The sequence below is a fragment of the Rhinolophus hipposideros genome (genome assembly GCF_964194185.1).
Source record: "Rhinolophus hipposideros genome assembly, chromosome: 23".
In the NCBI taxonomy this organism is placed as follows: domain Eukaryota; kingdom Metazoa; phylum Chordata; class Mammalia; order Chiroptera; family Rhinolophidae; genus Rhinolophus; species Rhinolophus hipposideros.
In genome coordinates, this window is record NC_138069.1 from 16,519,597 (window position 1) to 16,805,396 (window position 285,800).

Here is a 285,800-nt window from a genome sequence, read left to right on the forward strand (position 1 = left end):
TGTAAAATATAGAACATGTTTTATCGAGTTCCAATGAGTTGTTTTGGTGGTGCAGCCATGTGAAATGTGCTGTGTTCTCATGGTGAGACAGTTTGAGAATGTTGGTTTTAAGAACAGAAGTTTCATGTACACAAGGTCTTAAAAACTTAATTCAACTAAAAATGATTTTGTCTGAACTGTGTGCATGTATGTCTTCTGTATTCCCTATTATAGCATTTTAATAAAGTGAACCCCAGATTTGTCATCAGATGACAGTAGAAAATACAATAAATCATGTGTTAGTAATGAAAAAGATATTTCCCAAGTATGGTGCAGTGTTCCCTCCTATTTTGCATATACAGTGGGTGGGAGTTAACTTCATATTTTCTACAGTGTTCGGGTGCACAGTCATTTAAGGGGACAACTATATTATTGACACTTCATAATTTTAAAAAGTATGTGGAAAGTTGCCCTAATAGAAAAGAAAATCTGTACTCTTGCTCAAAATATTCACTAATTGTCAAAAAATTTTTAGCAAATGGAGTAAAATAATTAGAACAACTATCACTATATTCAGTAAATTTATTAAAATAAACTTACCATGAGCTCAGTTCCTCTAATTCCAAAGTCATTGCTTCAGTATAAGTCCATAGATAAGGAAGTAATGCAGCCTACTGGAATATCCCTTTTTGACTTTATATTGAATAAACATTTCCCCCATAAATTTATGTACTATATTGGGTATGACATAAACTAAGAAATTTTGAGATATTAGAAAGAGGGTACAGTAACTCACATCTTCGCTACGTCATAGGGACAGTTTCTTTTGAATGAATACTTCTCAAGGTAGTCAGAAGAGTGAAAAGAAATTATTTTTCCATAGCAGTTGTACCAATTTACATTCCCAGCAACAGTGTATAAGGGTTCCTTTTTCTTCACAGCTTTGTCAACATTTGTTATTATTTATCTTATTGATAATAGCCATTCTAACAGGTGTAAGGTGATATCTCATTGTGGTTTTGATTTGCGTTTCCCTGATAGCTATAAATTTTAATGAAAAAAAGAAAAACCACCATGTTTGTTGAAGTTGGATGTGACTTTCATAATTAATAAATACTGCATGTACCACAAGAAAGAAATTATTTTTATAGAGTGTTGATATTATCAGGAGGAAGGATATGTTTGAGGATTGATACAAAATTGCACAATTTTACAAGATAATTTTCAACAGTATTGATGTTTTCTAACATATGTTATGTGAAACAGCATTAATTATGTAGAAGTGTTGGGGAAAACAGGGATTGACGAAAGGTCAGATTTTCACGTCATAACTAATAAAGAGAATGAATTTTTTTAATCTGTAAACTCTCTGAGGGCAATACCTGTGCCTTATTCATTATATCGCCACTGACAAGGGCAGTACAAGGCAAGAGTTCAACGTATGTTTGTAAAATGATGAATGTACCTATATGTCGGTTTGTATAAAAGCCCACCATGATATAGCTAATAATTTGGAAACAAGAGAAAAGATACCTTAAAGAAGGCCTTATAATTTAAGATATTAAGTATATTAACACAAACACCTGGATTGTTCAGTCAGGCAAACGATTGTAATTGTAGCTGATTAGACCCAAGCAGCACAGGCTGCAGTTTCCTAGTGCGGACTCTGGGCGCCGCTGTTGGCCAGAGTGGAGAGCTTGGCTCAGGCCAGCGCCTCGCGCAGCCGCAGTGCACTTTCCCTAGCTGACACCCGACAGAGCGAGCCTCTTTACACCGCTTCCTCCGCTGGAAAAGAACAAACCCAGACCCCCACGTAGGAACCAAAGCCTGTTCCCAGCTCCGGACATCTGCAACACAGAGATTGTCATCCGGCGCCTCCAGGCCGGTGAGCAAGCCCAGGGGAGCAAGGGGATGGCGAGCGGCGCTGGGGACAGGGGCTGGGCTGAGAGGCGGCCCCTGCTCTTTCCCTTCCTGCTGTCTTTGTTCTGCCCGGCGCTGGCTGAGCAGATCCGCTACAGAATTCCCGAGGAACTGCCTGCGGGCTCGGTGGTGGGGAACCTCGCCAAGGACCTGGGACTCGGTGTCGGGGAGTTACCGACTCGAAATCTGCGCGTCAGTTCGGAGAAGCCTTACTTCACTGTGAGCGCAGAGCGCGGGGAGTTACTTGTGGGCAGCAGGCTGGACCGGGAGCAGATTTGCGGGAGGAAGCCGGTCTGTGCTCTGGAATTTGAGGCCGTTGCCGAAAGGCCTTTGAACTTTTATCACGTGAATGTGGAGATCGAGGATATTAACGACCACACGCCAAAATTCATGCAAAGTTCCTTTGAGCTGCAAATAAGTGAGTCCACACTGCCAGGCATGCGATTTATATTAGAAGTAGCGGAAGATGCAGATATTGGCTTAAACTCTCTGCAGAATTATAAACTGTCTCTTAGCCCTAGTTTCTCATTGATAAACAAGGAGAAACAAGATGGTAGTAAATTCCCAGAACTGACATTGGAGAAGTCCTTAGACCGGGAACAACAGAGTTATCATCGGTTGGTCCTCACTGCCTTGGATGGCGGAGATCCACCCCTCAGCGGCACCACTGAGCTCCGGATCCAGGTCACTGATGCCAATGATAACCCCCCTGTATTCACCCAGGAAGTATACAGAGTCAGTCTTCCAGAAAACGTGCCCCCAGGCTCCACTGTGCTGCAGGTGTCCGCCACCGACCTGGACGAGGGCATCAACTCAGAAGTGACTTATTTTTTCAAGAGGACCGGGCAAGTGTTCCATCTGAATTCAAAGAGCGGGGAAATTACCACTTTAAGCACACTGGATTTCGAAGAAATCAAGGAATATTCTATCGTGGTGGAAGGGAGGGATGGTGGAGGACTGGTAGGGCAATGTACAGTTGAAGTTACCATTCAAGATGAAAATGACAACAGCCCAGAAGTTACATTCCATTCTGTAGTGGAAATGATTCTGGAAAACGCAGTGCCCGGAACGCTAATTGCTTTGATCAAAATACACGATCAAGATTCTGGGGAGAATGGGGAGGTGTATTGTCGATTAGAGGGTGAAGTCCCTTTTCAGATTATCTCTTCGTCCAAAAATTCATATAAGTTGGTAACAGATGGGACCCTGGACCGGGAGCAGACCCCTGAGTACAATGTCACCATCACAGCCACCGACAGGGGCAAGCCGCCCCTCTCCTCCAGCACCACCATCACCCTGCACATCGGCGACGTCAACGACAACGCCCCGGTTTTCCACCAGCCCTCCTACGTGGTCCACGTGCCTGAGAACAACCCGCCCGGCGCCTCCATAGCGCAGGTCAGCGCCTCCGACCCCGACCTGGGGCCCAACGGCCGCGTCTCCTACTCCCTCGTGGCCAGCGACCTGGAGCCGCGGGCGCTGGCGTCCTACGTGTCCGTGAGCGCCCAGAGCGGGGTGGTGTTCGCGCAGCGCGCCTTCGACCACGAGCAGCTGCGCGCCTTCGAGCTGACGCTGCAGGCCCGCGACCAGGGCTCGCCCGCGCGCGGCGCCAACGTGAGCCTGCGCGTGTTGGTGGGCGACCGCAACGACAACGCGCCACGGGTGCTGTACCCCGCGCTGGGGCCCGACGGCTCGGCGCTCTTCGACACGGTGCCGCGCGCCGCGCAGCCGGGCTACCTGGTCACCAAGGTGGTGGCGGTGGACGCGGACTCGGGACACAACGCCTGGCTGTCCTACCACGTGCTGCAGGCCAGCGAGCCCGGACTGTTCAGCCTGGGGCTGCGCACGGGCGAGGTGCGCACGGCGCGGGCTTTGGGCGACAGGGACGCGGCCCGCCAGCGCCTGCTGGTCGCTGTGCGCGACGGGGGACAGCCGCCCCTCTCGGCCACCGCCACGCTGCTGCTGGTCTTCGCTGACAGCCTGCAAGAGGTACTGCCAGACCTCAGTGACCGGCCCGCGCCCCCTGACCCCCAGGCGGAGCTGCAGTTTTACCTGGTTGTGGCCTTGGCCTTGATCTCGGTTCTTTTCCTGCTCGCGGTGATTCTGGCGGTCGCTCTACATCTGAGACGCTCCTCCAGACTCTCCACCGGGGGCTACTTTCAGCCTGGTCTTTGCGTCAAACCTGGACCCGCGGTTACCCCCAACTACAGTGAAGGGACTTTACCTTATTCCTACAATCTGTGCGTTGCCCATACTGGAAAGACAGAATTTAATTTTCTACAATGTAATGAGCAGTTGAGTTCAGGACAAGACATACTCTGTGGCGATTCGTCGGGGGCCTTATTTCCACTGTGTAATTCCAGTGAGTCGACTTCCCATCCTGAAACACTAACAGCGGTGAGTTCCATTTAAGTGCCTAGACCTTTTCATCATCTATCCAATTTTCCATATTTATATAAAAATATATTATATTTTCAAGTCTAGTGAGTTGTCTTAGGGATACTATAGCCTGTCAGAAAGCTGTACTTACATTCTTTAAGGGGAGTGGTGTGTAGTTATGTGCCATAAAATAGAGATTTCTTACAAATTTGGATTTACAAAGTAGTGGGAGTGTGCTCTTTGCTTCACAGCAAAAGTAGAGTACCAATTTCTTACCTCTTTTTCAAATCTCTTGAAATTTACCCATTTTCTCATTCTTTAACATATTAAAAATGTTATATGTATTATAAGTAAACATTAAATTTAAAGCAAATGATCATTTCATTGATCCTTTAAAGCAAAGAAACTACTATGGGGTATCGTCCTTCACTGATTTCACTGTTACAGTTTCCATCCCTTTCTTGTGTTTAGTCATCATGTCTATTCCTTATATCTACCTATTCATGATTCTTTGAATCCCTTTTAATTGTAAGAAAAATAATCTGTGTGTGTGTGTGTGTGGTGTTGTGTGTAGCTGAGAAAGTGAGAAAGATATTGACTGACTCATTGACCTCACCAGAAGGTCCAAATCATTATCTTTGTTCCTTCAAGTTTTCTTGAATGCAAAATCCTCCTCTTCACCTCTATAATCACCAGAAAGAGAGACTTGATAAAAGAGGAAATGCCACTGCCTCTATCATTTGCTCTTGTTCCTGATCTACATTTTTTTGAAGCTGGAAGGGGGAAAGTCACTAGATTTGTCTTATCATTTGGAGCACTAAACATTAGTGACTAGAGGTTTTCTTATCATCCTTATAACTGTAGGAGGGGAGGAGAATCCTAAATTTTCCATTCTAAGGTAAAAACGACTAATTTCATGCATATACTAAGATGCGATTACATAAGTACCAGTCTTTTGCTAGGTTTCCCTTAAGAACTGCTTCATTAAAGGGAAAGTAAAGAAATTGCTGAAAGAAATTTCCCATAATGGCACTTTTTACTTTCTAGTAGTAATAATTTGTTCCATATTTTGTGTTCTTTTCCCAAAATTATTACATAAACGTAAGTGATTCTTACGTTCAAGATTACCTTAAAATTGCATGATTCCTTGTTGAAAGGATTGAAATGAAAACACACTTATCAATGTATGTTCATTTGAATCTTTCAAATGCCATAGTCTGTGCAAGCATTATGTATTCACATAGAAAAGTAAAAAAAAACAATTCTGAAATAGCATAAAAATTTTACAATCACAAATATGTAACATTTAAAATCCAATCCTTTTAAAATTTAACAATATTAGTTGAGAAAAATCTATTGCTATTGCCTAATTAAAATTATTTTTGTAAACAAAATTTTAAGGAAATCTTACTCTACAAATTTTACTATCAAAATAATTAACCTCGTATAACTTCAAACTGAGTAATCTATATATATTCGTTCAGTATAAATTATGTAAGAGATATGTATAAAATTAAGAATAGAGAAAAAGCAAAATTCTACCAATAATTAGAGTAAGTTAATTTGATATTAAGGAAAAATGGTGACAGTAATGCAACTAATAGAAATTTCATTCCATTTCATCTTCAACTAAGATATCCACAAATGTTAATTGCTTTTGAAATATGAATGAAGCAATTAGAGAAATCTAAAATCATAATTAGCAGAGAGTAGTGTTTTCCTTTTCGGTCATCTGTGTTCAAGTACTGTATTGCATATCTCAGTAAGTATAGTTACAACTTAGGACTCTGAGCGCTGCTTTTCACCAACTCTAGGAAAAGCTCAATCAGCGCTCCATCCGTATGTTAGAATCTGCTGCTACGCAAAGCCCCGCAGACCATACAAACCGACTCCGAGACGGCAACAAAACAGCCTCTTAACTTGGGTTTCTCCTGAGGAAAAAAAGATCTCCATAATTTGCAAGAGGAAAAAGAACCTAAGAAGTCAGCGTGCACAGAAAGCATTCTGAAAAAAATCCGGAGTGAAGCAACAATTGCCCCCAAAGAATCGCCCGCACTTCAGAGGATTGGTCCTGCTGAGCCTTTTCCTGGGGAGGCTGTGGAAGACCGAGACCAGCCAGATCCTCTACTCAGTGCCTGAAGAGACAGAAAGAACCTATGTCTGGGAAATGTCTCAAAGGATCTGGGGCTGGAGGCCCGGGACCTGGCGCGGCGCGGAGTGCGCATGGTCTACAGAGGTAGGATGCAGCTTTTCGCTCTGAATTCGCTAAAGCGGAAGCTTGGTCACCGCGGAAGAATAGACAGAGAGGAGCTGTGCGCTCAGAGCGCGCGGTGTCTGGTTAACGTTAAAGTCCTGGTTGAAGACAGAGTGCAACTTTATGGAATATAAATAGAAGTCACTGATAGGAACGACAATGCCCCAAAATTCCAGGCTGAAAATTTGGAAGTAAAAATTAACAAAATCGCTGCGCCTGGCATGCGTTATCCACTCCCAGAGGAACAGTAATTGTTCTTTTCAATACTCATAACCGAGACTCTGGGAAGAATGGTCAAGTGGTCTTTCCATCTAGGAGATCCTACCTTTTCAATTAGAAAAGTGAGTAGAAGATTATAGATTGTTGGGCCGGCCCGGTGGCTCAGGCGGTTAGAGCTCCATGCTCCTAACTCCGAAGGCTGCCAGTTCGATTCCTGCATGGGCCAGTGGGCTCTCAACCACAAGGTCGCTGGTTCAACTCCTCGAGTCCCACAAGGGATGGTGGGCAGCGCCCCCTGCAACTAAAATTGAACACGGAACCTTGAGCTGAGCCGCTGCTGAGTTCCCAGATGACTCGGTTGGAGCGCGTCGTCTCAACCACAAGGTTGCCGGTTTGACTCCCACAAGGGATGGTGGGCTCCGCCCCCTGCACCTAGCAACGGCAATTGGAACTGGAGTTGAGATGCTCCCTCCACAACTAAGACTGAAAGGACAACAACTTGAAGCTGAATGGCACCCTCCACAACTAGGATTGAAAGGACAACAACTTGACTTGGGAAAAAGCCCTGGAAGTACACACTGTTCCCCAATAAAGTCCTGTTCCCCTTCTGTTCCCCTTCCCCAATAAAATCTTTGGAAAACAAAGATTGTTGACATCCCAAATTCTTGACTGAGAAAAAGACCTCTGAATATAACATCACAGTGACTGCAACAGACAGAGGAACACCACCCCTGTCCACAGAAATTCACATCACCCTGCATGTGGTCGACATCAATGACAATCCACCCTCCTCTCAAACGTCCTACTCAATCTGTCTCCCAGAGAGCAACCTTAGAGGAATCTCCATCCTCTCTGTGACAGCCCATGACCCTGACAATGAGAATGCCCGAGTTATTTACTCCTTACTTGAGGATACCATCCAAGGGGCGCCGCTCTCCTCCTGTGTCTCCATCAACTCTGACACTGGTGTGATTTACGCTCTTCGCTCCTTCGACTTCGAGCAGTTTCGAGATCTTCAAATGCAGGTGAAGGCAAGAGACAGTGGGGACCCACCATTCAGCAGCAACATGTCACTGAGTCTGTTTGTACTGAACCAGAATGACAATGTGCCAGAGATCCTGTACCCCTCGCTTCCCAACAATAGTTCCACTGGCGTGGAGCTGGCACCCCGCTCTGCAGAGCCCAGCTATCTGGTGACTAAGGTGGTGGCAGTGGACAGAGTCTCAGGCCAGAACGCCTGGCTGTCCTACCGCCTGCTCAAGACCAGTGAGCCAGGGCTCTTCTCCGTGGGGGTAGCTACACACAGGCGAGGTGCGCACTGCGCGGGCCCCGCTGGACAGAGACGCACTCAAGCAGAGCCTGGTGGTGGCGGTCCAGGACCACGGACAGCTCCCTCTCTCGGCCACCGTCAGGCTTACTGTTGCTGTGGCTGACAGCATCCCTGATGTGTTGGATGACTTGGGGCAGTCTTGAGATCCCTTCGAACCCATAGGCCTCAAACCTCACATTGTACCTGGTGGTGGCTGTTGCCTCGGTCTCCTGCCACTTCCTCGCTTTTGTCATTGTGCTGCTGGGGCTCAGGCTTAGGCGCTGGCACACATTCTGTCTGCTCCAGTCTTCCGGAGGCAGATTGGTTGGCATTCAGGCTTCTCACTTTGTGGGCATAGACAGGGTGCAGGCTTTCCTACAGATCTATTCCCATGAGGTCTCCCTCACCGCGGACTCGCAGAAGAGTCACCTGGACACGATTATCAGCCAGGAGAGCTGTGAGAAAAATGAACCTTTGTGCATTTCAGATGATTCTAGGTTTCCTATAGAAGACACCCCTTTGGTTCCAGTGAGTTCTTTTTTCTTTTTTACTTTCTATTACAATTGGTTTTGCCTCCAGGTGTTTGCACTTAAGGTAGGCTATGTTGATATTAACATATTTCTCACAATTTAAGTTTTTATTGGGCCTAATTTTTGCTCTGACATTTATAGAAGGCATTTACTGATTATATTGCAGATATAATTTTCACTTTCTCATAATAATTAACCTAGGGTCAAGGAAACCTTCCTCATGGGGCTGCTCTAATCATCTGGCATTAATATGGCCCTTTGGGTGGGCTTATTTGCTTACCCTGGTTCACTATGAATTTTAGGGCTGGTTTCCTATTCTCAGAATTTATTATTATTATTTGCAATGGCCATATTGTGGAATTCTTACTCTAAAAACATTACTACAGGCAATACTACTTTTTTTTTTAAAGATGGGGAAGGGGAACAGAACTTTATTGGGGAACAGTGTGTACTTCCAGGCCTTTTTTCCAAGTCAAGTTGTTGTCTCTTCATTCTTAGTTGTGGAGGGCGCAGCTCAGCTCCAGGTCTAGTTGCCATTGCTAGTTGCAGGGGGCGCAGCCCACCATCCCTTGCAGGAGTGTAATGGGCAACCTTGTGGTTGAGAGGACGCTCCAACCTACTGAGCCATCTGGGAGGCAGCTCAGCTCAAGGTGCCGTGTTCAATCTTAGTTGCAGGGGGCGCTGCCCACCATCCCTTGCGGGACTTGAGGAGTCAAACCGGCAACCTTGTGGTTGAGAGCCCACTGGCCCATGTGGGAATCGAACCGGCAGCCTTCGGAGTTAGGAGCATGGAGCTCCAACCGCCTGACCCACCAGGCAGGCCCCCTACTTTTGTAAGGGTAAATTAATGAGACAGTAAATACCTTCTTAGAGAAACAACTGAAAACCTAGACCTGCTGCTTCTGCTCTTTTGTTTCTATGACAAGACAACACCCCTTTGAAGTGATGTTTTCCAGATCTGACGTTTGTAGAGGTCGTTTGCGTTTAAAGATCATTTCTGAGGAAAATTCAAACTTCAGTTATCATCCATTTCCAAACCCTAGTAAGCATTTTTTATTCTTTTAATAGTGAAAAATTTTAACATCCTTGTTCTCAGATCCTCAAGGTTTTAATTTTCTAATGCTAGAAGGTCAAATTATTAATAGTTTGAAACTATACTTTGTGCTTATTCAAGAGGGGTTTCTGAGACTACACACTGTGAGAGGACAAAAAAATGGAAATAAAAATTATTCTTCAACTGTCTGTTTTAATGGCTCAATTCTCCAACCTTTGAGGCTAGAAATAAATCTAGATATGAGAGATGATTTAGGAAAATATTCTCAGGAACTGCTAGAGTGGTTCTGAGAATATTTTTTTGGCTTTTAGCTATCGGGGAAAGAATAATGTATTATTTAATTTAAATGATATTCCAGAAGACTTTGAAAATAAGCTTTGAAGTTGACTCAAAATTGTATTCTAAACATACTGAATATAAGGGTTAATATGTCTGGGAATCCATTACGACATACAGGCATTATAATTATTTCAAATATTCATTATTCTTAAGCTAATAGGAAGAAACTAAACCATCATTTGTGGTCATATTTTTAACCATGAAGTAGGAAACCTGTCATTTAAAGTTTCTGCTCTGGAGAGTAACCTTTAGTACTTAATATTCATAAATATTAAAATATGTGTTAATTTATAAAAAAGAATAATACACAAATATTGAAGGTTGCATGTCACTGTAGGCAACTACTACTCTGTAAGATAGAAATATCTCTTGCCTTACTGGATGGATGACTGGGTAGAGTGTGGAAATGCTAAATTCTAATTTTCTTAAACTAGGTAGAACTTTTGCATTGGTAGCAGATTATATAATATAATAGACTTAAAGGTAAAATTCTTGCTCATTTTATTGTCTCATCTTAAAAGAAGTTAATTAAATATCTTGGGTGTGCTTCAAAACAATGAGTGCAATATGTATTAAACAAAAATGATCTTGTGTTGATCATTGTTGCAGTTGTGTCATGCGTACGAAGATTCAATACTAATGCTCCCTATTTTGGTATAAGTTTGAAATTTTCCATAATAAATTTGATGAAAACATTAGGTATATAGGAATCGAACGTAACACTATGGTAACCTAACGTCTGGGGCTATTACACAACTCCATTTTTGAAAAGAGATAATATACACAGGAGAGAAATTGGATTCAAATCTGAAATGTCAGGCTGCAGTTCCACACGGGGCCTCTGGGCGCCGCTGTCGGCCAGTGCAGGGCAAGCGCTGACGCCCAGGATTCTTCAGCCTCTAGCCTGGGATTTCCAGCTCAGCCCCCAACGCAGGGACGGACACCCGCTTACACATTAGTGCTCCGGGCCGCGCAGACTCTCCCCAGCACACACGGATTCCCAGCTCCGCCTGTCCTGGGCCGAATACTCTTTCAGTGACGCTGAGGGTTGCAGTTTCTTCAGCTTTCCCAAAAGCCTGGGACTCAGCGAGAACTAGAGCGCGCAATGGGAGGGAGCTGCCCGCGGAGCCGCGGGGCCGGCCGGCCGCAGGTACTGTTTTCCTTCCTGCTGCCTTTGTTCTACCGCGCGCTCTGCGAGCCGATCCGCTACTCGATTCCGGAGGAGCTGGCCCAGGGCTCGGTGGTAGGGAACCTCGCCAAGGATCTAGGGCTCAGTGTGCTGGAGGTGTCGGCTCGGAAGCTGCGAGTGAGCGCGGAGAAGCTGCTTTTCCAAGTAGATGCGGAGAGCGGGGACTTACTCATGAAGGACCGAATAGACCGGGAGCAAATTTGCAAAGAGAGAAGACGATGTGAGTTGCCGTTGGAAGCTGTGGTGGAAAATCCTTTAAACGTTTTTCATGTCATTGTGGTTGTGGAGGATATTAATGACCATGCTCCCCAATTCGATAAAAAGGAAATACATTTAGAAATTGTTGAATCTGTATCCCCAGGTGCACGGATATCTCTTGACCCTGCCGCGGACCCGGATATAAACATGAATTCAATTAAAGATTATCAGATAAACCCTAACCCTTACTTCTCATTAATGGTTCGAGTTAATTCCGATGGTGGCAAATACCCAGAGTTGTCTTTGGAGAAACCCCTAGACCGGGAAGAGCAGCGGTCTCATCGCTTGATATTGACGGCCTTCGATGGAGGGGACCCGCCACGAAGTGCTACCGTTCAAATAGAAATCTTTGTTAGGGACACCAATGATAACCCCCCTGTGTTCAGCAAAGAGGAATACAGAGTCAGTGTAAGTGAAAACCTGCCCCCTGGGTCCTCCGTGCTGCATGTGACAGCCACTGATCAGGACGAGGGAGTCAATGCCGAAATAAGTTACTATTTCAGGAGCACTGCTCACAGCACAAGGCACATGTTCTCATTGGATGAGAAAACGGGCATGATTAAGAATACTCACCCATTGGATTTTGAGGATACGGAAAGATATGTTATGGAAGTCGAAGCAAAGGACGGCGGTGGTCTCTCCACCCAATGTAAAGTGATCATAGAAATCCTAGATGAAAACGACAACAGTCCAGAAATAATCCTCACGTCTCTCTCTGATGAGATTTTGGAGGACTCCCGTCCAGGAATGGTCGTTGCACTCTTCAAAACACGGGACCGGGATTTCGGAGGAAATGGAGAAGTCACGTGTAACATAGGAAGAGATATTCCTTTCAAGATTTACTCCTCTTCTAATAATTACTACAAGCTGGTGACAGATGGGGCCTTAGACAGAGAGGAGACTCCGGAATACAATGTCACCATCACAGCCACCGACAGGGGCAAGCCGCCCCTCTCCTCCAGCACCACCATCACCCTGCACATCGGCGACGTCAACGACAACGCCCCGGTTTTCCACCAGCCCTCCTACGTGGTCCACGTGCCTGAGAACAACCCGCCCGGCGCCTCCATAGCGCAGGTCAGCGCCTCCGACCCCGACCTGGGGCCCAACGGCCGCGTCTCCTACTCCCTCGTGGCCAGCGACCTGGAGCCGCGGGCGCTGGCGTCCTACGTGTCCGTGAGCGCCCAGAGCGGGGTGGTGTTCGCGCAGCGCGCCTTCGACCACGAGCAGCTGCGCGCCTTCGAGCTGACGCTGCAGGCCCGCGACCAGGGCTCGCCCGCGCGCGGCGCCAACGTGAGCCTGCGCGTGTTGGTGGGCGACCGCAACGACAACGCGCCACGGGTGCTGTACCCCGCGCTGGGGCCCGACGGCTCGGCGCTCTTCGACACGGTGCCGCGCGCCGCGCAGCCGGGCTACCTGGTCACCAAGGTGGTGGCGGTGGACGCGGACTCGGGGCACAACGCCTGGCTGTCCTACCACGTGCTGCAGGCCAGCGAGCCCGGACTGTTCAGCCTGGGGCTGCGCACGGGCGAGGTGCGCACGGCGCGGGCTTTGGGCGACAGGGACGCGGCCCGCCAGCGCCTGCTGGTCGCTGTGCGCGACGGGGGACAGCCGCCCCTCTCGGCCACCGCCACGCTGCTGCTGGTCTTCGCTGACAGCCTGCAAGAGGTACTGCCAGACCTCAGTGACCGGCCCGCGCCCCCTGACCCCCAGGCGGAGCTGCAGTTTTACCTGGTTGTGGCCTTGGCCGTGATCTCGGTTCTTTTCCTCCTCGCGGTGATTCTGGCGGTGGCCCTGCGCCTGCGACGCTCCTTCAGCCCTGCCGCAGGGGGCTGCTTTGGGTCTGTTCTCTGCTCCAAGTCTGGACCTGAGATTCCCCCCAACTACAGTGAGGGAACATTGCCCTATGCCTATAATTTGTGTGTGCCTGGGGCTCAAACTAACTCGGAATTTAATTTTCTCTCTTCTGTTGATCATTGTCCAACCACACAAGATACTCTCAACAAAGATAGCTCTTCAGTGCTATTGGCTAGCTCTCTAACTCCTAGTGTTGAAGCAGATAAGAAGACTTTTAAACAGGTAAGTAGTTAAAATAATGTTATTTATATTGCAATACTGTTATTTATATTCCAATATATGCCAATACGGCGCTGTGATTTCAAAATCCTAGGCTCAATCTTTCGATAAAGTTCCTAAAATAAATCTTGACCAGAGCTGTGGGTATCCAAATGCATTTTAGTTAAGGATCTGGAATACAGTTATATTTTTATATCATGGTATTTAAGTAACAACCCTAATGCCATCCAAATTTTCTCAAAGATTTCATCTTTATTTCTCTCAATAAAGAAACATTGGTAAGAATTATAGCCATGCATCCCATTGATGATTTTGTTGGGACCGTGCTAGTCCCACATCCACAAATGCTGATCCCTTCAGTTGGTAAAAATCAATAGGAACCAAATCTGACCTTCAAGTTTTCAGTTCCAGTAGAAGTTGAAAACTTCTCAAAAATTTAAGTAAACTCCTTTTAATAATTAATCTTTTAAAAAGTGCTCTTGGTAAACCTTTAACATCACATTATATGACTATTATCTGCAATTTTAAGTTTTCCATATACGTTACGCGTGATTCTCAAAGAGGTGAGAGTGTATTTATTAACTTCTGGAGCATGCACATTAGTTGGGTTTTCTTACTCGTTGCAATAATAAGATTGGACTCTAGGCGCCGCTGTTCACCAACTAGGGAATGGGAAGCTGCGCGCTACAGAGCCCCTCCTCCCCCACCCTTATAACACAAAGCAGAGTGAGATGGATACTCACAAATCTGATGCTGGAAACTTAAAGTCTGGACTTCCCTTCGCTCTCCAATCTATTTTGGATGCAGTCAGCCCGGGACTTCGTAGATACATAAGCTGAGTCAGAACAAACCCGGCTCCAGAAACCGCGGAATATCGGCTCAGCCACAGCCATGGCGAATCAGCTACTACGCCTGGACCGCAGCGGGCTGGTCCTACTGCACATCTTCCTGGGGACGCTGCGGGGGGCTGGGGCCGAGCAGATCCGATACTCGGTGCCCGAAGAGACAGACAAAGGCTTCTTCGTGGGTAATATTTCCCAGGACCTGGGGCTGGAGCCCTGGGAACTGGCGGAGCGCCGCGTCCGCATCGTCTCCAGAGGAAAGACGCAGCTTTTCGCTCTGAATCCGCGAAGTGGCAGCTTGGTCATGGCGGGCAGGATAGACCGGGAGGAGCTCTGTGAGACGCTGTCCTCCTGTTTTTTAAATATGGAGATACTTGTGGAAGATACCCTGAAGATTTACGGCGTGGAAGTGGAAATAATGGATATTAATGATAACTCCCCCAGCTTCCGGGAGGAGGAAGTAGAAATAAAAGTCAGTGAGCATGCAACTCCGGGATCACGATTCCCCCTTCCTAACGCTAGGGATCCAGATGTGGGGATGAACTCCCTTCAGCGCTACCAGCTCAATCCTAATAAGTACTTTTCCTTGCAAGTAGGAGGCAGAAGCAATGGAGCCAAGAATCCCGAGCTAGTGTTGGAGAGGAGCCTGGACCGGGAGAAAGAGGCTGCTCACCTCCTCCTCCTCACAGCCTTAGATGGAGGAGATCCTGTTCTCCAAGGCACTGTTCCCATTCGTGTGCTGGTCCTCGATGTAAATGACCATATCCCCAAATTTACACAGTCTGTATATCGAGTGAGTGTTCCCGAGAACCTCACCTCTGGGACTCGGGTGCTCAGGGTAAACGCAACTGATCCCGACGAGGGAGTCAATGGGGAAGTGGTGTATTCATTCCGGAATATGGAAAGCAAAGCTTCTGAAATATTTCAGTTGGATTCTCGAACTGGAGACGTCTTAATACAGGGGCCTCTGGATTTTGAGAAGTACAGATTCTATGAGATGGAAATACAAGGCCAAGATGGTGGAGGTCTCTCAACCACTGCTAAGGTGTTGATCACAGTTGTGGATGTGAATGATAATGCTCCGGAAATAACTATCACATCTTCTACTAACTCAGTGCTGGAAAATTCTCCTCCGGGTACAGTAATTGCTCTTCTAAATGTGCACGATCAAGACTCCGGAGAAAATGGTCAAGTCTCTTGTTTCATTCCTAACAATCTGCCTTTTAATTTAGAAAAGACTTATGGAAATTATTACAAGTTGATAACAAACAGAGCGCTGGACAGAGAGCAGGTCCAGAGCTACAATATCACGTTGACAGCCACAGATGAGGGACATCCGCCCTTGTCTACAGAAACTCACATTTCACTGAATGTAGCAGATGACAACGACAACCCACCCACTTTCGCGCACTCCTCTTACTCAGCCTACGTTCCTGAGAACAACCCCAAAGGAGCCTCCTTCTTCTCGGTGACTGCACTTGACTGGGACAGCAAAGAGAACGCCAGGGTTACTTACTCTCTGGTTGAGGACACTATCCAGGGAGCACCCTTGTCCTCCTACATCTCCATCAACACGGACACCGGGGTCCTGTATGCTCTGCGCTCCTTTGACTATGAGCAGTTCCGTGACCTGCGCCTACAAGTAATGGCACGTGACAGCGGGGATCCTCCGCTCAGCAGCAACGTGTCGCTGAGCGTATTCGTGCTGGACCAGAACGACAATGCTCCTGAAATCCTGTACCCCACCATCCCCAGCGATGGTTCCACCGGTGTGGAGCTGGCACCCCGCTCCGCAGAGCCCGGCTACCTGGTGACCAAGGTGGTGGCAGTGGACAGAGACTCGGGCCAGAACGCCTGGCTGTCCTACCGCCTGCTCAAGGCCAGCGAGCCAGGGCTCTTCTCCGTGGGGCTGCACACGGGCGAGGTGCGCACTGCGCGGGCCCTGCTGGACAGAGACGCGCTCAGGCAGAGCCTGGTGGTGGCGGTCCAGGACCACGGCCAGCCCCCTCTCTCGGCCACCGTCACGCTCACCGTGGCCGTGGCCGACAGCATCCCAGACGTCCTGGCTGACCTGGGCAGCCTGGAGTCTCCCACCAACCCCGATGACGCAGGCCTCACGTTGTACCTGGTGGTGGCAGTGGCTGCGGTCTCCTGCGTCTTCCTCGCCTTTGTCATTGTGCTGCTGGCGCTCAGACTGTGGCGCTGGCACACGTCACGTCTGCTCCAGGCTTCGGGAGGCAGATTGGCGGGCGTGCCCGCCTCACACTTTGTGGGCGTGGACGGGATGCAGGCTTTCCTACAGACCTATTCCCAGGAGGTCTCCCTCACCGCGGACTCTGGGAAGAGTCATCTGATTTTCCCACAGCCCAACTACGCGGATACACTCATCAGCCAGGAGAGCTGTGAGAAAAGCGAGCCTCTTTTGATAGTTGAAGATTCAGTTACCGGTTTATGCAAATGTGACCCTACGAGTAATCAGGTGAGATTTTTTTCCTGCTTCTCAATTACTAGTGTCTCTGCACAAGTCTATTAAGTGTCTTTTTTGGAGACCCTGTTAAAAAACTGTTGGGGTTGCATATGCAGTTCTTAGAGACAGAGCAATACATGTGAGTTTGTGTCCTTTACCTTTCATCATATTACCATTGTTTTTCAGAAAGGTTTTGTTAAAGTCTTTTTTTTTAAAAGTCCTGGTATATTTTCTTTTGATCCCAAAGGTCCAGTTTATCCATCATGGCTTGCTTTATAATAAGTTGAATTTTAGTAATATTTTTCTATCATCATTATCTGTGGCTATCAATGTAAACTGGCTATGATTCACAAACACTTTTTATTTCCTTATTTCAACTTTGCATTGCCTCCACTGGTTGTAATTATATTCTACCATTATTTGCTTTGCTCCTAATGCTCAAATTTGACCATGTAGATTCAATAGCACACTCTTTCTAGTTCTTTTTCCTGTTTATATACTCTCACACACATGTCCACATTTACACATGTAAGCTTTTCTCTGAGCACAAAACAATTCTATTTTGATTTTTAAGGCTGGTAATGTTTAGATCCTGTTGATTATTTCAACTTTGTATCATTTATTTATCCCATGAAAACAGACATGTTGACTGCCTTTTAATTACTAGACTCCCTTGGGAGAGGAAAGGTAGCACACGCCTTGTTTCTTAAGTTCTAAGCATCTTTTCTATTTCTATAGTGAAGTCATTAGATTGTTCTGAAGAAATAATTGAATTGTTGAACTGGTATTATTTTCTTTTATTCTTTCACTTGTACTTTAGTATCTATGTTGAAGGGGTTTTTTAAAATTTAGTAAAATCACAGAAATAACTTAATTTTATCCAATGCTTATCAAAAAGTTATTTTCAAAACTGTTAAACATGTTTACATTTTCAGATTTATTCATGTGGAATAGTTTGTGAATATAAGAGATGGAATGGGTATTTAGACTTTATAAAAGACTGCTTTAGCTGGTATTACTCTGGATAATTTTGTTTGTTTTCAATATGTCTACGAGTCATGGATACCTTCTTTATTTCCTTCGTAAATTTATTTTATATTATATCTAACTATACTCAATTCTTATATTCAGAACCAAATTGTTATTGAAGCCCTACGAGTTACCTAATAATGCAGGTGTTATCAGAAGTAAATGTCTAGGAAAGTCAAGTGAGGAAAGGAGACCTATCTAGGCTATTTGATCACAGGAACCATCTCCATAATCAATTCAGCTCAGCATTCTCACACCACTTCTAGATGTTTGCTTCAAATTACTTGCATATTCACGTTCTCTTTCAAGTTCTTCTTTCTCATTTAGGAATTGACCTTAATGTCATTAACTATAAACTGAATGCTGTCTGGGAGAAAATAATTTCAACTGTAGGAGAGGGAAGTCTTGCAATAGATGCATAAATGTGTCTTGAAGTCAAGAAAAAATGTTAGCATGTTTTGAACATCTAGGGATAAAACTGGAATGCTCATGGAATTACAAACAGAGAAAAAAGATTTAACTGAACTGAACTGAAATTAGATGAATTAAAAGAATATGAGGTATTTACTGAGAGAGGGAGGTTTTCCATACTTTTTTTAAAAATATATAGTTTGAACTCGTTAGGAGCTGGTAACTAAGACCATGGAAAATAAAAAGGAAAGGTTGGCTTTGAAACTTGAGATTAAGAAGGTTATTTTGACTCAGAGGTAGTGATAAAACTCTATAAGGTGCAATATATGGTCCAGTTAAATAAAGGGATAAAAACAAAACATCCTCACATTTCATGTCATTAAATTTCTATGGTAACTCACTAGGGTGAACTTTAATATTCTGCTCATGATGAACAGTGTAAAATACTTCATCCCTTTCATAAATCTCTTTTATAAATAACAAGGAAGACTTTATGGCATTCACCATCCTTAGCCTGAGTACAGCCTGTGTAGCTTTGTGCTCTCCTCCAGTTTCCTCTGATAAATGGAGGATCATTTCATGGCTGTCAAAATTTCTCCATACCACTTGGTGGGGCTACTTTCCCATATGGTTTTTGTTCTGGTGAGAAGACTTTGCTCTGTTCTTCCAATATCTGCTCTGCCTCTGCTTAGAAAAAGAAAAACTTTTCTCATTACTGGGTTAATGGCTCTACTATCGGACCCCATCTTTAAGGACCTTCTTTGGTAGTAAACACCGGAAAATAGACACGTCTAAAGCTCATAAACTGCCCCAGTCCCTACACATCCGCCCAACAAATCTGTCGGAAGGCCAACTCCCATTACTAATCGCAATGACTGCAGTTTTCCAAATAGACTCCGAGCGCCGCTGTTGGCCAATGTGCTGGAAGAGCCGGAGTCCAGGATCCACCCGGGTGATTTTCTGCGCAGTCACAAAAGCAAGTCCGAAAGGAGAGGGGCCCGGACTCCGGCTCCCTGCTCCGCAAATCTGATTCCGGAATGCCGACCGGGACGCCTTCAAACCGGGAGCCTTGAGTTTTCTACGCGGTGAAAGAAGATATTTTAAATGCAATTTGTAAGGAAAGAATCGTCTCTTAAGGTCAGAGGCTGCAGCAGCGCAGAGAAGGATGGGAAATAGAGCGAAGCAGAGGAGGAGCGGTACCCGGCGGCGGCGGCAAGTACTCTTTCTCTTCCTGCTGCCTTTGTTCTGCGGAGCGCTCTCGGAGCAGATCCGCTACGCTATTCCCGAAGAAATGGCCAAGGGCTCTGTGGTGGGGAACCTCGCTGAGGACCTGGGGCTGCGGGTACGAGATTTAATGAACCGCAACCTCAGAGTTAGTGCAGAGAAACAATACTTTACCATAAACACGGAGAACGGGAACTTACTTGTGAGTGACAGAATTGATCGGGAGTCACTCTGCCCCCAAAACCCTCTGTGTCTCGTGCCCTTAGAGATCGTAGCAGAAAACCCTCTAAATGTTTTTCACATAAACGTGATGATAGAAGATATAAATGACAATCCACCTAATTTTCCCCAAAATAGCATTGTTTTACAAATCAATGAATTGGCAATCCCAGGAACTCGCTTTGGCCTGGAATCCGCTCTGGACGCAGATGTAGGGTCTAACTCTCTCCAGAGTTACCAACTCAGCTCTAATGAGCACTTCTCTCTGATGATGAAGGATAAGACTGAAGGCAAGAATGGCCCAGCGTTGGTGTTGGAGAAGCCCCTGGATCGGGAACAACAGAGCTCCCATCTCCTGGTCCTGACAGCAGTGGATGGGGGTGACCCAGTTAGAACTGGCACCACTCAAATCAGTATCCAGGTGACTGATGCCAATGATAACGCCCCAGTGTTCAGTCAGGATGTGTACAAAGTTCGCCTGCGTGAGAACGTGCCCCCAGGCACCTCTGTGCTAAAGGTGACAGCCACCGACCAGGATGAGGGCATCAATGCAGAGATCACTTACTCTTTCAAAACACTACGAGATGTTGGAAATGTGTTTATGCTAGACCATCAAAGTGGGGAAATTAAATCCAAAGACCCTATAGACTTCGAAATCAGTAGCAGTTATACCATGAACATAGAAGCCAAGGACGGTGGAGGTATGGCCAGCGAATGTAAAATTATACTAGAAATTCTAGATGAGAATGACAATGCTCCAGAAGTGGTTTTCACTTCGGTGTCTAGTTCCATAACCGAGGACGCAGGGCCCGGAACAGCGATTGCTTTGTTCAAAACATATGATAAAGATTCGGGAGAAAACGGGGAGGTCACATGCCTCATAAAAGAGAAAGTTCCTTTTAGAATTCAATCTTCGGCCAATAATTACTACAAGCTTGTAACAGATGGGACCCTGGACCGGGAGCAGACCCCTGAGTACAATGTCACCATCACAGCCACCGACAGGGGCAAGCCGCCCCTCTCCACCAGTAGAAGCGTCACCCTGCACATCGGCGACGTCAACGACAACGCCCCGGTTTTCCACCAGCCCTCCTACGTGGTCCACGTGCCTGAGAACAACCCGCCCGGCGCCTCCATAGCGCAGGTCAGCGCCTCCGACCCCGACCTGGGGCCCAACGGCCGCGTCTCCTACTCCCTCGTGGCCAGCGACCTGGAGCCGCGGGCGCTGGCGTCCTACGTGTCCGTGAGCGCCCAGAGCGGGGTGGTGTTCGCGCAGCGCGCCTTCGACCACGAGCAGCTGCGCGCCTTCGAGCTGACGCTGCAGGCCCGCGACCAGGGCTCGCCCGCGCGCGGCGCCAACGTGAGCCTGCGCGTGTTGGTGGGCGACCGCAACGACAACGCGCCACGGGTGCTGTACCCCGCGCTGGGGCCCGACGGCTCGGCGCTCTTCGACACGGTGCCGCGCGCCGCGCAGCCGGGCTACCTGGTCACCAAGGTGGTGGCGGTGGACGCGGACTCGGGACACAACGCCTGGCTGTCCTACCACGTGCTGCAGGCCAGCGAGCCCGGACTGTTCAGCCTGGGGCTGCGCACGGGCGAGGTGCGCACGGCGCGGGCTTTGGGCGACAGGGACGCGGCCCGCCAGCGCCTGCTGGTCGCTGTGCGCGACGGGGGACAGCCGCCCCTCTCGGCCACCGCCACGCTGCTGCTGGTCTTCGCTGACAGCCTGCAAGAGGTACTGCCAGACCTCAGTGACCGGCCCGCGCCCCCTGACCCCCAGGCGGAGCTGCAGTTTTACCTGGTTGTGGCCTTGGCCTTGATCTCGGTTCTTTTCCTCCTCGCGGTGATTCTGGCGGTGGCCCTGCGCCTGCGACGCTCCTCCAGCCCCGCGGCCTGGGGCTGCTTTCAGCCTGGTCTCTGTTCTAAGACTGGCCCTGGGGTTTCTATCAGTTACGACGAGGGAACTTTGCCTTATTCCTACAATCTGTATGTTGCCTCGGATTCTCAGCAAACAAGGTTTAATTTGGTCTCCATGACGCCAGAAACGGTACCCCCACAAGATCTTTCTAATGAAGCATCTTTGGTAGTAAGTGTCACTGAGGAGAATAACAAGTTAAGCTGTATCTCTGTTGTTTCTACTCACGTGAGTTTCAGTGAATGCCTTTTATCTGCAATGATTTGCTTTAATTTTCTTTACCCTATTAACTACCAAGTGAGAGGGAAATACATTAGAAAAGGCTTTTTAAAAAAAGACATATATAGTGATGATTTTATAATAGTCAAGTACATTTGCTAGGGATTCTTTGAATCCCACTGAGTAGGTAATTTTTATGCCTGATCTTTACTCAGAGCCAACTATGGATTTCTTCCCAATTAAAAAAATATTATTTTCTGGTATGCCTGCCAAACATGCTTATCCTCAGAATATAAATATTTACATTCATGAAAGCACAACAATGAGAAAATTTACCTATATTTTGATGGGCTTCCAAATGTATTCCCAGTGATACGTAGTAATTGGAATTAGGTTTGTTACCCAGAAAAAGGTAAGTTTATGTTATTTGGATTACTACTTTTCCTACAAATTCTTTTGAAATATAATGTATTAGTGTAGAATACTACACTTATTTCCAGCAAATGCAAGTTGGAATGCTTCCTTTTGTCCTAAAAATGTTAATGTGTCTTCTTCTCTTAACTTCCTATGATTTGATAATGTGTACAATCACATTTCTTATTTTTATGTTTCCATATTATTGTGAAAACTTGATTTTTGAATGTTACGTGTCAACAACCTATTAAAGTAGTTCTTCCATTTAGGCAAATTTAAGAATCTATCACAAAATTTGCCCCAAATTATAATTGAGTAAGAAAATTTAAATTATATGATTTCTCAAAACAGGAAACTCCTAGGAAAATGTCCCATAATAGGTTTGTTGAGGGGGGGGCATCGTATCAAAGCAGGTGCATTAAAATTATAAGAATAAAAGTACTGTGCATAGAAACTTCAAACAAATTCATTTAAAAGCTCATTGGAAAGATAAAAATATGCCTACAGCTACAGAAAGTCTTAAGAAAGTCTAAAGAAATTTTAGGGAAATAAAAAGAAATTCGCTGGAGTTTTAATTAAAACAAATACTGTAGTTTCTTTTAGTGGGCTCCACTTCCATCCATATTTGAAGAACAGTAGGTGGAGCTATTTAAGATCCCAAATCCTTTAACGGAGTTCAAGATTGTGCAGTAATTGGTTAGGACTCTGAGCGCCGCTGTTCACCAATCAGGGAGAGAAAAGCGGAGAGATCCTGCTTGCGGTGCACGCGCCCCAAGCACAAAGCACAGACAGACAGAAACTGACCATCTCCTCCCGGACAGAGGAAACTGAGTGGAGGAGCTCAGGTCCTCCAGCTGAAGGATTTTAAGGACGGAAGAGCGGATCCTGACTTCGGTGGTCAAGCGGAGAATTGGAAATAATCCTCCAGGAAAGTGACAATGATTTCTGCGCGACTGCACCAGGACTGCAAAGGGCTGGTCCTCCTGGGAGTTCTCCTGGGGATTCTTTGGGAAATTGGATGCACCCAAATCCAGTATTCAGTTCCTGAGGAGCTGGAGAAAGGCTCTAGGGTGGGCAACATCGCCAAGGACCTGGGGCTGGAGCCCCGGGAACTGGAGGAGCGCGGAGTCCGCATCGTCTCCAGAGGTAGGACGCAGCTTTTCGCTCTGAGCCCGCGAAGCGGCAGTTTGGTCACTACAGGCAGGATAGACCGGGAAGAGCTCTGTACGGGGGCCATAAAGTGTCAACTAACCCTGGAGATTTTGATGGAGGATAAAGTGAAAATATACGGGGTGGTGATAGAAGTGAGGGACATTAATGATAATGCCCCCTCCTTCCCGGAAGCTGAATTAGAAATAAAAATGAGTGAAAACGCAGCCAGTGGGATGCGGTTCCCCCTTCCCCACGCTTGGGATCCAGATAGCGGGACGAATTCTCTCCAGAGCTACGAGCTCAGCAGTAACACTCACTTCTCCCTGGACGTGCAGAGCGGAGCGGATGGTAACAGGTACCCGGAGCTGGTGCTGCAGCGCGCCCTGGACCGCGAGGAAGAGGCGCTTCACCGCCTGGTTCTCACGGCCTCCGACGGGGGCGAGCCAGTGCGCACTGGCACCGCGCGCATCCGCGTGACAGTCGTTGATGTGAACGACAACGCACCGGCGTTTGCTCAGTCCGAGTACCGCGTGAGCGTCCCGGAGAACGTGGCCGTGGGCACCACGCTGCTTCTGGTCAACGCAACCGACCCTGACGAGGGAGCTAACGCGGAAGTGATGTATTCCTTCCGGTACGTGGACGACAAGGCGGCCCTACTTTTCAAGCTAGATGGTAATTTAGGGACAATTTCAACAATAGGGGAGCTGAACCACGAGGAGGCTGGATCTTACGAGATGGAAGTGCAAGCAATGGATCACGCGGGATATTCTGCGCGAGCCAGAGTCCTGATCACAGTTTTGGATGTGAATGACAATGCCCCCGAAGTAGTTGTCACCTCTCTCTCCAGCTCTATTCTGGAAAACTCTCCCAGAGGCACATTAATTGCCCTTTTAAATGTAAATGATCAAGACTCTGAAGAAAACGGACGAGTGATCTGTTTCATCCAGGGGAATCTGCCCTTTAAATTAGAAAAGTCTTACGGAAATTACTATAGTTTAGTGACTGACACACTCTTGGACCGAGAACTGGTTCCTACTTACAACATCACAGTGACCGCCACTGACCGGGGAAGTCCGCCCTTGTCCACAGAAGCTTACATCTCACTGAATGTGGCAGACACCAACGACAACCCGCCCGCCTTCTCCCATGCCTCCTACACCGCCTACATCCCGGAGAACAACCCCAGGGGAGCCTCTGTAGTCGCGGTGACCGCCTATGACCCCGATTATGGAGAGAACGCGCAGGTCACTTACTCCCTGGTCGAGGACACCCTCCAGGGAGTGTCCCTATCCTCTTACGTCTCCATCAACTCGGACACCGGGGTCCTGTATGCACTGTGCTCCTTCGACTATGAGCAGTTCCGTGACCTGCTCCTACAAGTGATGGCCCATGATAGTGGGGACCCTCCACTCAGCAGCAACGTGTCACTGAGGCTGTTTGTACTGGACCAGAACGACAACACGCCAGAGATCCTGTACCCTGCCCTCCCCACTGATGGCTCCACCGGTGTGGAACTGGCGCCCCGCTCCGCAGAGCCCGGCTACCTGGTGACCAAGGTGGTGGCAGTGGACAGAGACGCGGGCCAGAACGCCTGGCTGTCCTACCGTCTGCTCAAGGCCAGCGAGCCAGGGCTCTTCTCCGTGGGGCTGCACACGGGCGAGGTGCGCACTGCGCGGGCCCTGCTGGACAGAGACGCGCTCAGGCAGAGCCTGGTGGTGGCGGTCCAGGACCACGGCCAGCCCCCTCTCTCGGCCACCGTCACGCTCACCGTGGCCGTGGCCGACAGCATCCCAGACGTCCTGGCCGACTTGGGCAGTCTAGAGCCTAACGCCAACCCTGACAATTCAGGCCTAACACTCTACCTGGTAGTGGCGGTGGCCGCCATCTCTTGCGTCTTCCTCGCCTTTGTCATCGTGCTATTGGCGCTCAGACTGAGGCGCTGGCACATGTCACGTCTGCTCCAGTCTTCCGGAGGCGGATTGGCGGGCGTGCCCGCCTCGCACTTTGTGGGCGTGGACGGGGTGCAGGCTTTCCTACAGACCTATTCCCACGAGGTCTCCCTCACCGCGGACTCTGGGAAGAGTCACCTGATCTTCCCGCAGCCCAACTATGCGGACACGCTCCTCAGCCAGGAGAGCTGTGAGAAAAGCGAGCCTCTTTTGCCGTCAGGTGATTCGGTGTTTTCTAAAGATAATCACGCATTAATTCAGGTGAGTCTGTGTCAAATATTCTTCTCTGAGCTTGGAGCAAAATATCTCTTACTATAGGTAATTAGTATATATTTGGAATTTATAAAGCAGACGCCAACAAATGTATGTATACATGGCAAACACCAATGACAACCCATCTGCCTACCCTCATGCCTTATGTGTAACGATTTTATATATTTCTATATGTCATTTGTAAAAATTTATATCCATTTTTAATACTTATATAAACTTATTAACACTCTATATAAATTTTCTAATTTAATTTACCAACTATAAAATTCGTCCTGCTTTTAATTGGTCTTTTTACTTCTCATTGGCCGTGCAACAATTTTATATTGAACATCTGATGCCAATTTATCTGTTAAGAACACAAATTCTTTTAGAGAAGATAAATCCAATGCAATGAAAAGTACAAATATTTTTGATAAACTTTTATAAATAGAGCCTCTTCAAACAACACGTGAAATTGCTAACAAATTCATAAAGTGTGTTTAGTTTCTTTTAAAATGCAATAATTCCTTCTGGTCACTGGAATGCATACATTTATACTTTTTCATTGTCCTAAGTCATTTCATGGTTTCAAATCATTCATGAACTTCCAAATATGGTGAGTTTATTTATTACACACTTAAAGTTTTCTCACTGAAATATGCAGACAGTTTAAGTGTTGTCATGAAGAGATTGTTTATTTATTTTTCACCCCCATTATAGATTTTGTGAACACAATGTCTACATATGCTTCAAAGTTAGATATTTCTTTTGCTCATTTTACCCACACTGATGATCTTAATAATGGCTTTGTGGAACACCCAGAGTTAACAAATTGTGTTTTGAGCATATTTTTGGCACTGTGGTGAATTTGCAGTAATTCTATTTTCTTCTTATGTTAAATTTCCCACAATTTTCACACAGAAAATTTTCTGGAAAGTGCACAAATTGCTGAGAACCTTATGCTTATTGTAGAATGTTGAACAGAAACTGAATGCTAAAGTATATTAGTCTTGGGAAAGCATTGCTGGAACCTGTGAGAAGCCTGGTTTCTTTTGGTGAATTCTGTAACTTGGTAGGGAACCATAACATCCTGATAATTTTCTCTTTCTTTATTTGTTGCCTTTCTATTTTCAAAAATACAAGTTATTACAACTTAGACTTATAAAAGAGATTGAAAACAATTTGGAGAATGAAAGATAATCAAATGGCCCTAAAATGAGATAGTTACTGCTACTGAGGTTTACATGCCACTTTATGCTTCCTGACAACCAAGGTGAAAAAGGAAATATGGTGTGGTTCTATTTGTCTGATTTTTTGAAAACTAGTTTTGAGCTTATCTAACAATGCAAACTTTGTATTGACAGTAAGTTCCAAATGGATTTTAATAAGTAGAGATTTCTAAAAAATACTGAGGGGAATAGAAGGCAATTTAACTCCTGTCATTTTGTAAAAGCTAGCAAAATATTTATCATGAGGCCTGTTTTCATATGGTGGTTAATTCAAAATGAAAGACAGAACACACAACAAATAACAGAAATTATTTGGGAAGCTATCCTTGTATTGTCCAAAGATGACTCTTATTCATTTAACCCGATTTATGGATTAAATCATTAAGAGCTAGGGCAATGAATAATCATGACCCATAGGCTATATCTCAAATATCAGGAATCTCAACTGTGCTTCCAGTTTGAGCTAAATAGTCTTCATTAAATAGTTGCTAAGTGAATACATGAGCAAATGTATGTGCTCTGGGGATTATTTGATATCAGTATTCTAAGATGTAGTATGATGGGAAAATAGCAGCCTTGCAACAAGGTAACTCCTAACTGTGTGACCTATGACAAGTTATTTAATCTCTTTCAGCTTCAGCAAAATAGGGATAACAATACATAATTTGAAAGACTGTGGGGAGGACTAGTGATAACATATCACTGATAACATGCTTCATAATGTGTACTTAACAGTAGCCATTTTTGACTTTGTTGATAGAAAAGGAGTCATGCTTTCAATGTCAGCGCACTTGACATTCTGCTGGAAAAAGTAATAATGATTTGTGTGCTTCTCCAGGTGGTATAATGGGATGACCTGTGGGTGAAAGTAAAACTGTTCTAAAGTTTTTATGAAAGCTAATTTAAAAATCTTAAGTGCCCAGGCACATTCTTGATTGAGAAGCTCCTGTTTGGGGTCATAAAAGATGGAGGACCCATTGTTTCAAATGAGACAATTTGATGAGTGTTGATTTTTCTCTGTCTGAACCATAGTGTAACCTAAACAGGGGTGCTATGAGGTTTCTTATTCATAGGACCAGTTTACCCCAATAGGATTCCTAGGATGATTTAACTGGAAAATGGAACACCAAGACCTGAAATTTGGAGTCAATTTGATGTTGGCTGTGTGAGTTTAAGCTAATGGCTATACAAAATATCAATCTTAGCTTTAGGATATTTGTTGATAGCTTAGGATGGATGATTAGGATATTTGTTGATTGGTTTTTCAGAGTAACTTGGCAGTGGGTTTAGATGTTTATATTTCTTCTAGCTTTAGTAATGAAATTATGTCAAGGACTTTGTTTATCTTCCTTAATCTAATAAATTAATCAAAGTGTTCGGATACAACTTAGGGTTGTAGCTCCACTACAACCCTATAGCGTCTAAAATTGGAATGTAATCTATCAGCAGACATGCTTCCCACACTTCCATTCTAGAAGAATGTTATGCTCCTTAAGGCAGCAATATCCTAGGATCCTTGCTCAGACTGTACAACTTGTTGAGACGATGCCTCTCATAGATCATTTTGAACTGAACTAGAAGTTGGTTCTGATAAATCAGAAGGCTAATGAGTGGACTGTCTCACAGTTTTCTCAGTTATATGTAACAGAGTATTGCTGTGATCATGAATTGAATAGTTCTGGTAAAAAATATTTTCTTCCTGCAAGATATCAAGTTCAAAAAAGTAAACACCTCTACATTAAATATGTGCAGTTCTTTGTGTATCACTTATACCTCAATAAAGCCATTAAACATTTTTTAAAGCAAACACATAGTTGTGAAGGCAGGGCTGTTGATCAAACGAATGAGTGCATATATTAGGAAAGAGACAGATTTCTCTCTAATGTTACACCTAGAGTTCATTTTTAGGAAACCATACCTATTGAAAAGTTATCAATAACAGAATACACTGTTGAGGATACATTTTTAAAATACTGATAGGAAAAGTAGCTGATGGCTTAGATAATTGAAAAAAAAAATCTTTGATAGAGGATGAGTTTTCTGGATACCAAATGGGAAAAGCTCTGGTTCAGGAAAATGTGAAGCAACTGTCATCAGATGGACCACAGAATCAAATAAAACAATGTATCTACATGCAAAAGGAATCAATACCTCCACAATTTCTCTTAGAGAAGCCATTAGAAGATCTACTACGTATAATATCATTGAGGACAAGCATAACTTCTTAGTTCATCTTTAAGTCTCCGAAGAATTTCACACAGTTGTTTGCACACCTTCTAAATCCTCAATAAAAGTCTTGAATTCAATGATTAGAAAGTGGTCTCTTGGGAAAAATAATCATAGTGCAAAATCAATTATTTTACCTTTCCCTCTATATTGAATTCCTAATATGAGCCAGTTCTCTGACCTAACTATACAAAGCTAAGCAACTGGACATCTGTCAAACTTTAAAAATCCGTAAGATTTTCATGTTGTGAAACTTCTTAGAAGCTTTTTATATATTTGCAACTGAAATTCAGCCAATAGTTCATCCTGAGACTGTATTATATGAAAAAAAAAACAAAACAAAGCTTCCCCCGCTCCGTAAAAATAAATAAAAAGGGAAAGTCAGGCAAAAAAATACTGTTAAACATCAAGAAGAAATAAAAAGAAGTCATCACTTTTATTTAATATGCTGAAATCACTGAGGATATAAATTCCCAGGAATATTTAATTGCATAAATAAGACTGTACTACTGCCTTTCAACTTGCAAATTCCAGTAAGAAACATTTATCTTTCTCATTGCTCTCAACTCATCAGAACCTCAAGCTTTGGCTTCTACATGCTGCAGTTCTAGAGTAGGGACCTAGAGTACTGCTATTAGCCAATGTGGAAACAAATAAATGAGGGGTTTCCATAGGTTTCCACTGGATGACTTTCCTAATCGGACTGTGGGGTCAGAGCCCCAGAGAGCAGTTTCCAGGCTCTCAGCCTCACATAGAAGGGTGCTGGCTCAGCTAGTAAATGGCCACCAATGTGATTGGATGGCCATTAGCTGTGGCTAGTTGGCCATCAGCTGTAGCTGGTGAGCCATTGGACACGAATATAACTGCCATGGCTATGCTAGCAGAAAATGGGGCCTAGCAAGAAGATGGTGGCTGAGCTAGCAAGCGGCGGAGTGTGGATTGCTGATTGCAGAGAGGTGGATTGCAGCTAGCAAATGAGGAGTCGTCGGTCGGTTGGTAGAAAAGCGGACAACAGGTCGCATGTTGTGTGAATCCAGCCTCCAGTGAGACTGTGGTGGTTTGACTCCCCTATCCATGGCTCCATGGGTGTTCCTTTTTGGCCTAGGCATATCCTGCATTCTTATGTGGGGAACAGGACCAGAGGCCCCGCATGGCACCCTGCATGACACAGACTTTGCCACAGGTCTGGGGCTTGATGTCCAGGACTTACCTGCTTGGAAGCTGTGGGTTAACTAGGAAAGAGAGTACCGAAGAAAGTGGAGACTTACTTGTGATTAATAGGATGAACCCGGAGTAGATATACCCACATACTGTAGTTTGTATCATATGTTAAGAAAATGGAAGTTGAAAAATCCTTTAAATGGTTTTCACATTAATATAAATAGTCAAGATGCAAATGATAATACCCTCTGGTTCAGCAGGAGTGTTACTGAGTTAAATATCTGAGTTGACCCATCCTGGAGCAAGATTTGCAATAGAACCTACAGCAGATCCTGATGTTGGAAGCAATTCCTTTACAAAATGACCACCTTAGCAGCAACTCTCTATTTGTCTTTGAAGTAAAAGAGATCAACAGTAGAAACAAATACGATGAAATATGTGTTAGAGAAGCCACTAGACCTGGAAAAGCAAAGCTCGTGTCGCTTAGTCCTGACAGCCTTAGATGGTGAGGACCAGCTGGGAGCAATGCAATGACAACAATCCCCACACCCCGAATTTCAGCCAGAATGTATATGGGGTCAGCCTTTGAGAAGACATGTCCACTGTGAGGGTGAGGGCCACTGACCTCGACGAAGGCCTCAAAGTCGATCAAGTATGCTTTTGCAACTCAGAGTACCCATATCCAGTTTGGCCTTGATCACAATAGTGGAGAAATGGAAACTTTAAGTATTTTGGACTATGAAGAGATTAAAACATATTCCATGGTTTTGAAAGCAAGGAACAGGGGAACTAGTTGCTCGGTGTAGTTGAGATCAGAATTCTAGACGATAATGACAAAGTCCCAGAGGTGATTTTTACTTTTATTTCCACAATGATTACTGAGGATTCTTCATTTTGGACAGTAATTGCTCTGTTTAAAACACAGGATCCAGATTCAGGAGAAAACAGGGAGGTGACGTGTCTGGTACAAGACAATGCACCTTTCAGAATTTAATCTTCCTCCAATAATTACTACAAGCTTATAACAGATGGGGCCCTGGGCCCAGAGTAAACCCTGGAATACAATGTCACCATCATGAGCACTGACAGAAGCAAGCCACCCCTTTATTCCAGCAGAAGCGTCACCCTATACATTGGTGACATCAAAAACAATGTGCCAGTTTTCCACCAGGCCTCCTACGTGGTCTTGTGGCTCCAAGACCTCCCAGTACCTCCACTACCCAAGTCTGCACCTCAGATCCTGACAGCGGACTCACCAGCCGTATCTCCTACTCCACTGTGGCCAAATGCTGTAAGCGAATTTGAGTAGCACAGTATGCTAGATAGGGACTGCCCTTTGTGATCACATGATTGTACAAGTGGATCCAAATAATGTTAGCATAGCATTTTGCTGAACTTGCAGTTTAAAACCACTTAAAAAATTATAGAATAACATTTGCACATAAAATTCCCCATTATATATCACTGTCAGTGATTTGAAAGCTTGGAGTCTAAAATACAACAACAAAAAAAGGAAATAGTTACCTTTGGAAAGTGCAATTAGGTAAAGTGGATGATATGGAAACTATCAAAAGAGTGAAAGAATTACTGGTAATTCGAGAAAGAGAATACTAGCAGTAAGATACACAAAGGTGTATCTGATTGGTTAGTCACAGTAGGGTTCCTTATGGGTGCAGGTTCTGTTGTCCATCTATGCCATGTTAGTTTTATTGTAAATGCTAACTGGCTGTTGATCTCTAAAAGGAATTCAGAAAACCAGGTAATTTGGCACCTTCAACCTGGATTCTGTTGCTCACCTGAAGAGTTTGCTAAAGCTTAGAAAAGCAAAAAAAGGCAAGCATCTCCACAAATATGTGTCACTTACATATACCAGCCCTATCTTGTATAATACTTACTAGCAGTATACAAGGGGAAGCAGTGAATGAATGTTCCTGGTGAGCAAAGGGCATTTACTTGACACCTATCGACTCTTCTACTTGCCATGTTTAAAGTTGATATTTGCAAGTGGTATGGAGGTAGCAGTTGAATGAGGTAAGGGTCAAGGTTCATTTTTCCTATACAGATGCTCAGTTTTTGTGGCATCATTTGTCAAAAAGATTTTCCTTTTCCTATTGAATAGCTTTGGCACACTTGAGAATTGAGAATCAGTTAATTGATATACGTGGGTCTATTTCTAGACCCTGTATCATTGGCCACTGATCTCTTTGTCTATCCTTTTGTCAACACCACACTGTCCTGATAATTGTAGCTTTATAGTAAGTTTTGAAGTCAGGCAGGTAAGTCTTTCAACTTTTTTCTTCTTTTCAACACTGTTTTGACTATTCTTGGGTCTTTGTCTTTCCAAATAAATTAAAACCATCTTGTTGGCTGGATGGTTCAGTTGGTTAGAGTGCGAGCTCTGAACAACAGGGCTGCTGGTTCGATTCCCATATGGGCCAGAGAGGTGCACCCTCCACAACTAGATTGAAGGCAATGAGCTGCCACTGAGCTTCCAGAGGGGCAGTCAGATGGCTCAGTTGGTTAGAACACGAGCTCTCGACAACAAGATTGCTGGTTCAATTCCCACATGAGATGGTGGGCTGTGCCCCCTGCAACTAAAGATTGAAAACGGCAACTAGACTTGGAGCCGAGCTGCACCCTCCACAACTAGATTGAACGACAACAACTTGGAGCTGATGGGCCCTGGAAAAACACACTGTTCCCCAATATTCCTCATTAAAAAAAAAACACACCACCATCTTGTCACTTTCCAGAGGGGAAAAACCTGCAGTGGTTTTGAATGGGATTGAATAGAATCTATAAATCTATTGGGAAAGCAGTCATCTTAACAATAGTGAGACTTCCAATCCATGAAAATGGTATATATTTCCATTTACTTAGGTCTTCTTTAACTTCTCTCAGCAACGTTTTATAGTATAGAGGTCTTGTACATCTTTCATTAAATTATTCCTACATATTTGATGGTTTTGGATGTTATTGTAAATTGTATTTTTATTTCATTTTCTTGTTGTCCACTGGCAGTTTAAGAAAAGCTATTGATTTTTGTATACTCCATATGCTTTTGAAAAACAAGAGATGCAGGGTGCTCTATTCTCATATTGTGTAATAATATAATTTTAGAAGATATATTATAAGCTTAAACCCTCTGCATAAGTTCAGGCTTCCATTCTTAGCAGTGTATAGGTTGGAAGAGCCCATCCCAAAAGAGAGTAAGCACTAGTGTCTGCCCCAATTCTAGTAGTGGGTGGTTCATTCATGCATTTATATAACAAATGTTTGTTAACTGTGCACTATATGCAAGGCACTGTCCTAGAAGCAAAGGATACAGCAATGAACAAGGCAGATACGATTCCTGCATTAGTGGGTCCTCATTCTAAGATATGGTCCTTTACAAGTCTGATAAATGCCACCAAGAAGGAAATAAGGATGCTAAGAGAGTTTGTAATAGGGAGGCCTACCATAGTCCAAAGGGTCAGGGAAGGCTTCTTTCAGGAAGTGATATTTAGAGTGAGAGCTGAAGGATAAGTAGAAGTTAGCTAGGTAATAAAGAGAACAATGAAGAAATTGTTGGGCAGAGGGGATAGCATGTGTAAAGTTCCTGAAAAAAGAAAAGGTGAGCAATTGAAAAGTGTTAGGAAGGCTAGAAATGGAAAAATAAGTAGATGAGGTATATCTATTGCAAAGCAGAGCCTTGTAAACCATATTAAATATTTTGGATTTTATTCTAAGAACTCTTGTACTCAGGAGCAATTGAATGGTTTTCAACAAGGCAGTGACAAGATATGATTTGAATTTTTAAAAGAGTACTCTGCTTGCTGTGTAGTGACTCGATTTATGAGGCTTATAAATGGAAGTAGGGAGAACAGATGGGACACTATGGCAACATTCCCAGTAAGAACCAGAGCTGGGTTGGATTAAAAGGAAGGCAGAGGATATAGAAATAAATGGATGGATTGGAGATATATTTAATAAATAGATTCAACAAGACAATAATGGAATGGCTAGAATGTAAACTCCATGAGGGCAAGAACTATTTTGTTTATTATTATATTCTTCAGTGCCTGGCAAGTTGTAGATCCTCAATGAAATATTGTTGACTGAATAAATACAACAGATGAAAGAAAGGAGGGGCTGACTCATTTCCAGGTTTCTGAATTAAGGAACTAGATGGACACATGTACCATTTAGTGAGACTAGAGAAGGGTAGATTTCAGAGAAATCAAGAGTTGGATTGTAAACATGGTAAGTTTCAGATTCTGAGAACCATCCAAGTGCAGATATTAAGAGTGTGGTTGGTCACCATATTTTCCCTCTGATTTCTTCCATGGTGATAATCCATTTAGATGGGTAGATCCTTACCAGGATAAGCACCGTAAGCTTCTTGATAACTCTACACTGGTATGTTTCTGGGCTCATGGCAGAACTACCCCTGTGTTTTCTCTTTCTTACTGATCTTTCTTTTTTTACTATTAGAAACATTCAGTACCCCAAGAACCTCACTGTGTCTAATTCATACTCACCCCACACGTCAGACTAGCCCTGGTGCCCAGTTCTTTGCCACTGGAATTCTATTTGGATTAAAACTTATCAGGCTGTTTTAATCTGTTGTTATTTAATTTTTTTTACTTGATTTTATGTTTTCCATGGAAATTTTTAAACTCAGTTTTTCTTCACCAACTGTTTTTGGGTCACAAAACAGTAAAATTTCAGATAAGAAATATTTGGGATAAAAGATGCATAGCAACAATAAAATTGTTGGATTTTAATATTTTGAATACACTTGGAAGACTGTGTACCCACACATACCTTAAACATCCTACAGAGTCTTCAGTAACCATGTTAAAAAGATACTACTTTTTGTTCCATGACTTTCATCGGACATATACACATATTTGCTTCATCAACGTGTTAGCTCTGTCTCCCCAACAAGAATATAAGCTCCTTAAAGGCAAGGACTCATTTATTTTTTCCATTCTATATTCTTAAGGCCTGGAACAGTGCTTGACTTTGTCAACTCTAAGTAAATATTTCTGGAATGAATTAACAGTAATTAAACGTTTTAAGTTGAAACCAATAGTATGGTAGAACTTTTCTATTTTACTCTGTTAATATGGTAAATTACACAGATTGGTTTTTAAATGTTAAATGAACTTTGCATTTTTAGAACATACTCAACTTGGTCATCATATTCTAGCCTTTTCTATATTGTTGGATTCAATATGCTAATATTACGTAAAAGATTTTTGCATGTATGTTTATAAAGGATATTGGTCTGTAGTTTACTTTTCTTTCTATTTCTTTGTCTCATTTTGTTGTCAGGGTAACAGCTTTCTGGTTTCATTGGTTTTTCTCTATTATTTGTCTATTTCATTAATTTTCACTCTCATCTTTATTATTTCCATTCTTCTACCTATTTGGGGATTAATTTCCTCTTTCTAACTTCTTAAGGTTGTGGCTTAGATCATTGACTTTACACCTTTCTCCTTTTTCTAAGCTATAATAAAGTATTTAAAAAAATAAATTTGAGCTTTAGCTGCATCCAGCTAATTTTGGATGTTTCATTAAAGTTCAATTCAAAATGTTTTCTAATACACCCTGCAGTTTCTTCTTTGAGCAATGCATTATTTAAAAGCATATTGTTTACTTTCCAAATATTTGAGGATTACCCAAGTATTCTTTTGTCATCCATTTCTAATTTTATTTTGTTGTGACCCAAGAACATACTTTGTATTGTTTCTATACTTTAAAAATTGTTAAACTTTGTTTCATGACACAGGATATAGTCTATCTTGGTGAATGTTCTTTGCACACCTGAAAACAATGTGCATTCTGCTGTTAGTGATTGTTGTATCAACTGGGTACGATGGTTGGTAGTGGTGTTCATGCCTTCTCTACCTTACTCATTCTTTGTCTATTCGTTGTATCAATCACTGACAGAGGAGAGTTGAAATTTCTAACTAAAAACATGGATTTTTCTTTCTCCTTGTATCAGTTTTTGTATCATATATTTTTTTCACAGATTAAGCTGTATTACGAAGCATATGCACCTTTTTATTTTTTATTTTAAAATCATTATAGAGTCACAGGAAGTTGCAAAAACAATTAGAGAGGTCCCATCACCCAGCTTCCCCCAACAGTGACATCTTAATATTAGTGTAGTATGTAATATCGAAACCAGGAAACAAACATTGATACAATTTACAGACCTTATTCAAATTTCAAGTTTTACATGAACTCATTTTTGTGTGTGAATAGTTCTATGCAACTCTATCATCAGCATAGATCTGTGTACCCACCACCACAATCAAATACAGAACTGTTCCATCAGCACAAAGAACTACCTTATATTGCCCTAACTCCTGGTGACCGCTAATCTGTTCACCATTCTTATAATTTTGTCATTTTGAAAATGTTATATAAATGGTACCATTCAGTATGTGACATTTCAAGACTGACTTTTTTCACTCAGCAAAATGCCCTTGAGATCCATCAGAGTTGTTGCAGGTATCAAGAGTTTGTTTCCTTTTATTACTGAGTAGTATTCCATCATATAGATGTGCCACAGTTCAGTCATTCACCTCTTGGAAGACATTTGTGTTGTTTCCAGTTTGGGGCTATTACAAAGAAAGCTGCTGTGAACATTGTGTAGAGGTTTTTGTGACATAAGTATACATTTCTCTGGCAAATATGCCTATGAGTGCAATTGTTGGATCAGATGGTAAGTATATATTTAGTTGTATAAGAAACAAACAAACTGTTTTCCAGACGACTGTATCATTTTCCATTCCTAACGGAAATATATGACAGATTGAGTTTCTCCATATTGTCACCAGCATTTGCTATTGTCACTATTTTTTACTTGAGCTGTTCTAGTAGGTGGATGAAATTTCATTGAGGTTTTCATTTGCATTTCCACAATGGCTAATAACATTGAACATCTTTTCATGTGCTTATTTGCCTCTGTGAGATGTCTGTTTTTGTGTTTTGTCCATTTTCTAATTGGATTTTTAATTACTGTTGAATTTTGAGAGTTCTCTGTATATTCTAGATATGAATCCTTTGACAGATATGTGGTTTGGAAATATTGTCTTCCAGGCTGTAGCTTGTCTTTTCATCCTCTTAACAGAATCTTCCCTAAAGCAATAGTTTTTCATTTCAGTGACGTACAATTTATTGATTTCTTTTATGGATCATGCTTTTGGTATCATATCTAAGAACTGTTCACATTCTCTAAGGCCTGAAGACTTCTGTCATATGTTTTCTTCTAAAAGTTTTATAGTTTTATGTTGGCACTTATAATGCATTTTGAGTTAATTTTTGTATATGGTGTGAGGTTTAGGTCAATAGTCAATTTTTTATCTACAAATGACCAATGGCTTCAGTACCATTTGTTAAAAAGACTGTCTTTCCTCTATTGAATCTTTTTTGCACATTTGTCAAAAATCAGTTGGCCTTAAAAGGTTGAGAGAGGCGTGCACTAGGGATTTTAGGAAGATGCTTTTTTTATTCCTCAGGAAGTAGAAGCGTGCAGGAATTGGTGGCAGCCATATTAAGACCATAAAAGCAGGGGCAGCCTTAGCATGAAGCTATACCATGAAGAATACCATTGTATGTTAAATAGAGAGAAGGAAAGAAATCAGGTCAATGGTGATCTACTTATGTCCCTGAATCAAACTAATCATGACGCCTGCTTTCTTCTGGACTTCAGATATGTGAGCCAAAACATCTTCTTCAGGGCTTTTAAAAAAAACCCAGTTGGCCATACTTGTGTGGGTCCATTTCTGGGTTTCTATTCTGTTTCTCTTCCAATACCACAGTGTCTTGATTACTATAACTATATTGTACATCTTAAAATTGGTTAGAGTAATTCCTCCTGTTTTATTCTTTCTCAATATTGTTTTAGCTCTTCTTTGGCCTGTACCTTTACATATAACTTTTAGAATAAGCCTGTCTATATTACAAAAAACCCATCTTGCTCATATTTTGGTAGGAATCATGTTAAACCTGGAGAAGTAAATGGGGAGAATAGACATCTTTACTATGTTGAGTCTTCCAACCCATTAATATTATATGTCTCCCTCTCCATTTATTTATGATAGAGTTATTCCTAAAAATTTCATTTTTTGAGCAATATTAATGGTACTGGGTTTGTAATTTCAATTTCCACATATCCATTGATAGTATACAGAAATTCAACTGATTTTTATATGTTAATTTTGTACCCTGGGACGTTGCTGAAGTCATGTATTCATTCTAGTTTTCTTGTAGATTCATTGGAATTTTCTATGTAGACAGTCTTGTCATCTCCAAATAGGGACATCCTTTCAATGTGTATGTTTTTTCTTTTCTAGCCTTATTGCACTGTTAGAACTTCTAGAATTATGTTGAATAAGAATAGTAAAACTGGACATCTTTGCTTTGGTTTTAATCTTAGAGGGGAAATTTTAGTCTTTCATTATCCAGTATAATGTTTACTGTAGGTTAGTGTGGATGCTCTTTAGTAACTTGAGGAAGATATCGTCTATTCCCAGTTTTCTGAGAAACGGTTTTTTTTATCATGAATGGGTGCTGAATTTTGTCACATGCTTTTTCTGTATCAATGTATATGACCATGTGATTTTTCTTCTTTAGCCTGTCGACATGGTGATTTACACTGACTAATTTTCAAATACTAAGCGAGCCTTACATCCCTAGAATAAACTCTAATTGGTCATGGTGTATAATTCTTTTTACGTATTTCTGAATTCTAATTGCTAATATTTTGTTTAAAATTTTTGTATTTTTATTCATGAGGGACATTGGTTTGTAGCTTTCTTTTTTGTGCTGTCTTTGTCTGACTTTGATATCTGGGTAATGATGAATTGAAAAGTGTTTTCTCCTCTTCTATTTTTGGGAAGAGATTGTTTAGAATTGGTGCTACTTCTTTAAAAATTTGGCGCTGGCCGGGCTCAGGTGGTTGGAGTGCCGTGCTCCTAACGCTGAGGTGGCTGTTTCCATTCCCACATGGGCCAGTGAGCTGCACCCTCTACACCTAAGATTGTGAACAACAGCTCTACCTGGAGCTGGGCTGCCGTGAGCAGCTGGAGGTTGGCGTGAGCTGCCATGAGCTGCTGTGTGCAGACAGCCATGGGCTGCTGAGTGCTGCTGTGGCCAGTGGCCAGCATGAGTGGCTGGCAAGAGCTGCCGTGAGGTGCCGTGAGACGCTGACCAGTGACCGACTGCCTCAGCAAGGCTCATAATACCAACATGGGCCAGGGAGCTGTGTCTTACACAACTAGACTGAGAAACAATGACTTGACCTAGAGTGGGGGGGTAGGGTGGTAGAAGGAGGGGAAATTGGTAGAATTCTCCAATGCAACTATTTATCTGGGCCTAGAGGCTATGGGTGGGTGGGGGGAATTTTTTGAGCAATATTAATGGTACTCGATTTGTAATTTCAATTTCTTACATAAACGCAACAAACACTACATAATGATACAATATGTAGTTTTTTGTGTGTTGGCTTATTTCACTTGGCATAATATTTTTGAGGTTCATCCATGTTGTAGCATGTATCCACACTTTGTTTCTTTTGTTGTTGAATAATATTTCATTGTATAGATTACCACATTTTGTTTATCCATTCATCCATTGATGGATATATGGGTTGATTCCAGTTTTTGACTGTTATGAAAAATGTTGGTACGAACATTTGCATACAAGGCTTTGTATGAACATATGTTTTAATTTCTGTTGGGTACATACCTAGGATCTCAATTTCACTGCTTTCTGATCTTGTATTTATCATTTCTTTTCATCTGCTTGCTTTGGGTTTATTTTGCTTTTTGTCTAGTTTTTTGAGGTAGGATAATAGTTTATTGATTTGAAACCCTTTCTCTTATCTTTTTTAAAAAGATTTTATTGGGGAAGGGGAACAGAACTTTATTGGGGAACAGTGTGTACTTTCAGGACTTTTTTCAAAGTCAAGTTGTTGTCTTTTCAATCTTAGTTGTGGAGGACACAGCTCAGCTCCAAGTCCAGTTGCCATTGCTAGTTGCAGGGGGCACAGGCCACTATCCCTTGTGGGACTTGAGGAGTTGAACCAGCAACCTTGTGGTTGAGAGCCCACTGGCCCATGTGGGAATCGAACCGGCAGCCTTCGGAGTTAGGACCTCAGAGCTCCAATTGCCTGAGCGACCAGGCTGGCCCCATTTTCTCTTATCTTTAGTGCTATACATTTCCCTCTCAGGACTGCTTTAGTTGCTTCCCATAAATTTTGATATGTTGTATTTTTACTTTCATTCAGTTCAATGTATTTTTTAATTTCCTTTGAGACCTACCCTTTTACCCATGGATTATTTAGTTCTGTGTTGTTTTATTTCCAAATGTTTAGAGATTTTCCTGTTTTCTTTCTAATTTTTTGTTTAATTCCAGGATGGTCAAAGCATATATTCTGTGTGATTTCCATTCTTTTAAATTTATTGAGCTTTGTTTTCTGACCCTGGATGTGACCAAAATGTTCCATGGGTGCTTGAAAAGATATGTGTTCTGTAGTTGGGTGCAATGCTCTATAAGTATTAATTAGATCCTATTAATGGTGTTGTTCACTTCCTCTACAGCCTTGTTAGTAACTCTATCAATTATTGGAAAAGAGTTTTATGAATTATTGTTCATTTCTTCTATATCCTTGTTAGTAGTTTTCTCAACTGTTTGTCAAATTGTTGAAGTCCCCAACTATAATGGTGGAATTGTCTATATTACCTGTTAGTTATATCAATTTTTGCTTTGTGTTTTTTGAAGTTCTGTTGTTTGGTACATACAACATAAGATGTTGTTTGGTACATAGATATAAGATGTCTATGTCTTCCTAGTGGATTGACCCTTTTATCATTATATAATGTCTCTCTTTGTCCCTGGTAATTTTCTTTGTTGGGTAAATAGACATTTAAGATTGGTAAATCTTCTTGATACTTGATAAATTAATTTTTTTTGTCATTTTGAAATCTCTCTCTTTTTCTCTGCTAATATATCTTGCCTTAAAGTCTGTTTCTTCTGATACTGATATAGCCACTCCAGCTTCCTCGTACTTAGTGTTTGCATGATATACCTTTTTCCATTCTTTTTACATAAAGTTCATTTTCTATAAACAGCATGTAGTTGGGTGTTGGTTTTTTATTCATCTCTGTTCAGACCACTTACATGTATATAATATTGATATGATTATGTCTAACATCTTGCTCTTTATTTTCTCCTTATCCCATAAATTTTTTATTTCTTTCATCTTTTCCTACCTTCTTTTAGATTGAGTATTGTTTAGTATTCCATGTGTCTTTGGTATTAGTTTATTAGATATCCTCTTTAGTTTTTTAAGTGGTTGTTCTAGGGTTTACACTATGCACCTTTAACTTACCACGATAAATATAATTCAAATAAATTGTAGCACTTCACATTAATGGAAGTACCATTTAACAATACATTAGGTTGTGCAAAAGTAATTGCGGTTTTTGCAATTATTTTTAACCTTTTAAACCACAATTACTTTTGTACCAACCTAATACTTCTATTTTCCCCCTTTGTTTTTTTGTGCTATTGTCACACATTTTACTTCTGCAAATATTTTAAGCCCAAAAATATGTTATTACTTTTGCTTTAATCAATTATCTTTAAAGCAGTGAAAAAGTGAGAAGAAAAGTGTTTAATATGTAACCTACATTTTAATAATTTCTGTCACTAAGTTTTTACATAGATCCAAGTTTCCATCTATTGTCATTTTCCTTCAGACTAAAGAACTTTTTCTTTAATGTTTCTTGCAGTAAAGATCTGCTGGTTGCAAATTTCCTTAGTTTTGGTTTTAGAAAAATCTTCATTTCACCTTCCTTTTTAAAAATTCTTTTGCTGGATATAAATTCTAGGGTGACTTTTTTTCTTTCAGCACTTTAAAGATATTGTTCCTCTATCTTCTACCTTGCATTGTTTCTAGTGAGAAGTCTACAATCTTTCTTACCTTTGTTCCCTCATACTTAACTTTTTTTTTCTCCAACTGCTTCTAAATTTTTCTCTTTATCAATGGTTTTCAGAAATGTATTATCAATATTGGTGTGTTTCTCTTTATGTTTATCCTATGTGGGATTCACTGAGCTTCTTGTTTCTGTGGGCCAATAATTTTCTTTAAGCTTAAGAAGTTTGGGGCTTTGTTAAAGTACTACTTATGACACATATAATTATGGAACTCCAAATGCACTTATGTTAGACCACTTGATATTTTCCCACAGGTTGCTGATTCTCTGTTCTTTTTTTTTTCCTCCCAATCTTTTTTTCTCTGTGTATTTCAGTTTGGATAGTTTCTATTGCTATTATTTCAAGTTCAGTGATCTTTTCTTCCTCAGTGTCTAGTCTGCTGCTAATCCCATCTAGTGAAGTTTTCATTTCATATATTGTATTTTTCATCTCTAGAAGTTTCATTTCATTATTTCATTTCTCTCATTATTTTTATGTTTTCCTTTAAATCCTTGAGAACATTTACAATAGCTGTTTTAAAGTCCTTGTCTTCTAATTTCATCACTTCTATCATTTTTAGTGCTGATTTTCTTTCTGGGTTTAGGTCACAGTTTGCTGCTTATTTGCATGTCTAGCAATGTTTTATTGTAGACATTGTAAATGGTACATTGTTGAGTGTTTGAATTTTGTTGTCTTTCTTTAAGAAGTATTGAAAGCTTTGTTTTTGTTTTTATTTTTGGAAGATCAGGTTGATCTTTTCAAGGCTTGTTTTTAAGTTTTGTTAGGGCAGGTCTACAGAAGTCTTTTCCTTGGGCTAGTTTAGCCTTACTGATAAGTTGTGACTTTTTTACTTCTCTGAGTGTTCAGCAGGGTTCTGTGTTCTGGGTGAATGGAATTCAAATATTTTCCATCCCTGTGAACTCCAGGAATTCTTCAGCTGATAACTTGACAGCTGTTCTTTGCCCAGCTTCAAAAGAGTGTTAATCTATATATGCTCAGATTATCATTCAGGGAAAGACTCAAGAAGATCCTTATCCAGATTTCTGAACTTGTAGGTGTAGCTCCATTCTCTCTGGTATTCTGTCCCACAAATTCTAGCTGTCTTAGCCTCCCCAAATTCTAATTTCTACTCCTCCACTCAACAAGACCACTGTGTTATTCTTGGATTTTTCTTTTCCTGCCCTATGGTCTGAAAACTGCCTCCAGGCAAAACAAAACAACAACAAAACCAGAGATCCTAGGACTCACTGCATTTGCTTTCCTTCTCTGTCCTGCATTCCTTTTGAGCCAATGTCTGAAAGCATTTTCCACATATTTTCATCAGTCTTCTAGTTGTTTATACTGGTATGGCTAGTTCCACATGGTCAAAAGCAAAAGTTTTCACTTTGCTTTTTGCACTAACAATATATCCTGGAAATCTTCTACATAAATTTATGGAGATATTCATTGGTTTTTTTAATATGTAGCTTCATAAAATTCCACTGTATGTGTACATATCATGGTCTATTCAACCAATCCATAGTTTGTCATTTAGTTAGTTTTCGATCATTTTGCAATTACAAATAATGCTGTAATGAACAAACTACTATGTATTTTCATAATTTTATGGTGTATATTTAGGATAAATTCCTAAAAATGTGATTACAAGGTCATAGGGGAAATGAATATATAGTTTTGTCAAATATAATTATTTTCCTCTATTTATGTTGTACATGTGCTCACTTTGACAGCACATATACTATTTATGTTGTACTATTTTGCATTCCTACCAATAGATGAGAATACTTATTTTCCAAAAGCTGCATCTGCAGCGCATGTTGTCGAGTTTTAAAATGTTTGCCAATCTGGGAAGAATCAACATAGTTAAAATGGCCATATTACCCAGAGTAGTATGCAGATTTAATGCAATCCACATCAAAATCCCAATAGCATTTTTTCAAGAAATAGAACAAAAAAATTATCAGATTTGTATGGAATCAAAAAAGATCCTGAATAGCCAAAGCAATCCTACGGAAACAGAACAAGTCTGGAGGTATCACACTCCCTGACTTCAATTTGTACTACAAAGCAACAAAAATCAAAATAGCATGGTATTGGCAGAAAAACAGACACACGGACCAATGGAATAAAATTGAAAACCCAGAAATAAACCCAGATATATATGGGCAGATAATTTTCGACAAAGGAGCCAAAAACATACAATGGAGAAAAGACAGCCTCTTCAATAAATGGTGCTGGGAAAATTGGAAAGCCACGTGCAAGAATATGAAACTAGACTTCTATCTTTCATCATATACCAAAATTAACTCAGAATTAAAAACCTAAACATAAGACCTGAAACAATAAACTGCATAGAAGAAAACATAGGTGTAGACCTTGGGTTCAAAGAGGATTTTATGAATTTGACCTCAAAACCAAGGGAAGTGAAAGCAAAAATAAATGAATGGGACTATGTCAAAACAAAAAGTTGCTGCACAGCTGAAAAAATCATCAACAGAATAAAGAGGCAACCAACCAAATGGGAGAAGATATTTGCAAATGACGCCTCCAAAATATATACAGAACTTGGTCAGGGGTGGCTGGATGGCTCAGATGGTTAGGGCATGAGCTCTCAGCAACAAGATTGCTGGTTCAATTCCTGCATGGGATGGTGAGCTTCATTCCCTGCAACTAAAGATTGAAAACGGCAACTGGATTTGGAGCTGAGCTGCACCCTTCACAAACAGATTGAAGAACAGTGACTTGGAGCTGATGGGCCCTAGAGAAATATATTGTTCCCCACTATTCCCCAATAAAATAAATAAATAAATAATAAAAAAGAAAGCCTTAGTTAAAAAAAAGAACTTGTTTAACTGATGAAAAAAACAAAAAACAAATCCAACTAAAAAATGGACAGAGGACCTCCACAGACATTTCTCCCAAGAAGACATACAAATAGCCAACAGATATATGACAAAATGCTCAGCTTTTCTAGCTGTTACGGAAATGCAAATCAAAAAAATCACAATGAGATACTACCTTACACCTGTTAGAATGACTATCATCAACAGGACAAGTAAAAACAAGTGTTGGAGATGCTGTGGAGAAAAAGCAACCCTCAGACACCATTGGTGGGAATGTAAATTGGTACAGCCACTATGGAAAATAGTATGGAGGTTCCTCAAAAAATTAAGAATAGAATTATCATGTGACCCAGCAATCTCTCTCTCCTGAGTATCTACCCAAAAATATCTGAAAACGTTTATCCATAAATATATATGTACCCTGATGTTCGTTGCAGCATTTTTTGTGGTGGCCAGGATATGGAAACAACCAAAGTATCCTTGGATAGATGAATGGATAAAGAAGATGTGGTACATACACACAATGGAACATATACACACTACTCGGCCCTGAGAAAAGATGAAATAGTGCCATTTGTGACAACATAGATGGATCTTGGGATTATTATGCTAAGCAAAATAAGTCAGACAGAAAATGTCAAGAACTATATGACTTCATTCATACGTGAGATATAAAACTGAAAGCAACAAAAGAACAAGACAAACAAAGAAACAAAAACTCACAGACACAGACAACAGTTTAGTGGTTACTGTAGGGTAAGGGGAGAGAGGGAGTGGTAGAAGAAGGAAAAGGGAATCAATATATGGTGATGGAAGGAGAACTGACTCTAGTGGTGAATAAACAATGCAATATATAGATGTACACCTGAAACCTATATAATTTTACTAACCAATATCACCCCAGTAAATTTAATTTTTTAAAAAACAAACACTCTTCACTCTGTTCACCCAAGAGGATGACTCACTTCCAAGCTCTGAAGGCATTTTTTTTAAAGCTTTTTAATCTCAGCCATAATAAGAATGCTTTACCACAAGCTGTCTTAAGTACCTTATTGTTTTGCTGAAAATATCTAGGAGTCTTACAGCAATAAATAATCAACATAAAAAATAAAACATTGAATAAACAAAACTTAAAAATTGCCAATCTGGTCAGTAAAAAAAAAAAAATCTCAAAATAGATTTACTTAGAATTTCTCTCATTATGGTTGAAGAGAAATACCTTTTCATATGTATAAGAGCAAGTTTATCTCTTCTTTAAAATTGTTCAGGGTGGCCGGTTAGCTCAGTTGGTTAGAGTGTGGTGCTAATAACACCAAGGTTGCCGGCTCGATCCCCGCAAGGGCCACTGTGAGCTGTGCCCTCCTTAAAAAAAAAAAAAAAAAAAAAAAAAGTCTGTTCATGTCTTATGTTCATTTGTCTATTAAATTTTTTAAGTGTTTTGTCCTAAGATTTTAAAAAGTTATTTTCTAGTTAGAGATATTAGTTCTTTGTCCAAGGTACAAGTTGCAAATATATAGTTTTTTACATTTCATTTGACTTTCACTTTTGTTTATGGTATTTTTTGCAGTGAAACCTTTTTCCCCCTTTATTTTTATGTAGTCAAATGAATCAGTCTTTTCTTGTATTGAATTTAGGTTTGGTGTCATAATTAGAAAGCCTTGCCTCACACTTGTGTTATAGAAAAATTCATCAATTTTCTTCTAGTACTTGTTGGTTTTTGGTTTTTGCATTTAAATACCTGATCTATATAGACTTTATTCTTGTGTGTGCTGAGGTATGGGACTAATTTTATCCTTTTTTCCTAAGTGGCTATCCAGTTGTCCCAATACCATTTACTAAAAACTTCATCTTTGCCTCAGTGATTTGGAATAGCATCTTTATCATGTACGAAACTTCTATATTGCCAGAAGGTTTTACTGATCAGAAAGCCACACTTCTTTTTCACTCACAGTTATAATTATATGTTGTGGTGAGTTACTTCAGCTAAAAAAAATAAACAATTCAGTTATACAAGGCTACCCGTTTGGTGAGAAGTGATAACAATGTAGTAACAGCATGCTGGGGAATAAAATGAACAAATTCTATATTTCTAAGGAGAATTTAGGTCTCTTGCGAGATTTTCAGGTGGACAAATGTAATAATCTTTTGCAGGTAGTTTTCTGGTATATTTAACTTTGTGATAGAATAAGCAATAAGAGAGTATCAAGACTAGAAGAGAATAGCACTCAAATAGGAGAAGAGGTAAACATCTCTTTTTTTCTTAAACTTTTGACTTTTGAAATCACTGGTTGTAGTTCATATATATATATATATATATGAACTACATATATAATGTGTGTGTGTGTGTGTGTGTGTTTCGGGACTCATCAGCTCCAAGTCAAGTAGTTGTTTCAATCTAGTTTTGGAGGGCGCAGCTCACAGTGGCCCATGCGGGTATTGAACCATCAACCTTGTTGTTAAGAGCACTGCACTCTAACCAACTGAGCTAACCAGTAGCTCCCCAAAATATTTTGATAAGATAATTTCTCCTTGTTCTAGGGGTAGATAAAATGGAGTTTTTATAAAACTTAGTCTTAAGATTCGTAGATCACCTTTTCAAATCATAATATTCAAAACAGTTTTTTCACACAGGTAAACTTCAGATAAATATAAGTCTAAATCATTCATCTTCTTCACCAGATCCTTGAATCACTCACCTGTCTAAATGGGATACGTGTTTGATTGATCTATTGCTTATCTATTTTTATACCATTTCTCCTCAAATGGTCCCTTAATTTGACCTGAGGATGTTCCTCCAATAGGCAAATTAGATTGAATCGAAAGATTATTAGATGATATTTAAGATTTTAAGGAAATAATGCGTATATGTTTTTCTCTTCCCCTTCTTTGTTTTCTCTTGAATGCAATAATTTAAAAGTATTGTGAGTAGGCTTTTCTGATATTACTGACTGTCCCTCTAGGAATACATAATATTAGGTAATAACCTAATTTTAAAAATAATATTAGGTAATATTTATGGAGAGCTTTCTCTGTGCCAGGCAGGGCCAATGTCATGGGTATGTAACCTATGCAGTCACACTGGCCCCCATTCTTAGAAGGGCCCTTCATCTGGGTTAATGATCTGATGTCACCATCTTGAAATTCTTAATAATTTTTAAACAAGGAGCCCCCTATTTTCATTTTGCATTGGCCCCCAAAATTATATGGCCAGTCCCGGTAGCAAGCACTATGTTTTTCTAGGAGAGTATATAATGTAATTTATATTCTTTAAAGATCCCTCAGGTTTCTGTATGTGAAATAGAGTTTAGGGAAAGCAAATGAGGAAATAAGACCATAAAGGAAGGCATGACAGGATTTAAGGTGGTTTTGACTCAGATGGTGGCTGTAAAGAGGGAAAATAGTTGATAGATTCAAATATATTTTGGAGGTAGTAAGCATTGGCGTGAACTGGTAGTGAATGGAATGTGGGAATATAGAAAAAGATATTAAGAATGACTTGGGGCTTTTTGACTGGACTAGAAGTGCCTTTTATCAGAAGAAGGCTGGAGAAAGAACAGATTTGAGGGTGTAGTTAAGAGGTGAGTTGGGCATTATGCTAATGGAAGAAGCCAGATAACAAAAGGCTAAGTATTTTATCATTCCCTTTTAATGAAATTTTTAGAAAACTACGTAGAAGACAGATCAGTGGTTGTCTGAGGCTGAGGGTAGGAGCAAGGATTGACTGCAGACAAACATGAGGGAACTTTTTGGTTTCATAACTGTATAAATTTACTAAAAATCATTGATTGTCTAGCTGAAATCTATGCTAAGTATAAAGCTGTTAAAAGATTAAAATAAGATATTGAGATGCCTGTGGTTATGTCAAGGAGTACTATTATTATTTCCATTTTACAGATCAAGAAAATAAAAGGTAAGTTAAAAAAAAAAAAGCTTCCTGGTTACTGAACTACTAAGTGTAATACCCAGTATGGGAACTCGAGTCTTTTGGACAGTAAGGCCTCACTCTTCACCACTATGATATATTTACTTTCTATTTAAAAATTATATTATGTTTGCTGCATCACATTGATGAGAGGCTCTCTTAAAAATCATAAAACAGAGAAAAAAGAAGATAGACACTAGAAAATTGTTTTGATCCTATACACTGGTGCTTCCGTTTCCCCTGGATATACATGACACAGCAAGTTATGCCATCTACGTTTTTCTCCAATGTGAGTTGTATTACCACACCTTACTTGGTTCTTTGGCAACTATATTTTCTCTTTCAAATCTTTGGTTAAGAAATAGTTTCATTAGGCCCACTGGTAGCTTGAAAGAGTGACTGTATCTTCCCAAAATGCTTTCTCCTAGGGAACTGGATACACAGAAATGAATGTATACAATCCTTAGTGTGCTGTTAGCATGAAGATTGCTGTATTAACGAGCATTAAGTATAGGGAGATGTTGGTCAAAGGGTACACGTGTTCAATTATAAGATAAGTTCGTGGACTCTAATGTACAGCAGGTGACTATGGTTAACAGTACTGTCGTGTGTATTTGAAATTTGCGGAGAGAGTAGATTTTAAATGTTCTCCTCATACACACATGGCAACTAGGTGAGGTGGACGTGTTAACTATATTGTGGTGATTATTTCACAATATATACATGTAATAAATCATCACGTTGTACACCTTAAATGTATACAGTTTTGTCAATTGTACTTCAATAAAGTTGGGGGGGAAGCATTAAGTACCTGCTGTAGTAGACACCAGGGATGTCTACTACAGTAGGTCATCAAGTGGTCATCAAAATAGACATGGTCTCTGACTCCCTGCAGCTTTATTTAGTGGGAAAGACAGATATTATGCTTAAACAAAAAGTAATTATAAAATTTGAAATTGTGCTAGATTGAACAAAGGAAAATATAAGGTGCTCTGAGAGAGCATAACAAAGGCTTCTGGTTTTAACTGGGACCTCATGGAAGAAGTCTGTAGGAAATAACATTTAAACTGAGACCTGAAAGGTTTGTAGAAATTAACAAAGCAAAGGGAGGGAAGGGAAAGAAGCTCTCCAAGGGGAGGAAGAGCCTGTGTGAAGGCCCTGGGGCACATAAGAGATTGGCTGATAACCATACTGAAAGCAGCATTATGGAATATCAAGGGATGGAGAAGACACAAGAGCTAGGATACTACGCAAAGGATTTGGTATTTTATTTCAAGAGCAGTGAGATGCTACGGAGGAATTTTGGGCTGGAGAATGGTATGATCCAAGTAAAATGTTAAGATCATTCTGGCTACTGTGGAGAATGGATCCAAGAGGATTCTGCTGGCTTATGAAGAGATCTTAGGAAAACTATGGGCTTTATTATGACTGGGAAAACTACTTCAACTTTTAAAAGCTAGTTTTCAAAAGACATACTGTCAAATAAGTGATGGTGAGTGGAAAAAATGATTGATAAATCAGTGTATCTCTGAATAATTCACTAGATCAGTGCTTCGCAAACTTTAATGTGAATTGAAATTACCCAGGTATTTTGTTAATGAAAATGTTGGTTTGGTAGGCCTGGAGTGGGGACATTTCTGCATTTCTAACAGTTCCCAGGTGATGCCTATGCCACTGGTCCTTGGCTCATACTTTGAGTAGCAAGTGACTGGGCTATATTCTAAACTCTAAATATATTCTATCTTTTAATGCCTATCAGCCGTCTTGTGGTCTGGTCAATTGTTGAATTTGAGTGTTTAAAACTGGGGTTTTAAGAGATGAATTAAAGTATTGAGGAAGTGGAGAAACAGGTCAAATATGACTTTTCATCTCTCCAGTAAATAGCTTATACAGTCTTACTTCCTATCTACCTATGTAACCTATCTGCCTACCTCCCTGCCTCAAGAATCAGTTACATTTCAGAAAGGACTATAGGTAATCAAAGTAATGTTCAAGACGATTACACAGAAATAGTATGTGAGGCTCTAAAACTTTGCCTCTAATATCTAACTGGGTGATTTGCATCATTAATTGAGACTTACTCTGTGCCAGGCGTTTTACCTGCCTTATTCATTTAATAGATTGGAACCCAGGAAGAACCCTTAGAGGATGGTTTCTTGTCCAAGGATGTACAACTCAGCTCTGACTTATTTCATACCTGACTCTGTTATTCATTATCAGAGTCCTAATCATTGCTATTTTGTTTGTTTAGTGACCACAATCCTAAATACAGAAAACTTGAGGTTCTTTACTCTGGGGATCAATCAAGGCTTTGCATTTCTCTAATACTTTATGGAACTTTGCAGCTATATCGCAATCATTTTATAAAGGTCCCAGGTGGTAAATAGGTCTGGTCTCCCCCTTTTTGGGGAGAGGGGCTATCCCTTTTTTTAAACAATGCAACTTCTCATTGTGGCATATGAACCCAAGATCTTGGGGAATGCACTGATCAAGTAAAGGGAAACATTTGAGATTATGCTCTATGGTTAAGATTATGCTCATTGAGAAAGACAGGGCAGGAAATTTCACATTGTTTAAGAAATGAGAGCTAAATAACATCCAGTTTCAAAAGAAATCCGAATTGAATTTTTAAATTTCATAAAATAGTTAAACCAAACAGATAGTAGGTCTTGTTGATTTTCTTTACTGAGGAAGTGACAGGGAATTCTACCGTCTCATCTGGTAAGAGACAAAACGGAAATTATTAACGTTGCCACAGAGATGCTAAATGCCTCCTTGCAAGTAGAGTCCGGATAGATATAGGTTTTAACCCAGTCCTTCAGCAAACCAAATTTGTTGGTGTTTTTCCAGACAACGTTGTATCGTTTTCGGTTTGGTTTGATCCCCCCTTCTTGCGATTAAAGGCAGCCATTAAAAGGTTTAATAGGCCTTGGTTTGGCTAGAAGAGTTGTAGGCGGCGAGCTTCACCGCCCTGCAATTGGCTTTCCAGGCTCAGATGGGTTTCCGATGTACGGATACTGCCAAGGCGCTTTGGCCGCAAACTCTGGAAGGAAGCCAAAGGAAAGTGAAGTTCCTGGCGCTAAGCGCTCGTCCCGCGCAGAGAGCGCGGCGCTAGCGCATTCTTCGTGCAGTTATTGGCTGGGACTCTGCGTGCCGCTGTCGGCCAATGAAGAGGCCGGAGATCTGCCCCGGCCCGTCCCCTCTCGGCGCCCCGGGATGAGGCAGAGACTGAACAGTCGGCGAGCAAATCATCGGCGTCCAGAAAGCCATGTCCGACTCGGAGCCCAGCGCCCAAGCGCTAACCCGCTGAAAGTTTCTCAGCGAAAACGCCGGGACCGTCTGGACCCCGCGAAGAGGAACCGCCTTTGAGTGAGATGGTCCCAGAGGCCCGGAGGGACGGACTGGTCAGCACCCGCAGAGTGGTGGGAGTTTTGCTTCTGCTGGGCGCCTTGCACGAGGCTTCCGCCGTCATTCGCTATGAGATCCTGGAGGAAAGAGAGAAGGGTTTCGCGGTGGGCAACGTGGTCACGGACCTTGGCTTGGATCTCGGCAGCCTGTCAGCCCGCAGGCTCCGGGTGGTGTCCGCAGCGAGCCGAAAATTCTTTGAGGTGAACCGGGAGACCGGAGAGATGTTCGTGAACGACCGCCTGGATCGCGAGGAGCTTTGTGGGACACTGCCCTCCTGCACCATAACTCTGGAGTTGATCGTGGAGAGTCCGCTAGAGCTGTTCAGTGCGGAAGTGGTGATCCAGGATATCAACGACAACAATCCCGCTTTCCCGACCCGGGAAATGAAACTGGAGATTAGCGAGGCCGTGGCGCCGGGCACGCGCTTCCCGCTCGAGAGCGCGCACGATCCCGATGTGGGAAGCAACTCTTTACAAACCTACGAGCTGAGCCGCAATGAGTACTTTGCGCTTCGCTTGCAGACGCGGGAGGACAGTACCAAGTACGCGGAGCTGGTGCTGGAGCGCGCCCTGGACCGGGAGCGGGAGCCGAGTCTCCATTTGGTGCTGACGGCGTCAGACGGAGGAACCCCGGCTCTCTCCGCCAGCCTTTCTGTTCGCATCGCTGTGCTGGACGCGAACGACAATGCTCCCGCCTTCAACCAGTCCTTGTACCGGGCGCGCGTCCTGGAGGATGCTGCCCCCGGCACTCGCGTGGTGCAAGTCCGCGCAACCGACCTGGACGAAGGCCCCAACGGGGAAATCGTTTACTCCTTCGGCAGCCACAACCGCGCGGGCGTGCGGGAGCTCTTCTCCTTAGACCTTGTAACAGGAGTGCTGACAATCAAAGGTCGGCTGGACTTTGAAGACACGAAACTCCACGAGATTTACATCCAGGCCAAAGACAAGGGCGCCAATCCCGAAGGAGCGCATTGCAAAGTCTTGGTAGAGGTTGTAGACGTGAATGACAATGCCCCGGAGATCACGGTGACTTCGGTGTACAGTCCAGTCCCCGAGGATGCCCCTTTAGGGACTGTCATCGCTTTGCTCAGTGTGAACGATCTGGATACCGGGGAGAACGGGCTGGTGACTTGCGACATTCCTCCTAGCCTCCCCTTCAGTCTTACTTCTTCCCTCAAGAATTACTTTACTTTGAAAACCAGCGCAGCCCTGGATCGGGAGGCCGTGCCCGAATACAACCTCAGCATCACTGCTCGAGATGCGGGCGCCCCTTCCCTCTCAGCCCTCACGACAGTTCGGGTGCAAGTGTCCGACATCAACGACAATCCCCCACAGTCCTCGCAATCTTCCTACGACGTTTACGTGGAGGAAAATAACGTCCCCGGGGTTCCAATACTAAATCTAAGTGTCTGGGACCCCGACGCCCCGCAGAATGCTCGCCTTTCCTTCTTTCTCTTGGAGCAAGGAGCTGAAACTGGGTTAGTGGATCGCTATTTCACGATAAATCGTGATAGTGGCGTCGTGTCTTCCTTAGTGCCCCTGGACTATGAGGATCGGCGGGAGTTCCAATTAACAGCTCACATCAGCGACGGAGGCACTCCGGTCCTGACCACCAACATCAGCGTGAACATATTTGTCACCGATCACAACGACAACGCCCCCCAGATCATATACCCCCGGCCCGGCCGAAGCTCCGTGGAGATGCTGCCCCGAGGTACCCCTGCCGGCCACGTGGTTACGCGGGTGGTAGGCTGGGACCCAGATGGAGGGCACAACGCCTGGCTCTCCTACAGCCTCTTGGGAGCCTCCAACCAGAGCCTTTTCGCTGTGGGGCTCCACACGGGTCAGATCAGCACTGCCCGCCCCGTCCAGGACACAGATTCACCCAGGCAAACGCTCACGGTCTTGATCAAAGACAATGGGGAGCCATCGCTGTCCACCACCGCGACCCTGACTGTGTCAGTAACGGAGGAATCTCCAGCAGCCCGGGCCGAGTTCCCCTCCGGCTCCGCCCCTGGGGAGCAGAATAAAAATCTCACCTTTTATCTACTCCTCTCTCTAATCCTGGTCTCTGTGGGGTTCGCAGTCACCATATTGGGACTGATTATATTCAAAGTTTACAAGTGGAAACAGTCCAGGGACCTATACCGAGGCCCCGTGAGCTCCCTGTACCGAACACCAGGGCCCTCTCTGCACGCGGACGCCGTGCGGGGAGGCCTGTTGCCACCGCACCTGTACCATCAGGTGTACCTCACCACTGACTCGCGCCGCAGCGACCCGCTGCTGAAGAAACCTGGGGCCGTCAGCCCTCTGGCCAGCCGCCAGAACACGCTGCGGAGCTGCGACCCGGTGTTCTATAGGCAAGTGTTGGGTGCAGAGAGCTCCCCTCCCGGACAGGTAAGGGTTACCAGGTCATCCGCGATGATATTAATGCCTTTTGCAACTTGCTCCGTGTTCAGGAAGTCTGGAGTCGGTTTTAGGTTTTTTTTAGTGATGAAAATGTTTTCCTTCCAAATGGTGCATTCACATTTTCTCCTGGCTCTTCCTAGATCAAACTTCGTGCCTTTGCAAAGGGTATGGCCTGGCTAGAGTGTGGTTCTTGGTCCTCACACCATGTGGATTAATTGATTCATCTGTCGACCCAGGTCACACCCTCCACACTTGCTTGCTGCAACAAGTAACCAGTCTTGCTAAGGGGCCGTTCAACTGTAACCCAAGATCTCAGCACTCAGAGCTTAGCTTGGTGTTATTTGCATTGGGAACAAGCTGCTGGACACCTCTAACCAGTGGCAGCTGCTAGGAATATAAAAACTATTTCATTCATCCATCTTTGAAGTGATGGTCACATCTGCATTAAAACCAATGGTTTCCTAATCATTGTCCTTTGCTTATACAGATGCTGTACCTCATTCTTAGATGATTTTCTATGACAAATAAAATTCTAGGCATCCTTTACATTTTATTTCAAAAACATTACTTACTGGAAATGATGTACACATTACTTACAAAATATTTTTATGTTATAATAACGATGGATGTGCATATAGAAAATTTGGAAAATGGAGAAAAGTATAAAGAAAACAATTAAAATTATAATCCCCAAATCCAAAGATAACCACCATTAATTATAAAAGTAAAAGTAATCATTTATTTTGAGAATAAATCCAGATAATCCAAAAAAGCATAAAGTACAAAATGAAAGGTTTTTTGTACCCCCCACCCCCGTGTAACTCCCTATCCTTCCAGCATTATTTTTCTTAGCTATAACATAAAGCGCAAGGTAGGTAAATTCATATCCTGAGAAAGATAAAGTTTTCATTTATTCAGGATGGTGTGTAGGTGACTTCAAGGCTTTTCTCTTGGAGTGCAACTTACACATACTTCCGATGGTGGGAGAGCCACAGTTTTGTTACTAATAAGTGTATTATTGCTGTCAACCCTTGACTTTGGCAGTCACACACATGAGGCTCCACCGCTTCCCAGTTATGAGTTCTTCGCCAAGTTAATCTTTCTAAGCCTGTATCTCATATGGGAAAAGGGAGTGACAACAGTATTATACGATTAGTGCATGATATGTATGCTCAGTGCCTGGTGTATCATAAGAGTTAAAAAATTCTTAGCTATTACTTACTGTTATTATTTTTATTAGTTCTTTACCTACCCCAAATCTTAAACACATCTCAGAAATAAGCAAATCTGGAGATAGCCAAAGATGACAAAGTAGAGGCTTAGGAAGGATGAAAACCAGAGAAAACCAGGTGCTACTCTTCTGATCACACTGGAAAACAGCTGGTACTTCCCCTAGAACCATGTTATTAAACTTGATTGCACACTAGAATTACCTTTTAAAAATTCTGAAGCCCAGGCCACATCCCAGACCAATTAAAGCACAATCTCTGGGGATGGGACACAGGAATCAGAATTTTTTTGAAGTTCCTAAAGTAATTCCAATGTGCAGACAAGTTTAAAACCACTGCCCTAGAACCTGCCAGTCTATCAATTAACATTTTTATAATGCAAAGTGTTATTCTGGTGTTTATAGTTCCAGGAGCCAACCTTACTGGCCAGGACAAACTTTTAAAAAATTCTGTGGTGTTACGTCCCAACTTAAAACATTACATAGAATAGTTCTAGAAAAGCATTGTAGGGAAGACATAAGATGATAGCTTAGTCATCTAAAGAGAAAAAGCTTCCTAAACCACTAGCAATCGGGCAACTATTCTTTTAATGTCTAGAGCTGGGCAATGGGCGTGGGGTCTCTTTGGGGGTTGACAAAAATGTTCTGTAATTAGAATGTGGTGATGCTTGCATTGTTTTAGTATATGTGAATATCTTTCTAAAAAACCCCATTGAATTGTACACTTTAAATGGATGAATTGTATGGTATTTGAATTATATTTCAGTAAAGCTATTTTAAAACTCTAGAGATGGGAGAATCACATACTTGGCATACAAAGGTCAAGTCAAGGATATGTAGGATTAAGGTTTTATGATGCTCCGATTCTAATACAGACTGTATGCCTGTTTGTTTGGTGTGAACTTGCAAATATAAGGGATGGAGACTTATAAGAGGTCTAGTTCTTGGATATTAAAGACATCAGTAAAGGGCCAGTAATGGTTATAGAGATGGCAAACTGATAGAAAAATCAATTAAGATGTCATAGAAAGAGGCTTTATTTCTTTCCAGAAAGACCAGGGGTGGGAGTGGGGAAATCCTAGTACTACGCAAGCTACTAGTTATTTAGCTTTAGACAAGTCTCTTAACCTCTCTGAACTCCACTGTCCTCATTATAAAATAAAGGTAATACCTCCTTTCAAAATTGTTGTATGAGTGAAAAGTAATGCATATAAAGTATCTGTACTCAACATAAAGTACTTATATAAAATGCAAGTATTCAATATTTGTTGAACTAATACGTGATAATATCAGTAATTCACCATTTATGGAACGTCCCTATGTGCTTATCCCTATGAGCATCCCACTGCAAAAGGTGAAAAGATACAGTCAGACCATTACGGTCCACAGACTACCACCATAGGAGACAGACATGCTGGAAAAAAAAGATAATATAAGAAACAATGGGAGCAAAGGGAAAGAAACACCTAAGCGAGCCTGGGGAAATCAGGAAGACTTCATAGAGGTGGTGATGCTTGAGCTGAGAACTAAAGATTGAGTAATCGTTTGTTAAATAGTAAAGGGTGAAGGAGGGCATGGAGGGAACCTTGCAGGAAATCCCGTGCAGAGGGATAATGATATTACATTATTGCTGAACCTTAAAGTGTGTTTGTAAAACAGTGTTTGGAAGAAATAAAGTGAAACAAGTAGCTGGGAGTTAGATTTTGAATTACCTTTAGGTCAGGCCAAGGAGTTTTTATTTTATTTTGCATTGATAATAGTCATTGCAGAATTTTGAACTGACATGGGTATGATGTCATCAGCATTTTTTGTTTGATTGTTTTAGAGAGATTATTCTGGCGGCCGTATTCTGAGATAAAGTGGGGATATTGAGACCAGACACAAAGAGAACAGTTAGGAGGCTATTACAGTATTTGAGAAGATTGATAAATGCTTGAACCACCACACAGTGGCAGGATAGATGGAGGGAGATGACTGTAGTAAAATCATCAGGACTTGTTTACTGACATGATATAGGTAGCAGAGAGAGGAATGAGTCAAGGATGGCCCTCCCTTCCCCCATTCCAATGCAGCTGGGTGGATGATGGTGTCATTCACTGAAGTGAATCCTGGCGTAAACACCTAGTAGGTCAGACTGATTTACACCTCCATTATTCCTATGGGAGGAGGTGTAGGTGTTTTTGTTTTGTTTTGGGTTTTTTGTTTTTTGTAAAAGAACACAGAAAGCAGATCCCCGCCTTTGAGACCAGAATGTTGGTCAAAAGGATATTCCTGAGGATCAAGGGTTTGGAAAAAAAATCCAGGGACGATAAGAAACCTAGGTTTTTGAAGCTGAACAATAATGAATGCCAACTATAATTTTATGTATATAATGTGATGGCTCGGTGCGATGTCGGAGGGTTAGTGGAAGGGGGGATAGGGGAGGGGGTTCACAGTGTGAGGGATATAAATGATGAACGTCTAAGTATTACCTTATCTTGTACACCTGAAACTAATAATAATAAAAATAAATAAATAAATAAAACATTTATGTGATCCAAAAATAGGACAGAGCTATGCTTTAAATATTTGAAGGTAGCTTGTTTAGACTAGAAAACTGATATCAAACTGATCAGCCTAGGAGGAATTAGTATGTATGTGCATATACAATTTTCCTATACATTATACGTTGTTATATGATTAAAATCTATTTTTAAAATAAAATACTTCAGATGGAAAAAAAAAAAGAAACCCAGGTTTTGCTAGTGTTTTGGGCATTCAGTGGTAACCTAGGTGAGGATTTGGATAATAAGTTAAGAAATCTCATGTCCAGATCAGGCTGGATTTTTCTCTTTGTGCGCTGGTGCGTTTGCCACTTGGATTACAGTTTGCAGGTTTACTGTGTGAAATGAGTTGTGTTTCTGCTTTTGTGCAAGGTGGTAGCCAGGCTCCTGGGAAGGGTCCAGATCAGGGTGGGGGTGGAGTGAGATCAAGTCTCTAGTTCCAAGAGGCCCCCTGGGGATAAGTGAAAAGCTTGCTCTTTTGAAACAGTCTGTTGGTAATTAACAACATATCAAGCATACCATGGTGTCAAATAAAGGAGATTTGTAGGCAGTGCTGTTGGTAGCTGATCTCAATCATTCACGGGAGCTATTAAATCTGTGAACATTAGCATTCTGCTAGGTAATGAGATCTAGTCCTTAGCGCCTCCCAGACACAACTGATTTGGAACATCTCCCTCTCTTGGCTTCCTCCACTCTGCTTCATCTTCTCTACTGTCCTTGAAATCAATGAATGGTAATTTAGTATATCACTATCAAGCGTCTGAATAAAAGAAGTTTGGTTTCCTCTGTGCTTCCTGTTACAACAAAAACGTGTACTGCATAAATTTAACTGGCTACATTCATGTATAAGGCTTTTCTGCTAAGAGGTGGATATATTTCGAAATAATCTGCAGAGGAGCAGAGTTTTTGTGTATATGGCAGTGTTTTAAATAGCTGTTGCTCTAATACAATTAGACCGAGGCAGAAGCTACTCATTTAGAATATTGGTGGATAACAACACTGGCTTGAACAAAATGACCAGTCTCAAATGGCTACTCCTTTCTGGGCTGCAGGTTGCTAAGGCTCGGGCTGTCGCTGCCCGCCCCCCGCCCCGCCCCGCTGAAGAGGGGAGGGGAAGTTGGGGTGTTAGAAAAAAATACGTATATGTTGTCTGCCTCTCTACAGACGTAATAACCCGTGGAAAGAAATGCTGTTGAGCGGGAGGAAGGCGAACAGATAGGTGGGTTTTTGTGGTGTGTGTGTGTGTGTGTTTTTCCTCCAATGCTGCGACGCATTAACCCTGCTGCTGTGGGGATGTTCTCGGCTCAGCCTATTGGCTGAGCCCAGGAGCCGCTGTCTGCCAATCGGGTGGTGGAAGGCAGACAAATCTACCCCGCCACAAGCAAAAACGGCGCGTAACCCTTGCGGCGCCGGCCCAGCCGCGCCAGAGCTGGCGCGGGGAAAGGGAGATAGGTGTCTCCAGCTGCTGTGGCCGTTTGGGGCGGGTCGGCTTCTTCCGCTTCTCAGGACCAGGTTGACAACTAGCGGGTGGCAGCAATGCTCCGCAAGGTGAGAAGCTGGGGAGAAATCTGCCCGGGGGCTACCCTTTTGTTCCTCTTTTGCCACCTGGGTTACGTTTGTGGGCAGATCCGCTACCCGGTCCCAGAGGAGTCACAGGAGGGGACTTTTGTGGGGAATGTCGCCCAAGATTTCCTGCTGGATACAGAGAGTCTGTCAGCTCGCAGGCTGCAGGTCGCTGGAGAGGTGAACCAAAGACACTTCCGTGTGGATTTGGACAGCGGAGCCCTGCTCATCAAGAATCCAATCGATCGAGAGGCACTGTGTGGGCTCAGCGCCAGCTGCATCGTGCCCCTGGAGTTTGTCACCGAAGGGCCTTTGGAAATGTACAGAGCGGAGGTAGAAATCGTGGATGTGAATGATCACGCCCCCCGATTTCCTCGGCAGCAGCTGGACTTGGAGATTGGGGAGGCAGCTCCTCCAGGACAGCGTTTCCCCTTGGAAAAGGCTCAGGATGCAGACGTGGGGAGCAACTCCATCAGCAGCTATAGACTAAGCTCCAATGAACACTTTGCACTGGATGTCAAGAAGCGCAGCGACGGCAGCCTGGTCCCAGAGCTGCTCCTGGAGAAGCCTTTGGATCGGGAGAAGCAATCAGACTACCGCCTGGTTCTGACTGCTGTGGATGGAGGTAACCCCCCAAGGTCTGGCACTGCAGAGCTCCGGGTCTCAGTGCTGGACGTGAACGACAACGCCCCTGCCTTCCAGCAATCCAGCTATAGGATCAGCGTGTTGGAGAGCGCACCAGCCGGCATGCTGCTCATCCAGCTCAATGCCTCTGACCCGGACCTGGGTCCCAGTGGTAACGTCACCTTTTCTTTCAGTGGTCACACCCCTGATCGTGTGAGAAACCTCTTTAGCCTGCAACCCACTACTGGAAAGCTTACCCTTCAGGGACCCCTAGACTTTGAGAATGAGAATTACTATGAATTTGATGTTCGGGCTCGTGATGGGGGTTCTCCAGCCATGGAGCAACATTGCAGTCTTCGAGTGGATCTCCTGGATGTAAATGACAACGCTCCCCACATCACAGTGACCTCAGAGCTTGGGACTCTCCCGGAGAGCGCAGAACCTGGCACTGTGGTGGCGCTCATCAGTGTGCAGGACCCTGACTCAGGGTCAAATGGAGATGTGAGCCTCCGTATTCCTGACCACTTGCCGTTTGCCCTCAAGTCTGCCTTCAGGAACCAGTTCTCCCTGGTGACTGCTGGGCCCTTGGACAGAGAGGCCAAATCCAGCTATGACATCACGGTCACTGCTTCTGATGCTGGGAACCCACCTCTGAGTACCCAAAGGACTATTTTCCTCAATATTTCAGACGTAAACGATAACCCACCCTCTTTCTTCCAGAGATCTCATGAGGTGTTTGTTCCTGAGAACAACCGCCCAGGGGACCTGCTTTGCTCCCTTGCAGCCTCTGATCCAGACTCTGGCTTGAATGCACTTATCTCCTACTCTCTCTTAGAGCCCAGAAATCGAGATGTGTCAGCTTCATCTTTTATCTCTCTGAACCCCCAGACGGGAGCTGTTCATGCTACTCGATCCTTTGACTATGAGCAAACACAGACACTGCAGTTTGAGGTGCAGGCCCGAGATCGGGGCAACCCACCCCTCAGTAGCACTGTGACAGTTCGTCTATTCGTGCTGGACCTCAATGACAATGCTCCAGCTGTGCTCCGCCCTAGGGCCCGGCCTGGTTCCTTATGTCCGCAAGCACTGCCTCCATCTGTTGGTGCGGGTCACCTAGTCACAAAGGTGACCGCTGTAGACTTGGATTCAGGTTACAATGCTTGGGTTTCATATCAGCTCCTGGAGGCCCCGGATCCCAGCCTGTTTGCAGTCTCTCGCTATGCTGGGGAGGTGCGGACGGCAGTTCCCATCCCAGCTGATCTCCCACCACAAAAGCTGGTCATCGTGGTAAAGGATAGTGGTACCCCACCACTCTCTACTTCTGTTACTCTCCTAGTGTCCTTGGAGGAAGACGCTCATCCAGTGGTCCCTGATCTTCGAGAATCTTCAGCGCCAAGGGAAGGAGAATCCCGCCTGACCCTCTACTTGGCTGTATCACTAGTGGCAATTTGCTTTGTCTCCTTCGGCTCATTCGTGGCACTACTCTCTAAGTGTCTGCGTGGAGTGACCTGCTTTCCTGCCGGCACCTGTGCCTGTCTCAACCGATCTCGAAGGAGGGAGGGGCTTCCTCCTTCCAATGGGATCCTACGAATCCAGCTAGGGTCAGATGATCCTATCAAGTTTGTTGATGTGGGTGGCCACTCTCATGGCTGTACACCCTTGGCTTCTGCACCCACTCGGAGTGATAGCTTCATGATGGTGAAGTCGCCCAGTGCACCTATGGCAGGGGAGCCTGTTCGCCCAAGCTGCCCACCCTCTGATCTTCTCTATGGGCTAGAGGTGAGATCTTTGCAGGCTCAGCCAATGCTTGAGGGTTATTCCAATCCAGGCATATGGCTGGGCCATGTTCCAGAGAGTATTGGCCTCTCTGTAAGAGCCCGCAGTGATGTCACCATTTTTGTGAGTGGTAACTTTGCAGTAGATGCTGTGTTTTAGAAATGTTTTGTGACTTAACCAGGGAGTTGTCACAGATTAGTACTTGGATTTGGGTTATGCCCTTATCTGAGAGTAAGAAATGAAAGTAAGTGGTCAAGAGCCAGGGCATAGTGGAAGCATGCTGCCAGGATGTGGGATCACAGAGGCTATAGGGCACAAGGACAGCGAATTTACTCTACTCTTCATGAATGGAGGGGCCAGGTTCTGGACTAACTTAACACTAGGTTACCATTTCCCCATGGACTGAGGGAAACTAATACATTTGCCCCTAGTATCAACTACTCCCTGACCCACTGTGAAGGGAACTCTCTTCTTGAAACATAGAAGAGAGCACAAAGAGGAAAGAGCCAGGGGAGTAGAGTGGCATCAAGGTGGGAGCTGAGACCGGTTAGTCTGGGTCTTCAGGACTCCCAATCAAGTCCCCACTAGGATTTCAGCTAGAAGCAGTAGACTGGGCACAGGGGAGCATTACCTCTTCAGGGCGGGAAAAGCAGTAAGTGAAATCAATGTCAGAAAACTGGTTTGTAGATGAGGAATTCATAGAGATAACTACTCTGAGAATCTCTAGAGTTTTTCAGAAGTGGTGAAACCATAAAGCCCGGAGGTCACGCCTAGCTTTTAGTCACCCTCCTGGGTGACCTGGACCAGTCCCAGAAATGTTCCCCCTTCCACAAGCTCTGATGCTCATTCCACAGCTCAAGTCTGGAATCTCAAGAAAGCTGAGTTCTATACCATCAGCTGACATTGAGATTCTTCAAAGCATTGCTGGAAAGTCAGAGCGAGACTCTACAAGATCCTAACAAATCTCTTCTCTCGTCTTGGCAGCGTTTGGCAGGATGGGGGCGGGAGGGGGAACACGTGGGCTTTGCCTCCCCCAGAAGGACAAACTTTTGTTGGTCTAAGCAAAGTAGTGGAAGCTCATGAAGTCATGCAGGAAGTTGCTGGGAGAGAACACTGAGAAGTTTTGTACTACTTTGTCTTCCCTGTTGAGCACCATCTGAGCTGTCAAATTTTGCTGCCAAGGGGGCTGAATCAACCTGCAGCACGAAATGAGTGGGGAGGAAGGAGGCTTCTGTGACACAGATTTGCAGCACCCGTTCCTAAGGTTTCCAGGACTGAGGAGACTTCATAATTGGTTGAGAGCAGACAGACTTTTTGGCCAATCAGACTCAGAACTGAGGTGGGGGATCTGCTCTTCCTGCCCGCCTCTCCTCCCCCAGCTCCCCAGCTCCACTCAGATTCAATTCCCCTCCCCCCCCACCCACCCCCGCCATTCGGTGACTAAGAAGAACTGCTGCAGGCAGACAAACCCCGGAGCAGTTTTTAAGAGGCTGGAAGGAGACACAAGAGATTTCAGCTGCTACATTCCAAGCCCTGGGTCTACCTTGGAGACAGGACAGCAGAGTCAGTGTCCAGGAAGGGACTTCTGGGTCATGGGGCCCAAGATACCCCCACAGCTCGCTGGGAAATGGCAAGTGCTGTTCATGTTGTCCTTGTGCTGGGGCTGGGTGTCTGGGCAGCTTCGTTACTCAGTGGTGGAGGAGTCTGAGCCAGGGACGCTGGTGGGAAATGTTGCTCAGGATCTAGGCTTAAAGATGACAGATCTGTTGAGCCGCCGACTGCGGTTGGGCTCTGAGGAGAATGGGCACTATTTTTCCCTGAGCTTGATGAGTGGTACTCTGGCAGTAAATCAAAAGATTGACCGAGAGAGCCTGTGTGGAGCCAGCACCAGCTGCCTGCTGCCAGTGCAGGTGGTGACCGAACACCCACTGGAACTAACCCGTGTAGAGGTAGAGATCCTGGATCTCAATGACAACTCTCCTAGCTTTGCCACCCTTGAGCGAGAGATACGCATCTCAGAATCAGCTACATTTGGGGCCCGATTCCCACTGGATAGCGCCCAGGATCCAGATGTGGGCACCAATACTGTGAGTTTCTATACTTTGAGCCCCAACAACCACTTCTCTCTGAATGTGAAGACCCTAAAAGATGGGAAGCTGTTCCCAGAGCTGGTACTAGAGCAGCAGCTGGACCGTGAAGCCCAGGCAAGACATCAGTTGGTACTCACTGCTGTGGATGGGGGTATCCCGGCCCGCTCAGGGACCACCCTTATCTCTGTCATTGTGCTGGACATCAATGACAATGCTCCAACCTTCCAGTCCTCAGTTCTACGCGTGGGACTCCCAGAGAACGCACCCATGGGTACACTGCTGCTCCGTCTCAATGCCACTGATCTGGACGAGGGCACCAATGGCCAGGTAAACTATTCTTTTGGAGACCATACATCTGAGGCAGTGCGGAATCTCTTTGGCCTAGACCCTAGCAGTGGAGCAATTCGTGTTTTGGGTCCCATAGACTTTGAGGAGTCAAGTTTCTATGAAATTCATGCAAGAGCCCGTGACCAGGGACAGCCAGCCATGGAAGGCCACTGTGTGATTCAAGTGGACGTGGGGGATGCCAATGACAACGCCCCAGAGGTACTACTGGCCTCTTTGGTCAACCCTGTCCTGGAGAGCACACCAGTGGGCACAGTAGTGGGACTGTTTAATGTGCGGGACCGAGACTCAGGGAGAAATGGTGAGGTGAGCCTTGAAATGTCTCCGGACCTGCCATTTCAGATTAAGCCTTCTGAGAACCATTACTCACTGCTAACCAGCCAGCCCTTGGACCGTGAGGCCACATCCCACTACACCATGGAGCTGCTGGCCAGCGATGCAGGGTCACCTCCCCTGCATGCACACCTCACCATCAGGCTCAACATTTCAGATATTAACGACAATGCACCCTACTTCACCCAGCAGCTCTACACTGCTTACATCGCAGAGAATCGGCCTCCAGGTTCCCTTCTCTGCACTGTGGCTGCCTCCGATCCAGATGCTGGGGATAATGCCCGTCTCACCTACTCCATTGTGGGGAACCAGGTTCAGGGAGCTCCAGCCTCCTCCTTTGTGTATGTCAACCCTGAGGACGGGCGGGTCTTTGCCCAGCGCACCTTTGACTACGAATTGTTGCAGGTGCTGCAGATCACGGTGGGGGTTCGAGACTCTGGCTCTCCCCCACTGCATGCCAACGCATCTCTGCATGTGTTTGTCCTGGACCAGAATGATAATGCCCCAGCGGTGCTGCACCCAAGACCTGGCTGGGGACTCTCAGTCCCCCAACGCCTCCCTCGCTCTGCACCTCCTGGCTCCTTGGTCACCAAGGTGACAGCTGTGGATGCTGATGCAGGCCACAATGCATGGCTCTCCTATTCCCTGTTGCCACAGTCCACAGCCCCGGGACTGTTCCTGGTGTCTGCACACACTGGTGAGGTGCGGACAGCCCGGGCCTTACTGGACGATGACTCTGACACCCAACAAGTGGTGGTCCTAGTGAGGGACAATGGTGACCCTTCACTCTCCTCTACAGCCACAGTGCTGCTGCTTCTGGAGAATGAGGACCCAGAGGAAATGCCCCAATCCAGCGACTTCCTCACACACCCTCCGGAGCGATCAGACCTTACCCTTTACCTCATTGTGGCTCTTGCAGCCATCAGTCTCTTATCATTAGTCACCTTCACCTTTGTGTCAGCTAAGTGCCTTCGCGGACACGAAGATGGGGGTGGGGGTGGGGGCCAGTGCTGCAGGCGCCAGAACTCACCTTCCCGGGACTACTATAAGCAGTCCAGTCCTAACCTACAGCTTAGCTCAGATGGCACGCTCAAGTACATGGAGGTGACGCTGCGGCCCGCAGACTCGCAGAGCCATTGCTACAGGACGTGCTTTTCCCCAGCCTCGGATGGCAGCGACTTCACTTTTCTAAGGCCCCTCAGCGTTCAGCAGCCCTCAGCTCTGGCGCTGGAGCCTGACTCCTTCCGTTCCCGCTGTAACACGTTGCGGGAGCGGAGCCAGGTGAGGGGCTCGCCGCGACCCCTGTGGGCAGCAATGGAGAAGCCGCCCATACACATAAGGGACTTAGAACTTGTGTTCACTCCCCTCAGGCGGGCTCAGCCGCCGGCTCGCTCCACCCGATTGTCGGGACCGTTCGGACTGATTGCGCGGGACCAGAGGTGTGGCCAAAGCAGGGATGGGGCTCTGAGCCCCAGGAGGTGGTGGCGATTGTGGCCGAAGGAGGAGGGGATAACACTGACCCCGCCCCCACACTCAGAAAAGGCTGGGGCCCCGTGATCTTGTGGGCGATCCCGGGCGTCCCCGGGAGGCAGGCAGAGATCTACTCGCACAGCCAGCCTCCTAGGCCCGGCGCCCGCACGCTCCGCCGCTCTTTAGGTTTCCTCTTCCATTTCTCCCCACTCCCCGGGACTTCGCGGTTATTCTCCACCCTCCTTATTACCTCATCAAACAAACGCATCTGTAGACAGGACAGAGGTGCGTGCACAGGGCTCCTGCGTGTCCTCCCAGCAGAACGCACCCACGGGCCACGCAGCACACGCCCTCGCACTTGAGCTGGCACACACGCCACTTTTCCCTGCCGGCGCTCGCTGCCAGGTCACACGCACGAGCTGTCCCCGCCCCCCTCACAGCTTCCCGCCACCCCCCTGCGGGCCTCAGAGGTACTCCCCTCTGCGCGTCCTGTTGACAGTCCCAGGTCGTGGCCGCCCGGGGGCCCGCCCCCGTCTCGGGCCGGACTTGATCGCCTCCAGGGGGGCCTGAAGCGGGCTGCGGCCCCTGGAGCTGGGAGCTACTCTGGGCGCTCTAGCCGCCGGGCGGGCCGGACTCTGACCCGCAGGCGGCGGGTCCCGCTGGGCCGGGGGCTCCGAGCAGAGGGTGGCGGCGCCTCCAGCCCAGAAGCCTGGGCCGGGCAGGACGAGCTGCCCTGGGGCCCTGGAGGCAGCAGGGCCCGGCCTGGGGCGAGTGAGCAGGCCGCTATAGGACGTTCAGCCTGGGACCTCAGTGGCACCCACGGCTCCGTTCCTTCGCGGGAAGTGGAAGCCTGGGGCACCCGGGCTCGGGAAGCGCAGAGATAGGCTTTTGGCTCCGTCGTGACCACAATGTGCCAGGCGTTCTGGGATCAGGGCTTTGGGGATGACCAAAGTATCTGAGACTTTGGCAAGTCCTTCCTTCCCTGGCGGATGGAAAGCCACAGAGCTCGTGCCAGACGCCAGGGTCTCCTCATATCTGGGGAAACTATAATAGTGAAAAGCACAAGTTGCCACAATCCCAGGAGTTTTTATACAAAATATAGCTATGCCCCACCCTGCCCCTACTGAATCAGAACTGTATGTTGAAACAACACCCTCGTGTGATTCTGATAGCTGACTGAAAGTCTTACTACACACCTCCTCTGAGAACCACAACATCTCATTTGCTCTTCCCAACACTTTTGTTGGATAGGTACTAGCATCCCCACGTCGTAACTGAGTTCCACGACTGTCAGGTGACTTGCGCAAGATTACAGGGTAAGTGACAGAGAAAGACTTACCCAGGTCTGTCTAACCCCAGAGTTTGTACTTTCAATCACTTGACATTAAGAACTTGGAAAGCTGGAGGACAGCAGGGGCGGTTTGCATCTGCTGGGATGGGGCAGAGGTTCCGTTCTTTCCCTTGTAGGGTCTTAAAAGTGGAGGAAAGTCTTCTGCTGCTTCTTATCTGTGAGCATCCCTAAGTGAACAAACTCGGCCCCGCCGTCCTTATGTAGGTTGTGAATTTCGCCCAACTCCTTTCCTCCAATCTGTCAGGGCACCTGCCTCTTCATGTAGATTTGCTGTGGCTATGAATGCAGTGGCTGACTGAGAGCCGGACATCCCCGCGTCCTTCCCCGCAGCAGCCCGGGGTGGTGTTGGTGGCCCCTGTTGCACCTGGAATGCTAAGGTTCTGGGTTCTGCTCACCTCACTGCCACCTGTGGGCCTTAGAGTGAGTCACGGAGCAGCCGTGGGTCTTCCTTCTCCCCAGGGTAATCAGAATGCTCACATGTCCTTCTCTGCTTCTGGCAGTAAGTGTGTGAATTAGTTACGAGCATATCCCAGAACCAATGAGGGGATGGCTCTAGGAGTGCTCCAGGAGAGTGTCTGGTGGAATAACAAACCCTCAGAAAGGCTGGGAGGAAGTTGGGAGTGAAGTGGCTGGCCAGAGTCCTACACCTTCATCCAGGTGGGAGAGAGCTATAGATCAGCCCTTTGGGAACCCTGGAGACTTGTCGGCGCTGCTTGGAGGCTGTGGGAGCTTGCTCTCTGCTGGGTTCCATCCAGCAGTTTTCTCTGTCCCAGACAGTGGGGCCTTGTTCTCTCCTTAGTCACAGCCATTGTTTGGCACAGAGTTCTGGGGGTGAGAGGTATCCTGGGGCTTGGATGCCCTGCAAAGGCCCAGTCTGGCATGGCTCCTAAATTAATAATGTATTTAGCAGTGGGAAGGGATCCTTGATCGCCAAGGGCCTGGAAGAGGTATTCCTCTAAACATGTCATAGAACAACCTGGCACCAAAAGGGTTACCCGGAGCAGCAGCCATCTTGCTGCAGAGGATGCTTTGTTCCTATCTCAGGAGCTGAATAAATTCTTTCTAGGGCTGGTGGAATTTTCATCTAAAAGCCTCTTCTGCCAATTTTGGGGGCCTTCTCTTCACCCCTTCCCCAGGTTCCACAGAAGACCCTTTCACATCTTGAGTCTCACTTCAGAAGCTCTGAGTCTGTGGGCAGGGAGGAAGGGGCTGTTTTTTATAGCAAAGGAATCTAGGTTTGCTCACTGTGGTCAAATAAGTGTTATTTTATCTCTTTATCTCCTGTACCTCAAACCTCAGAGACCTGCTGTATATTTTGTCTTTGAAGCTGAGTCTACCCTTCCCCCATCTCCTCCCATTTTCTTCTCTGTGTCCACTCCCCTCCTTCCCTCTAGGCCCATCCCAGGGGTCGGGTGACATTCAGACTTCTTGACAGTACTCAGCCCCTTTCCCTCTGTTTTCTCCACAGCAAGCCCCGCCCAACACGGACTGGCGTTTCTCTCAGGCCCAGAGACCCGGCACCAGCGGGTAGGTGACTGCCTCTCCAGCCCACCCTCTTCTCTGCGGCATTTTCTCAGTGATGACGTGGGAGGAGATGGGGAGGGCTCAGCATTTGCTACAAATGGCTTCTTCCCTTAGTTCTAGATCTCAGGGAGGTTTTGGTGTATTGGGGGCTATACACAGACCCCGGAAGGAAGAAGCCATTTTGGAGGCTCAACCCATACACTCATCCCTTCCCTTCTCCTCACCATATGAACCTTTTCTTATCTCCTGGGGGCTCTGTGGGACCAAAAGATGGTTTTCAGGTGGTCTCTGGGTGGAGAGGAAGTTTTTTATACTCATCTATTGCCTACAACCCATGCTCCTGGTTGAGCTGGGCTCCATACTGACTTGGGGTTCCGGGGGAGAAACCTGGGGCAGGAGGGCAAGAGGAGGAGCTGTCAGCAGTCAGAGCCTCCTCCAGAGCCTGCAGGAAAGAGCAGAGGCAGATGAGGGGGGTCAGGCAGCTGTGGGGGAAGCAGAAACACACAGCTGGAGGTTGGGCTGAGGAGGGAGACAGCTGTAGGGCAGGTCTCCCAGGTCCTGCCCCTCCTCCAGACTGGCCCCCACTGGCCCCCAGTGGTCCTGCCCTGTAGGCCTGCAGGCCTTTTGCCTCTGCCACTCTTATCTCTGCGTCCTTTCCTCAGACTCTATGTCAGTTTGCCCTCTCTGCCTCTCCCTGTCTTTCTCTATCTCAGTTTCTGTCTTTATGGCTGACTCTCCGTCCCTATCGTTTGTGTCTACTTGTGTTGGTCTGTGCCTCACACTGCGCCTGTCATGACTAGGTGCTTAATAAATGTAGAATCAATGAATAAATGTGACTCTTCCTAGTCTCAGTCTGTTTCTCCTTTTCTTTCTGTCTCTGCCCTTGACCTCTATTCTGTCTCTCCTTCTTTTATCATTTGCTAGTGTCCTTGTGTTCTTCTGACTCCAGTCTTTTTTCTCAGTCTCTCACTATTTCTGCTTCCCTCTCTGTTCTCAGCCTCTCTGTGTCTCTATCTCTCTCTGTAAATCTCTCGAAGTCTGTTGTCTGTTTCTTTCTACCTCACTGAGTCTCTTTCTCTGTTTCTCTTTTTTTATCTTTCTCTCTCTCTGTCTCTCTTTTATCCTGTCTTATACTCTGTCTTTTATTTCTTTGTACTTGTGGGCAAGCCAGCACACAAATGCACCCTCACCTCTCTCCCTCCCCTGCCCCTCACACACAGAGCCTTTGATCAACACTTTCCAACACACTTTCCTATCCAGGCTGCCCCAGCTGCTCATTTCAATCTGGTATGAATTCCTGCTGAAACAGGAACTCCCTGTGGGTGGGGGAGGAGGGAAACTTCAGCGGAAAGACCTTCAGTTGGTTTGAGGGGAGTGGAGTGGGCTCTGGGCCAGGCCTCCCTTTTAGAAGTCAGAAGCCTGGAGGAGTTCAAGGAGCCCTGGAGAGAGAGGGGTACAGAGCTTGGGCCACCTTCTCTACCTCCTCGTTGGTCAGACACTTGCTGCCCACATTTCCCCAAATGCTACAGATGCTGAACCCTCACTGCCGCAAGAATCCAGGAGACCTTGGTGTATGGTGGAAACTCCAGCTCCTGGGCAGGTGCAGTTCTGTCACTGGTATCAGGATCTCAATGCACTTCCTAAAAGGCCCCTAGAAGGCAACAAACCAGATGGCTTGGACTGCCTTTGCCACTCCCCAAACCCCAGCTGTCTCCTTTCTCCTCACTGGCCTTGCCAGCCTTCCCATAAGTTATCCATTAGGTCATTCATGCATTCCTTTATGTATTCATTCATTCAACAAATATTTATTGAGGATCTACGATGAGCCCATACTAAACACTGGCCTATCAGAGTGAACAAACAGACATAATTCATAAACTCATAGGCTTTCATGCCAGCAGGGGAGACAGAAAACTGACAACAAATCACACATAAAATAATGTCTAATTTCAAATCATAGCAAGTTCTGAGAAGAAGAAGGTAATGTGAATGTAATAGGGAAGGGGATAGAGAAGGCCCCAAGAGGAAGTGACATTTGAGCTGAGGTGATAAGGAATACAGGGCAATTTGTGTCCCCTTTACTCACACCCACCCAGACCATATACTGGCCCTGAAGCAGAATTCTCTGCTAAACCTGGAAGCCACACCTGTTGCCTCTGCTATGTCCTCTGTGTTGACTACCTTACTCAGCCTCAAGTTCCTTTTCATCAAATGAGAGACTGAGTGGCCTGAAATACACGCAGGAGCTTTTAGGGAGATGGAGAAGTCTCAGGAGCTCTCACATCCTTAACATGAGGGGGGGGGGGGACAAACATTTCTGATTCAGCTCCAAAGTGGCTCAGATAAAATAAGCATTAAGGACCTGGTCCAGCAACTGAAACTTCCCTCCTCCATTCATTCAATAAATAGTAAGCACCTGTAGGCCAGGTAGTGTTCTAGGTGTAGGAGATTTAAAACAGACATAGTCCCTGCCCTCAGGAATTTACATTGTTGAGGGAGACAACTATTCAAATAACCACAGAAAACAAATGTAAGTTTGCAGCCATGATAAGTGCTAGGAAGAGTAGTACCTGGTGCTGAGAGCATAAAATAAGAATGTGACCTGGTCAGGGAGCAGGAGGACATCCAGAAGGAAATGAGGCTGTGCTGAAGGGTGAATACAAATTAACCAGCTAAAGGACAGAGTTAAGAGCATTCCAGATAGAAGGCAAAGCGTGTGCAAAGGCCCTGTGGTGAGGCCTCTGAGGAGCAACAGAACAACAGGGAGTTTTTTCTTTGCTGCCATTCTGATGAGTAAATTGGAGTGTGGGCATCAAGAGGGGATACAGTAGTACCTCGATTTTCGAATGTCTCTGTTGACGAACATTTCAGTTTACAAATGCCATAAACCTGGAAGTAAATGCTTCGGTTTTTGAACATGTCTCGAAGTCAAACATGTCACGCGGTTTCCACTGAATGCAAAATCTTGAGGCCTAGCTGTCAGCTGTTTTCGAACATTTCAGAACTCAAACGGTCCTCCGGAACGGATTACGTTCGAAAACCGAGGTACCACTGTATTTCTCTCAGTCTAACGCTGGTTCCAACCCTCCTCTGCTTTTCTGCCCTACTACCCTCCCCCCCATCACCGTGGCTACTGAAACACCAGGCTCAAAACAGGGCTAGTGAGGAGTTCTTCAGTAAGTCTGGTTCACATTCAAGCTAGCGCTGGGTCACGTTGCCTAGACAAATGGGAAAAAGACTCACGTTCTGAAGCCCCTGACTACCAGGTGCTCCTCCCCACCACTGTCCCTTCTCCGGTCATCCTTTTGGCTTCTGATCCCAACAGCTGTTGTCTTAAGCTCTGAAGCCAGCAAGTCAGTTCTCCCTTCTCAGGCTGTAACCCAGGCCCCACCCTGCAGCTGTTCCCAGCCTCAGCACAGAGGAGAGAGAGTCCATTGGGTTTCCCCTGGTCCCCACTCTGTTCTCTTTGATGGTACCTTTCCCCTCCCACCACCCTCCCCTCCTCTGAGAAACACTACCTTTTCTCTCCCTTAGTTTGGGCAGCCATTCAACAAACAAACAGATAGCGAGTTATTTTTTATGCTTATAAAATAATGCATGCTCATGAGAGAAACATGAGAAATAGAGAACAAAATTTAAAAGAAAAGGCACCCAGAATTTCACAAACCAAGGAAACCACCACTAACCTTTTTTTAATATGGAAAACTTCAAATCTATACAAAAATAGAGAGAGTGGTATAATGATCCCATCTGTGATCCCACTATTTGGCTTCAACTAACTCTCTACCTCGTTTTACTTCTATTTCCACCCCATACCCCCTTGAATTATTTTGAAGCCATCATATAATTTCATCTGAGTCTTCACTATCTTTAACAGACAATTATTTTTTTAAACACATAAGCGCTAAAAATATTAATAAACTAATAATACATTCATAATAAATATTAACAAACGAATATAATCAAATGTCCAGTCAGTATTCACATTTTCCCAATTATATATCTCGCTGTTAAATTATTTGCACATTTACCCAAATTAAGGCCCACATTTTATATTTGGCTGAGTGTCTCAACTCTCTTAATATTTTCATATGTATCTTTCTAAACCTTTTTCTTTATGGAGTCAAGCAATATGCATAGGCTTCTTTTAAAAAAAAATCTTATTCACGTAAATAAATTGCTTATGAATTTGTTCACAGACTATTGAGTACGTTCATTCCCAGTAAACTGTTATATTTCTCCCGTTTTTTTTCTCTTTGTAGTAATTGAGGTCATACTGTCCACTGGTATTGTAGCTTATTTTTTTATCTTTGCAATACATTACAGAAATTTTCCCATGTTAGTAAAAAATTCTTCAAAAATCATTTGAGTATTGCATACTAGCCCAACATATGGACACACATGTATATTTTTAAGTGCTGATAGGGTTTTACTACATTAAAGATATATATGTGCAGTGACATTTGTCACAATTAAATCCAGGCTGTTGTCAGGAGTGTCTTTCCCAGATTTCTCATTTTAAGCCTGATAACAGGAAGCATTTTACCAAAGCCCGACCCCCACCCTCCACCCACACCCCCAATACACCAGAATACAAATTCCTTAAGGCAAGGACTGTATCTGTCATCTCTTAAATCCTAGGGCCTGGCACAGGCACTGACACATAGTGGGTGTTTGGAAAATGGTCAATTAGATGAAGTCTCTCTCCTCCACATATATTTTTCATTGTTTCCCAAATCCTGGAAGAATCCCCTATACCTGCTACTGGCTCTCCAGGGCCTCTCTGTTGAAGCTCAGTACGTCGTTGTGTATAAGAACATAGGCTTTGGAGTCACATTAAATCTGTTTCTCGTTGCAGCTCTGCCAGTTATCAGCTGTGTGACTTTGGGGTAGTTTCTCAACCTCTCTGAGCCCTGATTTCATCTGCTGGAAAATAGGGATAATCATAACACCTGTAGGTGGTTCTGAGGCTAAAATAGAATATATATATATATTTCAGCAGTCAGCCCAGTGCCCAGAAATAGGAAGCTTTCTGGAAATGGTTCAAAAAGTCTCTCCCACTCCACTCATCTCCTGCCCAGCTTCACAGAGCTGACATCCTGTCCGTGTGCTTGGTCTCCAGCCTTCAACCATTTCCCTAGAATCCTCCTTACAGGCCTGCCCTTCTGCTCACCTTTACTCCCTTAACACCACTACCCACCTCCACAGGGTGTAGTCCTAACCTGGGGTATCTGATCCTGTTGTCTACCCCACAGCCCCAAAGCCCTTCTCCCAGCTGCCTCCCACCATCTGCTCTCCCCAGCCTATCCCCATTAGGCTCTTCACCTAGGACAGAGCCCTCCTGCCTCAGCCCTGCACCCTCAGACAGGCCCCAAGAGAGCTCAGTCAGGCTGCAGGTCAGGACTTCTGGATTTTCATGGCGACAGAGACGTCTGAGACCTCACCTCTGGGCTCTTGCTTATCCTCTCACAGGAGCAAGAGTGATATTTAAATACTTAAATCTGATCACAACGACCCCCTTTTAAACACCTCAGTGGCTTTCCAGAGCTCTTAGGATGAAACCCAAATCTTCAGTGTCTGCTCTGCAGCCCCAGCCCCTGACACCACCTCCCCTGTGTAGCAGCCACACTGGCTTTCCCTTAGTCCTTTGGACTCACCAAGCTTCTTTCAGCCTCAGGGCAGGTTTCTCCCCCGCCTGGAAAGCTCTCTTCCACACCACACCTTTTCCTAGATAACTTAATTTTGCCCCTCATTTTTAAATTTTGAAATGTGTCAATCCTCTTGAAAAGTTGAAAGAATAGTATGATGAACGTCTGAATACTCTTTTTACCTAGATTCATCAATTGTTAATATTTTGCACACTTGTTCTCTCTCTCTCTCTCTCTCTCTCTCTCTCTCTCTCTCTCTCTTTCTCTCTCTCTCCTTCACAGGCGTTTTCCATTCATTCAGGCAACAAATATCTATTGAGGAACTTCAGTGTGCCCAACGTGGCCCTTAAGAGTCACCTAATAGACTGTGTGTGTCAGGGTGCTTTTCCTTTCCCTCAAAAACGGAAACAATGTGATCCTTAAAAATTCCAAAAAAGCATGGAAATAGTCACTATGGGAAAAACCCAAGTTAGCTTGGAATCGCTTAGGGTTCTTTCACAGGTTAGCATTTTTCACAATTATGAATCACTTCATGTTTTTCTCACCGCTTAGAGCATCTAAAGATCTTAATTAGGTGCCGCAGAAGGAAGCAGACAGTCCTGCCGTGCGGAGCTCGGTCTGCTGGTGCAGCAGACAGTAGAACAGTAAAGTGGGACCACAGCTGCTGCAGGGAGGCACCTGACCCAGCCTGGGTGGGCTCCGGCTAGGGTACCCTCTGACAAATTATGTTCAGGTTACCAAGGCAGAGGTTGGCTGGGAACTGGCACTCTAGAGGACAGGCTGTGCTGTAAGAGAGAGCTTGAGGAATTAGGGAACTGTCTCAGAAAAGGTTTGATAGTAGAACGTTTGGGCGGAGGGGACGGGCTGGGGGTGTTCTTATAACACAGGAGGGACAGGTTCTTATGTGGATTTTATCCTGAGGGCTTAGCAAGCCTCCCTGCTCCAGGGTCTCCTGGGGCCTGCTGCCCCCACTTCTCTTAGTTCTCAACCCTTTCTCTGGTCTGACACATTCCCTCCCATTCCTCACCTTCACTGCCCTGGGGCGAGGCCCTGACCTCCCTCTCTGTGATGGTAAGTACTCTCTCTCTGGAGGGGATGTCACCGATTCTCCTGCTCTACCCTAAAGGCCATGGTGGCTGTGACAAGTGTCTGAGACCCTAGAGAGCTGGTTTGGGGGACTGACCAATGGGGGTCTGGCTTCGGAGATTGTATAAACTACCTCCCACATCACTGAAAGGGAGCAGGTCTTGGGCATGGGGTGGGGTTGGGGTACTGGATCTGGGAGCTCTGGGATAGGACCGGAGGGGCAGGAGTTGGGCTGGCCTGGGAGCCTGTGCTCACGTCCCACTCTCTCTCTAGCTCCCAAAATGGCGATGAAACCGGCACCTGGCCCAATAACCAGTTTGACACAGAGATGCTGCAAGCCATGATCTTGGCCTCCGCCAGCGGTAAGCTGCACCAGTGTGTGTGCTGGGATGGGAGACCGGAGGTTCTGGGGACATCCCATTGCCACCGTACCCTGAGGCTGGCTGTCAACCTGCATGATTTCTCCGGATCTTTCAGATGGACTCATAATTGTAGAACATAAAGCCAGGGATTCGGGGGCCTGGGACACCCACAGGGTCCTGAACAAGGAAAGCCCCATTGAGGAGATGTGGGAGTCATGGTTAAGTCTCGCTCTGGAGGGGACAACATCAGCCCAATCCCAGCTCTGCCACTTTAGATCATTTTGATAGATCAATTTGCTTAATCTCTCTAAACCTCAGTTTTCTCAGCCGAGAAAATGGGGGCAGCGACCTCATAGGGCTGTGGTGAGGATTAAATGAGATGATACCACAAAGCACGAAGTGCTGGGTCTGGCACATACAAGCCCTCACTCCATACTCCATGAACATGGGCAGGGACCCTTCCCTCAGAGAGAACACACTCTGGATAGATGAAATGCCTTCTCTTTTTTTGCTGCCCGCACCTTCAGAGCAGGATTGTTGTATCCCCACAGGTCTAACAAAGAACTTCACATGGGCTAGAGATTCAGTTGGTGGTTGTTATCCCTAAAGAGTCACAAGGGTCCTGAGCAGGGAAAGCAGAATAGTGTCATTACTACTTAGGAGTACAGGCTTTGGAGGCAGACCAACGTGGATTCAAATCCAGGCACCCCTGTTTGTGAGTCCGACAAGTTACTAGGCCCCTCTGGGCCTCAGTTTCATTGACTAGGGAATGGGTACAATAATAACAGCTCTCACTGTGTGTTGTGAGAGCCTAATATCACAGGAGAGGGCCACAATATGTAGCGGCTAAAATTGACTATTATCTTTCCTTTGTTTTAATTGGGGAATATTGGGGAACAGTGTGTTTTTCCAGGGCCCATCAGCTCCAAGTCGTTGTCCTTCAGTCTAGTTGTGGAGGACGCAGCTCAGCTCCAAGTCCAGTCGCCGTTTTCAATCTTTAGTTGCAGGGGGCACAGCCCACCATCCCATGTGGGAATTGAACCGGCAACCTTGTGGTTGAGAGCTCGTGCTCTAACCAACTGAGCCATCCAGCCACCCCTCTGGAAGCTCAGCTGCAGCTCATTGTCTTCAATCTAGTTGTGGAGGGCGCAGCTCACTGGCCCGTGTGGGAATCCAAGCGGCAACCCTGTTGTTCAGAGCTCGTGCTCTAACCAACTGAGCAACCTGGCCACCCACTGATTATTACCTTTATTGACCCATAGGGGTGAGCAGAAGGCACAATTAGAATAATGCCCATTAATAAGGACTGGCTTCTGGAGCAGCAAATCCTGGGCTTGTATGGAGGCTGATGGAGGATTAAGGCACCAGTCTTACATAGTGAACAGCGAGCCCTGCCCTCCAGCACGTCTGGGCTGGTGGGCTGGTGGGCAAAGAACTAGGTAAAACCAGAAGAATAATTACCATAACCATGCCCGTATATCACCCCGGGCACATGCTAGACAAACTTTATGGGCCTCATGTCAGTGAACCCTCTCAGCAGCTCTGCAAGGCAGGTCCGATTACTTACATTGACAGAGGAGAGAACTAAGAAGTCCCTTCTCCAAGGCTGCAGATCGGTAATCTACCCCGCCCGACTCACATGTTCATGCCCTTTCTGCTATAGTGACCATGTCTGCCTTGAGATCCAGCCTCAGTTTCCCTTTCAGCTGCATAGGTCTAGAGGCTGAGTTCTTATTGCCCTGCACCATTGTCCCAGATTAGGGATGCCAGATAAAATAAAAGGTGCTCAGTTAAATTTTAACTTCAGATAAATAGTAAATTATATTTTAGCATAAGTGGGTCCCAAATGTTAGTATTGGCACATACTACACTAAAAAATTGTTCATCGTTTACCTGAAATTCATATTTAACTGGGTGCCCTTGTATTTTTATCTGCTAAATTTGGCAGGCCTCCTCCAGACGTCTGTGAGGCTGAGTGGGGCCAGGCCTGTCTGTGGCTGGTGAAGGGGAAGAGAAAGGGGGAAGTGGCAGAGGCGGCTGGTCTTCGCGGACAGAGCCAGGCCCAGGTCTTGGGGGGCTGTAATTCCAGAGAGGCCAGATGCTGAGCCTGAAAGAAGGAAGGCAACTGGGTCTGGGGAGATGCCAAGTTGGGTTCTTGTGGGAAGTAAACAGACAGTCAGGTATATTTAGTGCTTGTGGCCTTGAGCCTCAAGGCCAGGAAGCAGGCTTTTTAGCCTAAATTCAGATTTTAAAAACAGAAATGGAATATTTATGGCCCAAAACCCTCTCAGAAGGTCTCCTGGGTCACTGCAGGCTGGCTCCCCTCTCAGGGCTCCCCGCCTCTGGCCCACACAGGACCTGACCTGAGTGTAAGCCTGGGCCTTGGGGAAGGGACCCTGAGGTTGGAGGTGGCAGGGGCAGGCCCTACTCTCACTTTCACACCCACTTCCCTGCCCTGGAGCCAGAGAGGTTCCTGGAGGCCAGCCAGCCAGGCCTGTAGGGCTGCTGAGGGGGGTTAAGTAGAAGAGAAAGTACACTTGGGAGGCTTTTTAAATAAACATTTCAGGGAGGAGGTGTGCTCTCAAGGAGCCTGCGGTTTGCAGTTCAGCTGGCTGAGATCTAGCTTGACCAGACGACCCTGGGCTACTGTAGAGTTGCTGCCCTCAACCCTGGGATAGGGAGGGCAGGCGGCGAGGGGAGACTGTGGTGCCTGGAATTGCTTTCCCTGAGGAGCGGCTGGCGTAGGAGAGGAGGCCGGCACCACTCCCGGGCCAGAGGATGCCTGGGTTTTCTTGCTGCCATTCAAAGTCTGTTTCTTGGACCAAGCAAAAACCCTGGTCCCTGCCCAATGTGGGTCTCGCGGGGGTAGAAGAAAGGGCCATTGGAGAATTGATTCTACAGAACGTCAGACCTCGCAACCCAACTTTTCCCCCTCAGATTTACAGATAGAGAAACTGAGGCCTGAACCATGCCTGGCTTCCTGTTACCCAGTCAAGTGCTTCCTGTCTTTCTGCCTCGTTTCTCCCCATTTCCTCTTCCTCCACTCTCTCCTCCCTCCCCCCAGCCTCTGATCTCTCCCCGCTAGCCCCTAAATCACTCTGGAGTCCTGACTCTTGAAACCGGATCTGGCCTCCCCCGCCCCCGGCCCCTCCATTCCTAGGCTGGAAGCGGGAACTGGGGGCGGGTAAGGGCCCCCCCCCCCCAGCAGTCCAGGACCCGGCTCCCTCCTGGAGTCAATTAGGGGAAACAGAAATGTCAGAGGAATGAAAGGGCTAGGGGAGGGGCCCAGCCTGGGGAAGGAGAGAAGGAACTGGGTAGCTGCTCCCTCCCACTCAACCCCTTTTCCCTAGGCCCTGAAGGCCCTCCAATCCAGGGGTTTGGGACTTGAAATGGAGGCTGCAGAAACTGGAGTGCTGGAGTGAGAAGGAGGGAAGACCCAGGCTTGTCTCTCCTTTCCTTCTCTTATGCCCCTCCTTTTCCCCTCCTGTGCTGTTCTTTGAAAATATTTCCTGTCTCTCTATTTCTTAATCCCTGGTTGGTTTCCCAGGATTACTCAGCCTCTCCGGCTTTAGTCACCCTCTCTACCCACTCCTAGGGTCTGGGGTGGGGGTGGGGAGTAGAGGGAGGCCGGGAGGAAAGCTCTTCTGCCAGCTAGGCTGGGGCTGGGCCGGGCATTCCTGGGGCTTTAACCTTCCCACCGCCAGATGAACTCAGGCCAAAACTCCTGGTTCCTCCCCCACTCCACTCCACCCCACCCCGTCCCCCAGTAATGACACACTGGATGATGATGATGATAATAGCAGCAGCTCATATTTAGTGAGCACTTACCAAGTACCTGGGCACTAGATGAAGCACTGTCTCATTTAAGCCTCACAAAAGCGCACTGAGTTAGGAGCTACTTCTGTACTTCTCTCCTTTTAATGTGCATACACATCACCTGGAGAGCTTGTGAAAATGCAGATTCGGAGGGTGTGTATTTCTAACAAGCTCCCGGGTAATGCTGAGCCAGGGCAAGAATTTGTAGCTCTTTGGACCCCAGTGGGAAGTTGGGCAGGACACTGTCTTAGCTGTCACCTGGCTGTCACTGCAAGCCCAATCTACACTGTACCTGTTGTGCAGGGTGTCATGCGGGGTCTCAGCTCCCGCTCCCCTCATAAGAACGCAGGACATGGCGAGGCCAAAAAGGAACACCCACGGAGCCATAGATAGGGGAGTCATACCACTATTTTCTCGCTGGCTGGCGGCTGGGTTGGAGACACAGGAAGCATGAGCCACACGATCCGCAACCTGCCGTCCACTTCTCTCTGCCAACCAACCTCACTTGCTAACTGCAATCCGCGCTTGCTAGCCCAGCCACCATCTTCTTGCTAGCCCCCATTTGCTGCTAGCGTAGCCATGGCAGTTATATGAGTGGCCAATGGCTCACTGGTTACAGCTGACGGGCCAACTAGCCACAGCTGATGGCCAGCCAATCACATTTGATGGCCATTTACTACCAGAGTGAGCACCTTTCCATGTGAGGCCGAGAGCCTGGAAACTGCACTCCTGGCTCTGTCCCCACAGTACCTAAGATATCTGGTCCTGGGACCATCACTTCTCAGCCTCTTAGAAGACAGCTCCCAGCTATGTTCTCTCCCCCTCCTTTCCCCTCCTCAGAGGGGTGCTGAGGGCCACACTGCTGCTGCTGCTGGTACTCCTAGCAGCACCAACCGGTGCTGGCTGGTATGGCCTGGGCTAGCCTTTTACTTCCTCTGAGCCTTGCTTCCCTCATCTGTAAAGTGCGGATAATACCACACTCCTCAGTGGGTTGTTGCGTTCAGGTTAGAAGCCATCATGCACTGCACCATCGAGTAAAGCGCTTGGCACGGTGTGGCTTCAATGGCTGTTCTAAAATAAAGGCCTGGAAGATCGCCCCCTCCTGACTAATAACAGAACTACTAAATACCTACTCTGTGCCAGGCACTGGTTGGAGAAGGAAAGGATGATGCACAAACCATGGTGGCAGGTCCCCAGGAGCCTACAGTCAAGTATGGAAAACAGAGAGGTTCCCAGGGCAAGGATTTGAGAGCAAGTGTCTCAACCCTGAAAGAAATAACAGCTAGCATGTTTTAAGCCCTTACTTTAAGAGAATAGGTAACAGAACTCTGAATCAAACTGAGGCTGTCATTCCAGAGCCCCTGACCTATCCATTGTATGTTCAGCATGGTCAGGACCAGGTGCTCTGCAGGCATTCATTAACCGCGTGTGCTGTAAGAATGACTGCTGCCGACCGAGTTTAGCCCCTGACCTCTCTGTGTCTCTGCAGAAGCCGCTGATGGGAGCTCCACCCTGGGAGGGGGTGCTGGCACCATGGGCTTGAGTGCCCGCTACGGGCCTCAGTTCACCCTGCAGCATGTGCCCGACTACCGCCAGAACGTCTACATCCCTGGCAGCAATGCTACACTGACCAACGCAGCGGGCAAGCGGGATGGCAAGGCCCCGGCAGGTGGCAACGGCAACAAGAAGAAGTCGGGCAAGAAGGAGAAGAAGTAATGTGGAGGCCGGGCATGGAGCCACAGGGCTGCTTCCCCCCAGCCAGCCCAGCCTCTCCCTATCTGGACCTGGACCTCAAATTTCCAGGGCTCACCCCCAGGATCCTGGTCAGGGCCCAGGCCATGCTCCCCTTGGGAAACAGAAACAAGTGCCCAGTCAACACCCCCCTCCCTGCCCCCAGGGGATTGAATATGCAAAGGGAGTTCTGCTGGGAACCCCCATCCAATCATTTGCTGTGCCCATGGGGGTAGTGGGGTTAGTGTAGACATCATTTATCACACCCCATTTAGTGATAGCTAAACTCCTCCATCATCCAAATTCGGTCAGATCCAACTGCCTCCCCCCTCCCCACCCCATCCCACTCTGCTCCTTCAATAGCTCCTCTTTCTTGTGTAAGGTAGTTGGGGTGTGAGGTACCTGGTGACCTAAAAAGGCTCATAGTTCTGGAGAGTTGGAAGGGTATCAGGACCTCTTGGTCTCTCCTTCAGTTCTCACACTTCCCCCAAAGCATGGTTTGGTGCCAGTCCCTTCACCTCCTTCCAGAGCCTGAGACCAAGCTCAAGTTTTGGGAGATATGGTCACCATTCCCGTGGTACTGATGCTTGCTGGATTTAGGGAGGGCATTTTGCTACCATGCCCCTTCCCAATGCCCTAGGGACCAGTTTTTTTGTTTTGTTTTTCATTGTTTGATGTTACCACTGCATGCTGTGACTTCCCCCTCCCCAAACAAGAGACTCCATTGCATGTTCCAAGACAGTATGGGGTAGTGAGATAAAGAAGGAAAGGGTGTGTATGTGGAGGGGGACGGACAAAGCTTGACCCATCAGTTAACAGGGTCTTACGGGAGGCTCTGTATGACTACAGGGTACTGACCAGATCCCCGAATTCCAGCCATAAACCAATCACCGGACTGGACCCTCCTTCACCACATATAGGGCTCCGCCCAGGCAGCCAGCTCTGGGCTGAGCTGCCAGCACCAATGGATTTAAACTGGCATTACAGTCCAAGGACGCTCTGAGTAGGCTTAGGTCCCCTGGAGAGGTCAGAGGGGCCTCTGTGGGTGCTGGGTACTCCAGAGGTGCCACTGGTGGAAGGATCAGTGTGCGCCCCCGCCCCCCAGCAGGAAGGGAGGGCCGACTAGGCCATTCTTAGCCCTGGGTTGGGGAAGCAAGGGGCTAGAGCAGGAACCAAGAGGACAGAAATTCTCAGCTCAAGATCAGGCTTCTCCAGAGAGCCCCCTACATTCCCCAAGCCTCTGTCCCTTACCTTTCCAGGTGCCATTTCTACTCTGTGGCCACTGCCCAGGCCCTCAGTCCGCCCCCTAGTGGCCAGAGCCTGGTTAACGTCCCCAGTGCCTCCTTGTGTATAAACCTCCCCTCTGCCCACCCGACTTCTACCCCCCGGAGTCCCGTTCCTTAAGCGGGGCTACGTGAGAACCCCACCCCCGTCCTTACAGTAGTGTAGAGCCCCCTCCCTTTTTCGGCTGGTGTAGAATAGCCAATAGTGTAGTGCGGTGTGCTTTTCCGTGATGGCGAGTGGGCAGCGGGCGGCGGGCTCCGCGCAGCCGTCTGTCTTTGAATCTGCCTGCGGCGGCCGGTGCTGTGTTTTGTGCTGTGTCCACGCGCTGCGGCGACCCCCTCCCCGGTACTGACTCCTATAAGCGCTTCTCTTTGCATAGTCACGTAGCTTCCCACCCCCTTCCTGTGTCTCACGCAAGTTTTATACTCTAATATTTATATGGCTTTTTTTCTTTGAAAAAATAATAAAAATGTTTCTTCTGAAAGATTGAACGTTTCTGTGTTAGAGATGGCGGCTCCTGGCAAGTGTGGGTGAAGTGATGAGCTGAGAGGTGCATGCTGGAAGAGCGGGATGGGGAGGCGAGTGTGGTGTGTCTTGGTTGGGGGTCATTGCTATGAGTCACCTGGGGCTGTGTATGCTTTCCACACCATGTGCATATGTAATAGTGTGCGACTGACTGTAAGTGTGCTGGTGGAACTGTATACGGTGTGTGTAATCGCCTTTCCAGTGCGTTGTGGGGGATGGGATTTCTGAGCGCGCGTGTCAGCGCACAATTGAGCGCTGGCGGCTGTCTCCGCTGCGGTTCTAAGCGCCAGTCTCCAGGCAGAAGAGGAGACCCCGGCGCGGGGGCGGACGCGGGTCGGCGCGGGCAAACAGCGCTGCAGAGGGGGCGGAGGATGTCTCCTGAATGCCCACCCCTCCCCGCTGAAATTACCACTCCCGAGCGCCCGTGCAGGCTTCGCGGGGCGAGGGGGCTCTCCTTTGCCCGCTCTTCTCTACCCCCGCTGCCTAGGGGTTCGGGGAACACGGCGGGAGTGGGGGGAAACGCCGAAGGCGATTCTCCGAACGCCGGGGCCGTAGCTTAGGACGCAATTTCCCCATGTGGAATTCACCTTCCCGCTTGCCTCTCCGCAGCAAAACCAAGGAAATTGGAGGGCTCATCGTTTTCTCGTCCAGGGGTGGATGAGGGTGGTAAAGCGGAATGAAAGGGCAAACAAATTAGATTGCCCGCAGACTCAGATCGCCCTCCCTCCTTTCTCTCCCTCTGCGTGCTTTTCCATTCACTCGTCGGCTCTCCCATCTCCCCGCCTCCTCTGCCTGCCTCTTCGAAGCACAGTGGGATTCCGAAGTTGCGGCAGCCAGAGAAGATGCAAGAAAGAGAGGGGGAGGGAAGACCCGGAGGGGCGGAAGGACAGAAAGGCAGACCCACTGGGGTTATCAGGGAGGGGTCAGCGAGGGTTTGCCCAACCACAGGGCTGGAGGAGGCTGTCTCTGGGCTTCCTCTGCGCCGGAGCCTGAAAGCCGGGTCACGCGTTCAGCTCGCTCCTTAAGTCTGTTGTTATGGAAACCAAGCCTTCCAACTAAGCATCTGGGGGCGACTTTCCTGCGTGGGAGGGAGGGTGGTCTGTGCGGTTTCTGAGATGGAAGCGGGGGGTTGTTTCTGAGAGCCAGGCTGCAGAGGGCGGGGAGCCCAGCACCCAGGTTCTATTCCAGGCACTGGCAGAGCCTGAGCAGCTGTGGTTGGGCCTCTAATTGGTATGTGTGCCTATAAAGCGCTGGGCCAGAAATGCGTGGCCTGAGGGGCGAGAGGAAGCAGGCAGCCCACTCCCACATCCCCAGCCATACTGGTGAGGCCGCTGCCCAGGCTCCAGGGCTATTTAAAAGGCTTTTATTTCCAGCTCCAGAGCCTGCCCAAATGGGTTTGTGGTCCTCTCCAGGCCTCTCCCTGCCTATTCTGGGCCTGCTCGTTGCTTATAGGTTTCTTTGTGGAGGTCGTAACATGCTCAAACAAGTCTGATTCTGAGCAGCAAGTCATCTGGAGCAGGACTTCTGGCTTCTGACCTCTGCCGGGCAGACCCAGGTTTCCACCTAAGTTTATGCCCCTCTAGTCTGGAACGTGGTCCGTGGCCACTAAAAGGGGTGAGAGTAGGGGAATGAGAGTCAGATGTTTTCCTCAGCGAGAGACACAGGTGTGGCGGGCGGGAGGTTCAGTTGATTAGAGCGCTGGCTCTGGGCAACTGGGGCTGCCGGTTCGATTCCCACATGCGCCAGCCAGCGGCACCCTCCACAACTAAAATGAAGTCACTGAGCTCCCAGGTGGCCAGGTGGCTCAATAGGTTGGAGTGCCTGCTCTCAACCACACGGTTGCCTGTTTGATTCCCGCAAGAGATGGTGGGCTGCGCCCTCTTGCCCCACCAAAAAAATAAAATAAAAAAGGTTAACAACAAAGAGGCATAGGTACTGCCAGGAAACTGTGCCATCTGGGAGTGTGGGGAGGTGGAGAGCTAGAACTGAGTTAGGAAAAGGGTTCCAAGCCAAGAGGCACATGGTGGGGCAGAAGCCACCCCGTGGTAATCATTTCTAGGTCTGTGCCCAGTGTCTGGCACATGATGGGCACCTTCCATTTTTTTGGACAGTGATTTGTCAGGTCAACCAGGGATTCTGCCGCAGGCAGGACATGACGGAGGGGCCCGGATGCGGAGAAAAGAAAATAGCTCAGAAATTCACACAGGAGGCTGTAAGGCACTGTTTCAATGCTTTATTAACAGTTGGAAACAAACCCAACAAACGGGAGGTGATGACATCCCAGAAGCCCAAGAGGCGAGAGAGAGGTTTGCATTCTGTCCCTTTTATTTATTTATTTTTTATTAAATGCATCTTAGCAAAAGTAGATTAAAAAAGAAAGGGTCAAAGCCCCAGATGTCAGCAGGGAGAGAGAGGGGACCGAGGGCATAGCAGGCCCTCACACCAGTCTTCCCAGGAATAGCTCAAAGGAACTGCTCTTGTCCCTTCACACACAGGCTCTAGTAACCAGAACCCTTCTTCCTGGCCTCCAGGCCGCCCTGCAGGTGCCCTTAGGTCGCCCCTAAGTTTCTCCTTGCTTTAACAACCACAGTTCTGGGCCATGCCCTAACAGTGCCATTCTCCCCCACTACCTGGGGGTGGGAAGATGAAAGGAGCACGAGGAGGGCAAAGGGTCACCTTGAGCCAGAGCCTGAGCTTCCTGTGGCGTGGGCCACGAACAGCTTGGCCTGCCCACTGTTCAGAAGAGAGCAGGGGTACAACATGTGGGGGCAATCCCTGTGCCCACTTCCCCAGTGTCCAGTTAGCATCTGTACATTTGGCTTGATAAATATATTAACTTTATAAAACACTCTGTGGTCTCAGAGCTCCCACTACTCTTAGGCCTGGTTCAGCTCAAGCAGAGAAGAGCTTCCTCCTGCCCCAGAACTGGACGCTGGAGAATCTGCATTGGCCTCAAGGGCCCAGAAGGCCGGAGGGCTGAGGTGGAGGTCCAGGATGGAGGCCTGTGGGGAGAAATCCCACGGACCCTGAACCTGCCATCAAAGACTCATATATATGGAAGGGAAAGGGGGAAGGAAGAGTTTTCTTTAAAAAAAAAAAAAAATCTCATACAAAAATAGATCCATTTGCAAAACAATTTCTCAGCCAGGAGGCTCCACCTCCCATTTCCTTGGAGACAGAGGGTGAGGTGTTGGGACGGTCACAGGACAGCCCATACTCCAGATGAGATGCACCAGAGCTCTGGGGAGGGCACGAGGAGGGGCCGTGGCTCCGGAGCCTGGGGCTGGTGCAGAGGACCAGAGAGGCAAGGGCATAAAGCATGGCAGCAGGCTGGGGCAGGGCCCGCAATGTCTCTGTGCCCTGCCTGCCCACAGGCTCTGGCCTAGGCCACAGTGGAACAGATAAAGGTGGTCCGGGTCCTTTTGGTTTTGGGAGGAGGCCTATCTTGGGAAGGGGGAGTAAGGGTGGGATTTACTCCCCACTTCCTTAGCAGCAGCTCCCAATGCCACACGGCTAGTAATAAATAACAACAGCCAGGAGAAGAAAGAGCAGAGCAGAGGTGACAGCAATGAAAGGAGTGATACAGCTCAAAGGTTCATAAGCCCCATGCTGTTCTCAGGGCCAGAGAAACCACAAAAGAAAAGCACAAACCCAGCAAGATTGACCTATGAGAAGCCCACTGGAAGTCAGGGGCTGAGAAAGCAGGCGGGGCCTTGTCCGAAACAGGCCTCAGGGTAACAGAGAGGAGACACTTGGGATTAAGGCAACAAACACAGGGCCTGCTTTGGTGATGCAACAGCCAGGGCTGGCTGGGCTGGGCTCAGGCCTCCCCACACTGCCCTTTCCTTCTGGCCTCCAGGCAGCTGAAGCTGTGAGTGATGGACAGAGAGCAGCAGGCCAGAGAGAAAGACGGGATGAGGGTGGTGGGAGTGGCTACCCCACAGGAACACCTCCACGACCGTTTAGGCACATGCTGCAGGGCAGGACAGTCTGGGGCCCCACTGAGGGGCCCAGCTTAGCTTGCGCGGCCAACCAACTCCTTGTTCTCCTCAAGGATTGTGGGGACTCCCTCACTGATCTTGGGCACCTTGGCAACAACAGCGGTCATGGCATCGTCCTTGGTCAGCTCCGAGGCCAGCAGAGACGTGACTGCACACCCGGCCTTCCTGTTGGCTGCAAGAGAAGACATAAGAGATCTCGTCTGTGGGAGGACGGGTGCTAATGCCTTTCAAACTCTAGGGCAGACATTCAGCCAGAAGCCACGCAAGTGTGGCTGCTCTGTCTGGTTCACAGAGGCCCTTATTTTGAAGGAGGGGCAGAGATCCGAGAAGATGTGGAAGACACCCTTGGGGGGTGCGGGGGTGCAGAGAGTATGGTGCAGGCAGGAGAGTGAGCTGTGCTCTTGCTTTCCTGTGTGAAAATCGTCCAAAGGTTTGACTACAGCTAGATAGAACAGGGTTCAAGTCTTCTAAGTTAGCTATGTAACAAGGAGAGATGAGGTACTCAAAGTCGGTTTTCTCATTCTAATGTTTTTGGAATTAAACAGTTCAATCTTGGTAAACAGTATTATTTTTGTTTTCTTGGTAGTTTCCAGAAAGCTCCTTGGCCAAAACCATTTTCCGTCAGGCCTGGGAGGTGGTCCCAAGCAGAGGAAGGCCTTCAACAGGCCACCTGCGGAGGAGCTGCAGCCACACGCTGAGATCACAGGCCTGTCACACTCTCACGTGTTCCACCAGCCCTCCCCCCTCTCCCCAGATGCCCACATGCCCAGCTCTCTCCCACCTCCTCAAGGGCAGCAGCGGTGATACAATGCCAAGGCCCTGTATGTGGCTGGGGGGAGGGGTAATGAAAGCAGGTGGGGGAAGGCGGAGCTGGGGTCAGGGGTGGCCAGGAGGGGCCCCTACGAGGAAACCTCAGCCCAATAGGCTAAGAGATTGTGAAACGCCAGCTGTCATCCTGAACAGGAAGAGAAGAGCCAATCAATCCATGAGTTTCTTTCTAACTGCTGGGAGCCACCCCTGAGACTCTCATATTCACTAATGGAATCCAGATTTACGGCCCCAGTACCCTCAACAAGAAGGCAGCTCCTTGGGACCGTGCCCATCTCATGCTGTCTGCTTCTTCCCATGCCCTGGAAGCAGCATGGAGAGACCACATGGACACAGATTTGGCTGCCTGGGGTGAAGGATGGCAGACACAAAAGGCCACATATGCTATAACTCCATTTCTATGAAATGTCTAAAATGGGCAAATCCATAGAAGCAGAAAGTAGATTAGCGGTTGCCAGGGGCTGGGGGCGGGGGCGTGGGGAGAGGCTGCTAATGGGTATGGGGTTTCCTTTGGGGATGATGAAAATGTTCTGGAATTAGACAGTGGTGATGGGCGCACAACCTTGTGAATATACTAAAAATCACTGAATGGTGTACTTTAAAAGGGTGAATTTTAGGCATGTGATTTATATCTTAATTTAAAAAAAACCCAGCTTGCTGGGTCATGGGAAAGCTGAGTGGAGAAAGCCGTGCCTAAGCCTTAAAGGAGTGGGGACCTAGCTCTTCTCCACAGGGACTGCACCGGCGCCGCCGTGGGCCGTGAGCAGGGAGGACGAGTGAACAGAGCCCCACAGCCCCTCTGCCTTCTCTAGACCCGCCAGAAGCTTTGGGGAGGGCAGAAGCCAAACAGGGTCAGAGGGCTGTTAGCTTCTCCGCAGAAACATGACCCAGGGCCACCGTGTTCACACAGCCAAGGCGACCTGTAGGTCAGCAGGGGCACACAGATGCTCACAGGTTACCAACTGACTCACAGGTCTCCTCCTCCTTCTCCACCCAGGGGCCCCAGGGATTGTTTCTTCTTCTAGACTCAGAAGATACCAGTTGTACCTAATCAAGCAGTGTTTCTAGATTACTCTAGATTCAGAAAGCTTCTGATGCATTACCGATTTCATACGAATCAGGAGTCTATGGTAGGTGGGGAGAAGACCAAACTTCCCATTTAAGCCAAGAGAGGAAGTATATGTACTAGGGCTGGGCACAGCGTGGCCAAAGGGCAGCATCAGAAACGAGAAACTTGTCAGGAGCTGGGAACAGAATCAAGGAACCGGTCTTCCACTCTGTCTTCATGGCCACAATGATGCTGAATAGCTGGAACAATCCAGAAAAACTGACCTCTCCCCCTCCTTTCTCTGGCTTCAGTACTTGTTAACACTGTTGCAAAGTGGCCATAAGAAGCAGATACATATTTTGACTATAGGGGATCACGGAGGATTATTAAGTCCTAAGGGAACAGTCCCACAAACTGTGGGGAAAAGGGAACAATTTTGAGACATTGGTCAAAGCTGTCTGAGGCCAGACTCCTAGAAGTCAGAGTTGGGCAAAATCAACCATATAACACCAGGATAGACGAATTAGCAAAGGTTAATGGTTTGGAAAAAGACGTTTATAAAACCCAGGCTAGGAACTACTACTACTAACGAGGAAGTGCTCTTGTTAATAAGCTTCCTTAGGGAAGAGGAAACTAGGACAGATGGGGCAATCATTACCATCCTAAAGAACTCATTATTGTCTAAAACTCTGCTAATTATAATTCCTGTCCTATTTTCACAGAAGTGGAGGGAGAATAACTGGTGGTATAGGAAATACTCTTAACCTTCTATAGACAGATGGTCATCAGAAAGCTCTCTGAAGCAATTTCTCCAAGTCCATAGCTCTCCTTGCTGGAAGGTCTGAAAGAATATTTCTGGCCTACACAGAAGAGTCACTGTCATTTCCTGTCCCATCAGGTACCCTTATTGGAAATATTAATAGCACTGGACTTGGCTTCACAAACGTGTGCTACAGTTCTGGCTCTACTATTAGCCAGCTCTGTGGACCTGGACAAGGCCTTACCTGGGTCTTATTACCTATGAGGTGGTTAGATGCTAATCAGTAGAAGGTTTTGGAGTGTTTCCTAACTCTAAGGTCCTATTAGCGTCGGTGGAGCCTTCAGGGAAGCTGGGAAGTGGCAGAGGAAAGGAGAGGGAGAGAGAGACATGAATTTCTTTCTTCTCTTGACTTTTATCCCAGTGAGCAGATGGCCTGTATATAAGAGGCCACAATTCAGACATGGAGATAAAGTTGAGTCATTAAAACCACAAGCAGACTCAATCATCAGCCTGAAATAGTAGCAGTAATACAATTACATGGATTCTTCCCCTTGACACTCAAACCATTATTCTCCCACACCCTGCAGATCACAGCAGTTTACATGTCACTTTTAATGAGCCAGCCCTGATAGTAACTTTCCTCTTCTAACTGCTCAATGGGTCTTTGTGTACTGGTCACTCCCTCAGGTCTCCAGAGACGGAGGATTTTTTTTAACGTTTTTTTAAATCCTAGGGAGAAGGCTAGTGTCTTTGAATAGGGACAGCTGCCTCTCTGGGACTGAGGAGGGCTGTGAGGCAGATCTGCCTGATAGGGCTTCAGCTTTCTGGCTCAAAGCAATGGGCCGGGAGGAGCAGTCAGAGACAGCCAAGCAACCAGCTACTCTAGTAGTCACTGAGGGAACCCATAGCCATCAGAGCCTTTACGGTTTGAAAATGGGGCCTTCTGGGTCCAGCCTGTTTTTCTTCTCCTCTTAATCCTACTGTCACTGTATTAAAAAATACTAAAGTTGGAAAGGACCCTAGAGGCCATTCTAGTCCGACTCTCATTTTATACATGAAGAAACTGAGTCCCAGAAACTTGTCTAAGGTAACCCAGACAGCATCAGAGTTGGACTTGACTTTGAGTCTTTTGATCGCTACTTAGTCCTATGTTCTTTGCACTCTTCTTCGATGCCTAACCTTCTATTTACATTTAATGTAAGGCCACATCACTTTATCTGATGTGAATGCACCCGTCTAAAGAGCTTACTAGAAATGTCTCCCCTCAGAGATTCTCCCAGATATGTTCAGGTGTGTTTAGTGAACCCAGAGCTCAAAAAGATGAAGTTAAAAGATGAGCCAATTTAAAAGGTATGTAGTTCTCATATTCATCTTATTTTTGCTTCAATATCTCCTAGAGATATTGAAGAGAACAGTACTTCGACTAATTCAGGTCCTCTGCTGAAAAGTTAGGTTCCGACAGAATCCCTACTTCCTCTGCCTAGCAGTCCTGGTTTCCCACTTGGGAAGACGTGGAGAATGGGCTTCCCCAGCACAGGGAAGCCACTGATGTCTGGCTGCCTGTGGACAGGAAGCATCTGGGCTTCCAGCATAGTTCCACAGGAAGAGGATAAAAAGGGAATTCCCCACCAAAAGTCTGGGAGCGTAGAGGAAAATAGTGACATGCAATGTGCTTTCGTTTGGCTAGAAATGCTTGCTGTAAGGCTACATCACCTTATACGGTGGGTGGGAAACAGTGTCGCAGAACCTCTAAACACTAAACACAAAAGAAGTACTACCAGCTGCATTCTCTACCCAAACACTGATCTATGAGACTAAACACTTGTCCCAGGAAGTTCTACACCCACCATCTCCACCTCTCCTCCCCCATAGAGAGCCTGTACTCGAGAGGATGTGAGAACGCGGCTAAGAATTGTAACGAGAGATTCTGTGTAGGGAAGGTTCTGAAGTCACACCCGGGGTATTGTGAGGATGGGTAGAAACAGGCAGCTGGCCATTACAGATGAAACTCGGTGAATGAAGTGGCCTCCAACATTTGGGCCCGGACACTGAGTTTATGTGAGCTAGCAGGCTCTACACCCTTAGTCCTCAGGTCCCCTTTCCAGGCTGCGGCAGGTGCTGGAAGCCCTACAGATACCACTGTGTTAATAGATAGTTAAGCTCTGGCCAGAGCAAACTGCACAACTGCTCCTCTCTACAATAACCTTAAAGTAGAGTTCATATCAAGCAGGCCTACAAAGGCACCACGCTCTAACTCCCTCAGAAGTGGGAACCCTTAGCGATGCCTTTTCTGTCCTTCCCATCCTTCAGCCTAGGAAAGAAGCCATCACTTCCAGCCCCAAAGGAACTTCACTGACACAATGGTGCAGGCCAACACCACGTGAGGTAACCTTGGCTGTACCTTCTTCTGGACTAATCTGTAGGTCACTGTCTACTTCCTTCAAAGGCAACTTCTCCGCTGATCCTTCCTCATATGAATACCTACATCACCTGTCCTCCTAGCCCCATAACTCTTTTTAGAGGCTCCAGCTCAATGTAACCCACTTCAATCCTCCGAAGGACGGGAGAGGAGGTTGCAGGGCAGGAAGCGGGGAAGGCAAGGGCAGTGGGGGCTAACTGCACCCAAGCAAGAGGGAGTTCTCAGACCAGCACAGTGCTGCCACTGAGACGCTCCTCGGTGTCTGGAGGAAATGATGCTTAACCTTCTCTCTGTAGGATTTTACACTTCCTATTATTTCTTTCTATCTCTTCAGCTTATGACGCTGACAGTAAGGACTTATTTTCTACTTCCTACACCTAAAGTAGTTTTATATTTTGATCAATTTTTGTTTACGCACTCAAATGCCCACCCAAATCTCTGTGTCCCACACCATGGTTTGCTTGATCCAGGATTCTACTTCAAGGATGGGGAGAAATGCAAGAATAATCAAATGTAACTGACTGCTGCCAATCCCCCAAGCCCGAGTTCTCCCCATCAGTACTTGCTCATATGGGAGGAAGAGGACGGGACAATCTACTCTGCATGCAGGGACTGTCGTGGGGAAGTTCCTAACCCTCAGAGCATCGCTACCAGCTCATTTACCCAAAAGAAGCGGGACCAGGAGCAGAGCGGCCTCAATCCCTTTAACATGGGGAAGGCTCCGTTTGCTTACTTACCCTGACGGGGTCCTCTCTTTCGTCGGAATGCTGCACCTGACTGCAGAGCTTCTAGAAGACTGTCCATCACACCTGTCTCATCACCTTCTGTCATGAACAAAGATGGAGATTGTAAGCTCTTTAGGCCAAGCAGCATGCATGTGCTGAGCCCCACACAGAACACATGGCTACTGTTTGGCTTCCCCTCCCCAAGGGTGGCCAGGGGCTCAGAGCAGAGGGCTCAACCTCAAGCCTCAGCCCATGTTTACTTGTTTGAAAATGGTGAAAACAAAAGCTTTCACTGCCTACTAACCACTGCACACCTCGGGATATTTTCCTGCTGTGCCCTCCGTCCCATCAAATAAAGACGAAGACAGAGAACTGCAGGATTGCCCAACTCCAAGACCCCAATAAATCGAGACTGGCATTATGACATTAATAAGGGACTATATCACCCTCTCTTTATCCTAAAGTGTTTCACTCCAATTTACATAAATCTTTCACGGAGAGCCTGGTTCTAGTTTTAGTGCTGGGCTGAGGAAAGATGACAGACCACTGATCAAGGGTACATATCGGGAAAGTACTGCCTGAAGCCAGCTCAGCATCTAAGAGGAGCATCCTGGCTGAATACAAAGAGTTAATGTAGAATTCTTGTTCCAGACTGGCTCCGTTTCCATGGCAACAGCGCAGGGAGGTGAAATCTGAAACTGTGAAATCCCGAGGAGTCCGCAGGCTGCCAGCTACAAGGCTGGGTTCACTGCTCCCAGCGCCACCTGCTGGCTGAACATCACCAGTGCAACTGACCTACATTCCAACCTCATTTGCTTGCTCTGGGGACCCAGGGCCAACCAAGGCAAGGTCTGCTGTGCCACCTGATGGGGTACAGCTCTCATCCCACATGTCAGCTGGACTCTACCTTTGTCTAGTGCATCCTGAACAGTACCTGGGGGCAAACCACAGAGGCCTGGGGAGAATGGGTGAAGGTGAAGGATACTTGATGTGGACTTTCATAGCATTATTACAACAAAATTTGTGGCTTATATACAACTGGGGTAAGAGCACGGAATTGCTTCCCAGAGAGTATAAAAGGAAGACAGAAATATAGGCTGTTCCTGCTGCTTCAGGCCTGATCTTACCACAACAGGAGCTGCCAAAGCAAAGTCCCTGGAAGTGAGAGGTGTTAGCGCAGCCCTCACCTCTTATGCTCAGCAAAGCACTGAATCTTGCCACACCCAGCAGCCCTGAGAACCCCTTCACTTAGAAGGCTCGTAGCTTCTCAGGTTCAAGAAGGGTGGCATGAACTCAGTGCCGTGCACACTGTATGCTCTATTTCCGCTGGAGCAGCCAAAGGGGGGCAGGGAATCGGCAGCAGGAAAGAAACAGAGACAGGAAACAGAGGGCTAGTAATTGAGGCCATATGTTTCAACAAAGACATGCTTCTGGTAGTAAAGCAGAGATTCTGCTGAAGAAAAAAGAGGGTGGCCAGCTCCTGAGCCCCTTTCCAGAAGTTCAATTCCTTTACAGTCCATAGGTGTGTACGACTGTGCTATGACTGCTGTGAGGTACTGGGGACAGAGTATCTAGTGAAATAAGCAGAAAGGGAGGGCAAGCCACCATTAAAAGACAGGAGAAGGACTAGGAAAACATTTGGGGGAAAAGAACCAAAGATTTAGTAGAGGGTATAAAAACAGGCCGGAGGCTCTTTGGACAGGCAGAAGAAGAGAGTACGTGTTGCAGCAATACACAAATCACCAGGGAGATGAGACATAATGCAGGAAGCAGCAGAGGAGAGAAGAGGACTTGTGCAGAACCCTGGCCTGTACAGTCACCGAGCTGGGGTGAAAGTCCAGCCTCAGGATTTGCAGGGAGAAGGCTGCCAACAATCCCTTGCCAGGAGTGGAGCTCAGACATGAGCTGTTCTCTCTGGCCTCTAGATTCCAGACAGAGGAGCCTTCCAAATGTTCTTGTGTCACCCCGTCAGCTCTTCCCCTCCACTTCTTACCTGCATTCATGTCTATGAGTTGTTCTCTCTTCTGTTGCTTCTCCAGCCGTTCTTTCTCTGCCTTCTCCTTGGCCAGCTTTGCTCGCCGCATCTTTTCCTCTGTCTCCCGCCGCTTCTGGTTTTCCTTGACTGCTTGCTGTGGAGGAAAGAAAAAACCCAACATGTGGGCAGGTACACACTCACACATATGCTCACCTACCACTAACCAACATGAAGCCAGTGGAAAGTGAAAAATGTCCACAAGAGAGTCAGTCAGCAGGTATCCCCTGCTCACCACAAACATAGTCTTAAAGTTGTGCAGATCCATGAAGAACTCTTCCACAGACACCTTCTTGGGGTCAAAGAGGAAGTACTCGCCCAGCTCCTTATAGAGGGTCTCCATGTTAGAGTGCATCATCCGCAGCTTGGTATACTGCTCCTGTGCGTCCTTCACAAAGCTGTGCAGCCAACAGTAAAGGACCAACAACAAGGAGCAGACCCACTTCTCCACCCACACGAGGACTCACAGGTACGTGCTGCCATGCACAGGATGTTCAATACAGCACTGTTTGTAAAAGCAAAAGCCAGAAGCAATCTAAACATCCAAACTAGGGGAACGGTAAACCATAAACTATGGTACACCTATAGGACGGAAGGGGGTAAGTAAAAAAGAGGCTGTCTGTCATACACTGCTGTAGAAACAGGGCTAGGACATTATGAGCAAAAAGTAACACGATGCTATGTTTGTTTAAAATAAACTCATTAGGTGCAAATCAGAAAGGTCCAGTGGCAGTGGGTACTTTTGGGAAGGGGGGTTGGGAATACACGTGTGAGTGTGTGAGTGTGTGTGTGTGTATTGGAGATGGGGCAGAGAGTAAGCGATCAGAGGGAATTGTAGTTGATCTGCATGGTTGGCTTCCTGTCCTAACAATGAAGATGCCTTTGAGAAGTAGGTATTTAATGGGGAAAAAATCTTTGTAAGAGGGAAAAATTGTCCGTTACCAGATCTAGGCTATTGCTCCCTCCCGCCCTCCACCGTGGGAAGTTCTTTCCCTTCCTAGGGGGCAACTCCCTCCTTTCAAGAAAGGATATAGTCATTTTTTCAACAAACTTGTCTTTCTCGTCCGTGGCAGCTGGGAAATTCTGAACATCACGTTCCACATCAGAAATTTGTTTCTTCATCTGATCTAGATTCTTTTGCAAGTTTTCAGCAGAAACTAAAGGAAACACAAAAACAGACAGCAAGCGCTTACTAAATCCAGTCTCAGGACCCTTAACTTCTGCCCTTCAGGGCACAGCTCCAGTCTGTAGGTACTGATGTACCTTAATTATTTTAGTTCTCTAAGTACTCTAGTTGTTTCACACATCTTTCCAGTGAAACTATAAATTACTTGATGACTGAGCCTCTAGTCTCCCTCTACAAGTTGTACAGTACTGAAAAGAGAAGAGAAGCTTCATTTAATTTAACAAGAATCTATGAACCCCCCTGGGATCTTAGTCTCATTTTACTTTAGAGAACGGGGTTTTGGGCAGGAAGGAAACAGACACAGAAACACAGAAGCAGGGCAGAAACCTACTCTCGTGTCTACTGAACGCTGGTTTTTCTTTGCCTCGTTCCAGGATGGTGAGGCCTGGTTTTTGTTAATCCAGTCTATGCTTTCTGAATGAGAATAACCATCGCCCTAGACTGAAAACTCCTGCCTTTCTTCCAGTTGTTTTGGTGGTTGGTGTTTCCCTAGGAAGGGAAAGAGCGCGTCCCACTTCTATACATGGAGACCTCTCTTCTGCCTGATACTGCTCCCTTGTGGCTGAGGCATCGCGCCTCTCCCCTCTCCCATTGCCACTCAAAACAGTCTAAACTGAAAATGACCTAAAATCTAGACCGTGCTTTATTTCTCTCCCCACGCAGAGATTTGGGAGGCTTGGAAACGCCTTCTAGCTACCCCCGAACCTGCCCCACCTCGGCTGGCTTTCTCCACATGGGCGAGCTCATCTGGAAACTTGAGGACATCAGGATAGTCATTCTCACACAATTCAGCCAAGAAGTGCAACAATGTCATCTTCTGATCTGTGGACTTGGTGTCTCGAAGCTTGGGGAGGAGGAGACATCGTTAGTCCCGACATGCCCCAGATCTCCTTGGGCCAACAGCAGGCTGTCACACTGGCTCACCGAGGCCAGCAGCCTTCCCCTCTGCCATCCTGCTCTAACCCTCCGGCCCACCTTACAGAGGAAGCTGATATTGAAGCCAAAAGCCCCCGCATTCCTGGAGCCAGCATTCATGTAGTTGCCAACAAGCAAGGTAATCTCCAGAAGGCTAGAGAAGTTCTGGCTCTTTCGCAGCTCTTCACATGCAGCTGTCACAGAAACGATCTCCGGCTTGATATTCTCCACTTGCTCACTGAACTGCAGCTTGAAGAGGATGGCATTGAGGCGAGGCCGCAGGCGGGGCACAGTGCCCATCTGGGGGGAAGAGAAGCCATGATAGCCAACACAGACTGAGAAGTCAGGCTTGAGACTCCTAGGGGAGGATCTGAGTTCCAGAGTAGGAAGGAGACAGAGAGAGAGAGATAGGTTCAAAACAGACAAGAGGCAAGGAGCAAGTGCACGGCTGTTCTCGGAGGAGAAAGCAAGGGGGTCGGAGAAGAGCCTTGTGCCACAGGCCTACTCACCACCACGCCAAACTGCTCGGACTCGGCCAGGTCATCGTATTCGTCCTTCAGTTCGGAAAGCATTTTTAACTGTTCTGGCTCTGGCATCTGCTTGATGAGGTTCTGAAAGACAGAAGGGACAGTCTCAGCTTGAGGGGGATGAGGTGACAGCCTGAGCCTCCTGTCAGTCCCTCACTCTGCCCAAAGACCACTAAGAAGGAAACATGGGCATGGGGGGTGAGAGTGGGGGGAGAGGCAGCTAGTGAGATGGCAGGGCTTCTGAAAACTATACCACACATCACCTGAGCACCAGAGAGATGGACGCTTACCCAAAGCTCGCATCCTTTAGGCCAACAATGCCACAGGAGGGTCCTCATCCCCTCAGCGGAGAGGACGAGAGGCTAGTGCACAGTGATGCAGAGCCAGTTCCCGCAGGATGACCCTGTCCCTTACCTGGATCATAGACTCAGTCAGAACAGCCTCATTCACCTCCAGGATGACATTCTTAATCTCTTGGTAGGGCATGCGGAAGGAACCCAAAAAGATTGCTGCCAGAAAATGAATAAAGACACATTCGTGTCAGTCTCTTCCTCCTTCCAGCCCATCCTACACACCTATGCTGCACAATTTTCCTACAAGTGCTCTTTCAAAGTCATTATCCACCAGCTCCTCACTGCTGATATAGTGACAATCCAAATTCCTGAGTCCAGGGTTTAAGGTTTCCACCTCCCAGCTTTCTTTCTCATTATCCCCACATTTATGTTGCACACCAGCCACACTGTTCAAAGCACCATGTTCTACAAACACTGTGGCTCCGCCTTTGCTCCCAGGAAGTCTTTGATCTCTCTCTCTCTCTCTCTCTCTCTTTCTCTCTCTTTATCTATCTATATACACATATACACACACACACATATATATATACATCAAAGATGTTCACCCTACTCTATTTTAGTTTCCCACTCCCATGACTCCATCCTCAAAGCTACCATTGCCTAGAAGTGCTCTAATCTTAAATGCCATATCCCATTTCCTAACAAACACTTCCTATCCTTCTAGCTCTCTCATGAATATCTAAATTGGCTCTTCAACCTCATCAGGGAGACCTCTCTCTCTTTCTGGCAAGAGTGCTGACCATTCCATTTTCTCTGAATGTATCCGCTCCACTTTGCCTTCTTTATTTAACCTAGACTCTACCGTCTATCACTTCACTCTTTCCTATTACTCTCATTTCTACTATTCCTATTCTTATTCTCTCATTTTCTTCTCCTCCAGTCCTCTCATTTCTCTCCTCTTACTAACTGCAGATTGGAATCTATGACTTTGTGGTGGCACCAATGATAGCTGGGGCCTCAGTGCTGCCTAGCAATCCTTCTAGTGTCTCTCATCCATGCTTTCCAGGCCGTCTTTGCAGCTCTACCAAAAGATCCCCATTCTCCCAACTGTTCCATCACTTCTGCATTTGTTTTAAGATCTTGCTGAAAAACAACTGAAGCCATTGGTTAAACGACTTGCTAAGCTTTGCCTTATGCCACTTATAAACTGAGCATTAGGGGCCCTCAGATGGAGCCAGACAAGAAAAGGCTTGGGTAAGGACTACTTTGGAATTATCTAGAAGAAAACTTGTGTCAACATGTCTGTAAGCTCATCAGCAACTATACCAATGTATTCATCTTTTCCTCATGTTTCAACAGATCTGGTGGCCCTAAGGACCTTTCCCTTCAGCATATACACATAAATCAAGTTTCTTCTATCTTAAAAAAAAAAACAAACAAAAAAAACCCTTGACCCAATATTCTTCTCTAATTACCAACTTCCTTCTTTTCTTCACTTTATTGAGTGTGTACTCCATGTGAGATATAATACCTTAAACACAGTCTGCATCCATAATCTCATTTAACCCTATTCATAATATCCTGTAAGTGTGTATTCTTAGCCCCATTTGACAGAAAAGGAAACTAATACTTCAGGAAGTTAAGCTACCCATCCAAGGTCATACTGCTAGTAAGGGTTGGGGCCAAGATTTAAATACAAATGGATTCCAGAGCCTCTATTCTTTTTTTTTCTTTTTTTTTTCCAAGTCAAGTTGTTGTCCTTTCAATCTTAGTTGTGGAGGGCGCCGTTCAGCTTCAAGTTGTTGTTGTCCTTTCAGTCTTAGTTGTGGAGGGCGCAGCTCAGCTCCAGGTCCAGTTGCCGTTGCTAGTTGCAGAGGGCGCAGCCCACCATCCCTTGCAGGAGTCGAACCGGCAACGTTGTGGTTGAGAGGACACGCTCCAACCACCTGAGCCATCTGGGAGCTCAGTGGCAGCTCAGCTCAAGGTGCCATGTTCAATCTTTAGTTGCAGGGGACACTGCCCACCATCTTTTGCGGGAGTAGAGGAATCGAACTGGCAACCTTGTGGTTGAGAGCCCACTGGCTCATGTGGGAATCGAACCGGTAGCCTTCGGAGTGAGGAGCACGGAGCTCTAACCGCCTGAGCCACAGGGCCGCCCCCAGAGCCTCTATTCTTAACACCTATGCTGCACAGAAATTATTCTTGCCTTGGCTACTGATTTTCTAATGCCAGATCCAAAAGATACTTTTCCTATCCTGATTTTACTTGGCTCTTGTCTTCATCCAATACTATGGACTACTCCCACTTAGGACTATTTCCTACTATTTTTATCGCTGCTCCTTTTCTTTGAGCTCTCCCTCCTTTTTGACTTCCCCATTAAATATTAGAGGCCTCCAAAGCAATCTCATGGCTTTAATTATGACTCATATGCTATCTGTGAAATTCGTATCTCCAACCAGACCTTCCTGTTGATTTCTATACCCAAATGCCTAATACACCCATCCTTTTGGAGGAGTCCCACAGGCATCTTAAATTCTATCCTAAAATTAAGTCACTCACTTCTACCCACCACCCTGCCACCTCTCACTCATGTCCACTACCTTCCACTTCTCCCACAAAAGACAGAATCTGCTCCTGCTGGGTTTTCCTAGTTCAGTAAACGGTACCAGTCTCTACCGAGTGATCTAAACCCAAAAAAGTCTCTTTTATCCCCTTAGTCAATCACTAAGTTCCATTAATTCCATCTTATTATCTCTTGTCTTCCTATTCATTCTTACTACTTTAATCTCAGGCCCTGAATACCTCTGACCATGACACAACGCATCTCTCTGCCTTCCCCTGCCCTAGCAATGCAGCCTCAAAAATCATTGCTGAAGTAGTCTCCCCAAAAATCACATAGGGTTGTATTATTCACTTTCCTGATTAGAATCCCTTCATTAACTCCCACAGCTTTCAGGATAACATATATACTTATTAGCCTAAGCCTACGAGAATTTGTTATGACCTAGCCTTTATCTATTCCTCGAAAGCTTCTCCCCTCCGCCACTTCCCCACACACGGCCTTTCCTCAGCTGTACTTAACAACTTGAAGTTCGAGAACTGTCCAATGTTATCCATGTCTCTGTGCCTTCTACGTGCTGATCCCTCTGCCTGAAACAAGCCAGCCTTCACCCTTCACTTAACTCACTATTAAGAGTTCTTTCAGCTCAGCTTAAGCAGTAGCTCCTTTAGAATGATCTCTAGGATGTGCGTCCTCCAATGAGCCCCCCATTAGATTAAATGCCCCCTTTCCTAGAGCTCTCCTGAGCATCCTGTGCTATTACCAGTATTTATTTTTCTGTCTCCAGTAGACGTGTGGTTCGTGAGCAGAGTTTTGTTACGCCTCACTCAGTTTTGTATCCCCAGCACAGAAAAGGCACTTAACGATCTTTGAATCACTAAATTGCATCTCAGACCATCCTACGCTAAACTAATCTCAGTTCTTCTCCTGGATTCTGTTGTCCACATCGGTATCACTCAACTGGAAATAACAATGCACTAACCCACCATCTTGTATCATTTTCCAAAATAACAATTACTCATGTTTTATGTTCCCAGAGATGAATTTTGAGAAGAGGAATTATCTCAGATTAGTCTCCATACAAGGACCTACCCACAGACACCATTTAGTAATCTTTGTTGTCATTGATCTAAGATTATATAGCCAAGAATAATGTAAAGGCTTCCTGTTCTCATTCTATCACTGGCTTTATTTATAGGGATGTGCATTCATTACTTGTGTGACCTTTTAAGTCATAACAACTGAATTTTAGTTTTCTCATTTGGAAAAACGGGAACAAGAGCCACACTGCAAGATTGTGAGTGGGTCTTATGGACTATATACCCTTTCATCTCTGGAACATGAGCCTAGTATGTGCCTACTAGAGCTTGCAACATGACAGATCCTCAAATATCTGTTGAGCAAATATTTAAACCTATTATATTAGGGAGAGCAACAGTTGAAATGAACAAAGAATGAACATACATCCTGATCATCAAGTAAGTACTACCTGTATTAGTTTTGCAGAGTAGTTTCTGATCTGAAATTCTGCCATCAATCAGAGTTATGAGTATAGGCAGCAAGTTCAGGATAGAACTCTGGAGTTACTGATCCTACTCTCAGAAGCCCAGGGTTTACATTATTTACTCTAAACCACAACGTTATTTAGATTTAATTGAAATCAAGCCAGTGCCTGCATTTAAAGGAAATACTTAAAAGACAGTGAGAAAGAAGGAAATGTACAATAGCTAGAACATTTGTGGCAGATTTTCTGGGGATGCCGTAGAAAATAAGGGCTTTGAAATAAGAACATCCAAGGTTCAAACCCTAGACCTGTCTCTTACTAGCTACATAACTAGGCAAATTCTTGAAAGTCTTAGCCTCTCTTTCCTTGCCATAAAACTATATAGTAACAATCTTGTCGTGCCATTGAAGGGATTAAATGAGATACTGGCAATTGGCTATGTAATGCCTGGCATAGAGCAGGACCTCAACAAATCAGTTTCTGGATCTACCAGAGTTAAGTTCTTAGAAGAACTCCTTCACATTTCAAGTACTTTGGATCACAGAGTTACTCACAGAGATTCTGGGCTGTCTTTGAATCCAACACCTTTAACTCTTTTACTTTTTTCTTTTGCACAGATTTCTTTTCTTCTCCACCTTCCTGATCCTTCTTGGCTAGAGAGAGAAAGATTAGAAAAACATGGTTAAGGACAAGCCACATCTGTGCCTCACTGAGCTACTGTCCCAGCTCCAAAGACACCTCGCTTCCTTTCTGTTAATAACAGTCTCCCTACTGTATTCCTGCAGGGTGCACCTCCTCTTTAACCACCCGCCTCCTATTGCTGACCGTCCCCTCCAACTATAATAAATATCTCATTTTATTTTCTTTAATAGTTATCAATAATGCTTTCCCACCTACATCCTATCTACTTGCAGGGAACAGTCAACTTTCTGTAAAGGACCAGACAGTAAATATTTTAGGCTTTGCAGACCCTATGGTCTGTCTCAACTCTGCCATATGAAGGCAATTGTAGACAAAACATATATGACGTGGCTATGTTCCTATAAAACTTTATCCACAAAAGCAGGTGGTCAGTCTCGGGGCTATAGTTTGGCTGCATTAGAGTCTTCCACAGTGTTATCCTTTTGTGCCTATTAAAAATCCTATTTATCTTTCAAGCTCATCTTGAACATGACATGAGTTCCTATAAAATTTTTGATTTTATATTTGATTTTCCAAAATGCCTGTGATCTCTCTCTCTGAATCCCTATTGATTCTTATACTTCTTTATGGTGAGTCCTCTCCCTGACTTTGTCATAAGTATATATGGTCTCTCCTTCACAAGATGAGGACTTTGGTATGGCATAAAATATATTCCTAGCAGGATCTTATTGCTTAAATATCATACTGGTGCTCACAAAGAAGGTACAATACTCTCCTCAGACTATCCAAAGCCAATGTATTCTTCTTTTGCTGTGAAGCTTTCCCCAATTAGCTGAACTAATTTTCATGGTATTTGTTATCTATACCTCATTAAAAAAAATAATTATTCAATGCTTTGTGATATTTTATATGTGTTATCTTGATTTTTGAAAACCTGTGTTACTTTACAAGTGTGAATGCTTCTTCCCATCCTACCTAGACTTTGACCTTCAAGAGCAGTTAGCATGACAGTAACATTCACCAGAAGTGGTTACTCTGGCTATGAGGAGAGCTGGGCAGTAGATAGAAAGGGAAACAGGAACTGTTTCTGGACAGACGTTAATTGTAAACTATTCTGTGTAACTTGGTTTCAACTTTTTTAGAGTCATACAGGAATATCTCTGCAAGGAGTGTCAAGGAAACTCACAAAGCTAGCTGCTTCTGAGGAGATGAATGGGGTGCCTGAGTACGGATATGGAAGGAATACTTTTCAATACAAATATTATATCATTTAAATTTCAAACCATCTGAATAGTATTATCTGGTACAAATAAATAAGAAATAAAGCAAACAAAAAAGAAAGTTTCATGGCAAAAGGTACAAAAAAACTGTAAATAAAATCAGCTTTGGCCTACAGGCCCAATTTGAAGACGAAAAATGCTAAAAACATGATGATTAGTTATTTAAATAAATACTTACAGTGCCTAAATAAATACTTATTGGGCTCTGTTCTGGGCTCTGGGAATAAAACTGAACAAAACAGAGAAAGATTCGTGTTTTCATGGAACTTATATTCCAATAAAGAGAAATAGACAATAAACTAGTTCATAGATCAAACAGTGTATTCGATGGTCATAAGTGCTACAAAGGGAAGAAAATAGAAGGAATTTAATAAGGAGATAGATGACAACTTTAGGGGGCTGCTGCTTAGGGAAGGTTTTAGTGAGAATATGACATTTGAGTAAAGATCTTTTAGAAAGTGACAAATCAAGCCACATGAACATCTGGGGGATGAGGGGGGAAGCTTTTCAGGCAGAGGGAACAACAAAGGCAAAGGCCTGAGACAAGAGCATGCCTGGTGTGCTGAAGGAAAAGCAAAAAGGTCGTTATGGCTACAGTAGATGGAGTAAGGGGGGAGATCAGGAGATAAAATCAGAGAAGTGGGCAAAAACAGATAGTGTAGAAAAAAAAGAAAATTATTCATAGTCAGATAAAAACGGAGACTCAAACATCTAGACTGTATCACAAAAACTTAGGGAAAGAGAAAAGTAAAAATGTTATATTTAAAAACTAGGAAGGCTAAAGGGACCTAAAAGGAAATAAAGTTTCTACACTTCACTCGAATTGGTAAAAACATCAATATCATTAAACTAGGAAAAGTTATGTATTTATAATGTTATACGTAGAGCAATACCTAAGCAAACTGTACAAAGCAATATGCTCAGGCATTATAAATAAATCAAATGGAATCTAAAAAAAATGTTGAAAGAAACTACAGGGAAGTGAAAAGAAGAGAAATAGGAAATAAACAGAAAACAATACAAATAACACACACTTTCCCCTTTTATAGGTTGATGCAAAAGTAATTGCGGTTTTTGCATTTTTAACCTTTTAAACCACAATTACTTTTGCACCAACCTAAATAGAAAGCCTTGGGTGACCTAGATAACTAACCATTTGAGTGACCCTTCTTTCGCTTCCCATGCTTTAATTTCCACTCTGGTTTTATCTTCATCAATAAAGAGGGAACCCGTGAAACCCGAGGCACCCCACCTCATCCCCAATAAAGGCATAACCCCAGGGTCGCCCTCTCTCTCCTCTCTCTCTCTTTCTCTCCTCTCTCCCCTCTTCCCCCCCTCTCTCTCCTCCCCCCCCTCTCTCTCTCTCTCTCTCTCTCTCTCTCTCTCTCTCTCTCTCTCTCTCTCGCTCTCGCTCTCGCTCTCCCTCTCGCTCTCTCAGCGACCACACTGTGTGGCCCCAGGAGTGCCATGTCAGAACCTGTGAGGAATAAACCTTGCTTTCTCAAAGTTGCCTGATGGTTGTTGCTGAGGTGTGTCGTGCAATCATAAGAACCACAAGGGCCAGTATGGCTCAGTCGCAACATTGGCTCCGGTGGGGGAAATGTTTCTGGGGGCTTGCCAGGAATTGTTTTGGCTCAGGTGAGCACTCCAGGCCTTCCTAGCTGATAGCATCACTATGCTGAGACCAATATCAAACACTGGCAGAGTGGATTAACAAGACTGAACAATATGCTATCTATAAGAAGCTTACTTCAAATACAAAGACACAGGTAGGTTGAAAGTAAAAGGCTGAAAAAAAGATGCACCATGTAGATATTAACTTAAAAAAAAAAGCAGAATGGCCATATTACTATCACATAAGACTTCAGAGCAAAGAAAATATCGAGATAAAGCAGGACATTACATAATGATTAAAAGATCAGTCCACCAGGGAGACTTAACAATTTTAAATGTGTATGCACCAAACAACAGAGACTTGAATATAAGAAACAAAACTAAGAGATGAAAAAAAGACACCAACATAGCCAAGCCACCATAATACTTGGAGACATTAATGCCCTACTCTTGGTAATGGGCAAACTACTTGATTGAAAATCAGCAAGGACATAGAAGAAGTGAACAGTATAATCAATCAACAGGGTCATATATACGTAGGACACTTCACCCAACAACAACAGAATAAATGTTTTTTTTCAAGTTCCCACTGAACATCCACCGAGAAAGACCATATCCTGAGCCATGAAAATCAATAAAATAGATAAACCTCTAAAAAGACTGACAAAGATAAAAAGAGAGAAGACCTATATCATTAATATTAGGAATGAAATGCAGTATCACTTCAGATCCTGCAGCCATTTAAAGGATAGTAAGGGGACACCACAAATAACTTTGTACTCATAAACTGGACAACTTACAAGAAAGGGACCAAACCACAAACTACCAAAACTCAACCAAGATGAAATAGATAACTCGAATACTACTGAAACCACTTAAAAATCTGAATTCATAATTATAAGGCTCCTGAGAAGGAAATCTCCTGGCCCAGGTTTCACTAGAGAATTCTGCCAAACATTCATAAAGAAAATTTAATGCCAATTTTACACAACCTCTTTAAGAAAACAAAAAAAGAGGGAACACTTCCCACTTCATTTTATGAATGTCACTGAAGTTTTCACTTTAAATAGTTAATTTTATGTTATGTGAATTTAACTTCAATAAAACAATTGGTAATTGTTTCAGATATTTAAAATTACTAATTAAACCAGTGAAATTGAGTATGGATTGTATATTAAATAACAGTAGTATACCAATGATAAATTTTCTAAATGTGATCATTGTACTGTGGTTATGGAAAAGAATGTCCATGTACTTGGGAGAGGCAGGCATGCTGAAGAATTTAGGGGTAAAGGGCTATGATGTCAGTATTTTATCTCAAACAGTTCAGTAAAAAAAATTTAAAAAAGGAAAATGTTCGTAGCAGCATTATTCATAATGGCCCAACAGTGAAAACAATCCAATGTCCTTCAACTGATGAAGAGAAAAACAAAATGTGTACCTATACAAAGGGATATTATTCAGCCATGAAAAGGAATGAAGTACTGATACCTGCGACAACATGGACCTTACAAATGTGATGAGTGAAAAAGCCAGACACAAGCGCACATGTGATTCCATTAATACAAAATATCCAAGACAGGCAAATTCATAGAGCTAGAAAGTAGCTCAGTGATTGCCAAGGTGCGGGAAGAAGTGGGGAGTGACTGCTTAAGAGATTAAGGGTTTCTTTTGTGTGTGATGAGAATGTCCTAGAATTAGAGAGTGGAAGTAGTTGTACCAATTTGTAATATACAAAACAAACAAACTAACTAACAAACCCATGGAATTGTACACTTTTAAGGGTGAATTTTATGATATGTGAATTATATATCTGAAATAAATAAATGTGCATGTACATATATACACACACACAAACATTCAAATGGACCACAGATCTAAATGGAAAACCTAGAACTATCAATCTTCTAAAAGAAACTGGAAAAACCTTCACAACTTTGGGGTGGGCAATGATTTCTTAGAAACAAAAAAGTACAAACTGTGTGGTAGGAAGAATCCTAAGTTGGCCCCCAAGTTGCACACACACTGTATACAACCCTTCTTGAGTGGGAGTGGGCCTGACTTACTCTGGGAAGTCCTTCTAAACAAGGGTTTAGAGATCAGACAAGAGAAGTCAGAGATTCGAAGCTGCAGCAGATGCTCTCTTGCTGTCCATGAAGAAGTAAACAGCCACACTGTGGAGAAGGCCACATGGCAGGAAATGGTGGTAGCCTCTACGAGCTGAGGACAGCTCCTAGTTGATGACCAGCAAGGAAACAGAAATCTATGTCCTATAATTATAAATAACTGGATTCAGCCAAACAGCACATGAGCTTGGAAGAGGACACCAAGTTCCAAAAAGTGCGATACAACCAGAACCTTGATTTCAGTTTGGTGTGACCTTCAGCAGAGGATCCATCCAACTTGGATTCCAGACCCAGGGAAACAGTGAGATGATAAATTTACATTGTTTTAAGCCTAAGTTGGTGGTGATTTGTTATACAGCAATAGACAATAATAAAAAACATACAAGTGTTCTTTCTCACTATATGAGACTCAACTGTGTGATATCTGAGTGAGTATGTAAGATCGCGATTCCATAGCACTACTAGAAGATCGAGAATCTTTCAAGCCCGCTGGACCTATAGTTGCCCAGCAATGAAGAACCTCAAGAGGAGCCACCGACTGAGAGTCAGGATATTACAACTTACCAAGAGAAAAAAGATGAAGGAGCACCTGAGGTTCAAGGGCCTGATGACCCAGATGCTCATCTCCAGGAACTGGCCACCCAAAGACTGGGGGTAAGGGCAAAAATGGTCCTGATGTCACCTGGGAGAGTTTACCAAACTCAGAACGCTTTCATGTGTCAGCAGCAGGGCCTGTTCTGAAAGCTGTTCTGCAGAAACAGGCTCAGCCAAAGACTGGGAGTGAGGACACAGACAGTCCTGATGTCAAGGACAAGATTTTACCAAATCTAGAGCCCAGTGAAGTGCCAAAAGCAACGCCTGACCAGGAAACCAGTCTCCAGGACCTGCCTCAGCTGAACATTGGGGATGAGGGCAGAGATGGTCCTGATGTCAAGGAGGGTATTTGACCCAAACTACAATCCATTTATACGTCAGAAGTAGGGCCTGACCCAGAAGCTGATATCCAGGAACTGGCTCAGCCAAAGACTGGGAGTGAGGGCAGAGATGGTTCTGATGTCAAGGGGGAGGTTTTTACTAGAAACCACTTACATGCCAGAAGCAAGGGAAGGGAAAGCACAGGATTAAAAGAAGATGAACTGAAATCATGCAAACTGTTAAGTGGGATACTTATTTGACTGTTAAAATTCTCTCAATAAAGGTTTACAGCTTTCTCCAAAAAAAGAAAAGAAAAGAAAAGAAAAGAAAAGAAAGAGAAGAGAAGAAAAAGTGGACAAACTGGACTTCATCAAAATCAAAAACTCTTCTTTGAAAGATATGGTTAAGATATGAACAAACAAGCAACAGACTGGGAAAATATGCTTGCAAAACATGTATCTGATAAAGGACTAGTAACCAGAACATATAAAATATTTGCATGACTCAACCATAAGAAAACAAGCAATCCAATTTTTTAAAACAAGCAAAAGATTTGGGCAGACACCTCACCAAAGACATATAGATGGTAAGTAAGCACAGGGAAGGATACGCAACATCATTAAGTCATTAGGAAAACGTACTAGGAATTAAATTAATCAGGAATTAAAAGTATACTGCCTAGCCCATTGAATCACTATAATTAAAAAATAAAACAGGTGATACTAAGTGCTAGTAAGAATGCAAAGCACCTGCAGCTCTCATATATTGCTAGTGGATATGGAAAAAAAATCGTACAGCTACTTTAGAAAACAGTTTGCCACTTTCATATACGGTTAAACATATACTGATTGCAGCAACAATCCCATTCCTAGGTATCTGACCAAGAAAAATGAAAACATGTATGTCCAGACAAAATTTTGTTTCTATTGGCAAATGTTTCTATTGGCTTTACTCATAATTGCTAAAAACTAGATTCAATCTGAATGTCCATCAACCAGTGAATGGATATAATGGAATCCCACTCAGCAATAAAAAGGAATGAACATGAATACAATACCATGGACAAATTTCAGATACATTATGCTAGGTGAAAAAATAGCCTTAAAAGGCTACTCAGTGTATGATTCCACGTATATGACATTCTGGGAAAGACAAAACTCTAGGGACAGAAAACAGATCAGCGGTTGTCAGGCCTGGTAGTGAGGAGAGAGGATGGACAAATGGGCAGGAGAGAACTTTTTAAGAGTGATGAAAATGTTCTCTGTCTTGATTGAGGTAGTTATATGGCTGTACACATTTGTCAAAATTCAAAGAACTATACACACAAAAAGGATAAATTTTACTATATGCAAATTATACCTCAATAAACCTAACTAAACATACTGTATCTTCAAGGCTAATAAAAGATAGTAGAGTAAGGCTATAATTATAAGAATGATACTAAAAAAAACATATGAAGTATTTAATAATAAATAAAGAAGTAGAAGAGATTCCAGAAATAAACATGAAACATTTAGTATATGCTAAAGTAGAAATGGGATCAATGCAAAAAAGGATGATGCAGGGGTTGGTAAACTATTTCTTAAATGACCAGAAAATAAATATTTTAGGCTTTGTGGGCCATATAGTTTCTGTTGCAACTACTCAACTCTGTTGGTGCAATATGAAATAAGTCATAGACAACATGTAATCAAACGGGCATGGCTGTATTCCAACAAAGCTTTATTAACAAAAAGGGGTTGGCCATAGTTTGCTGACTTCTGGTGTTAATCAACAGTGTTGGAACAACTGGCTCTCCATTTTGAAGGAAAACAGTTAGATCCTAACTTTACGCTATTCACAAAAATTAATTCCAGATACATTAAACATCTAAATGTTAAAAATAGAAATACAATATAATTCTGAATAAATGAAAACTTTCCTAAGAATAAACACAAACTCAAGATGGTATAAAGTAAAAGACAGACTAATTTAATTACATGAAATTTTAATTTTAATTTTTGGTGCAAATCATCATATAAAATATGAAAAGAAATGAGAATTTCCATTTCCAGTAATGGGAACAAATATTCCATGGAAAACATCTTAAAACGCTGATGTAATGTTTTAAAACATCACTTTGAAAGCATGGAGGAGCTGACAAGGTGGTGATGAACTGCTCCCAAGAGGTAAGCAAAACTCTGAAGCACTGTTCCAATGACAGTTTGATGACTCTGTGTGGACAGGGGTCAAGGTCCAGTTTCTGCTTAATACGGAGAGAGTCTCATATGAGACTCCTCATTAGCTGGCTACATCCTCAGAGTAAAGGTGAAAACCACAGGCTTGCAGTTGGAAGCCCCAGAAAGCCTACGCTCTAGGAACAAGGTGAACCAAGCCTTTCCCAAACCACAAGCCTTGGCACAACTTACTCCCTGACTGGATTAAGGTGATCACTCTTATCTGTCTAGTGAGAATAAAACAAATAGGAACAGACCCATGCATGATTCAGACACGAGCTAGCCAACAAGGACTTTAAAGTAACTTGAGTTAACATGTTCAAGTATACAGAGGGAAAAATAAAAATAGATGAAGATGGAGAAGTTCACAAGAGAAGCAAAATTAAAAAAAAAAAATCACTGGACATTCTAGTTAGAATTACAGATTATTAGAACTGAAATTAAGAGTTCAATAGATGGGTTTAACAGGAGACACAATAAAGTTAGGGAACTGGAAGACACGTCAATCAACATGACACAAACTAAAGCACAGAGATAGAAGATGGAAAGCAACAAAAAAGAGTGTAAGGACATGTGAAAAGGTCCAATATATGTGTAATTGGAGGTCCAGAAAGAAAAGAATTGGACAGAAGCAGTTAATATGGTGTTATGTACATAAAAACTTAAGAGGGTAGATCTAATGTTAAGTGTTCTTACCATAAAAATAAAAGCAAAAACAGAAGCCATAAGAGAAATCTCATGGAGGTGATGGAAACTACATCTTGACTGTAGTGATGATATCTCAGGTGTATGCATATGTCCAAACTCATCAAAACGTATACGTTAAATATGTGCAATTTTTTGTATATTAAATATACCTCAATAAAGCTGAGAGAGAGTCACTATTAAATGTGACTTGGAGCATGAGAGGAGTCCCAGGATTTCAGTCTCACAGGGAAGCTTTAGACAGGTGGACAGAGAAAGTAAATGTGTAGAGTAAAATATTAAAAATAACAAAGAAAACAGACAAACAAAAAACCCCACACATATACATAAGATGAAGTGCTAACTGTAACCGGCACTGAAATTGAAAGCAAAATAAAATGCCAATAATTACAAAAACAAAAACAGAAATTGGACAGAAGCAATATTTGAAGAGAAAACAGCTGTGAACTTTCCAAAAGTGATGAACACTTCAACATACAGAATCAAGAAGCTCAGAGAACCCCAAGGATAAATATAAAGAAAACCACACCATGGTACATCATCATCACAGTAAAACTGCTAAAAACCAGGGGGGTAAAATTCTCAAAGTAGCAGGAGACAAAATATGTTACCTTCAAATGAACAACAATTAACACTGACAGTGCAGTTGTTTGTTTTTAAATAGAGGAAAACAGAAAATATCCTTCAAAAATATAGGTGAAATAAAGATATAGCCAGACAAAAACAGAGAGTACCTAAACTAAAATAAGTACTTAAGAGAGTACTTTTTCAGGCAGAAGAAAAAGTATACCAAAAGAAAATGCAGAAATGTAGGTAGGAAGGAAAAACACTACAAAGGTGTTTTAAAGTGAATACTGATATTACAAAATAATAGCAAAAATGTTTCTGAAGTTTAAAACATATATAGAATTAAAATGCATGATATCAATAACTCAAAAAGAGGGTATGTAGTAAATAGTTAAAATGTTAAATTCTAGCATTATCTGGAGGGTGGTAAAAGTTATAATTTGTATTAGATTGTAAGTCAAACATGCATGTTGTAATTTCCTAAAAGGATAGTAAAAAAAAAAAAGTATAATTAGGAATAGGGGAAATGTGAAATAATAAGTTTTAATGAATCCATAAAAAGCCAAGAACAGAAAAAAAGCATGTAAATTAGAAAAATCAAACAGAAACAAACAGCAATATGGTACATATCAACTCAAATGGATTAAATACACTGAAGTGTGAAAAGACTAAGATTATCAGACTGAATTTACAAAACACACACTAAATAAACTGCTTATAAGAGACACACCTTAAATAAAGACACGAATATTAAGGGTGAAATAGTGAAAGAAAATATACTCACCAAGAGAAAGCTGGTGCAGCTATACTTATAACAGAAAGACTTCATCTCTAATAATGCTACTGCCTTGAACAGACACATTTCATAATGAGTCAACCCACAAGGAAGATATAATAATTCTAAATATAAATACAGCAATAATTTAGTTGCAAAATATGTAAAGTACAAAAATGAACTGAAAGAAGAAAAGAGCAAATCCATAACCATAGTGGAAGAATTAAAACTCTTTTGTACAATAACTAACAAAACAAGTGACAAAAACTTGGAAAGGATATAGAAAATCTGAACACATAACAAACTTGACCTAATTGATATATTAGAACAAGGCATACAACAATAAAAAATACAACTTTTTTTCATATGCTCATAGCACATTTACCAAAATTCACCACGTGCCGGGTAAAAGCAAGCCTCAACAAATTTTAAAGGACACAGAAATAATTCGAAGTGTGTTCTCTGACCACAGTAGTATTAAGCTGGAAATCAGTAAAAAGATTAACTAAAAAATTCCCAACTATTTGGATAGTGAGTAAATATCTAAATAACTCTAGTCAGGTAAGAAATCACGAAAGAAATCAGAAAAGATTTTCAACAGAATGAAATCAGCGTATTACATAGAAAATACAGGACAAAGAGAAAACAAAATAAGATGGTAAATTTAAACCCAAATATTTCAGTAATTATGTCAAATGTAAATAGACTATATGCTTCAGTTAAGGCCAATATTGTCATCTTGATTTTAAAAAAAAGAGTCTAATAAGTATATGCTGTTCTTATAAGAGAAACACCTAGAATAAGGATAGGAAAAGGATGAAAACTATAGTTACACCAGGTAAGTTCTACTAAAAGAAAGGTGATGAAGTTACATTAATATCAGACAAAATAGTCTTCAAGGCAATGAAAAGCATTACAGAAGGCAGAGACACAGTATGATGATAAAAGTCTTAGTTCATCAGAAAAATAAAAGAATTTAGAATTTGTATGTACCTAATAACATTACATATTTGCATATTAAGAGATATATATGGGGCGGCCGGTTGGCTCAGTGCTTAGAGCACAGTGCTCGTAACACCAAAGTCGCTGGTTCGATTCCCATGTGGGCCACTGTGAGCTGCGCCCTCCACAACTAGATTGACAACGACGACTTGACTTGGAGCTGATGGGTCCTGGAAAAACACACTGTTCCCCAATATCCGCCCCCCCAAAAATATATATATATATATCGTGCACCAAAAACATATCATCTGAATGCAATCGTGAGGACACATTAGATAAATCCAAACTGAGGGATATTCTACAATCTAACTGGTCTGTATTCTTCAGAAAGGTCTAAGTCTTGAAAGAGAAAAGACCAAGGAATTGTAATAAGGAGTTTGACTCATTTTCGGATGAGTGCTTGTTGACAGCTGCTAAGCCCCACATCTCCCTTTTCTCACTGTCCCACCTCTGGGCAAACTAGTAATAGGAACGCCTTCCTGCCCCTCCTCTGATGCCACAGGAGATACAAACTATGCAAGGTCCTTGTGCAGAAATTCTTACCCTGGCTGCACCCCCACCCACAATAAAAAGCCAAGCCAGTCTCCTTTCCTTGCTCTCTTAAGCCATTTCAAACCTGTTCTTCTCAGAGACTCAATTATGTAAGTTAGTAAACCTTCTCATACCCTCTGCTGTGTGTGGGGAAAGGTGTCATCAATCACAACATCCAAACCAAATTCTGAATAGCGGTCCATGTGCCTTTGCAGGTGACCTTTATAGGAATTACTCTCAATTAAAGAAGACAAAGGACAACTGAAGGCAATGCTGAAGGCAATCCATGAGCCAGGATATTTTGTAAAGAACATCAAAATCTAAAGAAGGTCAGATTAAATAACAGTATTACATTAATGTTAATTTCCTAATTTTGATAATTATACTATAGTTATGGACCTGTTATTAGGAAATGCACACCGAAGAATAAGGAGGCACCAGGTCTATAACTTACCCTGAAATGGTTCAGGAAAAAATATGACACACACATATGTATGTACATATATACACTTAGAGAGGAACAAGGCAAATGTGGTGAAATGTTAACATCTCAGGAATGCAGTGAAGTATGTGCAGGAAATTTTTTGTATTACTCTAGCAACTTTTCCATAAGTCTGAAACTATGTTGATTAAAATTTTTTAAAAAATAAAGCAAAAACTGACAGAATTACAATGCTAAATCCACAAAGTGGGATGTTTTAACCATTTCTCTCTGTAACTAATTTTAAAAAAGCAAACAAAAAAGATATAGAAAATTTAACACAATTAACAAACAAAAACTAATGGAGATATAGAAAATACTTAATGCAACTGAAAAACATATAAATGCTTTTTAAGTGGATATAGAACAGTCACGATATTTAACAATATTTGGAGCCAAAAAGGAAAACTCTACACTACAGAAACTACACTATGGGAATACAATCACAAAATCCATATTATGGGAAACACCACAGAACAAGTGATATAGTTTTTACAAAAAATGGATTTCAAGAAGAAAAAGAGGAAGAACCTATATATGAAGAAAGACAAATAATACATTTAAAAACACAGGCAGGGCCAGCCTGGTGGCTCAGGCGGTTGGAGCTGCGTGCTCCTAACTCCGAAGGCTGCCGGTTCGATTCCTACATGGGCCAGTGGGCTCTCAACCACAAGGTTGCCATTTGTATTCCTTGACTCCCGCAAGGGATGGTGGGCCCTGCCCCCTGCAACTAAGATTGAACACAGCACCTGGAGCTGAGCTGTCACTGAGCTCCCGGATGGCTCAGTTGGTTGGAGTGCGCCCTCTCAACCACAAGGTTGCCGGTTCGACTCCCGCAAGGGATGGTGGGCTGCGCCTCCTGCAACTAACAACGGCAACTGGACCTGGAGCTGAGCTGTGCCCTCCACAACTAAGATTGATAAGATTGAAAGGACAACAACTTGACTTGGAAAAAGACCTGGAAGTACACACTGTTCCCCAATAAAGTCCTGTTCCCCTTCCCCAATAAAAAAATCTTAAATAAAAAAAAAAAAAACACAGGCAAAACTATAGTGCTCAGGTATATAAACTTCAGTGATAAAACTTAAAAAAAAAAAAAAACACCCCAAAACAAAGAAGTGATTGCCATACCTGCCATACCAGTCAGGGTAGTGGTCTCTCTTAGAGGGGGAAAAGGCATATAGGGGTTCCTAGGGGCCTCCTGGAAAGTTTCTATCTCCTGACATTTGGCGTTTACAAGAACATTATAACTCACTAAGTTGTACATCTGTCTTATTAGCTTTTTGTATTGTTATTATATTTAACAATAAAAAGTTTAAACATACCTACAACCAAGATTACTCTACCCAGCAAAGCTATCATTTAGAATCTAAGGACAGATAAAGAGCTTCCCAGAAGAGAAAAAGCTGAAGAAGTTCATCATCACCAAACCAGTATTAGAAGGATTCTTAGAGGGACTTCTTTAAGATGGGGAAAAAAAGATAAAAAATACGAATAACAAATTGGCAATAACTACATAACTATCAACAATTACTTTAAATGTAAATGGATTAAATGCTCCAGTCTAAAGACATAGGGTGGCTGAATGGATAAGAAAACAAGACCCATATATATGCTCTTTATAAGAGACTCACTTCAGATTGAAAGACACACAGACTGAAAAGTTAAGGGATAGAAAAAGATATTTCATGAAAATGGAAATGAAAGAAGAAGGAAAAAAAACTGGCATAGCAATATTTATACCCAACAAAATAGACTTTATAACAAAGGTTGTAACAACAGATAAAGAAGAACCTGGTAATCCCATTTCAGGGTAATTATCCGAAGAAACCCAAAGTGCTACTTTGAGGGGATCTGTGCATGCGTATATTCATTACAGCATTATTTACAATAGCCAAGATGTGAAAGGCAACGTGGTATCCCTGAATGGATGAATAGATAAAGAAGAGGTGGTACATATACACAATGGAACATTACTCAGCCATAAAAAAGAACGAAATCTTGCCATCTGCAACAACATGGATGGACCTAGAGGGTATTGTGCTGTGTGTACTAAGTCAGACAGAGAAAGACAAATATTATGATTTCACTTATAAATGAAATCTAAAGAACAAAATAAACAAACGAAACAGAAACAGACTGATAGATACAGAGAACATTTTGATGCTTGCCAGATGGGAGGGAGATTGAGGGTGGATGAAAACGTGGAATTAAGAAGTACAAATTGGTTGTTACACAGTAGTCACGGGGATGTAGGGTCTAGCAAAAGGAATGTAGTCAATAATATTGTTTAATAACTATGTATGGTGTCAGATGGGTACTAGATTTATCAGGGTGATAGACAGGAGGAGTGTTGGGTAGCAGGGTGAAAAAAGTGAAGGGATTAAGAAGTACAAATTGGTAGTTACAAAATAGTCACGGGGATGTAAAGTAAAGCACAGGGAATATAATCAATGATATGGCAATAGCTATGTATACTGCTAGGTGGGTACTAGACTAGGGATCATTTCTTAAGTTACATAAATGTCTAACCACTGTGCTGTGCACCTGAAATTAATATAAAATAATACTGAATGTCAACTGTAATTTAAAAATTAAAAAAGAGGGGAAAAAGGTAAAGAGGACTAAGGTTCAAATTTCCAGGAATACAACAAATAAGTCTTGGGGATGTAATGTACAGCAGAGGGAATACAGTCAATAATATTGTGATACTGTGGTACAGTGTCAGGTGGTTACTGGACCACTTCTTTGGGTATATAAATGTTGAACAACTACGGTGTACAGCTGAAACTAATAATATTGTATGCTAGCTATATTTTAATAAACATCTTTAAAAATTAAAAAATTTATTAAATATAATTAGCTCATTGAATAGTCATATAATTTTAAAAAGTTTAAATATTAAAAGAAGACCTAAAATTAGATAATGATAAACTCAGAGGAGTAGAAAGAGAGGGGTAGGAATATAAATATCAACATCCTAACATTATTCCTAGCAGAAAGGTAATAGATCAAATCTTTAATTTATAAATCAAGAAAAAGAGGCAAAAGCATATTATTTACAGTATTAATACACAGTAGAGAATGAATGTCACTGAGACTGATAAATACTTTGAAAGAAAAAGAAGGGTTTATTATTCCAGGTAAGAGAGGAAGGCATGGCCTGAGATCATACCGCAGTAGGGCTGGAGAGAGAGAGAATAGACGGATTTAAGAATTACCTAATACAAAGAATCAAACAGGCTTGGTGTAAACAAATATTGAGTGCTAATTAGATTTGTGTTTCAAAGGGGTATGAGTTGGCAATTCTGACAGTACTCACATGTATTGTGGGAGTGAGCAAACAAGTAAATATGATATGGATGGCAGGAGCCAGGTAGAAGGAAACTACGGTGTCAGAGTCAGGATAGTGGTTACTCTGGGTCAGGGTGGGAGGAATGAGTGACTGGTTGTAAGTGGAAGTGAGTACAAGGAGTTTCCAGTTCTTAGCAGTGTTCTGTTTCTCGACCTGGGTGTTGATTACACAGATGTAAATTTCATTTTTAGTTTTGTGCAAATTCATTGACTCATACACATGATTTGTACACTCAATCTGAAATAAAGAAAAAATACACACACACATTTCTGATTACAATATAAATGCTATACATACAGTATAGGCAATGACTACAAGGGAACATGGACAAATTAAAATAGTATGACTTTGTGCTCGCTTCGGCAGCACATATAGTAAAATAGTTTGATTTGTTAATGTAGTGAGATAATGTAAATTATGTGTACATTTTTAAGCTGTCACCTACCAGGGAACTGTGAGAAAGGGAAGACAGGCATGGGTCTGGATACCACCTATAATATATTCATATCCTTGGGCAGCTGGCTCTAGCTCAGCTCTGACACTGGGTGGGGGAGGGAGGGATCCCACTGACAACCAGCAGCAGTAGATTAAACAGTCAAATGGAGAACCCATAGGATATTCCCATTAGCAGCTGTCCCAGACCTGTTATAGGAATTGTGCATTAGTTCAGCATATAATTATTATAGTACTCAACATATAACCTTATCAATGCTTGGGTTCCAGCCCCATTTTTGCTAGAGCAAGGATGCAGAAGTGGGTACAGACAGCACCTTAGCACAGAGGGAAGGAGGAGAATGTTATTTGCAAATGACTGTGACTCTCTGCTGACAACAGAAGCAAAGAGACCCTTACCAGTTAGCTGACTCTTTGGTAGGCAAGTATGTCAGTGCCAGGCTCCATATTCCTAGCTGCTGCCACCCTGACCTCTTAGCAGATTCTAAGCACTTTTGCTAATCGAACTACAGGTTACAAACTGACACACAGCCAACCTAGTCTCCAAGGACCAGGCTTTATGAGTGCCCTGTCAGCCTTGCCAAGAAGTTAGACCCTGAGACTTCCCTTCTGTAACCTGTGCCTGCCCCAGGAGCAAGGGAACAGACTGCCTGCTGTGGCTGCTGAAAGTCAGAGTCACTGACCCATTTCGGAAGGGGGTGAATGAGTATCAAGTAAGAGCTTTCATATCATTTGCATCTCAGTCAGTCTCAGGGGTAATCTCCAAAAACGTCATGGAGAAGAGTGGGGATGTTACAGTCTTGAAGCCAAGAAAGAATTTTCAAACGTTCCCACCCCCAACATTATACTATTTCTTTCTGTAAAATAGCCTATGAAGTGCTGCTAACTCATTAGGTCTGATTAGCGAGAAAAGCTGCCTGCCAATGAAGCAAAAATACAGTGGTTTGGAGATAAAGGTGAAGATCTGGAATCACTCTAGGGATGCAGCTGTTATACAGCGGGTAAATCTGGTATCCCAAAGCTTAAAAGCTCTGCTTTAATTCCTAGGAAAGAGCACAATCCACTTCTACCGTGTTCTCTGTTGAAAGCAGTCTGCAAACTTTTCTAAAGACTTTGGGTAACAGGCTATCATGTTAGGAAAAACAAGTCACTCTCCTAGTAAGAGACTCCAGCCCTTTCTCCCTTCACTTCCTCTCCCATCACCTCTGGGGAAATACTCAAGATGGAAGGCTCTGCTCTATGAAGAAGAGAAGTCTGGTTCTGTAACTTCTCAGTCCTAACCTGAGAGACCCTTCCTTATTTCCTTAAGAAATTTAGTCTATAAATAAATTGCAAGATAAAAACATAAGACACAGCACAAGCTGGAGAGGGAAACACAGAGACACCAACCAACTGCAATGTATAGGATTTATCTGGTTCTGATTCAGATAAACAAACTACGTAAAAAACACCACAGAAAACTACTACGATATAGTTTGAGAAACAAACACTGGATATCAAATGAAATTAAAGAAATTTTTAGATGTGAGAATGGTAATTCTTTTTTCTTTTAAAAAAAGTCCTTACTTTTGGATATACATTCTGAACTACGTAAGGATTAAAAGACATGACTATGACATACTTTAGAATGAGTGGGGTGGTGAGGGGGCTGATGCAGGTAGATGAAACAAGACTGGCTATGAGTTAAGTTTTTAAACTGGTGGATGGAGACAGATATTCATACAATTCTCTAAACTATTCTATGTGTGTGTGTATATCTATTGCATATATGTGCGTGTGTGGGTGTTTTACATTTTCAAAAATAAAAACATTTTTTAAAGTTAGATTGTTTCCTCGGAGTCATTAGCCATCTAACTCTTCTCAGACAACTGAGTGAAAAGACCCTTTCTTCTTTGCTGAGCCTATAATTGAGAATCCCACCGTAAGCATCTCTAAGAAAAACCACCTAAACCCAGGCTTAGACTCTCTATGAGGCAGAGGACCCCCTGCCTGCTGTCTCAGAAACCAGTATCCTGTCCCTGTGCGTCGGTGGGTGTCCGGTAGCGAGCTGCCACTTTGTTCTTTGCTCAGCTGGCAGGGACTGGCCGCACTGGTTGCTCAGAATGCAGGCAGCCTGCAGCAAGGTGAGTCCCTGGTGAACCAGTGCTGAGCACAGGAGTCTGGGGCCCAGCCTCAGCCGGTCTCCCTCCCTTTCCCACTCAGGCCCCTCCTTTGCTGCACTCTTTTTTTCCTGCGTCATAAACACAAAATGGAGTTAGCTGGGAGCAAAAACAATCTGTCTAAAATGGCTGAATGCAGCAGGGAGTGCCAGGCAATAAAGCAAAGGGAAAGGGCACCCCCTGCTGTCCAACAGAGAGACCCTCGTTTTCTTTCTTCACTATTTTTGAACAGGTCAAAAGAAGCAATTCTACAGAGTCCAAGCTAATTTTGTCATGAATCTTGATACCTATATGTTGAATTCTAAAATCAGAGAACAGAAATTGAGGCACAAGAAGGAAAAATAATTTTCAGTCTCTAAAGACAGAAAAGAGTCAAAGCACAATCCAGAGGCCTGAGTCCCAGTTATTGCTTGGGTATGATTAGTAACAGTTTCTAAGGGTCCACAAAATGGAAAGGAGGTCCTTCTTAGCACAGTATACCCCAACTGCAGTAATGAGCTAACAGCCTGGAGTCCCACAGCTATAGCCATCACTTCCCCAGGAATTCCTGTAGCAGGCTTCTCTCAATGAAGACCACAAACAGGAAATGGAGGCGTGGGGGAGTTGCCTGACATCCTGGAAACCAAGTTCTTAAAGAATTGCGGGTGGGAGTGAGTAAGTAGGGTAGGAAAAAGGACCTTGGTATCTAAGGTCAGTTACATCTGCAGGGCTGAAAATTCAGGCTGAGCTACAAAGCAATTCCACCTAACCTTAATTCTCACTTACTCAGGGTCACATACCACTTGCTCTGCCCAAGATGAAGCCTGCGGCATTTGTCCCTGTTCTGCAGGCAACACCCTGCATAATCTTATGTTACATCTCCCTTGAGTAAGCCAAGTGCCTTATGACTAAAAGAGAACTCATGAAAAGGCGGAAAAAGAAACACGTTGAAAATTCTATGGGTCCAAGTCACCAGTGGTTTCCGCTACTTAAATGAAGCAGCATAAGGTCCAGAAAGTGAGATAATTGCATACAACCCATATAAGCACAGAATTAAAATAGGAAGTTTCTTTAAAAAGTAGACTCTGGTACCACTATAGTTCTCGCTAAAGAAACAGGGTCTTTGTGGAAGAGTCCAAGATCTTCCCAGCATATTGAATGATGAGAACACTATGATCCCCTGGAAGTAACCACAAACTTTCTGTGAGGGTAACAGCTGTGGCATCACAAAGTTCATGCGGCATCCGATAAGCGAGGGATGAAGCCCTACACGAGCTCTCTGGCTCTGGCAAGAGGGGCCTGTCATGAGCTACTATAGGAAGGTGCCCCCGTGGAGAATTTCTACTTTATATTCCTCGTAGCTGTAACACACATGAGAGAAAAATTCTGCACCTCCAAGCCATTCGTAGGTATACAAGAGGGATAAATAGCATGCCAAATGGACAGCTGTTAGTCCTGCCCAAAGGTCACCAGATTCCCACCACCGGCCTCTTGGCCAAAACAAATACCCATCTACTAAATCCCACAGAATTAGACCATCATGATGTGCAAGCTATGAATGAGAAGGGATGGAGCAAACTGGCAGAAATGGATAAACCTGAAGGACAAGAACAAAGCCAGCTAGAATTCCAAAGTGACAAGAACAAAGTGCTGAGAGTTAGGAAGAAGGGGGCAAATGGGAGGCTGGCTGCCAGGGTGGCAGAAAAGTAGTATTAGCAACCTGGGCACTTCACACAGCATGGGTCATGACAAGATCATCACTGAGCTACTCACAGTCACTTTCCCAGCACACCCAGGAAGCTGACTCAATGAGGGAGTGCTAAGGAAGAGATGAGCTTCAGAGACCAGGGTGGGTAGGGACTAGAAGGACAAGTACTGCCCCGAGCAAGTCAGCAAAGGGGTAGGACAGGTTTATTCAAAGGAACTGTAAGGCTAGCGGGCAGGACAAAAGGCATCATAAAAAGGTACTAGGGGGGCCGGCCTGGTGGCTCAGGAGGTTAGAGCACCATGCTCCTAACTCCGAAGGCTGCCGGTTCGATTCCCACATGGGCCAGTGGGCTCTCACCCACAAAGTTGCCGGTTCAACTCCTCGAGTCACGCAAGGGGGGCAGCGCCCCCTGCAACTAAGATTGAACACAGCACCTTAAGCTGAGCTCCCAGATGGCTGAGTTGGTTGGAGTGGGGGCTCTCAACCACAAGGTTGCCAGTTCAACTCCCGCAAGGGATGGTGGGCTGTGCCCCCTGCAACTAGCAACAGCAACTGGACCTAAAGCTGAGCTGTGCCCTCCACAACTAAGACTGAAAGGACAACAACTTGACTTGGAAAAAAGTCCTGGAAGTACAAACTGTTCCCCAATAAAGTCCTGTAATAATAAAATAAGGTACTAGGAATAAAGCCTTTTCCTTTCTGAAAAATGGATCAGGATCTAAATAAAGTCCACGCACTGCAACTGGCTGACATATTTTCACATTCTCTCTTAATCTATATGTATTCCCCTTGATCTCATTTTTTTACCTTGAGATCTATTTTTCGAAGAAATCAGGACACTGGTTACCGGTGAAAAGGAAAGTGTACTGGAACCAAGCCATGACAGTCCTTAGAAGCAGGCACCTCAGGTTTCTATGCTTGCCTTCTTGCCACCCCCTTTCACTAAGTGCTGGATTCTGAGCCCAACAGATCTGGGGTCCAATTCTGGCTTGCTATTTACTTGTTATGAGATCTTAGTAAGCAAAGGACATACTAATTCTGTACTTCATATTTCTCAGTTGTAAATGAAAATAATACCTATTAGACAGCATTGTTTTAATAATTAGAAATAATAGGTGATAACCTCCTATCACAGTCTCTGCCATTAAATAGGTATTCTTAAATAAGACAGAATGAGAAAGCAACATTCCTTCATCTTTCTCTAGGTGCTTGAAGCAGTTTTAATCTGTTGTGTCTCACCCACACACACCTAAATACTGAATAAACTGCAGATTTCTAAGCCATTCTCTGTAACAAAGGGTCCTAGAAATACCCTCCATTTCATTCAGGGGATTGGGGATTGGGGGGAAGTAACAGTGTAAAAGCGTAACAAAGAGAACAGATGGAATAAACACCCAGCCCCCAGCTTGAGTCTGCAGAGGCAGCTGCTGGTTTTCGTCATCCTGTTTTTTTCCCTTCTTTGTTCCTAAGGTAGAAGCCAGGAAAGGGTGGCAAAAGGGGGGGAGAAGGGGTGGGGACCGGGGCAGGGCCATCGTCACTGTTACAGAAAGTCATCTGATGTTCTCCTCCAATCCCTCGTCTCTGACCTCACAATCTGGAACCTGAGCCAAAATAGCTCAACTGCGCTCACCCCGTGGCTGAAAAGAAAAATGCAAGCACCCTAGAAACGTAAGCAGACTAGGAAAAAGGGGACATTTTTGGGGGGAAAGATTTTAGCAGTTTTTCTTGCCAAGAGGAAATTTCACACACACACACACACACACACACACACACACACACACACACACACTTCTAATCGAATAGATACAAAAGAAAAAAGTCACTGACTCTAAGAACAGAGTTGGGATTACCGTAGATCTGAAGGGAAGAATGATTGCATACATGGGGTTACCAATGCCCTTCTGTTCTACGACAGGGGTTCCCTGACCCAAGGGAGGTGAGAGAAGAACAAATAGCTTTTTCAGTTGGCATCTGATTTTTCAACACGCTAGGATTATTACGGAGAGTGAAGTAAAAGCTGCTGTCACCTGCTTTGGAGAACTGAATATTAGCCTCTGCTCTGCAGACATTAATTTGTCAGGTCCAAGTACTTTTAGAAATCCCCTTTTCAAGCATCCTGGACCCTGGTAAATTTCTTTCTTAACCCTTTAGTCCTTCTCATCATAAAAATAAAATGACCACATTATAGAAAAATTGAAGGGAAAAAAAATCTAGCATCCTAACAAAATCTGTTAGTTTTCAGGTAATATAACCTTCCAATCTTTTAGTTCTGCATTTTTTTTTCTGTAAAACACAACTGCAGTAAGGTTATACATAATTGTTTCCTGCTTTTCCCGCCTAACATTGTATCATGAGCATTCTTCTATGTTGCTCCAAAGGCGATAGGACAGTTACCAGGTACCAAGTTCTAGAGCAATTACCTCCAGAACAAAAACTAAGAAGGAAGCAAAAGAAAAATGAGGTGGGTCACCCTTTTCCTTTGAAGACCATACCTCTTTATGGAGTATCCCTATGCTAGTAATACAAAACTCTGCTCCTGCTCCAGAGTAGAATGCTCCAGTGAACTATAGCTAGAGATCTGGAAGTCCTCTTAGCAGAACTTTTCAAGTGTCTCTTCCCCATACCACAATGGCTGAAAGGCTCTAATTTTTATAGAGTTGCTGTGGTTAACTGACTATTCAGTCATGACATAAGAGAGTACAGTGTGCAGGGAAAACAGAACAAAAGGACACATGTGCTTGCTAAGATGCAGTCAGATCAAATGGGATATTGCAGCTACTGTTGCAGAAAAGGAGATTACTTCATTACTACATTTTTGTTTTATCCTAGTGTTCACTATAAAAGTAATGCATGCTTATTGAAAATTTAGCATTTTCTTTAAATGAGGAAGATCTCTATGTACTGATATGATAAATCTTTAGGATACAGGAGGTGTAGAACAGTGTAAGATAGTATGTTACCTTTTGGTAAAGGGAAGGAGGGAGAAGAATCTGTATTGGTATTTGCTTATAATTGCTTTTAAAAAACACTGATAAGCAAGAAACTAATAAAAATGATTATCCTCTAGAGGGGAGAGGAAGGGGAAGGATGAGATGGATGAATACAAGGGTGGGAAACAGACTTTTTATACCATCTTGACTCCTGAACTTCCTATTTACCTTTGCAGAAAAACAGATAATACAGAAGCAGAAAGAAAAACTCCAGAGGAAACATTGTGTGATAGAGATACCCTTAATACTCCTTGAAAACTAGTCTACTACTTCATGTTTGAAGGGAAATTTGTCCCCTATCAGCAGAAAAGTTCCGATCCAACAACACCAGAGTGCTCCTCAGAACAGTGCTTTTTCCTTGAGGCAGCAGTTTGAGCTCTAGCAGGTAGCCGAGGAGCACTGGGTCACTTTTCTGCTTATCCCAAAGCCGAGCACTGCTCTGAAATTTCTTGGAGATCCCCTTCCTCCTCCTAATCCCATCTCTGATCCGTACCAACTCTAGGTCGCCATGCTGAGAGAATAACCAACTTGAACAAGAGTTATGTCTGCACAGCTGTAACACTCGTTATAGTGTTCTGGACCTCCTCCAGTTTCTCACCAACTCCACCTTCGTGGTACAAGCCTGAGAGACCTCTCATCATCTGCCCTCTATTCATTCTCTCCAGCCTAGTCAGTCTCTAAGTGATTCCCAGCAACCTGACTCCAGAGAACTTCATCACAACATCCTTCTAAGATGCCTATCAAGACCTTGCTGGGAAGATGGTGAAAAAAAAGAATTTTGCAGAAACAAGTGCCTCTGAAGCTGAGCTTCCAAAATGTTAGCAGTCAATAGACAATGTTAAATTATTTCCTGAGTGATCCTGTATGACCTCCATAAAAACAAAGATAATACTTATACAACACCTACTCTGCTTCTATAGCCCTTGTGACTTGGACTCTCTGCACCTTTAACAAGCTCCTCACGCAATCCTTCTCCTCACTGAAGATTGGGAGTTATTGGTAGAAATGGACACTTAAGTTTAGGGACCAACTGCACCAAGATGACAGAAATTCAGGCAATAAAGATCCCCTGCGAGATGGTTTAAGTCTCAAGCAATGCCATTTAGAAATCAAATCAAATCTGGAAATCAAATCAAATCTGGAAATCAAATCAAATCTAGAAATCAAATCTGGAACCCGCAGGTAATGGTGGATGGTATCTTGGGTTTAAAAGATACTGTTTCAGTCTATGTGTGTCTAGAATAGTAATACAGGCACACTCAAGTTTGAGTAGCTAGAAAGAGGTTCTAAAACTGACATTATCTTGGGATAATCAGGAATCAACACATGACATAGAAATGTGGACTGTAAATTTCTTTCTGTACCAGCAGATTCTACCCAAAGCAGGCCAGGGGAATGCCCTGAAGGAAATAAACTCAGTTTAGTATCTCTGGGAAAGTATCAATAGATAATCACCAGGTAGTTCTATTATGAGCTTGAAGTAGCTATTCCACAGGAGGTGAGACGGAGATGGGATTACGAATGTGTCTATAATGGGGTTACAAATACATTTATAATGAACTACCAAGCTGGTACAATACGATCCTCTATTTAAACACTCTGAAAGGAAGGCTATGCTTTCATGAAGCTATCAGACTAAAACAAAAATGAAAACGTTCTCCAGCCTCTGGACCCCTATTGCTCCTATTATAAAGAGGCAAAATGGTTTTAGTTTTGCTGAAGACTGGCCTTATTAATGGACATTAACCCTCATCAGGTGTTAACGTCTGTTTCAGAAACATGGCAGTATGTTTCCATGTCAGAAGTTTTGTTTAATTCTATGATACTTCTAAATTGATTTGTTTAAATAAATTCAGCAAATGGGAAAAAAAATTCTAGCTGTGACAGAACAAGATCCGTTAGTAAAAGAGCCAGTCCTCCAAACGCATTTCCTGACCGCTAGAGGGCAGCACACCACGCCACCTGTCTGTGAGAACACCAGAGGTTGCCTCTCTCTAACGTGACTGCATCACTAACCGCATCACTCACAGCCGTAACAATGACACATCTAAAATAGAAGAGATCCGTGTGCCACCTGGTGGCGAAAAGGAGAAAGAGCACACTGCAGATATATCAAATTCCTCCAGTTTAGAGGGAATTAAAGTTTAATTATCTTTATCTGATGACACCCTTCGTTAAATCTCCACCAGTACATGGAAAAACGAGAATGAAACTCAAGCCAGAACAAACAAAACAACACAATAACTTTTTAGACAGCTATCAAAAAAAAAAAGAATTTGAGATGACAGATAATATCGAAGACAACATATGCAAGAAAAAAGAAAAAATCTGTAGTAACAGAACCAGAAGTTTAAAACTGAAAGGCATCTTTAGGTTCATCTATCTCATTTTACGGATGAGGAAAGAATCAAGGCACGAAGGAAAATCTCTGGTGCGATCTCATTAGTGGTCAGATTAAAACAAAGTACCACTTTCCCCCTATCAGACATTATGATAAATAATTTATTTTTGGTGGAAATGTAAATTGGTACAATCCTATACCTCAACATTTAAGCCTCAAAATTTTATTTTTAAGATTTGGCAGAAATACAAGTATGAAATGATGTTTCCTGCAGCACTGCTTACAGTATAAAAAACTGGCAACAAATTTTCAGTAAGCGATCAGTTGTACAAAACTATTGTTTCTTAGGATACAACTACCCATTGAGAGATATCAAGAGATGCTGAAACATGTTAAGCAAAACGCAGAACAGTACATATACCACGTGGGATCGCACAGATTACATGAAAAATAGGTGTATAGACCTTGGTATTTCTGTAATTTTATCTTTTAATTCCACTGCCCTTAATTTTCCAGTAAGGTTCTATTTGAAAATTTCCCACATTTTCTCACTTGAATTAAAAGAGAAAAGGATCTCCTTACTCATTCCTTTATTAGAATAACATATGCCTATTAAAGGTATGTTTAACCACAGTCACTCTGGGGGGAAAGAGGAAGATTTTTTTATTTTATATTTTCAGTGTATTATACATTTGTTGAAATGAGGCTATCGCCTTAATCTGGGAACTGGCTTTAGACAAGACCAGGGAAACAAAGAGGAAGACACAGAGTGTGGGTAAAAGTAATGGTGGAAATCTATGGAAGTTCCTCTTCTGATTGTTTCAATTTTCTCAGTGAAGCAAAAAGAAAACTGAGAATGAAGATGAGGGAGGGGTTGGGCTTTGGAGGAAAGAAAAGGTATGAAATAATCATTTAGGAGAGTAGTAAATGGAATGGACTAGAATTTAACATCTGATTGCCTGGCAGCATCAAGGGCCCAGTACCACTGCAAACTGCGCAGAGGAGAGCCAGGAGAAGGAGTGCCAGTGAGGTAGGAGGAAGAGTAACAGCGCTTGCTGTCCTAAAAGCCAAGTGAAAAAAGGGAACCAGGAGGGCCAGTTGTATGCTTTTCTCTAACCATGTTCACTTGCACAGCTGCAGGTGCAGGATGGATAGAGACATGGAATTAACCCAGATCGTGGTCTGGCCAATCGTGTATGCTGAAATGAGAGAGAGAGGTAACAGAAGGAAACAAAACAAAACAAAACAAAACAAGGGAGTGATTATTATAATGATTAACCATAGAATTTTAGCTGAGGAGGAGAATGAAGTCATCATGGGGATGAAGGACAGTGAAAGGTGATGGGACAAATGACGGAAGTCTCAGTGGGGCTGGAGGATTGCTGGGGTCAGGGTACCAAAGAGTGAGTGAAAGAATGTAGGTGGTATGAAGCTGAGATGTGGAAGGGCTGCAGTTACTGGTTCCGGACCATAGAACAGAAGAGGTGAGATAGGGGAGAGGACACGATCCCCGAAAAAGGATATTTCAAGGACTGTGAAGTCAGAAAATTGGTAGGATCATGATCTTTTTATATAAAAACTGCTGAGAATTAAGACAGAAGCAGTACTGGAGTACTGCAGAGAATGGCCAGGAGCTAAACTGGTTGAGAGATAAGGAGAAGTTAACTTGGGGTGTTAGTAGATGATGGTACAAAAAGGGGAAGTGGATAGTATAATTTGATGTCATGAGCTTCCGAATTGGGTTTTTAGGAAAGAGAGAGGTGGAATGATCTGAAAGTGGCAATGAAGAACCATGAAAACAATTACACCATTTCCAGGTCCACTGGGATGAGGTTTATGGGAGGAAAATAAACCACCACCACATGAGAAGGAAAGAGGGAAAGTAGTGTTGAGGGAAAGCCAGGTCTCTGTTAGAGCAACAAGGTGAAGTTGATGACTGGAGATTTTGCTAGTGATGGATCATGAATTCCAGAGGGCACAGTGGACAGGTTTCAAGAGTACAGGTCAGATGGCAGGAGGAGACGGAATAGGAGATACACAGAACCTTATGGGGATTTGAGTATTGGAGATGAGGATGACCTGGGAGTCTGGGCCTCCTGTTGTAAGTGACATAAAACAAGATAAATGGCATAATATTAGATCCCGTGGATTCAAGGCAAATAATATGGCAAGGTTGGGAACATAAAGGTGTATGTGAAGGGTTAGTTTAGGTTCTTTTTTATACACCACTGATGATGGAGCAATCACATCCCAGAGGTGTGGTACTTATTCCATGTGCAGGACTCCTCGTAACCCCACATGATAGGGATAGAGTCACATTTTTACATCACAAGGAGTACTACCTGCTATTACGGAACCTCGCAACTTCTTTGTGCTAACAATCTGACCCTATACAAAACCAGAGAAGTTAGTAAATAAAAGACAACAATTTCAATAAATGTTCACTTGCATAGCACCTCTAGTCCTAATTCCATACACTTGAGAGGAGAAATAAACTGATGGAACAGCATCTTTCTGCCAAAAGACTCCCTGAGTAAGGTGGAACATATTGAGCTCTTTAAAAATCTTGTTTCTAGCGTTTCAAGTTGCATAAGCTGTAAAGATTCACTAGGACATTTCCGCATCAATCCGATTGGGTGAGTGCCACCTAGTGGACAGAAGAGGATCACAGGGAAAAGGAAAAAGACTTTAAATCCCCTTTGGGAAAGATGGGGATTGCTTTCCCCCCACAGGGTCCTGTTGAAACCAGAACCACGAAAGTTCTGAGAGAGCAGCAGACAGGTAAACCTAACCACTGCTGCCCACAGTTACGACTTGGGATCTGGAACCGCACAGTCAACTCCTAACTGGAATATTGTTATTGTTCATGAAATTCTCAGCTCTTGGTCAAAATCTTATTTTTCTGCCAGTGTTCTTTCTAAATTACTGCCATTCACCACTTGGAGAAGCGTTGTGAGGCTCCCAGTTCCCACAATGCACCTTATGCTTTAACAGAGAGACGATCTAGTACTACGTATTGTCTACTGCACACCAACTAAGGGGGCTTAGCTGGTGGACCTTACAGGACCAAAAGGTTTTCGGAAGGAAGAAATAAACCTAAAAAGGAAAAAAACACCACTGTACTTAGAACAGCAATTATCACTTACCGCACTATTTTTCAAAAGGTAATATTTTTAATGGGATCCTATCAACAAAACAGAGTAAGAGTTAGAGGGAAAGCAGAAAGAAAACTAGTTATCTTGTACATACAGATAATGACCTGAGGCCACCAGTGATGAAAAGCTCCCTAGGAGAAGATAAAAGAAATTAACACTGAACATGTTCCCAAGGAATTCAAGGAGCACAGGTAACAAAGAGACCATTATAAAAGACTTCTTAGCAATCACCACACAGAAAGTGAGAAAGTGAAAAAGGACTAGAAGTTTTATAGCACTGCCTATCAAATCTGAACTCAAAATAATCTCTTGGCAACCAATAAATTGATTAAGTAAATTCCTGACTTATAGGAAGTCAAGAGTTCAGAAACAAGAGAGTAATCCCTGAGAGAGAAAAATGTGTAAGAGAACCTGTAGTATAAATTTGAGGATCGTTCCTCTGTCTTAGCATTTCTCTTAGAAAAAGGCACACATCTTCTTGAACCTTAGAGAAGCAATGGCTGGAGACCTTTGACTATTGTAGGCACACGTGAAGAGTGAGGTGGATGTTTTCTTTACTGTCCATTGTTGGTGGAGCCAGTAGGTATATGGGAACTTTCAGACAGCAAAAAAATACAAGGGGATACAGCCATGTTTAACAAACAGCAGAGTTCTGTTTAGCAAGTGAGAGAGGAAATAAAGCAATATTATGAAAACCTAGTGTACAAATAACTTCCTCATCAAGACTGGCAACTAGTGGGCTGAAATCATCTTAGCAGGACTTCTATGAGAACTAGATAAGCACATCTTATTTCTCCAACTGGACTCATTTTGCTACAGTTGAATATACTATAATCAGAACATGGCTCCTTTTCTTCAACCCTAAATATCCAGTATCTTACTTTTCTAGAGACTTATTTCCCTAACCTAATGTTGTTCCTTCTTTATACTCCTAAGAGTCACTGCCAATTCAAGGACCTTTGTGCCCGAATGAATGAAGTGGCTACGGAAACCAGCATATCCCCTTCTTCCAGCTTGTCTGGATTTACGCTTTCAGAAGCTCTTAGGGCAAGGACATACATTTCTGAGAAGAAGAGCGCTAGAGCAAGCACTGTGGAGTCACATAGTCTAGAGTGTGAACCTTGGCTCTAGCACTTACTAAATGGCCTTGAAAATGTTTTTAACCCATGTCTCAATTTTTTTCATTTGGAAGATGGAATATTTACGGAGTAGTAATGAGTATTATCATTTAATTATATCATCAATAGGGGAGCATGCCCTTCTAGTTGCTAGATGGGATGCTGCCCAAATCATGAATCACTAAATAAAGCCGATAAAAAAAATTATATCAATATTAAGACTATGAACGAGAGATTTGGTAACTGAAACTGATTACCAAATTGAAAAAAAATTAAGGGGAAAAGTTCTGAAATGTCATATGAGACATACTGAAAGCACCAGAAGCAAAGCAAACCTTGCTTTCATACTGGTCCCCTGAGTCCTCACCTCTGAAATTTCTAGAACTTGAAATTCCTTACCTGATTAAAAAAAACCTAATCTCTAAAAAGCCCAAAGTCTTTTTTACTAAAGTGTTCTTTTGGGGGCATGTTGTGAGGAAGGAGGCCACTTGGGAATAGTCTGAGCACCCAGAGAGGGAGCATCAAAGGTGCATCAGGAAAGAAAGGACAAGTTAGGTACCCCAAACTCAGTACACATGGCACTAGGTCCACATACCAACTGCTACTTGATGCCCATGCATACGCTATCAAAATAAATATTTTGTCCAAGAAACGCACCTTAAAACAAGCCCCTTCAAATACTGCTTGCATCACCATAGATTTACAGAATAACTCAAAAGGAAAGAAAGCACGAAAATGCAGAAGAAAAATACAAACAAGACAACACTGAAGTCAGTAAAGCACCAAAAATCCCAAGAAGAAATAATTTTTTCAAGGGGGAACTTTTTGTTCCTTGGGGAAAAATGATTGAAAAATTACAGCTGAGGCATGGTTGACAAGACGCAGGAGGGCCTTGTTGCATCTGAGTGTCACAGGGAACTTAGAGTTGGGTAAACAGTTAAGTACTTACGACTACAGTTGACAGGGGAAAAAAACCTTCCAGGAATTTCTTAAAACAATCAATTTAGATTTAGTATGTCTGGAAAACTGCTCAATTTCATAATTTCTGAGAACACCTTCTGTAGCACTTCCTAATGAAAAGACTGGGAAATTAAGACAGTGTGCCAATTTAAAACGTGAAAGTTCTAACTAAAAGTAAAGGTATTTAAGGAATAGAATAAAATAAAAACTAGTTAGATATTTCCTTCTTCAAAGTAACAGTAATCTACTTGTGATGATTACTACAGGAAAATCAATACTGCCACTAAAACTAAATTGACTAAATTGACCCTTTTCAGATTAAGATACAGAGACTTCTAAGAATAATTTAAGAAAAAAAATTTTTAAAAGCCAAAGCAAAGCTGTAAGGAAGTTAGAAAACCTTCAATGAATAGAAAGTAGTTTCTAGGTCTGAAGCTTAGAGCTGAAGGAGCATTAACAAGTTTGATTACACTGTTGAAAATAAAAAAAGATGAGATAAGGTCTTGCTTGGGTATTTTAAAATACTATATACCAACTCACAGTGGGAATATAATGCCCAGCAAAACCACTAAACTGCATAAAACCCCACTACAATCAATAGTAATACAAATGTATAGGATAAAAGAAGGATGTGGACAGAAGAGGGGAAGAAAGGGACCTTGCCAGTGTACGTCTGCAGTGGCCTTAAGAGCCCAGACACAAGAACGGAACTTACACAGGGATAGAGTCTGTGAATTTACAATCAGCAAATTATTTGACTTTGATTTTCATTGTCAACTAGTCTTTGTTGATGTACTAGAGTAGTACAAGTGACCCTCACCACAACACTTTTTAACTAAGAGGGTAGAAGTAATTCCCTGAGCTGGACTTTAGTACAGAAGGGGACAGTTCTCTTAGAGGAAAAGGCCACTTAGCCCTGAACGCTAGGGAACAGGACAGGCCTGAGCACTCCTAGATACACACATGTAACTAAGGGCCACCAAAGGCACCTAGCAATCTGTTAGGCTTCTAATCTGTTAGAACCAATTATAGCCTGGTCCCATCAGATCACTCAAGGAAAAAAAGAATGTCTTTAAAAATGCTCTTTTACTGGGTAAGGGGTTGGGGGGTGGGGGAATGCTCCAAAACTGTACTTAATTTTCATCACTAGGGTCATAATAAACCTCTAAATAAACAAAAAAAGCTAAAAGATGGAAATACAAAATGATCACCAGGCATATTAAGGGACAACAAAACCCACAAGAATTAGGAAGCGAAGAAAGAAGAGGGCAAAATAGACCAGCTCTTCTAAAATAAAGGGAAAGATATGAAGGCGAAGGAGAAAAGAATTTATATGAAAAAATGGACCAGAAGTCAAGACTCCTGGATCTGATCATAAAGCCTTGGGCAAGCTACCTAACTATTCAGTTCATATATTTTACCAAGTGGAGATAACACACATCCTGCCTATTTCATGAGGCTTCTTTGCAGAACCAATAGGGTAATGTTATGTTCAAATACTTTGAAAATGGTAAAACCCACACAAATGCAACATAATGGTATTATTACTTAAGTTGTCCCTCGCCGTCCAAAGAAAGGGTAAGTAAGTGTATGCTCGCTTCAACTGAAACTTTTCTTCCCTGTCAGTTAACATCACAGCTACTTCTTACACTCACAGTTACTTCTGTGCTCTTAAAAAAAAAAAAAACAAAAAAAAAAAACTAGCAAAAGAGAAATCAACTCCCTGATCTCTAATTTCAGTTTTCTAAAGATAAATTACTTCACATGTTTCATTTTTCCCTCAAATATTCAAAAGACCCAACTAAAAGTCTCTTCTCTATTCTTACCTTTTGAGGCTGCAGGAGCAAAGGGCCAGGAAGGAGAAAGCATCCGATATTGGTAAGAAATGGAAAAAAGGAATCACATATGGTTAGTTGTTACTGTAGACAGTTGCTCAACCACCTGACCTATTAAAGACTCTGCCCAACCCTTAGCAATTATGTATGTAGATCTGAAGATAGCACCTTAAAGGCAATGCCAGAATCGGCTCAAGAGTATCATCAAAATGGGCTCAGACTGAACTCTGTCACCTTAATCTCCTATCTCCACTAGTTAAGACATAAAATACCTATAGGCAGAAAAACCAGCGGGGGGAAAACCTACATGCCGTTCTCTTACCGAAACACAAGCATCCCCAGAATACAAAAACATCTTATTTTCTTCCAAATAGGAAACCCTCTCTCTCTTCAACCCCCACCCAGGGAAGGGAAAGGAATGGGAAACCCACTTAAAGGATACGCTAAGTCCTACACTGGCCCTTTGCATGAAAGAAGAAGGGACTCACTCTTGGTCTGGGCAGAGAAGGTGTGGGTAAGTTTGGCGAAAAGTTCACTGTTCTCAAAGCGGTCTTCCTTCACCTTTGTCCAAAAGCAGTCCTGGGAAAGGTCCTCAGCAACAAACTGTGGATACGGGCAGAGTGTTAAGAGTTAAAGCTGAGCTCTGTATTTTCCATCCAATAAAACTGATTAAGATGCAAGAGGTGGCTGGTGGATATCAGCAATGTCATGCTAGAGTCAGATTGACCTGAGACCCAGAGACAGTTGTGCTCTTCCTGGTGGGGTCGGCGGACGATCCTTACCGGTTGTTTACTGATGATTATTCAGAACTAGATTCAGTTATGCTACACATCTTCCTCCTAACCTCAATCCTCTAGTTTTAGAAGCATTATGGCTTTATTTCACATCTTGCCTTGTTCTATATTGTATATTTTCCCATCAATCTGACAAATTTGACAAATGTGTTCATTTTATGAACAAATCCCTAAACTCCTTTGTTTTAACTTAGTTTCTGATGCAAAATCATAGTGTCTCAAACACATAGTGAGAACAACACTGTGCCATGCAAACATATCTTGTGTAACTCATTCACTGGAAGATGGAGTTGGACGGCTGTATCCATAAATCCATGACTTCAGGCCAATAAAATTATCAGTACTTTGAAGACTGATGAAATGACTATTATCAAACTGTGTGTTACCCTGGCACTCATAACCTCAAAGGCCAAAAAGACTCATTTAAGTGTAGCAGAGAATAGGGCTCAAAATAACTCTGCAAAGTGATGTCTAGCATATAGGAGATGACTAATATCTGCTGAATATACATAAGCATGAGTGGCACTTGAAGACAGATAGGTGTGAGCCACAAGAAAGGGAAACCCAACCACACCCAAAATACAAAGTAGGAAAGCGAAATGGTTTCTTAAGGTGTACTAATGAAGAAATGGACAGAAAGTCTCACCTTGGACCAGTTTGGCCTCCGGAGCTGCACCTCTGGCTTATAAAGCTTCTTTGGGGTTAATCCATGTGGCAGAACTGGGGCTGCAGGAACTCCAAATCCAAAAGGGGGAGGTGGAGGCATGCCCATTCCGGGTGGGGGTGGAGGAATGCCAGGGCATCCCGGAAATGGAGGAGGTGGGGGGATTCCAGGACCACCAGGAAGAGGGGGAGGAGGAGGTGGCATTCCTGGTCCTCCAGGCAAGGGAGGAGGAGGTGGGGGGATTCCAGCACCCCCAGGCAAAGGGGGAGGTGGAGGGATGGCAGCACCTCCAGGCAAAGGAGGGGGTGGGGGGATGGCAGCACCCCCAGGCAGAGGAGGGGGTGGGGGGATGGCAGCACCCCCAGGCAGAGGAGGGGGTGGGGGGATGGCAGCACCCCCAGGCAGAGGAGGGGGTGGGGGGATGGCAGCACCCCCAGGCAGAGGAGGGGGTGGGGGGATGGCAGCACCCCCAGGTAAAGGAGGAGGTGGGGGGATGCAAACACCCCCAGGTAAAGGAGGGGGTGGGGGGATGCAAACACCCCCAGGTAAAGGAGGGGGAGGTGGTGGAGGAGGAATAGTACCATCTCCTGGAAGGGGAGGTGGGCAGGGTATGCTAACCCCTCCTTCTACAACTGAGGGTGGGGTTGGAATAACGGCGCCAGAGACACCAGGTAAAGGAGGGGCAGGGGGAACAGTAGCACTGCTGGAAGGGGCTGCAGCAGTAACTGCCGCGGAGAGAGAAGCCATTTCTTTCTTGGCATCTTCCAGTTCCTTGGATAGTTTGGCCACCTAGAGAAACAACATCAATGGGACTATACTTCTCACTCCACTTCAGGGACAACTGGGGCTGGAAGGGACCTAAGAAATTACTTAATCCCAAATTCTCTTTTTATACATGAAGGGGGTGGAGTAAGTCAGACATGAAATGATTCGCCTGAAGTCACATAGCTATCTCATGGCAAGCCAAAACCAGAGTCCAGGTCTTCATGTTACTAGTCCAGCCTTTTTCAAAAGGCAACTTCAACCTTTATGTTAAACTCTTCCTTTGATCAGAAAATGCAAAGATTAAGTAAATCAAATATTCTAGTTATATAATTAATACATGTGCTATACAGGTAATTATATAACAACATTAAGGGATCGAGTTATCAGATATCACAGATCATTTAAATATTTATAACTGCAGAGAGTGCATGTGGGGATAAATCTGCCCAGAGATGACTAAATTAGGAACTAAAAAAAAGAGCAAATATGAGAACAGTTTCCTAAATTTATTAGAAGACTATTACCTTTCTTTCTGGGTAGTACTGTGACTCATTTTATTTTTTATGTTGTCCCGTATTTTTTAAACTTTCCATCTTATGTATTATTTACCCCCAAAGTAAAACAAACAAACAACAGGAAAGATTTTTTAAATATGCACTCTCTAACTAGATGACCTGTTATCGCTGAACCCTCTCCAGGAATAAGATGACTCCTGCTCTAAGACAGGCTCATCCTGAGGCTGGTGATAGCGGTTACAGGTCACTGCCTTCCCTGCTCAGACGTTACCTCTCCTGTGAGCTGAGACACCTCTGCTTCCAGGTCCTGTTTCTCTGTGGCAATCTGTTGCTTTTCAGAATCCAATATGTCCTTTTCTCCCTGAAGATCCCGGAGCTTCTGCTCAAAGTCACTTTCCATCTTTTTCATTTCCACCTGTAGCTCATGTCGGGCTGTTAACTCTGAGTCCAGCTAAAGGAGAAAGGCATCAGGCTTCCTGTAAGCTGTCCATCTCAGCAAGAAGCCCAGAGTTATTCCCCATGATTTACTGTTTGTGCCAATTTTTGATCTACAGAGCTCGCCGACCCAGGGGATGCCTGGGAAAAAGGGCGCCGTGATTTTGACCTGAAAATCAACGTCAAAAGGAGGGGGGAACCAGGCACCATTTCCACAGTCTCTATTTTTGGAGTTATAATTAAAAAAACAATAAAACTAAGATTTGAAAGACATTTAACCAAGAGAGCCATAGTAGTCTCTACGATCAAAACCTATCAACCACAATAGGCGCCTTTAACAATCGAAAAGAAAAAAGAGAATTCAGACATTTCCCAGGTTCCTATGCTTTGAGGGATGAGAGGCTTGAGATGTCAAGCAAACCTAAGAGTGCTCTTGCTATTATATGAGTGTTATCTGTCTTTCCTGCCCTGCCCAGGGGCCCAAGAACTATGCAAGCTCCCACTAACTAGCTGTTCATGGTCACACCCGTATCGGTTTTCCCCTGGGTAACCTACACCAGAAAGTTTCCCCTAGGAACTGCTACTGTATGCTGAATGCTTTCAAAGTATCACAGGTAACTGTTTCACATGTCAGAAAAATCATAATCTTTAGACAAAGAAAGATGTATCCCATTTTTTATTTCTCATACACACCTTTTTTTCCAGCTCTGTAGCTTTGCCTTCAGATTTCTCCACCTTTGTTTTATCAATCATTTGATCTGAAAAGAAGAAGAGTCAGGAAGTAAAGTTCCCAATTCTCTTGTCTTCCCATTTCACTACCTAAGCCCTTTATTTTATTAACCTTAACGTTCTGTACTAGACAAAGAAATGAAACTTTCAGTTAAGTTCAACATAAAAGTTCTGAGTGCCTATTGTGCAGTAAGGCCACCATGCTACGTGGCACAGAGAAAGCCTACAAGTCACAGTTCTGAATCCCTGAGACCAGCAGGAGTCCCAGCTAATAGCTAATGAAGTCCCTTCAAAAGGTGGGGTAGTGTGTGAGAAGTGGTAAATTTTTAGATTATGTAGAAAGAAACTAAAGGCCTGTATATTCCTAGCATAGATGTTGGTTAACACTTAAAAAAGGTAAATACCTAGAAACCAGAAATTTTCCTCCGAACTTTTCAGTGAAAGAAACATGCAAAATGAAAGGTAGAAGCAATACTTTAAGGAACCAGATAGAAGAATGCACTTACCAATCAATGTCTCAATGTCAATCTGGAGGTGCCGGCACCTAAAATCAGGATCGGCCCCATTCTTGCGCAGAACTATCTGAGAAACACATTCTTCAATCAACTTATAGTACTGTGGTCTGTGGAGGAAACAAAACAGAATCATTAAAGGAAAACCACAATATAATGTTCAGAAGTATTCAGGATCAAGAAAAGTTAACTGCTTTGACAACAGAGGGACCTGAGGACAAGGTGTCTGGAAAAGAACTTTTCATAAAATTAACAGAAGTGTTGCTGCCATGCTAAGAAACCCCTCTTCCAATTTATCTACCCCATCTACTTCAGATAATCAAAGCTTCTTGCCCTGTGTGTGCTAGTGCCAATCCTTTCCCATCTAAAAACCCAGGCTTGAGCCTTCCTGTCATGGACAGGACTATCACTAAAATTCTACTTCCAAGCAACATGACAAAACTTTTAAGTTGCTACCTCCCTCTGCTATCATTTTCATCCCACATTACCACCCCCACTCCGAAAAAAGAAGGGTATTTCATCTTCTGCATTCTGACCTCTTCCATAGAGATGCCTTTACAAAGATTAAAGGGACAAATGACAACTCCCTTTATGTCTATGATTAAAAATGAAACTTAATTCTTGTCTTTTCTTTTTCCCTTTGCAGACAATCTTTGGATTTAAGATTTTGTGCTTTCTACTTAGGCTCAAGTCTGAAACTTCCACCAGGTATACCATTTACCTGGCCTCATAGTCATTTCGGACCAAGAGGAGGTGCTGCAGGATGGACAGGAAGTGCGGCTCTGCCTTTGAATCCTTCACTGTGTTTAACAGAATCTGGAAGATTTCACTGAAGTCAGTGGAAAAGAGAAGAGGCTAAGGAAAGCATATATTTAGAACCTGACAGGTGGCTTGCCCAACTCTTGGGAAAACTAACAAGATGCTCTTCTATTCTAACAGCTGTTTTTCCTGTAAATGTTGCCTGAAACTTTAAGCGCTGTAAACTTCCTTTAGCCAAAGGACCAGTGAGTTGGGTGGTACCATACACAGAGATAGAGGATTCCTAGTACTTGGCTTTAAGATCAATCAGTAGACAGAAACTAAACGATAATTGCCTTGTGGCAAATATCAATAGGTAACCAAATTACTCCCTCTGTCAGTCTCAGGAACACACACAAGAAAGCAAATTACAGCCCCACTCCCTGACTTGTGTATGTTCTCTAAAAACCAACTCTGCATCTTCGTAAACTAAGCTATCATGTTCTAGAAGGTCTATACTAATTTTGAGGGCTGCTTCCATGCTAAGCAACCTTTAGATCACCTTTCCTAACTCCTCTGGTCCATGCTGAGGGAAATACATCCAACAGCAATCAAGACACCTGCCTTGTTTACTGAGAAGGCACGCAGGCTGATGCCCTGTGCTGAGTCATCGTTCCCACACCATTCCACACAGGGATCTATGACTGAAAGTCCCCTCTGTCCTGAACCCAGTCAGTGAAAGGATATTCCATCTCCATTCGAATGTCATCCAGCCGTCCCTTCAGGTCATAGGAATCTTCGTCCCCTTGCTCATCAAACACATTTAGTTGCACTCTCATATCTTCATTTTCAATCTTCCGAAGGTCCTGTCAGTGACAAAAGGAGAAGTCAGGGAACCCCAAAGTATCCTATGCTGTCTAGAAACCCAAGCCTTTCGAGCTGGTTTTTAAATTGCAAACCAGTTATCCCAGGGATGACTGGCCTACACGAGCAGGAAGGAATCGGCCCAGCCTGTTGAATGAAGGGCTGCATCTCACCTGCAGCACGTGATGCAGCCCCAAGCGCATCAATTCACTTCGGATATGAACTCGGAAGTCAAGTTCTTCAGCTGGTGTGATGAGAGCATTGATGAGCTGTATGCATCCCACCTAAAATAAGAAAAGTCAGTAGCTATATCAGTGTTACTCCTAGAGACCAAGATTCCATTTTCTTTACATGAATTCTGGGGTCCAAAACACAGCCTAGAAAATGCAGTACAAATCTACCAGGACTTTCTGCTGGAGCAATAAGACCTGGTTTGAGCACAGGTCTGGAGAGCAGAGGTCTAAACAATTTCAAGGCTTTGATGGTATACTTTGTTCTAGGCCTTGGTTTTCCTAGCTTGTAAATAGATACCATGCCTTTTTCCCATCTCATAATGAGGAAAACAGTTCTTCCTCTGCCTTCTTGGAGAGAGGGATACTCATTTTCCCGTTAGAACAAATTCCGAAATATAAAAAGTATAGTTGGAAACCATTCCATGTGTCCTATTAAGAGGTCAAATGAATTTGAGTCTTTCCATCTTGAATTCTATTCTTGGGCCCAGTTTCAGTGGATATACATGCCTTGAGTGTAATGGAGGTCCCACTTTTTAATCCATCCAACAGTGGCTGGAAACGTTCCACCTCATCCATCTCAGCTCTTTCTGTCATTGCCTCCAAAACCCTTTCATTCCTGATCAGGAAAAAAGAAAGAGAGAGAACTGCCCAGGTGCTCTGACACAGACATGCACAAAAAGGCAGATGATACGGTGGCAGAGATCAGTTAGGAAACAGAACATCATCAGCGTTCCGTATTTCTCACATTACTCTCCTCGTCACCTAAACAGAAGCCAGAATCTGCTGAAAGCTATGGAGCACCTCTTTCGAAAAATGTACCTGAAAACCCATGCCTATCCTATCTATGGATACCAAATTAAGACCCCTGTTCTGTAGAGTGTAAGTTGGTAAAACTTTTGGAAGAGCATTTAATAATACCAATTTTCAACGCAAGTAATATGTGGCCTACTTCTAGAACTCTTCCGAACATAAATGCATAAATGTAAAAGAATATATGTATAAGGATACTCATTATGGCATCATTTGTAATAGTAAAAATTCTTCATCACCTACAGCAAGAGCCATAATATGCTTAACAACAAAAAAAAAAGTCTACCTAAATGTCTAGCAATGGGATAACTGTTAAATAAATTATGAGGCCTGCACACTGTGGAATGCTAAGGAGCCACTAAAGATAATAACGTAGATCTAAAAAAATACTGACATAAAAGTATGTCCAAGATCTACTGTTAAATAAAAAGAAACAAGCTGAAAAGAGTAAACGGTATGTTTTAGCTTCTGTTAAACCAAGCCCTCCACAAAAATAAAAATCTATCCTATACATGTGATTGGTTTTATAGGCATAAGCCATCTTTCCTTACTCCTAGAATCGCATCTTTTGGAGTGGCATAAGCTATCTTAGAATCTAGGAAACGCCATATATTTGTCTGTGCTAGAAAAAAATGTATGAGACGGTACCAAGTCATTAACAGTGGTTCTCTCTGCCGAACAGGATTTGACAAAGACATGAGGCTGTTAAATTTTACTTTATATACTTCTGTCTTGTTTGAATTTTAAAAATAATGTGTTGCTTCTGAATTTAAAAAAAAAAAAAAAGGAAAAGGAAATTTTTGCCCCAAATAATACAGACATTAATGCAGATCTAGAATATATCCAGCTACACCTCTGACAACCAGTGGTACACTCAGGACATCCCCCTTAAGCCCCCATCACTTAATAATCTTTCTTAAATATTAAGATTCACAGAGTTCTCGTTTAGGAAGAAATATTTAAGACCAAGTGGACACCCAAGCAACTCAATTTTCTTCTAGGGAAAATAGTAAAAAAGAATGGAGAAGAGAAATAATTCCAGTCACATACATGTCCTCTGGCTGTGGGAGGATACAAAGAGCAGAAAGCAGCCTAGCTGCATCAATCATCATGTTGGGAACAGCAGGATCCATGGCTCTGACCAGCAACAGGATTCCTTCTTTTGTCTCTAACATGGTCTTGATTCCAAACTGGTAGGACAAGAACAGAGAAGCGAGGCTTAACGATGACAGCATTTAATCCGGGATAAGTTTAGGGGTCATTATGGGTTGAATATTATTTCCCTCCAAAATGCATATGTTGAAGTACTAACTCCCAGTACCTCAGAATGCGACCTTATTTGGACACAGGCTCATTGGCAAACGTAATCAGTTCTTACAATAAGGTCCTATTAGAGTAAGGTGGGCCCTTAATGTACTCTGACTGTTGAAAAAGTCAAATGAAAAAGGCCAACGTGGACCTACACATGCACAAAGGGAGAACGCCATTGTGGACAGGAAGGCAGAAGCTGGGGTGATGCAGTCACCAAATGAGGACTGCCAAAGACTGTCCGCAAACCAAAGGAAGCTGGGAGAGAGGCATGAAACACCCCCTCCCTCAGAGCCCTCGGAAGCAACCAACCCTGCCAACACTTTGATCTTGGACTTATAGTATAGCCTCTAGAACTGTGAGAAAATAAATGTGTTGTTTTAAGACACCCATTTTGTAGCACTTTGTTATAGCAACCCTAGCAAATTAATACAGGGACAGAACACTCTTCCCAACAGAGCTAAACAGAAATGAACAGAGCAAAACAATTTCCCAATAGACACACAACAGAACTCTCTGTCTTCCAAGAATAAAAATCTTGGATTTTAATGTTTCTTTTTAATGCCCCCCCTCACCCATCCAATGGAATAGGTTAATTATTAAAAAATTAAATAGTGAGGAAGATAGATTTACACTCAGGAACAAATAATATTGGGTACCCTAGGTACTAGGTTTAAGTACTAAACAGACAAAAAAACAAACAACCAAAAAAACAAATAAGTAAGCAGAGACTAAAGAAATAAACCTTTCAAAAACAGTAACTATAAGTTAGGAAATTCAAGAATTAGCAAAAGAAAGTAAAAAAAGAGGAAGGAAATTGAACGTATCCTCTGAAACTGATACTAGAACTGAGAAGAAAGGTCTACAGAAGCATGTGTATGTGACAACCAAAAAGTTTTGATACTAAAAGGGAAAGCGAGAAGTCTTGAACCTCATATTCCTAGGTCCTTTTTGGAGTTTGTCAATATGAGAGAAAGAGTAGGAGTCACGATGGAGGTTGGAATGAAAATGGGAAAAATCTCACCTTGTTGTTCATAAAAGCTTTCAAGCAGCGAATGATCTCATGCTTGTTCCGGCTATCGTAGCTTCTGCATGGAGAAGACATAACCAGTGAAGTCCCTTTATTCTATACCCCTCTCCTATTTGACTTTTCAGTCTCGCAAACAAGGGTCTCAGGAACATCCCCAAATAGTAGCGAAGTAAATTCAGCCCATAGCACTCTGCCCTGAGTGCTGGCAAAAACAGGTAGCTGAAAATATTACATTGAAATCTTCCCTTTAACTCCCTCTCTATAGGCTCCGAAATGCTAAATTCTATCAGCACAACATCCCACCTATTACTGTTTGCCTTGCTACCTCAAAGGTTTGAAGTCTATACATTCGAAAACACATGTGTGTGTTTTTGAAAGATCCCAGGAAGTAGAGAAGTCACTTTGGGTCAGGCTGGCTTCAAAGTAGCTAACAGTCCAAGGTATCCCCAGAAATGTTCCAACCCTGAAGATCTTTATAAAGCTAGTCCCTAACTGGTGAAGTGTATTGTAAGACTCCCAAATGATGAGCCAAATCACAGGGGAGCCAAATCACAGGGGAGCTCTGGTCTAAATCAGACCCTATTTCCAGACCAGATAAGAACCTGTGCTGGAAGACGTATATACCTTATGTGTTCTTCACTATGAAATTTAAGTTCCTCCTCCCTTTCCTTATCTATAAGCATCATTCGTCTTCTAGTCACCCCTATAATAAATCCCATTCTCAGCTAACAGCATATTTTCCTCATCCTTAACTTTATACTTAACTGCTATTTTCTCCTTTAGAGCAAAAAGCCAAGTTCCCTGCTACCTCCCACCTGGAAAGTGTCAAAACTTGGAAATCCTTACCCAGGAGTCTCCTCTTTCTCATCATGGAGTCGTTTAAGGATGTCCAATAAAGAGGCCAGGCCCTCAGCACCAAATGTTTGCACCCAACTGTAAGGGACAGAGATAATGCAATGTTAAATCAAATCAATAAATACTTCTTCGCCTAAACAAAGTTTATCCTGCCAACTTCTACTCCCAATCTAGAATATTCTCATGTTTCCCTGACTCCTTTGATCTTCAATCCCCACCACCAATGAACTCTAACCTTGGGCTCTTACTCCTGTTACCACCTCAGAATCCTCACCTGACAGGGTTGTTGTTGAGGGAGACGCGAAGGGACTCCAGGCAGTTGAGCAGATGCACATCCCGCAAGCCTGACCTCAGCTCCTGAATGTACATCATGGCAGACCGAGAGCTCTCCTTTTGGCTCATGCCCTAGACAAGAGCACAGAGAGAGATTAGTAAACCCTAGACCCGGTCATAAATTGGATTGGGAAAATGTTCTATGAAATTGGCAAAACCAACAGGTCCAAGAGAAGGGCACAGTCTCCCACGTCATGGCTACCTGCCCCAGAACTCACAGCCTTGGAGGTGTGCAAGTATTGCGACACCATCTCCCTCTTGATAATAATGTCCTTCTCCCTCAAAGGTTGTTGTTTCTCCTCATTCAGGTTCATGTCCAGCTAGCAGAGACAGAAAAAAAGGAAAAATCAAAATTGCCTCAAATTCCTTACAAGTTTTCAAGGTTTAATATTTTGTATACTTGGCTCACTGAATAAATACATTTCTCAATTCCTAGAGATTTAGGCTATGACAGATGATGAAAATTCCTAAGGGATAAATGTGGTTGACATTTTAGTATAAACCCTTATAGACATTTATATACACACACATACTTACCTTTTTTTCCTAACAAAAACAGACTCACTACAGACAAAAATTTATTTTGTATCACTGAAAGAAAAGCATACATAATGTCTTTTTGCACCTAGCATGGACTTGAATAATCTCTTTGGACTGAAGCATCATCCAAACACCAGCAGGATGGACACCAGCGAAATGTGCGCCACTCTAGGGCCTAAACATCCATTACCCCTGGCTAATGCAGATCCTGTACAAATTCCTTTCCCCTGAAGACAGACATGGAAACTCTGTGATACAGCGTATGTCTGTGTACAGGGTATGTCTGTGTCCCTCAACAGACATACCCTGGAGTATGTTACTGGCGGAAAGGCTCTGTTTGGGCCTGTGACGTGTATAACCTCGTGTCTGAGCCCACTATTTCACTGAGCACAAGATTAACCCTAACAAGTCCAGAATATTGTTTGAAATGGGGGAAAGCACAGGGGGGAAACAGATACAATCTATTTCTTCTCAGGGGTGTATGTGTGTGAAGGAATCACCGTCTCTGAATAGCAATATTAATTTGACGTTTTTCTGAGTCAATTCCTGGTGACTTTCCCTCATTTTATAGATACATGAAACACAGAAGTTGCAAAGTGCTAACCCTCAGGTTGAATTAGACCCAAAGATAAAGAATGTTTTGCTTGGCTAGCTCAATATTTTAAATTTGGGAGACTTCATATAAAAATATTTCTAGCATCAAGGGATGTAATCATCAAATTTCAGATTGTGGAAAACTCTACAAGTCAGTTTCCATAAGAAAACCTAGAGATTAAATTAAACTTAAGAGAATATTAGTTACAATGGACCTTATATGGAATTGTGATTTGAATGAAAAAATTGTGTTGTTTTTTTTAAATGACCTAATCGGGGAAATCTGAATGCTGGCTATGATACTTGATCTATTAAAGAATTATCTTTTTTTTTTTTAATTACAGATTTCTGGCTTCTTTTGAAAAATACAAATAAATGGTACTACTGGGCTACTATTCCCAACTGGAATGCTACAAAACCTACTGGAACTAACAAAAATGCCACAAGGCCTTCATTTTACCACAGCCCTCCCCTTTATCATCTTCTATCGAGCCTGTTTAACTTCTTTATGCTACCTCCCTGGAGCTAAAGACATCTAGGTTTGCAATCCAAGGCCAAGAGTTTGTTTTCATAGGTCATACTCTTAATGTACTTGAATTACTAAGAGACAAACTAAAAGCTTCAGTGGAAAACAGTAACAGTAGTACTGGCTGAGTGTTTACTGTGTACCAGGTCCTGTGCTGAGGGTTTTAAGCCCATGCTTTTAATTAAGTTAGGCCTGCACTAGCTCTATTTGAGATCATATATCCAGGCACTATATAGACCTTATGAAACCTTATAAGCATGTAGTCAAAACTTTCTAAGACTGATGACGAGTGGACATTCATTCACTGAGTGTCCTCCTCACAGAGGAACAGCAAAGGAAGCCACATCCATGTACACGTCATTACTCAACTGACCTCAGCCACCATCTCTAAAGGTCTTTTAGAGATTATAGCATCAGAATTCTCTTTCCAGATTCACCACTAAATAGAAGACCTTGGGCAAATGATGCCTTTCCATTCCTCAGTTTCTTCTTTGTATAGAGTTCATTGAGAAAGTTTCAACACTTTACCTGCTCTGGCTAACCCAAAGGTCGTCCCCACACTACCACATGAGTTGATCCACTTACCCTGTGTCTTTGTGGCTCAAGTGTTGCTGGACAGAAGGACATTAACAAGGTGGTCAGTGATCATATATGCCCAAGCCTAACTCATAGATTCCAATGTGATGGACTGATGCTTGTATATTTAGTCCCTTCCTTAATGGGATTGCTATTAAGAAGTTCCCTGTTAAGCCTGGAATTCTTTGTAATTAAAAGCTAGTTAGGGGGACCATGCACAAAATAGGGTCCATCATGCCCATAAATGCATTCTCAGAAAGAAGCAATGTTTTGAGGTGGGACACTTACCAGCATCTGTTCAAAGAGTACTAGAACTTGCTCGTCTGAAACATCTTGCAACGACTGTGCTGTGGGATCATCCCCATATGATGCAGAAGAATTTCTATGAGCGGAATTGGGTTTTTCCTTCTCCTTCTTAATTCTCATGCTGGTAAGTCGCTCCAGCTGAGAAAGAGAAAAAAATATTAGCAGCGATCCATTTTCATTTACACAACAAACCACGTATCAGATAGCCAACCCTCTAAACTCTTATACATGTGTGATTCCTCTGGCTTGTGGGCAGTTCAAGCCTATTCCGACATGAAAAGAAGAAACCAGTCTTCTTTGTATCTAATTTAGTATACTGACTGTACTCTCATCTCCATCCAAAGATAAGAGGACTGGAGAATTAAGATTGAAACCTCTCTACAAGAGAAAAATGTTCTTGGGCTCCCCTGCCTTTCCAAAGCCCTCCAGCAGCACAGAACTGAAAGCATCTCATGTAAACAGCTCTCTCAGTAAAATGCCCTTTGTTTCCCTCTAGCTATCCAATAATAAATCTGGCCAGGCCCTCAGAGGTCTCTCCCTTCGAGAGATAAGTGTGACTGCAGATTTTAATAGATGTGATATACTTGTAGAATAAACAAGTAAATGCCTTAAAACAAGGAACCATTCCTTTATCTCTCCTCTGTACACACCACAGCACTTGTGTTATGTAGGCAGCAAAAGGTTCAGCACATAGTCTTCAAAATCCCCTTTGCAAAGAATACATTGTACTTCAGGGGTACATGTGCCATCGCTTTGCCAATGAAATGCTCATGAACCATTCCTCAAACCTCAAGTACACATGCTCAAATCAAAAAGAGTCACTGATAAGCTGCAGCTTATCAGCTCTGTTGGAAAATAACAGTAAATATCTGCAAGCATTGTGAGTTTCAAGTGATGTGAGTGGCAAACCGCAAGTTAGCTTGGAGTTTAAAGAACATGCCTAACCTTGGAAGCCATGACTGTGCCAGGGAAATGCATGCAATAGGCCAAACACAGAGCAAAGAGGTAGGAAAAATCCTTGGGGTCCTCTGAGAGTAGAACCTATACCATCATTACAAGTTAAAGTCAAAGTTATAGCAACTGGTAAATATCATAGGGTAGGAAATGAGCTAGAACATGCACATGCTGAACAAAATTCCTTACCTCATCTGCCATGAGCCGCTTCAGAGTCTAGGACACAGGAAAAAGGAGGGAGAAAAAAGATCAGAGACACGCCAGGAAACCTCCCAAACACCGGATGAGTTGGGGCAAAAAAAGAAGGAAAATGAATTGAAAGGATCTAAGCTACTTCCCACAAGCTAAAAGATTCCTGCCGAAGTACTCCTTAGCACAGTCCCTCAGGTAAGGGGCAGGAAGAGGGTTAAGGTCACTAACATATGGCTCTTTGAAGAAAAAGGAAAAAAAAAAGTATGGAGATCTGAAAAGACTCTGAATTCAGTGACCAATAAACCTATGAAATGTGCTCAATTTCATTAGTAAACAAGGAAAAGCAAACTAAAACCACAATGAGACATCATCTCGCACTCTCCAAAATTGTGGTAAAAATGTTCATGTCTGTCTAGTTGCAGAGCGGCGGGAGCTCTCACCAAATTGGTGGTAATGTAAATTGTTACAGCCACTTAGGAAAACAGCATGGCAATATCTAGTAAAGTTAAATATGCACATATACTTCAACTCAATACATCGATTTCTATGTATCTACCCTGTGGAAACTTGTACATATGTGGCAGGATGTATACAACAAGGCTATTCACAGCAACTCTATACAATCCAAAACAGAGAACCATCCAAATAGCCATCAAGAGCAGAACGAATAAACTGATATATTGGGACAGTGGGAAACAATTACACAAGTGAATGAACCTACAGCTACTCACAAACATAAAACTGAATGTATTATTTCATTTACATTGAGCGTAAAAATATGCAAAATTATATTATTTAGAATATAAAATTATAAAGGGAATGATTACCACAAACGTCAAAACAGGGTGGGTGGAAGCGTTGTGACTGCACAAGGGGCGAAAGGGCTTATGGAGTGCGTACAACAGTCTATTTCTTAACATAGATGATGGTTACATGGGTGCCCTGTATGTTTCATGTTCTCTTCTGTATACATGCTATATTTTATTAAGACAAAAAGTCTGAATGAGCAAGTGTGGGAAAGCACTAATTCTTCTTCATCCTAATACTTAATTTTAAGCCATATTCTTTTTGCTTAGGAGAGGATAGTGAATACTTCTTGACTAACTTTCCTCAACTAATGAAAAGCTTACCATACTACAAAGCTATTCTACTAACCTTTTTACGAACAAGAAAAATCGATATCATAATGCCCCTGTTCCCATGTCAGAGTTCAGTTAAATCTGGGAATCTCAACTTTGCCCTCCATGGTCCAGAGGTCAAGCTTCTGCTGAATGGGCGCTAATCACTCACTTGAAACCATAAGAACCTTGCTCAGCATTAATGGAATTTAAAGTTACTGCGTGCGTGCTGCTTACTAGAGATGGAAGGCAGCAAGAGCCGAGGAAACTAACAGTTCCTTTCGTCACCCCCACCCTAAGTCACCCAGCACACAGAAGTGACACAAACCACAAAAAACATCAGTGTGTATAGTGTGATTGTCATTGTTATGGTCAAATTTATTTGCTCCTGGACCAATTGCTTCTAGCACCTTGTCTTCCAAACTCAAATGTGCCCTGAGAACCAAGTAATAACCCAAACAATTCTGGGATGGATGTAACATAGGTAACAGAACTTGCATCTAGTTGATTCAGTGCCAGTGGGACTATTCACAGCTGCGGGGAAACCAGCAACCTGTTCTTTCTGCCTACACTCTTTTCTCTTTCGTCCATTCCCACTACCACTACTACCCAAGTTCACACCATTATTATCTCCTGCTTGATTTACTGCAACAGCCCCCTAACTGATCTCTCTGCCTTCAGTCCCATCTGCACCACACCGAATCCATTCTCCATACTAGTATATCCAAGAGTAATCTTTCTAAAACACCAAACTGTCCAGGTTATTTCCCTATTTAAAATCCTTCAACAGCTCTCCACTGCCCTCAGGTCAAGATCCAAATTCCTTAGCATGGCATATAACATTCCTGGCTTCTTTCCTTTGACCCATCTCTTAACCAATCCCCACTTCAAACTCTCATCTTCTGGGCATCCTGAATTAGCTGCAGGTTAACAAACCGAGTATTCACCACCCCAGACTTTCCCCAGGCTGCTGCTTCCTGCCTAGATTGTGCTTTCAAGGCTAGCTAACTCCAACATGCCCTGCAGGATGGCACCTCCTCTAATTGGACAGGTTCCTCTCCTTGTGTTTGCACAGTAACAGGTACTTGCCTGTCTCACAGCACTAGCAGTAGTGGATGACAACTGTCTTTTGATTGTCTGCCTCCTCTATCCTTTTCCAGACTCAGTTCCTTCAGGGCAGAGCCTGAGACTTAGTCATTACATCTCCTATGAACAAATACCATGAACTGGGGCTGCTTTCCTAAAATACCAATCCCTGGAGAAGCCCTCAAATCTATTCCACCTCTTCATTATATCAATGAAGAAAGTGAAGTTCAGACAGGTGGAATAAATCACCGAGGTCACATGATTAGGGGCAAGCTGCGTATGGAACTCGTCTCCAGATTTCAAAGCCCTAAATCTTTGCATTCCCCAAATTCTTCTGCCTTGTTCCCATTTAATGCCCTCTAACTCTTGCCTTTAGATACAAAAATAAATATATATTTTAATGAGAAGGAAGACACTAGTTTCCTTTGGTGCATCATTAAAAACAGATTTAATTTTTAAAATTATCCATGTTTTAGTGCTCAATTTGAGTAGACAGCAAAAAACATCCATGCAGAGTCTAAGCTGCATTTCATCAATTAGTCCAACAGAGGGCAGCATCTATCAGCAAAGCAAATCACAAGACAGGCAAAATTCTGTTTCAGAACTCCGAACACCCCAACAGGAAGCTCAATTCAATTACTGAAATGGAACCTGTGCTACAGTATATTGACCGTGTACTGTTTTCTTGTTTAATACTGTCTGTTTTCTTTACAGATCCTCTGTATACGGTGTTTGCAAACAGTAAACTTTGTTCAGTTTTTTTTTTGTTGTTTTTTTTTTTATCATTTGTTGTTTTGTGGATTCTCTGAGATACAGGGATCCCTAGATCATGAAAAGTAGAAAGAACTAAAAATAGTGGAGTCCAGGAAGATAAATGCCACTGGAGCTATGTTTATGCCTTTCGCTTCAGATGTCCAAGCTTTTTTATAAAGACTCTAATCATCCTACCTACCTCTAAATGCTTCCCTTCTCACCACTGTCCTTGTTCACTGTCAATTCTCTTCCGCCCCCAAGGCCACCCCTTACTCCCCTGGCCTTTCTGCACTAAATACTTCATCTTCCTGTCCATCCTACTGAGTTTTCCACTAAAACTATCAATAAAACCTTCAATTACAAATATCCATCCTGAAGGAAGCATAAATACTGAATAAAATTTCTTTAAATATCAAAATCTGCTCATGAATACAGATTAATAGGAACTTCCAGGTAAAAGATGGTAGACTGAAACAAAGCATCTAATTTCTCCCCTTCTTGAAACCCTTCTAAATCTACAGAAAAGGAATTTTTAGAAAGAAAAACATAATGGAAAGGAGACTACAAGGTTGGGAAGAACAAGAAAAGCACAATTGCAGCTAAATTTTGAAGCTAGGGAAATAAATGGAAGGACTAGTGATAAACCCAAAAGACCTAAGAAAACTGAGTCCAAAATCAGAAGTAGGAAAAGCTAATAACCAATCCAAATTATACTTAAGGATCCTCAAAGGGCTCAGGAATTAGCGGCACCAGGTATCTATGGAAACAGGGGTTGGGGGTTGGAGGGTAGGCTAAAAATAAGATTGGTTGAAAGCTGTTTAAGCAGTTAGATCTGTAGATCTTTCTGCTTCGGCCCCATACATGCAATTTGGGGAATTCGCCTCCCTTACTCTAGCAGAAGTCTGGAAGTTTATTCTTAGAAGAGGGTAAAAACAGAGGGTCTCTGGATTGGGGGATGCCAGGCACAGTTGTGAGTAGGAATCCTATACAAAAAAGTTTAAAAGGTTATCAATGTATACTATATGCTGAGAAACACAGTATCTTCTCCCTACTAGTTTCTCAAAACCCCAGCAGCCTGGCTCTTCTTCTTGAGTCAGAAGTTTGAAAGTCTTATCTGGGGAAGAAAAAAACATCTAAAGCCACTGATACAGTCTAAGTAGATCACCCTAGAGCTCTGCAGTCCAATATGGTACCACTTGTCACATGGAACTACTGAGCACTTCTAATGTGGCTAGTGTGGCTGAGGAAGGAATTTTTAATTTTAACAAAATTTAAATTTAAAAACTAATATTTCCCCCCCTTTCTTCGGCCTCCCCCCGCCCACTCTGGTTCAAGCCGTTGTTTCTCCGTCCAGTTGTGTAGGACACAGCTCCCTGGCCCACACTGGTGTTACGAGCCTTGCGCTCCCCCAGGCTGGGGCAGCCGGCGCACAGCAGCTCTTCCCCGAGGGTAGCCCACATCTAGGGAGAGCTGTTGTTCACAACCTTAGCTGTAGAGGGCGCAGCTCACTGGCCCACGTGGGAATAGAACCCGCAGCCTTCGGAGTAAGGAGCACAGCGCTCCAACCACCTGAGCCACTGAGCCGGCCCCCTCATATTTTATTGTTATATTGTCAAATTTAAGTATGTTTGGTACACTCTGGGTATGTGAATCTACTTTTCACTTATAAATTTTATTAAGTCTAAATACACATTAAGTATTTTTAATGAAAAGTTAGCATCTGAATCGAGACGTGCCATAAATGTAAATAAACACTGGAGTTCAATAACTTAATATAAAAAACAATGTAAAATATCTCATTAATAATTTTTATACTTCTTACATATTGAAACAATAGTTTAGATATATTGTATTAAAAATTATATTAAAATTAATTTCACGCTTCTTTTCACTTTTTGTCTTTTTCTGTGGCTACTAGCAAATACAAAACTACACATGACTCACTTTATATTTCTATTGGACAGGGCTGTCCTACAGTAAAGCACACAGACAACAAAACCTAGCCATGTATCCAGAGCTTCTAATCAGTTTCTTAAACATTCTTAAAATTAGCAGACAAGGATTATCAGATATCTGAGGAAAATTACTAATTTAAGAGGGGAAAAAAGGCAATTTGTCATATAGAGACTATGCAAGGAGACGAAAGATTTAAAAAATCATTAATATCCACAAGAGAGAACATAATGCCATTTTAAAAAGAAACATTTAGAGGAAAAAGAATCCTTAGAAGTTAAAAGTATAAGAACAGAAATTCAAGAGAAAGCTCAATAGAAGCACTGGAAGATAAGAATTGAAGAAATCTCCTAAAAAGTAGAGTAAAAGATGGAGAAGGAAAAACAAGAGAGAAAATATAAGAAAATGGGAAGATCAGTTTGGGAGGTAAAATATCCACATAATAGGAGAAAACAGAGGAGTAAATTATCAAAAAAATAATTCAAGAATACTTCCCAGTACTGGAGGATGAGTCTGTAGTACAAATGACAAAAATAGATCACACAGAGGACATATCATGATGACATTTCAAAATACTGGGAATACAAAGAAAATTCCACAAGATTCAAAGGAAGAAGGAAAAAGTGATCATATACAAAGGAATCAAAGCAGCTTTGGATTTTTAAACAATATATCAAAAGCTAGATGACAATGGAACAAGACCTTTAATATCTGAAGAAAAATAATTTCCAACCTAGAAAAATATACCTAACCAAACTATCAATCAAATGTGAGTTCAGAATAGACATTTTCAGACATTTAAGCTTTCAAAAAATGTATCCCCGTGTATCTCAGGAAACTATTGTAAGATATGCTCCACCAAAATGAGGGAACAAACCAAGAAAGTGGAAGAGTTGAAATACAAGAAACAGGAGATCTAACACACAAAAGAAGTAAAGGAAATCCTTAGGACAAAAATGACTGCATTTTGCCAGAGAGCACAATTAAAATGGAACCATAAGATGTGAGCCAGGTACTCGAAGACTTGTCATCACCATCATCCACTTCTGTTCTGGCTTTTTAAACTGACAGTACCTGGTAAATCTGACCCAGATTCTTGGCTTGTTTGAACCGTATGTTAACAGTTTCTTTCCTTCTTTCCTTACTCTACTGCCTGGACTGTCAAGGACACTCATTCCACCCCACAGAATTCTTTGACTTATTCAAGAGAGCTAAAGGTTGGCCATGGTGAGCTTAGAAGCAGAAAATAAAGCTGTATTCCCCCAACCACATTCCTGTTGGATGTCTAGTATTTGGCTCTCACGGCAGCCTTGCCAGATGCTCAACTGTGATGAGCCCTATGTTCCCCAGGTCCTTATGGACCACTGATATCCTCAGAAGAGACCCTTGTAAACACTCAGAGTCTCAAGTCGAACTGTGACTCCAAGATAGTATCTGGGGGACCAGCCCGGTGGCTCAGGCAGTTGGAGTTCCGTGCTCCTAACTCCGAAGGCTGCCGGTTCGATTCCCACATGGGCCAGTGGGCTCTCAACCACAAGGTTGCCGGTTCAACTCTTCAAGTCCAGCAAGGGATGGTGGGCTCCAACCCCTGCAACTAAGATTGAACACGGCACCTTGAGCTGAGCTGCCTCTTGGATGGCTTAGTTGTTGGAGCGCGTCTCAACCACAAGGTTGCCAGTTCGACTCCCGCAAGGGATGTCGCCCCCTGCAACTAGCAACGTCAACTGGACCTGGAGCTGAGCTGCGCCCTCCACAACTAAGATTGAAAGGACAACAACTTGAAGCTGAATGGCACCCTCCACAACTAAGACTGAAAGGACAACAACTTAACTTGGAAAAAAGCCTGGAAGTACACACTGTTCCCCAATAAAGTCCTGTAAAAAAGAAAAAGAAAAAAGATAGTATTTGGTTTATCTTTTTATCTACCTAACAGTGGCAATATTGTCATTTATACACAGTCTAGATTTTATATGCAAACAATTATGGATAGAAGCAGAAAATATTTTAAAAAGGGGTAGAACAACATTTATTCCACAGGAATCTTTTATTCAATAAAATTAGATGAGTAAATAAATTTCTAAAGGTCATTAGCTGGTACAGGAAAAGAGCTTAACAAAATTGCATTTATTAATAAATGAGCTTCATCTTCTCCAAAATATTCTCAGTATTATCAAATCTTACTTAAATGAAATTGCTCAATGGTACACTGCATCAAAAGTAACAGCATCAAAAATAAATGTACTTGGCTGGATATGCTCTGCATTAAGACCATCAATCAACATAAAAATAAAAGGCTGTCCCCTCAGCTCGCCTTCCAGAGAGTAATTCAAGGCTCTGCTTCAGTCACCACATCCTAATGTAATATGTGGTGAGATAAATCTTTTGGTTACCATCTACAGGAAATAAGAAACTTCCTAGACACTTAGTTTGGCTTCTATAAGAAAACAAAAATTAAAAAGTCGGAAGATCCCAAGGCATGCCCTGTGAGGCCAAACTAATTAAATGACTTAATGAGCTTGAAACATGCCCTGATCAATTATTATCATAATAAATGCAAATGAACTATTAAACTTCCTTTCCATAACTGGATTTATTGCAGTGGTGATGGTAGTGTACCTATTAATACTTCAACTTTTAAAAGCAGCCCAATGAGACCACTTTTTAAATTTAGAACTCTGGCAGTATTTTGGACAGAGGCGCCCTCTGTTTGCCTAGTAAAGAACTGGACCTATTATAAACTCAAGGATATGAGAAAAGTCATCCAAGGGACTGATTCACCTCTACCTAATTCCCTGAATCTTTAACTTTTCCCTCCAGTCAGAAAAAGGGCATAGAATTCTCAGACAATTAAGGAGGATCTCTTTGCACAGGATACTTATGTAGCCAAACAAAAGCTAATTAGAGTGTCCTTAGCAGCAGAGGAATTAGCAAGGATCTAATAAGAGAGTATGATTAAACATTACTCTGAACACAGTACGTTACATAGCAAAAAGTGTTTCTAGTAATTCCTACCACTGTGCTTCACAAGATAATCATGGACAATAATTGAACCATTAAATATTACCCGTGTGCTAGCCATGAACCATATGGCTCGCCCACGGGCAACAGAAACCTACAACTACAAGCCTCTATCTCAGTACTTTTTAAAGACTTTGTTCAGGCTAACTTATACAGGGTAACTACAGCTATATCTGAACTCCTGGCTAAGTAAATACCACCAGAACACCATGAATGAATGGCACTTGGCTCCTACTCTGTGATGATTCTGGGAGGTTCAGGATCCCTGAGAACTATAGGTTTCCTTATAACACCTATAACCACAATGCAATTCACTGGCTGCCTCAGTATACTCAATTCCTACCTCTCCCTCTGCTGACATCCGCCCTTGCTATGGGCTAATTCAGCATGACGGAAATGTTTAGTGTGGGAGGTAAAATTCTAAGACGTCCCCCAAGGTTTCTAGGCTGATATACGCACCCTATATAATTACCACGACTATAAATATGATAGGATATCACTCCTATGATTAAGTTATGTTCTTTGGCACAATTGACTTTTAAGAAAGGGAAATTATCCGCGTGGGCCTGACCCAATCACATGAGCCCTTTAAAACTGGGCGGAGTGGTGAGAGACACAAGGAGTCAGCAGTGTGCCATTTCTGGCTTTAGCATGAAGGGGGCCAAACGTCAACGATTGCAGGCAGCCTTCAGGAGCTGGGACCCACAACTCAGGCCTGCAAATGCAAGGAATTGAATTCTGCCAACAATCTGAGTGAGTCTGGAAGCAGATTTTCCCCCAGCACCTGCAGATGAGAAATGGCCTAGCCGACACCTTGATTTCAGCCCTGTGATACTGAGAACCCAGCCACACTGTCCAGGCTGGATTTTTGATGGAACTTACAATGGAACTGTAAGCTAGTAAGTGGGTGTTGTATTAAGCTGTTGAGTGTGTCACATAGCAGCAGGAAACTAATATGCTAATAAGCAAAATGACAAAATCTAGAATTAATCTAGAACTCTGGCTCAAGGGAAAAGACCATGAGTCCTGGTTTCATTTCTGGCACCCTAAAAAACTGCAAGAATGATTTTTGAGCAAATCGCTTTAACTGTTCATGCTTCAGTGTCCCTATTTATTAAAAAAACAAACCCAGACACACACCTCTTGGGACCACTGAGATCATAAAATGGAATGGTGAGAGCTCATTCTATAAAGTCAATTGTGCCGTTCTGATGACTGAATGAGTTGACAATTCACTCCAAAAACATGGCAGAAAAAAAAGGCTATTCCTCATCTACGAATTACACACTTAGCCACAGTCAATCATTTCGCAAAAAGAACTGAAGAACTTACCCAAGCCAGGCTCTAAATATTTTATATTAGATCCTTCTTCAGACCATTGATTGTAGCTGTTTCTGTGGACCAGACTAGTTATTTGGGAGCAGGAACCCATGTCTTGCTCACTTGATGTGCCCAACATTTAATAAATATTTTGAAAATTTGCATCAGTATAGGTGTAGGAGCATCATCCTAAGCACAATATATTCATTCACTCATTACTTTATTCAAATTGAGCAAACTGAGGAAAAGTGTGAAGATTTACGACAGTATAGTATGACTGTCACAGACAGCTCAGTAAGCTATCAGCCCAAACCTTCAAGAGCAACGTCTCCCCTATGAATGAGATTAAGGGCTCCTGATTGGTGCTTCAGCCCAAATGACATATTTGTTAGTTATCCAATTAGGGGACACATGTCCCCTAGGCAGTCTTCCACCTCCTTTGAAAAGCAATGAACCCTCAGTAATGACACAGGTTACCTAAAAATGGGACATGTCACTGCAGCCGACGACAATTTTCTTTCAAATCCTAATCTACCCAGGAAGCATCAGGTAAGGTACCTGTCATTCAGAATCATACAGAACAAAGAGTAGGAAGTGGCTCTGATTCATTTATTCATTCTATCACAGGACAGTCAGTTCCTTAGGATAATGAGGCAATGGAGGGTCTTAACATGGACTTGAACTCAATCACCAGTGAATCCTACTCCAGCTTTGCCACAAAACACACCACATTTCCACCAAAGGACAGTAAAGACAAGGTAAGCTTTTCTTTTTATCTACCACAGGTTCAGTCTTCCTATCTGTACCACTATGTTGTCTCATAGGACTAGTGTGAAGAATAAATAATAAAATGGACATAAAGCACTTTGTTTTGCAAAGTGCTGTGTAAAAGGTAAATAATATATGAGGACGCAACCAATAAAACTTGCTGGCCTCCCTTCAATTCCCACTCCTTATGTAGAAGTCAATTAGAACTAGAGAGAAGGAAATAATGGATACCTTCAAATGTAGAGAATGTTCTCTTCCATTTTCAAGGAATGGCCCAAGGATAACATCGAATGAGCCAGTATCTCATCTACCATTTACAAAGAAACAAGATAGTTTCTGACATTACTACTTATTGGTGCCAAGAGCCTTAACAGGAGTTCTGTAGGACTGAAGCAACCACTTCAAAAAAGAAAATTAAAAAATGAGTATGTCAGGGGAAAGCAAGTCTAAGAGAGGAGCACAAAATGACCAGGAATTGAAAAGTATGAACTAGAAAGCCAGTCTGACATTATAAAGTTAAATGTGTTTAAGGCTAAGAAAACTGAAGAAAACTGAAGATTATAGCAGTCCCCAGAAATGGAGACAGCACACTCATGTTCTCCATGATCACGAAGGAAAACGTGCTAAAGCAGTAAGTAAGGCTCTAGAGGTTCATCCATTTAATTCTACGCTGCCCCGGCAACCCCACAGCCAAACTCAGTATTGGAGTTAAACTTGTTAGAATTCATACAAGAGACAATAAAGGGAACATAGTAGAGGAGAGTCAAAGATCTTCTATTCCTCATTAAAAGAGTTCTTTCGATCTACTCCTGCCTTCCAGAATCAGCATCTTTTTTCCTGATACCACCTGGGGAGCCCTGAAAGATTCCAAACAGCGACACATGTCAAGCACAAGTTAGAAATGCCCTAAAAGGAGCATTAGGTACCTGGAATCCATTTCCTGTTTTAATAATTCACCTATAAACTTGAAACAATTTACTTATAAATTCAGTGCAACAAATTCAATTTTCCTCACAACTGTCTAAAACTGTTGGTGAGAGTCTGCTTTCCAAATAGATCACATTTCCTGGCCGTAATTAAAATGAGGAAAAAAACCATCTGAATATTAGGATTCAATCCTCTAACAGACAGGTCCAAAATATGTTCTCATAATTCTCTAGCAGTCTAAGAAGGCAAGTCTCTCGCGGGAACTTTTTGCCTACAGCTTAGCTCATCTTGAAGCCCTGGGTCTGGCATAGCCATGTACAGCCTAGATAGCTGATAGCCTAGAGGGAAGAAGGCAAGTCCACTCAGGTTTCACTATTCCAGCTCAGCAGAACAGGTGGAAACCAGGCAGGGAACACTGCATTCCTCAAACAAACTGCCAGCCCCTCCTCGTACTATGAAGCACTCCTGGGCTGGGAACACAAGTTGCCAACAGAGAAAGCGTTCAGATTCTGGAAGTCCCAGTTTCCCATCAGGTCTCACAAAGGGCAGCAGGCATTCCATCTCCTTTGCTGTCAGGAAGGAGGTGCGTGGATTTTCTGTCATCTGGTGAAAGAAGAGTAAGCAAAGCCTCTCCTCCCTCTCAAACACTGTAAGGTTCTAATAAAACTTCAGAATACATCTATAGAAAACAATAACTAATAACCCGTTTTTCCAAAGTTTCAACATGTATCTCAAGCTCCAAATACCGATACTTGTTCCTTACTTTCTTCCCAAGCCTCTCTTTACTGCCTGAGCTTAGAGAAGACTGCTGAGTGCTCCTTTAAAAAAGGGGTGTTGTCCATTCATTTGGAAACACTGACTCAAAAACGCTGTTTCTCAATCACCGTAGCAACTGTCTTCTCCTCCCATGTTGTGATGTGAGTAGCAGGTCATCTACTGTTCCTCAAGGGTGGACATGTGTCTGACACACCCAAGGCCTGATAGACAGGAAGTTCCTGCAGTTTGCTTTAAATCCCCTTCTCAAATCCTTCATTTTTAAATGATGGTTACACCTCTTTTTTTCTATCCTCACACCATTCTTGAATACCCAGAAATGATCACAGCCTACTGATAATAGCTTAACTGATCCAAAAATTACACTACTACTCAAAAAGCCAGACTCAATCTTATGAAACCACAGTAAACATTTTCTGGCCTTTTACAAATCTAGAATAAGATTTTATGTTCAGAAAATCTTGGGTGGGGGGGAAGCATGGGATGAAATATCATTATTCCTCCATCAATACCAGAAATATTCATGTCTTTGTCTTTTCAAAAAGCATAAAAAATTATTAGCGCAGCTAAAAGCAAAGCAGCACCATCCAATTCCCACATTCAAAACGCCCACTGGTATTTACTCTTTTCCAGCAGTACTTTGTTTAAGAAGACATTCTGGCAGGGCATAGTTACCAAATTTAGGGGTGACAATACAAAGTGAGAAAGAATAATGACTAGTTAGTGGAGTCTAAAAGCTAGATCACCTAATTACATGATCCTGAGCCATTTAATAGCTCCAGGCCTCAGTGTCCCCATCTGAAGAGGAGGAGGCTGGGTCAGCTCATTTCTAGGGTCTCTTCAAAGACCTTTACAGAGTCTGCTTAGTTACTCCTGCTCTTTCTGAGGGCAGCCCAATGCCTGCTATGTGCCCGATACTGCATATCCTACAGTGGCTTCTCACCACTTCTTCTTGTGGTTTCAATCACAGGAAACAGACGTCACCCATGGGCCTAGAGGTAAGTAACGAACCAGCCCTGGCAGATACAAAGAGCTGCTAACTCAGGCCAACTCCCATCTTTTTAAAATACAAGAATCAAGAAATCCCTAGAAACCTCGATGCCTGAGGAGCCTGACACACATCTTACATAAAAACTAACAAAACTAAAAATATCTCCGTAGGCCCCATGCAAACATGATGAAATAATTTTAGAACACTCCAAAACTACTTTGCTTCTATGGCCAAATGAAGGACTTGAAGGAACTCTATGGCTATGAGTAGCAGTCTATGAGTTTATGAAAAAATAAAATTGGGCCATCCTACTGCCACTGGCATCTTTATGTGGAGATCCAGACATATCCTGAGGATGTGAAGACTCATCCTTGACTTTTTTTTTTTAAATCACTTTCATTCTCCTAATTTTTTTAAATTTATTTTTATTGGGGAATATTGGGGAACAGTGTGTTTCTCCAGGGCCCATCAGCTCCAAGTCGTTGTCCTTCAATCTAGTTGTGGAGGGCGCAGCTCAGCTCCAAGTCCAGTGGCCGTTTTCAATCTTTAGTTGCAGGGGGCGCAGCCCACCATCCCATGCGGGGATTGAACCGGCAACCTTGTTGTGGAAAGCTCACAGTCTAACCAACTGAGCCATCCGGCCGCCCCTCTGGGGCTCAGTGGCAGCTCGCTGTCTTCAATCTAGTTGTGGAGGGCGCAGCTCACTGGCCCGTGTGGCAATCAAACCAGCAACCCTGTTGTTCAGAGCTCGTGCTCTAACCAACTGAGCCATCTGGCCGCCCTTGACTTCTTTATTTAATATTGTATGCAACCCTTTCTGTAGCCATGTAAGACTGTGATGTTAACAGATTCAAATAACATGGAGATGCAGCAATCATTCACTTCTAATGTATGTTAACAATCCCTGGAGCACTAGGTCAAATACTGTTCTCATGTATAATGATAAAAGTTGGCAGCCCTGTACTGTGGAAATTAATACAGAGATTTTTAATCCTATAGACATGTTCCTTCATTAAACACAAGACAAAACTGTAAGATACCATCTCTAGAGAAAAATAATATTTTCTCAACAGAGTTCTTCTGGTCGGGTATAGTTACATTAGCGGTTCTCTCTGCCTCATAGTTACCTTGGTGAGAGGACTAATGTTTTCAAAACTGTCAATCTTATATTAGACCACAGAAACAGAGCCTTGAAAATAATCTCAAGATTCCCAAGGCTAACATTAAAACTAAAACACATAAAAGGATACTGCTAATGGGATCTAAACACCACTGCTCTTAGGCACCTTATAAGTTAGATGAGAGATAAGAACCCCCCAAAAAGAGTCACATTTTAAAAACTCTAATCTGACCGTCTGAAAACAGTGATGTACTAAAATTGGTAAGGACTGTTAGTCAAATAAAATTAACTATCTAAACTCCACCTAGGTAGCAGAAATGATTTGCTGGAAGCCTAACTCCACTCGAGTCATGCTCTTGGATATGCTGATGTACTGTCACCATGACACATTCACAGGGCCAGAAACAGCATCAACATTCCTCATGACATATTACAAAATGCCCATTTTCAGTCATGCTTACTGCAGGTTTCTCCAAAAAGAGAACCTAAAAGCCCTTCCCAGGACTAAAATAATCTCAAAGAACCAGGCCATTTCTCGTTACTACAGCCACACATTCATACCTCTGAGCCCCTGTTCACACTGCTCCTCATCTCATGAAATCCCTTCCCTCTCCTCTCTACCAGTCTTTGGATTTCCTTCCAGGACCTGTCATATCCACCGTCTTGTATGAAGCTAACAAGCCCTGCCCACAATTCTATTCTGCATCACTTGTAGAACTTGGGACATTAGTATGGACCTTTGAAATCATTCATACTAACTCTCTAATTTAAAAAAAAAAAAAAATGGAGTGACTTGCCCAGAGTTCACACGGTTAATTAATTAGTAGCAAAGTCAGACTAGGCGACAATATATGGAAAGAACACTGCAGTGGGAGTGGAAGATAGGGGTTCCAGTCATAGGTCTCGTTGAAAATTAGGACAGATCACTTCTCTAAACCCACATTTCTTAATCTATAAAATAAAGGGTTTAAATTAAATAATTTTTAGCATCCTTTTCACCACCAGCATTCTAAGATTCTGAAACCTACGTCTTCTGACTCTCAGTCCAGTAATGTTGTCACTTAGCTCCTTTACTTCTCTGGATTTAAAGTATATGTTCATGCCCTTAGAGCTTTTCCTACCCATTCTTCTACAGACCTGGCTGAGATTACAATCTTTTAAAAAGCAAGGACTGAACCTGATAGGACACCCACATGACTTCTTGATCTTCAGCCTTTGGGATCTAGGGTAGATCCATGTAGATTTAGACAAATAAGAGAAACTATTCTCTACTCTTTGCCACCAGTCTTACAGAAAAATCCTAGTTCAGGGTACCTGGATCTCTATGGTAATGTCTTAATTATTAACCACAGGCAAATAACTGCCAGATCTAAAAAAACAAACTTCTACAGTCCCCAGACTCAGAAGAAACCTTGGAGTTGTTGGCCCTTTGCTATCTTATGGTCAAGTGTCAGGGCCACAAAGAGAGGTATTGGAGAAGGCCACACGCCAATTCTAAAATATAGCAAAGATAAGTACAGAGATAGTCTAGCAGCACCTTCCTCCTCCCCTCCCCCTCTTTGTCACCCCTACGTGCCATTGCAACAACGAAAATTCCTGCAGTTGATGCTGTTAGCCATTGCAACAACGAAAATTCCTGCAGTTGATGCTGTTAGAGCTATTCTACTTACAAAGGAGATACGGTTACATTTTAAAAATAAAAATTTAGACAACTTCTTAATAACTCCTGAGTCATAGGGAAGATAAGTTTTGCATGCATTGTAACAGCTACTTTTTCATGCCTAAGATAAGAAAGGTTTAATGAAGATTCCTGCAATGATTTCAAAGTCTAAATTACTAAGGCAAAAAGCAGTTAGGCCTTTAGCCACTGCATTTTGCACATCTAGACCCAATATTTCTTTCCCACCAATTGAACCGAGGACAGTCCAGTTTCAATGGACTGCCGTTGTCAAAGGAATTGAAAGAGATACCATCAAAATTGTCTAAGGAATTCCTAGTAGTGAATAGTCTTTTATGCTGCAGGTGCTAAAACTGGACACACGTAAACTGTCCATGTACAATGTGGTGAGTAAGAACATGGGGTTTTTGGTTTTGTTTTTGTTTTAATCTGTTAGACCAAGGTTCGATTCCCAGTTCTGTGACCCAAAGCGAGTTGCTGAATTTCACTGAGTTTCAGTTTAATTACCTATAAAATGGAAATAACAATAGTGCCCTATCTTAAAAGGCTGATATAGAGATTAATGAGATAAAGAATCTAAAGGTCTTTAGCACTCAGTGCTACGGCTATAATAAGTATGCAACAGCTGTTATTACTGTTCCTGTTATTGTTTTTACTCCCTGTCCTTCCAGTCTGAACCTTCCAGAATGAATCAATTTTCCTTTCTATAAAGATACCGAGCATTCGTTAACATTTATAGATAAAAAGATTGGCATTATACAACCTGTGACACACTGAGTACACACACAAAAGGTTTCTAACACCACATAAGACAAAAATGCTTTCAGGAGAAATGGGATCTCAAAGTCCTCCAACCGTCGGAGTATTAGAAATGCTCTCTCACATACAAGTGAAAATGTACATCCCAAAGACAAGATGTGGAATATAATCCACATATCCAAAGTGGAAAACAACATTTCAGAGCTTAATCTACAAAACCTTCAGAAGAAAACAGAGGAGAAAAATCTTAATGACCATAATTTTAGCAAAGATTTTTGATATATGACTACACACACAAAAGAAAAAATTGGACTTCATCAAAATTAAACACTTTTTTGCTTCAAAATACACTGTTAAGAAAATGAAAAGGCAATCACAGGAGGGAGAAAATATTTTCAAAATCTATATCCAACAAAGGACTGGTATTTGGACTATAATAAAAAATGTTTAACGGGCAAAAATTTTGAACACACACTTCAAGAAATATATATAGACAGCAAATAAACACAAAAAGAGGCTCAGCATCATCAGGGAAATGCAAATTAAAGACACACTGAGATACTGCTACATACCCACCAGAATAGCTAAAACTTAAGACTGATCATATCAAGAGTTAGCAAAAAAATGGAACCTACATATTGCCTGTGGCAATGTAAAGTGGTACAGCCACTTTGGAAAACAGCTTGGCAATTTCTTAAGAAAGTTAAACACAGAACTAACCATATAACCTAGTTATTCCACTCTTAGGTATTTACAAAAGAGAAATGTAGGTATATGTGCATACAAAAACTTGTATATGAATGTACACAGCAAAAAACAAAAACAAAAAACATGGAAACAACCCAAATGCCTACCAAGAGGTAAATGGATAACCAAACTATGGTAAATCTGTACAATGTAATACTACTTGGCAAAAAAAAATTAGCTACCAATAAATGTAACAACATATATTATGCTGAAAGAAGCCAGAAATAAAGGTTTATATTGTATGATTCCACTTATATAAACTTCTGCAAGATACAAACTAATCTATTGTTACAAAAAACAAATCAGTGGTTACCTAGGGATGGGGACACAGGGAGGAGCAAGGAGGACAGATTACAAAGTGGCAGGAGGAAACTTTTGAGGGTACTGGGTATATTCATTATTGTGACTGTGGTAATAGTTTCACAAATTGTGCACTAAATATATGCAGTTTACTATACATTAATAATACATCATCAATAGAGATAAAAAAAAAATCAATAGAGCTATAAAAAATGGTGGGGGGGGGCGGTGATGTCCAAAGACTCTGTAGCACAAAAAAAGGTGAGACCCCTGAATAAAGTGTGAGCTACTCCAAGGGGGAAAAAAAAAGAAAGGAAGTGAGGGTTATTTTTTACTTGATCCTAAAGTCCTAACATTACAAAAAAAAAAAAAAAAAGGCAGCTATATCTGAAATGTAAGCCCACTACCAAGGTATACTCCTTGGTTTTCTGTGACCTTTAGTATCAAAGAAGGTTTCTAAATCACCCTCTGTTGGGTCCTTAAAGTATGTTAAATCTTAAAATACAAATTCTATGCTTACACAGCACTAGTCCTAAAACAGGGAGCAAGTCACAGAATCAGAAAGCCAGAAAAACAATCCAGGACACCATAAACTCTACCTGTATCGGCTACCCTAACAAAATGACAAAATAGCTACTGCCTAAGAACCACTTACAACCAGCACTGAGGATGGAATTTCCCATCTTCCATATAAGAATGCTTCCACATAAGAATGCCATGTGTTCCTCTTAATTCAGTTCCGTTAATGCTTATTCTCCTTTGTGTCCCCTTAATCTGTTCCATTCCCCTTCTTGGAGAAAAGAAATTTAAGCAAATATTTAAAGGACAAATTGACACTCCCTAATTGTCACAGAGCCAAGCAACAGAGAGCCAATTTCTTCACTCTTTTCCCTCAGTCTCATGGCTTGTAGTGTATCTGTTCCTCTTATGTAGTCCCTTTCTACTACTCTAGCTACTCCAAGATCCTGAAATTTACTAAAAGAAATGGAGAATCCAAAATTCCTGCTTCTCTTTCTCCATTCATTTATCCAATTCCCACCCCGTAGCCCCCTGATTTCCAACCTTCAACTTTAAGAAGGACTGCTGCATTGAGTGGGTGTTTGGACTTGATGACATTTAAAGTCCCTTCCAACTCTAAAATTTAAGACTGCCATTCATGGCAAGCTTATTTAATAATGAATGAAAGTAAGAATCTCAGTTGGAAGAACAATGATTCATCCCGAGTTATCCTGTAATTGGTGTTAAAATTCATTAAAATATAGGTCTCAATATTTCTTTTTCTTCAGTAATTCTTTTACTTCCCTCAGAAGAATTCTTTGATTCTAAAAACTGTGTTAAAAAAAAATAAAGGACAGGTTAAAAAAAGGTGAAATATGTTCATAGTGATTAAAACATTCTTTACTTCTCAATTTTAGCTTTGAGGTTTTAAGAAATTTTAGTGTGAACAGCTTTTACTACTTCTGATTCCTCAAAAGCCTGGCTGTCCCTGAAACTTGAACCAGCCCCTATAGAAGCAGGAAGAGAATAAAAGCAAAGAGGGAGAGGATGGCAGGTGCCTGGGCAACAAGAGGAGAGCGTGTGTTTTGCCTTAACCTAAACCTAACTAGGAGCAAGTACCCACTTTGCTGGTTAGCAAGAGGTGAATTTTTAACTCGTGCTTTCAAACACAAGTGATTGGGAATAGGAGGCTCAACATAATAAAGAAAAACACTTCAGTAATACAAAGTTTGTTTCAAACAGGGGATGCTTTTTGCAGCCATGAATGATTTCAGCTGAGACATAAAATGGGAGAAAACCCACCTGCATATACAAACCCTATATAATACCTAGTATTTCTTGTTTATAAACATGATTTCAACCTATTCTTCTAAATCACATGTGGCATAACCTTATCGTTTAAGCCTCTACTATATTTCTCTGAAACTTTAACACTCGCCAAAAATCGCTTGGCAATCCTTTTATAAAATACACTGAGGGCCACAAGGGACAGCAAATAGTTATTCTATCATTCAGGAAATAAAATGACTCTATTCTGAACTATATGCCCATCAACAAAGTTAAATCCCTTCTCACTTATTACTATTTATCTTAGCTTTTAGAACAAGCATAATTTATAGTTCGTAACATTTTCGGCTCTTTTTATAAAAGTATCCCAACATTTACAACTCTTCCAAGATAGATATTTTAATTCTGAGGCATTCTCTTCGTTTCGCCTCTGCTAGGGAGGATTTCCTTTGGGACAAGTATATGTAACATTATCACGTGGGCTGTCTTTAAAGACAAGGTAGGAAGAAGGGCAGAAATGTTGAAGGTATTATCCTGTCATCTCAAGCATCTCAGTAACATTCCGGTAGGTTCCCCTCCTTCTTTCCCAACTAAGTAATCCCTCTGTTTCTCATCTCTCAGGAAAAAAAGCACATGACTTGTATAGAAGCTCTTTGTATGCTAACTGGTTTTCCGCGACTTTTTGTATCAAAGTTAAAGTGTCCTTTAAGAGAAGCAGAAATCTGCAGGAACAACTCCCCTTCTTTTATATCCTCTGCCTTTCCTAACATCTCTTTAAACTCCTGCCTTGCATCCTTCACCTTTGACCGTTGGACAGGGGTCTACAACTAAATATTTATACTTTCACTATCACTCTGCTTTTACAAGGGCATGCAACTGCCACCTGGTAATAACTCAACCTAGGCATCCAAAATCAAACAAGATTTTAAAAATGATCTACCTTCTATTTTCTCTAATCCCACACGAAAATTCACGTTTTACAAAGTTATGCTCCTAGCTGAAACAGGAAGCAATATGCTTTCTTAGAACGTACCAATCGCTTGAATGAGAAGACCTGGAATCTACAGATGCAGGAATAATCTGCAGCCGCCTAATACTCGTTATACTTACTCCCTTTACACATATTTCAGAAACCAGTCTATCTGACACCCACAGTCATCACTGCTGAAGAGTCAGAAAATACTCTGTTCATCTGGAATTTTTATTTTCCATCATCTTAAGGACTTCTGAAAGGAACTAGAATAATGCTGGAGAAGGGCCATGCTCTTGGCCCAGGGAGAGATAGACTCATGAAGAACCACGGGGGAATACCAGGCAGCCTGGCTTCAGCCACACATGTCAGCATCTCTCACAACCACATGTTTTTCAAAAATGATGCCCAACCACTTTTTCAACTTAGACTCCATCTCCTTTCTACACAAGATGCCTCAGAGAGTAAGAGCAGATCTTAGGCAATTTGTGAGCTTTGAGTTCTCATCAGCCGATCAGTACTTAGAACCTGCATAAGCCTGGAAAGGTATGTAGCCGATAAAGGGATCAGTAAACAAATAACCTTTGGGCGCACTAAGGACAAACCAGTGCAATTTTATAAAGTACATTCTTAATGGAGTTCCAGAGGGTACACATTCCTGAAAAGGCGAAGTAAGTTAAAGTTTTGAGTTCACTTTTAGCCTGTAGTTCCAAAAAACTAAGGCATGGGTAACAAAAGCACACCAGCAATCTCACCCACTCCACCCACCTACATATACAAACGCAGACAGAAAGAGAGCTGGATTGCAATGTTCCTCCTAGTTTCTCACTTCCACAGATTTTTCATAAGAAGAGAAATGAAGACAGAATATTCTGATGCCTTGAAGTATATTATAACTGGCAATAAACGGGTTAAGAAGCACCCTGAAAACTTTCTAATCCCCTAGCTCCGAATGCAATTCTCCGCCCTACCAGTGCTACATATTTTTTTAAAATTCAGCAAGTTAAGGGTTAAGACCAATACCTCTGAAAGAAAAAGAGAACTTGGTTCAGCTCCACCCTCTCTAAAGCAAATACCAACAACTCTGAGCCAAATCCACTCAGCATATACAAGACTTCATGAACATTCCAAAAAACAGGTGAAAAGAAGCTGAGTTTCCTCCGGTATCACCTTTCAGCCCCACGCACTTAGATTTCACACATTTGTGAAACACACAAGTGTTAGATAAAACAAAGGTACATATAAAATTCATTCAGGGACTTGAAAAACATTTACAAGTCAAGAGGTCTCTGTAAATCAGCAGGAATAGCTGGAATTCAGGTGAAGAAGGTCAAACAATACCCGTGGAAACAAAACCAAAACACAACGATTCAGAAATATGGGCCCTAGAATTTAAGTCTTAGAAAGAAAGCTCTCTACCTGCAGGGTCTATTCTTACCCTGAAGAAACATAGGGAAATGTTGCTTTAGTCACCATAGGGGGAGGGTCATCATTACTATGAATCCTACATTTCTGGGGGGAAAGACGCCACCAGATAAAAACAGTCACCAACAGCCGGTAAGTCACTGGAAAGGACAGTCCAGAAGCACCTGCCTTGCTAGAAATACCAAGAAGAGATGAGGCACTGTTTTAATTCTATTTAGTGCTCTCTACATCTCAACCCTCTAGGTCCCAAAGCAACATTTTCTTCCTGATTCCATCACTTCATCAATTTTCTCCCCAAACCTGTGGCATTGGGTCAGAATGCTAAGGGGTGGGGATACGAGTAAAGAGAGAGAGAGAGGAAAGAGTTAGAAGCCATTTGAGTAGTAGAAAGAGATACTGGGGTGGAGCCATAACTACCTGGAAGACTAAATAACTATAGTTACAACTAGCAAAGGGTTATTAGGATCCAAGACCCTTCCCCCCTCTCTTGGAAGGTGCCCCGTATCTTTCAAAGCTTCTACAGTATAAAGCAAACAAGTGACTCCCCGGAGAGAGCAATAAGAAAAGATTCAGTGTGGGCAAGGGTAATGAAAGACGATAGGATTACGTGAATATCAATATTCTTTCAGACTGCAACTGGAAATAATGGGCACCCGAGGAGAGCTACACTCTTCCACAGGTAGCAAAAGGGATGCCAGTAGCCTTGGGGCACGAGAGGTGGCAGAAGACTTGGAGATGGTTATCACGGGAGATGTAAAGACAGCAATTCAATTCCCTGCAAACTTCTGGACTTGTAGTGCAACTTCCTCCCCATGGCGGACGTGTATCAGCATCCTAGGGGCAAGGCTGTGAAAATCACGAGAGACGTTCTGAGCCCCTGGAAAGTGATAAGCAACAGTGCAAAGTGACAGGTTCTCTGGACCGAGAAACGCTGGGAAGAAAACTAACGTCCTGCCCGACGACCGTGGCAGCTGGGCAGGAACCCGTTCCGTCCACCGCAAGGACAAACGTCCGAGGCAGGAGGGAAGGGAGGGCCCAAGTCAGGTAGCATTCCTGAGAGGAAGGATTATCAGGTGACACCGGGCCGAGGGCCCGGCGCGGGGACGGGGCGGGCGGAAAGTTAGCAGGTGAAAGCGATCAATCTGGGGGGAAGGAAGTGACCTCTAGAAGAAGCAAGTAAGAAGAGACCAAAAAAGGGGGGAAGGGTAATAGGAAAAAATGGACTCAGAAAAGCAGAGAGGACCAAGCTAGAGAAGGCGTGTTCGGGTGATAGAGGAAGAAGAAAGGAAGTGGGGCTGAGACCCGCCCGGGCGACGGGGGCGGAGGGCACAGCGTGCCGGCCGGGGGGAAGGCAGCCCCGAGGGTGCCGGGGCAAGAGCCGGGGGAGGCTCCGGGGCTCCCCGAGGTCCTGGAGGGGTAGGATGATGGGCTGTGGAGCCCAGGACCCAGCCAAACGAGGAAGGGAGGCGCGGGGGCGGCTCCCGAGAGACAGGCGTGCATCCCTGGGTCCGGCGGAGGGGATCTCGGGGTCCGGAAGGCGGTTACCGGGCCGGGCGGACGGAACGGGGTGGGAAGGACACTCACAAATTTCTTGGATTTGCCGCCGTCGCCGCCCGCCGCAGGCAGCTCGTCCGGGCTCCGGCCCTTCTTCTTATCCCGGGTCCCACGGCCGGGCCCCAGGCCCCCGCCGGGCGGCTCCATATCCAGGTTCGCGCTAGCTGCTGACGCCGCGCCTACACCGCTCCCGCCCGGCAGATCCCGGGTGCCGCTGCCTCCGCCGCCGCCGCCGCCCAGCAGCTCCTCAGCCCGCCGCCGCGCCCCGCCTCATTAGCATGCCGGGCTGCGCGCGCCTCATGAATATACAACGGCGACGCCTCGTTCCCTCCCGCCTGCCCCACTTCCGCCCGGACCCGCAGCCCCTACCAATGGGGGAAGGGAAAAGGGGGGAGGGAAGCCGCGGAAACGCGCTACCTGCCCGGCGGGCCTAACCATTCTGACCCACGTGGGGGGGTGACGAGTGGGCGGTGCAACCCTCTGCGGCCGCAAGCATGAACAGCGCCTCCTGGCGGTAGAAACAGCACACGCCTCCGAACTCCCACGTGGCTGTAAAGCCTGGCTCCTCTTTTGCAGAAGACCAGGATATTATTGGAACTAAAAATCTCATGAGACTGTAATGTTGGCAGAAAATGTAATGCCGGTCTTTCCACGATAATACAATTTTTATGTGTGCAATACCAATGGAGCGCATGAAAAAATACAAAAGTGACAGCTATCATTTATTAAGAGCTAGGCGCCAAGCACAGAGCTTGGTCCAGGCCAAGTGCTAGACTGGAACTTGACTAGCTCTGGAGTTACATTACCTAGTTTTGAATCACAGGTCTGCTACTTTCTAGTTGTGTTTCTAACAGAGAGAAACTAGTTATTGCCAATATGTGCCTAACCCAAACAGTAAGTCACCATTTTCCCTGCTCTTGCTCTATGCCAGGCACTATATGAGTATAAAACATAATATACGTTATTTTCTCACTGAATCCTCACAGTGCCATGTCACAGATTCCACTAGTCTCACTATTTTACAAACAGAAAACTTGGACTTTGAGACTTGAAGTCAATTGCCCAAGGACACCTAATTGGTAAAAGTTTAAACCCAGAGGAGTCTGACTGCCAAGCCCTATGTTTACGCAGGATTCTCCACTGACAAACCAGACCTGAGTGAAAAGGTGTTCTCCAAGAGTATGTTCTTTGCTCTTATTAGTTTGAGTTCTCCCTTAGTAATTTCATTCATTCTCCCAGGTACATCTGTTCCTTGTGTGAAACGCATGTGGCACTCAGTAGGCCCTCAAAGTATGAACTGCATTATCTTACCCACAGCTGGCAAGATTTCAAATGTACGCTCCTGGAGGGCAGTGACTCACTTACTCTGTAGCCCCAGTGTTCAGTCTAAGGGTGAGGGACCCTGCCAAGCTGTCTGGCTCCTAAATCTGGCCTTCATCTTTTGTGTTCCTTTCTAAGTGCCTGATAGAAAGTTGCATAGAGCTGTCCAGCCCATACTTTGAACTCAATTTGTCCAAAACAGTTCAAACGCTACTTACCTTCTAAGCTAGAGTGTTGAGAAACAGGATCAAAGCATGGCAGTGACCCACCTATTACTCTTCTCTCTTGTACCACTGTCTACATGTGCTATAGCACTTCCCTCACTCCTTACTGGATTGTAAACTCCGTCAGGGATGAGCCCATGTTTGTGGCTACTATGGTATCTAGCATCGTCCTTCACATAGGCGGTTAAGATAATGAGCAACTACTTATGTCTGGCCCAACGTAAGTGCTGAATGAATGTTAACTATGATTTTTATAACATATATCATCACCCCCATTTCTTCTCCCTTCACACATAGGTAGCTAGCAAGAATTAAAAATATTCCCAGAAAGGCAAAAGGTACAAAAAATACCAACTTGGTTTATTGGATAAAAACAGTGGTAAAATGGACATAAAGCCAAAAGTTAGAACAGCATATTTGCACATCCTCCCCCAACTCAAAACCGTACTTTCCATCATCTGGGGTTAAGGTGTTAGGGAGCCAGAGGCCCCTAAAATCCCTCACTCTTCACCTCACTCTGCACTGGAAGCAAGGCCTGCAGTGGGAGAACCCAGCAGAGAAAGAAGTCAGAGGTAACCTCAGTCCTGATTACCCCTTCATCTCTAAAAGTATCTGGGTTGGAGGGAAGCAGGAAGGAATAAGAGGGCCAGAGGGGCTGGGACTGGCATCTAGGGCTCACTGCCCAAGATGTCCAAGAGACAGCTGTCTTTGTCCCCATCCAATCCCAAATAGGTACCATTGTCAGGCCACAAAGGGAGAAGAAAGGGGATAGTTGGTTTAAGAACCAGATGTGGTCTCCCAGCATTGGTAAAACGTCTGAAGGTGACCAGTCCAGGTCTGGGAGACCCACACCTTTTCCCTCCCACCCAACGGAGAGGTAAAAAGAAATTCCTTGGGACACAGCAAGCCCAGCTGCTCTTAAATCTCCACATCACTTTCCTTGTCGTTGTCATGGTCTCCATCATAGAACTCATTGGGTGCCTCTGGCCTGCAAAGCAAGGGGAAAGAGGTGAGCATCCCATTCTCCAAGTTCCAATCTTCTTCCACATAGGCACCCTCTCTGGAGCGACCTCTCAGGCCCCCTTTTTCAGGGAACCACTTGTCTCCTTCTGCTGGTAGAGACTGATCACTAGTCATTCATCCATTCATGTCGTCAGTAAACACTTACTGAGAGACGACTCTGTGGCAGACCCTGTCACAGCCTCAGCAATACAGCAGAGTAAGTCAGACAGGAGTTCTGCTAGTCCTCAAACACTTAACAATTGAGACCAACAATAACTAATAAAGTAAATAAATAAATACGGAATTTCAGATGATGAAAAGTACTATGAATACAATGAAATAAAGGGAGATGTGACTGAAAGTGATGAGAGGAAATGGGTAAAATTTCAGACAGGATTATTAGGGAAAGCTATTTCTAAGAAGGTAGACCTGAAGCCTGAGAAGGAGCTGGCCAGGCAAAGATCTCAGGAAGACCCTTCCGAGCTGCCAAAACACCAACTACAGAAGTTATAAGGTGGAAGGAGACTTTCTGTATTCCAGGAGGCCAGCAGGGCAGGGCATAGTGTGCATGGAGGACCGTTGTTAGAAATGAGACCAAGGATGTAGGTGAGGGCCAGCATGCAGGGCCTTTTAAAGCTAGGGTCAGAAATCTGGATTTTCTTCTCAGTGTAATGGAAAGGAGAGTTTTAAGCAGAGGAGTGGCATGATATTATAAACTTGTAGTGAGGGAAGGGCTGTGAAAGCAACACAGCACCCAGTTAGTATTCAATATTGGTTTCTTTCTTTTTAGAAAACTGTTCTCTGGGAGGCTATGAATAACTGAATTATCTGGCCCACAGCTGATAATTGAGAAAGAAGGGAAAAAGTCGCCAAAGAGAATCTGGGGGACTAAGTCAGGAAAAGCCCTATTTGCCTGCTAAGTTACCTCTAAGTGCACAAGGGTTCAAGGTGTGGAGTCACAGTTTCAAGTTTGAATGTCAGCCCTAATATTTAACTAGCTGTGGAGCCTTCAGAAAGTTATTCAACCTCTCTGAGCCTTAGAATCCTCCTCTGGTGATTTAAGGATAACAGCCACCTCTTAGGATTGTCTGATGGCAACATAACGACATGATGATATGTGTTTTTATATAAAGCACTTAGTATTGAGTCTGGTGCTTAGCAAACCCACAAAAAGTGGTAACTTTTACTGTTACTACTCTGCAAATGATAGGAGAGCTGGAGACACAGGCATCAAAGAACAAAAACTCAGTGGGTGGTCCGACAGTGAGGTAGGGCTTAGGACAGGAAGAGGCCTGGCTGCTGCGAGAGGATGATACAATGCAGAGACCAAGCCCAGATATCAGCCTGAAACTATAGATGAAAAAGCCAAACTTTGCCAAAAGGAAAATCAATTTCCAGAAGTCAAGACTCAGAGACTTGTAGAAGTTGAGAAGGAGATGATGGGTCAAAAAGGAATCCCTGAGGCCTGAGGGACAGGTACTTCCTTCACCAGGAGTGGGAATCAGGGTTATTCGTGGAGGAGGAGGGTTGGAGTGGTCCTAATGCCTGAGCAGTAAAGCCCAAGTCCAGAGATCTGGAAGCCTGGACTCCAGAGAAGCAGATTCTGGAAGGGACTAAGAAGCCCGATGACTGCAGCAGAGCCAGCTCAAACCTCTCCCACTGCCTGGGAGCAGGACCAGGTGTCCTCCAACTGTCCAGCGGTGGTTATCCCTGTCACATAAGGAAATCTGTTCTCCATTAAGTGCATCTGTTCCTGCACTTCTGGGTTCTATTGTCTTTTTCCTTCATTTCTCAGAAAAGCCTATTTTGGGATTTAAAAAAAGTTCTATCCTAGTCTTTTTTTCTTAATTAATTGCATCTGTAAATATTTTAGTATGTATCTCAGAAAGATAAAGACTTAAAAAAAAAAAACCACAATATAATTATCAAAGTTGAAAAAATTAACAGAGGAAAGAAGTCAAAAGGCCTTAGAGCATAGTATTTGGGGAGTGACCTGTCCAGCTAAGAACCTGGAAGAAGTAGGATGCTGGAAAGAATATTAATCGTTACAGACTTTTTGGAAGGCAATTTGGCAGCAAATATGAAAATTTTAGTGCACATAACCTTTGACCTAGCAGCAATTATTCTAGGAATCTAATCCACTCAAACAAGCATGTAAAGACGTATATATAAGGGAGTTCATTGCCACATTCTTTGTAATAATAAAAAAATGGGAAATAGTGTAAATGTCCATCAGTGGTACTTGGTTAAATGATGCTACTACATCCACATAATGGAATGTTATAAAGCTGATAAAAATAATACAGCAGATTTATATATACTGACATGGGAGCACGCATTGCTTTGTAAAAAAAAAAAAAACAAAGAAGAAGAACCAGTTGTAAGTTGTAGAGCAACCCAAAACAAAACAAAACCAAAAAACTATAAACTCTGAGAATGAGTGTGTATGTGTGTTTGTGTTTATCTGTGCACGTAGAACAGTATACTTGTAATCTATAAAAAAAAAGTCTATCTAAAAAGATACAAATCAAACGAACAGTGGTTACTTTGTGGAATGCATCTAGGATCCTGTGAACTTAGCATACTTTGGTGCTGCTTCAAATTTTTACCATAAAAATATATTACTTATGTGATTAAAAACAGGGCAAAAAAGGAGTGTGAAATGGCAGTAGACCAAAGAGTAGGCATACTAGAGGCGGTAAAGCAGGGACAAACAAGCTAATGCCTCAGTTCACTGTTCTGCCCTTCGCCTCCCCGACAAGCCTGCTGGGATCCCGCTCCCCGGAGCCTGCCCCGAACCTGCTGTAGTTCTCCTCAGGACCCCTCTCCTCCGCATCTGCCTCATCGGTCCTGTCATAGGTCAGGAGGTCTGCAGGTACATCATGAATCTGGACGCTAGGCGCATGGTTCAGCATCTTGAGGTTTTCAAAGATTGTCTGGCGGATCTGGTCCAGGTACTGGTTGGAGACAAGGAACAGACAGTGAGAAGCTCCCAGTGATCCCAGGGCATCCACCCAACTAGCTGCCTTTTGCCCCTACTGTCCTAGCTTTAGTCCCATTTCAGATTCTAGTTTGAGTCTCCCAGCTGAAAACTGTCCCTCCTCCCACCCCCAATTGCCTCTTCTTTAACCTGGGTTGCCTTCTAGCTGATTACAGTGATAGTGATGGCTGAGAACGTTCTTCTCTTCTCTGGTTTCTCCAATTTCCCACAACCCAGACCTCTCCTGGGCTCCCCCACCCTGTGCCCAGCTCCTCCGAGCTGCTGACCTGGCGTGAATTCTGATTCTCGATGCGGGTGCTGACGTCTGGATGGAGTGTGAAGTCTGGGGCAAAGTACTCGAAGTATTCTTAGAGGGGAAAAGATTAAGAGAAGAGAGTATGGCTCAGAGAGACAGGCAGGGCCCAGGACTTCCCAATCTCCTTCCTTTCCAAAACCCCTACGTAATAGCTGCCCAATCTTTTCAGTGCTCTGAGCCCAGGGGTTTAGTCTGCAGAGTTCTGAGAGCATCAAATTTCCCATATGCCTTCAAACTAGGCCATTCTGGAGTCTTGTGAGAATGGCCTTCCTGGTGTGGGGGTATCACGGGGTGGTCCTTACCACTATAGGGAAGCTCCTCACTAATGGCCTCTTCTACCAGCAGCGATGTCTCATATGTCCTGAAACCAACCAGCAGAGGGGGGGCAGGCTGAGCAAGTGGGCTGAAGGGCCCACTCGGCCATCTCTTGGGGAGCAACTAGCTCACACTGGGCAAGAGGGAGGAGGGCAATCAGGGAGTGTGCTTACCAGCAGCGGGCAACATTTCGAACAGTATAGCCACCACCACCTAGCACCAGTAGAGGGATATTGAAGCTCTTGACATATTCGACGCATTCCCTGTTAAAATAAACCAGAGGAATGGGTAGAGGAAGTTATCAATTTCCTCTGTCCATTAGAGGAAATTGGGTAGAGGAAATTATATTATATATTATCAAAAGTCAAAATATACACCTCTAGATATTGTCTGTAAAGCGGCACAAAGGAACTAGAAAGTTCTATGTCTTGATCTAGCAGTGAAATTCACTGAGCTATATCCTTGAGATATGTGCACTTTACTATATATGTTGTATCTCAATAAAAATACTTTTAAAAAGTGCACTCACACCTCTGTCCTGCTCTATACCCACCTTGACATCCCACCTGCTAATCAACTATTCTCATCAATGCACCAGCAAGTCCTTTCAGTTCTAGCTGCCAAAATGTAACTCAAATCACCTACTTCTCTCCATCACCACTTCTGCCACGTCCTCCACCTTAGTCCAGGCACCATATCTCCTGCCTAAACAACACCAATGGCTCCCTAGCGGCTCTTCCCATTTCCAGTCCTGTCCCCCCCAACCCCCACCCCAAACCTTTTTCCATTCAGGAGTCAGAGCAGTCACTTGAAAACACGAGTTGGATCACGGCACTTCCCTGCTCACTATAGTCCAATGATTTCCCATCAGATCTGAAGTATAATCCAGACTCCTTACCAGGGTCCAAAGGCTCTGCTTAGCCTCACCACTGCCAACTTCTCAGACTCCATCTCAAACCACCGCCAGCTTGTTCCCTGTGGCCCTGCCTCATTGGTTTTACTTCACCTCCTCTGCTACGCCAGCTCTTCTGTGCCTCAGAGCCTGTGTGGGCCTTTCCCACCACGGACAGACTTCCCTCTGCTCTTCTGATGGTTCACTCCTTCCAGACTCCAGGTCTCAACCCAATTTCAACTCCTCAAAAAATCCTCCAAATCATACTATCTAAAGTAGGTTCCCCACTGTCATCCTGTCTAAGCTTTCTATCATTTCCCTTCATAGGATTTAGAATCATCTACTTGTTTTGTTTGCTTATTCATGTTTTGTCTGTTTCCTACTCTAAACTATAAAGTCCATGAGCGTTTCCCCATTGCATCCCCATCTCCCAGTACAATGTCTGGGAAATAATAGGTGCTTAATAAAAACCTACTGTGAATGAAAGACCAGCTGGGGAACCCTGTTTAAGGTGACGTTTCTGGTGCAAGTACAATTTGTAACTACTTTTGATTCCCAAGAAGAGATGAGGCCCATTCTCCAACTACCCCCACTCTAGGCATTGAGGTCCAAGGCCACTGAAAACCTGGCAGAGTGGAAGGAGGGCAAGTCTCACCCGTGTCCTCGAATGCTGAGGTTGAAGCAGCCCAATCGATCACAACCCAGAGAGTCAGCTCCACACTGCAAAACGCAAAAGCCCAGGCAGCTGTGATGAGATGACCGATCAAAATGTTCCAGATGCCCTTCACTTCCCTTCCCCCACCAAGCTGGAGGCTTTCATCTTCCCTGCTCTCATCCCCCAAGCCCAGGCACTGGCAGTGTTACCTGGAGAACAATGCACGTGGGTTGGTAGAAATCCACCACCTGATTGATAACCGGCTGGAAAAGGTGCTTGTAACCTGGGAGAGGGCCAAAGATGGGCACCTGGCACCCCAAGGAGATGGGGAGACAGGAAACAAAAGAAAAAAGGGGGGTGAGAGAGCGTAGAGCCCAGAAAAGGGGCAAGCCAAAGAATCAAACTATTGGTTCTGAACTTCTGGAGGGGTCCCCAGGCCCTTCTGAGTGACTGATGAAAGCAAATCTTTTCCCGTAAAAATGCACATACACATATGTGTTGCATATAATGTCTGGGGTGCTCATGGTCCCTCTGAAGGCCATTCCTCCTTAAGGACACCTGGTCCAACAGTAGACAATACCAGGCAGAAGAGGTTAATTGAAGGAGAAAAAGAGGCCGAGTAAACAGGGAGAAGACGTCAGTACTTACTCTGGTCGTCAATGCCGTCCCGCAGGGGCACGTTGAGACAGTAGTAGCGGCCACTCTCTGCTCCAACCTCATACATGTCACCTACAGGGAGGTGGGAGGTGGGGGTGGCAGCCATGCACGAGCACCCACAACCTGGCTGCTTCGACCCCAACCCACACCGAGGACCTCTCATTCTATCTACGTGCTTCCACCACTCCCCAGAGCCACTAAGTCTCCTGCAGCGTGTATTCACTCAGCAAACTGTCTGAGGGGCCACCATGAGCCAAGCTGCGTACAAGGCACTAGGGAGACAGCAGGAAAGAGAATTAAGGAAATGAATGAAATCCCACCAAGCTCATTTTCTTGGGGGGTGAGCACGATGAGGAGGAAGACAGTAAACGAAACAAAATACCACAATAAACACAAACAGCAGTGAGAGCTCTATGAGAAACAAACAGTGATGTGAGAGAGTGATGGGGAAGGAGGTGATTACTGCAACTGACAGGTCGGGAGAGGCTTCTCTGAGGGGCCACCTGAAGGCTGCGAAGGAGGCGGTTGTGGCGGAGCTGAGGCGTGCAAAGGGGACGGGCATTCCTATCCCCACACCTGTGCCGGGGAAGAAGTAGTTTCCGTATTTGTGGAAGGACACTGTCATGACCCGGTCAGTGAGGTAGAAGGCTTCCTGAACCCCGTCGCCATGGTGGATGTCAATGTCGATGTAGAGCACCCGGGGGTGGTACCTGGGATGAGGGCAAAGCTGGGTCTGAGGCAGAGGCGAACCCCAGGAAGAAAGCCCCCCCCCACTCCTCCCAAACGCAAGGTCTGGGATTATGAATAGTCTGCGTCAGTCCCAGTCTCCTGAACCCTAACACCACCAGTTCCCTAGGGGCAACCCTGGGGCTCCAGCCTGGAGGCAGGGACAGGAAGCGATGTGCAGGGAAGGCTGCAATGCGAGCAGGCAGCAGGGCATCTGCAGCAGAGCACAGGCAGAGGCAGCCTGAGCAAAGCAGAAAGAACCTGCGAGAAGCTAGTACGGGGGTGGAGGTCCGGGGCAGGGCCAGGGCAGTCTGAGACCGCCTTGGTTAAGAGTCTCATAAGTCCCTCCATCTCCTCCCAGGCTACTTACTTGAGCAGCTCCAGGATGCCAATTACAATGTCATTGACATAGCAGAAGCCAGAGGCCTATGGTGAGACAGTGGTCTTATATAAAGAAAGGAACAATTCCTCTACCCAGCTGCCCCCTACTGTTGTCTTGAACACCAACCCCAGGCAGCCATTGTCTCCCCCGTCACCTCCTCACTCACCTCAAACTTCTTGGCATGGTGCAGACCACCAGCCCAGTTAATGGCAATGTCACAGATCTGAAAGAGAAACACCCCCTCACTCTTCCTCCTGCCCACCGCCAAAACTAGGAGTTCAGGGTCAGGGTCAAGGCCTTGAGTTCAGGGATCCACAGAACGGGGGAAGGGGACTCAGGGCCATGATCACCTTATTGTTCAGCTGGGTGGCTCCCTGCAGAGATGCGCCTGTGTAGCGGGAGCAGAACTCAAAGAGCCCGGGAAACACTGGGCTGCAGGAAAGAGGAGTAAGTTGGAGCCCTTTTACGTCTGCTGGGCCTTCCTATACCTCGCCTCCCCCCCTAACCCCTCCAATCTTCATCCTTCAATAACCCTCTCTCCCCTTCCTACACACCCAAGTTATTTGCAAATTTATTCAACAAATATTTTGGACTAAACCATGTACTAAGCCCTGTGCAAGGCACTGATGGGAAGTAAAGAAGCATTTAACTCTGGTCAGGAAGTTTGTACCCTAGCTGGGAAAAGAACCAGCAGCTTCAAGGTACTTGAGCATACACACAAAAAGGACATAACGTTGAAAGAGAATGTGAGCTCTATTTTTCTTAAAAGATTCTATGTGTTACCACATTTTAATATAACGTGTAATAATATTCTTTATAGTTATATTTTAAAGAAATATAGTATATTTTAAAGAAAGTTATATTCCTATAGTATACATGCAATAGTAATAATGATGAGACAATCCACAGAAAGCCTTTAACACAGTGCATGGAACCTAGTAAGCATTTAATAAATGTTAGCTATCATTTATTACCATCGTCATTCTTTAGAAAAAAGAGAGGCTTGAAGCCAGACATAAAAGGTTACATACTGTAATGGCTCCACTTAGATACACCACTCTGGAAAAGGCAAAATATAGGGACAGACCTCAGATCAGTGTTTGCCTGGCACTAAGGTGGAGAGAAGGGATTCACCAGAAAGGGCATGAGGGACCTTTGTGGGATCCCTGACCTTTCTGTCAAAACTCTCAGAACTATGCATCTAAAAGGGTGAATTTTACTGAATGCAAATTATACCTTCATAAACCTGACTTTTAGAAAAGGAAAGATATATATTTTTTTAAATCCCTAGTTTTAGGTCTCCAAGAAAAGAATGCAGCTGACACATTTGACCATGTGAAAAAGAGAACTAACTGTAGGGAGTTTTACAGCTTCTCAAAACGTTTGGGAAGAATTGATGATCAACACCTAGAAAACTAAGCAAATGAAAGAACAATGCAATTACCAGCTCCAGGAAAAACAACAAGTTACACAAGGAGAAAGATCAAACCATAGTAGTATTGCTCAATAGTAAATGAATTTTTCAAAGTTAAAATAATGGAAACATAGAATACTTATTTAATAAAAAGTGTTACATAACTATATTGTCAAGCTGGGAGGGGAAAGGAGGCCAGAGTGATGGTATAAGAAGACTAAATGCTCATCTCCCATACTAAAGAGTTTAATAGACAGTGTCTAAAATTGCTAAATGAAGAAACGGCGACATCAGCATGTTATAAGAGGCAGTATAGTACGTTAGCACGATTAAGAGCCTAGATTCTGTACTTTGGGGAACTTATTCAATAGTGTTTGGGGATTTTGTTGGGTGTCCGATGGACATGTGTCCCGTTTGGGAGAGCACCTCAGGGATGCTGTGGATGCCTGGTCATGGCATTGTACACCAGAGACTGGACATTAATGAATGCCAACTATAATTTTATGTGTATAATGTGATGGCTCGGTGTGAGGTCGGGGTGGTGGTGGATGGGGGGAGGGGGATTCACGGTGTGAGGGATGTAAAAATAAAATTAAATTAAAAAAAACTATAATAAAAAAAAAAGTTAAAAAAAAAAAAAAGAACCTAGATTCTGGAGCCAGACTAACTAGGTTCAAACTTTGACTCTTTAATACCTACTAACGATCGTGAGGTTGGGCAAGCTGTTTAACCTTTCTGTGCCTAAGTGTCCTCATCTGTAAAAAGGAAGTACTAACAGATCCTGCTTCATAGGGGTTGTTGAGATAAAATGAGCTAATGGCTGTAAAGCATTTAGAATAGCATCTGACAAATAGCAGACAGTACCTAAGTATATTACAGACGATTAGTAACTGTAGTAAATTAGTATTATTCTTTTGAATTCCAAAGATGAATACCAGAATAAACAGCTAAAGGAGCTGAAAGTGGCTGCCACTGGGAAGAGGGATCGGTGGGTGGAAGGGGCAGGCCTGGGACTGCTTTTTTTTTTCCCCACTAAAATCCTTGTAGTATTATACAATTTGGCTTTTTATATTAGATTACTTAGGAAACAGTCAGAACTTAATTAAAAGGGGGAAAAAAAGGAAAATCCCTGATTCTCATCTAGAGACAGATAATCACAACCGTAGCTTCAGTTTGACAGTCTGACCGATGCAGCGCAAAGGGCCCAAAGGCTCGGAGGTAGTATTCCGTAAGTGCAAAAAGAGCATCCACAGGACCCCAGCTGCGGCCTCGGGGCTGACTGCATGCATAGACCTATGAAGTGAACTCAGAAACAGCAGCAGCAACAATAACAAAAAACCCAAGAAACCTCTCCAAACAGCATGTGACTGGACACCAAACGAGCAGTGCGGTGAGTGCAGGACAGACTTCTGTGGCTGGCGTGGCCAAGAAAGGCTTTGTGGGGTGAAACTTCCTGGTGCTGTGAAGGCTGGGAAGGCCTTGGAGAGGACGAATGGGGGAACAAAGGGCATTCCAGGAGGCACTAACGCAGCAGGGGCGTGGGGATAAGGCTGGGAAGGTGCTCAATGCCAGCCTCAGTACTTGGCTCCTATCCTCCAGCCCAGGCTGCTTCTCTTGTTAGGATGTTTCAGGGAAACAGATGAGTGCCACGTTTAAAAACCTGGGCTCTGGATCTGAATTCTGCTACCTCCACTGACCAGTTATGTGACCCAGGCTAAGTTACCTAAATTTCCTCAAACCTCAGTTTACTTACGCCCAACATCAGAAAAAGAACTATTACATTTCAGGGTTGGTGTGAGAACTAAGTGGATAGAGCAGCAATCCTCAGCATAGCAGAGTAAGCACTCAATAAACGGTAACTGTTGTAGGAAACCATACAGGGTCAACAGCCTCTTCAAGAAATAAATTCAAAAACTGAGGGTTCCTCGGTGGGAGGGGGCTAGCGATGGGGGAGAAGGTAAAGAGATTAGAAAGTACAAATTAGTAATCACAACGTAGCCACAGGAATAGGAAATACAGTTTGGGAAATATAATCAATAATGTAAAGATTTTTTTTAGGGGGTCAGATGGGCACCTGTCTTATTAGGGAGACCACTTCATGGACTGTGTAGATATCTGACCACTGTGCTGTACACCTGAAGCTGAAGCTGAAGAATATTGTATGTCAACTATAATTTTATATATATATATATATATATATATATATATATATATATACACATATATATATATATACACATATATATATATATATATATATATATATATATATAGGCACAGGATATGGAGTACAGCATAGGGAATGGAGTCAATGGAACTGTAACAGCCATATACGATGTCAGAGGGGTAGCAGATAGGGGGAGGGTGTCATCACTTTGTGAGGGGTGCAAATGTCTATTACATTGTTTTGTACGCTTAAAACTAAAACAAAAACAAAAAGATGAACAGTAACACAAAAGAAAGAAATTCAAGGGAAAGCAGCACTATAGATCAAAAGTCTTAAGAGACATATCAACTAAATGCAATGTGTGGATCTTGTTTAGATCCTAATTTAAATAAATCAACTGCAAAAAAGAAAACAAGTATGAGACAATTGGAGAAATTTGAATACTGACTGCATATTTCACATTAAGGAAGTACTTGTAATTTTTTAAGTGATAACAATATTGTGCATTTTTAAAAGAGTGTCATTTGGAGATATATAGTAAACTATTTGCAGATAGAAGGAAACACCATCTGAGACTTGTTTTAAAATAATCTAACGTGAGGGGATACGGATGAAGTAACATTGGCCATTTGCCTGTAAGTGTTGCAGCTGCATGATGGGTACATGGGGTTCACTGTACTATTCTTTCAGAAATGTTTGAAATTATCCCTAATACAAAGTTTAAAAATACAGTGAGTAAATGGTAGCTGTTATGCTCACTGTATTTTTGTGGATGTATACTAGAATGTAAGCAAGGACCATGGCTTATCTTTGCTGTCCACGCCCTTCCCACGGGGTCTATAAAACTCTTGAGTCTTCTTGGTATGGTACAAGCTCAATGGAAACCTGACCACGTCTACTCACTCTCTTGCTTTTTAAAACACTTTGATGACTTCCCTCTACTCTCGGGGTAAAAACTCCTTTATCACAGGGCTGTGTACTTTTTAAAGGCCCTGCCTATCATGTCAGCCTCAGTTCGGTTCCCTCTTCTCTTCATATTCTGTGGTCGGCTTTTTTTCTGTTCCTCAAATGAGTCATACTCTATCCTACCACAGACTCTTAGCACACGTTGTCCGTACTACCCATGTCATTCCTCTCCTCACCCTCTCTCCTACCAACCACCTTTTACCTAATACCTCCCACTCTTCCACTCTTTCTGCAGATCTCAGTTCAATCTTCGTTACTTCCTCTAGGAAGCCTCCACTGACCAGATCACCCCCAAAGCTGGGTTAGTCTCCCTCATATACACTCTCACACGCCGTCATGTACCTCTCCTTCAGAGGACTTAGCACAACTATATTAAAATTTTGTTGTTGATCATTGCATCCCCAACACTTGGCACAGGGCCTGGCCTGGAGCAAACGACCAATAAATATTTGTTGAATAAACCAATGAGTAAATGATGACTTGCTGACAAGTAGGCCCCACTTCATAATCTTCCCACTCACTGCCCGCAAGACCTCACTCAAGTGTTGTCCTTGAAACGCCTGGCATCAAAAGTCCCCATCCTCTCACCAGTCATCGCCCACGTTGAAGGCATTAAGGCTCTTGGTGAAGCCCTGCATATTGGTAGGGCTGACTCTCTGCAGGAAATCAATGTAGTCCTCAGAATGGAAGCGGCACATATCATGCTGGGATGCCTGGTATGGCTTGAAGACCTCAGGATGGAAACACAAGATGAACCCAGGCAGGGTCAGTCACAATCATGGGGCTGATACTGAGCACACCGAACCCAGCTTTGCAGACTGTCCAAATCCACACCCAGCAGTCCCCTTACCCTCTCATCCTTGTTATTCTATGAGGCACAGATCAGTGAAGAGAGGCTCCAATTAACCAGGTGGTTTATTATAACCAAGCCCCCTAAAGACTACTGGGCTTCCCTTCTCTTTCCCACCTCTAGCCCAGCCAGTCCTATCTTCTCAGGTGAGCCCTGATCCACCTGCCCTGTTTCCTGAATCTCTTATTTCTGATTCTCTCCATACTCATCTACTCCCCTGGACTCTGATTCTGTCCTCTGTGTCCTCTGAGTTTTTAATTGTTGAGTCAAATAATATGGGATATATATGGTGTGATCAAAAAATACGGTGAATGTTTAAATTTAAAAAATATATTACAGTAAAAGACACATTGCCATTCATCCCCTTCAAAATACTCCCCCTCGCTTTGAACACACTTACCCCATCGTTCTTGCCACTTTCTGAAGCAGTTCTGGAAGTCCTCTTCCATGAGTGTCTAAGTTGCACTGTCGTGGCTACCTCAATATCCTGAATCAATTCAAAACGTTTACCTTTCATAGTCATTTTGACTTTGGGGAAGAGCCAGAAGTCGCACAGTGCCAGAACCGGTGAATAAAGTGAATGAGGACACACCGTAATGTTTTTATTTGACAGAAATTGCAGTACCAGAAGCGATATATGACATGGAGCCTTTCCATTGTAATCAACAAATACAGTGAATGCTGCTGCCAAGTGCCATCCAATGGAAAGGCAGGAAAGGCAGGGATCTTCAATACGGGAAGTGGTATGTCGAACCTTAGCAACAGTGTGTGACAAGTTTCAGCTTGTTCGGTGCAGTCAGTCAGGAGTTGGTATACGGCGATTTCTGTCAAATAAAAACATTACAGTGTGTCCTCATCCACCTTATTCACTGGACCTGGCACCATGCGACTTCTGGCTTTTTCCCAAAGTCAAAATGATTCAGGACATTGAGGCAGCCATGACAGCACAACTAAAGACATTCAGCAAAGAGGACTTCCAGAACTGCTTCAGAAAGTGGCAAGAATGATGGGATAAATGTGTTTGAAGCAAGGAGGAGTATTTTGAAGGGGATTAATGGCAATGTGTCTTTTATTGTAATAAATTTGTTTAACATTCACCGTATTGTTTGATCACACGTCGTATGACAATCTAATTAAAACCAAAAGTGCCCAGGTACTAAGCCAGAGATTTATTATCTTTTGAGAGGTTCACACACTTCTTTAGAAATTGGGCAAGAATAAAAAGCTTTTCTCTCCCCAGAAAATGCACACAGGTACATACCAGCAAACGATTTCAAGGGATTCATAGATTTACACATTAACATCACGACAGTCTTTTCTATGACCAATTCACTTGTCTGTACCTCAGCACAAGCAGTGAGCCCTCATTCATACTCTTGACTAATTCCCCTTGCAATGCATGAGGGCTGAACTTAACTGTTACAATCACAAATCACAGCTACAAATTCCAAGCTGGGGACAGACAGCCTGTGTGTAATCTGGGAAATAGAGGGTTGGGTAGTGATTACCAGTGTAGGAGTACTCTAGGTTGAAAAGAGAATACCCAAGACATCTCTTGCTCTCCTATACACTCATTCACACTCACACACACACATTTACACACAGGGCAGCAGTGCTTCCTGGAGCTCCAGCTCCTTGGAGGTGGAGAGGGGTCACAGAGGAGAAGGGGTGAAAACTGACGGCAAACCTCACACCCAGCTATAGTGATCCAGACCCTCTCCCTTCCCTAAGGCCACAGCACTGCTCACATCCTAAGATGCTAGGGAGGAAAACACCTCCAGTCTGCGAACCATCCCCAATCCACCCTAATTCTAGGCCAAGTGTTAGTCCACCTGCGGTCAAAGGGTAGCTGACCTAAGGAGAAAGAGTAACTCCCATGCACCCACCAACACTGCATGGCCGGGTGGTGCTCCTGGTTCCTTCTACCCAGCCTCTCCCCACCCCCACTCGGGGTGGGTCTCAATCGGTGCATTCAGTACAGTCTACCTATCCCTGGGGCCGCAGCTCGCCCCACCCCCAATTCCCCAGCCGAGGCGGCACGACTCACGATCATCTTCTTATAGAGACCGTAGTGCAGAACCAGACTATGTGTCAGTGCCAAGCGATGGGGTTTCATAGGGTGCCCAGCCCCTGGGGGTGGGAAAAGAGAGTTCGTCAGTTCTCATCCCTGGAGTTGTAGCCCCAGCCTCAGAACCTCTGCGTCCCGAAACCCCTCGCGTACCACCTTGTTCCCTCACCGTAGTGAAAGTTGCCCACGTCGGGGTCGTAGAAATAGGCCACGGTCTTGGCCATAGCACCCGCGGGACCAGGCCCGGCGCCTCCGCTGCACGCCCGGCCGTCTGCCCCACCCCCGGTCGTGCGTGCTGCGTAAGCACGCAGCCTGCCTCTGCGGAACCGGGAGATCCAGGCCCCGCCTCCCCAGACCACGCCCAGACCACGCCCCCTGCGGGGTCCCGCCCCTCGCCTAGATTCTGGGTTCTGGGGCTTGAGCGTCTGGGCTCCGGCAGAAGACAGGTAGCAGCGGTCCTAGGATGCCAGGGCTTTTTCCTTCCGGGGGGGATCAAATCCTCGAGAAACCGAGCCATCCTGTCCAGCTAGCTGCCCCAAACGGGGCGCAGGCCGTGGTGACCTCTCTAGGAGGCTCCGGAAAACCGGCCACGCGGGCCATCTCGGGTGCAGAAAGTCGGCTTCCCCCGGCTCGCTGTAAAGATTCCCGGCTATCCACCCGGTCCGGGCATCTGAGGGCAGGAGCCGCGATAGGCGTGCCGATAGGCCAGTGAAGAGCACTCTTGCCTTACTGCCTATCCATCCCACTCGGCCCCAGGCTCGGCGCTGCACACTCTCCCGGGGGGGCCCGGCGCAGTCACGCGCGCCCCACACTTGAGCTCACTAGCGCGCAAGGCTCTCGCTCTCCGCCCCGCACACCTGCGCTCCGCCCCCTAGTCCCCGGCCGGCGACGGGTGAAGGCATTGGGAACCCAGGGCGGCTGCAGCGGCGCCCCCATCTCTTCCCTTTCTCTGGGCCGGAGTTGTCCGGAGCCTGCCGCCGTTCCCAACCAGCCTGCATCTCTCTCCATCCTTCCCTCCCCCCGCCTGCCGCGGCACCGGCATCTGCAGCCGCAGTCCGGAGCCGGTGAGGCGGCGAAGGGGGGAGGGGAAGGAAGCAAGCAAGGGATGAGCGCCTGGAGGGCGTCGGGGGCCCTGAGCCGGACTAGGACGCCGCTGGAGCTGGAACACGAGCAGGAGCCAGAACCAAACCACCGGTACCGGGTGGGCCAGGTGGTCATGATGGGAGGAACCAAAAGCGGGGAGGGTGCTGGAGTACAGGCAGGGGAGGGGGCTGCCGAGGCTTGGCTCAGGCCGGCGCCGAAGAGGTGCGGACGCTGACTCAGGCTCCATTTTTGCGCTGGACGCCTGAGAATTCCGTCCCATCTCGCTCTGCAGTGTCCTTGGGAGGGATGGAAGCACAGGACAAGCTGGAAAGGGGAACGCTGTGGGCGTCGTGGAAGAGGGCTTGCGCAGCCGCGATCTGGCACCCCTGGTCCGGACCAGCACTCCTGGCCCGGACAGCTCCCTGGTTGGGTAGTGGGTGGGGCCGGACCTCCGAGGCTTTCCTGTTTGGGATCCTGAGGACCTCATTCCTGTCCCTCCCCCCATCCTTAGCTGCAGCCCCCTAAGCCCAGGAGGCGCCCTGGCCCGCGCTCGCCCCCCAGGGCCTCATGTCGGAACCACAGCCTGACCTGGAGCCACCCCAACATGGGCTGTACATGCTATTCCTGCTTGTGCTGGTCTTCTTCCTCATGGGCCTCGTAGGCTTCATGATCTGCCACGTGCTCAAGAAAAAGGGCTACCGCTGCCGCACATCGAGGGGTTCGGAGCCTGACGACACCCACCTCCAGCCCCGTGAGTGAGGAGCCAAGAATCTGGCTCAGTCACCTTTCTCCCTTGCCCCTCTCCCCACACCTCTGTCTGCCTTCCTGGCCAACAGACCCAGGTCAAATCCCAAGCAAATATTCAGGAGGCCTAGTGATGCTTTCTTGAGTCAGCAAGTGGTGTGACACCACCCTGAAAGCAAAGCTAGAGAAAATAGCATGGGTGGGAAGGGCCCACGGATGGTAATCTTGGGCTCTCATTGACTTTCCCATCTTTTCTGCCCTGGTCCCTGAAATGCCAACACCCAGCATCATGGCAAATAGGCAAAGGGGTATATCTTGAGCAATGAGCCACAGAAGCCACCTTCTAATGTCCCACAAAGCTGACTCATTTCCCAATTCCTTGCCAACCTCTTTCATCCTTCAGCTGAGGACGATGACATGAATGAGGATACAGTAGAGAGGATTGTTCGCTGCATCATCCAAAATGAAGGTGGGTATAGGCTGGTGCCCTCCTCCCCGCTCCTCCTTGACTTTCTCGTGCTCTGACCTCCACCTCCACTGACTCCCTTTTTTCCTTCTCCCCTCAGCCAATGCTGAGGCCTTGAAGGAGATGCTGGGGGACAGTGAAGGAGAAGGGACAGTGCAGCTGTCCAGGTGAGCTGGAAACAAGGGCCAGCATGACTTCGCTTGCCTTGGAGAGTACCCTCTCCTCCAGCACAAGCCTCTCCCAGTCTCCTTGCATGTTTGGGGTGGGGGGAAAGCAAGGCTGGCTAACCTTGGAAAGGATAGAGAAAAAGAAGTTTTGTAGAAATCTTGTCTTTGAAACCATACCTCCCACTTGGATATCATCCAGCCTAGCATCAACCCAAACTTTGTGCCACAACTTTGGGTTCAGCATTGCCTTCTTTTTAGGAAAAAACCCTGGAAGGGAGAACACACGGTCACTATCATCTTAATACTGAGTTTATTAAAGACAAGAAAAGAATGTTGGGGCCTGGGGAAAGTGGGGCACCTGAGGGTTTCAGGAGCACGCTGAAAGAACAGGAACAAATGGCACAGGAAGGGAAACGGGAATGTCACTCCTGCTTCCTTCCTTCCTGTCCAGCGTGGATGCCACCTCCAGCCTACAGGATGGAACCCCCTCCCATCATCACACAGTGCATCTGGGCTCTTCAGCCCCTTGTATCCACTGCAGCCGCAACAAGAGGCCCCCGCTTGTCCGTCAGGGACGCTCCAAGGAAGGAAAGAGCCGCCCCCGGCCTGGGGAGACCACCGTGTTCTCTGTGGGCAGGTGGGGATACAGTGCCCTTGGGCAAGGGAGGTTGAGGTGGGGGACCCAATGATCGGGCATGCCTAACTCCCAAAGTGGGCACTTTTCTCCCTAACTGGGACCTATGGCAGGAGTCAGGCTACATAACGTGCCCCACAATCTGAGGAGGTCTCCCCTGCCCTAGGCCAGAGGGAAGCGGCCATCAAACCCAGGATATCCCTGGTTGGAGGGAAGGACCAAGCGGCCTGAGTGGTGGTCCTAAGCCCCCATGTTCCCTCCTCTCCCAGGTTCCGGGTGACACACATTGAGAAGCGCTATGGGCTGCATGAGCATCGTGATGGCTCCCCCACGGACAGGAGCTGGGGTTCTAGTGGGGGGCAGGACCCAGGGAGTAGTCAGGGGTCTGGGGGTGGGCAGTCCAGGACAGGAATGCCAGCCATGGAGAGCCAATCCCCTGAAAGGCCACAGCCCCAGGCCCTCGCCAGCCCCCGAATGCAGAATGGAGGACTCAGGGACAACAGCCTAGTCCCTTGTGCACTTGTGGGGAACCCTGGAGCCTCTGCAGGGCTGACACTGGGGGCTGGAGGGAGGGGCCCAAGCCCAGGTTTGGACAGCCAAGAAGCAAATGGACAGCCAAGCGAACTGGACACCTCAGATCACCAGGTATGAAGACACCGCCAGGGCTGTGGTGGGCTCAGCTCTTATTGCTCCCTACTCTGGGGATGGGGGTGCATTGATATGACTCACATCCTGTTCTCCCATTGTTGACCCCTCCCCTCTCTTAGGTGTCTCCAGCACGGGGAGCCAGGGGTGTGTGAGGTGAGTGTGTCTGGGCTCCAAGTCAGATAATCTCATCTTCCCACCCCCTACTTATACTTCCTAACCCCATCAGCTCCCTGTACCCCCAGGGTAGGTTGCAGTCTTACATTTCGCTACAGATTCCTTGGTTTGGTAGTGGGGAGTGGGCATGTGCTCTAGGGGATATGGAAGGTCCTACAGCCCCCAAGGAAAGGCTGGAACACAGCTTGAATACGAGGAAACACTGTTACCCTTCCTCTCCTCCAAGCCTCCTTCATTACGCTGAAGGACTACCTGCTGGCAGAGCTAGGGGGTGGGTGGGCATGAAGCCCTTCCTCTCTACTGGACAGCAGTGTCCCTCACCTGAGGGACCAGCCCTACTTCCACCTGGAGTTGCAGTCTCAGGCTGGGGGACCTTGGGCGAAGACCACACCCCACCCCCGGCCTCAGTCTCTTCCCCTTCCCCTGCTTGCCAACAGGTCACCTGACCCGCCTTCCCCATCACCTCGCTCCATATGGTAAAGTGTGGCAGCTGGGAGCAGGCCCCTGCCCTTCGTGGGCCCCTAAAGCAATAGCACCTTAGCCCCCTGCCCTCTTGGCACAAGAGGCCCAGGCCCTGGCTTGGGCTTTGTGCCCTTTATTCACTGTCAATAAATCTGCTCAGACCATTACAGCTGCTTCACATACTGGCTCCAGCTCCTTCCGACAGGTCTGCCTCTGTCTCAGTCCCCAACCCCAATGGCCCTGGCATCTGGAGAGGGGTGGGTCACAGAGCCAGGGTGGGGACATAGATAGGCCAAAGCCACTCAAGGCTTTGGGGGATGGGGTCCAGCCCCAGAGATTTTAGGGTATTTCACCACCTTAGAGATGAAATGGTGGCAGAAGAGCTAGCGGTAGTCCCAGCCCTGGAGATGGCAGGAGGATGGATAATGGGAAAGGAAGAGTGGGTTCCAGCTCCAGAAGTGGGGAGAGTGGAAATGCGGTAAATTCCAGGATTTGGCTGTGTCACTCCAGATCATTGAGGAGTGGGCTCTGACACGTGGAGACAGGGGCAGCAGCAGCCCTCATGGGTGATGATCGCTCTGGATTCAGGTGAGGGGATCTGGGTGGCCAGGATCTGGGGCTTTAGCTGGTGGGGGCGGCGGTGGACGCATCTGTAGGGAACACACAGGCAGCGCTCCAGAGGCCTCCCTTGGCAATACCCCTGTCCCTTCCCTCAGCCCCCCAAACAGAACAAATTGGAATGACCCCTCTCCTCCAAGGACGAGACGCTTACCGGCCTGAGTCGGGGCACCATCACGTCCAGCGGTCCAGGGCCATCCAGGTCTTGGTCTGGAAACAAGAACTACATATTAGTCTTTAGACTTTGTTTTGTTCACTGCTCTATCTCCAGCACTCAGGACAGTGGCACTCTGTAAATATGTGTTGAATTAACCAATAGTTGGGTGGCCGGATGGCTCAGTTGGTGAGAGCGCGAGCTCTTAACAAGGTTGCCAGTTCGATTCCTACATGGGCCAGTGAGATGCGCCCTCCACAATTAGATGGAAAAAAGGACTTGACATCCTGGAAAAACACACTGTTCCCCAATATTCCCCAATGAAAACAAAAACAGTTACCAACCTGGGCCATAAAATCCATCAACCTATCTATCCGTCCTCAACACTTATGATTATACAGCAGGGCTGCTATATATAATCAGCCCCGCTGAAGGTACCAGAGGAGGGCAGGTGGTATCCACAGCACCCACTCCCATGGCTGTCAGGAACCCAATAATGAAACACCAACAAGCACCATGAATGACTGAGTGCTAAATCCTTCAAAGTGAACTATGCGTGCTGGAGAAGGGGGTGCAGATAATGCTCACAAGGGTCTCCAGGGTCAGGGCGGAAGCTCTATGAAGGAAGTGCAAGCACTAGAAGGTTTTAGAAAAGCTGAACATTCCAAGAAGGAAAATAATGACACAAACCAAGGTGTTTGCAGGATTCAAGAACACTGAGAGCAGACAATACGTATTGGGGGGAAACCGGCTAACTTTAAATAACGAGAAAACAGCTCCTGCTTGCAGCCTTGCTATGTGCCAGGCACAATCCTGGGCACTCTACAGACATCTTTTTAACTCCCACAACAACTCCATGAGGCAGGGACCTCTCTCCTCACTCTGTGAAGGCACAGAGAGGTTAAACACCCACGCCCAATCGCACGGTAGGAAGTCATGGAGGGGAGCTTGCACGGGTGGGGTGGGGGGGTTTAAAGAAGAGCCTGGCTCAAGCTCTTCTCACTATCATGCTTCAGTGAGGTTAGAGGTGGAGGTTCCCGAGGGCGGACCGAGGAGCCCAGCATAACCCAGGAGTCCCAAGCTTCCACCTTCTTCCCGCCTCTTCCCCTGCCAGGACCCCTCGTTTCTTCTACTCACCTCCAGGCAGGACAGGTGCAGGGGACCCATCCAAGACAGAGGTGGGTGCAGGAGGGGAAAAGCTGGGAGGAGAAGGGGATGGCAGCACCTGGGGATGAGGGTGCATAGTTATTTCTGGCACGTGGGAAGGTTTCACCAGCTTGTCCTCACATCCCATCTTCAATTCCTGTCCCACCACTTCCCAATATAGAGAGCAGCCAACAAATGCCTGTATCTGGGTGGGAGTTGTAGCTGCTACACATTTCAACAGCCAATATGTATTGACACTTACTATGTCCCAGGGATTCTGCTAGCACTTCACGGGCACCAATTTATTCATGCCTCACCACCATCCCATGAGGTAGGGGATTTTATGACTCCTATGTCAGAGGTGAGACTCAGACTAAGCCAAAATCACGGAGCCAGTTAGTGGCAGTGTCCTGGCTAAAGCCCAGATCTCCTGACTCCCACTCCTATGCTCTTCTGGCTGCGTTATAACAATAGGTACTGTATTTTAAAGCACTTCCTGTAGGCCACTGTGCTAAGGGCTTTACCTCCATTATCCCTAATCAGGATAGTTAGCCTTTTGAAGTAGGTATTATCCCTTTTACATGTGAAGAAACAAGCTCTGAGAGGTCAAATCACTGCTCAAGGTGACACAATAGAAAGCTAAACTCAGATCTATCCAGCGCTAAAGTAGCACCACTAAACTCTTAGGAAGACTGCCTTGGTTTCCCTTCTGTCAGCCCAGTGAAAGGAGATGGGGAGGCCCAAGCCATTGTAGGAGGTAAAGCTGGAGAGGTGAGGGGTATTAAGATGAATATGGGGTTTCATTGGGGTGGGAGCTCAACCCAGAGGTGCCTGGGGACCCAGGGAGAAGGAAGCCTCACCTGTTCAGGGTCTGAGGATTCAGGCTGCCCTAGGGGGCCAAGTAGCTCCTCCACCAGCAGGGAGGGGAAGACCCCAACATGGCCTCCAAATTCTCCCCTCCAGAAGCCGTCATCCACTCCATCCTGGGCCCGGGGCAGTAGGCGGATGAGTGCCCCCTCAGGGAAGCTCAGCTCCTCTGTGCTCTGTCCCGTGTAGCTGTACAGGGCACGGGCCAGGAATGCTGCAGAAGCCCAGGCGAGATGGTGAGGGGGGGAGGGGGCAGTGGTACCCCAGGACCATACACCTCAGGGTCACAACCACTCAGCACCCACTCTATAGCCAGCATCCTCTGACCCAGAATTTCCCTTTCTTACCTGTGGGCTCTGCCCCTGAAGGATTGTCGCTGTCATGGCCACTCTCAGGGAAGAAGTCCGGGAAGTTGAGATACCGCTCAGGGACAAAGCCTACCTCACTGTGCTGGTTCCGAGCCTGCTCACCAGCAATGAGAACAGATAACAGACTTGCCTCAGTAGTCCACGGCCATGGCCCTCCTCCACTCAGGCTTCTAGCTTTGCCTGGCTGGGTCCTTGTAGGCCACAGAGAAATCCCTCCCACTGTCCCCACCTCCCAAAGTCAGAGCCCAGGGTCCATACCCACCTTAACCCATTCGTCGGCATCTCCCTCCTCTATGACCTCCAGCCACTCGCCCTCTGTGATAGTCAGCTCATCCTCACGCCCTGCCTGGGCCCCACAAGGAAGGATTCAGGACTTGGTGGTCCCCCATCCCGGCCCATCTGAGGTCACCACCCCCATTCACACCTGATAGCCAAACACCACATGTGCGGGGCAGGGGAGGGGCCTGGAGGCCAGGGCTGGGGGGCCAGGCTCCTCAAAGAGTTCCCCTGTCTCTTCACATTCCTCAAAGTCAGAGAGCTCAGCATCCTCAGCCTGGGGGAAACAGGGGTGCAGAGAACAGACATCACTGTCAAGTACCCATTGTATCTCCCACTCCTCTCCCCTACCCTTAAAAAACTCCGTGGATCCTCTTCCAAGGTAGCACCACCCATCCGTCACCACAGAGCAGGATGACACTAACGAAGACCACAGAGTTAGCGGACTGAGCGCTCACATTTGTGTGTATCGTCTCTTAATCGCTTCATCTTCATACTAACCCAGTGTTATTTTGTATAACTATTAGCCTCATTTTACTTATGAGGAAACTGAGGCTCAGAAAGGTTAAGTCACTTTCCAAGATCACATAGCTAATTAAGTGAGTGGCTGGTACTAGAAATACTTACTGACAGGCTGCCCCCCAAACCTTACTTCATAACCACCATCCTACTCATGATACAGGTTTGTTGAGGACTCTAGGCTATAAACTATGCAAAGAATTATACTTACATGATTTCATTTAAGCCTCAGAACAAACCTTTGCTTTAGGTGCTGTTGTGATTCCCATTTTATAGGGTCGGCCCTGCACTGGAGAGTTTCCCCCTCCTGAGTATGTATGGGTAGGGAGCGGAGGGAACTTACCGTGGGAGAGAGGTCCTTCTGGGACAGCCGGGCCTCGCTGAGACGTCGCTCCTGCTCCACCTGATCCTGGGCCTGGGTCATGGCTGGCTTCAGCCAGTGCTGTACATCCAGGCCAGCCCCCTGCAGCAGGGCCAGGCGGGCAGCCCCCTTCACCTGGCTCACCTGCCATGGGGAAGAGGGATCAATCAAGACTATGGCTAGGCTTACCTCTGGGAAGTGAGTGGAGCCTCCCCAAATATGTCCACTCTCTATCACTGCCTCTCCCCTCCCCACCATCAGAGGAGTAGAGGAAGGTGCTACCTAAGGAACTGGGATCTTGGTGGCCCTAACTCCCAGGGTTGTGTGTCACCTGTGCCCGCCGGATGCTCTCCTTCACTTCCTGCAGCCGCTGCTCTATGCCCGGAGTCTCCCGCTCTGGAGCCTGCTGCCGCCTCTGTTCCAGCCGCTGCAACACCTGGTTGGAAAGGTAGAGGACAAGGGTAGATGAAAATATGAAGGGGCACAAGTAACTATGGACCTGGCATTCTGCTAGTGGCTTCACATGCATTATGTCATTTCATCTTCCCTGTGAGGTGGTTGCTATTATTAGCCCCACTTTAATGATAAGGAAACTGAAGTCCAAAGAGGTGAAGTCACTCCCTTACCCAGGGTTACATAACTAGGAAGCAACAGAGCAGGATTTGAACCCCAGTGGGTCTAGCTCCAAAAGCTGTGCTCTTAACTACAGTGACACACTGTTGGCTTACAATGCCTTTCCCTCCCCACCTGCCTGCAGCCCCCGGGCATCCCCAGTGACTCCAGGATCCCCATCTCTCAGCCATTCTTGTCCACCCACAACACCTGCACTCCCCACCTCACCCGAAGCCCGTGGTTCTGGATCTTGTAGTCGCGGGCAGCTCGGCTCGTCCAGCGCTGAATCTCTCTCTCCAGGTCACTCTCCCCAGGCACACCTGTGTGCCCCTCCAGCTCCAAGGCACACACCTGAGTGAACAGGAGTGCTGTAAGGAGGACATTGTGCTGGGCCTTCTCTACTCCCCTTCCCTCTAGTTCCCGCCTTTTTTCCTTCTCTCTGTCCTGACCTCCAGGGATAGGGACAAAGAGGTAGAAGCACACACCTATGTCTGTGGACCCAGGTGTGACTTCGTGTGAACACATAGACGCAGAGAGTCCCAGAAATGGGATCCAGCTTGAGAGACAGGGGTAGAATGAAAAGGACAGTACAGTGGACAGAAATCCAGAATGAAGTGTGTATTTGTGTCCTGATGAAAAGGAGATGAACCGGGGTTCTGAAAGCCCCTCTCCACGGTTTAACAGTTGCCACGTTAATATCAGGACAAGGATAATAGGGGAGAGGCCTAAACTACAGTCCTCTTTACCTTTGGCCGCGTTCTAACAAGCAGGGCGCTCTCACCTGATCATTCCCTGCTGGCTGAAACTTCTGAGGTGATGTGGGGGAAAACACCCCCGGCTCCCGAAGAAAGAGCTCCAGATCCTGCTCCCAGCTTACCTGGGGGTTGCAAGAAGTCAAAGTCAGTCATGCAGTGGCTCCCTCTCCAAACCTGTCCCCTCTTAGAAGAAAGAGGACAAGGTGAGAAGGAAAGGGGCAGTTGGGCAATGGGGTGGTCTGTGTTGGGAGAGAAGGGTAAAGAGGATCTCTGGGGAGCTCTTACAGGGCACAGCTCTCACCTGGGACGTTGCCTGTGCTCCGCGACGGGCATGCTCCAGGGCCATCTCAGCAGCTTCCAGTTCAGTGCGGCTCAGTAAGGTCAGGGGATCCCTCAAATGTTCCAAGAGCTCACTGACCAGGGCCTGGAAAGAACCCCAAGATACTGACACCACCACCCTTCCCCCAGGTCTTTACCACAAAGCAGGCTCTCTGTCGAGGTTTGGATGGGTGATGGGCATGAGGTATGGGAAAGAGGGAAGGAATAAGACATTATTATTGCTTCTAATAATGTTCCTCATGTCCCCACCTAGCCTGCTGCTGGTGGGAAGCAGGGAGAGGCTCTCCCCACCCTCCCCATGGAGAGGCATGGGGACCTGCGGTGGGACTGGCCTTGAGCAGGGCGGGCAGTTCCTCCTGGTAGTAGTGGTCAAGGTGGGCATTGGTGGACACCAAGTTGAGCAGGTATTCATTGCGGGCCGCTCTCAGCTGCTGGGAGTACTGGGCTGACTGGATGGACAGCTAGGAGGGGAAAACAGTGTGTCAATAGAGAGTCCTGGACCTGTGGGGTCCTTCCAAGGCGAACCCAGGTCAAGAATGGATTCTCTCATTATTGAGATGTCTGACACTCTACTGAAAATTTTATATACTCACAACTCCTGCTCAAAAATCCTCTAGTGGCATCTGCATACATTTAAAATAAAATCCCAACTGCTCCTTACTGTGGTCTACCAGGTCCAACAGGAGCTGCCCCTACAACCTCTCTCACCTCTGTTCCCAGGGCCTGTCCCCTTATTCACAGTGCTCCAGCCACATCGGCCTCCTGAATTTCTCGAGCTGACAAAGTTATTCCCACTTCAGAGCCTTTGCCCTCACCATTTCCTTTCCCTGGAAAGGGAATGTTCTTCCCCTAGATCTTTGCATGGCTGGCTCCTTCTTGACACTCAGGCCACATGTTCAGAGAGGCTTTCTCCCCTAAATTACACCCCTCTGTTACCCTTTATCATGGTACCTTGTTTTATTTTTTTAATCTTATTATTTATTTATTTACTATCTATCTGCCCTCACCAGGCTGTGAGCGTAGGGATTCCACTGGTATCATTCTCTACTGTATCCCCAGTGTTTAGAACAGTGTTCAGCACACAGAAGTCCTCAATAAATACATGTTAAAGGAATGAAAAAGAAAGGCACTATTTTCATTGTATAAAGGAAACGAGGCTCAGAGAGACCAAGTTAACCAAGGTCACTCACCAAGGAAGTAGGGAAGCCTGGATTCAACCCAGTCTCTCAGAATTATGCCCCTGGGTTCCAAACCACCGGACTACTTGGCCCACCTCCTCCCTGCCCCGACTCATGCCTTCATCGCCCGAACCTTGGTGCTGAGTTTCTGGAGACTGGTCCGAGTATGAAAGAGCCCATGGTCACTTCGGTTCAGCCTGCATAGGCAAGGGAGAGGAGTCAAGGTCAGACCCTGCCTTTATACATACCCCTCCCCCAAGGCTTACTAACTAACGCCCTATGACCCCACCTGGCCTGGACATCAGCAGCCTTCTCCTGTGCCAAGGCCCACACACGTTCCCGCTGCCCGTACAGCTTCCGACTTCGGCTCAGCTCCCGGACAGACTGCAGCACCTCAGCCTGTGCCCTCTGGAGGTTCTCTGCTCCCTAAGGGCAGGGATACAGTCTTGACCCAGACACCTCCAGCCTCGAGCCAGGCCTTCCTTCACCGCATCCACTGAGCCATACCTTCCTAAGCACCTGCTCCTTGGCACTCCGCCCGGTGCCCCCTGCCAGGTCACGGTATCGGTCAGACGCCTGGAGCCGTGCTTGGCCTCCAGCCACAGTAGCATCCAGCAGACAGCGCCAGGCACCAAACACCATCCTGTCTCTCCACAGAGAAGGTCTGTGTTGAGGAGGGGAGCACTCCAAAGCTTCACAAGACACCCCCACAACACCATGGGAGACAGAGTGCTTTCCCATCCCCCTCATCTGGGAGCCCATCAATCGATCAGCCCATTAGCTCAGCCACAAGGATCACTCACGCCTTCCTTCCGCCCCGACCCACAGTGTCCTTGCTAGGTCAGCTCCTCTGGCGCTGCTGTGTCAGCTCTACCTGCAACTCACGCATCCTCCCCCCTGGTGAGCCTTCATCCCCACAGGTTCCTGGGGTTGAGCTCCTCATTCCTTCTCAGTCCCTTGGCCTCCCCCTCCAGGGGACCCACCTGCTGTCCATCTCCCCGCTCCGGTGCCCTTCCCTCTTCAGGAATGGCCCAGCCAGTTTCTGGAGTGCCTGGTGGGAAAGTCATCACTGACCCAGTTCCCTTTCAAAGACTTCTCCCACCTGGGAGAATATAGGCCCAAAGTCTAATAATGCCATTCACTGCTGGATGTGTATTATGTGCCTCTCGCTTTGTAAAAGCTTTACATGCATTCACTTATTCCACCCTTACAACAACTCCACATAAAGGTACCATTATTGTTATTCCCATTTTATGGAGAAAGAAATTGAGGCCAAGAAAGGTTAAAGAACTTATCCAAGGTCACACATCTAATAAGTAGCAGAGCAGGGATTTGACACAAGTTTGCCTGACCAGTCATTTGCTCTTGACCAGAACAGGGGTATGTGTGGAGGGACATTGCTGGTGGTATAGAGGAGGCTAGAACAAAAGGCAAGGTCCAGAGAAAGGAGTCCCATACCTGCCCATACTCGCGTTCAATGGCCGCCCTCTGCTTGCTGTAGGATCTGTGGAGATTAGGGGGATGGGGTGGTGTTACTCTTTGGTCCTTTCTCCCACCTCCAGTCTGCTCCTCAGCCTGAGCAGGAGGAAGAGGGGAAGGAGGCCTAGAGTGTGACGACACCAGGAGGGAATGAGACTGAAGACAGTCCTTGAGATCACCTCAAGCATCAGCAACACAGGACAGCCTCACCTCACTGCTCAGAGCCTCAGCAGGATCCTCCCCACCCCTGGAGAACCATCTGTGGGCTTGGAGGTGAGGACTGATGGGGGCCTGGGTACAGTGTCCGCCAGCCTTCCAACAGGTCTGGAAAAGGGAGGGGGGATTCTGCCCTAAGCTTGATTGTGGGGGTGGAGGGAGTGGTGTGGAGTCAAGGGGGTTTAGGGAGGATCCCTGTGTGTTTGTGTGTGTCGAGGTGGGAGAAGTAGAATCCCTACCCGGTATCTGGAGAGGCAGGCCTAGGGTGAGGGCTGTGAATGGGCAGGCTGGGGAGCTCTTCAGCCCAGCTTCTCGCCTCCCACACACCCCCGCCCCCGCCCCAATGTACGTCGGAGGAGAGGCAGAGCGCGACCGCGAAGATACGGGTGTGTGGGGGGGGGGGTCAGAGGCTACCTGATGTCCTCCAGCAGATCTGCCTCCCTCTGTTGCCGGGTCTGAAGGATGCTCAGCTGCTCCAGAAAGCGAAGCTTCACCTCCTGGGCGGGCTTCACCTGCGGAGGTAAGAAAAGGATGAAGACCCCTAGCGCGGGGACCTGAAAAACACTCGGCGCAGGCAGCGGTGAGGAGGCGGGGCCGGGGAGGGGCTGGGCTGTTTCCTCGGTTACTTCTGGGTCTGGCCCTGACCCCTCCCCACTTCTCGTCCCCCACCGCGAGTCCGGTGCCCCCGTGGTCCCCACCACCCCCCGAGCCCGCCAGGAGTCCCCATTCCCAGGCCAAGCTCACTTTTCTGGGCGGCGGCTGCATCTCCGCTCCGGCCCAGGCAGAGACTCGACTCCGGAACTCGAGGAAGCCCCGCCCACGCCGAACCCCTGCCCCTGGCCCGGCTCCGCCCTCACCCCGCCCACGTCTGGTCTGGCTGCGCGTTGGGCCGCGAGGAGCAAGGGGGCCGAAGAGGAACTAAACCTCTGTGGGTGCTTCCAACACACCAGAAAGGCTCCGGGTCGCGAGGTGGACGCCGCGTCCGCTGAGTGGTAGGGGGAACCCCAGGTTTCTGAGTCAAGACGCCTGGGCTCTATTTCTAGTGGAGCCTATGACTCAGCCGGTAATTATTTCTAATTATTCATTTACATATGCAGATCTCCAGTCCCGCCTCGAAGGGTGAAGAATGGCGAGGAACTCAATCTGTGACCTGGGAAACTGAGTCACTGGATGCCTGAGCGAAGATGTGTCTGCCGAGGGAAACAGGGTTGGTCCCAGATCTTTTCCCAGTTCCCACTGAACTGGAAAAGCCGGAGTGAGCAGAGGTAAGAAAGATGCCCCGAGCCAGGAAAGAACCAGTCCCAGAAGAAAACACAAGTACATCCCGGGCCAGTGGAAGCTAGAGGATACCAGCGAGTGGGTGTGAGGTGGGACATGAGCTGGGGCCTTGTGGCCCAGAAAAGTCCCAGTCACCTTTAGGGTCAGCCCTTCAGTCTCTGCGCCCCAGAATCTACCAGCTTCCGCACAGCTTTGGATTCGCACACCCTTTCCCACACACCCCCCCACACACACGTATCCTTTGCCCGTGCCTGTCACCACACCCCCGATTTGGAAAAGGCAGTTATTTGTGGCCCCAAACTCCAGATTCACATTTCCAACAGCCAGCTGAAACCTCCATTTGAATATCTAATGGGTATCTTAAACTTTTAAAACAGTTCTTTCAACCTGATCCTTCCCCAGTCACCTCCCCCACGTAACATGCTAAAATGGCACCCCTCTCCATCAGCTGGGAAAGGCAGAAACCCAGGGTCAGTGTGCCCTTTCTCCTAACCCCATATTCCATTCATCGGCAAATCCTACAGCTTGTTTCTAAAAGATATCTCCTATTGATCCACTGCCCTCAATTTCCAAAACCACCAACTTAGTCCAGCCGCCATTATCAGTCTCCTGGTCTAATATCTGGTCTCCTTGCTTCCAGTCTTCTCCCTATGACACATGGTTCGTAAAACGGCCAGAGTGATCGCTTTAAAAAAAAAAAAAAAAAAAAAAGGGAAATAAGATCTCATCACTCTCTTTGCTTCAAAGTAAAATCTAAATGCCCTAGCATGGTTTACAAGGCTGTGCATAATTGAGCCCTTGCCTATGTTTTCCCCTTCGGCCTACACTCTTCTCCTGCTCCCCACTCACTGTGCTCCAGTCACGCCAGCCTCTTCACTGTTCCTCACTCAGGCCAAATGCCTTCCCGCTGCAGAGCCTTCATGCCTGCTGTTTTCCCTCTCCTTCTGGAGTGTTCTTTCTTCCAACACTCCACATGTCTGTCTTCTTACCCTTAAGTTTCAACTCCTCACGGAGGCCTTCCTCATCCACCAGCCTAAAGGCCCCTTCACGAGCATATCACTTTGGTTTAGTTTCTTCACAGCACTGAATTTGTGTGTGTGTTTTTTGTTTTCTCTTCCCCCTTGACAGTGGAAGCTCCATAAAAGCAGGGACCCTATCTGTTTTGTTCATACTATATCCCCAATACCTGGCACCAACTGGATGCTCAATACATATTTGTTAAATGAAGGAATAAAAGAATGATAGCCTTTTGGTTCCAAGGTTTATTAACAGTAACCCATCTTTTTTGGCTCCTCTTTGCCATCCCAACCCCAATCAACCTCCCCACTCTAGGGCTGCAATGAGTCCCCAAATGTAGGAGGTGAAGTGGGGTGGGACAGACTTGGAGATCATTCAGATCGCTGCCTTCCAAATCCTTCTTTTTTCTTTAATGCAGTAAAACCATTCTTTTCAAACCCCAAATGTCTCATAGAACACCTACATAATGAACATATAAAGTAGGAGTTGCCCTTGGTGAGGGAAAATATGTGGGGCTTACAGCTCTGAGAAGCATTGATGTTCACTGCTCTCCTTATTTCAGTTACTTCATGGTATAGACAAGTGAGCAGAGGCCCAGAGAAGGGCCATGACCTGCTCCTCTCTGGACAGGACACAGCCTGTGGAGCCCTCAGTTCTGTGCTCCTTCCACACCACCACCTGGATTCTAGAGTCTTTCCAGACAGGGCAGAGGAAGCTCCTAACAGTGTCTGCCATGATAGGAGCTTGGGTCTCTTGGTTACCTACCCCCTCAGACTGCTGGTCATGCGAGGGGCTGGCTAGAGGATAGACTGGAAGTGCAGGGAGGTGGAGTGGGGAAGCCAGGTGTCTGTGTTTGAAGGCTACTGGGGCTCGGGGGCTGGGGGCTAGAGGGCTGGGAGGGGCTGCCCAATCCTATGGTGGTTTCACCCTTCCTCAGGATGAGACTGCTGAGCTCCTGGAGCAGCTGTTCCTCCAGGGACGCATGTGTCTGGGAGCTGTTCTTTGAAGGGGGCCCTGGAGGGGGCTCGGGTGGCCTCTCCTCCCGGCCCAGCGTGCCTGCCTTGGAGAGAAGGGGTTGATCATAGGACCTCTGGCTGGTGAGGAGTTTCTCTGGCTTGGCTGTCTGTTCCCGCGTTGTAAAAAAGGAGGTGGAAGTGTCCTTGGTCAGCTCAGGGAAGGCCCCCACTTCCTCGTACACTGGCTCCTCATACACAGGCTCCTCCAGTTCCTCTTGCTCCTCCAAAGACCCCTGGGATGACTTCATAGGCTGGATGGGAATGAGTTGGCAGAAGGCAGAATTAGAGTTACTGGATTATTAATCACTATCATTTATTGAGCTCTTGCTTTCAGCCAGACGCTGCAGAATACTTTGCAGGTATGATATCAGAACAACTCTATACAATGGGTTGCACTGCAAGTGAGTAAACTGAGGTACAGAGAAGTTAAGTAAGTTGCCCACAATTACAGAGAATAAATGGTAGAGGTGGGGCTTGAACTTAGGTCTGTCTGACTCCAAAATGCATTCACTCAACCACTTTCCTTCTGTTGCTCGGATCCTGTAACTACTTCCCGCTTTTGTCACCACATCCTACGATCCCTCATTTTCTTCACTCTTTCTGGTCCCAGCACTTTCTCACTCTCTTTCTCTCTTACACATACACATACACACACACACACACACACACACACGTGCGCGCGCGCACACCTGCTGATGGCCTGCGTCAGGACAAATACAGAGAGCATGCTGGCTCAGTCAGCACGGAGGAACAGAGTGCCGACAAGCACATAGCTGCTGCAGGCACAGTACTCACAAAGAACATGGACAGGGTCCTCCGGTTGTGAAGTCGCCTCTGGGCACAGGTGGGATGGGGATGAGGGGAGGGAGAGACAGAGAGACACAATGAGGCCAGAAAACAAGACATAGGGGTGGGGATCAGGGGCACAGAGAAAGCAGAGGGCTGGGCAGCAGGTTGGCTGCACGGCTAGGGCACAGGCAGGGATCAGGAGCGGGTTGGGGCAAGCTGGGACCTCACCAGGGTCTGATTGGCAGAGAGGAGGGTGGCCCCGCTGTCATCTCCACGGATGGGCAGCAAAGGCATGGTGCCAAACTTCTGACGGGCAAGGTCAGAGGAGGAACGGCGTCGTAAGACCACTGGCTGCTGGTCATCGTGCTGGAGGGAGAGGGAGGGGTTTGCACAGGTGAGCGTGGGAGGTTCTGAGAGGTAGAGCTGGGCCCACAGACCTAGCCCTCAGCTTTCTCCTTTCCCTCACCTGGGCTTTGAGGATGCTGGTGGTCCAGTCCCACATCTCATTCTCATCAGTGCAGGACAGGTATCTGGGAGGGATCAAAGGGGATTTAGGAGAAGGAAAAAGGTCACAGATAAAGGGATGGAGGATAAAAAAAAAAGGAGATGGAGGACCGGGAGCAGGGTTGGGCCACAGGAGAGAAGCCAGGCGAGGAGGTACTCACAGGTGCATCTTCTCCAGGATTAATGTGAAGCCCCACCTAGGAGGTGAAGGAGAATGATGGGGTGATTAGAAAGGCCAGAGGGTGGTAGTAGCAAGACCCTAGAAGTGTTGGCTAGGGAAGAAAACTCACGCTGTTGGGGGCTTTAACTTCTTGCGGATTCCCAGGTAGACCTTGGCACCTTCCAAAGGCCACTCCCGTTCTGGTTTAGAGCTCTGGGAACATGGAGGGAGTCAGTGAGTTTGAGAGGTAAGAGAAGGCTCACGGTTCACAAGGTCGAGAGGTCATGGAAGCATTGGGGTTATGTGATCACAGGGTCACAGAGCCAGGGCGGCAGTGAGATTGATGAGTATGGGCTGTGGAGTGAGAGGGTCCTTGTGGTTACGGCCCCTCCACATGGCCACCCAGTGTCCCTCCCCACTCACCACAGGACCCTACCTTCTTCTCCTTGAGCAGCAGCAGACAGCGGCCCCGCAGCAGAAAGAACCTCTCCTGGAAGCGGTTTCCCAGCAAGCGAGGCGGCTCCTCTCGACACCTCAACAGCCCCACCCGCGGGCTCTCCCGTCGGACACCTGGGCACAAATGGGCAGTGCTAGGTGAAGGGTCCTGGGGGAGAGGCCTAGGGGTGCTGGGCTGCAGAAGTAGGCTCACCTGTAAAGAGGCAGCTGGCCTGGGCCAGGGAGACTTTTCTCAAGAGCAAAGAGGCTGAGCAGGGCTCTGGGAGCTGGCACCATTGCAGGGCCTGCTCCAGGACCCTTTCCTTGGGGTGTAGTGGCCGCTCTGAGGAGTAAGGTGGGGGTGGGTATCAACCAGAATATCCATCCACAGCCTGGAGCCCCCAGTTCCTCTGCTACCAGTCACTCATTCATTTGTCCAGTCCACCATTCCAGCCATAGACATTTATGTTATTACTGACTCTGTCTATGCCAGGCTGTGCTGGCCCCGGGGATGCAGTGGTGAGCATGAAATGCATGGCCTGCCTTCACAGAGCCCACAGCCTAGTGAGGGAGCAGACAGTAAACAGGGAAGCAAACAAAATGATGAAAGACAAATACTGATTTTGAAAGAAACGGTAAGAAGCTGAAAGAGAGAAGAACAGGACAGCTACTGAGGGAGGGTGATCAAGCAAGGCCCTTCAGAGGGGGCATTTGAAGATGAGACTCGGAGGCCTGAAGGATTAGGAAGAACAAGTCATGCTAAGATCGCGGGAAGGAGATTTCAGGCATGACAAAATGCAAGAACAAAGGCCCTGATGCACGCAGGATGTGTTTGAGGAACTAAGCAGCCAAGTGTGGCTGGAGCAAAGGGGAGCTAAGAGGATGGATTATGTGAGATGAGGTCTGAGAAACAAGCAAGAGCCAGACACTCGGGATTTGGGGGGCCATAGTAAGGAATTTGAATTTTATTTTAAGTTCAGGGGAATGGCGTGAGCTGATTTAGGCTTGAAATGCTTATTTGGCTGCTGAGCAGAAAATGGATTGTCAAGAGGTGAGATGGGAACTGAGCAACTCTTCCCTTTCCGGGGCTGTACATTTTAATGTTTAGTGTTGGAAAGGAGAAAGATAATGGTGATTCTGATCAGGGTGGTGACAACAGTGGAGATGGAGAGAGTGATAGAATTGAACAGAATCTACAGAACGAGTTGGTTGTGTTGGGTATGAAGATGAAGGGAGGAGTCCCAGAGGACTCCCAAGTGTCTAGCCTTAATAACTGGGTGAATGGTGGTGCCACTGCCTGAGTTAGGAAAACTGGGAAATGGCCTGGGCTTTTTGTTACGGGAGGGGGCTGGGAACTGAGTTTGGTCTTTGACATTTTAAGTCTGAGATGTTTGAGACGTATAAGTGTAGGTATTAAGTAGACCGTTGGAATGTGAGTCCGGAGCTCAGAGGAGAGGTCTGGGCCAGACAGGAAGACTTGGGGGTCAGCTTATAAATGGCATTTAAAGCCATGGGAATGGATAAGCGCATCTAAGGAGAAATGTAAACAGAGATAGGAAAAGGGGTCAGGACTGAGCCCTGAGTCCCTCCAACATTTGGAATCTGGGCAAAGGAGGAAGAGAAGCCTCCTTTGAGGTGGAAGGGAAATCAAGGGTTTGTGAGGTCCATGAAAGCCAAGAGGAGAGAGTATTGAGAAAGAGGGAGTGACCAACTGTGTGAACTGTCCCCTCACATGCATGAGGACAGTGTCTAGTGTATTTGGTAATGCAGAAGTCATTGGTGACTTTGCTCCCCCCACCACACATGCACATGCATACGCATGGTCATACTCACCGAGCTCCCCATGCTCGAGAATCTCAAACGTCACCCACAAGTCTGTCCCAGCTGCTGTCCCCCGCATCTCCAGTACCTGGTTAGTCAGCTCCTCAGCAGTCAGTGTTGGGGAAACCTGGGATCAAGGGAAAGCAGAGGACCCTTGCTGATTAGGCCACTGCTCCCGTCCCACAACATCTTCTCATCTTCCCTCTTGTGCCCTCCAGACTGACCTTCAGGGTAACACAGTTGTCTGGGAGCTGTTGCTCTATATAAACCTCCATGATGAGGTCTCCAGCCTGGGACAGCTGAGCGGAGGAGTAAAGAAGTCAGAAGGACACAGGATACAAAGAATCAAGGTCAGAGGACTCCTCCTGTGGCCTCATAAGTGCTTCCCCCCAAAAGTCTCCCAACTCTCATCCCCAACATCGCTCAGGCCCTTAAAAGGGAGAGCTCCAGGAGTGGCAGGAACACGTCCTCAGGCTGCATAGGTGTTTCCCAGGCACTATGCTTGGGAGGACAGGTTTGGAGTCAGACTGCCTGGGTTCCCACTCTGCCACACGCTACAGTATGGCCTTAAATAACTGACCCTCTGAGTCTCAGTTTCTTTACCTGAAAAGAATGGGACTATCTGCTTCGTGGAGCTGTGTGATGCCTATGTGAGATCATAGTGCTTGGGATATAATGCACCCTCAGCTGTTTGCCACGGTACTTCTTATTGTTATTCTCACCTTCCTGTCTAACTTAGCTAACTCTTCCTTGGATCTCTTACACGTGGAACTAAAGTGCTTCTGCCACCATTTCATAATGAAGAATCCTCATAGTGGAATGAATGGAGCAAATCTTAAACCAAACCCCTCTGCCTAAAGCACTCCCCTCCTTGGGTTTCCCGTGTCCAGAAGCAGAAGGTCAGCTTCCTAGCTTGATGTCCCCTCATGGCCCACTCAGGAGCCAAGGTCAGGGCAAATTACCTGCACATCTTTCCAGGTGGTGATAAGACTGACCTCCAAGTCAATCTGAGCTACCTGGTCAGAGTCGATCTGTGGAAGAGCCGAAAGAGAGTGTGTGTACATGTGTGGGGAGGATGCTGGGAAAGGAGGGGAGCAGGGAGAGGTGTGAGAAACCAGAAGACCTGTGTGAGAGGGTTAGAGGCCAGAAGAGCTAAGAACCAGTGGGGCAAAAATGTTCAGAGCAAGGTAGTGGGTGAGAGGGGCTCGGGGCTCTGGGGGTTGGCTCCTCCCACAGAGGCCCTGCAGGGGCTGGGCTGGGGGCTTGGAGTGAGCAGGACCCAGAGTCCAGGAAGAGGGACCGCAGGTCAGGGGTCAGGAGAGCTTACGTCAAAGACATGAACATAACCGTCGATGAGCTCCTGCAGCACCCGCACCTCGTGTTCCCCCCGCCCGTCTGTCTGGAACACGCTGGGTGCAAACAACAGGGCCAGGTTCCGCGTGCACATTTGGTTCAGAGCCGCACACTTCTGCACCCTGCAGAGAGGCGTGAAGGTCACGAGGAATGCAGTCTGTGCTGCTATTCATTCAGCAAACACTTATTGAGTCCCTACTGTATGCAGGCCCTGGGCGAAGCACTTGGTATACAGCCACGAGTAAGACAATACTAGCCTCGAGGAGTTCCCAGTTTAAGGGAGCGACAGATAAGGAATGGGTGATTATAAATATAGCAGGTATCAGCAAACTTTTAATGGAAGGGACTGATAGCACATATTTTAGGCTTGCAGGCCATACAGTCTTTGTCACAACTCCTCAACTCTGCGCTTGTGGTATGGACGGGGCCATCGAACATATATAAATGAATGGGCATGGCTTCACACTTTATGTATAAAACTTGATTTACAACAACGGGCAGCAAGCTGGATTTGGGCCACAGGTCATAACTGGCTGGTCCCTGTGATATAATGTAATCATTACGACACAGCTGGCGTTCACCCTAGAATCATTTAAAGAACTGTCTCCCCAGTAGACTGGTAGAGGTAGAGGTTGATCTGCATCTCATTCTTCTTTGTCTCCTACATCAAATCCTTAGCCTGACATGGAATAATAAAAGCAATAGTGATTGCTCACCATTTCTGAATGCTTACTACATAGAAGCCAGGTGCTGTAGTAAGACTTTTACAAGGATTATCTCGTTTAACTCTCATATAACCCATGAGGTAGATACTAGTCATTACGTCATCTTCCTTTTACAAATGAGGAAACTGAGGCTCAAAGAGAGCAAATAACTCACCCCAAGTCACAGGCTAGATGGTGGAGCCAGACTAGGGCTTAGGTCTCCCCGACCTCAAAGTCCACCTCTGAACCCTTATGTTATGACCCCTTCACTTAACAACTGTTTGTAAGCAGGGGGTTGGGCAGAGGTGATGAAGGCTCAGTGAGGGGCCCTGCAGGGGACCTCCCATACTGACCGATACAGATGCCCAATGAGGGTGGCCAGTGTGCGGCGGTTGACCCGAGGCAGGCAGCCAATCACTTCTTTGTATTTCTCCAGGCGCTGATTCTTTTGGGGCAGCTCTGGGGCAGAATGGAGGGTTGAAAAAGATCAGAAAAGGGAGAGTGGAGGGATTTTTTAGAGAAACAAACCCAGGATGGATGTGTGTCTGTCCCCTTCCCACCTTGCCCTGAGCTGAGTCCCTGGGTGATCTCCCAGGGTGGGGAGTGCTAGGGAAGGGGGTGCCCAGCCCCACGAGAGCCTCAGGGATTCTGGTGGGGAGCGTGGAGTTCTGGTTGCCCCTTGCTTGCCCTGAGGAGTTCTTAGATATCTTGGGAGTACCGGCAGCCTCTCTCCAGCGAGGCAGCAACCGAGCAGAGGTCACTGGGTCATCGAGCTCTCGAAAGAAGCGTTTGAGTGTGTCGGTGACATCTTCCACAAAGTGCTCCCCTGGTCGGAGCTTCACTGACCGGGCATCCCTCCGGAAGTCAGCCAGGAGCCGCAGGCTTCGGGCACGGGCGCCCCCTTTCCGGTATACGCCCTCCAGACGGAGGCCTGAGAATAGCCAGTGTCTCTACTCACTGCTGCCCAAACACCCACCATCTACCCAGCATCCCACCTGTAACCCTCCCCCCCCACCCCGACATAGTACGTGGCTTCTGGGGACTCAGAGAGGAGGAAATCTGCTTCCATGGTCTTGCTTCTCATGTCTCTCTGCTCAGTCCTCATCCTCAGAAAGTCCTTCCCTAACCACGCTGTCACACACAGGAGCCCCCATCATTCTCTATCTCCTCATCCCTTTTATTTTTAAATAGCACTCTCTGAAATCACATTGCAGGTCCTAGTTATTCGAGGATCTCATATCTGTGAATTCATCTACTTGCTAACATTTATTTCTAAAGTCTAAATCAATACTGGTGGCACTTTTTCAGTCATTTGCGAACACGTGCACAGCAGAAAAAATTTGAGTTGTCTGTTGGACATGTTCCCAGCCAAGGTCTCATACAATAAACAAGTATCTTTTTCACGGAATATTTAAAGCCATGTTTTTTGCATTCTTGTGCTTTTTTTGGGGGGGGGTGATTTTGCTGCTCAAAATGGCCCCCGGTTGTGGTGCTGATGTACTGTCTTGTGTTTCTAAGTGAAAGAAGGCTGTGATGTGCCTTATGGAGCAAATATATGTCAGATAAGCTTCCTTCAGGCAGGAGATGTAGTGCTTGTTGGCCATGAGTTCAGTGTTAACAAATCAACAATATGTATTAAGTAAAATGTCTTTAAACAGAAGCACATTAAAATGAGGTCATGTATTGATCAGCTGATGAAAATGTGACCAGAGGTTCTCAAGAACTTAACCCTGTATTTCCACCGGGGCAACGATTCAGTATTCATTAATTCAGTGTTTGCAGTAACTTCATAGCATATAACTACCTCAAATAATGAGAACTGATTGTATCTGTTTTCTTACTCATTACCCATTGCTCCCACTAGTCTCTGAGCTTCATAGGACCTTCCCTGTTCACTGCCATATCCCTGTGTCTGGCAAGTGGGAGCAGCTCAACAAATGTCTGTTGAATGAAGAGTGGGGGTTCAGGAACTGTAGGGGAGTGGGCATGAACACCCACACCCTTTCTTCAGGGCCTTTTCACTGGGCCTCTGACTTAATTCCTCCTTGGAACACAAGGGAGGCTGAGAAGAGGATAGGGGTCTGGTGAGTGGGGGAAGTCACTGCATGAGGCTACTGCCAACGCAGGGAGAATGTCATTAGCTGCTGACTATCCATTTTCCATGTTGCAAGCACAACTATTGGTAGGTTCATGGATGTGCCCTTTTTCCCCTTTATTGCCCTCCTTAGTTTTCTGTGAATTTTCCCTCTCAAGAGTTTAGCCTTCTAACAGAGGTTCACTGGGGAGATAGATTCTACTTCGTCCTTACTTGTGCTGGAGAATAAAACAGAGGCCAAAAACTCACAAAGAATTCTGGGAACCACTTGCATAGCTGATCCTTTAGGCCTGGAAAACCTCCCACGCAGAATAATTGTGCTTAAACCTTCAAGGATTTGGCTGCACAGCTTGGCTCTGGCCTTGTAGCTGCTCCTTCTTTGTTCTCCATGGCTCTACAACTCCAGTCACATTTCAGTGCCACCCTCCCTCTATGCCCACGCCCCAGTAACAGCTACCCAGGAACAGTTTCTACGTGCCATATCCTGCGCTAAGTGCTTTACAGGCATTACCTTACGATCACAACTATCCTGGAGAATGAAGATGGTTAATAGCCCCATTTTACAGATGAGGGAACAGAGGCTCAGAAAAGCAAAGCAGCTTGCCAAGGGTCACACAGCAGAGGCTGTCAGACTGCAGTCTCTGCAGGCAAAGCACTTATATCACCCACTGGCTGTGCCCATGCTCCCCATCCCCCACTGACTCAGTATCAGCCAATACCCACTCACCATGCTGAGTGACAAAACTGATGCAGGCATCCACGATGATGGGGATGTCACCCCGGCTCATCTGCTGCTCCTGCAGCCCTGTGCCGCCCCCACCGGCCGCTCCCCCAATGGCTGCATTCCACGCTGAGAAGTCCAGCCGGCTCTCGCCCTGCAGATACAGGGTCCTGAGACCCAAGAGGCCTGAGTCAGAGCCAGCTACAGAGGGTCCCCTAAGAGGCCCAGGCTCACCAGTACCAGATTTCCCAGAGCCACCAGCAGGGGGCAGCAACACCCAACCAAGACAGGGTCCCTGCACTAGGGAAGGGAATTTGAGGAAGTGGGCTGTGGACCAGCAGGCCAGGGTGTGGGCTGAGCTCTAGAAAGAGGGGTTTCAGAGTCAACGGTAGAGGCAACACTGACCTTCCTGTCTCGACCAGGACCAAATGATCCTTCTTGTCTGGGGTGTCCGCTGCGGAGACTACACCTGCGAAGAGAATCACTAGACGTTATCATCATCGTCGTCTTCATCATTATGACTAATGTTTACGCAATATTTCAGGTATGCAGGTGCCAGGCTCGGAGCCTTACCAACAATGCTGTATTAAATCCTATGAGTTACATATTATTATCCTCATTTGACAAGTGACACATAAAGCTCCCAGAGGTTAAGTAACTTGCCACTGATTACTTGCTATAAAATGGCAAAGCTAAACTTAAACTCAGGTCTCTTGTCTGCAAAGCCCTAAAACATTACCCTACACTGTTCCTCTTTTAGGAGAAAGTGAGAGCACCCAGCCCCCTCTCCCAGTCCCAAATCAACAAATGACTCCAAATAATGATAATAACATTGATAACATGTCACATTTACTGAACACTTAAAAGATGCCTTCTGCCAGACTTGGTGGTAAGTGTGGTGTACGCATTGCCTTATTTGAAACTCACTACCACCCTGTTATTGTGCCCATTGTCAATATTAGGTTGGTGCAAAAGTAATTGCGGTTTTTGCAATTATTTTTAACTTTTTAAACCGCGATTACTTTTGCACCAACCTAATATAAGGAAATAATTACTTTTGCACCAACCTGATATAAAGCACAGAGAGGTTAAGTAACTTGCCTAAGATCACACTGCTAGGAAGTGAAGGAGTGGAGGGGAGGTGTCTAAATCTGGGCGCTTTGACTCCAGAGTTTGTGCCTGAATCCACTATGTTTCTGCTGTTTCCCATCGGGACCCCCAGATACGTGGATATGCACTTCCCCCCCCCATGGCCACCCTTCATCCCTGTCCCCACCCCTGCTCACTGATCTCCTGTAGCCTCCGAAGGTGCACCATATCCTCAGGGGCTGCAGGCCCAGGGCCCGGTGTGGGACACAGGAAGAGATGGTCACCTCGCAGAAGTCCGAACCCTGACAGCCAGAGGCCAGGGGCCAGAGCCGTATATGAGGGGGACCGTAGCCAGAGGCGGCCCAGCCGCACCAGCCCAGGGCCCAACAACTGGTGACAGCTCAGCGGGGAGAACCACTGTGAGGCAGGAGGGCACGGGGAGAGAAGAAGATGGGGAAAGAGACAAGAGGCCGGGCAGAGAAATTAGAGTGAGAGGGATGGGGAAAGGCAGAGAAAGATGTGAAGAGAAAGCAGAAGAAAGAGAGGAATGAAAAGGGATGGGGAGGGAGTGAAAGAAAGACTCAAGAAGAAGAAAAGAGGTGGATGGAGAAAGACAGAAAAAAATTCAATTCAATTCAATTCAATTCAATTCAATTCAATTCAATTCAATTCAATGTGCTCCAGCCAACACACAGAAGACCCCCGTGTGACAGTCTTATGCCCTTAATTGGGAGATGGGGCTAAGAAAGAACGGATAACTGAATGCTATAACTGAAGAGTTGTGACGCCCTGGGAAGTCCCACCATGCCAAGGGGCCAGGAAAAGGCTTCATGGAGAAAGGACTATTTGAGGTGAACCTCAAAGCAGTACTTCTCAAACTACCTGTGGTGAAGGGAGAGGGAGACTTTTCTTTTCTTTTTAAACTCCAAACTGTCACTAACCGATACTTTCATAAAAAACAATACAAATGAATTACTAGAAAAGTGAAATGAAAAAAGTCCATATAAAATATAAGCCCTCAATTTTTATAATTAGATTCCATACATGAAGTCACTCTGTCAAATTGCTATGAAAGACTCTACATACTGACTCTCAGTTCTGTAGTTGTCCTGTCACGGGCCATAACAGTCCACGGGCAGTACCGTGTAACAGTCTACAGTCCACACGTTGGGTAGCAAAACTGCCTTCAAGGATGGGCTAGGGTTTTGGAAAGTGTAGAAAATAAGAGGAGACTTGGGTCCAGCTGGGAAGGTCACAACAGAACCGTTAAAGGACATGGAGACAATTTCTTGGTGTGAGGAGTTACAGGGGAACAAGGAGAGTGGGGTCAGCGGAGGGTCAGATGCTGTAGAGATGACCTCATAAGGCCAGAAGGAAGCCCTTGGACCTTGGCAATGGGAAGTCACCAGCCACCTGCCGGGTAGAAACTCGGAAGAGTATGGCAGAGGACAGCTGCAAGGGGTTAAGGCAGAAACTACAGGCTGCCAGGGCACACGGCTTCCTGAGAAGTTGTCCGGAGAGTGCCAGGGTGATGAGCCGAAGGTGGAGCAGGGCTGAGGGAAAAGCTCTTCGAGGATGGGAGTGATTTTCATCATTTCAGCCCCCACAGATGGTGGGCTTGCTGTTTGCCAGGCAGTGTGGGCCTCACACGTCTGTAGCACGTGGGTCTTTTACACCCACTCTACCCTTATGGAAAAGCTCACATGGCTGCGAGTTGGAGGACTCAATTTCCAGGATGTCTGAGTCCAGGACCTAAACTTTTAATTCCAGAGAGAGGATGCAGGATGGAGAGAAATTGGTTTGCCTGGGAATGGAGAAGCTGGGACAGATGAAGGCAGCTTTGCCTCTGGACCTGGAGCACTGGGGGAAGGGAGCGGGAGGCAGAGGCAGCCTCTCTGTGGGAAGAGGCCCAGCACAGCAAGGTTTGGGCCATAAGCTTTGAGGACAGAGGACTGACTTTGGTCCTATGCTCTGCTGCCACCTAGCTCTGTGACCTTGACCAAGTGACTTCATAACCTCTGAGACTCAGTTTCTTTATGTGTTAAATATTAATAATCCTTACCTCTGAGGGTTGTTGTGGAAATTAAATGAGCTATTGAGTGGGCAGTGCTTACCGCAAGGCCTGGCACAGAATAAGTGTTCAGTCTACCTTAGCTGTTAATGGAAGGGGGGGAGTGGCTGTTATAACAGAGAGGACAGGAGAGGGGCAAGGGGGACAGGGAAACCATGAGCTCACCTTGCCCACAGCACTGGTCCAGGCCTCCAGACTGTCAGCTCCATCTGTGCCAAAATGCTGGATTCTCCCCCCAGTGAGGATGAGCTCAAAGGAAAAGGGGAACCTGGAGAGAAGGTGAGGTCAGGAAGGAGAATGGAAGCCAAGGAGGGGGCTTCAGGCTCAGGATCAGGAAAGGAAAAGGCGAGCTCAGTGAGCATGGGGTTCTGTTACCTGTCAAGGTCACCTGGGTCAGTGGGTGGAGGGCTCACACCCAAACATACAACGTCATGGGGTTGGATGAGGCTGACGGGTTCAGGACTGCTTTCTGACACGAACATTTCCAGAGCTGCTCCCAGCACGCACCACAGTCGGGGCGGAGCTAAGAGGGAAACTGATGGTTAGCAGGCCAAAGACCTCTGTCCTCACTGTCAGAATTCCCATTAACCAGATCTTTATTCTATGCCAAGCTCTTGGCCTATGCATGATCTCACGTAATCTTCACAACAACCCTATGAGGTGGGTATTATAGTCACTTGTTTTGCAGATGGGCAAACTGAGGATCAGAGTTTGAGTAGCTTGCCCAAGTCTCATGGATAGGAAGTAGCAGAGCTGGGATTTGACCCTGACAGTGTGACTTCAAAGCACAATGCTGACACCCGGCATGGACCCTCTCTTACCCCTTGCAGCCAGCCCACTCCTGGGCATGACCCCACTTTCCCATCCCAGCCTTCTCCTCCATTTTCCTCTGTGGTACATGGGTGCCCATCCCAGTTTCTCCATCTCCTCCCATCCCCCGGCTCCCCACTCACCATCCCGGCCCCTGCGAGGGGGTGGGGGTCCAGCCTTGTTGCTGACGGGACCACAGTACAGGAAGCTGCTGTAAGTAGCAGGGACCAGCACCTCATTGTACACACAAGGGGACGGGTCTGCAAGGGGAAGGAGAAGTGGTCAGGTCAGGCCCACACAATTGGATGGCATGGGAAGGGGTCGAATTGAGGAAGACAGTGGGATAGACTCCACTGGCAGCATGGCCAAGTAGAGCCCAGTGGGGCTGGACCCCTCGAGACTCAGATTAGAAAAGAGGGTGAGATGAGGCCTCTAACCCAGCCCTTGCTCACTGCCTCTCCCCACCAGCCAGCCTGCCAGGCAGTCAGCCCTGGGTGGAGGCCTCAGAGCATGGGCCAGCCTGTAAGTGTCTTCACCCCTGGGGCCTGACCACCGGAGACCAGCATCTCTACATGACCCTATCTATGGTCAGACTGCCCCCAGGGAGATGAGACCTGGCCTATGGCTTGACCCTGGCACTAACACCTCAAACATTCAGCTCCACCCCGGGCAGTGTCACCACCAGTCATTTCGTGACATCAGGAAATAGGCACTGGAGGATCTGGGGATTTGGGAAACTGCCCAGGCGGTCTGTGGTGATGGGCTTGGTCGGGGGTGAGGTAAATGCAGCTCCCTGGAAGAACCATGGCATAGGCGGGGGCTGAGAATTGTTGGAGGGAGAGGAGGGCACTCGCAGGGATTACCTGGGGACAGGAGACCTGGGAAGGTGCTGCAATCGAGGGCTGAGGGGGACCAGGGCTCCTCGCCCTCAGAGGCCTCCACACAGAGGAGCTGGGTCATGTTCTTCAGCAAACTGGGTCCTGCCACAGCTGCACACAGTGCCTGCAGGGAGGACAGGGCCTCTGTCAGCCCTAAGACCCAAACTGAGAGCCCTAGGGACAGTCCTCAGGACACCAAAAAAGGCTCCTCCCCCAAGTCTAGACATTTCAACTCAGAGACTGCTTTCTCCCTCCGCATCAACTCCAACCCATCTCTCCTACCTGGAGAAGCTGGCTGTGATCTGGATACTGAGGGTGGGGCTTCCGGAAGAGACCCAGCCGGTACTTCCGGGAGATGAAGTCTCCCCGGGGGACGGGGGCTGTATCTGGATGCAGCCCCTCACCTGGTGGTAGGGCCCCTGCCCAGAAGCGGTTGGCGCGATCATTTCCCAGGACAATGAACAACTGCAGGATGACAAGGGGCAGAAGCAAGGGACAGGAACTCAACTCCCCAGACATTTCAATCCTGTCGCCAAGCTGTGTCCAAGGTCTTTTTTGGATGTTGTCCTTCTGCCCCCCATTTTCTCCCTCCTCACCTGCACTATCTCATTACTCCAGACACTTGTGTCCAACTTCAGACTCTGCACCTTGGAGATCCCAGAACCCAGAGCCCGGTGCTGACCTGTTCGGGTGTGAGGGCAAGTAGCATGGGTACTCTGAGCCCTCCCACCCTGGCCCCTCTCCCTCTCCCCATTTCAGCGAAAGGCTCCAGCCCTCACCTGCACACTGCTTGCAGATGACCACCCCCAGGTTGACAGCAGCCCAGTCTGGGCGGGAGACCCCACAGTCCGCACAGTACCGGTTTGCCCGATTGGACCAAATCTTCTCAGCCACCTCGTAGTCAGACAGGGTCTCGGTTACTGCTTCCTGCAGAGCAGCTGCCCAGCTCTGCCGAGCACCCCCAGACTCGGCTGTGAAGCTGAGGGGTGGACAGCCAGTCTGTGGGCATGGACACCCCCTCCCCCCACCCACCTGCCCCATCCACTGGCCACTCCTGTGGGAACCACCAAAGGCCACATCAGGTCCAGCCCAGACCCTCCTACATACTTGACCCTGCTCCCTGGACCCCCATCAGTGCACACCCTGACATCCTCCTGAGGAGCCCTCCAGTCCTCTGCACCCCTGGACCTCCCTGCAAAGTATCTCCCCAGCTTTGCCTCCTGCCAGTCTGGGCCCCACCTGAAGCAGCGATGGGGTGTCAGCAGGTCGAAGCTGCGACTTTTGATCTCCCGGACGCTGCAGCCTTGCAATTCAATGAAGCAGATCCCAATACCCAGGGAGAAGGCCTGGAGGAGAGGGGTGGGGAACACAGTGTGATGTCAGGATGGGCTGGGTCGGCCCCCAGGGCCCCGGACGGCGCTCCTCACCTGCTCACTCTTGTACAGTGCCAGTTCTCCAGGGCTCAAGGCAGCAAACACCTTGGCCTTGTGTCCCCGCAGCTCCAGCATGCCTGTGCGGAGGGGTCGGGGCGGCTGCGGGGGGCGGGGTTGGCCCAGAAGGCGCTGCTCCTTCAAACAGGATTGCAGTGTGGAGCACCACGTGTCCCGCTGAGCTGGTGGGGGACAGGGAAGCAGGTCAGTGGGCGGTGTGCTCACCCACCCACCCCCACTCCCATCCTCCACCCCCCCACCCTTACCCAGTGGTCCCTGTTCCTCACCCTCACTCTCTGTGCGGAACACAAACACCCTCTGGCTGGTGATGACCTGGAATTTGTTGTCCTTGCTGCTGCGGATCATCTCAATGGCGGTCAGAGGGATCACACCCTTGGGGAAGGGGTCCTGGAGAGACAGCCCAATGACCCACGGAGAGAGGAACTCAACCAATTGTGCTGACCCCGGCGGCCTGCAGCAACTTTTAGTGAGATCAGCACTCATTCCACGAGCAGTAGGGAACTGCTGCTAACATGGCTACTTCAGATGCTGACATCAGTCACGTGGTAACTGCCCCCCACCTTCCTGCTTTCCGATCCTGAGCCTCTCAGCCCTCCCTCTCCCTCTCCTAGGCCTCTCGTAGCATCTCCTGGGCCCCCACCTTGTCACTGCCAAAGTACATCAGACTCCTCCCATTGAACTGCACAAAGCGCCTCTGGAAGACGTAGTTTCTGGGGAAGGGAGGGGCCAAGATCAGTGAGGCTGCATCCTTGGGGGCTCCTAGGGTCTGTGACCACGTGAGACCTGACCTCTACCACCACCACCCAGCCTCCCTCCCCTTCCCTTCCCAGCAGGCCCACCCCTGAGGGGAGAGCTTGTCTAGCCAGCCACTGAGCAGGGGCGTAGGGCGGTCTGCTGTGGAGGAGAAGCTGGCATAGGGTGAAATGAGGTCATCACTGGTCTCCTCTGTGTCCAGCGTAGGCAGCGAGAGGGTGGAATCCCCGGACAGCTCAAGGCTGGCATAGCCAGTGTCTTCCCGTGCCTCCAGATCCTGCCTGCTGAGCCTTGTGGGGGCCAAGACAGGGACATGCGTTAGACCCAGTTCCCTGGACATCCCCACCCACAGCACCTAGTATGCCTGGCAAGTACTGGATCTGCTTTTCAAACAGGGAAATAGGGAGGTTGGGAACCCAAAACATGAGCATGGGCCTTCTTCCCTGAGCACCCTTGGACTTCTTACTGGGAAAACGTCAGTGCCTCTCTGCTTTTAGTATTACTCGATAGAAAAGTTGGGGGAGGGCTGGGTGGATGGCTCCCTGTCACGGTTGCTTATATGTAATCAATAAATCTTATTGGTTCTTTCTCCAAAAAGTTTTCGACTTTATCTCCCTGAATCAAGTTCCCATCAGTTCTCATCAGAGTGATGTGAATTGCCTAGCTGTTCACCTGCTTCCACTCTTGCCTTCCCTTCCACATCTGTTTTCCCACCACCACCGAAGTGCTCTTTAAATAATGCAAATGAGATCATTTTACTCCCCTGCATGAAACTCTGCAATAACTTCCCATTTGCACTTAGGATAATTCCAAATTTCTTACCATGGCCTGCAAGACTTTGGACAGTGAGACCCATGGTTATTGCCCTGACCTCCTCTTGAATTACCCTCACCTTTGCTTACTGCAGTCCAGCCACATTCTCCTCCTTCTCTCAGAGCCTTTGCACATGCTGTTCCCTCTGCCTAAAACATGCTTCCCTGGGCTGCCTTTTTTCATCCTCAGGTGTTTGCTTATGCCATCTTCTCAGAAAGTCCTCTATTATCCTCTATCACTTCCCAGTAGTTCTTAATCTCAGCGGCACAAAATCACTTGGGAAAGTTAAAAATATAGGAATATGAGCCCCATACCAGACACTTAAATGTGAACTTCTGGAGGTGGGGACCATACATCTGTAGTTTTAAAAGTTCCCCGGGTTATAGAGCAACTGAGGTTGACACCAATTCCTCTACCTACTTGTTTCCCACTTCCCTGAGAAGTTGAAGCAATCAGACAGGACCCTCCACAGACTCCAGCGCCTCCTCTACCCAATTTCACACATACTCTGCTTTCCTCCTGTTACTATAATAAACACCTCTGTCTAAAGCCAGTCCCTCCTCTGTGTAGTACTTTATCTTATTCCTCTCACCTACACAAGGACGTCGCTGCAGACTTTTCTCCCCTTTCTTTCCCCTACATCAGTTAATTTTCCCTCTACTAGATCATTCCCATTCACCCATAAACACACGTAACATTCCATCCTATTCAACACGCTTTTTTGATTCCACTACCACTACCAACAACGACTCCAATTCTCCGCTCTTCTTTGCAGAAGAACTCCTCAGAAGTGTTGTCTATATGTTTCCAACTCCTTCCGTTCTTTCTTGAGCCCACTCTGATCAAGCTTTCACCCCCACCACTTGTCAAGGTGCCCGGTGACCTCCACGTTGCCAATTCCAGAGGTCAGTCCTCGGTCCTCATCTTCCGTCCTCATCAGCAGCATTTGACACAGCTGACTTCTAATACATGTCCTTCACTTGGCTCCTACAACACCACATTCTCCTGTTTTTCCTTCTCCTTCACTAGCCATTTCTTTCCAGTCTCTTTTGCTGATCCTTCCTCTTCTACCAAACCTCTTGATATTGGAGAACGCCAGGACTCTTAGCTTGGTCCTCGGCTCTGTGGACACTCGCTCACGGCTACATACCCCCATCCAAATGCTGACAGCTCACAGATTTAGACTCCAGCTCAGACCTCTCCCCCGAACTCCAGGCTTGCGTATCCAGTAGACTGTTGGTCATCTCTTCTTAGGTGTATAATGCACACTTCAAACTCAACGTATCCAAAACGGAAGTCCTGGCCTACCCCCACCCCACCCCCAGCCCCACTTTATGCACAGGCCTCCCCACGTCAGACCATGGCAACTCCAGAAACCTTCAGGTGCTCAGAACAGTGCTGTCCAACAGAAGTCTATGTGAAAGCCACACGTGTAATTTTAAATTTTCTAGTAGCCACATTAAAAAAATAAAAAGAACAGGTGAAATTAATTTCAATAATATATTTTATTTAACCCCACATACCCAAAACATTAACATTTTAGTCTGTAATCAGTATGAAAATTATGAAGCTCATTTATACCTGCATCTGTTATATTCATCTCGCACCGTATTGCTTTCTTTGTACTACGTCTTTGAGATCTGGCAGTTGTTTTACTCTTACAGCTCATCTCACTCCAGACTCACCACATTTCTTGTGGTCAGTGGTCACAGACGGCTGGTGGCTACCACACTGGACAGTGCAGGCTCAGACTGAAACCCTTGAAGTCACTCTTGACTGCTCTTTTTTCTCTCACATCCCAATTTACTAGGACAGTTGGCCTTCAACATATAACCAAAACCAAACCACTTCTCACCATCTCTACCACCTAGCCTGAGATGTCTCACCTAGATTACTGCCATAACTTCCTAACTGGTCTTTCTGCTTCTGCTTTTGCCCCCTACAGACCATTCCCAACACAGCAACCAGAGGGATACTTAAAATGTAAGTCCAACCCTCCCAGTGGCTTCCCATTTCACTGAGAGTAAAATCGAAAGTCCCTACAAGGTCCTGCCCCGTCTGGCCCCTTTTACCTCTCTGACAGCATCGCTTCCCACTCAGCCAGCTCTGCCCCAGCCAGCTTTGTCACAGCTCCTGGATCCCCCTAGACACATGGCCTCCCTGAGGCCTCTATTCTGGATGCTCTCTTCGCCTGGGACACTCTTCTCCCAGATATCATTGTGGCTGACCCTTACCCCCTTCATGTTTTGCTCAAATGTCATCCTCCTAACGCCCTGGTAACTCTTAATGAAAAACCGCAGTCCACTCTCCCCTTCACTCCATCCCAGCCCTCTTACTCTGCTCTATTTTTTCCCATGGCACTTAACACTTTTGAACATATGGTCTAACTTACTTATTGTATCCATTGTAATTGACTATTTCCCCACAAGGGTAGGGATTTCAGATTATCCCAAGTACCTACAACCATATCTGACATGTAGTAGATGCTCAATAAAGATTTGTTAGCGAATGAAAAGCACTTCTCCTTATTTTTTATTTCCTTTCTGACCCCTGAAGTCACAAGCTGCCAAAGGTGGGGACGAGGTCTGTTATTTTCATCCTGTGTGTGAGCCTGTACAGATATAGACCCACTGGCAGGTGCACAATGGACATTTAACGGACATTTAATGAATAACTGGAAACGTGGCCACCTCTAGCTCCTCAAGCTTCCCTGCCTCCTGCCATCACCACCCTACTGACCACTCACCTGTGTTCAGCCCTCTCCTGACAGACACCTCTGCCTTCTCTTCTGTTGGGTGCCCCAGGGACCCCCACAGGCTGGACACCATAGTACAGGCAACCAGGGTCCATGATGTGCACTGTCAGGAGGAGGATGGGGCAGACAGGAAGAGATCAGGTGGGAGTGTCTGAGGTCTCTCTTCCCCCAGCCCATGATAACCCACCTACCTGTGCCTGTGGTGGGCCTGACGGCAGGGGTAGGGACAGCTGTCTGGGAGCCATCTGGGGCTCTGCAGGGAAAGGTTTAGTGGTCATTAAGGGAGAGAAGAGAAAGGACAAGCCCTCATGCCCTGCTCCTCCCCGCTCCCACCCAGTATTGGATCCCCAGAGACCCAACCCAACTCACGTGTCCTGAGCTGTCTGTGGCCCACCTCGTAGGTCCAGGCCGAAGTAGATGGCATTGGGCATCATCTCCACAGTATTCAAGGTTGAAGGCTGCTCAGAGGAGGAGGTGGGGAGAGTGGGGGACCTGGGGCTGGACTCCGGGCTTCTGGGCACTTCTGGTCTAAAGAGGGCTGGGCTCAGCCGAGGTCTTTGGGTGGCAGTGGGGCCACTGAGCCCACCAAATACTGTCCTGGGCTTAGGCACAGGCCTGGGGGGCTGGGCTTGGGGAACTGGGCTAGGGGATGGTTCCATGGTACTACGTGCTTGGGGATCCAGGGAGCCCTCTGCAGCGCCCGCCTGCAGCAAGCGCAGAATGCGTTTCCGGTGCCCAGTGGCGCTGATGCCCAACTGCCTCAGCTCCTCGTGACCCAGGCCCTGAGCGGCACCCGCTGTAGCCAGGCCATGCCTCCGGAAAGTGTCTGCATACTGCTCCAGGTGTACCGTGGCCAGCCACACAGCGATGTCCAGGTCCTGAGGGGCAGCCATGGGGGCTCAGGCCATTGCTGGGGGGAGGGGCAGGGTGAAGGGAGGGCTTAGGCTGAAATTCCCCCTCCCTGTCCCAAAGTGTGAGGCCTGGGCAGGCGTTACTAGACTCCAGTCTTTCTCCAAAGGAAAAGAACCAGAGGCCTGTGATCTGTAGGCAAAACTATCCCAGAACATCAGAAAGGACTTTCTCATTACAGGAGGATCCCTTCATTTGCAGATGAGGAAACTGAGGCCCAGCGAGGGGAAGAGGTTTGCTCCAGGCTCACAGCAAGTAGATGCCAGTGTTGGCCCCCAAGCTCCTGACCAGCCTGGGTCTGGGTCAAAGCTCTGCCTCTGCTGGACTGCACAGTCAACTAAGGTCGGGACAAGATGCTAAAACCCTGCGTGGATGTGGTGGAGCGGGATGGTGTGTGGTGTGGGGGGGGAGGAGCGTGATATGGCAGCTGTGGCGTAGGAGGAGGTGCAGATCCCATTCCCACTGCTTTCCAGAGCTAAGGTACAGGCTCAGCAATGGAATACTGGTCATTCCCAGTTCCTCCTCCCCTTCCACCTATTGTCTCTGCTCAGACTTCCTTCCTGTCCCTCTAGCCCTAGCCGCCCCCACATCCTGCCTGCCTTGGTCAGGCTGCCCAGAGAGCCCTAACTAGTCCCAGCATGTGGGATCTGGCCCTGGGCAGTGAGGATGGGGAAGAGAACTGGGCCAGAGGGATGAGGTACCAGAGTCCAGGGGTACTCCAGGGTCTTACGCTCCACTCCACTGGAGCATGTTCACATGCCTATGTGTGCACCTCAGCACCCACGCTGCAGCGGGCTCAGCAGAGTGAAATGACATCCCCCTACCTCTGCTGTCTCCAAGCCTTCCTTTCCCCTGCCCATGACCTTGGGCTCAAGTCTCAGAGACCCCTAGACCTAGCTCTGATTCGGGCTCCCCTGAGTTTTATCTCCGCTGTCCCCGTCTCTACCCCATTTCTGTCTTAACGTCCAAATCCATCTTTGTCCCTCTCCTTGTTTTGCCCTCTGTCATTAAGCCTCGTCTTGCCTCAGTCTCTAACTTTAACTAGATCTTTAGTCTATCTGTGTCTTTGGGCACCTCTGGCTGGGTCCTGTCTCTCCTCGTTTCCCCGTTTCCCCCGCGTGGGGTCCTGTCCTGACCAGTCCTCCCTCTCGCCCCAGCGTCCGCCCTGGCCTCCGTCCAGGTCTCAGTGGCTGGGCCCCATCCCCAAGCGAGGGCCCCGGGGCTGCGCCTCTGGCACTGACTCAGAGCCCACTTTCCCGGTGACTCAGGCACCGCCGAGGGCATGGGACTGGGAACCAGGAGTTGCGCCGGGCATGAGCGCCGGGGGCGGGCCGGGCAGCGCCGGGCAGCTCGGGCTGCGACGAGGGAGGGGGCCAGGAGGGAGGGGGCAGAGGCCCAGTGCCCGTGGGGAGGGGCGGGTCGCCGCGGGAAGGTGGGGAGGGCCGCCGCCACAGAGGGGGCCTGGGATCCCACGAAGGCCTTCGAGGAGGTGATGGGGAGGAGTCTGGGCAGCAGGGGCCCGGGGGCGCGGGGGTCCTCACCTCACTGCGCGGCCGCCGTCCGCTGCCCGGTGCCCGCCGGGCTGTCCGCGGCTCGGGTCCCGCCGCGCCGGCCCCGCCTCCCTCAGCCCTCCCCCGACGGGCCCCGCCCCGCCCCGCCCCGCCCGACCGTTCCCCTCGCGGGCGCGGGGCCTGGGCCACTCCTTGTGCAAGCGCCGGCCTTCAAAAGCTTTGGGCTCCTTACCCAACCGCAGGGCTTATCTCGGGACTGGCCCGCTCTTCCCTCTTGGGGGCCGAGAGGAGACCGGAACAGGGCTGGAGGCCAGGGCAGGGAGGCAGAGATAGAACGGAGATGGGACGGGGAGAACCGGAGAGACACGGAGAGGGCTGCGGAGCACTGCTGTGTTTTTCCTCCCCGTCTCGCCAAAGAGGGAAGGGGGAAAAACGTCGGGGCCTAAGCCCCCAGGGCACATCTCCTACGCCCAGCGGGGTCGCGGGACCCTGGTACTCAGTGAATGCGGGAACGGAATATGGCATCAAGAAGTCACAGATGGCCCCAGCTTGGAAAGGAGGGAGGGGGAAAGGAACTTTTCAGCAATCCAGCGATCTGACCTGTGGGAATGGGGCAGAGGCCCAGCAGAGGAGTCCCCATCTGATTTTCCCTCCCCAAGGGCCGGGTCTAAGTTTCTTCCCAGGGATGAAGGTCAGCAAGGTTACATTTCTATTCCCAAACCAGGGTGAGGATAAGGCCGGCACCCTGCAAGCACCCAGCTAGCAGCCTTTTCATCCTTGGGAGGAGCCCCTTGTCCTCATCCCCCCGCTGAAATTTTTTTGGGGAGAGGTTCCTGAGGAGAAATGGCTCCTCTCCCCTCCTCAGTCTATCTGGGATCCCCAGCCTTGAAGCCTGTCCCCCAGAGCCTGAGGCACTTCCCCCTCAGAGCTGGGCGGGCGCTTAGCTTTGTGTGGTGTTGGGGGGGAGGGGGGACTGACCGGCTGTGTTTTCCTGTTTGTATGAGAGGAAGTTGGCTGTGAGTCAGCAGACACAGGAACTATCAGCAGCTAGGGGAAGACCCCTACCTAAGGGGAAGGTGAGGGGAGTGTGAGGAAGTGGTCCCCATTTCTCCCAGTTGTCCCACCTAGGAGAGGAATAGCCATCTTCAGCTTCCTGGAGCCCTTCCCTCTGAAAAAGCGAATGATAGTAATAATCAATAATTAAAATGGCCATAGTAATGGCTACCACTTATTGAGAACTGACTATGTCCCACGGAGGCCCTGTGCAAACATCGACTTGCAAACTTTGATTACTTCTCACAACAATCCTTAAGATAGGGAATTTTGTGACCTCTACAGGTAAAGAGACTTTTTCTGGATGGGCAACTGTGGGGCCAGGAGAATTTTCCTCAGAGACCTCCAATTAAAGGAGTGAAAATTGACCAAGGGCCTCAGCTGCTTCTCTCTGAAGTCCATCAGCTCCTACTCTAAGGCTAGCTTCCCAATGGGCTGCTCCCAGCCCATGACCAAGCTCAGCAGAGATCCTAAGGCAGGCCCATTCCTGGGAAATAGGGGACTCCTCTGACAGCTGACATTGGCTCAAGAATTACCCCATGGCCTTACTGAACTTTCGCTCTGCTGCATGGTGGTCTCAGATGCTTCCTCTCCACCTTCTTTCCTTCCCTCTCCTTTATAGCTCTCCCAGTCCCTGGCTCGCTCTCTCACAGGCTTTCCCTTAATCAAATCCTTGCATGTTTCATCCTGACTTGGATGAAGCTTCTTCTTGGAGGGCTCAGAGTAACCCAGCAAGAGAGGGAAGTTGGGTAAATTAGTACAGGGCACAGGGAGCTTGCAGGGATGGGTGTTGGGGGAGGGGAGTCCCAGTCAGGAACCAGGTGCAGGAGTTTTAAATCTTTTCTGTGTTGTTTCCTTTTGGCAAGCTCATAAAGCCTATGGACCTGGTCTGAGTAATGTTTTAAAATGCATAAAATGAAATATGTAGGATTACAAAGGGAACCAATTATATTGCGATACAGTTACAAAACTATTTTGATGTGATACAGAAATATATATGCTTCTTTATTAATGCTTTAAATAAGATCTAGCAGGAAGTTGATACCTCACATTATTTTGAAGCAGTGATGAGCATAAAGGATATTTCAAAATGTCTGCAATACCATAATGTGGTACAAAATTATATGTGATTTCTATTGGTGACAAAGCCATAGATACTGCTAATAGGACTGGTTTATTGCTATTGTCATAATGGAAGGAAATGCTAGATTTCAGTTAGAGACAAGTAAAAATAATGTAATTTGTTTTCCCATCCAAGTACAGTGACTACAAGTTGAGGACACTTGAGCCAGAGATGCAGGGCAAAGCTATAGAAAGGGACCCAGCTCCCTCCCTCAGATGCCACTGCCTTCTCTGGCTCAGCCCTTTGGGGGGTAGGGTTGTGTCTTCCTTCTCTCTTTTTTCCCCTGGTTCTTTCTCAGTTTCTTTTATCTCTGTTTCTGTCCCTGTCTCTCTCCACCCCTCACTCTCCCCGCCCGCCATCTCTGTTTCTCTTCCTATTTCTGTATCTTTTCATCGTCTTTCTGTCTTTCTCTTCACTCTGAATCTTTTTGTGGTTTTCTCTGTGTCTCTCTCTCCTTCTGCCTGTCTGTTTCTATCTCTCTGTACCTCTGTCTGTGTCTGTATCTCTCTCTGAGTCCCCATAATCTGTCACTGAGGGAACAGGGCAGATTCAGAGTATTCCAGTAGCCTGGGCAAAGAGAACTCTAGAATTCTAGGGTCATTTGGAGCTAGAAGAAGGAGTGTCCCTGGGCCTCAGGCTCTGGCCAGGGAGGCACAGGTCTTTCCTTCCTCACTGCCTCTTCCGTTCTCAGTCTTCATAAGGGCAGAAACAAGTCAAGACAGAGATGAGTGAGAAGGAAGGCAGGGAGTGGAGGAATCCTAGGCTCCTGAAGAGAAGGGCTGAAGCCTCTGTGACCCTGAACTTGGGTACAGTGGATCTGTCCTCAAACTCCACTCTGTGGAGCTGCAGTCCAGGAATCCAGGTGTTGAGGCTGTCTTCTGCCCTCCTCCACTTTGCCTGGGGAGGAGAGGGGGAAGCACTGACCAGGTCTGCTATGAGGGCGCAAGGACTCACAAAGTAAGCCTGCAGCAGATGTCAGCCCTGGCCCCTAATGGATGGGTAGAAGGGAAGTCAGTGGGCTCAAGGAAGGGGAACATGGCATTCTGGGGTTGGTCTTTTCTCTGAATCCTTAAGAATGGGGTAGAGCACCAAGTCACTGCTCCCTTAGGGGTGGGGGTGTATGCCTCCCAAAATGATTTAGATGAGGAGAAGGCTGTTAGTCTGGGAAATTGGGAACAGTGGTCACAGAATATCTTGAAAAAGCTGAAGGCATCCTAGGAAAAGAGAGCAGGGTTGGAATGGTAGTGTGCAAGGTGAGACAGTTCACAGGTGGGTGGCTAGGGTCCCTTGGAGGGGCTTCTTCCTGGGAGGCTGTCTCATGTCCCTACTCTTTAGCCAAACCCCCTTTATTCTCACTGTCAAGGAGTCTACCTACAGCAAAATCAGCCAGGCTGAGCTGGGGAACTCAGTTCAGGGACAGTCCTGCTGGTAATCTACATTGAGCTGCCTTTTTTGTTTGTGGGTTATTGTCTGTGACTCCTTTAGGGCCTGATGGGCAAAGGGTACTAGGAAGGGACCCTCTCCAAACCTTAACCCTGGCCCCCACCAGTTCACTCTGGCAAGAGAAACTGCATTATTGACCATCACCATCCAATCTGCCTGCTCGGTCTAATTCCAGCATAAGCTGCAGGCTCACGAGACCCATTATATGCATAGAGCCATAGTTGAAAAATAAGTTACAGTCCAGATATGAAAGAGAATAAACAGGTTCCAACGTTTCATCTCTCAAAAGACCTTACAACCTCAGCAACACTTCAATGTGTGAGGTTTGTGGCTCACAAACCTCAGTTGTCTGGGACCGCTCCCCCCTCTGATACACTGTCTCCCCAGAGTCCTTCCCATACCAAGCCCAGTCTTTCTCTGTCCCATGCTCTTTACTGTGCAGTTTGATTCAGCCTGTCTGGCATTTTGCAGGGAGGAAGAAGAAGGAAAGTGACCTTAGTAAATCTTAACCCTAACACGGGGTAAAAAGGGAGAGAGCAGAGGAAGGGACAAAACCAAGCAATGGGGGGGTGCAAGGGAATTTTCCAATCCCGCTTCCATGTTTCTCTTTGCTCTTCCTCCTCCCCACCGAAACCATAAACTACTAGAGCCACAATCACCTAGGAGGCCATTTTGTTCACAGGAAAGGCGATGGGGTGATGTAGTAATTAGGAGCAAAGTCTCTAAAGTCAAATCCTGACCCCACCTCTACCAGGTGTGTGACCTGAGCCAAGGTACTTTATCTCTCTGTGCCTGAGTTCCTTTTCTAAAATGGAGATGATAATAGTGCCTACCACAAAGGGTCCTTGTAAAGATTACAAGGAAGTATATGGATATGAGAAAAGCGCTTCACGCACACAGTAAGTGCTCAATAAATATTTCCCATTCCTCGTTACTATTTTCACCAGTCACTTCCACAGCGACTCTGGCTTAAAACCAATTTGCCCGTTACTCCATCATCCTGGTGCACCCCATGATTTTGTTTCAATCAATCATCCCATGGCATCATATTGTCAAGTTAGACTGCATTTCACCTTGTAGTTTTACTATCTCCCAAGTTCCCGGGTTGTCATCTTGTCCGGTCCACCACTTTTGGTCCTCCTCATCCAATTTCCTCTCACCCCTGCAACTCCCAATCACCTCCATTGTCTCCAGGGCTCAGGGCTCACTCCTTCCCCTGCCTTCCCCTCTCTGGGTGGTAGAGGGCACAGCCATCATCCTCACTCGGTCCTGATGAGATGGGTCAGGCGGGGTGGGGACGGGCTCTCAGGAGCATGCTTCTTACATAAAGAAACACTTCAATCATTTCACTTATTTCTCTTATTTTCATTGAGGATCTGTTCTGGTCCAACCACTGCTCAGGGGTTTAGAGATGCAACATTGAGCAGAAGCTGATTGTGGAGATCATAGTCTGCTAGGGGAGTGAGACATTTATCAAAGAACCCCCCAAATAAATGCATAATTACAGAGATGAGTGTTCTGAGAGGACGCACTATCAGAACATATTAATCTAACAGGACGCTGACCTGGCCTGTGGGTCTGGGAAGACTACACCAGGAAGCTGTACTTAAGCTGAGACCGTAAAGATGGGTAGGAGTTAATTGGAGGTGGGAGGGAGAGTGTTCTAGGCAGAGCAACCACAAGTGCAAAGGTCCTGAGGTGAGTAATAGAGACAGAGCAAAGAGAGGGAGAGTGTGTGGCCAGCCGAGATAAGGGACCTCAGGCCCAGGCCATGCAGACTCTTGCATAATAGTTCTTGATTGGGATTTGGTTCCAGTCCAAGAAAAGTTTAAGCATGGGGTGATAGGTTCAGACTTGGGTTTTAGAAAGATGGCTGCATGGGGACTCGTTATGATCAGCATAGCCCTCCCCACCCCCATTTCTCCGACCTGACCACCCACACCCCACCACCCCCAGCTGCCCTCTGTGTAGCCCCTCCTCATTTCCCTTTTCACATTTTTGTGAGGATGAGGTCACTGTAGGGGAGGGGAGGGAGTTCCAGGCCTCTAAGCCTCCTTTACCAGGAGGCTGGGGCAGCCCTGAGGAGGGGGAGGGGAGCAACAAACACAGAACACCTCCCTTCCCCCCATCCTCACGCCACAACTACAGCCCTATCTCCTTCCATCCCAGACTGTTGAGGTGAGCTGGACCTATAAGAAGAAATTTTTATGCAATTTTACTGCAAGACACATTAGGAAGGGCATCTAGACCTGCTACCACCACTGACTTCCCCTGGGGCCTTGGACAGGTTACCCCCTCTTAGATCTCAGTTTCCCTGCACATAAAGTTAATGGGCAGGGATCTAATTCCAGCATGGTGACTATAGTTAACAATACTGTATTGTGTACTTGAAATTTGCTAAGAGAGTAGATCTTAAATGTTCTTATTACACACACGAAAAAATGGTAACTATGTGAGGTGATGGATGTTAGCTAACTTCTTTGTGGTAAGCATTTCACAACGTATATGCATATCAAATCATCATGTTGTGCACTTTAAATTCATACAATTTTCTTTGTCAGCTATGCCTCAATAAAGCTGGGAAACAATTTTAATACTAATGGGCAGCACTGTTCAACAGAACTTTCTGCAACGATGGACATGTCCTCTGTGCTGTCAACGTACTAGCCACTAGCCACGTGTGGCCATTGAGACATTGAAATGTGGCTGGTGAGCCAGAGGGGTTGAATTACTTGATTTTATTTTATTGTAATTAGTTTAAACTTAAATAGCCACATGTAGCTAGTGGCTACCTTACTACACAGCACAGGCAGATCTTAAACTTTTATGAGAATCTGATTCATTCTGAGCTGAGCCTGGTGCTGAGCGCTGGAAGCTCTGCAGGCAGTGGCAGCCTGAGCTCCAGGGTAGCCCGCTCCCTCCCGGTCTCTCCTTCCCGGCGGTCAGCATGAAAGCCTTCAGTGCAGTGAGGTCCGTTAGGAAAAACAGCCTTTCGGACCACAGCCTGGGCATCTCACAGAGCAAAACCCCGGTGGACGACCGGATGAGCCTGCCGTACAACATGAACGATTGCTACTCCAAGCTCAAAGAACTGGTGCCCAGTATCCCGCAGAACAAGAAGGTGAGCAAGAGGGAAATCCTGCAGCAGGTCATCGACTACATCTTGGACCTGCAGATCGCCCTGGACTCGCACCCCACTATTGTCAGCCTGCATAACCAGCGACCCGGACAGAGCCAGGCATCCAGGACACCACTGCCCACTCTAATCACAGACATCAGCATCCTGTCCTTGCAGGCTTCTGAATTCCCTTCTGAGTTAATGTCAAATGACAGCAAAGCTCTCTGTGGCTGAATAAATGGTGTTCGTGATTCTTTTTTCTTTGCACAACAGACAACAAATCCACAGAAACTTACTACTTTTCAACCATTTCACAAGGACAACAAGTTGAATGGACCTTTTAAAAAAAAAACGGAAGGAAAACTAAGAAGGATCAGATCATCTTCCTTAGGCTGTCTGACCTGGACTGATATGAGTTATTTATGAAAAAGACTTTTCATGCCCTTTCTGTAGTTGGAAGGTTTCTTTATATACTATTCCCACCATAGGGAGCGAAAACGTTAAAAATCACAAGGAATTAATTGTTCAATCTAAGCAGACTTTGCCTTTTTTCAAAGGTGGAGCGTAAATACCAGAAGGATCCAATATTCAGTTACTTAAATGAAGTCTTTTGGTCAGAAATTACCTTTTTGACGCAAGCCTACTGAATGCTGTGTATATATTTATGTATAAATATATATATGTATGTGTGTGTATATATATATATATATACATATATATATATATATATATATAGAGAGAGAGAGAGAGAGAGAGAGAGAAACTTTGTGAACTCTTTAGAGTTTTCTTGTATAGTGGGAGGATGTATATTTCTGCATACAAAGTGTAATGTAATTATTCATGCTAAACTTTTTATAATAATTTAGTTGTAAACTTTAACCCTTTTATACAAAATAAATCAAGTGTGTTTATTGAATGGTGATTGCCTGCTTTATTTCAGAGGACCAGTGCTTTGATTTTTATTATGATATGTTGTAACTGAAGCCAAATCAATACAAGTTCAAATTTATGTAGACTATAAGATTATAATAAAACATGTCTGGAGTCAAAAAAAAAAAAACTTTTATGAGAATCTGATGACAGTTATGGTCTCCTCCTTAGAAACATATCCACACACGTTGTCATAGATGGCCCCTTCCAACTCCACTGACGTACCCTGGGCAGGCAGGGCCGATTGCCTACATTTCAGGTTCCTCATTTACTCTGCCTCTCTTTTTGCTTTGAAAAAGGAAAGAAAAGGAAGGCCTTGACTAGAGCTAGAAGACTGACTGGCATGACCCCAGGAACACAGTTTGAAGCTGGGACTTCTGCCTCCAGCCTGGGGCAGTCCCCACGTATCTAAAGAAAGGCAGGGTGGTGAAAGGCAGAAGCGCCAGGGCTGACATTAAGGTCTCGGGCTCTGGCTGAACTTCCTCCTGCTCTGCCTCCCTGAAAACCACCAAACTGCCCCAGGGCCAGTCCCTCTTGGGCCACAGGACTCCATGGGAGTGTGAGGCTGTGCTCTGAGCATGGGCTTGTGCCGCGGGCCTGCTGTGTTTAGGAACTGGGGAATTTGGAGTAGCCAGAGGTGGGGGCCAGAAGGGAGTGTCCCTCAGCCTCACCAGCTCCTCTTGGTCTCCTTGCAGTGGAATAGGGAGCAGTCCTTGTGTGCTGCTCTGGACCTGCTGTCTCCCGCTGCCTCCTCCTGCCCCCAGCACCACCCAATCCTGATGTTTACACTGTGAGAGTCAGACACTGCCCCCATCCAGGAACATGGAGGTCTGAGCGGCCTCAGCCTCAGAGGAAATCACTCCTAGTCCTGCGTGAACGGGGTGTGTCCACTTAAGTGGGAAGAGGAAATGTTGTCCTCCCTTTCCATCTCCAGAATCCAGCCACTCCTTCACAGAAAGCTCCCTGCATAGACCCATTTACAGGGGAAAACTTTCATTGAGACTTAACTTTAACTCCTTCCTGCCCCTGTCTCCTCTCTCATCTCTCAAGTGTCCACCCCTTTGGTCTCCCAGCTGAAATGTGGCTGGTTCCTGCACCTCCCTTCCCTACTCAGTCCAGATCTCTATTTTTTTCTGCTTCAGCAGCTGTGCTAGAGTGGTCAGACGCAGGCTCCAGCAGTGGCCACGGTGAGGGACACACAAAGGGAGACAGCTCTCAGAAACCCCCTGTTTTAGGTCCTCTGGAAGCCAGGTCCTCCTCAGGTTCTGTTGTAGCCAGGATTCAGGTGAAAGCCGAGGCGACTGAGAGTGAGAAAAAGGGAAATATGGGCAAGGAAGATGCCAGGCAAGGTGGTACAAAGCCTTAGGGTCCTGACTGCACTTTCAACAGGCCACAGAGAGACACTGCATGTTGCACAGCCAGTGTGTGGGTTCAGCACATGTGTGGCACTTTTCCAGAGGCCGCAAGGAGGAAGCATACGTGAAGTACCCCACAGCTCTCACCCACAACCTAACCCCAGGGATAAAGCTTCACCCCAAGCTCCTGGGCTCTATAGTCCAGCCCTGGTGGTACTTGGAAACCAGAGCCTATACTACACAGTGTGGCCTTTTGTCTAAGCCTGCAAGTGGAGGGGCAATGTCAGAGAGAGCAAGAGGTGGTTCCCAGCATTTGAGAAGAAAGGTTTGTGTCTCAATCAGTCCGCCCCTCATGCCACTGAGCTCCACTCCCGCCCTCCCATTATATCTGACTTCCATATCACAACAGGGGGAGGGGGCCTGTTTTTCTTAGTTTTTCCATGAGAACAAAGTTGTCATCACTGTTTTCTCAAAAAGGGAGGTACAGTCCACTGTAAACAAGTCTGTACTAGATGTGCTAGTGCTAGATAGTGCTAGATGCAATAGCAAGGAAGATAAAGGCAAGAGGGTTAATGAAGCAAGTCACGGTCCTACTGCTGCAGCTGGTCCTGAGTCCATAACTGACAGTACCTCCCTCCTTCTCTTACCCTCAGCTGGCTCTTTGCACATCGGGGCTGCTTGCCTGATGGGATCATATAGACTTTCATCCCTGAGAGGTCTGATCCTTGCGTTGCCTGTCCTTTGGGGATTGTCATTTTCCAGGTTGTCTCTTGTCAATTACGACCAGGTGGGAGGTTCTAAGGTGCCCTGGCTGGATCCAGACATCCCCTTCCCTCACTAATGCATCTGTCTATAGCCCTGGTGCCTCATGGCAATCAGGATCAATGACCTTGACCAGTACAGTAATCCTCTTTTTTGCTATTGATCCACTGACATGAGGAAATGGCTAGGTAGCAGTCATAGCTTCCAGTTTAGTAGAAACATTACTGTGTGGCCTGGTATAATTTCTTCTTTCCTGGAAACTAGGACCTCTAACTGGCAGGGCCTAAAGATTTGGGGACAGGAAGCCAAATTTATGCAAATCGGAGAGTGAGATGGGCCACTTCCACATTGATTCTTGTATAATTTTTAGGTACAGGGGACAGAGTGCTATTCAAAACAAATACTATGTCAAGGAGCTCAGGGCCCAAACCGACAGGTGACACGCTCCTGCCAGCATCTTCTGAGCATTCAGCAGGCTGTACCACTGTTCTGCCAGGCTGACTGCTTCTAGATGATGAGGTACAACTGAGTAAGACCAAGGAATCTGTTGATCACTGTCCCCTTATTACCTCATACCATATATAAAAATTAACTCAAAATGGATCAGAGACCTAAATGTAAGAGCTGAAAGTAAAAGCCTTAGAGGACCCCATTAAGGTACGTTCTTTGTGGAGACAGTGGACAAGGGAGACAAGCCGAAATCCCGAGCATGCGCTGGTTCCAGTAAAGACGAATCCCTGTCCCCTCCAGAGTAGAAAGAAGGGGTTCAGTGCAATTCACTTGCCATCAGGGGCTTGGCTGGCCTTCTGAGGAAGAGAGCCATACTAACAATGCTCAGCTGTTGGCAGGTTGAGCCCTCAGAATGGTAGAACTAGCTCAGCCTTGGTGAGGGGGAGCCATGCTGTGTGGCCCAGGCATCCCCCTCCATTCCTGGCACCATGACCACTCTCTGTTCACGGACTATTGTGCAGGCATTTAGGGGGGACAGGAAGAGATTAACCCACCTGATGAATCATTCCATCTACCTAGTTGGGAGCCTCTCGGCAGTGTACGTATGTATGCTCTGCGGTGTTTACTCGAGACCCGGAAGTTTGCACACTCGGTGTCCACTTCCAGAAGTCTGCCCACTTACCTTTCCCTCACCCTCTTTGTCATTGATCTTGGTCATTGTTGGTCCAGGCTCCTGACCAACCAGTCAAGTCCTTCACGACGTCCCACGAGTCAGGGAATATCCACACTCAGGCCATAACACTGATGACCATATGTACTGTTCGAAGCTTTGCACACTGAGTGGGACTTCCCTTCACCAGTGTCCTTTAGGGTCACCCAAGAAGGCTAGAATGTGGCAGCAGTTCATCTCTAGCTCTCGCTCCCATATCACACGGACCATCTGTGAACCACGCCTCCGTCCCTTCCTTGTCTATCAGTTGGTCACAGGGAATCTGAGAAGCCACACAAGGTACCCAATATCCCCCTCCACTCGTATCTGCTGTGGCTTCCTCTCTGCTCCTGACTCATTGTGAAGTGGCCCCTCACCCCTCTGACCTCCAGTCTCCCTTCACACCCTCACCAGACCAGGCCAGATGGGAGCGGGGTGCTACTTCCCTCTAGGCCTTGGGAGTAGGGTGCTACCTTCCGGAGGCCTTAGCATCCTCACAGCAGTAATAAGATGATGATGACAGTAGTGGTAGCTCCTGCTGACGAAGCCCCTCATGTTCCAGGCCATGTGTTAATGAGACGGGCCAGCACTAGGGTGAAAAGAATGAGGAGCCTAGGACACAAAGTTGAAGGAAGTCTCCGTGTGGTGCAAATCCCGAAGCCTTACATTTTGTGTCCCAGGCACCTCACTTGCTTTTCCCTAGTCCTGACCGTAGTCATAAACTCTTAACATATATTATCTCCTTTCATTCTCACAAGCAAATATTATCACCCACATTTTACAGATGAGGAAACTGATTCAGAAGTTAATTTGTCAAAGTCACAATGTCAGTAACGGGCACAGCCATGGTTTTCTGACTTGAAAGCCCAAGCTCTTCATCACTCAGCTGTGTTAGTCCATTTTAGCCTGATCTGAGCCTCCGGAAAATGGCGATCCCCAGGCCCACTGAGACAGTGGGCTGCAGGACCAGCTTCCACCACCGGCGTCCTCCTCGGAGGCCAGTCACACACCCATCCGTTTTCAGCAGGCAGCCTGAGCTGCGCCAGATCAGGCAGGAAGGGGGCGCTTTCCCGAGCATGTCCACTAGATGGCGCCCCAATACCGACCCACTGAGCTCCCGCGGCCAAGTGGGCGGCCCTCCAGCGGGGAGACGCAGGGCAAGGCACTCCCCTCTCCTCCATCCAGCCTTGCCAGGACCCGGGGCTGGAGGTTTCCCACCCAGGCTTGAGCCTCGGCCTTCCTCCGGAGCTCTGCCCACTGACTCAGGGCCCAAACCCTCCTCTGCTCTCCCAATTTCTGAATCCCCCAGCCCTTGCCCTCAGTGGATGGGCAGATGGGGGAGAATCTTCCTGCTTGCCACTAGAAACGGCTTCTTAGTAGTGCCCAGCACCTCCCAGTGCCTTCACAGCACTGCCTCTTCCCTCCGTTCCCTTCCTTCCTGAATTCCCCAGACCCTCCCTGTCACTCCCACCCTCTTCAGCTTCTGCCAGTCTTCCGAGGCAGGGACCATTAAGGCCAATTCCACGGATTTGGTGATGCAAATGAATGCAAATATATGCAAATCGCCATGTAAAGGAGGCTTGCCACTGTGGTTCTAAGTGGCTGTCACAGCTTCTCTGACACCTGTTCTGAGAGACAACTGCCCTGCCCCCTCCTGTTCAGGCGTCTATCTGCTATTTGCCCCCCATTCTCCTCCAAGCCCCTGGTTTCAGGCCTCCTTTCTTTCAGGGACCCTGGCTAGTTTCTGGTTAAAAAAGACCCTTAGGGTGTCTTCTCTCCAAACTCCCTAGAGGGGGCAAGGAGGAAGGCATATTGGGTACAGACTTTTGCATCTGAAAATGACACCATTTACTGGCTTGTGTGGCCTTGGAAAAGCCGTTTAATTTTTCTGAGCCTCGGTTTCACCATTAGTAGAATGGGAATAATGAAAGTGCTCATCTTATAAGGACCACTTGGTAAAGATTCTATGTGGCGCTGCACCTAAAATGCTTAGCACAGCGCCCCTGAACATAGGAAGCTTGTTGGCTATTGACATTACGGTTCTCGTTGACCCTGTTGCTCATATTCTGAGGCCTGAGGCCTGGGGCTTGGAGACAGTGGAGACAGGTATGCAGATGGACACAGCTTGAGCATGTGCACATGTGGACTCACCCCTGTGCATGCATGTGTGACAACTGACAGCCTCATGGAGTGGCGGGGAGCGCTCTGGTACACACACATTCAGAAACACACACAGGAGGAGGCTGTGGGAGGTGGAATGTGAGTCATCGAGACCAAAGCTGTGGGTGGTGCTTTTGTCCTGATTTCCGGGGCTCCATGCTCCATTTCCAACAAGAAAATGTATGGGGGATGGCACAGCCAAGCCTCCAACTGAAAGGACAGTTGGGTGGAACCCTTTCTTGCATCAGCCCCCTCCCAGGCCTGTTGTCATCCTGGTACCCACACAACTCTGCATCCTCTGGGCTTCACCTTCCACTGACCTTGCCTTCAGCCCCACTAAGTCTCCATAGGAAGGGCAGCTCAGGCCACTGGGGCCTTGATGTCATAGCGCAGGCCCTTGATGACATCCTAGAGCAGGTGGTGCCTGCTCCCTGGAGCACATTGCCTAAGGGGACAGTAGTCTGGGAGCTTGATGAGTGTAGTAGGGAAGGAGGTCTGAGGGAGGTGGCATATGATGGTAGATAAGACCCCTTAACTGGGAAGGAGGTAGTCCCAAGTTCAAGTAAGTCCTGGCTCTGTGTGACCTTTTGTAATTTCCTTAACCTCTTCGGGTTTTAATGTCTACCAGTAGAGCAAGGTCAGTCATACCTACCTCAGAAGGTTTTTGTGACTTTTCAATGAGATAATGCACATAAACATGGACTTCATTCGGTGCTCCATGGACCGAAGGTTCACATGTGGCCATCGTTTTGAATGATGCCTATTGAAGCTGAGAGCAGATCCTCTGGGCAGCTCTGCTCCTAGCAGTTTCATCTCATTCCTTAGAGCTGCCCCTCCTCCTACACCACTCAAGCCAGGCAAGGAGAGGCGGAGCTACCTGGTACATGGGGTCACAGAGGGCCAGCTCCTAAGTCAGTTTGGTCTGGGATATCACCAGGTACATGCATGTGTTCTCAGGAGACAGGTTCAACCAGTTTTTCTTCTCTGATTGGGAGATGATTGGCCAAGATGGGACAATCTTGAAAATCCTTTCCTTGAAATGCTGCCATTTACTGTGCACCTACTATGTGTGGGGCACCGTGCTGGGTGCTGCTCTATGTAAGCTCTTTTCACCCTCACAACAACCCTGTGAAATGGGTGCTAATGTCTCCAGTACACAAGACAAGAAGAAAATGAGTGACTTGCCCAAGGACATGCAGTGAGTAAATAGAGAAACTTGGATTCAGACCGACTCGCATTCCACGCTCTCTACCTTACCAGAGACATCAATGGTTTTGAGTGATTCATGTAGACTCAGACGTGGTATCAAGGAATATCAGTTCCCTGGATGTGCAGAGGGAGGAGGCTCTATTTCTCAAGTCAGCCTTTTGAGAGTCTTGTGGGCAATGGTGGAGCTGTGGTGAGCTACTTAATCTACGTTAAGTGTCCCCAGGTGTCGTGCACTTGGCTCTCAGCCAGTGGTTATATGACATCAGGGAAGGGACAGGTGCATGGGACACAGGTGCATGGAGGTCAGGGGTGGGACAGGCAGCCTAAACACCTGCTGAAGGCTCTGTCCTGTGCTGGTGGGTGGCTGGTGGGGAGGAGGAGCAGCAGATGGGCAGGTCGAGTGGGGGCAGGGATGCTGAATTGGCTCTGAAGATTCTTGAAGGTGACTCAAGAATATTCCACGAAGAGGAAAGTATGAAGAAGAAAGGAAAGGAGGGGAGGAGAGCTTTAGTGGAGAAGAAACTGAGGCCACTCAGGGAAAGGACTGTGGGGTTAGGCAGTTGACAGAGAATGGTTAGGTGTGCAGGCTCCGGGGTCAGATGATACAGGTGGTTAGCCCAACTTCAGTGGCAAGAACTGTTCTTTAGTTTCCTCAGCTGCAAACCAGGTTACAATCAGTGCCCACCCTGAGAACCGCTAGTCTTCCATCACGAGAACCTAAACTTCATTTTGGCCGAGCGGCCAAGTAATCAGCCCCAAGGCCCTTAATCACTGTGGGGCTCTGAAAGGGCCAGTTTTGGAAGGCTCTAGGGGTCAGCTTCTTAGCCCAGTCTAACCACATACTTATTTTTGTCTTCAAGTGATGGGCACCTTTTCCTCTGGCCCCAGGTCTATAGGACTACTTAGTAGGGGCTCCAAGAGTATTCATTGAAAAGATGAAATGAACAATACATGTCACGTGGCTGGTACATTGTTCAACAATTGCACCTTAGCTGATTTAACGTCAGCAAATATTTCTGGATCACCCACCTTGCGTTTAGCAAATAAAACCCAGTCCCTATCCTCATGATCTCACTGATCAGTGGGTGAAGAGTTTAAGGTGTTAATAGTGTTACTGGGGGGACTTCAGAGGCATTCCCAAACCAAGGCCAGAGGAAAAGATGGCCAACGCTTGGAGGCAAACCATGTGTGTGGTTAGGTTAGGTTCGGGAGGCGGTCCCTGGAGCCTTCGGAAGCCGGCCCTTCCAGGTCCCAGCAGTGATTAAAGTCCTTGTGGCTGGTTACTCAGGCAGCCAGGCCGGAAGAGAAAGCCCGTAATTAACAAGCTGGCACTCACACAACCACATGTCAGCACAACCAAGTGCTGGGGATAGCTGTCTGTCAGTCGGAGCTGCTGGTGGAATTTTTTAGACAGCTGGGCTCAAGCCGGGAAATGAATATAAGTTACATTTCTATGCATCGTTGTTCGTGGTGGTAAAAAAAATTAATCAGTGACATAGCTGTGACACATACTCATTTAAGAGTCTACAGAGAAATGTTCATTTGTCAGAGGCAGCAAAGAAGAGATTATGTGTCAGCTGGGGAGGGGTGAAATATTTATACAATGGCTAATAAACACCGGTGTGTAAGGGGGTCAATTGATTGTGTCAGTGGCCACATGACAAATACACCATTGAGCGGCCATGGGCACTACCCCTGTGCCCGGGGGCTCCATTCTGATGACAAATACACAACGTGTTACTGTTAACGCTCCCCCTCCGAGCACCCGCTCAGCCGGCTGGGCGGCTGTAGATTGCTAGGAAGCAGAACTCCCATGGAAGTTGTCTATCCCCAACTTCATTAAGTTGAACTTGAAGTTGGTGAATGACTCCCCAAGTACCAAAACAGCTGCAAAAAGCCATTTCTTTGTGTGTGTGCTGATTTTTAAAACTTCACGTTTCTGAATTTCAGAAGGCCTGGAAATAACTGGCCTTGCTCCCTACCTCCACCAAATTGTACACCAGCCCTCTCAGTGCAGACCCTGGCCTGCCCCAAGCTTCACACCCCCACGTGTTGGGCAGGGGTCCCTGTCCAGGCAGCCCTGTGATGGATTTGAGCTCCTTTCCTGTTGTCACACTGAGGCCAAGGCCCAACTTGATCCCCAGTTGCAGTTAAAAGGTTCTTATACCCTCGTGGGCACAGCGGTCTTTCCTACCATTGCCTAAGAGGACAGTAGTCTGGTTGATAAGACATCTGTTATCCCCAGGTCACTGCCTCTCACCTCTCTCCATGGGCAGTGCATCTGGAGCTGTGAGATTGGTCATCAAGATTTCCAGAAGAAGAAGCATCGAGATCAGCCATGACCAGTAGTAGTTCCTGAGCCCTGATCATGTACCAGGCTCTCTGTCAAGCACTCTACATGCATTATTTCATTGACTCTTAACATAAGGTAGGTCTAATGATCAGTGCAGTTGTATAGGCGAGGAAACCAGCCCCCAGAGAAATTACATTTCTATGCCTTGTCTAAGGCCCACAGTTACATAGACGGAGGTGGGATTCCAACAAAGTAGGACAGCCTACTTGATCCTGGTTCACCTGTCTCACCATGTTGGACTATGTGTCTCGTGGTTTACACCCGAAAATCTTAATCTCCAAGCTTAAACAATTCACATTCTAAGAGGTCAATTTATAACTCTAGAAGAATATAAAGTTCTGGAGGCATGGGCTGTGTCCCAGACTCTACTCATAACATTCGCTCCAGAAAAACTTGGCTGATTTTCTCATCTTAACTGGGGCAGGTAGAGCCACTCCCAGTCCCCAAGGTATCCACCATCCCAGCTCAGAAACATGGGGCTGGTCACACCTTTAGGGACTGAGAGAGGCCCCCTCCCATGCTCCTAGCCTCGAGCCTGCTGCCAGTTGCTGTAATGCCCCTATCAATATCTAACACCCAACAACGTCTTTTGATTTGGGATGGGATGACACCCTGAGAAAACAGTTGCAGATGAAATTTCACACGTTATCTGTGAATGTGGAGATTACAGATAAGCACACGTTGCAACTTGTTTTTACTTTTAAAAATGAGATTCCTTCCTTACAAAGTGGTACTCCACTTTAGATTTCCCTTTAGATTTTAGATTTCACTTTAGATTTTAGATGGAACTGTTCATAGTGATAATATGAATGATAGTGATGATAATATCGGCTGCATTTATTGAGTGCCTACTATATGCTAAGTGCTTTGAGTATTATTTTGTCTACTCCTCACAACAACCCCATTTCACAGATGAGAAAACTGAAAACCAGAGAAATTAAGTAATTTGCCCATGGACACATAGCTAGTAGGAGCTGGGTGACCATCTGCAGAGTCCCTGGACTCTTACCCATCAAGGCCTGAGTTCACTCCTATTGCACAGTAGTGGGTCCATCCAGCCCTGACCCTGGCTTCAGCTAGCTCCACAGCTGGTCTTGCTCTCTTTTTGCCTGCTGTTCCCATTGCCTAGAATACCCTTCCTTCCTTCCCTCTGCCTGTTCACAGATGAATACCTCATTGGAGACCACTGGGAGGAAGTTTTGGTTTTCATATCTTACCCCATCCACAAACCACCCCTCAGCTTTCAAAGTCTCTCCCAAGCTCAGCCAAGAGTACCCTGGAACGCTGCCCACCCACATCCCCACAGCCTGTAGGGCTGATTCCAAGGGTCTAGGACAAGAAATGACTGGGAAAGATCTTGCACTAGAGTGGGCACTGTCCCCAATGCCAGCCTCACCCTCCACACAGCCTCCTTAATACAGACCTGATAGGTTACTAACCTGCCACATGCCCCTCTCCAACACTGTACAAGCCTCACCTCTTTTTTTCTTCTCCAGGCAAACTGTCTCACTTTATGGGGTCCCTGAACAGGTGTTTCCCTCTCTTGCCTCTGGCTCTTAGTGCTTGGAAAATTTTTTCCTTTGTTTTTCTCTGATGTCTGCCCCAAGATTCATCTTGGGTGCCCCTTCTTCCAGCAAGCCTTCCCAGATTTCCCCAGCCTAGGCTAGCTCCTCCAGAGCAGGAGATTGGGCCACTGTCCACTGTGCTATTCCTTATGACAGGCACAGAAGAAGGCCTCAGTGAATGTTTGTCAAATGAATGTGTGAATGAATGAGCAACCTGGGAGTGCAGAGAGCCATAGAAAAGAGAGAATCTCTAATAATCCCAGACTCCACGGAGGAGGTTCTGGAGGTTTGGACTCTGAAAAAAAGCCTCAATTAAGCCAGGGAGAGGTTAGCCAGGATAGGGGTTAAAGTCAGATTGTTCAAAGAGACCAGCCTTTTGCCCTGGATCCGAATAGCCGGTGTGATCCCAGACAAGTTACTTAACTTCTCTGAGCTTTGGCCACCTTCTCATCTGTAACATGGGTGCTAAGAATATTGCCAATATCATAAGGCTATGCTAAGAGTTGACTGAGATAACATAATTCAAGTTATATATATATATGCTCAACAACTATTTGTTGTTGCTCCTGGAATAGGCAGAAGAACTGAGAGGGTTTGTGCCATATAGGCTACCCCAGGATCCTGGGCAAGGGGATAATTCAAAGCCATGGATGGTTAAGAACCTGTGTCCTGGGCCCATCTTTGGCCCCAGGGGCTATGTGACCTCAGACAACATTCTTTCCTCTCTAAGTCTTGGTTTTCTCCTCTACAGAGTAAGGACATTAATTTTTTCCCTAGAAACTACCCAATAGGATTATTGTGGGAGATCATACGAGATAATATATGTGAAAAAGCTTTGAAATGTTTTCAGGGCTGTATAAATGCAAGGGATTATGCTTATCTACAGGCAGTTTGTAGGGGCTTAATTATTAGTCAGCATTCACAGGCACTGAAGCTTTGGCACAGCTCTGCAAATGTTCCCTTGCTAGCTCCTTTAATGGGAAGGACCCCATGGAGAAACTGAGGCTGGGTTGTCAGCATGTGTCCTGAGGCCCGTGGCAGTGGTGAGGGCAGCACTGAGATGGGACAGCATTGGTGGTTCCACTCTGGGCCTGATCCCTGGTTCTAGGCCCTCTATCCACCCTCGCAGATGTGGGAGTCTGCAGAAAGGGAGCAGAAACTTGGTTTCAGTTGTGAAGTCCTTCAGGTGCTGCCAGTGGCAGCTCTGCTGGGTTTGCTCCTGGCAGCTCCTCAGGCTGGAGGAGCTGGAGAGAGGCAGCAGCCGGCAATGACTCGGCATTTGCTAGGCCTGGCTGGCTGGAGAGAGGACAGAGGTGCCCAACTTCACGGTGCCTGCAGATCCAGAGCTATATTCTTTGGAAGGTGGAAAGGAGGTGGGCTCAGGGCAACCAGGGCCAGGCCTGCCCTCAGGAGTTCAAAGCAGGCCCTACTCTTCATCAGGAAGGGGCAACCAAGGCTGAAAGCGCCCAGCTAGTGGGATGTCCCTAGGAGCCAGGCCGCGGCCTGGGAGTGGATAGCTATGGAGGAAGGACATAAAAGGAAGAAGGGTTGGAGAGCAGAAACGTGGTCCCGAGAGACCAGAAGTCATTCCGCTGTGGATTGGGAAGGAGGGTCAGTGGGAAGGACTAAAACAGGAGCATGGAGTCCCAGTGCCATCCATTCATTTAGTCACTCATTCTAAATATTTCTTGAGCACCGACTACATGTTGCATAACTGAAGACAGCAGTAAACAAGAAAGAGCTGTCCCTGGCCTGTGGAGTTTCGTCTAGCAAAGAAGACAGATACCAAACACGCTCATTTCACAGGGAAGTACAGGAAACTTCAGGAGAGGAAACTAGAGCCGGCCCCGCCCCCCAACACACACACAGTGTGAGGGCTTTTCCTGAGACTTGAGGTTTGAGCTAAGGCTGGAAAGAGTCAGCTGGGATGGGGACGGGTTCAATTCACTTCAACAAATATTGACTGGTCGTCCACTTTGATGAATAGATAGACCATGTCTCTGTCCCCAAGAGGTTAGAGTTTGAAGGGAAAAGTGTCCCAGGAAGAAGGAATTGCATGTGCAAAGGCAGAGGCAAGAGGCGCCAACTAGTCTGTAAGAGCCACAGGGAGCTTGGCGTGCAAGGGGCAGGAGAGATGAGTGACAAGGTGGGCACAGAAGACACGCCCAGGCCTTGGAAGGCATTTGGGGCTTGTACCAGGGCAATGAACAAGCTGCTCAGATCTGTGCGCTTGAAAGTCCATTCTCAAGTATCCATTGGCACCAGGGCAGATGAAGTCACATGTGGGAGCTTCCATCCCACATTCCTTGCTATCAGGCCGGAGGTGAAGGCAGGGAGGAGGTATCTAGGCTGCATGTCTAAACAGCTGTCAGACTGAGTGTGTTGCTGGCGCAACACAGGAGTGACTGGGTATGTGTGTCTACCTCATGCCTCCTCCCACCTTTACTAGCATCGGTGAGCTGACCATGGCTGTACAATAGTCCTCACATGGGCCTGGGACCTGTGGCCCTTGAGTTTCACAAGAGATCTGTCCAGGAAGCAGAGCCAGTACTCCTACTCCCATTTTACTGATAATGATATTAATACAATATCTGACATTGAGTGTTCACACACCACAGCCTTAAATATCCTCAGTAACTACCTCCATGGTACAGAAGAGGAGAGACACAGTAACTTCTGGAACAGCCCTGTCTCCTGAGCTCAAGTAATGAGCTGTGCCCCTTCATACCTACACCCCTATATGGTGGCTGCACCCCCACCTTGCAGGGAAGTGCCCCTGTAATCCTGAGCATCTGATACCTGAATGCTGCAGGCCCCTGCCCACAGCCAGCACTGATCCTCTCCTAAATCTTTCCAGAGCAGAGACCCCTCCTGCCTCCATCTCAGAGCCTCACTTGGTCAGAAGAGCCAGGGGAGGCAGGATCGATGTGCAGAGAACTCAGTAATAATCCCCACGCAGGTAGCCAGGCTTCTGTATAAAGACAGATTAAAAACTCATCCGGTTGAGATGCGGAAATAATTCAGCTGGTTGGCCACAGTGGGAAAGCCTGGGGCTGCAGGTGCTGGTGGTGGGTACATGTGAGGGGATACCGGGGATGGGAGCAACTCCTGGCCTTGGGAATCTGTCCCCCTCCAACACACTCACACACACACACACACACACACACACACACACACACACAACTTAGTTTCACCCCCAGAGCCATCTTCCTTTGCTGCCTGCCTTGAAGCCGAGGCTGACAAATTCCAGTCCCCAGGAAGCAGTGAGGGGGAGGCAGACTGGGGGAAGCCGAGAGCACAGTTGCTGCCTAGCTCCACGCCCTGGTTTATTTCCTCTACAGCATTGAAATGATTTTGTTCGTTTATTTGTTTACTTGTGTGCTGTCTCCTTACCTAGACTACTATATGGCCCACGAGGCCAGCGACCTGTTGGCGCTGTGTACTGCTGTATCCCCCCGCGCACAGTAGGGCCTTCTGAATAACTGTTTAGTGAATGAATGTATGGGTTGGAATCCTGGCTCTTACTACGCACGTCTAGCTGTATGATCTCTCTGGGTCTCGGTTCCCTTTGCTGGAAAATGGGCACTGTAGTATCCTCCAAAGGAGGTCTCAACCCAGCGCTTCGCTCCTAGGAAGCACTCAATCAAGGATTTTGTTCAACTGATTAAAGAAAATGGAAACCGTGACTGACTCCTGAGGCGCCATCAGGGGGCGCCCTTGTGCAAGGCGCTGGGCGTGCTGCGTGATCGCAAGCTCACGGGCGAGCGCCTCCGAGGCCAGCCCCACTCCCCGGCCCCCACCTTTGGGGTTTTACTTCTCCCCCCGAAGACTGGTTCACATGCCCACCCCTCCACTCCAGCGCGCGCCCCCGCTCTGGGGACTGTCTCCGAAGCCCTGTGTCCCCTCCCCCTCGTCCGGCCCAGACTCCTTCCGCCCACGCGGCCCCATATGCTGGGAAGAGCCTCCCACTCCCCATCTGTCGAGCCACTTCCTTGTCCCCATTCCCCGTTCCGTTGCCGCCTCCTCCTCCGGGAAGCTGGTCGTGATTGGGGTGAGGAGGAGGGCCCACGTCCCAAACAACCGACTTCCATCCCCCACTCCCCCAACCATCTAGCTTTGAGGAAATGTCCACTGCTGTGTGCAGACGAGCCCCCAGGGCCAATCTCTGAGCCTCGAGTCCGGATGTGCGAACAGATGCGAGCTAAAACTGTGTGCGCTTCAGACGGGTGGGCAAACCTGCCGAGGCAGGGAGTTGGGGGCCTGGAAGGACCCCTTCGCGTCAGGCCAGCTGGCGGGCAGGTAGGGGGTGGGGTACGGACTGCTCCTCGGGCCCTACCTGCCACCTGTAAGCGCCAGATCCCGGAGTCATAGCTTCCTTCCAGGCAGTCAGCTAAGGGACCCGGGCGGGCACTCGGGAACCAGGGAGAGAGAGCCACTGTCACCAGGGGCTGACGCAGGGCCCAGGGAACACGGTGCGGATGAACACAGCCTGCTTTTCTCGCCTGAAGGACCGTTTTCATTTCTCAGATTGATTATTGCTGTGTGTGAGTGTGTGTGAGTGAGTGTGTGCATGTGTGTATTAGTTTTTTTTTTTTAAATGTACCTTGCTTGTCTAATGAATGTTTGATTGCACCTACATCCGGAGGCTGTTTTAATGAAAGGTGAAGGCTCGGAAAGGGAAATAAATAAAGGATCATTCCCGTCTCTCGGCACCCCCTTCTCTCCAACAACAACTCGCCATCCACAGCTGTCTTCTGAAGCCTATGCCCTCCTGGAAGAATTCTGTTCCTGTTTGAATGTTCCCATGTAAATGCTGCTGCTCTCCCGAGAGGAAATCACACCTTTCCATCGGTCACTCTCAGGGCTTTTATTAAGGATGTGAAAGGGGAAATGAATGAGGAGTGGGAAACTCTGGGGGAGAAGAGGCAGACCTTCTCTGTCCTGAAAGCTGGACTGTGGATGTGCCCACTGGTTGAGCCAGTGCCGGCTCTGTGCCAGGCCTTGTGCTGAGAGCTGTAGACACGGAGAAAGCAGGAACAGCTTAATGTCAATGTCTTCAGTTCAATTCAGCAACTCTTTAGCATCCTAGTACCACATTTTGACCCTGGGGATTTACATAATCTCTGAGAGCCACAGTTTCCTGACCTGTAAAATGGAGGTAATAAGCATGTTTATCTCATAGATGCGTTGGGAGAATTAAATGAAATAGTGCATGTAAAGTGCTTAGTACTGTGCATGGCACAAAATAAGCACTCAATAAATGCTACCTATTATTAGCTACCATGAAGATAGCAGTGTAGGGGCTGTGAGAAGGCAAAGACGTGGGGCACAGAGGACGGATACAAAGAGGTGGAATGTCTGAGATTTAGCTTGGTCCCATTCATCCATCAACAGATAATTACTGTGCCTAGGTACTGGGCACTGTCCTCTGTTCCATGGATGCAGCTGGGAGACAGGTAGACCTGGCCTCTGTGCACAAAGGGCTCATGTTTAGTAGGGGAGAGCAGGTCCCTAAACAGACCCTGAGGTGGCAGGGTGGGAAAAGCTCAGACACAGGCAGCCGCGGGTGCTTGGAGCAGGGGTACCGCACCCTAAAGTGGCTTCCCAGAAGAAGGTAATTTAGCAAAACAATGGTGTGGAGGGTGAGGGGTGTGTGAGGGATGGAAGGGAGAATGTTCTAGGTACATTGATCTGTCTCTTGGAATGAACAGAGGTTAAAAGAATGAGCTCATGTCAGGATGGAACCGAAATGTTAATCTTTCATGGTGGTTAAAGAAACAGCTTTGGAATTGAATGCCTGGATTAAAATCCTGGGTCTGCTCTTCACCAGCTGTGTGACCTTGGCCAAATTATTTAACCTCTCTGTGCCTCAGTTTTCACTTCTGTGAAATGGGTATGTTCATAATAAGGGGTTAATAATAGTGCCCATTTCATTGAATTGTTGCAGAGGATTAAAAAGATGACATCTTTAAAGGGCTTAGCTCAGACCCGGCATGAGGTAAACATTCAATAAATGTTAAACAGTAGTAGTATTCCCTGTTGCTTAAGATTAGACGACAGCATGAGGAGGTGAGTGGGAGTTCAGATCATGAAGGACCTCACAATCCATGTTAAGGGGTTTAGATGAACGTAAGAGCAATGGGGGAACTAGTGGAGTGACAAGAGCAAATCTTCAGTAATCCTTGGCGTCATTCCTGACTCCTCTCTTTCACACTACATCTAATTCATTAGCAAATACCGTCAGCTCTACCTTCATAAATCATCCAGTGCCTGACCACTTTTTACCGCTTCTACAGCCAACGCCCTGGCCCCAGCCATCAGCATCTCTCCCCGCATTGCTGCAGTGGCCTCCTGTTCTCTGTTTCTACTCTTGTCCCCCCATAGTCTATTCTTCATAAAACAGCTAAAGGGATCCTGTTAAAATGTAAATCGAATCGTGTCACTTCTCTGCTCAAACCCTCCAGTGACTCCACATCTCACCAAGAGTCAAAGCCAAAGTCTTCAAAATGGACTGCAAGGTGTGGCCTCCTGCCAAATCTCTTGATCTCCTCCTATTCCTCTACCTGTGCTGGTCTCTGTGCACCTCCTCAAACATGAACTCGCCCAATACAATTCCACCTGAGGATTTTGCATTTGCTGTTCCATCTGCCTGGAACAGCCCTAGGTGTCAGCCAGGCTCATTCCCTCACTTCTTTCAGATGTCTGCTCACTGAGGGCTTTCCTCCCTATCTTGCACAATAACAAGACTTTCTCCTGCCTGAGCACTCCTTGTTTCCTTCTTCTCTTTTTTCTTCTCATAACAGTTGTCACTCTCTAGATACTATATATTTACCTGATTATTTCTTACTGGTCCTCCACCTCCCCATTGAAATATAAGCTCCATAAGGGCAAGGGCTTTGTTTCGTTCAGTGCTGTACCCCCAGCATCTGGAACAATGCATGGCACATACTAGGCTCTCAACGACTGTTGATTGAATGAATGAGTATGCATTGGAGAAAGACTACTCTGATGCAGTGTATAGAACAAATAGGGTGAGGTGGGGAATTGTGGCGATGGGGAGGGAGACCGTGGCAGTCCTCTAGGGAGAGCTGATGGCCAGCACACATGGGCCAAGGGGGTAGAGCTGGGGAGCAGTGAGTGATCTGGAGAGAGACTGAAGTATCATCTTCAGGATTCGAAGACTGTCTGGCTGTGAGAGGAAGGATGAGGTTAAGGATGAGGATCTTGCCTTTGTTTTTGGCTGGGGCATCTGCTGGACAGTGGTGCCAATGACTGAGCGGGTGAAAGGGGTGAGGAGTTTGTGCTGTAAGCCTATCTGAGCCGCGGTTGCCTTATTTGTACAATAGGGAGGATTCTACATCCTCACTTTCTACTTTCTGAGGTTTTTCTGGAGACAGAGAGAGAGAAAAGAAATGGAAGCCCTTTGTACGAGTGCGCAGTGGGCTCCCAGATGTGAGGGAGCGTTATTATTATTATTGTTAAAGTAGATTTGAGGAGATCTGACAGGCAAGTAAGATGAGAACCTGTGCCAGAACCTAATCAAATGGCAGCCTAGGTGGAAGCAAATGCCAGAAAGCACAATTCAGTCGATATGTGCAGTGGGTGGTCAGGAAGGGGAGAGAACACTGTGGCCTGAGCTTTCGGAGGCTGTCTGACGGGGGGACTTGGCTGGATTCTGGAGCGAAAAGAGGAGGAGCAACAGCAAAGATGGGGGTTTGGTCAGAGGCCCATAAGCAGAGAGGCCACAGGGTAGCTTGGCGATCTGGGGGTACACAGGACACCTGAGCATAGAATAGATCGCCACTGGCCTTCCTCCTCCTCACCTCCACCTGCCAAATCAGAGGACAGCGGTAATCCTCAGGTGAGGGAAGAAGAAAGCAAATCCTAGGTGATCAGACAGAAATCCTCTAAGTGTGACAAGTGGGGGTCTGCCTCTGCTGTGCTGTCTGACCAGTTTCACTCACGTACACACTGGGTCCCACGTACAGTGGGAAACATGGCAAGTCACTCTCCAATTGATTAGGCACCTACGATGTGCTGAGGAGTTACCATGAATTTGTGCATTCGGTCCCTGCCCTCTGAACATTCAGGGTCTAGTAGGAGACAAGTGTTCACCAGGTGCATCCCAGAACCCCATGAGGTAAGTAGAAATCCCTTCTCATTTTGCAGATGCGAGACTCGTAGATGTTACGTCCACCCAGATGGGAAGTAGGAGCACCAGGATTTAAATCCAGGCAGTTTGGCTCCACTGCCCATGGTCAGAGAGTCTACTACTGGGGGCTTACAGGCAGTGGGGAACAGGCAAGTATGATTCTGTCAGCAGATCCCTGGAGGGGTCACCAGAGAGGACTTGGGAAACTGGGGAAACAGAAGGAGCCCCTTAGAGCAAAAAAGAGTATTTTAGACAGAGGCCCCCTGGTGGACACAGCTTCATTCATTTTTTTCTTTCATTCATTTATTCTACAAATATTTATCTCATGCCGACTATGTTCCACGCACTGTGTGAGATAGCCGTAGGTAGGAGATTCATTTATTATTTCACTGAACAACTAACTATTGAGCACCTACTATGTGCCAGATACTGTGCTAAGCTATGGAGGTACAAGAGGAAAAAAAACACAAAAATTCCTGCCCTCCTAGAGCTTATATTCTAGTGGACAGACAGAAAAGAAACAAGACAAATAGGTTAAATATATATATTACATATATTATAAATATATATTATATATATTATAAGTATATATATTATATACAGAGGGTGCCAAAAAATGTATATACATCTTACGAAAGGAAAAAGCTATATTAAAATCATAATACTCAATATATACCAATAACAAAAGATGAATACAAGTCAAATGTATATATTTTTTGGTACCCCCAGTGTGTGTGTGTCTGTGTGTCTGTGTGTGTGTGTGTTGTTGAGAAGAGAGAAAGCCACCAGTTGCAAGCTGAAGTTCCCACTGCATCAAATACAGGGACTCCCAGAGTCCTGGGTGAAAACCATCTTCTTTTGGGGAGCAGGAAAGAAGAGGTGGAATGGGACCCTGAAAGTGGCCCTGAACGAATGCAGCCCTCATAAGGCCTCAGGCTGCCCACTGGGGGTGCCCAACCAAGTATGACTGCATCATCTCACATTTCCAGAGCATCTGAACCCAGCTGCCCCTCCCACCAGAGAGGTGTCCATGTAGAGAGAGAGAATTTGCTCTATCAAGTGTGACCTGAGGTTGGTGATGAATACCAGAGATGGTAGAATCCGCTAGAATAACATGTCACATGGTGGGCTGCGTTCAGGAATGCCGAACTGGGTAACTGGCAAATTGAAAGCCTGCTTCATACTATAATGGTTAAAGAAAAAGAGAATTATCTCATGCCTTTCTTTTCGTCTATCAAGGTGTCAGCATATGCTAATTACCTGGCAGAGGCTTCAACGGGAAGAGGAAGAACAACTATTATATTTCCGAGGAAAGATTTATCTTGCGTTATTGGCGCCAGTTGGAGGAGGAGGTGGGGGTGGTAGGGGGTCAGAGAGGCAAAGTGTGAACTGTTCCTTGACTCAAAATGGAATTGAAATGCCTTTGAACTGAAACAGATTAGAAATAATAAGCCTTGTTGGGAGAGGCTTTGCTCTGAGCCTGTGGCCAGGGGAAGAGGGGGCAGGATGGGCAGTAGACTCTAATGTACTAGGAGATTGTAGGAGGGGTCAGACCAGGTGCAGCTGACAGGGGAAGGCATTCATTGATTGATTATTCATTGACTGATTACATCAAGGGGGAGTGTAGGATGGGTGGTGGTGGTAAGGAACACACCCTTGGAGCCAGGCAGCCCTGAGTTTTGAATCCTGGCTCCACCACCTCCTAGCTGCGGTCCACACACAGCACACCATTCCATCCTTCAGAGCCTCTGCTTACTCATTTGCGGGAAAAATAATAACCCCTTTGTATGGTTCCTATCACAACGGGGGTCATGTAAGTGAAGTGCTCAGTGCAGCTCAGTCGGAGCAGCTGTAGACATGAGTATTCAAAAATATTTTCTGAGTATCTGCTGTGATTCAAGGCACTGGGAAAACAAGGGTAAGACAGGGCTCTGCCCTCAAGGAGCTTATGACAAAATGGAGGACCTGTACCTCCTTTGGCTCCTGCTCTCTCAGAGATCCCAGAACGTGGAGGGGTGGACAGGGGACAGGGAAGGGCCCTCAAGCTTTAAGTAAGGCTATGATTGCCCCCAAAGTAATACTAATGATAATGATAATAATAATAATAACAGTTAACTCAAATTGAATGCTTGACATGTATGATAAATTCAAAGGGAGATATGGTGGGTGGATGGTAGAGGCCAAAGCATGGGTCCAGGATCTGAAAGAGACAGGTGAGGGCTTCCTGTGGGAGGAGCTGGTCACGGCCTGAGCTCTAGAGACCAGTGCGGGGGGGGGGGGGGGGGGGGCTGGTACCTCTGAAGGGGCCTGTCCTCAGGGGTGGGGGGCTGGGCCCTGGGCCCTGGCATCAGATGAATTGACTTCTCATCTGTTGAACTCCTGCCTATGTTGAACCCCAGCTATCCCCAAGCCCCTCCCTTCAGAATCAGCGGGCTGTGAAGCAAGTGAGCTAGAAAGAGGCAGCCTGGTGTGGTAGCAAGTGTGTGCAGGTTGTGGCGGCCAAGAGATCTGGGTTCAAATCCTACCTCTGGCATTTATCAACTGGGTGAACTTGGGCCAGTTCCTTAGCCTTACTGGGTCTCAGTTAAATAGAGATAATAAGGCCTAACTGTGGGGTGTTGGGTGGTGGGCAGATTAATAAGGCGTTCAAAGCCCCTGGTACGTAATAGGTATTGCCAAATGGTAGAAGTGATGACTAAAATTGGCCATTTTTGCTGCTGTGTCCGACTCAGCCCCTATGGCCTAGAGAAGCAGTTAGTGCTCTGGGGATGACAGAAAAAGGAATGGGGTGTCCCACCAGGTGAGTTGTGTGGCAGCCAGAGACTTTGAACAGGTGATGGCTGTCATGGACCAGCAAATCACAGGTGTCTCAGGAACAACAGGAGTTACACTTAGACACCAAAAAACAAACATGCAGCACAAGACGTTTTGCCAAAGCAAAGCTGTTTTGATCGTTCCCGGATGTGACATGTATCGCAGAAGGAAAGCGCCTCTTGCACTGAGACTGCCTAATTGACAGCTAGAGTCTTCATGCAGACTGGCACTGGGCAGGGTGGGGGAGGGGACAGAGCAGCCCGCCTTCCCAGTGCCTTGCCCCCCATTCCCGACCCCCAGGCAAGCCTTCATCAGCTGAGCAAAGGGAGGCTTCTATTCCCAGTGCCTCTAGATCCAGCCCTTGCCTCCACTTCTCCAGCCCCATCCTGTGTCACTCCTGGGACCCAAGCTATGTGCCAGTCTAATTGAACTTCTAAACGTTGCCAAATGCACCAGGCTCTCTCTGGCCTCCAGGCCTTTGCATATGCTGTTGTCTCAGCCTTGGATTCCTCTCTTCCTCACTCCTCCCATCCACCTGGCTAGTAGTGGCAAATGTCTATTTCATGACAAAAATAATAGCAGCTTACACTTCTTGAGCACTTACTCTGTGCTAAGTGCTTCCCAAATGTTACCTTATTTAATCGTCACAACAACCTATGAGGTAAAAATAGTCATAGTTGACATGTAGTAGATGCCAGCACAAAAAATAAAAATGGTAAAACCTGCTGAACACAACTGACCTTATAGTGAACTGAGCAAGTTCCAAGTAATCACAGGGCAGTCACTTCCTGACACTCCCATTGCTTTCGAGAACTGCGACTGGGCGTACTCCGTCAAGTTATATCTGCGTTACGTTTCTTGTAGGGTGCATTAGGAAAGGTGTCACCACACCTACTTTGTGCCCAGCCTTGGCCATATGCTATGATGGTCAAGTTGCTGACAGAGGAGCTGGGGAGCCAGAGGCACCCAGAGAGGGTGAGGGGCTCTGGTTTCATTGCACACATATTTTCTGTCCTTACACTATCACAAACCAGTGCTCCTGTGTACTTTCCTACTGCCAAAGGTAACTAGTTGTTGGCTAATACCTTTTGTGATGATGAATATGTAACAAGCTCTGCCCGGCTGTGGGAGGGGCTGCCAGAGGAATGGAAGAGATGGACAGCTCAAAGGGGAGTGAGATTCCTGAGGCAGGCAGGTCCAGGCAGGCTCCTTGGAGGAGGTGGCATTTGCTCTGGCCTCTGCCCCCTGCTGGCCTTTTCCCCTGTGATTACAGGGAGCTCAAAGATGTCAGATGGGCCTCAGCCTAGATTTATCCTTTGAGCCAATGACAATTTGGGGAGAAGTTATGACAACTTCCAGGAGATGAGAAGCAAGTCCTTATCATGGCTCCGTTATCTATCCCCCGAACCCGAGCTTGTCCCCCCCTTCCAAACATGCAGCCTACCCAGGCTGAGCTGGGTGGTGTGGGAGCCTTACATTCCACACCAGTAAAATGTAGATAATGATAACACCTTCCTCCTAGGCCTGTGGTGAAGATCAAATGAGAGAATGCAGGGGAAAGCGTCTTCTATGCTATAAAAGACTGACAAATGCTCATTATTTCTTCCTATTCTTCTCCTGGAATTTATCAAACATTTTATGGGCCCTGGAGGTATTTTTGCCTCCATTCTTTGTATGTCTTTCTCTGGCCCAGAATTCTCCTCTTCTCCTGCCGTACTTTAGGGGATGCAGGTGGGCACAGTGGTTGAGGGATTGAGGCAGGCTGGTCTGTGTTTAAATCCTGGTCCCACCTCTTCTTAGATGCATGACCCAGGGCAAGTCACACAGCTCCTCTGAGCCCTTCAGCTTCCTCCTGTGTACTATGGGTATAATCATTGAACTTAACTCGTAAGTTTGACATGAGGACTAAAGGGGATAATTTGTGCTAAGTTCTTAGGACTGCGCCTACTAAGTGTTTAAGAAATGTTTGCAGAGTTGTGGTTGTTTTTCTCTCTGGTGGATGGGACTGCACCCTGGCTCTCTGAGTTGTAGGACCAATGGAAAGAGACGCCAGGAACAATTTTCATAGAGTTCCTGTCTCCACATTCAAGGAGGGGGTAAATCAAGAAGCGGATCAGGTGTTCATTTATTCAGCAAGCAGTGTTTGAGTGCCCACTCTGTGCCAGGAGCTCCTGGGGTGACAAAATGACTAAGTCACGGTCCTCATCAATGGGGAGCTCACACTGAAGTGAGGAAAATGTTTATTCGTGCGCTCATTTGTTTGTTCATTCAGTTGGTCAGTTCTCACCCATTTGCCAGGGTCTCCTGGTGCAGGTTCTGTGTTGGGTTCTGAGGCACCGGGCTCGGGCAAGACAGGGAGCTAGAGAAGCAGAGGTCTGGCTGGGGTCCCTAGAGGCCTCTGCTTCTCCCGGATATGTCTTCCCACCGCCTGTCACTTGGCCTCAGTCTCCCCATCTGGACAGCAAGCGATTGCTCAAACTGGTCCCCAAGCACCTGGCCCATACCAGCACTCCAGATTTCTGAGCCAGGACGGACAAATGCTGAGTGACACCCCCGTCCCTGCTCCCAGACCTCATGTTCACTCGGGGCCCCAGCATCCACCGACTCAGAGCTCATTAGCGGCCTCACACTCATTGCCACATGTCACAGGCTCTTAAAGTCTCCATTACCAAGGCCCTTGCTCCTTTGTATTTTTAGCCTGCATCTGGAGGAGACGGCTGGCGTCTCCTGCAGTTATACATGTCAGGTTTAGCTGTTTCGACAACCCCTCAGGCCTCTGGGCACCTGGAGGTGGGGGCCCCCAGACCTGCTGCTGGAAAAGAAGCTGGTTCTTCCCTCTCCTCCAATCCCCCCAGCCATAGAACACCACCTCCCAGGTATGACAGAGTGGAGACCCCCCCCCCACATCTAGGTTGCTCTGGGACCTAGGGGAACAAACAGCTCTTTAGATGACACTGGAGTGAGGGTGGTGATGCCAACTTGGGAAAGAACCCATGTCTGTTGCACATCCCCAAGGACCAGCCACTAGGTCTGGCTGCAGACAGGTAGAGCAAAGCACAGAGAAGTCACACAACGCTGTGTTGTCATCTAACATGGTCAGACCAGGTTTGTCAGCCTACGGGAGACAAAGCAAGCCCCAGAAGCCAGACCTGCCTGGGGCGCCCAGGTCCCTCTGACATTGGGTAAGACCTGCTGCATTCCATAGACCCTGGAATGCTAGAGAACAGGCTCTGCGTTTACTGTCCCCTGGTGGGGTCATCAGGAAAGGACAGGCAGGACCCAGCTTGCCCAGGCAGAGTAGGATGTGCTTTGTGGAAGGGAGTGAGGAGGGTGTGCCCATGTCAGAAGCACTAGAGCCTAGACTTCCAGGAAGAATAACAGTCTTCACCAAGGATACAATTTAAATCCTCCCTCTCCTGACAGCCACGTACCCTAAGACTTGCTAAATAAAATAAAATAATAATAATAATGAACACTTATTACTCTGTTACTCTGAGCCAAAGAGTATACTAAGTGCTTTTCTTGTATTTCCTCATTGCCTTTCTGGTTGTTTACGTTAAGGCAGGGGACTATTCTGATTATTTCCATCTCATAGAGGAGGAAAGCAAAGCTCAGAGAGCCTAAGCAACTCACCCAAGTTCACATGACTGCTAAGGGCCAAACAGATGCAGAGTTTCAGTCCTCAGTCCCTTCTCCCCGCTGACTCCACATGTAGCCTGTAGGTGCCAAGGACAGGAATGAGGTAAGTTTCTACTTAACAGTCATATTTTACTGATGATGCGGTGGGAAGAACATTAGTGGGAGGCATCAGAAGGTTCTGGTTTTGCTGCGAGACTGTGGTTCTGACAAATCCCCATTTTCCTCTGGGCCTCACTGAGGGGCTGGATTGGGGTGGGGATGGACCACTACCATGTTACACATCTGTTCTGAGCTTCCATCTGACTCTGACAAGATCATTAAGAACAACAACAATAATAATATCAGTATACATTCATGGAGCATTGACTCTGTGTCAGGCATATTACATGTGCGGTTTCATTTAATCAGGTGAGGGAGTGGAGTTCAGAAAGGCTGAGCAACCTGCCTCACGCCACACAACTAATAAGAGGGGGGCTGGAATGTGAAATGTGGTCTGCTCTTAACCACTCTCCTATTCTGCCTCCTATGGGCTCAGTCCTGGGATGCCTAAATGTTTTGAGAAGGAGAGGCTTTAGGTGCTCTTTGTCAGAGCCGAGGGCAGTAGGGGTTTTCATTATCCCCAGAAAGCACTCAGTGTAGCCAATTATCCGGGTGAGAGCAGCAGCCTCCTTCCTTTCAGGCTCAGGGAAGCGGCCTCCTCCACCCCATTCCATACCACCACCCAGTTCCCTCCAAGCCCTCTGCGAGCTTCCCAAACACAACACCTTCCATAGAGGAGGAAGGGAAGAGCCTGCAACACCATTGCCCCCTCCAAGAGGGGCCTAGAGCAGCAACAGAAAACACCAGGCCCAAGGACCTAGGGACTTCTGAGCTTTGCCACAATCTGTGAGTTCACCAAATATTTACTGAGGGCTTACTCCCTATGGGACCCCATTCCAGGGCAAGACCACCATACTCAGAGGTATAGCACCTAACCCTTGCTATTTATACAATGGACACGTGTATCTGACACCTTATTGGGTGCTGCAGATGCTGGGAATGCCATGGTGAACAAGACTGACGTGCTCCCTAACCTTACGGACAATCAGTCCCATTGGGGCCACACTCAGAATTGATGAATGAACCAGGAATTACCACACAGTGTGACCAGGGCGTTGACAAGGGAGGAGCAGGGGCTGTGAGAGCTTGCAAGAGAGGCCCCAAGATTATATTTGGTAAGTCCAAGAAGGCTTCCTGAAAGAAGTGACTTCCAAACCAAGACCTGAATAAGAAATAGGAATGGCCTACTTGTGGGAGAAAGCGTGTTCCAGGCAGAAGGAAGAGCAGGAGCAATTAGTCGTAATGTAAGGTGATAAAGATGTTAATATGGACAAAGAGCATTGGGAGCTTTCTTTATACATTGAATCAATCATTTACTCCTTGAAACAAACACTCATTGAGGAGGTGGAGAATAGTTTTACATGAGAGTTAGAAAAGTTTCACCCAAGAGGTGATCCTTGAACTGGGCCTTGAAGGATGAGTAAGAGTTTTCTGAGGGGTGAAGAGGGAGAGAAGCATCCAAAGAGAGAAAACTACATGAGCAAAGGCATATGGTTGGAGATTTGTAGAATGTTGCCTGCACAGCGTAGAGGTTTAGGATACCTTCCTCAGGCTCCCGGGGTAGCTTTTTGTCTCTCAGACCTAACCTTGACATTTAAAATTTATTTTTAACTTGACCTCCTCAGAGGTTCAGTTGGAATGTTAGATAGATGCAGATGAGTGCAGGAATAAATGGATGGGTAGAAGAATTAGTGCATGCATGAATGAAGGAATATAATACAAAATGAATAATAATAGTGAACATACAGTGCTTTCAATGCACCAGGCATTGTTCTCAGTGCTTTATTAAATCATTAAATCCTCACACAATCCTAGGAGATAGGTGTTGTCATTATATGCATTTTACAACTGAGAAAAGTAAAACATGCAAGGTTAAATAATGGACTTAAGGTCACACAGCTAGGAAGAAGGGGAGCAGGGTTTGAACTGAGGCACCAAAGGATGTTACAGACTGGATCCCAGGAGCAAATACTGGGAGGTAGGCATTTCCTCATTCATCTAGAATCTCTCCTTTCTCACTCCATGGTGGTTTCTTGGCTAAGCCTCCTCCAGAAATGTGCTGTCTCCTTGGAGCAGACCTGCATCCTGGTGGCTAGAGTCAATCTGGGCGCCACCCTGGCTGGCTGCAACCCGGAAAGACCTGTGGTCCCTGCAGGGCAGCTGCAGCTGCTGAGAATGGGCTGCTCCTCCCTGGCAGGCTGGGCGAGAAGGCAGGCTGGGCGAGAACGCGGGCCTAGTTCTGGGAGCGCCTCCCTGACCACGGAGCAGGAAGCTTGAAGTTTGCCTTTCAGGTTGATTGTATTAGCATTTTGAAAGAGTCCCCCTTCCTGTGAAGTGCATTAAGGATTCACTCGGCTGGTCTATCACCAGGGCAGGCTCCTCATGAAGTGCCTCAGATTTCCTAGGAATCCTCTGAGACATTTTGACATTCTGATTGTCACTGCCAACGTGGGCTGCGAAGGAATTAATTGACATGGTTGAAACCCTCAATTTCCAAGGGCTGTGTAATAAAATAAAGGTTATTGTATTATTACAGATTCAACCACTAATGAAAAAGGGCTAAAGACCGTAATCACAATATGGTATACTTAGTGAGGACTTACCTTGATTTCCACAGGCAACCATCCTGAACTTTAGGGAATAATAATTCTCATAGTTATTATTTATTGAGAACTTATAATACGTTAAGTACTTTACTAAATGATCTCAATATGTTATGTATTCCCACAACCCTATGAAGGAGGTGTTGTTTTCATCTCCGTTTTACAAATAAAGAAACTGAGGACTAGGGAGGTGAAGTGAGCATGGCTAATATGTTGTAGAGTAGCAATAGACAACTTTGTGGCTAAAACATTTTCCATTTTCTTGGGGGTGAAGGAGAATTAGAATACTTGGGCAGGCAGCGTTAAGACACTGGCCAAGTACTGTATAGGGAATTCTGAGTAGTACAGTGTTAGGAGTGTTTGTACACACTTTCCAGACTCTGAGAGAACACTGCTGCCTTTTCCCTCAGATCACAGAAAACCCATCCATCCATCCACCCATCCATCCATACAAAAGAGATCCATCCAGCCATTCATCTATTCATCATCAATCTACCCACCCATCTATTTATCTGTCTATCAATTTACTTGTCCATTTATCCGTCACCCATCCATCCATTCATCTAGTCATATTTTCATGCATTCGGTTATTTATTCAAATCAGGGGTGTCTCTGATTGCCCTTCCTAAGCGCCTGTCATGGAGGTAGGTGTTTCTCCTTCACTAAGGGTGCCAGCTATGACTAATGCAGCAGGTAGGGGAGAAGCAGGACAACAGGCCCGGAGATACAGTACCAGCTCCATCATTTATAAAGTCTCTTCAACTTTCTCATCCCCAGTCTCCCTCTATGTAAAATAGGGATAATATTTGCAGGCTATTGTGAATTTAAAGCAAGCAAATATGTGGCATGCTTTGGAAATATAAAAGTGCTGCACAAATTTCTGTCACCATCATCATTATCATCACGAGTGCAGCATGTACACTAACCTAAGACCTCCTTAGGTTGAGAAGTCAGCATCTGTAAAGTGATCCATTTCTGATTTTGTTTTATAGAAATTCTGTAAAATTTACAAATATGAAATTACTTAAATTATGGAATTACTCGGTTTTATAATAATCAGATCTATTCCATATCCTCTTGGGGCTACAGGAAGTATTGGGAGCAGGAATTGGAAAGGGACTTGGTAATAAAGTTATTTGATCATGAAACGTCAACTTGTCATTTCTGGTTTAATAGATATTGGTCTCTAAAGTTGCTATATATTGTTCAAAGCCTGCTTCCTGTTGGCTAAGAAAAGGAGAGCGTGTACTATAAGGAAACAGGTGCCTGAAAACCTAGGAAAAGACGAACAACCCAATTTCAAGGTCAGCAGGGACTGTAGAGACATTATGTATCAGTTAGCTTAAGTTATGCTGCAGTAACAAACAACCCCCAAATGTCAAAGCCTATTTCTCCCTTATGTTACATGTCTGTCATGGGCCAGCTGAAGATTTGTTCCATGTTTTCTTCACTCCGGAGCCCAGGCCAACAGAGGAACACTCTGAGTCTTAAAGTTTCCCCTCACATTTTATTGACCAAAGTAAATCACATGGCCAAACCTGACATCAATGGGAAGTATATTTCTTCCTCAGGAGACGGACAGAAACTATTGTGAACAATAATACAACTTTCCATACATTGTATCTGAACTGGAAGGTAATTTGAACCTCAATATGGCTTGGCAGGAAAGACCTTTGCAGTTGGAGGTGGTAGCTCAGGCAGCTTAGCTTCTCTCTGTGTCCACCTCTTCCCACTCACCACCCACTGACTCTATGCCTTTTCTATATCTTGTGGCTTCTACTTTTCTCTGTCTTGAGGGTCCTGTTTCCTTATGACTTTGGCTTCCCCTTCATGGTCCCTTTGCACTCTTTGTTCCTCATGACCTTTGACCTTCTGACCTTGCCATGAATTAGCCAGAACTCTTTTTGGTTCAGGTGCCAGAAACCCATATCAAAGTAGTTTTAAAAAATAGGAAGAAAGGAAGGAAGGAAGGAAGGAAGGGAAGGAGGAAGGAAGGAAAGAAGGAAGGAAAAAAGGAAGGAAAGAAGGAAGGAAAAAAGGTAGGAAGGAAGAAAACAGAAAAAAAGAAAGGCGTTTATTGGCTCACATAACTGAAAAATCAAAGTAGAACTAGCTTTCAGCATGGCTGGATCTGAGGGCCCCAATGATGTTCTTTCATCTCTCTTTTTTTCCCCTCTGTGTTAATTCCATCTTTGAACAGACTCTCCTGTCATGGTAACAGGATAGCTGCTATGGCAGAGGCCTCTGGTTGTCTCGAAATAGCCATTCTCCTCTCCTTCCAACGTGGTAGAAGTTTTTAGCTGGCCATATGGCCTCCCTTGCAACTAGATGTGGTTTGGGACTAAATTCTGGCTAATGGGATGTAAGCAAAAGTGACGTGTGCAACTTTGGGGCTGTTTGCTTAAAAGGAAAAGTCGTGCTTTCCCTTCCTTCCAGCTGGCTGGACTGAGGTCATGGTATGAGGAGAGTAACCCCCAGGAGCCTGGGCTCCTGAGGACTTCTGTGGAGCTGAGCTACTGCATCCACTTGGGCTTTTATACGAGAAAGAAACAAACTTTTATCTTGTTTAAGCCACCGCTATATGGGTCTCCTTTTTGCCGTAGCCAGACCGACAGGTTCATTAATTCACTTCAGCCTCTTGAACCCATCATTGTGGTCAAGGGATAAAATCTGGTGACTGGCCAGATGTGGAGTTGGGGCTCTACCCCTGAATCTGGGCAGAGGACCAGCTCACCTAAACTCTAGGGACTGAAATAGGTGGAGGAATCACTCCTCGAGGAATATGGAGGTGCTATCACCAGGAAAATGTGAAACGAATGCAAAAATAGCACATGTCCGTCATAGGCTTTATACTTACCTATTTGGATGCTCTGAAGAAAACGTCTGATTGACTCAACTCACCAGGCCCCAGCGGAGGGTGCCGGCCTGGGGAGTAGCTACCAGGTTCCTGGTAATGGCCCAGTCAGCTGTGGCTGTGGAGATGGGTCCCCTATGACCGCCCCTTTGGAGCTTTGGTAGAGCGGACAGCCTCATTCACAAGCCTTCGGAGCCCTCTGTTTGCTTGCTGCAGTGGGTTGGGGTTCATGAGGAGGCCTGGGAAGAACTCATGAAGCAGACTGGGTTCTCTTGGCCTGGGGAAGGGACTAGGGAAAGGTAGGGACCAGCTACGGTCTCTGTATCTGTGCTTTCTGCCCCAGCATACAACAGTCTGCCTCTGCAAAATGGCACAAGGAGCCTAGTTGGGTCATTTTCACTGTGCCAAAGGCAATACAAGCCCTTTCAATTTACCACAAACACTCAGTGGGGATGGACCAGAGTGTTTGTTAACTCCAAACACCAATAAATGTTGATAAATAATGCTATTAAAAATGTATCATTGCTCTGACGCTTTGTTATAACATCTTTCTTCTTATTTTTCCCCATGTAACATTTACTTTAAAAGGCTCCAGACAAAAGCCAAACACCAGTGAAACTGTACCTACCCTCCCAGAACATCTTCATTTATGAAACACTCAAAGACTCAGCGCTCAGGGGAAAGCCAGAGATATTCCACTGTTTTGTAAACTTTGCAAAATCTGTACTTCCTGTAGTTGAGGACTAACTGCATGTTGAATTTGAAATTTTGAAGCTTCAATTGCTTAAAAATATTGTAACTGCTTCTCAAACAGGAAAATTACGTTTAGATTTCCCTCTGTGTTTAACCTCAGACTGGTAAGAGATAGTCTTAAAATTTCCCCAGCAAATGAAAATCACTTTAGGATTGAGATTGCATATGGATAGTTCCTACCTCTGGAAAAAGAAAATCTTCAGGAACAAATCTAGTCATACATTCTGTGCTGGGCCCATAACGTGGAGAAATAAATGATCATTTTGTTCTATAACCCATAGCATGAAGCATTTAGGACAGAGACAAGGAAGACATTCTTGAATATGAGGTGCAGTCACATCTGAACTGTTACTAAAGGAAATTGCAACATCCTGCTCTCAATTTTCTTACAGCCAGCCTCCTGCAAAATTGTATGATCCCTTTGGCACTTTCCATGCCAAAATTCCCTTTCTCCCCACTGAGGCTCCAGTGCTTTTCAACCACTTCTTTTCATCAGTCAATCGTATATCTCTTTTAAACTAAAGTGTGATTGCTTGCATCTTTTTTTTTTTTTTTTCAAGGAGGGCACAGCTCACAGAGGCCCATGCGGGGATCGAACCAGCAAGCTTGGTGTTATTAGCACCATGCTCTAACCAACTGAGCTAACCGGCCACCCCTGTTTTTATCTTAATGGGGAGCAACAGGAAGCGGGTGTTGCTTTACTCAAAGGAATGAATCAACATTGGAGAATTTCTAGACAATGACAGTCTGTTAGATGGAGTATTGGATGGAAATCTTTCTTGTTTACTCATAAAACTGGTTTTACCTGTGGTAAATACATCCGCTTTCCTTTCTCTTTCTCTCTCTCCCTCCCTTCCTTCCATCTATTCAACAAACATCTCTGGGGTGCTTGCTTTATTCCATTCTCTATGCTCAGGGTTGAAGTCCTGAAGTAGGAACTTCCTGCAACAAAGGGTACAGACTCCAGGAAAGAATAATCATACTCATATAACGACAACCACCATTTATTGAATGAGTGCTTCTACATGCTGGGGAGTATGCTGGAAACTTCTCATGGATAGTATTTAATCTTCATGACAATGCAACGAGGTAGGTAGTATTATTCCCTTTTCCCAGACAAGTAAACAGAGGCACCATTTTTTTGGTCCAAGATCACACGTATTACTGTGGTACTACAATAAGTAACAAGTAATAAGTGTGCTACTGGAATATCAATGCAAGCAGCAGGCTGACTCCAGAGCTTTCTGTTCTGGGTGAGGTCAGATTAAAATAAGCATATAGGGTGGGAGGTGGGCTTCGAGGGGACAAAGTCCCTAGTGGGCACTGTGCTACCTGAGGAGATGTGTTGAGAGACCGCAAGAGTATATATGAGCCCCAGGAGGAGTCCCGATGGGGTGCCCCCTCTTGTTCCCTTCCACTCAAAGGGGCTCCCTCCTCCCACAAGCAGACACCAGAAGCTGGATCTGCCCCAGGCATGGCTGTGGTCAGGAAGAGAGGATCTTTTGTGAGCTGCTGGCCTGGTTTCTGTTAATGCCAATGAGTGTTCCTGCGTCCTTGGAACTGAGGGGTCAGCAGGCTTCTGTGATCTTGGTGGTTAGAGGTTCTGGCCTAGAAAGGCTCAGGGTGTGGGACAGAAGTCAGAGAGAGTCTGAGGCAGGGACTGTGTCATTGAACGGAGAGGAAATGGGGTTTCACAGAGGTTCTGGGGCCCAGCGGCTGCAAGGGCAGGGCCAGACAGAGCAAGAGGAGAGACGGCGACATCTGGGACTGTCTCCACCCCATGTGCCGCTCTCACTGTGTCTTGGCGGGGACTTGGGAGACTAATTCTTGAGAGAGGAGGAGAAAGCAGAGAGGGGGAGCTGATATTTCTGGGCTTGTGGGAAATTCTGGGGGAGAGTTCTTCTAGGAGAGCTGCTATCTAGGGTTATCGGAGGTATAGGGTGGGGTATACCCTCTTCCACCTTAAAGCAAGCACAGAAAATTGGCCTCAGACTCCCCGATTGTTCATGATCGGTGGCTGGTGGGGGATAAACTTGAGTAAATGGTATCATGTTAGCAGACTGAATCCTTGTGCAGGAGGCTGCCAAGAAAGACCTGGCCACCCCTTTATGAGGGTGTCATTCCCAGATGGGCATGGCTGAGGGGACGCTGAGCCCCTGTGGCCCCGGAGATGGCCCCACGTCAGCTTGCCCCAGCTTTCTGCAGTCTGCCTGTTCCTTCAAACTCCCCTCCCTTGCCCTCTGGCCCCTTTCATGTTTCCCCTTCCATCTGTCCTTTTTGTCCAATTATGGGCTCCCTGTTCTTCTCTCTCCATCAAGCCTGCTTGGTGGGGCTAGACCCCAGCAGGGGTCATCATCCATTCTCCCATTTCCAGCCCTCACTTGGTCTGGACCACCTGCCATGCTCTTGCTTCCTGCCTCTAGTGTTGCTGCAGAGAAAGCAAAATAGAACTAAATTCTACAGTACCTTTCATCATATACTAGTCTTGTTTTTCCAATTAGCCTGTCAGCCCCTTGAGGACAGGAGGCCATAGGTGACCCCTTCATGCTTCTCCCAGTGCACTTAGAGAGGGATTGGACTTTTCTGGAACTCAGCCATTACTGGTTGATTAATTGGAACCTGCTGGGCCTGGCATTTGTGTGTCTATATACTTTTCATGTGTCTGCTTGATTTGCATGTTTGTACACACATGTAGGGTGTATATGTTCATGATTCATATATTTGTACCATATGTATAAGTGGTTTAATTTATTCAACAAGCATATATTGAGATCCTGTCATAGCTGGGCACTGTGCCAATTGATGGGGATACAATGATGAGTAAAGAAATAGACTGCTCCAGCCCCTTAGAGCTGGGAAGAGAGATCATTAAAGAAGCAATAACCGTAATGTGAGCTAAGTGTCATGATGGAGAGCACATGGCAGGGGCACTTACTTTAGTCAGTCAGGGAAACAGTTTGGGGAACGACTCATGGAGAAAGGAAAAATATGGCTAAGATGTAGAGTCTGTTGAAGGTTGAAATGTGTCCCCCACCCCACAAATATGTTCAAGTCCTCACTCCTAGTTCCTGTGAATGTGACCTTATTTGGAAATAGAGTCTTTGCTCATGTCATCAAGTTAAGATGAGGTCATACTAGATTAGGGTGGACCTTAATCCAATGACTGGTGTCCTTATGAGATGGAAATTTGGACACAGGCATAGGAAGAAGGCCATGTGACGACAGAGACAGATACTGAGGTGCTGTGTCTGTAAGTCAAGCATCGCAACCACCAGAAGCCAAGAGAGAGTTCTGAAACAGACTCTCTCTCTGAGTCCTCAAGGAGGGACCAACCCTGGTAATACCTTGATTTCAGACCTCTGGCCTCCAAAACTATTGAGAGAATACATTGCCATTGTTACAAGCTACCCAGTTTGTGGTACTTTGTTATGACAGCCCTAGGAAAACCCTAATACAGAGGCTTACTAGGCTACCTGGGCATCTGTCAGGTGAGGAAAAGGAAGGAAGGTGATGACTCCATCACATGAAACAGACTATGCAAAGGCATGGAGGAGTGAGACAGCATAGCAGAGAGAAATAAAAAGTTCTTCAGGGGGCGGCCAGATGGCTCAGTTAGTTAGAGCGCGGAGTCTGAACAGTGGGGTTGCTGGTTCGATTCCCACATGGGCCAGTGAGCTGCGCCCTCCACAACTAGATTGAAGACAACGAGCTGCCCAGATGGCCCAGTAGGTTGGAGCGCGTGCTCTCAACCACAAGGTTGCTGGTTCAATTTCCACATGGGATGGTGGGCTGCGCCCCCTGCAACTCAGATTGACAACGGCAACTGGACTTGGAGCTGAGCTGCGTCCTCCACAACTAGATTGAAGGACAACAACTTGGAGTTGATGGGCCCTGGAGAAGCACACTGTTCCCCAATATGCCCCAATAAAAAAAATAAAACAAAGGTCATTATTTTAAAAAAAAGTTCATTTGGGCTGGAATATTCCCTAAGAGGTGGGAATAGGGTGGTTTCATGTTGGAGCATGTATGTGTGTACACACGGTTGGCATGACTGTGATTGTGTATATGTGAGTAGTTTTTGTGTTCATGCATGTGCTTTTGGAATTTTGCACGTTTCATCCTGTTTTTATGATTTGTGTATTTCTGCATACTCGCACATTGTTTGTGTGTTTTGTGTATGTCTTGATCAGTGTGTGTATGTTTTGCATGTTAGTGCACGTTGTGGGTGATATGCAGGTGTGCACTGAACCCAAAGCAGTGGGTTTATGTCTAGTTACCGGAAGTTTTGAAGCCGGGCAGAGCCCAGCATCCACATGGAGGTGTTCCTTGGTGCCCAGGTGGTTGGCAAAATCTGTCAGGCTGAGTAATGACTCAGACAGACACTAGGAGCTCAGAGCTCACCTGTCCTGGTACAGGAAGACCATGGCAAAGAGGATGGGACTGGGACTGCATGGTTAGCACGAGGCATGTGGGGGTCAGAACTGCTGAGTCCTTGAGAGCTGGAGGTAGCCTTGGAAATGGTTCAGATTCCTCTTGCCCCTTAGCCCAGCCTCACTGGTACTGCTCCTGGGGAGTCCCCGAAACTCAGCCCATGAAAGGGCACCCTGTGATTTGGCCAAATCCCCACTTGCCTGGAAAACATCTTCATAGAGGACCAGGGTTCCTGCTGAGGACAGGGATCAAGGAAAGGGCTACCCCTATCCCAGGCCCTCCTGAGAGGACATGCAAAGGGTTACGTGCATTTTTCTGGGGAGAGGGTGCCTGGCGTTCATCCTGGCCAGAGGGTCTGTGATTCAGAAAATCTAAGGACCGTTTCTCTAGTTTAGACTGACATTGAGGGTGTGAGTGTGTAGGGGGTATGTGCAGGTGTGTGCAAGCATGCGGAACTCCCAACCTGCTTCCTCTCCAAGAATATGGTTGGATCAGGATGTCAAGTGCAGCCCCAGGCCCTGCCAGCTGCTGCCATGGTCAGATTGCAGGGACCTGTCCTTGACGGAGCTGGTAGAACAGATGGAGCCGGTGTTAAGGACAGGAGGGGAGGGTGGAGGCTGCTGCTTTCAGGAGAGGCTTGTAACCTAGAGGAGCTCCTTGAGATCAGCTACCTGACTAACCAGCCCTTAAATGGTCCATGTTCAGGATGAAGCCTTGCAGGTGCAGCCGGGTGGGTATATGGTTGGGATGGGAGAAGTGTGCACCGGGAGAATTGTGACGGTTCCGTAAAGGGAATGGGAGATCTTCAGCACCTTGGTCAGTACCCTCTGGCTTCCTCTGCACCAGGTTTCTCTGCCTGTTGTTCCCAGACTGCCTTAGGTTAATACCTCTGGGTTTGGTGGAGGTGCTGAGTACAGTAGACCCACATGTAAAGTTCAGATTATAGTTGGAGGCCTCACTGCAGCTACAGAAGTTTCTGAGAAGCTGGATAGACAGAAGGAGGACCCCTCATGGGGGCCCTGATCCCAAAAAGAATGAGGGAGGAGGATTTCCCAGGACTCAGGGCTGGGGGTGGAATGGAAGCAAGGTGGGGGAGCTCCTGGTTTCCGGCTCAGCTGCTGGGAGGAGGGGTAGGAAGTGCCTGTGGCTGGGGTTGCATTTCTCCTCCCTCTTGACTCAGGCATTGGGCTCAGCCTATCTGAGCTTTGTCACCCCTGCCTAACAAAATACCCTTCCTTCTGTGGGGTCCTCAATCCCTCTAGGTTTGGGGGAGTCCCTGAGGCTGTGCTCTGAGGCCTCTTCCACATTCCTTTCCTCTGTAGGCTCACTCCCTTCCTGTGCCTGCCTGCTGCCATCACAACCCTTCACCCTGCCCTCCACACCCCCTGTTGTAGCTGGCAGGATTTCACTACTAGCATTGTGTCAAGGACCCTCTGGATCCCAGATGTGATGGTTCTCTTGCTCCTTCTCTTACTTCCAGAGATATTTCTACAAGCAATTAATTAACCTCATCACATCCTTTCTATGGAGTTCAGTACAGGGAGGGAAAAGTAGTGCCTTATCCCTTTAGGACAGTCAAGGGGACATGTAGCTACTGAGGCAGTTGCTGGGGGATTCTCTCTTAGAGCTGCCATCCCCTCCCCACTTTGGAGCTGACTGCAGTGTAAGCCCAGCTCCAGGAAGAAGTGAGGGCCACCCAGTCTGCTCTCAGCCCTAGCTTAGTCTCCAAATGGCCTGACAAAGGCCTTTATCATTTGCTCCCTTCAGTTGCTTCCACCTTTTTTCCCAATCCTCCCCAAGGGTCAAAGATTAGGCAAAAAGGACTCTGGGAGGAATGCAGATGAGCACAGAAGAGCACAACCTTGGGTGGTAATGATAACCTCTCCCCTGGACGCTGCGCCTGCCCTACTGGTGCAGGAAAGGACATGGAAATGCATGGAAATGCGGAGTGGCTGACTGCTAATGTGCCAAGCATCCTGGCCACTCCACTGGCAGCATGCGGCCCCTGGGGAGTCCCCATGCAGTCTGATTCCAAGAGATGGTGCCCACAAATTTTGGGGCACTGGGTAAAGGGAACACTGGGCCCACCTCAGTGGGTCCTGATGCCAGGGGACAAGTCCCCTCCCCCTGCTCTGGGACTCCAGTTAAGTCCTGGTATACTTAGTGGATGACACCTAGGGAGGCACGGAGCCTGGGCTGGGGCTCACAGGAAGACAGAGTAGCAGAGATACAATCTGGGCGTTAATTGTGCACTTGCTGACACCAAGCCCTGAACTAGACACACTGTACATGTCATCCTTCTGACTCCCCAGGAAGTTCTTAAGGAACTTGAGGTTTAATAATGCAGGAATTTGGCCCCTGATCACACCGTGAGTGAGTTGTAAAGTCAGAACTAGACCAAGACTTTTATTATTTGAGCAAAACTTAAAAATGAAAACGAGAGAGTGCCATCACCTGCTTAAATCACTCCTGTGGGTTCCCAGTGGCTTCAGCATGAAGTCCTTTTCCTTTCCTTGGCTGCCAAGACCCTGAACCTCTAACTTGTCTCTTCGAGACCCTCATCACTCACTCTGCCCCAGGGCCTGACCTTTTTTCTGTTGCTCTGGCAGACACACTCATTCTCTTCACAAGGCTCCTGTACTTGCTGTCCCCTCCCCCATTTGAAATCCTTTCCCTCCAAATCTTCATGGGGTGGCTCCTGCTCATTCTTCAGGTCAAATGCCACCTCCCTGGAGAGGCTTTCCCTGACTGTCCAGGCAACAGTGGCCTCCCCATGTCCCTCTCTATCCCTTCATCACAATTTCTTCTCAGCCCTTAACAGCATCTGAAGCTATTTATTTTTACCTTGGTCATTGTGTTTTTTCCACTAGAACAGAAATTCCTTCGGGGCATGCGCCATTGTGTATTCCCAGGGCCTGATATTCAGTAAGTGTTCAATAAATGTTAGATGGATGAATGACCTCAGAACAGCTTCCCTGAGCCCCAACTGGGCATGTAGAGGACCAAAGGACACACTGGGCAGAGAACTTGGCCACTGGGTTGCAGACCACATTGAGACCTCATCACTGAGGCTCGGGTTCATAGAGGAGAGTCTACCTGTCTGTCTGCCCATGAGATGGCCTGGTCCCCCTTTCCACACAGGGAGTATGAGTGGATATGTTTCCTCAGACTTTGCATGAAGCCAAGTGAAAGGGACAAGGCTGTCTGTCATGCCTACACCAGAGATGGGTTTCCTTGGGTGCCCCGCCTACTCCCAGTCTTTTCCCATCTTGGGCTGCAGAGGAGCCCACCCTGTCTGTCCCCGGGAGTGCCAGCAGGCATTGCCAGGCGGGGAGGGAGAGACTGCTGCTCAAGGAACCTGATCTTTTACATTTGCTGACATTCTTAGATTTGGCATTTACAACCTCAGGGTTCTATTCCAAGGAGGCCTTTTGCATTTGATGTAAATATTATGGTGATGAGAGGTGACATGGAGAATACCCTGTAGGAAATGTAATTCCACCCCCACCAGGCTAGGAGCTTTGGGTTTTTATTCAGGGGATTGATTTCTCCCAATTTTGGGGTTAACCCAGAAGAGCCCCTCCACTCCGAAGCAGCAGGATCTCGGAGTAACACATCAGTTATTTTTCCAATTTGCAGATGCACACTCATCCATCAATGTGGGAAGCAATGGGGGCAAGTCTGGAGCCCATTGATGCTGCAGTCATTCTTTGGGAGGGGCACCCCTCACAGAGGAGTCTTGAGCAGTCCTCAGCTCTGGAGGGGTGGAGTTGGGGGAGCCAAGCCAGTAATGGGCACTGTAGTTCCCAGAAGTCAGCTGGTCTCCCATCCTCTTCCTCAATGACTCCTGGTTCTCACTGATCTCCCAGCAGCGTTTTAACCCTCCATCGATGGGCCTCTCGACTCTACTTAGCTTTGGCCACTCCCTCCAGTTCCAGTGGTCCTTGGTGCCATATTCTTACTCTCTTTTCAAAATCCCAGGGAAATGATGTTCATAATCACCATGTGTGGCCATGGTAGGGAGCTAGGACTAGAGCTGCTGTCCCCAGATGGTTTGCAGAACAAAGGAGAGAGGTAGTACCTTTACACTCTTATCTCTTTGATATGCTGTGTGGCCAGGGACATGTGACTGAATTTCTCTGAGTTTTGGTTTCCACATCCCTCAAGTAGGGAAAAGAATACCTATGTCATAGGGTTATGTGAAGATACAAAGAGAGAGTGCATAAAGGACCCCAGCACAGCACTTGACATGAAGTGAGTGCTCAGGAAATGCGGATGAGTATTACGAGGTACAGAGGGGTCTGTGCGGGTGGTGTGGGCCAAGGGCCAGATGCCAGCTCGGAAGCCCAGAATTTACAACTTCTCTTCCCAGCTGTGCTATGAACCTTACATCTACACTGACCAGTCATTCAATCCATAAACATTGGTTATTTGTATGTGTAATGAGCGTTTTTTGTTATCATCAGAAAGCCAACATAACCTACAGCTCAGATTCTGGAGTCAGAGAGAGTTGAAATCCTAGCTTGGCCACTCGATACTGGACTTTTCAAAGTTTTGGTTCCTTCATCTGTAAGAAGGGAGTGATCATAGAACCCACGTCCGATGTTACGAAGATAAAGTAGAATAGTACTTGGCATATAGCAAGCACTGTGTGAATGTTACTCTACAAAATTATGTGTGGTATAGATAATGGGAAAGACTCCAGATTTGAGATCAGAAGACCCGGGTTCAATCTACTTCCATCTATTGTTTACTGTGTTACCTTGGGCAAATCACTTTACCATGAAGTCTCTATTCCCCCATCTATAGAAAGGGAATAATGTTACCTAGTTTTAGATTGTCATGAAGAAAGCTTAACATTTGGCATAAGAAGGATGCTCCTTATTTATATGATGAATGAGTGAATGAATGAATGAATGAATGATGTGAAAAGACTTTAGGATTTGGATTCAGAGGACTTGGATTGGCATCCCAAATTTATTACTTACTTTCTGTGTGGTTTGGGACAATTTACTTCGCCTCTCTGAACCTTGGGTTCTCCCAGTATAAAATCAGATAACACTTGCTCCCAGCATAATTGCAGATAGAAAGTAAATGTTAAAATGTTTTGTACACTGTAGGGAACTCTGCTCACTTTAATTTAATATTACACTGTGTAGAGTCCTGGGTGGAAAACTATGGAGGCTCCAAAGACATGCCAAGTCCTTGATTCTAGTCCTAGAGGAGCTGTGATAGATTTGGGGAGAGAAGGCACAAGGCAAGGTCAGAACTACCTACAGAATTCCGTTGATTGTACACATATTTATGGAGCACTAGGCATGCTTTCATAGGTTCATTGGCGGTTTATAGGTGAGGCCTGGTGGAAGGGCCATGGAGGTCAAGGTAAGGCCCCTGGATTGACTGTTCTATGGATGGAGGTCTCAGAAAACCTGCGTGCTATCTATGCTCCTGAGTTTCCTTGTGGGGCAAGTCTCTGTCTCTCTGAGTCACTTTTCTCAGTCACTGTCTGAGGAAGGAATGTTCACAGACCATTGTAGGGAGAGCATTTGAATCAGCCATTCAGTGCATGGCCCCTCCCTAAAGGTCAGTGGTCTATCTGGCCACTGCAGCTGGCCGCCACAAAAGACCTGCCCCAAATCCAATCTAATGGAGCAACAAAGGTTCCAGCCACTCTTCCTGGGAGCAGGAGGCTGAATTGCAAGGTGATTTCGCTGCTGTTGCAATCTCCCTTTAGACACAGGCTGTCCTCGAGGGCAAAAATAGCAGTTTCCAAGGCAGGAGAGTGTTGTGACATCATCCCCAGGTTTAGCCAGCAAACCCTTCTCTAGCCAGCTGATCCCGCTTGCCCCTTGGAGACTTGGGCCAAGGTCCTAGGAGATGGCTTTAGTGGCCTCAGGCCCCTTTCCAGTTCCCTGGCTCCCATTCTGGGCTCTGTCTGTGAGCAGGAATCCCCCCACTTGGATATTTACCCACCGGATGAAGAGGAATGCACTGTGGCTGGGCCCGTGCCCACCTCCACCTCCCCGGGGCTGAGTACTGCAGACCTGCAGTACTCTCTGGGCCAGGAGCACACAGGCTGGGCTGGAGATGCTGAGGATGGCACCCAGCCTGGGGGCTGAGCAGAGGGGACGACATTCTGCAGTTCCTGGGAGGTGGGAGGAACGGAGGGAGGGAGGAGAATTTGCAGAGAGAACAGAGGAGTTTATGCACAGCTCTGTGTGTGTGTGTGTGTGTGTGTGTGTGTGTGTGTGTGTGTGTGTGTGTCCTGCAACAGAAGATGGCAGGAATGGGGACTCTACAGCCTCTACTGATTAGAAGGGTTTTGAAATTGATAAATTACTTTGTATTGGGGCAAAATGATTTGACCAGATTTCAAATGTCTCAGAGAAGGGAAGCTTCTCTTGAGCCAAATATTGATTGCATTTAATAGAGCTGGGACTTTCTCACTTAAAAACAACAAAATAAACATCTAAGAGCAGGCACTAACTCAATTCTCTCTCTCTCCCCTCCTCCTCCTCCACCTCCTCCTTCTCCTCCTTCCCTCTTTTCCTTCTCTCTAAGAACAGGAAGGGATCCAGAGACCCAACCAAGGCTGGGGTGAAGGTGGGGCTGTGGGGGCAGTGCTGATGTTGAAGCCATGGGGCAGATTAAAGGTGGGGGCTCAAGAGAACAGGGAGCCTTGGGTTTGTCCCATTCTTCACAGATTGATTTTTGCCAAACAGGGACTGTCAGAGTCTTTGATAAATCACTAACCCAAGTGATGAATGCCCTGAGGCTGGGTGGGGTGGGGGAAAGGGTGCTTCTGGGAGGCAGCCCAGGGAAAGAGAAGAGTGAGGATGGAGTGCTGATGGGCGAAGAGAGCCAGCTGCATTAAAGCTGAGTTCTAGAAATTCTGTGAGATGCCCGTGGATAGCTAATCCTGGCTTTTTGTCTCAACAGGATTTGACCACAGTCATTAACTCAACAGTGCTTCAAAATTCATTTTCAGTCTGTATTTCTTCTGTCTCTTGCTCTCTGTCTCACTGTCTGCCTCTTTATCTGGCTTCCAAATGGATTCTGATGGTTTCCTCCTAGGAGAGGATTCCTTTGGGTCTTCTAGAAAATGGGAAGTCATGTGGGGGAAGGCCAGTAGCAAGTAGGGGCTTGGCAGTGGGAAGTGGTGAGGTGACCTTTCAGACTGGGGCCAGCAGAGAGAGGGAGGGGCTGGGGGAATGCAGATATGAGTTTACAGATAGGCCCTGGCCAGGAAGAAGCCAGTTTCCAGGGCGTCTTATTTCTCATGGAGGGAAAGGTCATGTCATGTGTTTTTCTCCAAAGCAGTGAGAGCAGAGACCTGCCTTGATTAGACTCCCTGGGGAACAGCGAGAAGTGCAGAGGGAGAGAGACCAACCCAGAGCCACAGACTGAGCTGTCCTCATGGCCACAGCCTGCCTTGGAGGCAGCCCAGCTCACAGACCACGAGTCTGAACCATCTCTGGGTGACCTTGGATGTGTGAATTAGCCTCACTTACCTTCTTGTTCCTCATCTATAAAATGGTATAATATAATAGGATTATATAAGGTTTATATTAATTAACACCACGTGTATAAAGTGCTTAGCACAGGGCTGGCCCATAGCAAGCACTCAGTAAATGTTAGCTGGGAACATTATTGTTTTTCCTGGTAGCAGCATGGCGATTCTGAAGTCATGAAATCCCAAATTATGTCAGCCATTCTGGAATCAAGAGAATGGACTTCTGGCTCTTCCCGAGGTGGTGAATTCTACCCAAATTACCCATCCTGTGTTGTATGCCTTGTCTACTGCCCATGGCTGATGTGCCATGGGCCAGGGCTCCACTTTCTCTGTAAAGGCAGCTGGAAGCTAGCCCCTGAGACGCACACTAGCCCCTGGACTGTCCTCAGGCGTCTGCCCAGAGGACTTGGTCCTGCCTCCTCCTCACCCCTCTGGCCAAGTTGCCACACCCCGGCTCCCAGGCCGGTCCCTGTCCATGGTGCTGTCCCACATCCCAGCCGGAGACTTGCCCGCGGACAGAACTTCTCATCCCCACCATCTCACCTTGCCCCTGACTTCAACATCTCTGACGATCTCCCCAGTCCCCAGGAACGAATTCTGAGCTCACGTTCTGGAACACTGCCAGGAAGAAGGAAGCGGCGTTAGTCTAAAGAATCACACAAAAGGCCGCAGGTAATTATGTCTCTTTTAAGCTACTAACAGGATTGGCCGTTTGATAAATGGGAGGATTTGAGGCTGTTTTGTCACTGACAAGCTGTTGTAAGATCATATTGAAAGCTGAAGACAGTTTATCTTCATGTGTGTGGTGGAGAGAGGGGAATTCTCTGTAGATTTTACACCCTCTTCAAATTAATGTGATTTCCTAGGCTGGTCCTGTGCATGGGAGTGAGTGATCTTTATGACTCACCCCCTGATTAGATTACCTGGCTCAGCAGGCACCTCCGGCCCCTTGAGTGCCCTCTCTCTCCCTGGGCCCCTCCCTGCTCCCATCCCTCCAGCTCCCCTCTGACCTGCATGCTTCCCTCCTCTAGCCCTGCTGTCAGGTCCAGCTGCTGAGCAAGCCCACGGCTCAATTACTGCTGGCTAGTCCAAGAGGCAGAAGGATCTGGTTTCTTCCATTTCTCTGGAGGGAGCAGAAGAGAGGGAGGTGGGGAGGGAAGAAGAGGGAGGCAATGGGAGAGGGAGGGAGGGAGGGAGGAAAGCAGAGGAGGAGAGAAGAAATGAGACAAAGGGGGAGTTTAACCAGAGAAACAGAGCCAAGTCAAGGTAAAGAAAAGAGACAAAAGCAGTAGCAAAGAGAGAGGAAAGGTTTTTTCCTTTCATTTCCAGAAACTTGTTGTCCACAAATACCAAGGTAGCTTTTCCTGAACCCCAAATTAAGCAGATCCCCCCAGGCATTTTCTTGGGTAACTCAATTTTATTGTTATCATAGCAGTCACCATTATTATCTTGTTAATTTATTTGCCTCTATAATATTTGTCCTCACCCCTAAATTAGAAGACCCATGAGAGCAGGGGCTATGGCTGCCACATTCTTCCCAGGACTCTAGCACCCAGCACCTAGTAGGCCCTTGGTAAATGTTTATTGACTGCACAGTGTGGTGGGTCTGAAGGGGCAAGCCTGGCTTGCCCCCTTGGCAGAAGTCTGGTGGTGAAGGAGACGGTGCAGGGTCCAGGGTTGAATGGCCAATGATAAGATCACTGGCTGGATTTGGAAAAGCATTTCTGGGGAATGTCTCCAGGATACCTCATTCTCAAAATGTGGTCCATGAACCCCTACATCAGAGTCTCCGGGCAGCCTGTATTTTCACAAGCATTTCACATTATTCTGAGCCAGTGGGTCTAAAGTTCACACTTTGAGAAACACCATCCTTGGGAATGGGTGAGCAAGCAGGGCCTGCTCCAGTGAGATCTCAGCAGAACCAAAGATCTAGACTGCTGAGAGAGAGAGAGAGAGAGAGAGAGAGAGAGAGAGAGAGAGAGAGAGTGTGTGTGTTGGAAGGGTAATGGTTGGAATACTTGCAGTGGAATGAGGAAACTAAAATCAATTATTTCTAGCCAAGTGCTACCTCATTCTACACAGACACTGAGAACTATTTGTGGGAGAGCCCCCAAGTTCAAAGTACAGGTTCAACCTGTTGGGGACAATTCCCCTCCCCAACCCAGGACCCTAGAGGAAGAGGAGACCAGCAACAGATGTGAGGAGAAGGAGCCCCTGTCCCCCGCCCTGTGCCTAGGAGCCTCTGCTCCCCCACCCATTGCAGTGTCTGCAGCTGGTAAGTCATGCCTCATTTCCCAGGCAAGCTGTGTACCCACCCCCAAGCCCTAGGCCAGGCTCCCTGCCTCTTCAGGGGACCTCCCCCAGACTTGTATGCTCTAGAATTGATTGACTGCTATCCCAGCATATGCTCCCCACCATGCATACACACATGACCCAAATGCCACAGCTCGATCACCAGACACAGGCAGAGCTTCCACAGGAAACCTGAAATATAGCAGTGAGTGCTCAGGGAGCACTGAGCAATGGGACAACCTGGCTTATTCATGCAGGACCTCAGCCCAGGCCTGAGAACAGAGGCAAGGAATGTGGAAGACAAGGGCTATCCAGTTTAAAAAGATAACTCTCCCATGCCACTTCTGTCTAGTAGTAAAATCAAAGCACGTAGATGGAACTAACACCACCTCCCATTCACTGTATACTGCAGCAACTCTGTCCTTTATGCCTAGATACTCCATGCTATCTTCTGCCTCAGTGGCACCCTTACTCCTGCTCTTCCCTCTGGCTGCAACGCTCTTTTATACTCTTCCATCCCTTTTATCTGATTACTCTTACCTCTCTTCCTCTGTGGGCCCTTCCAGATCCCCTGGCTCTGTGCCCCAAGCCTCTGCGTCCTTTACTGTTCGTAACATTCCACACTCTTGTCATTATACATTCAGTACGTACCTTCCCCACTCTGCTGTGAGCTCCACGGCAGGAGGGACTACACCTCTGTGTTTTGTCCACTGCTGTGTCCCTAGCGCCAGCACCCACAGTGCCTGGCACATGGTGGGCATTCAGCTGGGAAGACGGATGCTGAGACAGAGTCATTTGTTTCAGTCAATGGTTCCTGAGCACCTACTATGTGTCAGGCACAGAACTAGACCCTGAGGGTTCAGGGCCAAGCCAGAAAGCACCCGTTCTCCTCTCAAAGAGGCTGCATTCTGATGGGGAGATGGATCGTTATCAAATAATTATACCAAGGACTGTAAATTTGCATATGTGACAGGTGCTTAGAGAGGTCTGTGGTGCCAACAAGAGCACATCAAAGGGGGATTTGGTCCAGTTGAGGAGGTCAGGGAAGCGTCCTGAGAGGACGCTATTTCTCTGAGATAGAGAAGGTTGTGTGGAGTAGTGGAGGGAAGAGTGTTCTGGAGAGAGGAGAACAGCATGTGCAAAGGCTCAATGGCAGGGAGGCTCATGACTCCTACAAGGAACTGAAAGCCCAGAAGTTCTAGAGTGTGTCTGGTGAATGCGAGGCAGAAGCAGGCCACGGAGGGCCTCGTCGAGTGAGGTAAGGAATTTATTTCTTCATCTAAGAGCAAAGGGTTTAAACACTGAAGAGTTTAAACAGCAGGGAGGCTGGCATAGGCAGCAGCGATATAATCAGAATTGCATTTTGAAAAGGTCACTCAGGCTTCAGTGTGAAGAAGGAAGGGAGGGGCTCGAGTGGAGGCAAAGAGACCAATAAGTGGGACGTTGCCACCGTTCAGGCTTAGACCATGAAGGTGCTGGTGGAGATCGAGAGCATTGGATAGATTTTGAGAGAAAGTTTCAAGGAACACTACTAGCTGGTGACAAAATCAGGACTCGTACCCATCCCTAGGCTTTGTACCTTCCTTTGTAGCTGTTGGCCCCCTTCTGGGATGTCTAGTGGGCCACCATAAGGAGGGGTTCCCAGGCCTCCCCCAGAAGTATCCTTGCTCTCTGTCCCCCCAGGTTCCCACATTCTGTATTGTGTTTCCCTGGGGGTGCCTATATGTGTCCTCTTCCAAGCTGGAAGGAGCTGGCTGGACACACATCTAGAGGTGAATTTCTCTCAGAGACCCAGGTGCTTTGAATTCTGGGAATCGTAGTTCTGGAACAGGAAAGCTGCTCCTGACTGTGGGTCTGGCAGGCAGCCTGGTTGCCATGGCAGCAGCTGGGCTGGAGCCACCGAACCATTACATCCACAGCTCTGCTGGCTCTGAGAGCCTCCCAGCAAGAAAGCTTAGGCTCTGGGGAGGAGGAGGAGGAAGGAGAAAGAGAGAAGGGAAGGGAGGGAGGAGAGGACCTCATGAGCCTTCCCCAGAGGCCCGGGCTAAGCCTCACCTGGCTCGGAGGCTTGTGGACTAAGCTGAAGAGAGGTCACTGTTCATCTTCAGAGCAGGACTCCCCCACCACTGGGATCCAGTTCTGCTGCTCTGTTCTTGTCAGTCAATCAGACCCTGTAATTCTGCTCTGTGAATGTGAAAGCCTGCATCGGGCACAGAGAAAGGAAGGAGGAGCCCTCCATCCCCAGGGGACCTCGGAGCCTGGGTAGAAAGGCAAGAAGGTCCAAAATAATGACTTAGGAAGGCGAAAGTCCTGTCCATTTTCCCTGCAAAATGTTCCCAGAATCCATTCCCTTCTCTCTACCCCTTGGCCACAGTCCTGGCTCATTCTGTCTCCCCCAGAGAAGGCTTTCTAAAACACAAATCTGGTCCTGTCACACCCTGCTTAAAATTCTTCAATGGATCCCCTTTGCCCACGACTGGATCAAGTCCAAACTCTCTAGTAGGACCATTCATGGCCTTGCAAATTCTGGCCTGAAGCTCCCTGTCCAGTTTCTCCTCCGGCTTCCTCCTCTGCTTCAGCCATGCAGAAGTTTTCTGGTTCCTCTTTCATACCTCTGCCTCTGCACATGCTCACCTCTGACTGAAATGCCCTTCCCTCCCTCTCCCAACCTTCGAGTTGACCAAACCCAGTTGAAACACCTCCTTCTCAGTGAAGTCTTCCAAAATCCTTTTCCACCGAGGGAAGAATTAATGGCCTGGTGCTCTGAGCTCCCAGAGCACTTTGTACATCCCTCTCAAGCACTTATCACCCATGTTGTGATTATTGTCTCTGGAGCTGCCTCTCCCTCTCTCTCTCCTGCATCTGTGCCATCCTGGGGTCCCGAGTGCTCAGCAGAGCGTCTGGCACAAGGTAGGTACTGGATTGATGGTGAGTGAGATTGAATTCATGAAAGGAAGGCTATGCACCTCTGCCAGCCTCCTGCTCCTCCCTCCTTCCTCTCCTCGCCTCTCCCTTGGGCAGGGCTCACTGCCTTTCCTGCCCCCCACCTCTGCCCCATTCGTCCCACGGGACCATACACCTTCAGCACAGCAGCAGACTGGCAGGCTCTCTCGAGCAGCGCCTTCTATTCTGGGCAAGGATAGCACGGGCACCTGCACGTGAAGGCTGCAAGCCTCCCCATGTCACTGAGAATGTGTATCAAGTCACACCTGAGTCTCCAGAGGGGAGGCGCCCGTGTCTTTATGGACAAGTCTCCAGGAGCTGGAAAAAAACAATTAGGATTTCCTGCTTCTCCATCTGGAGGCAGGGTAATTCCAAGACAGCACTTCCTCCTGGGTATAGGCTCCAACTGCCTGGACCTCAGCCTTGAGGTCCCCCACCCCACCCCTATCACCTTCTCCCTGCTCAGTAGTCCAAGCCTCCTGGGCCAGTTTTCCCGGCATTAAAATCCTGATTCTACCACTTAACATCTGGGAGGCCTTTCCCAGGTTTCCATCCTCTCTGAGTCTCCTTTTCCTATCATAATAACAGGATAAAAATTGCTGCCTAGATTATTCATTCATTTATGTATCCATCCATCCATCCATTCATCCATCCATCCATCCATCCATCCATCCGTCCATCCATCCATCCACATATTCCCTTCATGAAGATTTATTAGGTGCTTAGTGTAGACCAGGTACTAAGTTAATCACTAAGGATGCAGAAGTGAATTCGAAAAACATGGTCCCTGCCCTCAGGGAGCTTACAGTTTGTGGGGCAGACGGGCCTTGAAGTGACTCAAGGCAGGAGTGTCGACTATTACGCATAGTCCAGGACTGAACTGGGACCTCCACATTTATTTTCTCAATGACTATTTACTGTGCACCTGTGGTATGGCAGGCATGGAGGATAAACACGCAGCCAGGCCCTCTCCTCACCGGGCTCCTGTTCTCCATACAAACAGAGACAGACATAGCACAGAGAGGACTCAGCACTCACTATATACTACAACTGTGAGAAGTCAGGGAGGGCGAACGAGGCAGACTCTATAGCTGAAAACAGGAGGTCCAGACTCCCCAAGGCCCCAGGGAGGATTCCCTGAGATGGGAGACGAGGTCCTTTGCACCTATTAGAGTTGAAAACGAATGAACAGAGCCTTGGCAGGACTGATTAGTTTGGGGCAAGAAGCAGCCTTCCCTGGTTAGGGTAG

The 285,800-nt window shown here is 46.1% G+C and overlaps 9 protein-coding genes across 18 annotated transcripts; 5 read left to right on the forward strand and 4 right to left on the reverse strand.

The window, feature by feature from the left end:
• Positions 1-1,890: 1,890 nt before the first annotated feature.
• On the forward strand, positions 1,891-8,184 carry LOC308491587 (protocadherin gamma-B5-like; the record flags this gene model as incomplete). The annotated part of the gene is made up of 3 exons (XM_081035423.1): positions 1,891-3,996; positions 6,457-6,514; positions 7,493-8,184. 3 exons carry the CDS (start codon positions 1,891-1,893, stop codon positions 8,182-8,184), a joined length of 2,856 nt encoding a protein of 951 aa, XP_080891549.1.
• Positions 8,185-10,950: 2,766 nt separating this feature from the next.
• On the forward strand, positions 10,951-84,033 carry LOC308491588 (protocadherin gamma-A11-like). The gene is made up of 5 exons (XM_081035424.1): positions 10,951-13,509; positions 14,347-16,827; positions 69,564-69,622; positions 76,627-76,715; positions 82,021-84,033. Exons 1-5 carry the CDS (start codon positions 11,089-11,091, stop codon positions 82,245-82,247), a joined length of 5,277 nt encoding a protein of 1,758 aa, XP_080891550.1. The 5' UTR covers positions 10,951-11,088; the 3' UTR covers positions 82,248-84,033.
• Positions 59,870-62,832, forward strand: LOC308491422 (protocadherin gamma-C4-like). The gene is given in 2 exon segments (XM_081035003.1): positions 59,870-62,608; positions 62,610-62,832. Coding segments are annotated over 2 exon segments (2,553 nt in total). The 5' UTR covers positions 59,870-60,079; the 3' UTR covers positions 62,634-62,832.
• A 2,250-nt stretch (positions 84,034-86,283) lies between the features above and the next one.
• On the reverse strand, positions 86,284-173,352 carry DIAPH1 (diaphanous related formin 1). The gene is made up of 27 exons (XM_081035032.1): positions 173,126-173,352; positions 150,047-150,073; positions 148,886-149,041; positions 146,580-146,681; positions 146,303-146,433; positions 146,020-146,106; positions 145,168-145,231; positions 143,886-144,025; positions 142,533-142,641; positions 141,966-142,076; positions 141,676-141,794; positions 140,912-141,028; positions 140,185-140,300; positions 139,643-139,707; positions 138,786-138,965; positions 137,217-138,023; positions 136,265-136,379; positions 103,424-103,522; positions 98,927-99,021; positions 98,495-98,596; positions 98,046-98,285; positions 97,785-97,914; positions 96,915-97,041; positions 96,120-96,282; positions 95,846-95,981; positions 93,865-93,951; positions 86,284-88,244 (listed from the first exon to the last, which is right to left on the reverse strand). Exons 1-27 carry the CDS (start codon positions 173,240-173,242, stop codon positions 88,087-88,089), a joined length of 3,900 nt encoding a protein of 1,299 aa, XP_080891158.1. The 5' UTR covers positions 173,243-173,352; the 3' UTR covers positions 86,284-88,086.
• Positions 173,353-174,978: 1,626 nt separating this feature from the next.
• On the reverse strand, positions 174,979-190,546 carry HDAC3 (histone deacetylase 3). Of its 3 annotated transcripts, none has more exons than XR_013992391.1 (15): positions 190,183-190,546; positions 190,009-190,091; positions 187,700-187,842; positions 182,915-182,996; positions 182,731-182,787; positions 182,553-182,608; positions 182,033-182,166; positions 181,448-181,528; positions 181,009-181,107; positions 180,800-180,864; positions 179,426-179,515; positions 179,240-179,298; positions 178,909-178,988; positions 178,441-178,598; positions 174,979-175,627 (listed from the first exon to the last, which is right to left on the reverse strand). XR_013992391.1 is itself a non-coding variant. In XM_081035670.1 (15 exons), exons 1-15 carry the CDS (start codon positions 190,251-190,253, stop codon positions 175,558-175,560), a joined length of 1,287 nt encoding a protein of 428 aa, XP_080891796.1. In that variant the 5' UTR covers positions 190,254-190,447; the 3' UTR covers positions 174,979-175,557. The 3 variants fall into 3 exon arrangements, 2 of the variants coding, with proteins under 2 accessions (XP_080891796.1, XP_080891795.1); XM_081035670.1 differs by having other exon boundaries at positions 181,009-181,082; positions 190,199-190,447; XM_081035669.1 differs by having other exon boundaries at positions 181,009-181,082; positions 190,183-190,299.
• Positions 190,547-190,776: 230 nt separating this feature from the next.
• On the forward strand, positions 190,777-194,498 carry RELL2 (RELT like 2). Of its 3 annotated transcripts, none has more exons than XM_081035671.1 (8): positions 190,777-191,223; positions 191,624-191,863; positions 192,260-192,325; positions 192,423-192,489; positions 192,941-193,126; positions 193,393-193,768; positions 193,891-193,924; positions 194,383-194,498. In XM_081035671.1, the coding sequence occupies exons 2-7, from the start codon at positions 191,680-191,682 to the stop codon at positions 193,921-193,923; spliced, it is 912 nt and encodes a 303-aa protein (XP_080891797.1). In that variant the 5' UTR covers positions 190,777-191,223; positions 191,624-191,679; the 3' UTR covers position 193,924; positions 194,383-194,498. The 3 variants fall into 3 exon arrangements, with proteins under 3 accessions (XP_080891797.1, XP_080891799.1, XP_080891798.1); XM_081035673.1 differs by having other exon boundaries at positions 190,910-191,239; XM_081035672.1 differs by having other exon boundaries at positions 190,917-191,230.
• On the reverse strand, positions 192,785-204,132 carry FCHSD1 (FCH and double SH3 domains 1). 4 transcript variants are annotated; one of them, XM_081035667.1, is made up of 21 exons: positions 204,040-204,064; positions 203,710-203,807; positions 203,290-203,403; positions 203,059-203,104; positions 202,584-202,651; positions 202,108-202,243; positions 201,890-202,026; positions 201,734-201,797; positions 200,755-200,883; positions 200,385-200,507; positions 200,110-200,205; positions 199,557-199,679; positions 199,048-199,152; positions 198,699-198,860; positions 197,985-198,113; positions 197,823-197,906; positions 197,540-197,654; positions 197,186-197,406; positions 196,317-196,404; positions 195,180-195,235; positions 192,790-195,057 (listed from the first exon to the last, which is right to left on the reverse strand). In XM_081035667.1, the coding sequence occupies exons 5-21, from the start codon at positions 202,592-202,594 to the stop codon at positions 194,992-194,994; spliced, it is 1,845 nt and encodes a 614-aa protein (XP_080891793.1). In that variant the 5' UTR covers positions 202,595-202,651; positions 203,059-203,104; positions 203,290-203,403; positions 203,710-203,807; positions 204,040-204,064; the 3' UTR covers positions 192,790-194,991. The 4 variants fall into 4 exon arrangements, with proteins under 4 accessions (XP_080891792.1, XP_080891793.1, XP_080891791.1 ...); XM_081035666.1 differs by lacking the exon at positions 203,290-203,403 and having other exon boundaries at positions 192,785-195,057; positions 204,040-204,132; XM_081035665.1 differs by lacking the exon at positions 203,290-203,403 and having other exon boundaries at positions 202,108-202,264; positions 204,040-204,113.
• A 1,681-nt stretch (positions 204,133-205,813) lies between these two features.
• ARAP3 (ArfGAP with RhoGAP domain, ankyrin repeat and PH domain 3) lies at positions 205,814-228,336 on the reverse strand. 3 transcript variants are annotated; one of them, XM_081035663.1, is made up of 33 exons: positions 228,259-228,336; positions 226,178-226,686; positions 226,000-226,061; positions 225,800-225,911; positions 222,327-222,530; positions 222,128-222,197; positions 221,754-221,874; positions 221,464-221,648; positions 221,276-221,382; positions 220,816-221,015; positions 220,633-220,718; positions 220,319-220,501; positions 220,022-220,160; positions 219,302-219,418; positions 218,724-218,871; positions 218,514-218,616; positions 216,475-216,694; positions 215,594-215,657; positions 215,195-215,358; positions 213,091-213,303; positions 212,726-212,831; positions 211,643-211,790; positions 211,278-211,346; positions 210,540-210,614; positions 210,328-210,442; positions 208,709-208,837; positions 208,496-208,629; positions 208,190-208,272; positions 208,061-208,096; positions 207,862-207,925; positions 207,624-207,761; positions 207,402-207,440; positions 205,814-206,857 (listed from the first exon to the last, which is right to left on the reverse strand). In XM_081035663.1, exons 2-33 carry the CDS (start codon positions 226,465-226,467, stop codon positions 206,372-206,374), a joined length of 4,410 nt encoding a protein of 1,469 aa, XP_080891789.1. In that variant the 5' UTR covers positions 226,468-226,686; positions 228,259-228,336; the 3' UTR covers positions 205,814-206,371. The 3 variants fall into 3 exon arrangements, with proteins under 3 accessions (XP_080891789.1, XP_080891788.1, XP_080891787.1); XM_081035662.1 differs by having other exon boundaries at positions 226,178-226,718; positions 228,259-228,328; XM_081035661.1 differs by having other exon boundaries at positions 221,464-221,874; positions 226,178-226,718; positions 228,259-228,327.
• A 6,458-nt stretch (positions 228,337-234,794) lies between these two features.
• On the forward strand, positions 234,795-235,199 carry LOC308491539 (DNA-binding protein inhibitor ID-2-like; the record flags this gene model as incomplete). The annotated part of the gene is made up of 1 exon (XM_081035306.1): positions 234,795-235,199. The coding sequence occupies one exon, from the start codon at positions 234,795-234,797 to the stop codon at positions 235,197-235,199; it is 405 nt and encodes a 134-aa protein (XP_080891432.1).
• Between the last annotated feature and the right edge of the window lie 50,601 nt (positions 235,200-285,800).

What these genes read in the sequence shown, in the direction of transcription:
- LOC308491588 (XM_081035424.1), top strand. Translation starts at nt 11,089, where the DNA reads ATGGGAGGGAGCTGCCCGCGGAGCCGCGGGGCCGGCCGGCCGCAGGTA. An exon ending in GTGACCCTACGAGTAATCAG is followed by an intron (nt 16,828 to 69,563) that starts GTGAGATTTTTT and finishes TTTTCTCCACAG; the next exon opens with CAAGCCCCGCCCAACACGGA. An exon ending in GATCTTGGCCTCCGCCAGCG is followed by an intron (nt 76,716 to 82,020) that starts GTAAGCTGCACC and finishes GTGTCTCTGCAG; the next exon opens with AAGCCGCTGATGGGAGCTCC.
- DIAPH1 (XM_081035032.1), bottom strand. Translation starts at nt 173,242, where the DNA reads ATGGAGCCGCCCGGCGGGGGCCTGGGGCCCGGCCGTGGGACCCGGGAT. An exon ending in TACTCTTTGAACAGATGCTG is followed by an intron (nt 146,682 to 148,885) that starts GTAAGTGTCCCA and finishes TGTCTCTGCTAG; the next exon opens with CTGGACATGAACCTGAATGA. An exon ending in TGACTGAGTCTATGATCCAG is followed by an intron (nt 98,597 to 98,926) that starts GTAAGGGACAGG and finishes TCTGTCTTTCAG; the next exon opens with AACCTCATCAAGCAGATGCC.
- HDAC3 (XM_081035670.1), bottom strand. Translation starts at nt 190,253, where the DNA reads ATGGCCAAGACCGTGGCCTATTTCTACGACCCCGACGTGGGCAACTTT. An exon ending in ACCATGCCAAGAAGTTTGAG is followed by an intron (nt 182,609 to 182,730) that starts GTGAGTGAGGAG and finishes GTCTCACCATAG; the next exon opens with GCCTCTGGCTTCTGCTATGT. An exon ending in GGACGGCATTGACGACCAGA is followed by an intron (nt 181,083 to 181,447) that starts GTAAGTACTGAC and finishes GCCCTCTCCCAG; the next exon opens with GTTACAAGCACCTTTTCCAG.
- RELL2 (XM_081035671.1), top strand. Translation starts at nt 191,680, where the DNA reads ATGTCGGAACCACAGCCTGACCTGGAGCCACCCCAACATGGGCTGTAC. An exon ending in GGGACAGTGCAGCTGTCCAG is followed by an intron (nt 192,490 to 192,940) that starts GTGAGCTGGAAA and finishes CTTCCTGTCCAG; the next exon opens with CGTGGATGCCACCTCCAGCC. An exon ending in ACCGTGTTCTCTGTGGGCAG is followed by an intron (nt 193,127 to 193,392) that starts GTGGGGATACAG and finishes CTCCTCTCCCAG; the next exon opens with GTTCCGGGTGACACACATTG.
- FCHSD1 (XM_081035665.1), bottom strand. Translation starts at nt 204,060, where the DNA reads ATGCAGCCGCCGCCCAGAAAA. An exon ending in AGAAGGACCTCTCTCCCACG is followed by an intron (nt 198,114 to 198,698) that starts GTAAGTTCCCTC and finishes TGTTTCCCCCAG; the next exon opens with GCTGAGGATGCTGAGCTCTC. An exon ending in TGCACCTGTCCTGCCTGGAG is followed by an intron (nt 195,236 to 196,316) that starts GTGAGTAGAAGA and finishes TCTTGTTTCCAG; the next exon opens with ACCAAGACCTGGATGGCCCT.
- ARAP3 (XM_081035661.1), bottom strand. Translation starts at nt 226,701, where the DNA reads ATGGCTGCCCCTCAGGACCTGGACATCGCTGTGTGGCTGGCCACGGTA. An exon ending in CCCTCGCAGGGGCCGGGATG is followed by an intron (nt 218,872 to 219,301) that starts GTGAGTGGGGAG and finishes TTTCCCTCTTAG; the next exon opens with CTCCGCCCCGACTGTGGTGC. An exon ending in ATCCTGGAGAAGATGCACCT is followed by an intron (nt 207,926 to 208,060) that starts GTGAGTACCTCC and finishes GATCCCTCCCAG; the next exon opens with ATACCTGTCCTGCACTGATG.